Source organism: Rattus rattus, chromosome 2, assembly GCF_011064425.1.
Source record: "Rattus rattus isolate New Zealand chromosome 2, Rrattus_CSIRO_v1, whole genome shotgun sequence".
NCBI lineage: Eukaryota > Metazoa > Chordata > Mammalia > Rodentia > Muridae > Rattus > Rattus rattus.
The window spans coordinates 23,331,144-23,619,436 of NC_046155.1; the positions used below are offsets into that span (position 1 = coordinate 23,331,144).

General features: G+C 42.2%; 1 protein-coding gene and 1 non-coding gene across 2 annotated transcripts; one reads left to right on the top strand and one right to left on the bottom strand.

Moving 5' to 3' along the window:
- The first annotated feature begins 19,831 nt into the window (after nucleotides 1-19,831).
- LOC116894893 lies at nucleotides 19,832-19,938 on the top strand. The gene has a single exon (XR_004387099.1). It is a non-coding gene; the product is annotated as a U6 spliceosomal RNA (small nuclear RNA).
- A 7,444-nt stretch (nucleotides 19,939-27,382) lies between these two features.
- Mamdc2 (MAM domain containing 2) lies at nucleotides 27,383-179,166 on the bottom strand. Its single transcript, XM_032891724.1, has 14 exons — nucleotides 179,034-179,166; nucleotides 178,599-178,712; nucleotides 110,902-111,173; nucleotides 109,513-109,597; nucleotides 106,198-106,335; nucleotides 94,418-94,674; nucleotides 89,368-89,461; nucleotides 84,523-84,666; nucleotides 81,625-81,890; nucleotides 58,185-58,278; nucleotides 54,978-55,130; nucleotides 35,841-36,100; nucleotides 28,529-28,613; nucleotides 27,383-28,405 (listed from the first exon to the last, which is right to left on the bottom strand). Exons 1-14 carry the CDS (start codon nucleotides 179,065-179,067, stop codon nucleotides 28,341-28,343), a joined length of 2,061 nt encoding a protein of 686 aa, XP_032747615.1. The 5' UTR covers nucleotides 179,068-179,166; the 3' UTR covers nucleotides 27,383-28,340.
- Between the last annotated feature and the right edge of the window lie 109,127 nt (nucleotides 179,167-288,293).

Here is a 288,293-nt window from a genome sequence, read left to right on the forward strand (position 1 = left end):
GTGAGGGTGTCAGATGTTATAGTTACAGACAGTTGAACCCGACTCCTCTGGAAGAGTAGTTAGTACTTTTAACCACTGGACCATCTCGCTAGCCTCCAGCACATACGTAGGTACATACGTACATACATACATTTATTTATTTAACTCTTAACCACTGGACCATCTGGATAGCCCCCAGCACATACATACATACATAAATACATACATGCATTTGTTTGTTTGTTTGATTGTTTATTTGAGCAGACTCTTTCTATAGCTCTGGATAGACTACTACTCACTATAGAGCCCAGGCTGGTCTTGAACTTTTACTACTTCTGCTTCCTTTGTGCAGAGGTTCCAGTGCAGTCCATCAAATGGCCTCTCCTTCTGGGTTTCTTTTTTATTTATTTATTTTTAATTAGTCAATGATCTTATTTACATCCCAAATGTTGTCTGCCCCTTCCACTTGCCCCTAGCAGAGTTCTTTGGGCCTCCCCCTTAGTATGCCCCCTCCCTGGGGCATCCAGTCTTTACAGGATTAGGCACTTCCCCTCCCACTGAGTCCAGATAAAGCAGTCCTCTGCTCCATGTGTGCTGGTGGCCTCGGACCGATGAGCCCATGTATGCTCTTTGGTTGGTGTCTCAGTCTCTGGGAGTGTCTAGGGGTTCAGGTTAGTTGATACTGTTGGTCTTCCTATGGGGTTGCCAACCCCTTCAGTTTCTTCAGTCTTTCCTTTAACTCTTCCATAGGGGTCCCTTCAGGGTTTCTTAATCTCCTGCTTAAATTCTTTGGTGGTTTCTAGAAATCCTTGAACCAGAATAGGCAAGCTTCTTTAGGAGTGGCTCTGCCTCACTGTGCCCATTTTCACCTCATTAGCCTTTTCAAAGATGATGCCGCTAAGGCCCAGAGACAACATTCACCTAACCAGTAATGAGTATGTGTAACTAGCCAGAGACTAGGGTAATGGGGAGTTGAGGTGATGGAGGAGCCATTAAATGGTTTTAATTAGGAGACACCTATGATGCAATTAAAGTTTCTCAGTCATTCTGCTTGCTCTGTGGAGAACTGATTGAAAGGTGTCAAATATAGACACAGCGAGACCAATTAGAAATCCCATTTGGTAGAGTCCTCTCTTGACCACTAGACCAACACTCCTTTCTGCAGGCCCCTGCTTCTTTCTCTTACACAAATGGAATCCCCAAGTTTGGGTGACTTCAGAAAGGCAGTCATACAATGGGCTTTAACTGGCTTGTCAATGGTTGCCACTGTATGAGAAAGCAGTAAAGAAAAAAACCAAAATGGGTTCTCAGTGGTTGGAAGGGAAAAGCTTATTCCAAACTTCTCTCTAAACTGGAGACTGTCTCTCCAGGAAAGCAATGAGGGTTTTAAGGAAACTGAGTAGGAGGTGAGAGGGGCCAAGATGTTGGTGTGGGAGTGGGGAATGGCAAAGGAGCATCTGTGAATGGGGACTGGGGAGCCTGAGGCCAGCCTGGAGTTTGATATGCAACCACAGGTGCATGGCAGTGGAGCCATACATTTCTTCTGCCAGTAGCAAGGGAAATGATTCCTTTGGGGGGAGTAGAAAGTCATTTCACAAGTTCCAGAGAAATGCTGGCTTTTATCTAACAGCCAGAAATCCTTCTATAGTCCAGTTTGAGCTCATCTAGATATAGGAACTGCCTGAGACCTAACAGATATCATCCTGGAGAAAAGGATAAGGTTGGACCAGCAAGATGTTTAAGCACATAAATGTATCTGTTGCAATCTGGGATCCTTCTGTAGAGAACCAACTCCTAAAAGTTTCCCTCTGACCCTTACTTGTGTGCTTTCACTCACATAATACCATATACATACAAAAAAGAAAAAATCCAATCGTAAAATCCAATCCCATTGAGCACAGGAATTTGGAGAGCACACAAGAAAACAATTATAAAGGGAAAAACTTGTAATTTCTTTATTCAAACTAATTCTTCAGATTTTAGTGTAGTTTTAATATCTGTTTTCTTATATGTATATGTATATGTATATGTATATGTATATGTATATGTATATGTATATGTATATGTATATGTATATGTATATGTATATGTATATGTATATGTATATGTATATGTATATATATGGTGAATTCCTTCTGTTTCTCAAAGATGAAAATAATAAAACACACACATGGTATTATCTTTACTCTATTTTACCATCACTTGATATATTACTTTTCATTCCATTTTCATAAGTTGTTTTAGGTAATCAGATAGAATTTCATTGAATTTGTGGATTTACATAGTTATCTTTGGTTAGATTCTGTGTGATTGAAAATCATCACCAACCAAAGATGCTGTGGCAGACTTAAGATGTTCTAAATATGTTTTAAAATTTTCCACTCATGCATGAAAGTAAACGCTTTGTCTGGCTGTATCAGGAATCTTAAATTCCATCGATACAAACTACTTTGAGAAGCACCTGTCCTGGTCCTGCTGGCCTGGAGCAACCAGGAGAAAGACACCCAAGCGCCCGCCATGGGCACCACTATGATGGGTGGATGTGTGATGAAGAATACATGGAATACATGGCGGAGAGATGGGGGAGAAGAAGCTGCTGAAGGGTTCTGAGTCCATGGTTCTGCTGCGGCTGGGGTCTGTGTCAATGTCTGTGGCCCGAGTGACCACCAAATGCTGAGTCCATGGTCTGGGTTGCCTCCAGAGACCATGGAGATGTCTGGGGGACATGCTGATCTGAGTAGTCTGCGCTACCACCTGAGGCCATGGGATATTAAGCTCATGTTGCTGCTGGAGGCCATGTCTGGGTATGTGTTACCACCAAAGTCCATGCAGATATCCACAGTCTGAACTGCTTCCTGAGGCACTGTGCTGAGCTGCCAGTGAGTGACAGCTGGCCTGTCCCTTGTCTGCGGTGTGGACAAGGGAGAGATGACCTCACCCCACTTCTCCCTACCCACGGGCATGTTGGAAGTCTGGCCTCAAGGTCATGAGAACTGGAGACCAGGTCTCACCCATCCTATCCCTGGAAGTTGCAGCTCTCAGGAGAGCTGGCCCTGTACCTCACCTAGGCAGCCTTGTAGGGGGTAGGCCCTGGTGGCATGGGGCAGATGAGCTGGCCCTGCACTTTGCAGGTGAGCTAGCTAGGGCAGTGCTATAGATCTTGGCCTGGTGGTACAGCCATGAAAGAGCTGGCAGGCTTACCAACTGAGCTGTTTTCCAGGCCCCGATCCAGGGCTGTGAGTTGGCCCAACATCCACCCCATCTCTGAACTGCTGGAGTGCATGAAAGGGCCGGTCCTGCAGATCCAAAGTTGCAAGATCTCCATGACACAGGGCAACAAGATATCGGAAAGGAGTCCCGTTGAGGATCCAGTATTGATTGTGTAGCAGAAACCAGAGGCCTCAAACCAAACCCATGACTCATTGCAATGAGCATTTGCAAGTAAAGATGTGTAGACAAAAGAATCTACAGCATGGCACCGTATGGCTTCTACTGGAGGATTTTTTTTTTTTTAATTTTATCTTATTTTCTTTTGGGCGGAAGGTTGCAAGGGTGGAGGGTGGATACGAAGAGACAGGAAGATGAGTGAGATTGGGGTACACGATGTGAAAATCACAGATGTAATAAAAATTTTTTAAAGGAAGCATAAACAAACAACCCTCCAAAATCCCCAAACAAAACAACAAACAAAAAAGAATTATTGTGAGTGCTGGAGAGGTGGCTCCATAGCCAAGAGTGTTAACTGCTTTTGCAGATGATGGCGGTTTGGTTCCCAACATCCTCAGAACTGCCTGTAACTGCAGCTTCAAGGGATTCCCTCCTTCTCTTCTGGCCTCCCCAGGCAACTGCACTCAAGTTCACTATCCCACTCCACACAGACATCCAAAAATGGCCTTGAGAGAAACAATGTGGGGGAGGCAGGAAATACGCTCAGAAATATCCTCACTTACATGGATTTTTATGCTAAGTCAATGAGCCCCAACCTTTGCATTTTTCTGAGGTAAAAATGCTTTAAAAGCCTGACAATCTGATTTCCGTCCCTAGCAACAACAGTGGAAGGAGAGAACCAACTCCCAGACTAACTCCCATGGTTTAAGGTAAGTCACCAGCCAACACAAGCGGTAGCTCTCTCTTTGCTAGCATATCTAAATCTGACAGAAAGACTGCAGTTCTCTGCCAAGGATTGGGTAACCAGCGGCCATTCTGAATGTCAGCTTTCCAATTCTGCAAAACCAAAAATGTTGGCAGGCGTGGTTACGGTCAAGAACTAGAAATGTTTCATTTTCGGAGTATCCTTGTTTTAGCCCACCTCATAACTAGATGGCAAATCTTTCTAAGCAGTTGAACTCTGTTTCTCAAAGTTCTCTAAACTGAAAAGCTGAAAATGAAGGCGTGAACACATTTGTTGTCTGCTGAGGACCTACCTCCCACAAGTAATCCCTTCCCAAAGCTAAAGGAAGAACTCTGGTCTTGCTGGCCCTATGTAAGGGCACTGATCCCACTCAGGAGGATGCCCCCAAAAGACCTAATATCTCCCAACATTCCTGTCTCAGAATAACTGAAATGTACTGAAAGTTAGGTCAACAGAAATTTTATGTCACAAGCATTTAGACATAGTATCCTCTCCTGTATTTTCTTTCTTGGCTACACCACAAGTCCTTGTAAGTGTTACCACAATAACAAGAAAGTTGGAGATGCCTGGATCACACTCTGCTGAGATTAGCTTTGAGACAGTTTGCCGTTCCTCTTCTAATGAGGACACTTAGGATTAATCTCCCTGGTTTAAATATGCAAGTGGATGGGGACAACACTTTTACTTTTAGGAAATTTGTAAAGTAGAGAATTGAGCCTTCCAGGACGTGAGATGGAAGGAAGAGGTCAGCTGGGAATACCCAGGTCTAGGCATCCAGAAGCACATCTCTTCCTCAACACCCAACACCACACATGCATTTTCTAATCAGTGAAGTCAAAGAGCCAACAGATGAGAAAGATCTAGGTAGGAATGAGAATTCCTGAAGGGACCCAGGCCCTTACCATAAGGGAACTTAAACCACACAGAAATGGAGATGCTTAAACGCCAGTGATTTTCATTTAAAAAAAAGTTTTACTCACACACAGAAGTTTAAAACTATTAAAATGTGCATATTTCCACTATAGTGATATCAGTGATGGCACTCGTAGTAACATCTACAGAATCGATCATAATAGTTAATACCAGCAATACTTACCATACCAGTTACTATTTGGAACACTTTACCCCATTTAATTCCTATATGCTAGGTCAGTCTCTTTGTAAAATGCTTACGTTTTATTATTAAAAGCTAGCTGAAAGGTTAAAATTTCGTAGGAAGTGAGATAAAGTTTTGAGTAATCCTTTGATATATTACAAATCTGTGGATAAAAGGCCCTTTACATTTTTAAGAACCTAAGATCAGAAAAGGGTATTAAAATGGCTCTCAATCTTAGAAAGCGCATGAGAGAAGAGCTGAATAGTAGACTCTATTAGCTATTACTCTGATGCTGGCAGCCCCCTAATAATAGAGGCAGAGTCCTGTGGGTTTTACAATCAGCTCTAGCACAGTTTCTGGGGGATTACTCCTGAGTCTGCTTTTCTAATGGCTAGACTGGCTACGTCCCCAAATACGTGCTGTTTGAATCTTCCCAGGTTATTTATGCAGTCTGTCTTGGGACAGCATTTCACTCAGGCATGTGTCCCCGGTCCATCATGTCTAATGGAGGCCTTCTCTTCTCTCTTCGTCCTCCTCCGAGTCCCTTCTCTCTCCCTCTCTTTCTTCCAACCCAGTAACTCAAACCCCGCCTCCTTCTATTCTCCCCAGTAATTGGCTGTCACCAGTTTTATTTAACCAATAGTTATAAATTGGGGTGTGTGTGTGTCAAGATTTATATAACAAAGGCCATTGTGTGTGCCCATCTTGGGGCAGCCAGATCTTGGGGTGCAGAATTTAGTATACCCATCACAGCCATGCAAAATGATGGTCCATCTCCAGAAAGCTCTCTTGCTTGCCTTTCCTGCATGGCTCCTGCCAAAAGTGGTTTCCAAAGGAAGAATAGAGTTAGAGAGATTAAAAAGAAACTATTTTCTGTGTTTAAAAAAATTGAGAAGAAAGTAGTTTCTGTGTTTAAAAAACGGAGAATACAATGGCAGAAGACACTTGGACCCTGTGTAACTTTGTTTCGACTGTCAGCATAGAAATAATTATATTTTCAGTAATGGTTGTAATTTTATATATCCTTTCAAAGGAAGATCAGAATAAAACAGACTTAGATAAGGAAAGGGCTGAAAAAAAAAATCCATGCTAAGTTACGAGCAATAGAACAAAAATTAGACAATCTTTGGAATCAAAAATACTCTTCAAATGAATCCAATCTATAGCCTGTTGCATCACCTTGTGACTGCACCAGGACTGCAAAACCTCACAAACCCCACTCACCCATAGCCACCAGTAAATTGTGGTGGCCATGCAGCGAAGCTCCTGCACCTGCCATCCTGCTCCACCTTAAGGTGGCCCCACCTCCCGCCCAAGTAGCATGCTGCAGCCACAAAGCAGCTTGTGGCTGCTAGGGAAATGTTTTCTCTATCTTTCACCTAAGTCTCTTGGCCTAATGCTTGGATCTAGTGTTCTAAGTTTATTGGATGTCAAAAGCATAGACTTTCTGGACACACCAGCCGTGCAAATAAAGACACAGAGACTTATTTTTATTGGTGCTTAGGCCCTAGCTTAGACTACCTCCCAGCCAGTTGTCTAACTTAATTAATTCAACGATCCTAGTCCATGTTACACCATGGGGCTAGTTCTTGACCTCTCTCTGTCCGGGTGTATCTAACCACCTCTGTGTCCTGCTAGTGAATCTTCCTGTGTCCGCTTCTTCTTCCAGCGACCCTCTCTCAGCATGGAAACCCAACTTCCTTTTCCTGTCTAGACATCTGTGGTCAGCTCGCTCTTAAGCCCATGAGAGAGAGAGAGAGAGAGAGAGAGAGAGAGAGAGAGAGAGAGAGAGAGAGAGAGAGAGATATGGATGTTTACAGAATACCGAGGCAGGCGATGAGCCATAAGAATAACCGCACCAAAATTTAGTCAGTACTCAGCTCTCTGCCAGTACAACAGTCAACAACTGAGTAGTACAAAGGCAACCCTCACACAATGTACAGAACGATTATCCCAGCACACAGGAGGCCGAATAGAGCTTATTTTCACAATTAACTAATACTTAACAGACAGGTCTACAAATAATATTATTTAGAGGTGACTAACTTCTAACTTGTGTTTCTTGTTTATCCTAAACAGTTTGCAATAGTAGCTTTCATAAGACTAGAACTTCACATTCCTCCTCCTCCTCTTCCTCCTCCTCCTCCTCCTCCTCCTCCTCCTCCTCCTCTTCTTTTGGATTTTTTTAAATTTACATTTCAAATGTTATTCCCTTTCCCGGTTTCCCAGACATAAGCCCCCTATCCCATCCCCCTCGCTTTCTTCTATAAGGGTGTTCCCCTCCCCATCCACCCCCCCCGCCGACATTCCCCTACACTGGGGGTCCAATTTTGGCAGGACCAAGGGCTTCTCCTTCCACTGGTGCCCAACAAGGCCATCCTGTGCTGCATATGCAGTTGGAGCCCTGGGTCAGTCCATGTATAGTCTTTGGGCAGTGACTTGTCCCTGGGAGCTCTGGTTGGTTGGCATTGTTGTTATTATGGGGTATCAAGCCCCTTCAGCTCTTTCAATGTTTTCTCTTATACCTCCAACAGGGTTCCCATTCTCAGTTCAGTGGTTTGCTGCTAGCATTCGCCTCTGTATTTGACATACTCTGGCTGTGTCTCTCAAGAGACAGCTATATACAGTTCCTGTCAGCATGCACTTCTTAGTTTCATACATCTTATCTAGTTTTGGTGGCTGTATATATATGGGGCACATATGGAGCAGGTTCTGAATGTCTGTTCCTTCAGTAGCTGCTCCAACCTCTGCCTCCATATCCCCTTCTATGAATATTTTTGTTCCTCCTTTTAAGAAGGAGTGCAGCATCCACACTTTGGTTATCCTTCTTTTTGTGCTTCATGTGGTCTGTGGATTGTATCTTGGGTAATTCAAGCTTTTGGGCTAATATCCACTTATCAGTGAGTGCATACCATGTGTGTTTTTCTGCGATTGGGTTACCTCACTCAGGATGATATTTTCTAGTTCAATCCATTTGCCTATGACTTTCATGATGTCATTGCTTTTTGATAGCTGAGTAGTACTCCATTGTGTAGATGTACCACATTTTCTGTATCCATTCCTCTGTTGAAGGGCATCTGGGTTCTTTCCAGCTTCTGGCTATTATAAATAAGGCTGCTATGAGCATGTGTCTTTGTTGTATGTTGGAGCATCTTTTGGGTATATGCCCAGGAAAGGTATAGCTGGGTCCTCAGGTAGTATAATGTCCAATTTTCTGAGGAACCACCAGACTGATTTCCAGAGTGGTTGTACCAGCCTACAATCCCAACAACAGTGGAGGAGTGTTCCTCTTTCTCCACATCCTCACCAGCATCTGTTGTCATCTGAGTCTTTTATCTTAGCCATTCTGACTGGTGTGAGGTGGAATCTCAAAGTTGTTTTGATTTGCATTTCCCTGATGACTAAGGATGTTGAGCATTTGATTTACATATGTACAATACATTAAAAAAGAGTTGAATAAAATGATCTTAAATTTTTATCAAGATACAGTAATCCATACCAATTAAAATATTTATGACTTGTTTTTTCATAGTCTAAAAGGAGATACAATAATCCATCTTTCTTTTCCTCATTTCCCCATATTCCCCTCTTATCCTTTAATCTCTGTTTTCCCTCCTCCCCCAGTAATCTGAGAGAAAGAGGAAGACAGAAAGAGACCCCTGACTCTAACCTCTTTTACTTTGTCCTCCCTGACCATAACCATTAGCACCTTCTCACCAAGCTCTCTAAACACAAACATCTGTGACCCACCAAATGACCAAACACAATCCACCCCACCTCTTGGGAATGGAGATATTCTGAAAATTGCTTCCTGTGGTCTCAGGGCAAAGGCATCTTCTGGGGGCCCTTTGAAATTGGGATTTTGGCCAAGGTCTAGGAGAGCTAGCTGTATCATTTGCTGATGAGACTCTTTGGGATGGGAAAATGCAGAGTTTAACTGAAGTCCTGCCTGAAACAGTCCGTGAGCCTGGACCATCTCAGCTAGCCATTTCCAAGTTGACCTGGATGCCAATTTTCAAGGAAAGAGTAACTGAGGCAGTCTGTGAGGCTGGATCATGTGGGCTACTTGCTTTGTTTTCATTATTGTCTTTTGCTCTGCGAACATACAAACCTTAAAAGGTAATAGCGTAGATACATTTCTGCATTAACATATAAATGAAATGTACAGAATTTATGCAGCATGCATAAACTAGCTAAAGATGATTTTCTGCTCTATGTTTGAGCAGGTGAAAGGCATCTATCAACTTTATAAGTCCATTTGGACTGTGTATCCAAGCTGTAATATAAATCTCATCCATGCTATAAGAAAGGCAGCATGGAAGTCATGAGGACCAGGTAGCCAAAAGGATTCCTTGGCTATGAGGAGATATTCACGTTTCAGGTAGCAGAATGTCTTCCCTGGTCAAATCTAATCTTTATACATTTGGATAGTATCCATATCTATTCATTCTATGTAGAAACATAAACAAAACCATGTCCCCACCACAAAATTATTACAGGCTTCCATTCTGATGTTAGTACATTCTTCTATCGCATTGGCTGATTTAATTCCACAGTTTTTTCCCCCTACAACCTAAGAAAATTAAGAGTGAACAAAGCATTATTTCATCTGTCCCTGGGTTTTTTTTTACTCTTCCTTTTTGTTTTATAACATTTCTTTTAAAGCATGATTAAATCTTTCTACAAATGCTTGTCCTATAGGATCGTGGGGGTATGTCAGTAATGCACTTTATATTATAATATTCAAAGAATTGCTTCCTCTTTATGGACACACACACAAGGGCATTATCAGTCTTAATTTGTGCAGGTATCCCCATTATTTCCAATAAGTGTGCAATTATAGAGCCACCATTTTCAGAACTCAAAGAAGTTGCCCATTAAAACCTGAATATGTATCAAGGTATGGAGCACAAACTTAAGTTTTCCAAATTCTGCAAAATAAAACATCCATCTGCCAGATTTCATTTCTTTTGGCGCCCCTCAGGTTATGGAGGTAAAGGAGTTTGGTTACACAGGGAACAAGTAGGACATTGTTTTAGAATTTCCTTGGCTTGTTGTCAAGTGATAGAAAATATTTTCTTTAAACCTTTACTGATAACATGGTGTTTCTCATAAAATTTTGAGGCTTCTAACACATTTGCTATTAATAATTGGTCAGGTTTCTCATTTCCTTGTGCTAATGGACCTGGTAATCCTGTCTGAGACCAAATATGTGAAATGGAACCTTGAGGGTTCTTTGGAAAGTCAGTTGTGTTGGATAGTCTTTTGCTGGGGCAAACATGTGAAAGAACATTTTGCTGAAGCAGACACAGGTGAAAGGATTCTTTGCTAATGACACGCATATATTGGTCTGCCTTACATTGTGTAGTTGAGCTCCATCTGTCAGGACTCTAGAGAGAGAAATCAAAATTCTCATTACATGTAAGAATCCTTGAATATTAGACTTTGAAAGCATAAAGGGGTCATGGAGAGCAGTTGAGGCTTGGCACTATGGTAATCCAGGTAAAGACACTGGTGAAAGTGTAGCTTTAGTTGCAGTAAAAGTTCAAAGATTAAAGGAATCATGGAGAAAAGTTGTGACTTGGAACCATGTGGCAGAATCAGAGTCTCTGAAATCAAGAGCCAAGAAGAGGCTATTGTGAAGATGCAACCTAGTTATAGCAGAGACTCACTCATTTTGGAGATGCCAGTACCGTGAGATAATCACGAAGGACAGCAGCGGGTGTGGAGCAGAGTTGGCCTGACTATGAGATCCATGTGGAGTAGACAGCTACATAAACTCTTAGGAGCCCAGTAGATTGTGAGTGAATCCCAGATGTCTGACACTGATCTGTGTACACTGTTGAACTTTAGCTTTGCTTGTGTCTGTCCCCTGATTTCTTGTAGTGAAAAAGTATCGATATGTTTTTATTTATTTTTATTTTATACTTTTATATTTTTTTATGTTTTATTTTTCAGGAGCCTACAGTTGGAAGACTTTGACTCTTTGAAAGAGACTGAACATTTAAAGGTGTTTGAATTTCAAAGACTGTGGGACTTTGAAAAGTTTAAATGTTTTATATTGTGCTATTGATATTAATACAAGATCTTAGGGATGAAAAAGTAAGGAAAGATTATAGCTTAATACATAATGTTTGTGTGTTACGTTGACAATGTGTTTATTGTGCTGATTGTTTTTGTCAACCTGACCCAAGCCTAGGTGTATTTAGGAAGAGCCTATCTGTTTTTCAAATGTATTTTTATTTGATGTACATTAGTATTTTGCCTGCATGTATGTCTGTGTGAGGTTGTCAGATCTCAGAGTTACAGACAGTTGTGAGCTGCCATGTGGATGCTGGGACTTGTTTTCCTCTAGAAAAACCAGTCAGTGCTTTTAACCATTGAGCCATATCTTCAGTCCCTGGAAGGGAGTATCTTAATTGTAAAAAATACCTCCATAAGACTGGCCTGTAGGCAACTCTGTGGTACATTTTCTTGATAATGTGGGTGAACAAATCTCACGGTAGCAGGGTGCCACCCTGGGTAGGTAGTCCTGAGTTGTATAAGAAAGCTGTGAAAACCATAAATTATCAGGCCAGTAAACATCATGGCCTCTGCTATAGCTCCTGCTTAGAGGTTCTCCTTTGAGTTTCTTCTTCCTTTGATAATGGACTGGGATGTAGAAGTATAAGTAGAAACAAACCTTTTACTCCTCAAGTTGCTCACAGAAATTGACACTCTACCTATGACAATGAACCACATGGTTAGTTCTTGTTCTTTCATTCTTAATCTACTAGTAGAGGGCATGAGCAGAAGGCTGGAATAGATGTGGTGTTGGACACTGGGTCTCTAACCCCCACTAAGTTCTTGCTGGGTTTGGTAGAACCCACCTTTACTCCCATAACCCTTCAGTCCTAGCTGTGGACTGAATCCAACTGCTGTATAAGATGTAAATAAAGTGCCTCAAAATACCTTGGTAGATAATGTATTTGTTAGCAAGCCTGGTAGCCTGAGTTGAATCTCCAGGACCAATATGACAAGAGGAGGAGGAGGAGAAGGAGGAGGAAGAGGAAGAGGAAGAGGAGGAGGAGAAGGAGGAGGAGGAGGAGGAGGAGGAGGAGGAGGAGGAGGAGGAGGAGGAGGGGAGGAGGAGGAGGAAATGGATTTCTGTAAGTTGTCCTCTGACTATCACATGTGCTCTGTCTCCTAGTGGCCTGGGTTTTGCAGTTTTTGACCTTTCTGAATTCCTGAGGAAGCTTTCAGGAGACAGGGTCAGGCACAGACAAGTCAATGTCAATCTCACTGAAATGCACATTGTATGGAGTGGGTGCTTTGGATGCTGGAATTAGAGCACAAATGATTTTATCTTTATTTAAAAACCAGGCATCCCATGGGGGTGGGAAGAGCATACAGATGCCGTTGTCTGGGCTTTTAGCTTATGAGAGTTTCCGCTTCCTCTCCCTCATCCTGGGTTTGGTATCCCCACCCTACTCTACATCCCTGAAAATGATATAATACTTATATAACTGAAAATGATAAAATACATTTTTATGGGAATTTTAAAAACTAGCTAAGACTTTTGGAGCCTTGTAAAGCCACATACCTAAAACACACAGCAGGCTGAATATTTTGGTTTTCATAATGATATTGTCATTCAATTTTTTCTTGTCTCCTGTTAAGTCTTTTTTTAAACTCTGTACATATGTAATGGAGAGTTACTTTTTAAGATATCCAAAGGGCTGTGAGCAACCCCATGGTGTCTACAGAGTAGGGCAGTGTGGAATTGTTAACGTTTGTGTTTTGTATCCTCATTTACATTCACCTTCTCTCTGGCCTTGCACTCCCGGGTCCTTCCTTTCCCTCATGAATGACCCTTTATGACTGATGCCCCCCTGAAGTCAGCTGATGAGCTTATCATAATTCACCCATGATGGAAACAGGTAAATTTCCTCGTTCGCTCTGAAGGCCAGAGGCATTACTCTATGATTATCTATTTTTGTAATCACCTACTGATTGGTGTTTCTTGTGGCAATAGGATCAGGGGCATCTAGATTAGAAACTTCACCTGTGAATGTAAAACTAAGCTCTTGCCTTACTCCTCTCCACAGCAGTTTTGGACAAATTTCCAGAGATCCACTCCTGGGACCTAAGCCTGCCTTCTGGTGTTTTCATAGCTGGCCTAAGGAGGGGACTGTGGTGAGGTTGCAGTGTCTGAACAGAATTGTTTCTCTGCCACTTCTGATTGGCTAGCCTCCTACTTCCATATGTACTGTATTTGTTTACAAACTGTAGGTAGATGTATAGTGTAAAGACTTGGTTTAATAAACCCAACCTCCCAAACCTGAAAAAAAAAAAAAAAAGAAGAAAAGAAAGCTCTCCATGACACATGTCAAAATGTCAAAAGAAAAAAGCAAAAGAAAATATTAAAAGTTGTAATAGAAACAGGCCAGCACAAACACATCAAACCTCTCAACAGAAACACTAAAAGCAAAGAAATAAAGAAATGATACATTCCAAACCCTGAAAGTAAATAAATTTTAACCAATACTTTTATACCCAGCAAAATTATCTATTAAAGTTAATGAAAAAATAAGGACATTTCAAGAAAGCACTAATTAAGTAATTCATTACCAACAATCCAGCATTAAAAAAGACACTTGAAGAATCCTAAGCAAACAGAAAGAAAAAAGATAGTCTTATTTAGGAAAGCACAAAAAAGTACATATTTCATGGGAGGAACAAATCATCATAGGAAAAAGAAACCTCATACTCAACATAGTAAACCAGCTGATACCTAATCCATTTGATCAGAAAAGCAACTAACAAAAAAACACAGATTGGGGCTGGGGATTTAGCTCAGTGGTAGAGCGCTTACCTAGGAAGCGCAAGGCCCTGGTTCGGTCCCCAGCTCCAAAAAAAAAAAAAAAAAAAAAAAAAAAAAAAAAAAAACACAGAAATTGGTAAGTCTGAGATGCTGCATTCTATTATTTCTAAGAATCAGACTTTCCAAGCAAATACACAAGCAGTTTGAGAGGATGGAAATCAATTTACTAAGCTATTGAAAGCTGAAACGAGGCTGGAATAGCTATTCCAATATAAAGTAGACCTCAGACCAAAACTAGTCAGAAAGATGAAGAAACAACTATAGTAAAAAAGAGAACAATTCATCAAGAAAATACAACAATTCTAAATATGTTCTGTTTAGAATTAAATACTAAAATAATAGAATAAAATAAAATATTACAATTCTTGACATTGGGGCTTCCAATTTCATAAAACAAGCATTATTGGACCTGGAATACAAATCCTGATTTAGTAATACTGATTGACTTTTATATGACACTCTGGTCAAAAAATAGATCATGCAGGCTAAAAATCAATAAAGAAACTGTAGGGTTAGTTGTACCCTAGATGAAATGAACTTAAAATCTACATGACATTAAACCCAAGAGCTATAGAATGTAAATTCTTTTCAGCAGCCGTTGAGATTACTCTAATATAGGTAATATTTTACCATGTGAAATATATACTAAAAATAAAAATGAATAAAATTTCTCGTCTCTTATCATATCGCAGTTGAAAGCATTAGCAAGAGAAACCAAACAAATATTTAAAGACTGAACAATTTACTCTTGGATCAATCCAAGCTATTGGATGAGCAGGCTATTGAAAAAACTCATAGAGGAAATTTAAAAATGCCTAAACTCAAATGACAAACCATCAGAATATAGCAAAAGCAGATCAAAAGGAAAGTTCATCATCATGAAGGGTTACATTTAAAAAAAACCAGATATTTTTTAAAAAATTAACCTTGAGATCTTAGAAATAAAAAAGCTAAAACAAACTCCAAAATTTAATAGGCAATGGTAAATAATTGAGAAGAGAGCAGAAATGATTGCAGAATTGAGGATAAACAAACAAATATGACAGTCAACACACAGCTGGTTCTAGGAAAAGATTAGAAATAGAAGAAAAGAGGTTGTGACGATTTGAATGATAAATGTCCCCAGTACTCTCAGGCATTTGAATCCCCAGTTGGTGGGTCTGTTTGGGTAGGCGCTGTCACTGGGGGCAACCTTTGAGAGTTTAGAGATCAACAGTCTTTAGTTGGCTTTCTGTGCTTTGTGCTCACTGTTCAGTAGGTGAGCCCTGAGCACCTGCCCCAGCCACCGTGCCAGCCACCATGCCAGCCACCATGCCAGCTACAAGCCTACCTGCTGCGTCTGCTCTGCCATCATGGGCTCTTAGCCTTTCGGAGACAAAGGCCCAACTCTTTGTTCTCTAAGTTTCCTTGGTCATGGTGTTTTTTTCACAGCAACAGATAAATAGTGAACACAGAGGGAGAAGGCCCAAACTAATAATTTAGAGATGAAAAGTGGGCATCAGAACAGATACTAATGAAATCCGACAATCATCAAGCAATACTTTGTGAAGTTATATTTTAAAAATACTTGGGAGCTGGAGCGGTGGCTCAGCAGTTAAGAGCACTGGCTGCTCTTCCAGAGGTCCTGAGTTCAATTCCCAGCAACCACATGGTGGCTCACAATCATCTGTAATGGGATCTGATGCCCTCTTCTGGTGTGTCTGAAGACAGCTACAGTGTACTTACTCATATAAATAAAATAAATAAATCTTAAAAAAAATACTTGGAAGATCTAGAAAAAAAAGTGGATAAGTTCCTAGACACATATGACCTACCAAAATCAAAGCAAGAAATATAAGCAACTTGAACACATTTATAAATAGCAATTGGTGGTATTGAAGTAATAATGAGTCCCGTAATGAACAGACGCTCATGATTAGACACTAGCACACTCTACCAAACCTTTGAAGAAATGACCATCATTGATATTTCCTATAAAGGAGAAATGACAGGAACACTTTGAAACTCAGTGTAAGAAACCAGTTTTACATTGGTAGCAAATCCAGATAAGGGCATAAGGGGGAAAACATATAGGTCAGTTTTAGAGACCAATGGCTGCCGTTCTTCCCTCAGTCATACACCACTACAGGGAATCTACGATAATCACAGTTGTCTTAGAGTTTCTTCTGTCAACCTAGAACAGCTAGACAAGTTCTTCTTGTCTCTTATTTCCTATTATTTACCCTCTACACTTACCTACGTCTCGTGATGACTTTGCCTTTGTTTTGATACTGCTCTGCTTTAGGATCGTTGTCTGTCTTTCTCCATCCAGTTTACTAGAAGGCTTTTTTAACTCTTCGTTCACATCTCACAAGTCTTCCACTCCCTTGGTGACCTCTGCTCTTCTTCCTCTCTTCCTTATCCATGTACAGAGAATATCTTGTGCAATGTATGGATGCATCACCTGTCAATTAAAAAGTCTATGGCCTATGTCTATGGAAATGTCCTAAAATTCATAGTCGCAACACTATTCTAGCTTTCCCCTCCTGGCTACTTTACCCTTCATGATTTTCTTTCTTCAAATTTGATCTCATACTTAGTCCTTATCCTTACCAACCCTATCTTTTCAGTATCAATCTAATAATTGCTAATTATACAACCTTACCCTTTCATAGTCAATTGAATATTTATTTGTACCCACTCTATTTTCCCTCATACACATAATCTTATTAACTGAAATATGGGTTAATATTATATAAATATAACAAGCCAGTGCTCTATATTATTTTTGGTTGTTTACTCTCTAACAGTTTTTGAAGTCTAAAGGGCCACTGTTATTTTTTATTTTATAAATTTTAAATTTTTATTAAACTCATTAAACACAAAATATTTATTTTGTTAATTTCAATCATGTATCTCTGTGTGGGTATGCATATGTCAGTGCGGGTGCTGACAGAAGCCAGAGATATTGAATCCTCTCGGAGATGGGACTACTCGCAGTACTGATCTGTCTGATATGTCTGATAGGAAGCTAACTCAGGTCTGGTTAAGAGCAGCAAGTCTCTTAACTGCTAAGCCATCCTTTCAGCCACCACTAGTTGTAGACCTTTGCATAGCTCCCTCAGTTAATATCCTCCTTGGAATAATCTCACACTTATACCAGGCACTTGAACTCCAAGTGTAAGAGATTATTCCTTTGAACTACATAGATGAAAATCTCAGACAGATAATTGAGAAGAGTATAAATATGCTCAAAGATACCTACAGCTGAATGAAATAAGGAAAATAATGCAAGATGTGGAAGAAAAATTCAACAAAGAGAAATACCAAAGAAACCCAATAAGTGAAATAAAAAGCTCGTAGGAAAATCTCAGCAATAGAATGGATGAGGAGAGGACAAAATATCTGAGCTTGAAGGTGGAGGAACTTGAAAGATTAAAGAAGAACAAAAATAACAGAGCATCCAGTTTCCAAGGTCTATGGGGAGAGTTGCTAGTAAAGACACAGAAATTTAGCATGCCAAGATCAGAAAAGAATCTTCCTTCATCGTGCTATAATTAAGCACAAAATATATGGTGCAAAGGAAATGTATTAAAAGTGGCAAGAGAGAAACATGAAGTCACATACAGAGAAAGCCATTATAAGAGCAGGTTATTAAACTGAAACTTTAAAAGACAGGAGGGCCTAGACAGAAGGGACTCAAGTTGTGAAAGACAGCTGCTAATGAAGATCAGCAAAGCCCTCTATGATGATTGAAGGAAAAATGTTTCCATGGTAATTAATTAATGATCACTGAGTTTGCTTATGGAAAATAGTTGAAGGAATCTATGGTGCCAAAGTAACACCCAGCAGAGCACTGGCCCTAAAACAGACGCGTGATCAATGGAATATATAGAAGACTAAAATCTACACAGCTATAGCCAGTTACATTTAGACAAAGATATATATAAAAAATATGATGTTGGAGAAGAGGTAGTTTTTTTCAACAGACAGTGCAGGGGAAGCTAGTTATCTACATGTACAAGAATAAACTACATCCTCTGTACAGAGATCAATTCCAAATGCAACACCTAAAATCCTGAAACTGTTAAAGGAAACATTTTAAGATATAGGCATCAGCATGGGTTTTTGAAAAGGATTCTACTAGGTAAGGAAGTAATTCCAAAAATGGATAAATGAGAACCAATCAGCCGAGTCAAGAGATTGCCTACAGAGCAGGAGAAGACTTTCTCAACTATACTGCTGACTGGGAGTTAAAATCTAGCATCTATAAAGAACTAAAAAAGCTAAGCACCCCAGACAAAACAAAGAACACTTTAAATTAAAACCCCAAATCATCCCAACAAAGGAAGGGCGTACATTGAACACGTGATTCTCAAAGAAGAAATACAAATGGCCAATAAATATTTTAAGAAAGTGTTCGACACCCTTACCCATTAGGAAAATGAAAATGAGAGCTGCCTGCAGATACTACCTCACTCTAGTCTGAACAACTGTCATGAAGAAAATAGATGGGAACAAATGCTCATCCCATACCTTGGCTCTTGTGAATAGTGCAGCAGTTGGCGTGACCTGGGAGCATCTCTACGGTAAGGTGGTTCTTACTTTGTTTTCTTGAGCTGTCTGCCTTAGAGGGGGATGGCTTGATCCTATGGCAGGTATGTTTTATGTTTTTGAGAAACCTCTAGAGTCATTTCCAAAGAGGCTCTATCAGTTACCCTTTCCTTACTTCCTTGCCAGCACTTGTCATTTATTATGCAGAAGTTCATTTTCTCCTTCCACTGTGCGGGTTCTCAGGGCTGAATTCAGGTCATCGGAATTGGCTGCAAGCCCCTTAACCTCCTGAGCCACATCATCAGCCTCGAAGTTTTAATTTTATCAGTTATTACCATTTTCTCCTCCTTTTTGCCCCTCCAGACTCCCCAGTTTTCAAGTCGATAACCTTTTCTTTCATTGTTACTTACATATGTATTCATGTACAATATAACACAATATAACACCATTAAATACAACCTGCTAGATTTGTTTTGTTGTTGTTGTTGTTGTTTGTATATATATATATTCAGGGCTGATCAATAACCAAGAGGGCTCATCTTTGGGAGAGGTTGTTTCTCCCTTTCTCAGCGGTCATTAGCTGCCTGTAGTCTTTGTCTAGGTGTGGAACCTGCAATAGCTTTGCTCCATTCCACATCTGCACATCTATGGATATTGCTGTTACCCCTGTCTTATTTATTCAGCCATTTCTAGGGGAGAGTTTCCTCATAAAATTTGTGCTAATATCCTGGCTCTTAGAATCTTTCTACCCTCTCTTCCACAACCTTCCCTGACAGGAGCTGTGATGTAGGTGTATCTGCTGGGGCTGGGCTCTCCATGATCCCTTGACCTCTGTATCAGGCTGTGGTTTTCTGTTGTGGTTTCTGCTTGCTGTAAAGAGAGTCTTATTTGGAGAGCAGTGGTAGCTGTATTATCTATGGGTGTAAGGATAAGATTTAGAATACAGTAAGGAAATGTGTTGGTCTAGCCAAGTAGTGGCAGTACAGTCTTTTCCAAGGCCCGTGATCTCACTAGCCCCAGGAAGGTGGCTAGGTTTCCATTTCCAGGCATAATTTTCTTCCTGATTTTAGGTGTTAAGGTCAATCACACAGCTATTGGTTGCCGTCAACATTTGGGTGCCACTTATTTTACCTTATCCTTTCTAATTAAATAAAGACATTTTTATTTTCATGCTGGGAATTAAGCCCAGAGGGTTGTGAATCCTAGAAGAGCTGGCTCTAACTCATGCTTGCTTTGGCATCACATGTACAAACATTGGAACCATACAGAGAACACTAGCATGGCCCCCACACAAGAATAATATGCAAATTAATTCATGAAGTGGTCCATATTTTTTCCAACAATATTTTTATTGATTATTTGGGAATTTCATATAATGCCCCTTATCATGCTCGCTCCCCATTCCTCCCAGGTCCACCTCCTATTCTTGTGACCACACTCAAACACACTAGGTCTAATTTGTGTTATACTTAGTTATATATTCATTAGAGTATGGTCAAGCTCCCGGTGGCCAGCTCCTTAAAGATAGCTGAGTCCATCCCCACGTCTCCCACCCCATCTTGGCCAGAAGCTGTCAACTGGGAAGACCTACACTTCAGCGTGCTTATCACGAATTTTAAGGACTCTCTTTAATGGGTTCCTGTCTAGACTCAACCTCCCCCACTCCCGTGGGGTGGGGGGAGGGGGAGAGGTTTCCACAGAAGCCTTCAATGAGTCTCATTCTCAATTTTGAGTCTTCAGTCATTCATATCACTGCAGAAGTATCATCCCCGACTACAACAACCACCAGCAGCAAGGATCACAGACGTCAACTTGGCTTCGGGCAGCAGCACAGACCACAGACACCAACATGTCCTCTGGAGGCAGCAGAGACCATGGAGGTCTTTTGAGAACCCTTAATCCAGAAAATGAACCTTCTTTCAACTCGTACGTGTGTCTTGTTTTTGCTCAGAGCCAGGATAATCACGTGATCGAGGAGCCTGTTGTGGGGATTGGGGTGGAGAGCCCACGTGAGGTCCAGGCTACTGAACACCCCTCTGCCGGCCCTACTTTGGCATGTAAGGGTCTGAAAAATCACTGAAGGAAGACCCCAGACTCAGAGTATGCAAAGACAAAGAGCGTTTACTCTGCACAAACATCCATCTTTGGGACGGGGGCGGGGGGGGTGTAAACCATTCTCCAAGATGACGATCTCAAACAAAGAGGAACTCTCTACAAGCTTGGATAATCTAAAACTTCACTGATGGGTGCTAGGGAGTCACAGGCGGTCAGTGGTCTGCGTTCCTACGCCAATGACGTTTACCCATAGGATGGGATAGGGCTGCCCGGTGCAGATGGCCCATCCTGAGAGAAGACATTTCCCCATTTTGGTGTTTATTCCCAGGCTATTGATTTTTCTAAGGGGGGTGGGGGTTATGACCTTGTTCCTGGGTTTTATGCTGTGTTCCTGGAGGTAGTGTCTTATGGTCTAGTTTCTGGGACACATAATCTGTTCCTGGAGCTGGTGCCTTACAGTCCCCCCCCACGCCCCCAAAATCAGGCCTGGTCCTTAAATGGAGACAAGTGGGATCCTTAAGTGGAGACAAATAGGGTTTATGTCGTCCTTTCAGACAAGCTCATTTGTCCCCCTCACTCCCACCCCCATACCTGTTGCTGATCCCACCAAGTCTCTACTTTGGTAAGTCTTCTACCTCTCTCCATCAGTCAGGCCATTGGTTCGGCCCTCCTTCCTACCTCCCCATCAAACATTCATCCATCAAAGTGGCGTTCAAATTGCTGTGTCATCCAGTGTATTTTTTTTTTTCCCAAACAGCTTTACATACAAATACTGCAATGAGCCATTGGTCTGGTTCAATCAGGTTCCTGGTTTCTAAAGCACCACAAACACTGGGTGACTGCTGAGACTCGGCTCGAATGTCCTGCTGTGGTACAGGGTCAGGGTCTTCTTGTGGCTGAGCAGAGGGTTAGGAGGCAGGATCCACATGAGTTCCAGGTGACTGGAATCTTCTTGCTGTTGGTAACTGCCCCTGCCCGCTCACCTAGCAAGCAGGCATCAAGTCAGCCCCGAGCTGTAGTCCCCCTGGCAGGGTGAGCACTGCAAAGTGCTATACTTGTGGCCAAGTTTCTAGCTCCCCTTCTTGGCAGTTCCCCTCTGCTATCTTCCCCCCACCCAATGGGATCACTTTTGAAAGCATTTTCTTATATGACCTGCCCCCCCCCCCTTTTCTTAAGTTGTTCTGGAAATATTGAGCACTCTGTAGACTTATCTCCCCTCAAAGCCTTTCTGGGTATCTTGGGCTCCTCAGGGGGCTGCTTAGTCCTGCAGAGGCTGGCAGCCACTGCCGTTTGGAATCCAAGATCCTTTGTGAGTGTTTCATAGTTCATAGGCATTTCAGTTGGGTAGGAATGCTTAATTGCCTCCTCCCTTGGCAGCTTGCACGGCATTTTCTAGTACCACGAATACTAGATCATAGTAAAGGGACTTTCAGGTGTCCGTCTGTGTGTATGTATGCCACATACGTACAGGTGTGTGTGGAGGTGATGCTTCAAGGAGGTGGTGCTACAGGTGGTGGTGAGTCACCTGACATGGGTGCTGGAACAGAACCCAAGTCCTCTGGGAAGATAGCAAATGGTTTTAACTACTGAACCATCCCAGTGTGCCCCTGGCATTTAATTCTTACCATGTTTCTTTTTTTTTTAACATTTTAAATAAGTGACATATTAATATGTCAATAGGTACACATTGTAAAATATGTTCTGGTATCCCTTTCCCTGTTCCACCTCATTTCTACCCCTCATCTCTTCTTGACATATTTTATTAAAATATTTCAATTAGATTAATTAATTAAGAGTGTATGTGCTTTTGTGCATACACACGTAAGTGTAGGCTTGGTCTTTTCAAAACCTTCTTTTAATAAGGGTTCTTAAATGCTTTAACCGCCCTTCTAGCCCACTATCCGTGAGAGGGAAGGTGGATGAGAGCAAAAGAGGATGTGGATCTATTTAGAATTAGTTCTTCAGAGCAAACACAATCTGCATCATCAGGATATCAGTAGCTCAGGTCACACACGTCAGCAGCAGTGGCTCCACCCACTAGGAAACATCATTCACAAGTCAGGAATGGCAGGTGGGTCCAGAAGAAACCACAAGGCTCTGCCAATCAGCGGAAGGTGAGAAGCTGCCAGAACACCACAAGACTTTTTTTTTTGGTGTGTTTCTCTCTATAAAATCACCACAAACAATGACCAACAAAGAATGGTAAGGCGTACCAATACCACCCAGCATCTTCATCAAAGACCAGCAACAGCAAAGCCCAATGATGACCGGTAAATTATGGCAAGCATACCAATACCATCCAGCATCGCCCACTATCCATTGGGCTATATTTGTATCCTTTCCAAACATCATGTGTTCTCTCGAGCATGCGCTCTAGCAAAACATCATACGACCTTTTTCCAGACTCCAAAAAATCCCACCACGTGTCTGTTCTTACAAACCATCCTCCCATGTGTCTGCTTCGGCAGAAACATCCTCTCATAAGACAGTTTCCAGAGAAACATCACATGACAAAACCAAGTCTCCAAAGAAACCATCATCAATTTCTACTTCCCTTGGGCACACTCGTGTGGAGGTCAGCGCTGTTCTCTTCTTCCACCATGTGGGTTTTAGGAATCAAGCTCTGTCCTTCAGGCTTAACGGTGAGCATCTTTATCTGATTAGTCATCTAACTGTCCCTCTTGCCTTACTTAAAAACTGTCTTTTGGTTGAGTTCGAATCCATTGCATAGTTTACAATGTGTAACACATGGTGATTTATGAGGTGTTAGAAGAGGGGCTAATGGGGGACAGAAATATCCAGATAAAAAGTAATATCCAATCAAAAGAACTGATGAAATTATTATAGACTTCCAAGACAACCTTTTATACTCCTTCTGGTATTTGGAACCCACGTGCACATTTGTGCTAAACTAAGTGCTTTTCTTGAACACTTAGATAAGCCAGAAATAGCTCACAAAAACTAAATTAGGTGATACATTTTTAAAAAGATGGATCTGTAAAGAAGTCTAACTTACCATAAGCCTTTTGAGGAATTCCTGTACAATTCAGGAGAACCACAGTCAATGACTTCTGTGGGAAGGAAGAGAAGACCCTGCCTCGCTGCTGGTTAAAGAAAAGAATGGTGGCCTGGCAGGATTCTATGGCTGCTTTATCCTTAAGATGGCACTCTAAGCTCACGCTTCCCTTATACAGAAAGAGACACAAAAATAACTGAATTTTACTAATTCCTTATCACATAAACTGGGAAGACTCTTGTGTCCGAAACCAAATGTGTCCGTATTCTTGTATGTCTGACCTTGTTGTTGAGAATTTTGGGAGCCTTTGTTTAGAGACCAAGTTTTACACAGCAGGGGCCAGCCTTGAATTCCTCACAGAGCCAAGGGTGACTTTGAATTTCTGATTCTCTTCCCCCCAGCCCTACCAGTGCTGTGATAGCAGGGACGTGTTACTTCGTCTTATCTATTATGGTTTGTTATTCTTCAGAGTAACTACTTTATCTCACTTTGCAAAGGACGGAAAAGGAACCAGAGGGTAAAAAAAAGACTCGCTGTCAGTTCTAGTTTGTAATCAGCCAAATCAGAATTTGAATAGAGGCAGCCAGAATCCATGAGCAGGGGGCCTAATTTCTGGGATGTGCTACATCTTTATAGAGATCCACATGCCAGGAATCCAGTAGTACTAGAGAACTTATTAGTTATGAAAACTCACTTTCCCCCAGTTCTGGTTGTATGAGGAAACAAGGGGAGGAGACCTTAAGGAACCCAAGTCTTATCCCTCCAAGAGTAGGGCAAGAGAGCATCCAGACCTGTGGAATGCTACACCATGGATCTTGACTGTCAGATGCTGCTCCTAGGTTTTCCCATGGACTCTGAGCACATGGCCACATCGTATTTCTTGTGCTGGCTGTCTTGCTTCCCATGCTCTTCACTAATCGGCGCATGTCTTGGCAACCTCCATGCTTGCTGAGATGCCCAGAGCACGGGTATCTTAAGAATGCATCTCTGAACTCTGGTCTTCCATGTTAAGCCAGCCCTCACATCAGAAGTACTGTTTTTCTCCATCTCTGCGCCATTCCTCCTTTCTCTACACAAATAGCCTCCGCTGCAGATGGTGAATCATACGAGGGAAGGCAGTCTGCGGGGAAAGCTGTCTCTATTCCAAGAGCTTGGGTGTTTAGGTGCTGCCGAGAACTGGAGTAAATGCAGAGACCGGGATTAAAGTTTGAGTAGCACCTAGCGAGACTAGTGTGCCTTCCCGACGGGCATTGCAAAAGCTGGGGAAACTACGCTGTGCTTACCATCTGCCTCTATTTTCATCCACATGGAATTAGTCAAAAGGGACGCTAAGGGCCACCTGCAAAGGAAAGTGAAGCAAGAAACAGCGGAAACGACGGGGAGGTGACTCACTCGGCTCACTTTCTACCTCCTCCACTCTAAAAAGGACACTAAAAATGGCAGGTCGTTTCTTAGCAACTGTCAGTAATAATCACCTCTTTCCTTGCTGCTGGAAAATTCTACTCTAAGCCACTGAGCCCTCTCTCCAACCCACTAACCTCTTTTTGTTTGTCCCCAGACAGGGTCTCTCCCTGAACCTGGAGCTCATCAAGGTGCCACCACATCAAACTTTCCGACAAGGTGCCTGGGGATCCTAACTGAGGCCCTAGTGGTGGCATGGCGGCATTTTGCTGACTGAGCCATCTGCTTAATTTCCTTAGCCCCATCTTGGAGCTATTTGTATAGCCAATAAACCCAGAAGAGGGAAACGAAGAACCTTTGGCAAGTCTATGATACATATTGCTGACGGATTGAGGGAGGAGCTGGCAGGCCGAGGAGGGTGTTTAAGAAAGATTAGAACACAAGATGGGCAACGCAGTCGGCTGGGTTTCAAACCCGGGCCTTGCACTGACCGCTGATCTTGAGCAACTTCAATGGCCTCAGGTAGAAGACGAAACTGCTGCCAGGGTCGGCCACGTGGGTTTCCGTCAGGATTAAATAAGTAAATACCCGTAAAGACATCTTTGCCCTGTCTCTGGAAACAGTGGGTCTTCAAACAGTGTTAGCTGGGATGATTCCATAAGACTTTATGTCACCGCCAAGGACGCCAGAGAAATACTTTATTCATCTGTCACTCGGCACGAACACCTCACTATGCACTCAGGTATGTGTGGATGAAGAGTGCTCCTTCCTTCGCTCGGCAAATGTAACGTAGTTACAGGTGGGAGCGATGCTGTGAGGGATTTATGATACCTAATGTATATCAAACTCCAATCGCACCTCTGTGTCTAATTAATCGCCATAGGAAAAATTTCACTAATAAAATCCTGTCTTATTACATAGTGAATTTAATTTTTCCTCTATAAACCTAGGGATGTTGATTTCGTATGAATATTTTTATTTTGTAAGTAGTGTGGCATGCTGAGAGACCTGATGCCCTTCACAGATGTGGCAGGTGGACTTACAGCCTTGCAGAGCTAAGACGTTGTCCTTTACCTGCCACCGCTCCAGAGCTTCGCAATCCTAAGTAACTTTCTGCCTTCTCATATTCGGCTGTTTCACTGTGTTCTGTCTTCATGGTGCCCGGGTTCTAAAGCCCAGGCCCTGCTCTGTTCATCAAGAGCTATATCACTGACCTACATCCCCAGTACTGACACTCAGCTTTCACGCCTGGGAAAAATGCTACTAACATTTCCATTTCCGAGATGAGGGAGGGAGTAAACGCATTTGCTCATTCGGTTTTGTTTCTGGGCACCAAGAACATAAAAGTAACAACAGATCCTGTGTCCTGGGTTGGTGACATGGCTCAGTACATACAGGTACTTGCAGATAAACCTGACAAATCAAGTTCAGTCACGTGGTAGGTAGGAGAGAAATGATCCTCTCCTCCTCCCCCATTAATTTGTTTACTTCTTCACTTTACAGCCTGATCGCAGCCCCCCTCCCTCTTCTCCTCCCAGTCCCACCACAACATCCTCCTCTCTTATTCCCCCTTCCTCTTCTCTTCAGGGAAGTGCAGTCCCAACCCCCATGGGTCACAGCAGGACTAAGTGCTCCTCTCCCACAGACAAAGCAGCCGGGCTATGGGAAAGGCATCCAAGACTCACAACAGAGCCAGAGACAGGCCCCTGCTCTAACTGTGAAGGGGACCCACATGAAGAGCAAAACTGCTACATATATGTAAAGGGCCTAGGTCCAGCCCATGCATAGTCTGTGTTTGGTGGTGTAGTCTCTGTGAGCCCCTATGGGCCCAGATTAGTTTACTCTGAAGGTCTTCTGTGGTCTCCTTGACCCCTCTGGATCCCTCATCCTCCCCCCACCCCCACTCTTCCACAAGCCTTGTCAAGCTCTGCCTGTTGTTTGGCTGTGGGTCTCTGCATCCGTTTCCACCTGCTGCTGGATGAATCCGCTCAGAGAACTGACCCTGAAGTGAAAGCCTGAACCACTCACACTATGACACGCGTGTGCTGCTCCCCAACAAATACACTTAATTTTAAAAGCTAAAGGAAAAGTCAGGTCTTTACAGTTTAATTCTAGAGATAAATTTTAGGGAAACTGAGATTATTACGGGAAATGAAGTAATCTTTAAATATTAATTATTATGTGAAAGTACGTAGTAATGTCATTGGTGGCTTAAAACATTTAATTAAGGCAGAATAGAGCTTCAAAGTAGAGTTTGCGATTATGTAATGGTTATGTTCTGATAAAGACAAATAATGTAGTGATGAGTTTATTGCTAAGGAAAGGATTTTCAAATGATCTTTTATTGGGTAATTTTGAAGTTTTAGACAGCTGATTAGCCACACAATTGCACACATATAAACTCTCTAAATAAATCAATAGAAAACCATACTTTAGCAAATGTGGTGGAACTCATACTACTAAAAACTTCACTAAAACTATTTATGATAAAAATCAGTCAAATTGCTTAACACATTTATAAAAATTGTTGGGTGTATGTACATTAAAAAAAAAAGTCAAGCTTGCCTTGTTGAAAAGGTGCATTTCTGTCCAGGTGCTCCTGGCGACTGTCCAAGGCAGTTCAAAGGGAGAAGAAGGAAGACGGCGGCAAGGCCTTGCAAGGCAGCATGAGTTAGTACAGACCTACCCTGGGGCTCTACGAAAACACCTTTCTCTTACCTCTGGTGAAATAGTAAAGACTTGTCGCTCTCTGTGCGAAACAAGTATACAAATGTGACCTCATTTCCAGAAGAACTTGTTACCATAAAACACTGCATTCATTTTGCAGGCATTACTGACCTTGCATTATTAAGAAAACTTTTCATTCTTGAAACTCAAAAGGAAAACCACCAACACCTCATCTACCAGTACATTCACTGAATGCAGACTAATAAGCACACTCATTCTGACTGTGCCCTTTATACTGTAAAGTGACGGTAACACAGTACATTTGTATTTCAACTGGCACCAACATTAAGAGGAAGTGGTTTGTGTAAACCCGACAGCCTGTACTTCTAGTAACAGTTGTCAGATGTGCAGGGGGGAACAGAAGGAAGCCCTGAGTCAATATACAGAGACACAGTTTCCAAAAGTAATGAAAGAGGGCCTTCTGAAGTCAGTTCAACTTATGCAATCCTTAAGACTATCCACTATCCGTTTCTTCTGTTTTCGCTGTGACTGAAGAGAGGTACAGCTTTTCTCTTCTTACTCCAAGTTAGATAATTTCTTAATAGTCAATTTCATTTAAGTCTTCAGAATATCCTGAGGATTGTTGACTTGTATCTTCCATTTCTGTCAGAAAAGACAGACAATAGTTATTACCTCTCAGAAAAGATAATTTTGAATTGTTATAGCGTGAAACTATATTATAAAATCCCCTTTCCAACCAAGCTATGTAATTGGGGAAAATATTACCTTCACATGGTCCTGCCTGAAATTTAACATCATCAATGGCAATATCACTTCTTATCGACACTCCCCGAATAGCTTCAAAAATTATCTGAAAAAGAATGAAGTTTGAATTTAGAAAGGAGATGATACAACTGTGTTGGCCAGGAAGATCTTTGTGGGTTTGGAAGTTTTGATAACTGCTGGGGCTAACTTGAAAGAAAAGGACACAAAATTACAAATTCAAGCCTGGTTCTTATAGTCTCTGCCACTTGAGGCTATGGTGAGAGGATTGCTGTAAATTCCAGGCAGTGTAGACCAGGGCAGCCTGGTCTACGTGGCACATTTGAAGCCAGCCAGGGAAACATAGTGAGGCCCAGTCTCTAAAATCAAATCAAATCAAATGAAATCAGGCAACAATAACTAAAAGAAAATTACAAATTCAAATTAGACTATTTGGAATTTAAATCTTCCACAGTGAAGGGTGATGCCTAGGTGACTCTTCTGGCCACTTTATGCAGTTCACCAGAGGTGCTTAACCAGGAGCACTTCCTAGTGACCTAACATTTCTGAGAACTTAGAATACTCTATGACTAGCATTGCCCAGTGTCTTTAGGCTGGACTCTTCAGTTTCTTTAGGCTTCTGCTGAATTTACCTTTGGGGCTGGCATGAGGTGGAAAAGTTTAATAATTAAATTGACCAAAAGATAGAGAGTCACTTATGTTCAATATCATAACACCAAAGATATTCAATACCATACTCCAATGAAATTGGTGAGGGGGCTCTGTTTCATGAGTCTTTGAAGAAAACAATGAATCAAATATTCTTGATCTAGAACAATCGATCATTGGCTCCAAGGATGTTGCTGTTGCAATAATGGCTAATAAGTGACTGAATCCTCCAGAGAGGCTTGTGGGTAATGGCAACTGTCCAGAAGACAATTACTCCACCTGTGTCATTAGATTAGTTTAAGCTTTAGATTAAAATAAAAAAAAACCAAGTTAATTTTATTAAAGCTACACCAAATTAAGTATATAAATAGAAAAATTAATAAGTTTATGTAATTATCTTGAAATTAATGAAACTTTAATAATAGACATGTAACAAAATATGGTCAAGAAAACTTTCTAAGGACATAACATGTAATGGTTAATTTTAAACACGAACTTTTCTCAGCTCAGGGGCATCAAGGTGGTTACAAGGGATTATTTCTGGGCATTTCTGTGGAGGACTTTCTGTAGGAGATTGGCGTTTGAAGCAGTGGCCCAGGTTAGGCTTTGCAGCCTTTATTCATTACAGGTAGAGGCAGAGAAAGAGTGGGTTCTCTCCCTTTTGGAACTGGGTATCTATCACTCCCAGCTGCTGGGCACTAAATGCTAGGCTCTGGGACTTTTGATCTCCAAGATTCATATAAGCTGAGGCTTCAGGGTTTCCTGAAGGTTGGACCATTATTTCCTGTTTTCAGATATAGACAGAGCTGTGTTACAGCTTTCCTGGTTCCCCAGATTGAGGATTACATGTCATGGAGATTCTTAACCCATTTCTAAATCCTTCTCTTCCCCTCAGATCTGTCCATCTGTCTGTCCATCCTTCCAGAGTTCTATTCCTCTAGATAACTCTAATTTAGATACAACCCTAAATAAGAATCAAAATAAAGGACAAGAAAAGGGGGTAAAATGTTTTAATGTATCTGCATAGGACAATATATGTGTGCAATTAATAAACATTTCAGTTTTCTGAACACCAACAACAATCTGGTTTTTGGATTTAAATTACTATAATAGACAAATTCTGATGGAGTGATATCCTGAATAATCTGTGTTTTGGCCCAACTCTGGACTTTATAAATATATTATGAATTTCTTTAATATTTGAGTGACAATAAAGTGATATACCTGTGGTTTCTCTATTGTGATTGTAGATATATGGTAGCAAATCTTTTTTTTTCATTTATGTACAAGATTATTCTGGCTTGTCTTTCAGTTTTAAGTCTAACTAACCCTATCCTGCAGCAACCAATAAACAGATATTTAGTTATAGAACAACTACAGTAAATACGGGGTTAAATTAGATATGTTATTAGTCCCCAAACTGGAATCCAAGTGTATTTGCAAGGGTGCTGGAGGATAGTTTGAAATTTCAGATAAAAATATTCAGCGTTCAGCAATCCTGTGGAAACTACTAGTTGAAAGTCATTCAAAGAGTCAACATTAGATGGGCCTACATTCCTTTTGATAACGTCATTAGACAGTTGAGGTTTTGGTAGCGGCTATAATAAAAATCAAATATCATATAAAATTCTGTGCAGAACTTTAGTGAAGGTAGCATATGTAGACTGGTCTAACTTTCACAAGATCTGAAGCTGTGGCTGACTGGTTTGTGTATTACCCAATAGGTGTGTGTGTGTGTGTGTGTGTGTGTGTGTGTGTGTGTGTGTGTGTGTGTGTGTACCTGTGTCTATATGTGAAAAGTCTACTAAGCATTAGGATATAACTTTTTTCTTTAAGATTCATTTATTTTATTTATATGAGTACACTGTTATTATCTTCAGACACACCAGAAGAGGGCATCAGTTCTGATTACAGATGGTCGTGAGCCATGTGGTTGTTAGGCATTGAACTCAGGACCTCTGGAAGAGCAGTCAGTGCTCTTAACTGCTGAGCCATCTCTCCAGCCCAGGATATAACTTTTCTTAAGTTATTTGGTCCTGAAGACTTAGGAAAATGGGACTGATAGCTACTTCTTTTGGTCAAGAAAAACCAGGTCAAAGTTACCAAGACTAAGGCACTTCATAAGACAATGAAGTAGAGGTAGGCATGGTGGTTTAATACCCCCAAATCACAGCGTTGGAAAGCTAAGAAAGGATCATGAGCTCAAGCTTAGTCTTGGCTGTATCTCAGAAGGGATGCAAAGCAAGGTCCTGTAGGCTTCTGATGACTTCTTACTGTGGCTTCCTAACCAACCTGGTGCTCTTGACATGACCTGTGTTAGAGGCCCAAGTATCCCGCCTCCTGCAGTGCTGTGCTTTCCAGAAGCTGCCAGAGCTATGGCCTTAAGAGCCCATCATTACCCTAAATCCACCTGACTGGTTCCTACTGCTCTTAGAATAATTTCAAAACGTTTACCATGCCCTGTAAAGCGTTGCAAAAGTTATCCCACACTCCTTTGGCTTTATCACCCAATCATCTTTATCTCTGCTCTCCCTCTCCAATTAATACTATTTTCATTAGGCAAACCATCCTTCTATATCTTTAAAGGTTCAGCATGACATTTCAATATATGTTAATAACACGCAAGGATTAAATCAGGCAGGTCATTTTTGGCTTATCATTTTCTGGTGATGAGACGTTTAAATGTACTTGCCTGGTCATTTTGAAATCTATGCTACATTGTCGTTGACTGGAGTCACTCTGTTGCGCCACAGATCTTTTGTCCAGCTCCAACATCATGGGCTCTGGCCAACAACTTATCATTCCATCACTTTCCCTGCCACATCCAGGTCAGCTATCCTTTATTCAACTCCGTTTCTGTCTGTTCAAGCTGATTTGTTTGTATTGGCATTGGTATTATATTGATGTGTTTTAGATTATGGCTTAAAGTGTTTTCATTGGTGTGTATGCCTGTGTGTGTCTATGCCATGAGTGGTGTGCGGTGTGCAAGCGTGTCTGCGCGCGCGCGCGCGCGCGTGTGTGTGTGTGTGTGTGTGTGTGTGTGTGTGTGTGTGTGTGTGTGTGTGAGTATGGAAGCTAGGAGAGGGTGTCAGATCCTTACTGGAGTTGTGGGAGGTTGTAGAACCACCCAACAAGGGTGCCAGAAGCAAGCTTAGGTTCTCTGGAGGACATAAAATGCTCTTAACTGCCGAGCCATCTCTCCCGTCCTCTGCTATTAGTGGTTTTTTTTTTTTTTTTTTTCGGAGCTGGGGACCGAACCCAGGGCCTTGTGCTTGCTAGGCAAGTGCTCTACCACTGAGCTAAATCCCCAACCCCGTTTTTTTTTTTTTTTTTAAAATCACTCTCCCACAAAAATATAAGCTCCCAAAATGAAGAGTTCCACATTATATTGCAGAAATTTAGCATATATGACATGCCTGTCATCAATAAATATTTATTAAAATGAGATATTTTATATTAAATATGTAAGAACTGAATCTGGATGCCTGATACAGCTATTGAGAATATCAGTTCTGCCACGGTGGTGAGAATTAGATTCCAGGGAAACCCAGAAAGAAGATGGAGTTTTTAAAAACGGTGAAACATTTTTTAAATAGTTTGGTACATTCAAATTTACAAAAACCCTTTCACACACACAATCTCATTTAATGGCCACCTTTACTCAGCTGGTGACCGAATGATGGGAATTATTAACCTGTTCTGTAGATGTAGACACAATCCCAGAGCAGATAAGGTTTGTCCAAGGCCTCTTGATGCTTGTGACTCTAAGGGAATGAGGAGAGTCTGGAAGTTTTGTGGGGCAGCAGGCAGTGTAGAACTGCGGTCATGGAAACAGACTTCAGTACTGGGCAGACCGGGGTGTGAGCTATCCGCTTTTCTCTATCTATAAAGTGGAGCTATGGCATTAATTGGAATAACTTATATAGAGCTCTTAGCAGTGTAAGTACCCGCTGCATTTCAGATGGCCAGGCTAAGCCATGAATGCGTCTGTATCCTATTAGACAGTAGAATGTAGCCTAGTCTCCCCAGTCATGTGGGATTCCTGAGGTGAGCACTAGGTGCGGATGAGGAACATGATTACCCGTTCCATTATCAGCCAAAGGGGGCGGTCTACTCCAGAGTGTTCCTTCTAGATTGTGAACGGAAAATCTCTAGAACCATTTTGCACTCCTTGAACTATGACATTCCAAAATGGCAGCCCAGAGGCTTTGCTAATCTATGTTTAAAAATCCTTCAAGCCGTGTGGTGGTTTGCCACTAGAAGCCCAGCAATGGGAATTTAAGAAGGAGAATCTTGAGCTGGAGATTAGCTAGGGCTCCATAACTAGACCTTTTTTACTGACTGGTTCTGTGTGTCAACTTGACACAAGCTGGAGTTATCACAGAGAAAGGAGCCTCCCTTGAGGAAATGCCTCCATGAGATCCAGCTGTAAGGCATTTTCTCCATTAGTGATCAAGAGGGGAGGGCCCAGCCCATTGTGGGTGGTGCCATCTCTGGGATGGTAGTCCTGGGTTCTATAAGAAAGCAAGCTGAGCAAGCCAGGGGAAGCAAGCCAGTAAGCAACATCCCTCCATGGCCTCTGCATCAGCCTCTGCCTCCAAGTTCCTGCCCTGTGTGAGTTCTCTTCCTGAGTTCCTGTGGTAATGAATAGCAATGTGGAACTCTAAGCTGAATAAACCCTTTCCTCCCCAATTTGCTTCTTGGTCATGATGTTTTTGTGCAGGAAAACAAACCCTGACTAAAACACCTCTCAAATCAAAACCAAAACCAATTTCTAAGATCATCTACCCAGTAAACAGCAAATTTTTTGTAAGACCCTGTATATTGATTCCTAGAACTCAAATTTTAGAGAATTTTATATCACTGTCATTTGAGAACACACACACACACACACACACACACACACACACACAAACACTGGTCTGGGAATATAGCTCAGTGGTAGAACACTTTTCCTGGCGTGTGTGTGTGTGTGTGTGTGTGTGTGTGTGTGTGTGTGTGTGTGTGAGCCCATGTATGTCAATGTGTGTGTGTCAGTGCTTGGATGCCATCTCCAAAGAATTAGATTCATTTAAGTCTGGAGATTTTCTCCTCCTCCTCCTCCTCCTCGTCATCGTCTCCTCCTCCTACTTCTCTTCCTCTCCTTCTTCTTCTCCTTCTTCTTCTCCTTCTCCTTCTTCTTCCTCCTCTTCTTCTCCTTCTTCTTCATCTCCTCCTTCTCCTTCTCCTTCCTCCTCCTCTTCTTCTTCCTTCTTCTCCTCTTCCTCCTCCTCCTCCTCCTCCTCCTCTTCCTCCTCTTCCTCTGCCTCCTCCTCCTCCTTCTTCTTCTTTTTTAGCTTGCATCAGAATCATTTGTAGGGCTTATTAAAAATAAATTTCTGGGACTCCAAAGCCCCCTAGTGTTTCTGATTTAGCATTCTGAGGTGGATCCTGAGAATTAACATTTTGGGTGAACTTGTATTTCAGATGTTTTTGCTGCTGCTGGTACCCGAACCATGCCTTGAGATCCATTTGATGAAGAGTCTGACTTCCCTGGAGCCTAGCAAGCTTGAGCTGCCATCTCTGGATGATGACTAACTACATTAGCAAGTTTTCATCTGGCCCATGGACCTTCTGTAACAGTCACAAAACATCTTCATGGAGCAATCTACCTTCTCCAATACATCTCCAAACAGTCGTTTGTACTTAGCTGACAGACCCTTCCTAGACAGAAGAGCATCTTCCTCCTGCCATCTATTGCCCATCAGTGTAGCAGCTTGAATGATGATGTATCCAGCCACTTGAGTTGCGATATCTTCAGTTTAGATCTTTAGAAAATCTGTTTGTATTGTAGAAGAGTGAGGGAAGAAAGTTCGTATTTTGGATACCCCTTCCGAGGAAGAGCTGAGCTTAGACCAGGCAGCCAGCCAGTGGTTAAAGCTGAGTGGGCCCAGGAGGTTTACCACCCAGAAGCAAAGCTGTAGAAGGAGGAGTGGAGTGTTAGTTGGAGGGCGTGCTCACGCCACAGCTTTGGTGGCTGTGTGAAGTCTCCGGCTATCCTGGGCTTTTCTAGGCTAGAGTAGTTTCTTAGATCCACCTATTCGAATGACTGGGACAGGGGGTTTCTACAGCATGTGGAAAGTTGAGGGTTTGGGGTAATGACCACGGACTTGGGATCAGGACCCTCAGTTTCTTTTACAACAATATAGTCATGCATATAGGCTTATAAAGCTTACCATGGGCTATACACATTCATAAGTGGAGGCTTAGAACAAAGACCCCCTACATGCAAATGGATCATGGGTCCTAGGAGCAGCAGCAATGTATTTAGAAGGAAGGAGACTTCCTTTTGGAAGAAAGGTATTTGACATTCACAACACACTAAGACAAAATAGGTATCCTTTCATCCTTGAATTGTAAACAAAACAAAACAAAACAAAACCCAATCACTTTATGCATAAATGTCCAAAGCTTTAGCTTCCTGTCTAATTATCCATTCACTCCTTAGAGCTAATCAATAACAGGCTAATTAGGTTTGCCGTTCAACTAATCCAGCCTTTATCTCTGCCTCTGAAAAAAGGGCAAATTATTCTCTTTTTTAGCAACCAAACCAAACAAAACAAAACAGGAGAGCACTGGGCGCCTCAGTACGTGCGTCCCTGATGGGTTCTCACCCCTCGTGGCTTACCTGGTGTTGTCTCCTAGAGCTGTATTCAACCAGTGCCCGCAGCCAGGAGACGCTCTGCTCCCCTCTTCTTCTCCACAACAGGGACTCCTTACTGTCTTCTTCCCTTTTCAAGTAAACACTCAGCAGGCCAGTTCCTGCTCCGTACATGTGGTAGAAAAAAATCAAGCAGTGTTTCCCAGGGACGCCTCTCAGAGGCTGGGACAAAAGGTGCGCTTTTTGTCCATATACCATGTGCGAGGCCTCGATATACATGTAGTAACCTTGAGAGGAATGTAAAGAAGACATGGTTAAAATAGACCCCATCACATTTTCTTCATCTGTAGAATTCCTGGAAACATAGCCACTTTGGCTGCATATTGAGAAAGAGGTTTTATAATCCTGAAGAGTATGTACGATCCAAGAAAAATAGACATACTGCTAGGATTAGACCGCAGAATGATTTTTTTTTTCATTTAATGGTTTACAATTCAGTTAAATAGACGGAAGGGGATTAATGCCCCAGTATTATACCAGTGGTATCATTATCACGTCAGAATTTATCTCACTACTTCACAGATAATATTCCAAGTGTTCTGGTTTCCCCTCCAGTCTCACACATTGAAATCCTAACGCCTAGGTTGTCCATAGGAAGAGGAGAGGTTGGGAGACGATTATGTCATAAGGGCAGTGACCACCCCCAAATGAGATCAGCATCTTTTTCAAGGACTTCTGAAACTAACTCATCTCTTACATGATGAGAGAAGGGCTTGAACAGAAGGTCACATCTGAAGAAGAAGGCCCTCCCCGGACATCAGATCTGCTGGAACCTTGGTCTTGGACTTCCCAGCTCCCGCAATTGTGCAAAGCAAGTCTATGTCATTTGTAAACTGTCCAGCTTCAATTGGTCACAGCAGCACCCAGCATAGCTTCCCCCCAATTCTATCCCAGCTCCAGTTGCTCAGACCCCAGACATGTGAGTCGTACAGCATTCTCCCCTCTGCTCTCTCTCCTCATCCAAGCTGTCAGAACTCCTTGGGGCTAAGGAATTTATCTGCCTCCAAGATAAATTCAGAACCCCACCCTACTCCCTTGACTGCTAGTGTCCTGGTCCAGTCATTTCACTTGGACTAACATGACAAATTCCTGGCTTGTGTGTCTATTCCTCTCTTGGCCCCTAGAATCTAACCTCAACAGTTTCTATAGCAATCTATCTAAATGCTCAATATGTGTGTGTATGTTGTGTGTTAGGTGTGTGTTTACACACAGCTGTGTGTATCGATGTGAGCACATGTTTGCCACCGTGCGTGTGTAAAGGTCAGAGCAGAATTTTAGATGTCAGTCCCTGCCTTCCATCTGGTTTGAGACAGGGTTTATTCGCTATTTTTCCGCAGTGTGTTCCAGCTTATCAGTCCTGTGAGCTTCCTCTGCCTCTCATCTCCCCATAGGAACACTGGGGTTACAGAAGTTGATGCTACTATATCCCTGAGCTCTCGGGATCCAAACTTAGGTCCTCACGATTTCACAAGTGCTTTTGCCTATTGGACATCTTCTCAAACCTGAAAAGCAAAATTATGCCGTGTCTTTGTTTAAAGCTTCCATTAGTTCAGCCCAGAGTCTAGGCTGGTGGCCTCAGGATCGTGTCAGCATCCTGAACAGCCCGTCTGGCTCTTCTGGAGATATTCTCGGTTCTCTCTCTGCTCCCCTTTAAGCGCCTGCTTAGCTGCTACCTGTTCTATTGGACCTATTCTGACTTCACTGCTTCATGTCACCGTCTCTCCCTCTCAGCTGCTCCCTCAGCACTCTCATCCCTGATTCCTTAATTTATTTTGCTTTTGTAACATTTAATTGCCTTTTAATGGGTCACCTAATTTTTTCCTCTTTATTCTTTGTTTCCCTCTTCAGTATTGCACAGAGATTTTCTTGGTTTAGTTCAGTACCTTCTTCCCAGTTCTTAGAGCAAGGTTTCAGGCATGCTAGATGCTCAAAAAAATCTGTGAGTGAATGGATGAACATCTTTTCTTTTATAGCACGAAGCTGCAAACAAGTCTGATCATTTCTAGAGCCCAAGGCTCCACCAAGCTCACACTGGAAGTATGAGATTCTTGGTAATGATATAGGCATTGCTACTACAAATCCAAGACGTGACAAAATCAAAGTCTTATTAAAGAAAACGCTCTCAGACAAGTTCTAAATCATCTGAGGTATTTTAAAAAATGAACAAGCACGAAGCTGGGAGTAGTGGTGCACATCTGTGGTTCCAGCTCTTTGGAGGCAGAGGCAGAAGCTCAAGGTTACGCTTGGCTACATAGTGAGTTTGAGGCCAGCCTGGGCTACTTGAGACTTTTTCTCAAATTTTTCTTGAAGACATATTGAAAAAAAAAAAAACCCCTGAAACATTGTTTCAAAAATATTCCATACCTATGGTAATCCTTAACTGTGTAACTTTCATTTGTTCATTGGCACAAAAATTGTTACATTGAAAGTTTTCCACATTCCACAATGCAGGAAACCTTCATTGTATTTTATTTTCTAAAACTCTGTACCACTTAAGCTAGTGTCAAAGTAAACAAATGCACATACTTGTGGGTGTACATTCAAACACACACACACACACACACACACACACACACACACACACACACACGCACACACACACACACTCCAAATGGAAGAGTATGTTTAATTTAGTCCATGAAAAACCAAGTTAAGGCATAAGAATGGCCATGGTATGTCACTGAACAATCAATCTGTTTAGGAGTTCTGTGCCTCCTATGTGCAACTCAGTGACACAGTAGACTTTGAGGATACCTTAAGGCGTGCTCAATTAAAAAGCATTCTGAGATGTGCGTAGTAGTACACATCTGTAATCCCAGTATTTGTGAGACAGAGGCAGGAGGATTGTGAGTTTGATGCCAGCCCAAGCTGTATAAAAATATTTTAAGAAATATTTTTCAAGGTAACAAGAAAAAAGATGAAAAAAATTTTGTATCTTGCTTTGAAGATCTCCAAGGGTCTCTTGAAATCCCTTGTAAAAAGTCTTTGATACAGACGAGACTCTAGTAGGGAAGACGTTACCCTTTAAATATACCTTTACTGTGCAAGTGCAAAGGACAGACTATGAAGGCTGAGAGATAGAGTAGGAAGCAATGGATTCATCATGAGTGACAGATGGCCTGGGATCACTTAGTGATGATAATTTTTGGCCATGGTCATTCTGAGGTCCTAGAAGATGAACAAACTCTGTCACTCCCTGAGTACTGGTTTCAAATTCTTTCCTTCATGAGTACAAGAGTTCCTTCATCCTTGAAAAGGACAGTCTTATGCTCTTCTTGGCGGTGGACTCTAAATCAGGGCTGCCTCGCCTCCCTTGCTTTGGACTCCACACTCCTATAGATACAACTTCTGCAGCTTGCTTGCTTTCTGTTCCTGGATTTCTGAGTCTGGGCATCAGGTGAAAGCTACCAGCTAAGACTAATAGTTCCAGAGGACGTTCAGCTTAGTGCTGTGGGATACGAAAGGATATCCACCCTGCTTGACCCAAGTCATTGTGCTTCGTTTGGAGGAGGAATCATGTCTCTAGGGAGGTGTTTTTCTAGGATGCTAACTTCAGTCTACCACTCCGGTAGTTTTAGCCTTTGCAAATCACATCAGGGTATGATTTATACTAAGGGCACATGTATATGGAAATACTGAGTTGAAGCAATATAGAGCAACTTCTATTCCTAAAAAATGATTTTGATGACTTTGTCAGCTCATCAGAGTATGATGAACCATGTATGAACTAGTTATTCCTTTTGACTACAAATACTTCTCCCCCCTTGTTTTTGTTTTTGTTTTTCAAGACAGAGTTTCCTCTGTGTTGCCTTGGCTGTCCTCACACTCAGAGATCTGCCTGCCTCTGCCTCCCAAGTGCTAGTAATAACAATGTGTGCCACCACCACCCAGCTACTTCTTGATTTGTACATGATACTTCCTTTTCCGAAAACCACCAGAGAACTTTACAGAGGTCAGTCTGCCTCACACATGTCTGGAAAAACAGAGAGAAGCTGGATGTGTTGACAGTGTTTCCAATGTTACAGCTTTGAGAGCTCTGTCTCAGCACCAAAGGCTTGGGGGTGGAGCAGAACATCACAGAACTGATGGTTGAGGCTAGCTCATGGTTCCCTGCGTGTGAAAGATTCCAGACTGTGGAAAGGATTGTTAGCAGGGTGAGGGTGGGGAATAAAGTCTTTTCTTTCTGTGGGCTACTGTTTGACATCTAGGATACAGGAGTCCCATGAATCTCCTGGTGCTGGGGGCCCTCCTGTTTGCCCGGCCCCTGTGATGTCCTGAGAAGCAGAAACTCACACTTGTACTCACAATCTGTAACTGAGAGACAGATGCTCTGCTAAGCTCTTGTCTGTCCTTTACAGAGTTGGAAAGGGGCTCTGAGAGCCTGTGGGATGGGGCTCTGTGGAAGGAGCAGCAAGCTGTTTTCACCAGGCTGGAGGAGCACTCCTGATAATAAGGGGAGTCATCAAAGCTTTGGGAAAGAACAACTGTTAAAAAGTGTCCCTCTAGCAATACTCTATTGGGCTGGTTCTTTGACCATTTTATCTATACACAATGCAATCTGGTTAGGCTCTCCCAACCTTCTCTTATGCTCTTCTACCCATCAGTACCTCCCTCCACCCTTGACTCCCTGTCTGTCCCTTGCCCAGAATTATGACTTTTGAGTTTGCTGTGTTCCTCACTTAGTTTAGCTGCGATAAAAAGCCTGTCAGAAATGAGGAGTTAGTTTTCCATCGGTAAAAATCTGTGGAGGAGGATGGGGGTGGTGACTGCACCGCCAGGTGATGTGCTTATCGCCATCAAACCAAACGCTTACCATGTACATTTTCCCACTGGTTTGAGTTTTAAAGAAAGGTTAATTAAAACGCCACAGGTCATAACCTAAGAAGGGGAAGGAGAGGAAGCACAGGGACCTCTTGCACAACGGGAGGGGCCTAGGCAACAGGCACCATAAGGCGGCTGGACTAGGGGCTCCTTAAAGGACTTTTGGCAGAAATGAGGGTGAGGTATGGGGGACAGGGCTTGTCCAGTCAGCCCCATCAGAGGTCCAGCATTTTAACAGTTTTTAATCAATTAATTCTTTAGGTTAGAATATGGAGTAATAGGCTTCATTTTGAATTCTCAAACATCTTACCACATCTTCAAAAAGCTTTTCATAGAAGTCTTCTTTAGGAATGTGGGATCTGACAGTATCAGACACTGTCATGGGACGCTTAGAGGTGGAAAGACTGCAGAACACTGGAGCTGCTAGGTTGCATACTGGGGTATTGGGGAAGCAAATCTTAAAAGACAAAGACTTGAACTAAGCTGTGCTTCAATCAAATACGAACATACATGCACATGCTCAGGCACATACACACGTATGCACACACAACATATACATGCTCCTGCCTGATCGGAAGTTTGAGGCCACCTGGCTACCAAGACCTTGCCTCAAGAAACAAAACAAAAGAAATGAGCAAACAAACAAACAAACAAAACCCCAAACAACACTTCAAGTACATAGTTTTCCTTTTCTCTTAACAGCACATTTCAATAAACAAATTATTCTTTGGTGTGTGTTCTTAGAAATAAAGAAGACTTCTACTTTGACTTCTTAGTACACTGGAAGGTAATTTAATTTCCAGAACAAACATTCAAGAGCATCTGGAAAGTGATGGTCTCTTCCTTTGGAGTCATAAAGACAGTGAATGGAGATGCTTTTTTCTGGGAGGAGAAAGGATGGGATAGAAAGACTTGTTAGGAGTCTAAATGGACCAGGAGCTGAGACTACGGGGGTTGTGGGGAAGGAATTTCTCATATACTGGATAGTTATCTGTTGATTTATTTGTTCATTATCATTTGGCCACAAAAAATTCCTAATTTTTTCTAAAAAGAATCCTTCTAAAACAAATACTTATAAAGAGTTCTGACAGCCTGGCATCACATACATGGCAATACAACCCCAGGAAGTTTGTTATGACCCACTACCACTGTCTTATAAATAAGAGGTGCGGTGGTGGTAGGAGACTTGCTGCTTCTGTAGGATAGAGCTACTCACACAGACGGGAACAGGGACCAGAGAAATAAATCCTGCGAAAGTCCATGCTACCTCAGTGCCAGCCACTCTCCATCTGTCACGGAACGCTTTCTTTTAACAGCAGTGAAGTGGCAGGGCTAGAGTCTTTAGGAGGGTGCCTTTGTTATTATTTTAGTACAGTGATTTATTGATATGTATTCCCCAAGCTTCCACTATACAGGTTCTAGCTTCATGATACTCTTTGTCCATCATACGCTACTTGCATTTACTATTTCTCCTTTAATAGTTTACTGGTAATACTTCTTAGTTTTGTTACTCATATGTATTATTCAAGCAATAAACTTCATGTTAGCATGAAAACAGAATACAAGCTGTAAGTCTATAAAAGAACACTTCTGGCCTGCTGGTTATGGGTTTTCATATGCAAGGGTATTACTGGCAAACCTAAAAATAGCTCTACTCTTTTCACTTGATGCTCTGTGGGTGGATAGAACATGATTAGGGAGCTTAATGACGCTACCAAATCTTTTGCTTTCCACTAAGGAAAGTTATTAATGGTCACAGGCAATGGCTTTCTATTTTATAGAGGGACATGTGGCATTAAACAGGGATCCCAGGAAAGTATTACAGAGCCTGACATCAGATTCAATAAAAGATTAACAAATTGTAAAAATAACAACACCACACATTTCAGTGGCTTTATATATTACCAGTTAATCATCAGAGCAACCCTAGGGACTAATAGGGCATTAAACATTATTGCTGGTTTATATTTGAGGAAACTCAGACTTAAAGAGGCCATATAATCATGCCCTGGGCTCTGCAGCTAGCAAAGAGCAGAGACAGTTCACTGCTGGATGCTTTGTATTTCTGGAGACTATGCCATGCTAACCTCAGACTATGGAAAGGTCTTTCTGCATTATCCTTTAGTAAGCTAGAAACTGTATTTCCCTTGGATCTGCTATATATGATGATGTATTGATTCAGAATGGCACAGAACTACCTGGCATAGTTATAGAAGGTTCTTTTTGAGCTTCTCATTTTGTTTAATAGACTTACCATTTAATACAGTCATCTACAAAATGGCTTTGATGCCCCTCTCCTGTCTCCCTTTTCACTGTCTGTGCTCTTCCCAGTGTAGACTGGCAGGCTTTAAGGATGGGACGTGAAAAGGTAGAATGCAGAGAACAGATACAGACACGTCCTTCAAAAGTCCCAGAATAAATTATGTTAATTAAAAAAGCAGTCTATGACCATCAGCACTAAACAAATACATGGTAGGCATCAAGGAGACACGCACTGTGCTACTGCTCCCAAGTCTCGGTGGAGCCCTTTCCAATGTATAAAACAGGAAATCTCACCTTTTAAGGCCTCTTTTGTTATCTTATTTTCTCCATTTGAGAAGGAGCCAGAGGAAAGTTTGTTAGGACTAAATGCCATACATCTCCGTGCAGGCAATAGCAAGAGCTCTGTCTCTTTTCCCAATGCAACTCATTATTGCTTGCAGTGTGTACCTAATAACAAAAAGCTTATTTTTGCTACCTAAGGAAAGCAGCAGGTATTTATTAAAACTTCACTAAGTGGATTCCCACAATATTTAATACGTTGCTTCAGCTGTTCTATAATAGGCTGTCTGACTCGAGCATCCTAAAAAGAAACCCATGAACTGCTGTTAATTTGTTGAGTAAATGGAACATTTCAAAATGCATTATTTCAGGATATGTCCGCCATTATAGAGAAATTTCAGTGCCATCCACCCAAGCAACATTATGATAACTATTAAGTCACTTTAAATCAGTGGTTCTCAACCTTCCTTTAATACAATTCCTCATGTTGTGGTAACCCTCTTCCACAAAATTATTTTCATCGCCGTTTCATAACTGTATTTTTGCTGCTCTTCTGAATCATAATGTAAATATCTGATAGGTAGGATATCTGACATGCAACCCCTGTGAAAGGGTCATTCAGTCCCTGAAGATATCACAGGTTGAGAGCAGTTGCTTTAAATAATATGATCTGATTGTCCAAGTGCCTTCTGTGACAACAGAATAAAAAGAAGACTTTTGCAGCATTTTGATACTCAGAGTTTACAATGATTCTTACTTGACTTAATGCTAACATCCTCAATCTTTCCTTAGGCCTACCTTTTCCTCACAAAATCCTATTTTGCCATTTTGCCAGAAACTTTCTAAGTCAGGCAGCTTCTATCCTGGATATCTATCTAATCAAAGAGATATGTAAATTATTTCCTTCATCTTCCACCATCCCATAGGCAATTCCTGACACCCATGGGCTGTTCTCATCAAGAATTCTGGTGAGTCAGTTCATCCAGAGTCCTTCCTACCCCTGGCTTTACTTTCTCTTCCTTTTCCGTGCCCTGATCTCACTCAGCTCCTTCTTTCTCCCTCCTTAGCCATGCTGTGTTCAGTCTTTCCCCTCCAGTGAAAAATTACTCCGTACTGTTTCCTATGCCCGCCATGATGCTCATAAGTAAAGTCCGCCTTACCGTGCTTTAACACGTACAGTGAGGATAGCTTTCTTAACATAACAACCCCGGTATTTATTGCTCAGAATGGAGAAGTATACAAAGAAGGACACAGACTGTAACATCCACTGTTGGCAAGTTTACAACAGAGTCTATATAAATTTTTAATATCCTCCTATTACCCTTTGCCAAAAAATAGGACACTGCAATATCGTCTCAGATATAACAAGACCTTCGGCAGACGAGGCAGAAAACACCAACAAATACTTGTAGTTATAAGGTGCCCGAGATATAAAGACTCTAAATGCTGTGATCAGCAGGTAAGACTTATGGATAAGGTGGCAGATTTAAAAACTCATCCCAGAGGATCCAGCGCCAGTGCATGCAAATGGTGCTCAGACATACATGCGGGAAAAACAGACATGCATGTAAAAATAAATCGATTTATTTTTTTAAAAAAGCAGGTATAATTCATTGCAATCCACATTAAAATTCTAAGGACGTTATTCACAGAAATGGAGAAAAAAATCTCAAAATTCACATGGAAGCAGAAAACAACATGGTTATCTAAACATCCCCGGACAAAATGAATATTCCACATGTCTTCACAGCATACACGCATGCCTGTGTTTATGTGCACACACAGCAATCGATAACAATAATAATACATTAAATTAAACATTTTAAACGGTTTATTTTTATTTCATGATATTATGCCTAAGATTTCATCCCCAAATAAATTAAGAGAAGAAAGTACAAACTATAAAACACAGAACACATATACACACACTGCAAATAAATTAATAAAAGCCAGAAGTATAATTACCATGTGACCGAGCCCAGCTACACTGTTTCTGGGGCAGATGCTCCATGGACTCTATGTCCTGCTACTGAATTATTTGCTCAAGTGTGCTCGCCGCCACTCTATTCACAATCGCTAGGAAACGGAATTATCCTAGCTGTCCATCAGTCGATAATTAAGTAATGAAATGTGATGTATTTACACAATAGAATTTTATTCAGTTATAAAGAAAATGTAATTATTAAATTTGTAGCAAGATAACTCAGGCTCAGAAAATCAAGTGCTTCATGGGCCCTTACACATGGATGCTAGCTTCAAATTTTTATGTTTCTGTATTGAATGTGGGGTATCTTTGGTGGTCAGAAAGCTAGAAAGGGCACGTGAGAGAGGGAGAGGACGACGTCCTTAATGGAAGTAGGGAATAGTAGCACAGATGGGCTGACTGGCCTTCACAGTGCTGAAAGCAGGCTGGGGGCAAGAAAATTCATCAGTAGACTTACCTAGAGGTGGACCCTCCATGTCAGCAGACTGAACTAGGCTCAGTCCCTACCTGTGCACTAGTGACATGGCTGTTGTGAGAACAACCAATCGGATTTGAGATCTGCTTCATATGAAGGATGTCATACCTGGTATTCTAAACTTGGTGAAAATCCCATGACTGGGAGGTCACAGGCCCTAGGAGAGAACTTACTACTGTTGTTTTGCAATGAACATGATGTCAAACTGCTTTCTAAATATTTGTTTATACGCATAGATTAGTGCTTCTCTAAAACTTAGTTTAAAAAAAGCTTCTTTTTGTATTGGACAATGGGAAACATATACCGGATCCAAATGCTGAGTTTAAGTTACTGTTGAACGCTCAGCTCCAAATGAGACGTCTAAATCAACCTCTTAGGACTCAGGAAACATTGGGGAAAGGCAGAATGCAATAGAAGAACTGGAGGGTGTGGAGGGTGTTGAGACACAACATGGCCACTGTACTCATGAATTCACATCCTCTGTGGTAATCTGCAAGGACCAGCATAAAGTCAAGCCGGTCAACATTCTGGAGTGGATATGGGAGAGATTCATGAGATTCCATTCATAATTGAGGAGTTATTGGCAATTGATGGTTTTGGGGGATGGGAGCCATTTTTCTTTTGGGTGTGGCCACTAGTAGGACCATGCTTTGCTAGATGACCCCATACCCATGCAGGCTCAGTGGGTCATTTCTTTAAAAAAAAAAAACAAAAGACAAAAGAAGAGGACATGAAGGTGGGAAGGGAAAGGTTTAGGGGAGAGTGTAGAGAGTAGGAAAGGGGATTAAGGTTCCATATGACTAAGATGTGTATACATATGTATACATGTTTGAAATTGTCAAATATAAACAAAAATATTCTAAAAAATGTGATTGGTTGCATTGAAGTACAAAATAAAGCAATGCTCCTAACTTCTGAGCAAAGTAATTTGTTACAAGAAAATACCGTTACAGAAGGAGATATCAGAGCCACCTCTTTGGCCTCTAGTGTGTGATTGATACTGTTAATATACCTAGAGGAAATTTAGGACAGACTAATAGAAAAAAAGTCAAGGCTCTTGAAGGTTTGATGACTTACAAGCCTCTGCAGACAGGAGAGTTGCAGGGTCCTAACGTCTTTAGGTAGTAGGTAGTTAGGAGCCAAAAAGCTCCTGATCAGAAAGTCAGGTCGGCCTACCAACTGCTGTTTGCATTTACAACCAGATCTACAAATGGGATCTTCCACCTGAAAAGTTCCTTCTTCTGCCCTATAAAATCTCTGGCCTCTTGCTTCTTTGTGCACAGTCCTCACTTTTACTACCCTCTGTTGTTTTGCTAGAGCTCGCTCTCTTCTTTGATTTTCACATTGTCTCCATCAATCCTGATCCAACAGGGAGGCTCTGTAACAACAGAGCATCCAGAGAATGTCCTAAGTTGCAAGGCATCGAGGAACCAACCGAGATGTTCCAGAGAAAATGGAAAGTCCACAAAATGAGCCCGAGATGTCTCCAGCTGCCTCCCTCTTTAGGTATCATGGCAAAGACACCAAGAGACTCACTGATGTGAGCAGAAAGTAGTGTTCAAAGTCGCTCAGGCAGCCAGGGGTAGGGAGGGCCACATTTTATAAGGAAAAGGGGACAGAAAAGAGAATTTATCACTTGGCAGTCTTTTTTGGGGGGTCTATGTCAAGTTCTTTACTCGAAGATACCAAGAGAAAGAAATTTAAACACAAAACAAGGTGCTGTTTCCTGCCCTCTCTCCAGCTAGAGGCAGTGTTTAAACTTAGTACATAGTAGAGAGGACAATTCCTCAATAAACTCAGGATGCCGCTGTTGGAAACCATTCCCAGGGAGAGTGTAGACAGAACCAGATGGGTACCCAGGAAGCAGAGCCACAGCCCTACCTCGTACTGCCTCAGTTGTCCTCTAGCAGGAAAACACCATTACAGAAGTGTTCTGTGAGTTTTCATTGATGAGAGTTCAAGAATTCAGTCAAATTTATCATAGATTTTAAGGGGTGTGTGTGTGTGTGTGTGTGTGTGTGTGTGTGTGTGTGTGTGTGTGTAGACAAGCTTGTGGGAAATAGGTAGCCCATATGTGGAGTTCTCACATAAGAGATTATAGTTTAAAGGTTTGAGTATATAATAACAAGTTTGAAGGGTTAGGGTATAGTTTAATAATGCCACTCTTGCCGGTTATGTGCAGGGCTCTGGGTTCAATCCCCAGCACTACAAAACACATGCCTATGTTTATATGAGTATCTAAAATATGTGAGTATATTGAAGAAAATGGATAAGATGGAGAATTTCACCAATGAACTTGGAACTATTAAAAAGCAAGCAGGTGGTGGGAAGGGTTTCAAAGAAGCAGAATGAAGACCTCCGCAAGAGCAACAAGAGCACTGGCAGAAGCGATGGTCAAAGCTAACTTTATCAGCATTCTGGCAATTAACCAGCCTCTCTGGCCACTCAAGAGTGCTTGTTTGGGGAAGCGTTTGGGTCATGCTAAGAGCAGTGACACTTTTACTCAGCCCCTTTTCATCTGCACCTTTCCTACTAAGGCACTCATGGGGAACAGGTTGGGCACAGACACTGAGTCAGAAGAGGTGGGCTACCTACCAAACACTCCATTCCTGGGAAATCAGCATTATCTGACCCATTTGGCAGCTAAATCGAAGAGCTCCATTCACAGGGCTTGTCTTTATTTAACCTGAGATGATGTATTGATTCTGACAGACAACCAGCAGCTTGACGTATTTATAGTGTGGCTTTCCTGAGCTTTTCTTTTCATTTATTGGACATGTATTGACTGACCATCTAATGCAGCTGTCTATAACACAGGTTTCTCTGACCCTTCCCCCTGCATTCCTTTTGGCCTCCCTTGTTTGAGTTTTGCCAACTCTACAATGAAGGCTTTAAGCAAGGAAATTGAAAAGATAAAACGGACTCAGAAGCACCTTGGTAGATGCCTTATCTTGGATCCAAGGCAGGAACTGATGACCTTTGGTTTTCAAAATAGAGGTGTCTTCAGTCACTCCTAGCTTAAGACCCTGCAGAATTTCTCTGCACCCATAGGAATTCGTGGGGAGTCACTGTGAAATGGCACATATCTAAGCCAGTGAGGGTAGGAGTGTATGAAAAAGGATTTCCCCTCGTACTCTCCATTGGATGGCTGGGACCAACGCATTTATTAGATGTCTCCACTACCTCAAGCAATCAGTTAGACATAGCAGTGGCCAAGTCAAGGATGCTTCTTGGCTGTATGGGGTTACTTTACTTGTTGTATGATTTTGTCCCCCATTCCTGATGTGGGGACTCAGCTTTAAGCATACTACCTCTATATAAGGATGCACTCTAGTGTCCACTTTCATGGGACTCTAAGCTGAGAGTATCCGATGGCTAGTATTGTAACTTAGCGTCCCCGAAAGCTGTATCACTGTTTAAAGGGCCGCATGTCTCCCACCGGTGTCACTTCATCCTGCCATGTCTGTATTCTTTACCGTTCCTGATCTACTCGGGCTTACCCTTCAAGGCACTGCCAGGGAGAGCTGCTGCTCTGCGCTGTCCCACCATCTTTACGACTTGACCTTTATTGCTTTACTTGTAGCTCCAGGCTGTTGGGATTTTTTTTAAATGGGTATTGAGCACTGGGAAAATGTGGAATGGGATTGGGTGATATTAATGGTAACTTCAAATTCTAAGGTATTTGATTCTTACAGACATCACTTCTGATGCTGGTAGCATGAATAATTAGTTGTTTGTGGGGTTGGTGAGATGGCTGAGAGGGTAAAGGTGCTTGCCCCAAGCTTGATGACTTAAGTTCAATCTCAGGAATCCACATGGTAGACAGAGAGGAGACTCCAGAAAGTTGTCCTCTGACCTGCACACGCACACTGTGGCACATGCAGGCACACACCCACACTCTCTCCTCAATTCAATAAATGCATAGAGAAAGCCAGTCAGTTGTTTTAGAGGAGTCTGTTTATGCTTTCATTTTTGAAAGGGTCACACTCATTTCTCTTCGATCTCAGAGCTGATATGTCAGCCTTAGTTAACCCATACTATTAAAAACTAAAAGACAAGAAAGCTACTTTCCCATGTGGCTAGGGGAACGGGGTGCACTCCTGGAGTTACACTCATAGTATCAGAAAATAAACAGTAGAAATAGTTCATTTCTGTTGATTATAGATTATTTCTGTTGACCACATGCATCATGAGTCATGTGTGGCGTGTCAGCGAAGCCAGTGAGGCAGTGTGCAAAGAATATGATCACTGGAACCAAATATACCTGAAATACAGTCCCCACTTTACTGGTTACTACTATGTAACTCTGAAGGACATTTAACTCCTCCAAGCTTTTATTTCCCTGTCTGGAAATCGGGACTTTTAACTTATATTACAGATTGTAGGAAGGGTATAATGATTCCAGGCACGGAGTCCTGGCAGGAGTAAATATTCATCAAACAAACCCGAGCTTTGCAGTGAGAGGGTCATTAAAGTACTTGATAGCCCTAACCCAATGCTAGATATCTATAGGTACCTTGGGCATAGTATAGTAGAATTTGTCTTCTTGCTTTGCATCGCTATGCACAGGAATAAAAATATAGATCCCAAAATATTTTACCAGTCAAAAGTCTGAAAGGCGTCTTGCGAATCTTTTGGAATTTAATATGGAAGCAGGTGAGACAATTTATTTTTTAAAAATCAACATTCTCTACACTGTGCACCAGAGAACTCCATTTCATGTGTCTAGTACTCATGCAGAATAAATGCGGAGCTCAGTAAGAAACATTTGTATTCATTGTCTTTCTATGAAGTTTCACCCTAGCCAGCTGAAACGGTCTTTTAAGTTTTAAAAGAGCCAAAGGAAACATAACCACAGTATCTTCAAACAAAGCCACCCACGTTAATTAACATATGTCCCCATAGCCAGTAATGATGTCAGTAAAGGACTAGAGTTATGAGCTATTTAATACATACTGCACATGTTTTTGATAGATTTTCATAGATTCGAATGTGTGTGGAGGAGCATGTTCTATGTGATGTATAGAGCATGCTCTATAAGTCAGGCAAGCCTAGAGTGTAGCACAAAGCCACCAGGAGCAGGAGCAGGCCGGGGCTGTCACCCATTTAACATGAAAGAAATTTTCCTTCTCTTTTGATATCCATCCCGTGACACTGACTCCTGGGAGGGAGTCTGCTATGGGTTAAGCTGCAGCTCTCCAAAACACACGTGATGGAGCTCTAACCTCAACAGTGTGGCTATATTTAGAGACTGGGCTTTTCAAGATGAAACCAAATTAAAAGAGGACTGTTAGGGTGGATAAAAAAAGAGACCTCAGGGATGTGTTGGCGCAGAGGGAGGGCCATATGTGGACATGGCAGAAGGTAGCCATTTGCAAGCCGGAGAAGCCAGAGGAAAGCAGTCATGCTGATACCTTGATCTGGGACCACTCCCTGTACCCAGGTAACTGAGTAGGTAGTTGTCAAACCGGAAACCGAGAATGTAGGAAGCTTCCCTAGGGCCATCCTCAGTGAGTGACTTTGTTGGGTTATCTCAACTCCAAAGCCCATGCCGGAGTCTCTTCTACCCCTGGCCTCATTGCTTTTCTTTGTTCTTTCTCAGGAGGGGCGCCTCCACTATTACTGGTCCTGCCCTGTCTTTCATGACTAAGCCATTCCACCATCTTTATTATCCAGAATTCTCTCCCCCATTCCTCTGCCGTAGTCATCTCATGCTAATGCTTGATGGCATCTTTTTATACCTCTAAATGAAATCTTTATGTCTGCATAAAAGGAATAAAAACTATCAACCTTCTCCCAGGAAACCATTTTTATAACAGATGAGTTAAACTGATCTGCTCTTCTCTACTGCATCCCTGATAGCAAAAATTCTATCTCTCCACAATCCCATTTTTTTTTCTGGGGAGGGTTTTAGTGGTTGTTTGTTTTTGTTTTGGGACAGGACTTGTTATACAGCCCAGAGTGGCCCAGATTTTATTATATGACCCGGGCTCCTGCCTCAGCCTCTTGATTATAAGTGTATACTACCATGACAATTATTGAAGGTCTTGCTAAATAATGACTATTCTTACATGTTCTAGTAAATATTTTTGTTTGTTCCTTTACTCACTCACTCATTCATTTATGCATTTGTTCACTTATCCCACAATGATTTTTGCATGTCTATCATATATAAGTCACAATATTAGGAACTGTGGGAATTCAACAGTCTTATACTCTGCCCTCATGACATTGCTATTCAGAGCCAATAAGGCTCATTGTTGCTGGGCATTGTTTCACAGGTCTTTAATTCCAGCACCCGGGAGGCAGACACAGACAGATGAATTTCTGTGAATTTAAGCCTTGTCTACATACCACATTTCAGGCCAGTCAGGACTCCATTGTAAAACCCTTTCTCAAAAAAGGGCTCAGATTGGAGATTTTCATCATATTATCTCTTTCCACAGAAATCAGTGTTGAAAGTCCATGAGGCTACCTCTGCTTACCACGGTGGACTATGCATTCTGAGACCGAAACCAGTCCGGAAAAAGCAGTGGAGAAAGAGCGAAGAGTCTCATGACTATATCCTTTAATCCCTTGCATCAGGATATGCCTGAACGGATCTTTTCCAGTATCCAAATTCAGAAGGAGCCCTCTATCCACTGAAGCTGGTTTGAGTTCTGTTTCTGTTGTATGCTACCCAAGTGTTTCCATATATGACAGATAGTTATCAGTGTAACTTCCTCATCTGTTTTCAGCGGGAGCCTCAGGGTGTAGTATTGTTAGAATCATTAGCCAATACTGAAAGTGGACATCTGGTTTACCTTTGGCCAGTGTTGAATCTTTTCAATAGCACTGTGCCGTGAGGAACTACTTTTCCTGCATCTGCCAATACAGCATGGGAGAAAGGGCAGCTGCAGGGCCAGGTGGCACATTTTATGTGACAGCACATTAGTTTCTGAGGCCAGTGACAATCTGGGAAAGTACATGAAATAAAATGCTCTTCAAAGAAAGTAGAAACTTTCAGAAAAATCTGGGTGGTTGTACAAAGGTGTGTACCTTAACAGGGAGGCAGCAAGTACAAAGGGCTGGTTCTGAAGGGCTTAGGTAGAGTGGGCACTGCTAGAAAGGCTGTGCTGCGGAAGTTCCAATTGGCCGGCATTTGACATCTGACACGATGAGGGAATAGTCAATAGCCAAGAGAGAATTTAAAATAGCACCAAATATTTAAAAGTTCTTTTAAGTCTTCCTCTACCTACCCTGAACTAGAAGATGCCAAACAGGGAAGGCTGGCAAGGTGTTGAAATAAAGATGTAAGACTAGGCAGGCCTCCCCTTTATCCTCCTGAAACAAGTCAAGTCTCAGCCGAGGACATTGGAAGCTTTTTGAAGGAATGACAAATGGAGGTTTTGATTTGGACTAGACTCTTGGCCATAGCTGTTTGTACCCAGATCCCACTGGGAGAGAGCTGGTCTTCCAGAAGTGCTGACACACTTGAGAGCACAGGTGAGGCCACCATTTCTGCTCACATTCCTGGCCCAAGAGGAACCCATCTGGAGCCCTTAGGACACAGGAACTGAGGAGCAGTCTGGGACAGGATCCTTCTGGTTCTTGTCTGTGCCCTGAGCTGATCCCGTGCCACAGCAATCTGTACGCAGATCCCCCTGGGAGAGAGCTGGTCTCCCAATAGTGCTGACACACAGGCTTACAGGAGGGTCAAGCCACTGTCAGAGACAGCAGAACAAGCTAACACCAGAGATAAGCAGATGGTAAGAGACAAGGGCAAGAACCTAAGCAACAGAAACCAAGGCCACTTGGCATCATCAGAAACCAGTTCCCCCACCACAGTGAGCCCTGGATACCCCAACACATCAGAAAAGCAAGAATTTGATTTAAAACACAACTCATGATGGTGTTACAGGATTTTAAGTAGGTCACAAATAACACCCATATAGAGATACAGGACAATATAGGTAAACAGGTAGAAGCCCTTAAAGAAGGAACACAAAAATCAACCAAACAGGTGAAAGAATTGAACAAAACCATCCAGGATCTAAAAATGGAAATAGAAACAATAAAGAAATCACAAAGGGAGACAATCCTGGAGATAGAAAACCTAGATCAGGAGTCATAGACACAAGCATTACCAACAGAATACAAAAGATAGAAGAAAGAATCTCAGGAGCAGAAGATACCATGAACTAGACTCTTTAACATGCCTGAATTATGACTGTTTTAATAACTCAGCAAAACTGGAAGTTAAGGGATTGACCCAGAAATGAGGATAAAAGTATTCATGGTATATGATCAAGGATATAAGAAAAATAAAATTATTTGTGGTTGTGTTTACCATGCTTGGATAATTCAGTAGAAAGGTTATGTACACTGTATGTTGCTCTATGGTACTTGGACATATGTTTGTATTGAGGTTAGTCATAAGGTACAACACAATTTAACCCAACATATCCTACTGGCTGCTCTATATGGACCCTGAATCTTAGTATAAATGACTTCTGTGAGTTTAGTTCAGGGACAAATTTCCTTTCTTGAACTAAAGGCTGTGCTTCAATCTAATTGTTAGACCAAACAGAGGCAGACTTTCCCACTGTTTTCACTTGCTGATATATAGTAGTAGCAGGAGGAAAACCAACATTGAGTCTGTCTTATTGTAACATACACATTCTGTGTTGAACACATATGCCTTAGCCAGGCAAGGTGGCGTATATCAAAATTCTTGAGATCTCAGGAGGCCAAGACAAGAAGATCCTGACTTCTGGGCCAGCCTGAACAAGACCTTAACAATGTGTGTGTGTGTGTGTGTGTGTGTGTGTGTGTGTGTGTGTGTGAGAGAGAGAGAGAGAGAGAGAGAGAGAGAGAGAGAGAGAATGTGCCACCTATACCTCTAGCTATCTGCTCTCCTTGCTTCATCACAAGAACAGTGACTCGAGATGCACAGATGAATTTTCTGTCTTTGTTTCATCTATAGAAAGTGGAGTTGAACTTGTCTGCATGCTCTCAATCTCCCCAGCTACACACTAAGCCTGTTAGCGTCCATTTTGATTTTCTTCACTGCTTTCTACTATTGCTCCTCTAAACCTAGTTCTAGCTTGCCTTCGTAATACACATTAAGCAGTGTTACAAAAGACAATTTTCCTATGAACCTACTAAAAAATCTTGTGTGTGAAGAATGCCATGCACGTCATTCTAGACACAAGACATAAATCTGAACGTTCAAAATGCAGTAAATGCCCACTAGTATGTGAAGTTATGTTCTTAGGAAACAGCACCATGTGGCATAACTCACCTACCCCAGTAGTGTGATCTCCCTTGGGTCCTGTGTAGGAGGTGGGTGTTTCTCCCCTCCCCCTGTGCCAGCTGCTCCGGTTCCTTTTCTCCTGTGTAAACGCACATTCATCTTGATCGAAAGTGCACTCTCCAGGTGGAGGTGGAAGCCTCTCTGTAAGGAAACAGCAGGTGCTGCAATTACTGAGACAGTCAATGAATATGTATTTTCCCAGGCTCCTAGCAGCCCACTTTGCATGTCTGAGAGGTGTCTGGCCATCTGTCAAGCCTATGGAGAGGCAGACCCCCACAGGTGGCCTACCCAGCTTTGTCTATGCTCCATCATGGGGCCTATCATGGTGGCACAGAATCCAAACTCTAGATCTGAAATATTGGGTTACTTTGAGCATGACACTCCCCCAATTCGGGAACTTGTTTGTGTGGAATTACAGAGCCCTGAGAACTGTAGATACACTGCCTCTTTGAAAATAAAAATAAAAACAAAAATGAAAAAGTCGTATAATGTAAGAGCTTTCTTCAAAAACCCAGGGTGAATGAAGGGTCTGCTCAGATCAGCTCCGTGACTCCTCTGGAGGAGGAGCAGAGATGGGTGAAATCAACTGACTGCTGTTGGCAGAGCCCTGCAGCTCAGATGATGTCATTGTTCTGTTCCTCAGTGTTCGCGTTTGTATTTGTGGATATTAATGGCACCCACTTCATAGGATTACGAGGATTAAATAAAATGATGCGTGTGAAGAATTTAGGACACATTATGATACAATCATTAGTAGTAAAAAAGTACAAAGAACTGTTATTTTGTTAATAAAAGTCTCGTTTTCCATTACCAGATGCAACTGTGTTTTACACTGAGGATTAAGCCAGGGCCTTGCACATCCTAGCGAGCAGTACACCTCCAGCCAATACTTGTCTTTGAATGGTATCTTTACGAACAGCAGAAGTCTTTACCACCAGAGTAATGCTGTCTCTCAACTCAGTGATGATTTTCTTCTTTGTCTCAACTTTGCTATGCCTCCCTACATCCACATTCTTTGTAAAATTTTGATGATCTATTTTTTGTTTTTCTTGTATTTAATTTTGTATACAGTGTTAATTACTGAGGCCCCATTTCCTGTTCTGTGCCTTGGGTGCAGATATTTTGTTACTGTCCTCCCAAAGTCTCAGAAAACAAATGTCTTCCTTCATTTGTTTTTAGTTCTGTGGGAGAGAAAATACAGAGCCCGCGTAAGCTCTGTAAACCACTGAGCCACTGAATAATTTTTTCAGCTATTCTCCAGCATCAGGTGCTACACTTTGGCTGCTGTAAGGAGATGCTTAGGAAGATCTCTGAGGTGTACCACTCGCTCACCCGTTACCCACCATGCCTAGCATGCTCCTATCCCACCATCAGCACTTAGTCTGAAGTAAGATAAAGATAAAAGGGAAATTATGAAGAAATGGCTTGGAGGAGCTCATTCTGGAGTCTGGTTAAAATCTCAAGCCAGCCAAGAGTGGAGGATTTTGACAAGTTTTGAACTATTTTAAAACAATAATGCTAAGTAGCAGTGAGCCTTGCTTATTACTTGTATATGACTTTCCTGTTGGGCTGGAGAGATAGCTCAGTGGTTAAGAGCACTGGTTGAGTCCTGAGTTCAATTCCCAGCAACCACATGGCAGCTTACAACATCTGTAATGGGATCTGATGCCCTCTTCTGGTGTGTCTGAAATGTACTCATATACATAAAAACAAATATGATTTTAGTGTTTAATCTTACTCTATTACCAGATTCAAATATGTTATGTTTTGAAAAACTCACAGACAAGATTATGAACTTAGTCTGCAGATAGAATATGTCTCAACTCACTTGTGACTAATATAGTTAGGAATCCCTCAGCCCTGTGACCTATGGTTTTATCTTTTTAACAGCCTTTAAGTTTATCAGTGCACATCAGAAACCACCCTATGATCTCTTTACCAAAAATGAAAACGTCTTAGAAAACCTTTGAACAATGAACCTTAAAAACCACCAAAAAATCTGGCTATGACCATTGAGACTCTCTCTTGAGGCTCTACAGTCCTGTCTTGGGTATTTACTGTCCATTTTCTAGCTACCTTGTGTTGACACCAGAACTTAAATCTATGTTAACACCTTTCCTTGATAAGTTCCGACTCTGATTCTGATTCATTCAGAAAATCTTATCTGAGGTATGGAGGCCCGAGTTGAGGTCTTTGAAAGAACTGCTCCACCAAGGATCACTGTGGAGGAGTGTAATAGCCAGAGACTGTAGATGACAGCAAGGGAACATCTGGACACAGCAGGGCAGCTGCACATAGAAACTCACAGCAGCATGCACAAAATCTGTGTGAGGCCAAGCCAGACTGAATCTCAGCACGGTGTGGGGGCAGTGTGCACCCAATCCTATCCCTCACAAGTGACAGCTAATATAGCTAATTGAAAAGGAAGGATCAGATTGTCTAACAGTTCCTCAAAAGTTGACCGTGTTTCAGTGGAAGGACACACATTCAAGAGTATTTTGGGTGGCACGAATTGGTCTTGAATGGTTTAGGGAAAAACCTCTCAGGGCTGAGTGAATAGGGAAGGGGAATAGTTCCGGGAAGAGTTGGGGAGATAAAGATGATCAAAACAACGTTGTCTAGACTCTCAAGGATCTAAAATAATAAAACAACAAATAATTGCTAGGCTGACATAAGCAGCAGCATAAGGCGGTGTCCCCTGCTGCTGCTGTAGGGTTTGTTTTACTGTCCCTCAATTAATTTAGAATATATCATCTTTATTAAAAATTTAATAGTATATGTCTCAATATATTGCACAAGCATTTGTGAAATAACAATGCCATCAATATTATTTGAAAATGTGCATTCTCTAAGAGGACAGTGCTAATTATAATGTTAGTTAGGCTAAAGGCACTTATTTTTAAAGTACTATTTGGGGGCAGTTTATGAGCATCCTCCCCACGCTCCCCACCATTCAGGGAGGTGTCGCTAATGTTCCTTACACTGAGGGAAAGTCACACCTGCGAAACCACACGGAACACTGGAGTCTTTATTTCCAAATTGTAGACTCTACTACAAAAGTCCGTGGAGAGGCATGACTGTCAAGAAAAGTAAAGGATAGAATATCATAGGTCAAATATATGAGGTTCTCAGAAGAACTGGAAGTTTCTATCACAGGTTAGAGAGACTCATAGCCAAAGTGAACAATAGTCTTACCTGGAGACCGGCAGTTTCCTAATTGAATGGTAATGTCATCCAGGGCTACCAGTCCACAGTCCCAAAAGCTTTTGCATAGGCTCATAAAAACCACCTGTAATTCATAAAAATTAAGCTATGAATTTTGTTAGTTGAAAATGGAAACCTTTTTAACCTGGGATTTAGTCAGCAAATCAGATCTGCACAGGCAATTAGAAAGGCCCTCTCCTTGCCCAAGTGAGGGACAGCATACAGTGGTGCAAAGATTAGTTACTGTTGGGATACAATGCTGGAACTGCATTCTTTTGAGCAGAGTGCACTTTTAAATAATATACCGTGGGTATGAATATAAAAACTGGGAGTGATCCTCAAAAGATCGGCAGGTAGTCTGAAGAAAACAAACGATTAGCTTGGTGACAGAGAAAAAGCCCGTTAGACTCCAAGTACCTTCCCTTGATAATTCCAAAGTGGCTGTTGTTTTCCAAGCATCTTTCAAATATCTCTAGTACAAATGTCATTGGTTGTTTTTAAAGAACTGTCTAGTGATGCGCTTCATTTGCATTATGAACAAAGTTCCATTGACCACCCAACCGGAGACTCCTATTTCTAAGACAAAGACCCATGCATGTCCCTGGTTGTTGTCATAAATAAAAGCATTGACATGGCTATTTTATCAGGCCCAGTATTTTTATTGTTGTGTATGAAGGAAAAACCAATCCATATCATATGTTATTACATTTAATGGGGTGGGGGGAGGGATTTTGATTTCTTATAATCAGGCCAGTATAAAGACTATGTTTCAGATTCATGATGCCCAAAAAGTGACTCTTGAAATATTTGTGTTGGATTTTCACTGTAATGGACAGATCCGTATGTTTCTTAATGTTTAATTAGTGTGAACTAGTATGGCACATGTCCCGCCTCACAGCTATAAATCGTCATTCATGTGACAAAGACAAAGGATCATTCATGTGACAAAGACAAAGGAGGACATAACGGAAGCTAAAACTTTACTTATGATTAATGAGAATGCTTGACTTTCTAGGTTTTACTATTCTAAATGTTGTGGCTGCATTTTATTTATGTGTGCTGCTAGTACGGTCCTCTGGCTCATGATGATCAGATTTATTAGAGTACAGAATTTATTGTAAGAGAGAAATCTTGGATCATGAGGTCGTTGATCACTATGCAAACTATAAGATGCCCTAAGCCAGTCTCCTCAGAGGAAGCGCTAATTGCCTGATGAGTGAATGTTTTCTGGCTTTGTGTTCATATCCTCTTATAAATGGAATAGCTGGGAGATATAAATGTTTATCTCTGAGGAACTACAGGGGAGAAAAAATAGGATAGCTTTTATGGTTCTTTTTTTAAAGCTTTTGCTAATCTTTTATCTTTAGAGATTGTAGAGGTTATATAAATAATATGTAAGATATTTTGCTTTCTAGGTTCATGCCTTGCAACTTATTCTGCATTTGGAAAGCAAAGATTTCTGTCATCAGTTCTGACCAATATCACATTCTATTAGCATTTTTATTGTTATATGAGAAGGAATGCTTTGATATATCCAATGATTTATCAAATTAATTGTGCTACACAGAGAAAAAAACTGGCTTTCTTTCCCTTTGTCAGCTTTAATGTCTGTTTTTCACAAGTACACTGGAGGGGTACTTTTGCACAATGAATATGAAGTAGTAAAAGGATCCACCTTCTAAATCTTTCCCTGTAGAAAACTCAAGCATTTTGCATGGCAATGCATTCTAAAGTTGAGAAATATTAGTGTGCTTTTATATGTTTACTATGGCACTATTTTATAATGACATTAAACCAAAGAAGCACGCGGGCATGCAACAGAAGAGATAGCCTAAATTTTCAAAGAGAAAGAAATAAACTAGAATATAACAGCCTGGAAATAGGCGGCCATTAAATCTGAGTGTTGTGAAAAATCACTCACCACTCCAGATACAGATATGCAATGCTAAGTTTAAAAAGCCAATTAAAAGAGAAAAAGCAAACCCCAATTCACCTAAAATAATACACAAAGCCTAGAAAATTTGCCAACTATATAATTATGTTAGAATCACAAAATTATGGCTAGTTCATAGTTTCCTACTATGTTTCATAATTTGTCATTAGTTATAGTTGAAAAAAAAAGGAATCAGGGTGTCTATATCTAAAATGTTGAATGATGTGTTTAAGATGTAGCTCAATGGCAGAGGGCTTGCCTAGCATGTGCAGGTGTCTGGGTTCAATTCCCAGCAGGAGATATAGACAAGAATAGAATAATGAGTTAATATTTACTCTAGACTAGTGTGATGGCTATGGCAGCCCATAGGCACAAGGTCTATTCAAAATAAAGTTATTCAGTCTCATCAGTGACATGCCAGAGTAGTTAATGCTGTAGACACACACACACACACACACACACACACACACACACACACACACACAGCCAAGTGCCTAACCAAGTTGAACCAACAGCTATACATCTCCTCATTGCAAAAAGTAACATGAATAGACTTGATGGACTTGGCTCTTTCTTTCTTTTTTTTTCTTGCCATATCAAATAACATACGTGGCTCCTTTTTTTGCCATGCCAAGTATGTTGAGAACAATGTTAAAGGAATTTTGCACAGCACCAAGCTGTCTTTACTTCAACGTTTTTCACAAATTCTAGTCGGCTCACATGTCCTTCTGTCTGACCAAAGATTTCCTCCAAGCCATCCTCTACTCACTAGAGTCAAGCTAAGTCCTCAAACCCCGGATTTGTTTGACACTTCTCTGTCAGCATTCCAGAAAAATAAAAGAAACATAACAAAATCATCTGGTTCAGTCTAGCAGTTGGCATTCTCGATCTAAGCCTTGGTAACAGTAGGCTCTATGGTTCCTGAAGGCTATTTGGCATGGAGAAGTGGTTTTCAGGTAGTCGGTGACAGGAGGAGTCCCAGTGTTGACTTTGTCCAGAATAAAAGAAAAGATAACCTTCTGCCTGCTCAAAGAACTCTCTCCATGGGTATCGGTGCACCCATGTTTCTTACAGTGTTATTTACAATAACCAAATTCAGCCTAGGTGCCCAAATCACAATGGATAAAGAATATATACACAATGGAGCTTTATTTAGCTATACAGAAGAATATAATTGTGACATTTTCTGGAAAATCCACGAAACGGGAGACCATCTTGTTAAGTGAAATAGGTCAGACTCAGAAAGGTAAACACCACACATTTCCTCTTGTAAACAAATTTTATATAAAAAGACACATCTGTGAGCCATGAAAATAAAAGGAGACTTGCTTGGAAAGAGGAGAGGGAGCCAGGAGGAATGAGGAGAGAGGATAATGGGGGTTAGAAGCAAAGCACATTTTATATACGAATAAAATATATCAATCCATTATTTTGTACAATGAATATCCACTAAAAACCCTTTCCATATGGGTTGAAATGGGACTGTGACAAAGGATCAGTCATAATCTGAGTGCACAAGGGTGCTAATCTTTTACATATAGACTTAAGGTCGCCATGTTTATATCAGTTTCAGTACTATTTCAAAGACAGCACATCATCTGGAAAGTGGAAATAAACCTTGTCCATTGTCCATTCAACTGTACTGAAGAATGAGAAAGATGAGGCAGAACAGAGATCCTTAGACATGAAGTTGGATGGTATCTCTTACATAGATGTTCTGGGTTGTACAGGATAGCTCAGAAGTTAGGACTAGTTATAGTCATTAAATGAGTGTGTTGAAGTGCCTGAAGGTTTCGGCTCTTGGGTACCAATAATGCTTGAGAATTTTTGTTTTGATGGGAAATATTCACCATTGAAGACTAGCTTTGAAAATGAATACGTAGTAAATGGAGAACCACGTAATCTTGCAAATAGTATAGTTGAATAACAATAGATAACGCTATTCACCTTAGTCTACATTGTGCTAAGAAAAAAAAATCACACAGGTTCTTTTATGCACAAAAGGGTGTTTCTTAGTGCTATTGATATTTTAAAGCCAGATGCCTCTGCATTCTTACAATTGTGTGCCCACTAGATGCTGGCATCGTCCCAAATCCAGACATTCAAAATGTGTCCAGACACTGGTACTAGCACACCTTTAATTCCAGCACTTGGGATCCAGGTGGATCTGTTAGTTTGAGGCCAGCCTGGTCTACAGAGTGAGTTCCAGAATAGCCAAGGCTACACCGAAAAACCCTGAAAATGAAAGATAAAGGAACAAGGCAAGACAAGTGATGAATATTCAAACCAATGATCATAACCTAGATTTTTAGGTCTGCTTACTTTTAGATTCCTTTTTGCTACATGTATATGTATATATGGTATGCATGCATGTCTGTATATGTCTGTACATGTGTGTACATGAAGGCTGGAACTATTGTTGGGTGACAGGGTCTCTTGCTGAACCTAGAGCTCGATGATCCTTGTTCTCATTCTATAGTTTGCCCCAGGGATTCCTCAGTCTCTGCCTCTGCAGTGCTGGGATTATGGGTGGCAAACACACCTTCCTGGCATTTTTATGGCTCCTGAAGGCAAACTATTTATCCACTACGAGCCTGCTCTCCAATTTTCAGGGCTTGGCTGTTCCAAGTACTTGTGTCCCAAAACTGTAACAGTCAGAGGGCAATAGAATTGCCTCTGTTTTCATCTTTTTCTTGCTTTCAACACACACACACACACACACACACACACACACACACACACACACACATACACACACACACACACACACACACACACACACACACACACACACACACACACACACACACACACACCAAAACTAATGTTCTACTTTCTAGGAACAAGATACTAGCAGCAAGCAGAGGAACTTAGGAGGAAACTGGGCAAGCAGGGCACGTGACTGATTTTGAAGAGGAGGGTGAAGAACGGGTTTGTGTGGAAATATAATCGCAGTTGTGTTAGGCAAAGGGCCAGGATAGTCTTGATAATTTCTTGGTTAGAGCACTGGGGTGGGGTTAGGAGTTGAGGGTGGGGGTGTATAGAGAAACAGTTTTATCCTGAATTCATTTTGTCAAAACTACATCAGGCTGTTTTAAAACAGAAAGTACCAGCTTTCACTTTAGAGGTGTTAAGCATTAACGGAAGCCTGCACAAATGAATATCTTTCATGAAGGGAAGGAGGTCAGGTTTCGTAAGAGTTGTGGACTATAATAAAACAAGGCCTTTGCTGAACCATCAGTAGGTATTGTCTGTATGAAAAAGCTAGACTGGCCCAACTGCATGGTTTCTCAGTGATGTCTAAAGAAGTTTCCATGACATGCTTGATAGACACTGCAGGCCGAGTTGTTGAGTGGTGGGGCAAACCAACAGTGACTTTACCAACCCCAAACTCCATTTAGCCCCATATTTAGGATGTGAGAGACAACCTCCATAAATGAACTTCAGATCAAAACGTTCCAACCTCTGCCAGCAAAGCCATGTAAGTCATTTCCATCAAGTGAACTCAGTTATTTCTTGTTGTCACTAATGGATCTCACCTCAGAACCCAGGTTAAACTGAACGTTTCTATTGGTGATGTTAAAATCCTTTGAAATCATTTGCACAGCTGTAGTTGGGTGTGGCCACTACAGAACTGGTGGAACCATTCTCAAAACCACTATGATCTACTTGGAGGACCTCTATAGTCCTTCAACAGGAGGCTGTGGACACCAGAGTTGGATGGAATGTCTAACGTCATTGTTCTCATTGTAGTGATTGGCCGTAAGTGAGTGTTTGAATTTTAAAACAAGAGAAGTACAAAGCACAGAACACTAATTTCAAAATTAAGAAACTTGGCATAAATAATGTAATTTTTCACTGATGTCTAAGGACAAACTACATAGAGGTGTATCTGAAAAAAAGTGTGAGATTTAAGCATTCTTAGACCCGGCTATATCTTAGGAAACTCTGCTAAATCCCAGCAGCATGCTGTTTGTAGAGTCTATATTTGGTTTTCATGTCCCACAAACCACAGATGGACCATGTGTTTTTAAACATGTCTTTTGCTGACCAATGTTTTCTTTTTAAAAGACCCTAAAAGACTCATCTGTTTGCCTTTTGTTTTCTCTTTGAAAATACTCATAATAACTCGCACTGAGTCAACTTTTAGCTTTGACAAGTAACAAAGATCGATCTGCTTCCAGATTTTCCCAGTGCTCTTTGCTCACACGGGTTCAGTTCTGAGGTAGAGGGCATCCTGGGATAGAACACAGGCACAGCCAAGTTTTTCCATTGCTCTTTGGGTGGCAATCATGCCTCACAATTCATTCGTTTAAAAAATCTGCATCATCTTTAGATCTTCCTGCCACTGGAAAGTGGGGGCTAGAGGGTGGGCATATGACCCTCAGGACCTATTATTTTTAGAAGAAGACAAAGGCAGTCCCTGATACACATTCGCACAACAGAAACCTGCATTTCCACACCAGACCCTTGCCAGGTTTGTGATAGAGAACAGGTACACTACCCTGTTCATTCTTTCCTTCCTTCCTTTGAGTGTTGGAAATCCCTCGCCTCAGGGCTCAGGGAACACCCTATCCCACTTCACTTCACCCTGCACCTCACAGAAGAGGAGGCAGAAAGAGTGTAAGAGCCAAAAGGGATGAAGAATACCAAGAAAACCAAGGCCCTCTAAATCAGCATGAGCAAAGCTCCCATGAACTCAGACCGAGGCAGCAGGCACAGGGCTGGCATGGGTCTGGACCAGGTTCTTTGCATTGTATTCATGTATTGTGGCATCTGGTTTAACTTTTTTTATTTATGGGATTCTTGACAGTGAGTGGGTCTTGAGCTCTTTTCCTCCTGTTTGTTTATTTTGTTCAATTCCAATGTGTTAGTTTATATTATATTATATTAATTATATTATAATTATTATCTCTTAGAAATCTGTTTGTTCTCTAACGAGAACAGATAGGGAGTGGATCCACATCGGAGAAGAGGTGGGGAAGAACTGGGAGGAGTAGAAGGAGGGGAAACTATAATCAGGATATATCGTGTAAGAAAAACAATCTGTTTTCAATAAGAGGAAATAAAATAAAATCATGGTTCTGCAAGATTCGATCTTAGAACATCGCAGTTAAAGATGGATCTGAGTACTTTAAGCATTTAATTTACTGATGGAATGTCAACACAAAACAAGAGCTCTGGGTCTGACTTTATATCAGATGTTTTTGCATTGAATCTAACAGTTTTCAGGGTTGGGACCCTACATTACACATTTGTCTCCTGGTCCTTTTAAAAACCATCCACAGAGACTAGAATTTATCCTCTTTAAGGGAAATGATAAAATCTAGAATTCCATTTCCTCCCAAATCCCATCATAAAACATAGATATATTGCTCTGGTCTTTACTCCCATTCCGATTTAGATGGCTACAAAGAATTTTGTTGGCCAACCTCGTCTGATAGCAGGGTATATACTCACAGTGCAGAAAGGGTCCTGACTATACTTCGGAGGAAAATGTACTGCAGTGAGGGGCCTGCAAGTGTCTGGTCAAGCTTCGTTCTCTGTCTGCACCCTATCTGTTGTCATTGCAGTGCATCCCTTTTACCCCATAGCACATCCATGCAGCGGGCCATGCAGCACAGAAAGCACACTCCTGGATCCCTGAGTCTTCAGTTCTTAAGGTCTCCATGTCAACTGGGATTGGAGTCTACATTTGTCTTGCCATTCTCTTGCTGACCTGATGTTTGTAATAGGAGGCGGCCATGATCTTTAGAGTGGGGAGGGGAAGTACAGGAGCATGCTTCCGTGCTTGCCAGTCACTGAGCACTGGACTGCAATGATGCAGAACTGGCTAGCAGACACCCAGCAGTAACCCCCTCTGGCCTCTCAGCAGCTCCTACTCGCTGTGATGCCCTCCTCTCCCTTACTTGGTGCCATTACTTTCCTACTCTGTCTTCTCCATTATGACCTTAGGAAGGGATTTCCAAATCCCTGATCCATCCTATAACCTCATCTTCATTTCCCCTTTACGCTTCCTTTATGCAGAAAGCCTGAATCAACGTTATATCTTTACCAGGGACACAAAATGGCTAATTTTATACAACGTGGGACAGCCTAATGGAAAATGAACATGAGATCTCTGTAAGTAAGTACTAGACAGAGAAGAGATGGCATCACTGCTGGCATTTCAGAATCTAATTTTAGTCCCTAATAATGAGGATGTTATATACAACGATATCATAGCCATTTTGTCACCGAAGGAAGATAGATGTGAATGCTTTCCTGCTTTGTGTGTTTATGCACACACACACATGTGTACACACACACACACACACACACACACACACACACACACACACACACCAGAGGTCAAGATGGTATCTTTCTCTATTGCTCTATGCTATTCTTTGAGACGTGGTCTCTTACATGGTCTCTCACTGAACCTGGAACTCAGCAGCTGGTGAAACTGACTGGCCAGTGAGTTCTGATTCTACCACCTCCAGTGCTGGGACTGTGGAGATGTGCTGCTGCCTCGGCCAGGCCAGCTTATTTGGATGCTGGGGATCTCCGCTCAAGTCCTCACATTTTCATGACAAACACTTTACTAAGTGAGCCATGTCTCAGCCCTGGCTCTCCTGCTTTTTGTGTCCACTTCTCAGGCGCCCAGGTGATCATCTGGTGACTTTTTATAGACTTCCAGGTTGTCTATGATTTTGTGAAAAGCAATGCTGGTTTGTGGAAACAGAACGCTGTATAATTAATATACACTAAGCATTGACAATAAACAAAAATACATTGCTTCTGTGGACAATCTAGTTTGTTTCTGGCCCACTTTTCTCTAACGTTCCTTGTCCAAACACTCTCCTGACTGATGAAATGTAATTCATTGGGTGATATGTCACATTCAAGAGATGACAACCACAACATGGAGATATTGGTGCAGCTCCTTTGAAAGGAGACATAAAATGTCATGCCTCCTAGAAGACATTTAGAATGCAATCGGCAAAGAACAGAAGAGGAAGACTGCAGTCTTGCCTTGACTCTCAAGGCTTTACTGTTTCAAACGATGAGCTCATGGCCAGGAGAAGACTTAAGCAATCTCCTGCAAGTACTCAAACAGTAAGGCTCACTTTGCTGAACTCACATCTGAGACACAGAGGCAAGCGTTAGCCTGGTGAGCAGTAGTGAATCACAGGCAAATACTTCCCTTGGCACGGTACAGAGCCACAGTTAGAGCCCACAGTAACCGCTCCACATCCAAGCCACAGCTTAGTCACCTGTAAGGACAGGCCATCAAGTACTTCCACTTCTCACTTTTACCAAGGCTATGGGGACAAACGTCTGTAGATAAATCTTTGTACATGACCATAATTTACATTCATTCTCTTTCTCCCTCTCTTCCTCCCCTCTCCCTTTTCCTCTCCACTTTTCACTTGCTCCTTACCTCTCTACCCCTTCCTCTCACTCTCTTTCCTTCCACCCCCATCTCTTCCTTCCTTTCTTGAGGATCCTGAAATCTAACCCAAGGCCTGCCTCACTAATGCTAGGCACAAGCTCTACAACAGGGCTTACTTTTTATCCCTTTTTAATTTTATTTCTTAAGACAGGATCTTACCAAATTGCTCAATCCAATATCAAACATCTGATATTTCAGGCATGTACCACCATGCCTGGCTTCACAATTATCTCTTTGTGATAAATCCTTAGAAATATAATCAGTATGCCGAAGCTATATGTGTTGGGATGTTTTTACTTCTTATAAATATAATTAAATGGCAATTAAAAGATTGTACTATTTGCCCTCATAAAGCGAGCATGAGCAGCTAGCAGCTTGGCTCCATGGTGGGTGTGCTTACGGCCTGACAATGCAGGCTTGATGACCCGAGTTCTATCCCCAGAACCCACATAATGTAGGAGGAGAGAACGGACTTCACAAGGTTGTCTCCACATATCCTCCATGGTACATGTGGGCAAGCATGCATCATACACCCCCTCAATAATCATAATAAAGTAAATAAAAGTTTTAAAAAGAGCATATGGGAATAATTTCCTTGCATCTGCCCTGTACTGGCTAGTTTTATGTCAATGTGATACAAGCTACAGTCATCTGACAAAAGAGAACCTTGATAGAGATTCGTAAGATCAGGCTGCAGGCAAGCTTGTGGGACATTTTCTTAACTAGTGATTGATGGGGGAAAGCTCAGCCCTTTGTGGGTGGGGCCACTCCTTGGCTGCTGGTCCTGGGTTCTATAAGAAAGCAGGCTGAACAAGCTCTGAGGAGCAACCCAGTAAGCAGCACCCCTCCATGGCCTCTGCATCAGCTCCTGCCTCCAGGTTCCTGCCCTGTTTGAGTTCCTGTCCCGACTTCCTTTGATGCTGAACAGTGATATAGAAAGTGTAAGCTGAATAAAAATCCTTTCCTTCCCAACTTGATTTTGGTCATAGTGTTTTATAACAGCAATAGTAACCCTAATGAAGACACCTTCCCAGGATCATGTTTATTTACATATGTAAATATATACACATATCACATGTGTGCACACAAAAATTTATAAATGTATATCCTATTATGAATATATTTATTAATTAAAATAAATAATGTTTCTATGTATACATGTTAATATATTTGGGAATCTAAAGTAAAAGATTTTCTTTTAATATATAATTACATGAGTACATACACTCCTTTTTGAGGTGCTGAAGATCAAACCTCAAGGTTTTATGCGTGTCAGGAAAGCATCCTACCACCGAGTTATATCTTGGCCTCAATATTTTCTTCCTAAATCAAAGGTTTGTTTTTTATAATTCATAAATCCAACACTACAAACAGAATAAAGTATAAACAGAGCTATTAATACAAACTTCACACTCTAGGGTGTGTACACGTGAGGTTTTACTTCCATGCGTGTGCATAATGTATATTCCTAATACAATATATGTATGTGTATACTCTCTCCTTCTATTCCTCCCTGTTCCCTCCAACCCACAGATCCATTCTTCCTTTGTTTCCCTTTGAAAAGAGCAGCACTCAGACCAGTAGGAAGAAAAGGGTCCTACAAGTAGGCAAAAGAGTCAGAGATACCCCCATTCTCATTGTTAGGAGTCCCACAGGAATGCCAAGTTAATAGTCATAACATATACGCACACCTAGCTTACACCCATGCAGGTTCTGTGACTGCCACTTCAGTCTCTGTAAACCCCTATGAGTCCTGTTTAGTTGATTCTGTGTGTTGTGTTCTGATGTTCTCTATATTCTTAAAATATATATTCAGTTGATTATAAATATTATTTTAAAATGTCTTTAATCAACTCAATTCTTCATAGAGATGGAAAGAGCAATTTGCAAATTCATTTGAGAGTAACAAAAAAACCCAGGATAGCAATATACCCAAAAAGATGCTCCAACATACAACAAAGACACATGCTCCACTATGTTCATAGCAGCCTTATTTATAATAGCCAGAAGCTGGAAAGAACCCAGATGCCCTTCAACAGAGGAATGGATACAGAAAATGTGGTACATCTACACAATGGAGTATTACTCAGCTATCAAAAATAATGACATCATGAAATTCATGGGCAAATGGATTAAAGTAGAAAATATCATCCTGAGTGAGATAATCAATCACAAAAAGCATACACGGTATGCACTCACTGATAAGTGGAAATTAGCCCAAAAGCTCGAATTACTCAAGATGCAATCCATGGACCACATGAAACTCAAGAAGAAGGATGACCAAAATGTGGATACTTCACTCCTTCTTAAAAAGGGGGAACAAAAATATCCATAGGAGGGGAGATGGAGACAAAATTTAGAGCAGAGACTGAAGGAACAGCCATTCGGAGCCTGCCCCACATGGGTACACAGCCTATATATATATACAACTACAAAAACTAGGTAAGATTGATGAAGCAAAGAAGTACATGCTGATAGGAACAGGATGTAGATCTCTCCTGAGAGACACAGCCAGAACATGTCAAATACAGAGGCAAATGCTAGCAGCAAACCTTTAAACTGAGAACGGGACCCCTGTTGGAGGAACTAGAGAAATGATGGAAAGAGCTGAAGGGGTTTACAACTCCATAAGAACAACAATGCCAACCACCCAGAGCTTCAGGGGCCTAAACCACTACTCAAAGACTATACATTGACTGACCCAGGGCTCCAACTGTATATGTAGCAGAGAATGGCCTTGTTGGGCACCAGTGGAAGGAGAAGCCCTTGGTCCTGGCAAGGTTGGACCCCCAGTGTAAGGGATGTCGGGGGGCAGTAAGGGGGGAGTGGATAGGGAGGGAAACACCCTTATAGAGGAAGGAGAGAGGGAGGGAATAGGGGGCTTTTGGACAGGAAACCAGGAAAGGGAATAACATTTGAAATGTAAATAAAGAAATAACTAGTAAAAAAAATGTCTTCAATGACACAAAAAGTTAAATGTGTTGTATATTTTCAATTGTACTTCTTCCTTTTTTTTTTTAAAAGATTTATTTACTTTATTTATGAGTACACTGTAGCTATCTTTAGATGCACCAGAAGAGGGCATCAGATCCCATTACAGATGGTTGTGAGCCACCATGTGGTTGCTGGGAATTGAACTCAGGACCTCTGGAAGAGCAGTCAGTGCTCTTAACCACTGAGCCACCTCTCCAGCCCCTATTTCTTCCTTCTTTAACTTGTTGTAGATCTTATCCATTTTTATATTGCTCAGCTTACTTCTATTTACCAATTTATTATTAGAATAAATTTATATCAAATGTATTAGTAATACACATGGTACATACACATGCAAGCAAAATGCTCATATACACAAAAATAAACATTTTAAAAAAGTCCAGAGGCCTAGTCTTACTAGGACTGAATATCCCAGGGTGTGTCAGTACTCTGGGGCGGCTCTCCCTTCTCTGGGGTGGCAAGGGAGGGGGGGTGCTAATAGGAGGAAGGATTTGTAAGGGTGGGCCTGGGAGGAGATGGGAGTGTGAGCTGATGGGGATGTAATTCAATCAATCAATCAATCAATCAATCAATCAATCAATCAGAGCCCCAGGTAGTCTACAATCACATACTTCGGCATTATTTAAGGGCACAATTAAGATGAAGAATTTAAAGGTGGAAATCAGAATCACAAACTTGAATATCAACTTTTTTTCCCCTAAAGCAAAGAGATTTTTGTAAGAGGAAATAAGTAGAAGAAAGCATCTACAAAAGAATACACTTTGCCGAAGAATAAAACATAATTCCTGCTACCAAGATGCCTAAAAATATAACAAGCAGGGACTGAGCTCATCTAAGTGCCTGTGCGGGGTTCAGAGAGAGGGGGCCAGGCTACATTCTGATTCACACAGTTGATGCCAGAGACAACATGGAAAGCCAGGTCTTTACATTCCTGACTCAGTGCTCTTTCATTATAAAGATTTCACTCCAACAGATAGACTAAAGCTTCAAAGGAAGGGGCACTTGAGAAAGCCCCGGAGAAGGGTGGGGTCCCCACCCCCAAGCATAATGATTCCCATTCGGCTGCTGGAAACCCTTTGAAGAAATGCTGGAGAAGGAAGACAGGGCCAGGAGTTGAATTCTGAGGTAGAGGGCAAGGGGCAGCTTAAATGTACGGAGATGAAAGGAAGCCTTGCTCCTGTGTGGAGAATGCAGGAGGTCAACACACTTTGGCTGTGTTTGTAGGAATGGAGATAGGGGAGTTGATGAAATCGAACCTCAGAGGAGGCAGGAGAGTTGCAGGCTCCTGTATACTAAAAGCAAGGACTGTACTTCCTTTGCTGAGTGATCAGGAGAGAAAGATGCCAGGTAAGGATTCAGGGAGGAACAGAACCAAATGGTCAGATTGTTGTGTTTTATAAAAAAGAAAGGAAGCCAGGGATATGTTTTGGTTGGGTGAGGTATAATGCGAATGGAAGGGGGTGTTGGCATTCCTTTTAGGCTCTGTCCCACAGTTACCTGGCTACAGTCAGGTGTGCTGACTCATTATAAAAGAGACTGCTTGCCTCCTTCTCTATTCTCTTGCTCTCTTACCCTCTTCCCCCCTCTGTCCCCTCTCTCCCTCTATTCCCTTCCCCCCTTCTCACCACCTGCTCACCGCCAGCCCCTACTCTTCTCCTTTACCTCCTCTCTCTCTCCCCCTCTCCCTCTCTCTCCCTCTCTCTCTCTCCCCCTCCCTCTCCCTCTCCCTCTCCCTCTCCCTCTCCCTCTCCCCTCTCCCTCTCTCTTTTCTCTCCTTTTCTCTGTCTCTACTAACCTCTCAACTCCCCATCCCCATGCCCTATATCAACTCTATTCTATTTTCTATTTTTTCAAAGATATATTTATTTTATTTATATGAGTACACTACTATAGTTGTCTTCAGACACACCAGAAGAGGGCACTGGATCCCATTACAGATGGTTGTAAGCCACCATGTGGTTACTGGGAATTGAACTGAGGACCTCTGGAAAAAGCAGTCAGTGCTCTTAACCGCTGAGCCATCTCCCCAGCCCTCAACTCTATTCTAAACTATAAGGTTGTGTGACTGGCACCTCAGAGGGAAGGGGTGTCCAACATGGGCCCCCAGAGATAGCCCTTCCCCCATTCCATACCACACCTCCACCAAACATACCCCTGACTTTTTCTTTTAATAAAACACAACAGGGGCTGCCTCTGCGGGCCCATGCTGAGGTATCCCTTCCCCCTGAGGGACCAGTCACAGGATGCACAGGACAGGTATAGTATAGAGTTTATTTAGGGCATGGGGAGGGGGGTTGAGGGAGTAAAGAAAAAGGCAGAGAGAGGTGAAGTCGGTGGGTGAGGAGAGGCTAGCCATAAGCACGTGGAGAGAGAGGGGGGAGGGGATGTGGACAGAGGGGCAAGAGGATAAGAGAGCAAGAGGAGAGTGAGGAGGGGGCAAACAACTAACCTGACTGATGCCAGGTAACTGGGGCAGAGCCTAGAAGGAATGCTAACACAGATACCTTCATGGTTTTGAGACATGAATCCATGAGGACGCATCCTACAAAGGAGACAGGGAGGCTCAAGTTGAAAGTCTGTTAGCGAATATGGGAAATGGATGGAACCAGCTACAGTGGGGATGAGAGAAAGTAAGTCAGTGAGATTAATGCCCACAAGGTTCGTCCAACAGCTCGGAAGGGAAAATGGAGGTCAGCCTGCTTTCTCCAGCTGGACTGAGAAGCCTGCGGTAGAGGAAGCAGGTGAGGGTCCTCATAGGTTAGAAAGATGCAGGTGATAAAGCCAGGAGAGGGTTGGGCTGGGAAGAGTATGATGCAGAGGCAAGCAGACCACTGATCATAATGCAGAATGGAGGCTGTATTGGGGTAAGGGCGGGGTCAGGAGAGTGCTGGTCACTGGTCTTGGGAAGAGCAAAATGGAGCACTAAGGAGAGAACTTATTTCCAAGGGAGGACTCGGCTCTTGGTTTCAGTAATGAAAAATTACTTTTTAAAAAAGTGAAACACTGCACCAACATAGGTGTGTGTGTCCTCATTTCACACTGGCAGGGTCTTTGTTCTCTTAAACAGTTCACACTGAAGTTCTTATGCTTGGTCTGTGATCTCAGCAGCATGCAGGTGGGGCTTTGAGGAAGTGACTGGATTGTTGTGGCTGTGATTCCATGAATGGATTAGTCTGTTAACGCAAATACAGGTAGCCTGTTGGAAGGTGTCTTAGGGCTTCTATTGCACCAAGACCAAAAAACAAGTTGGGAAGGAATGGTTTATTCCAGACCATAGTTCATCACTGGAGGAAGTCAGGGCAGGAGCTGGAGGCAGGAGCTGGTGCAGAGCCCATGGAGGGGTACTGCCTCCTGGCTTGCTTCCTATTCCCTGCTTTCTTATAAAACTCAGGACATCAGTCAAGGAATAGCACCACCCACCAAGAGCTGGGCCCTTCCCCATTGATCAGTAATGGAGGAAATTCCTTACAGCTGGATCTCATGGAGGTATTTCCTCAACTGAGGCTCAATCTAACTTGTGTCAAATGGACACACAACACTAGCCAGTACAGGAGGTGACAGAACTGTGGGGGATGGGGAGGTAGAAGTGGATCACAAAGGCTATGTCTTTGAAGCCCAGGCCTTGGCTCCCACTCCTTGTTACTGCTTTCTGGCTATCACCAGGGAGTTGAACAGACCCATGCTAATGTGATCTTTGCCATGACGCTCTGTCTCACCAGAGACACAGAAACAATGGAGCCAGCTGCCCAGTCCCATTCTCTGAAACTGAGCCAAATCATTCCGGCCAGGGGCTGTGCAATTGGTCCTCGCTCCTCTTGTCACGGAGTTGTCTCCACCTTGCAGCTAACAAACAATCATTGACAGTTCCTCCTTCTGACTACTGCATCCCTATTCTCTTCCAGAGATTGTGTCAGCATCGGAAATAAAAATCAAATGAGACACAGCTCCCTAATTTCCAGAAGCTCATGGCTTTGTGTAAGCAGACAGGCAACTAAGTCCACAGTTTCAGTGTCATTGGGTTACGTGTTGTTACTATGGTATAGCAGTAATGGAAGCTTCATATTCGAAGGCTCCAAGTCATGTGCTCTAAGGGGGTCATCCCTTTAAATACAGTTAAAGAGGACTCTTTAGTGGAACATTAGCAAGGGTTTCTAACATGTTACTGAGTCCTCCAAACAAACTCTTGTTCATTGGAACATAACTAATGTTTTGTACTTCCTGGTGCATAGCTAAGAAGGGCTGACATATGGTCAAGCTTTTGTTTTGGTCTTTTTAACTTAGTAGGGAAAATTATGTATATTTGGATGGATGGGGGCTTTCTCTTAAATGCATGCAGCTTAGTCTTACACCTGAGTAAGGATGCGGAGTTAGAATGGTTTGCTAGTTAACGATTGCTGAACTGATCAGTATCCCAGTCCTGGAAGAGACAGAGTCTTTCTCCAGTTACTGGCCTCTTACGGCTTCCTGCTTAAATAAATACTTAGTTAATAAAGTACAGAGCCTGTCCCCAACCTCAGTGCTTTTAATTAAGTGGCTACTGAAGCATCTTTGCTAAAGGTAGTTGCAGGTAAGAAGTTACTCAGGACCTAACCTCCATGATACAGTGACCAAACATCTGTAAAGTGGAGCATTGAAGGGTGAAAGGCTGTAGCTTGAGTGCCACCATTATGGAATTTCTGATCTCATTCTGGTGTCTCTTCCCACAGTTTGGCTTTGAATAAAAGCATCTGAGAGAAAACTGTTTCTTCCCTTGCTCCTTCCCTCCTCCTTTTCTTCTCCATCTCTCCTTCCTTCTCTTTCTTTTTCCTTCCTTCCCTTCTTTCTTCCCTCCCTCCCCATGTGTCTGTGTTGCGTGTCTTTTTTCCCTATGTGTCTCTCTGTGTCTCAGTCTCCCTTCCTCCCTCCTTCCCTTCCTCCCTCCTTCCCTTTCTCTCTCCTTCCCTCTCTCCTTCCCTCCCTCACCCTGTGCCTCTCTTCTTGTATGTGTGTTTCTGTCTCTCTCCTTCAAGTGTTCTCTCTCCCTCCTCCCCCTTTCTCTCCTCTTTCTTCCTCTCCCTGGACCCTCTCATTAACCTATAACCATACCCACACAATTGCTTCTGTTTTCTTTGAGATATAAGATCTTATTGTAACTACAAACTCCCAGGACTCCTTCAGCCTTAGCTATCCCCCAAATGTTGGAATTATGAGTATGTGTTACCACACATGGTCCCAAAATAATTTTTCCCACCTGCTCTCTATTCTGCAGAGCTCTGTGATTGTATTGATAGGGCCATGGAAGATAAGAGTTTCATGGCTTATAAACCTTTGAAAATGTTTCTGAAACTTTCTTTTTTAAGAAGAGAAGGGGCAGGAGAAATGACTCAACCAATAAAGCACTTGCTACCCAAACCTGAGAATCTGAACTCCGCTCGACACCAACATAAAAAGCTAGGTGTAGGGGCAGGGGGAGTAGAGCTAGGAGGATCCCGAAGGCTTGATTGCCAGACATTCTAACCAAATCAGTGAGTTCCAAGTTCAGTAAGAGGCTTTGTCTCAAAAACTAAGGTGCAAATAAATGAGAAAGACTCCTGACCATTGACTTCTGGCTTGTCTCGCTCGTGCACACACACATACACACACACATCTCTGCACCTCACATGTGAACACACACATATACACAGTTACCCATGCAAAATCTTATTATAGGCTCCTGGTCGTTCACGCCTTCCATTTATTGAAGAAGATTTAATATTGCTAAGAAAAGATTTAACTCTGACCTCATTTTCAACACCTCACAGCAAAAAAATCAAGATATAGAATTATCTGTGCACTAAATGAATGTTGTGACCTAGAAAAGCAGCCTTTGTTCTTTGTTCTTCCTCCGTGTCTGTGTTGAGCTGAGTTTAATGGTGTTAATTATGTGCTAGCAGACAGACTACATACTTCATCCAATTTTGTGTGATGCACAGGACGATTTTATGCAGCAAGTACTACCAGGCGTCCCTTTTACATGGGAGAAAATGGAAGATTACACAGGTAACTGTCACATAACTACCTAGAGTATGAAGCCATGAGTGACAGAGGACCCACAGCCTAGCACTGGAGGAAGTGTGCTGCATTTCCCCACTAACTCACTCTGCTGTATCTGTTGTGAACCACTTTGAAGTCTGATCCCCTCTAGGAGCCAAACTCATGTCTACAATATATCATTGGAGAATTAGTTTAATAAATCCTTGGATTTATTTACTTAACTAATCTAAGTGTCAGGGCTGGATTTTCCTTCCCACTCAATACTGTCATTTGACATCAATCAAGAGAGGACTGGGCAGCATATGAGCATTACATAAAAACAACATATGTTCTAGAGTCAGTGAGTCCAGGCCCTGTCTCTCTCAGCCCTGCCACTTCAAAGCCATGGGAATGAACAGTGTCCTTTGCTTTTGTTTTGTTTTGCTAGGCAGGCTTTCTTTGTGTAGCCCTGACTTGTCCTGGATCTTGCTATGTAGACCAGGTTGGTCTTGAACTCAGAGATCCACCTGCTTCTGCCTCCTGAGTGGCAAGACCACTCCATATTTTTTGCCAAACTTTTCTGTTAAATGTGATCATAATATTTTTCCTGCTTAGGGAAATTCACACAAGGTGTACAGAGATGATAAAAGCTGATAAAGTCCTCATCTATACAAAGGCTTTGCTTTCATGAAAGAGGAGATAGGTAATAAAAAAGTAAACAAAAAATTAGATAATTTTGGGTTGGGATAGTTGTGGTGTACAAAATGAGAGAATCAATGTTTGGAACAATCTGTGGATGTGGAAAGGGGGGATGAACTGAGTGGTCTGAAAAGTTCCTGTCTGAGAGGAAGCCCCTCATGTGGGACAGTGGCCTGGGAACCAGGGGACATGGGAATTGCTGTGGAAGGACACTCAATGCAGAAGGGACTACATGTGAAAAGGCCGTGAAGGCATGGCCTTCACACTTAGGGCCAAAGAGGAGTTCCACGAGACTGTGCACCTATGAGCCAAGCAGAGGGAGTAAAAGTCAGCAGTGTAGGTGAGCACCAGATCACTTGGACCTCTACAAGCTACAGTCAAAGAGGCAGCTCTGTCCTGCAGGCTGTAGGAGAGCTTTGTAGGGGAAATGGCATCTTCTGACTTCTGCTTCAGGAAAGCGATCTGACTGCTGGTGCAGGCTGGGGTCACCGACACTAGAGAGGTCTCAAGGAACTGGGATGATGGTGATTTTGTGTGAGGTGGTGGCAAGTGAGACAGAGAAAGCAAGTCTTAGAGAGCCAACGTAATCATCTTGCCTGCGATCTGAAGGGAAGCACGGAGAAACTAAAAAGAATCCGATGTTCTAGCACGCTGAGATTTTAGCTCCCTAATCCCCGGAAATAGATCGTTGGAGGATGTTAAGGATCAATAGTGAGAGAGTACACTGCTGGGCACAAAACTAGATAGTCGATGAACAGCCATGTAGGCCCTGGTTTTGACCTAGGTTGATCCTGGAATGTTCTAGAAGTCCCAGGAATTTCATTGCATTATACATTCATTATACATTACATTATTCATTAGTCATTATACATCTCAACTATTATAAAGATGTACGTGAAGCTCAGTATGCTCAGAAAATCTCTTATGCTTCCTCCAGTTTAGAATAAGTGAAAATAAACATTGAGTGATCAAACTGTAGAAAGCAGCCAAAAGAAACTTCTAGACATGTAAAAGCTGACAAGCCCTTACCCTGTGCCTCTTTTCAGTGCCTTGTGACTTAACACTCTTTTCTAAGTGCAATGAGTATTTGGAGAATCATACCTCTGTGCACGCATGTGGGGAACAATCGTACAGGTTTGGTGCTGCACTTCTGAAATACTTCTCTTGGAGGCATTTGAAAGGCACTTACACAAGGACTACACATCTAACTCTAGCTTCTTGAACATCCAAAGAGCATCCATCTAAATCTGTGAGCATGCAGGAATATCTCCCAGCATCTCAGAGTAGGAGAGCTGAGCAAGGATTTCAGGAAAACATGCACTTGCTCAAATCTTTAGCCACTGAAAATGTGTTAGTCTCCCAATTTTGGATTTGGTAGAGTTCAATTTCCTATAGATAGAAAAGAAAGCAAAGCACTCAGACACTAATAAGAAAGAGCCAGGGGGCTATGGCAGGAGAAGGGGTCACTCTAACTCTGCTACAAAACAGTGGGCAGAGAGTAAAGAAGCAAACAGGGTTTGCCATTAGAGACGGACTACTCTAAGTCTTAGAATCAGCTCATAGAGCAATGGTTCTCATCCAAGGATGCCATGGCACCGCTCAGGGCTTTTAGAAATGTGCAAATAACTTTGGTTGTTGCAATAACCATAGAAGTCTAAAATCTAATAAGCTGAGGGATGGTCCTATTCAAAGGCAGAATTGTCTGCCTTATGATGTCAACAGGGCCCTGCTGGGATATTTGTTCAAGGTCAAGCACAAAGGGCTTAGTAGGAATCTAAGTGTATGTTTAGGTCATAACAATGTCAACATAACTATATATCTGAGATGGGCAAAGAAAGCAAAGGAAAATTATGAGTGAGGATTTATTCATCTTATAAAGTAGGTGCAAATACACAGTATCTAACTTTTGACATTGATTGAGGTAAAGTTATAAGTTATGAGGACACAAATAAATACCACTAAAAGCTATAAAAAGGAGTTCTTATTTTTTTCATAGCAGAGAATCAGAAAACACAGTTAAAGTTAATGGAGGAAAACATGGCAAGTCTGGAAGGAAACCCCTCAGAGGAAAACAGAATTGGAGTTTGTGTTCAGGAGTAGAGGGCACTGGCTCTTCATTGTATCGCTTGTCTTAACTAGCTTTCATGTGCATATAAATCCATGAAAATATATCATCTAAACACGCAAATCCACATGTGTATATACCATAAGAAGCAAGCTTCATTTTCTCCCTACTTTCCTCCCTACTAGCACCTCTCTCATGAGTTACAAACTCTTCTCCAACTCTGAGGAGCTAGTTCTTCCCAGTAGGAATCTTCTAGAAGTAGAGGTGCTAGAATCTTCTAGAAGTAGAGGCGCTAGAATCTTCTAGAAGTAGAGGCTCTAGAATCTTCTAAAAGTAGAGGTGCTAGAATCTTCTAGAAGTAGAGGCTCTAGAATCTTCTAGAAGTAGAGGTGCTAGAATCTTCTAGAAGTAGAGGCTCTAGAATCTTCTAGAAGTAGAGGCTCTAGAATCTTCTAGAAGTAGAGGTGCTAGAATCTTCTAGAACTAGAGCTTCTAGGATCTTCTAGAACTGGAGCTTCCAGAATCTTTTAGAAGGGGATTTCCCTGTTCAACTTCTATTTAAATCCATGCCCAGTTCCTTGTAGGTGCTCTATCCTAATTCCTCTACCCTGACTGGGTCTGGCTCCAATTTTCCCTTCAGCGGTTGAGGAATTTGCACGGTAGCTGGGCTGCTTGGTGCTCAGCTCCCAAAGGAGGAAAAGGCAGAACCTCTGGGGCAGGCCTATCTGCTAGGGGCTCGTTCCAGCTTCATGAGAGTCAGGTAACCGCAGGGACTCACTGTACAGGATTGAGCAGACTCCTGAACAGATCGGTACTTGGCAGTAGAGGTTGTGGAGGAGAAGAGGATCAGGGGTTAGAAACTGCTGTGGCTTGACCCTGGATCTTCCAAACATTAGCACTGCCAAATCTGGGTGACATTATTTTCAATACCAATCAGTAGAACCACTTTTGTAACTTTTGAGCAACCCTTGTGAGACAGTGACGTTTACTGGATGTATTGCCATAGCCTTAGGTATCTCAACCTGCTGTCACTTGTGCCCTCAGACTCATGACCTGAGATTCATTTATCTTTTATATCCCTTGCGTCAAACACAAACAGAATAAATGATGTTGAATAAAGGAACAGACACATGGGTGAATGAATAAAGACATGTAGTCCAAATAAGTGAATGAGATGCTTATTATATTTTCTTTTAAAAAGCAACAAAATTGAATTTAAAGCATAACAAAAAATTCTCCTTTTTGATGCACCTTAATTATTTAAGACCGGAAAGTGTATGTGTGTGTGTGTGTGTGCGAGTGTGTGTGCTTGTATGCATGTGTGTGTGATTGATAATGGGAAAGCAACATAATTCTTTGAGATGTTTAAGAAGAATAGAGAAGCCAGGATTCTGGTACCACTACACTGCACGTGTGAAGAGATATTGTACAAAGAAAGATCCACTGGAACTGTCTAAGCAGCAAGCTCTCCCATGGTTTGAACCCTTCTTGGGCAACTTGGAATTGGGGTAACTCCTGGATGATGAGCTTTCTTACCCATTCACTCAATGATAGACACTGAACTCCCATCATGTGACATACATTTGGAGGACAGGCCCTTTGTTTACTTTCTTTGGGCCTTTTTCTAATATAGAGAGGACATTCAAGAAAAATTTGTTATTCAGCTGACAGGCTGAAACAAAATGATTTTTTCTACACTGGTTTCATGTTTTGTGGGTCACAGAATTTATTGCATCTGTGAAACTTCCCTGAGTTTATGAGTTGTTAAGCCTGGGAGGTTACTGCCATTCCTCGGTATTCTCCTTGATTTATGGGGTCTATTTTTCTCTTCTCGTTGCTAACAAAATCAGCAGCTGAGGGTTTCCTGTGTCAGTCTCTGAGTGGGGTCAGCTGGCTCTGTAGGTCTAGTGAGCAGTCTGTCTTTATCCTGTGCTCTGCTAAGGCCTTGAGTGTTGACCTTACAGCCACAGTGAAGGCCCAGGGACAAGGATCTCATCTTTTTTAAATTTCATCATTGGTGTGTGTGTGTGTGTGTGTGTGTGTGTGTGTGTGTGTGTAAGAGAGAGACAGAGACAGAGAGAGACAGAATAGATGGAGGGGGAGGGAAAGAGGAGGGAAATTTCTTAGGTAGATATAATTCAAAAAATGCAAAGGAATTGAAGGCTTAACATGGGCCTGTCTCTGGGTGGGTGATATGTGTCAAATGCAGGCGTTAATCTGTACAGAAGAACAATACACCATCAGCTAAACAGAAATCGTTAACCATATCTAGCGACTAACACAGACACAGGTAGTGCAGGTTCTACTGTACCTTCGTGGGCATGGGCTTCTTAAAGCTGATTTCTGCTTGCATCCAAACACCCCTTGGGGACTCGAGCACAGACCAGATCTTCTCTTGAACCACGTGGTTTTCTTCAAAGATATAAACGGCTAGGGTGTCACTCATTTTCAAAAACCCAATGATGGCATAATGGAAGCTCACACAGTACTGCATGTTTCCTGGTAGAGAGGGACCGTAAAGCCTTCCGATGTAGCCAGGCTGGGATGTAAACTTCGTGTTGGCCAGCAGGTAATGCCCTGTGAGGGAAAACAAACCACTTACTGCTGTGGTTCTCCACCTGGGGGTTCACGACCCCTTTGGGGGTCACATAGCAGACATCCCGCATATCAGACATTTACATTATGATTCACAACAGTAGCAAAATGGCAGTTATCAAGTAGCAATGAGATAATGAAATTATTTTATGGTCGGGGGGTCCCTACAACATAAGGAGATGTATTAAAAGGGTCACAGGAGGGGGCTGGAGAGATGGCTCAGTGGTTAAGAGCACCGACTGCTCTTCCTGAGGTCCTGAGTTCAAATCCCAGCAACCACATGGTGGCTCACAACCATCTGTAATGAGATCTGATGCCCTCTTCTGGTGTGTCTGAAGGCAGCTACAGTGTACTCATACAATAAAATAAAATCTTAAAAAAAATAAATTTATAAAAAAAAAAGGTCACAGGAAGGTTGAAAACCACCAACTTAACGCAACGGTAATGCAGAGTGAGCTCACACAGTCAGGTGGAAACCAGTTAAGGCAATGGGGTTTTCCTTCAGAGACTACTTCCATAGGTTTTAAACCATATAAGAGGCTTTCTAATGTCTGTGCTTTTAGAAACAAACAAACAAACAAAAACAAAAACATCTATACAATGTTCTTAGACCTGGATAACAAATGAAACCTCTTAGAAATTCAAGTGGATGTTATGAAACAGTGTAGATCTTACAGTATACAGACTCAGACTCATGGCATTAAGTAGGAATTATACTTTTTTTTTATAACAAAGAATTTTTTTTTTATAAAAAAGAATGAATGAGCTTGGGACTACTGGATGTCTTGAACTGGGTCATAGTCCTCAAAGAGCTCATTTCCCCTGCTCCGTCTGTGGTGGCCTATCAGGAGGAGGGAAGGCAGGCTGGCCTGGCATCCTCAGAGTTCTGGGCAGAACACACTGTTCTTTCTCTTGATATACCTACATATTAAACCCGTCCCTGAAAAATCATGTTTCTGACCAGTCGGGCGCTGATGCTCCCAGATGCTGCGGCTGTGTTCAATTTCCTCGTTTCGTAGGTCTAAATAACAGGAGGGAATTCCTAGCAGCAATGGTCCCCTTACTACCAATGCTACCCACTCGGTCAAGTTAAAGTGGATCTATGTATGCGAAGTCAGGCCGAACACCACAGTTTCTCCCTTTTCTGATCTCTTCTCAATGAGTTCTCTTCATGGCTGGTCAGGGTTTGCTCTAAGTACTTAAAAAAACAAAAAGCTCGTCGGTGTAAGGAGAGTCAGGGGGCTTATTCTCTCTCCCCACACAGACAGGGCGTGTGTGGACAGAGATGGGACTGCTGTCCGCAAGCCAGACACTCAGAAAAGCCTCACCAGCCCCTGGATTCCAGACTTCCGGCCTCATGATGTGACAGAAAGCAATGGTGTGTACTTTGCCCCAGTCTGGGGTACTTTGTGAGGGCGATGGACAAATATGGGTGGCCACACAACAGCCAGACATTTTTCGAAATCTGAATATCATCTTTCCGTTTCCTGTTCAAAGCCTTTCAGTGGCTTCTTACTGCCTTTCTAATGACCCCCAGTGCTTACTCTGCTCTTCCAAACCTGCCGTCCATCCGTTATCCTCTCCATCCTCCTCGATGCTCCTCTCCCTTTGAGCAGCCTACCGGTGGGTGTGGTCACTGTCTCCTCACTGAGAGACCTCACAGAAGCTTGTCTTCGATAGAGCCTACTCTTAAGTCCCCAGCCAAAATTTTCTTCCTCTATTCCCTCTCAGAGCACCGAAGGCCATCAGAACAGACCACCCCAAATACGCCACTCTGGCACATTGATGGTTTTGAGCTGAAGGCACCGGAGGACAGTAGAGGCGGAAAGGACTCTCTGCCCACTCACTTTCTATCTAAAGCGGGCCATTGAACTTCCTATGAGCCAGGCACAAACCTTTTCAGGAAGTCAGTGTAGAAGAGACTGAGACTATGAGGAAATGGATCTGTACAAGCAAATCCACTATGAAGCCCTTTTTTTTTTTGTTACTTTCCTCTACAGGTTTCCCAGTCACCATCTCACAGTTTACTCTCTCCCCCTTTCCTTTGTCCTGCTGCTTTCCACAGCTTTACCATTCTCTGTTAAAAATGACACATAAGCTTCCAGGCCTATGTATTTTTCCAGTCTTCATCCCTCCCCCACCCCCGCAGAAGGTCCTCACGTGTGTTTAAAAATACATTATTAGAATGTCACGTTTTTTTCTCTTGGTAGCCTGCTTCTCGTCTGTTTAATTTTCAGCCCCAACTACAGAAACTAAGAGAGAAGGGGACAAGTTCCCCTTGTCTCAGACACCCCTGCTACGCTTGGAATTATGTTAATTTGTCTATATATTTATCTATTACTTCCTTTGTTCATTGAAATGCAAATGGATTTTTAAAAAAAAAAGTCTTTTATCTGAAATGAAGAGCAAAACAGTTTCCAAAGATTTCTCTTTGGAAATAATTCTTGGCAAATTCTTTGGGTAGCATAGTGTCTTGAGTTACAACTTTTAAAAATGGCCAAACATCACCAATTGTTACTTCTTTGTTCTCCCTCTTTTCTTATCTTTCTCTGGCGGGAGGCCAGCAGAATGGGAGAGAACCCAGGATGTGTGGCCTGACAGGCCTCTGACCCACCTGTTCCTGTCGTGTGGTCTCCTGTCCGATACATGTTCGCTTTGACTCTTACTCTGGTCCAACCCGGACCCTCTTTGTCTTGATAAAAGTTGCAGAGGTCTTTCTCAAAATCGCAGCTTGTTCCCACAGCACTGAAAGGAAGCCCTGGGCAAAGGAGAACCAAAGTTGCAGTCAGCCCGGGATTCTCAGAGGACGCTATCAAACACTCGACAGATACTGCTACATTCATGCGGATACTGCTACATTCGTGCCAGGGAGACCAAGGGAGAAACTCACAGCAAACTAGGCTGACAGGTTTATCATCAAAACAGTGTTTTGACATGACAGGAAAATTGTTCTTTTCTTCTCTAAAAGGAGGGCAGCAAGGAGCTCTGATCAGATTATCTACAAAAATAAACAAGCGCTAGCTTCAGAAGGGATTTCCTTTGAGAACGTAAAGGCTGTGAACATTTACTCGAAACTTTCAAATTGACTCCTACAACGTTTAAAAGAAAGAAAAAGGAGAGGAATTTTAAAAGAGGCTCTTAAGTTCTAAGGTGTGTTTTAGCAATGGTATTTTCCAGAGATAATTCCCCTTTGGTGACTAGTCTGGGCATCAGAGCAGTTATGATTGCCATTAGCTGTGGGGGCTGCTGCTCTTGAGGAAAAGCAGCTCTTACCGGAAACCACACAGTTCCGAAGTCACACTGGGCTTTTCAGAGGATGCTGCTCTTTGGGCTTTGCTGAGTCCTGCTATCCACAAGTGTCCCTTTGACCCAGACTGCCCAGATGAGCTGGAGTAAGAAAGAGTCCTGTTCCTTTGGGAATAATGGTTGGTCCTATTAACACAGGACTTAGGCTGCCCTCTGGAGTTAGAGGGGCTGTAACCACAGCAGTTTGCGATGTGTAGTATGAGCCTAGACTGATTGGTGAGAGACACAGTTGGGGCATTGTAGGGCCAGAGAGATAAAGTGTGTTGTTTTGTATAGCTGGAAAGTTGTCTCTACAGAAACTTCCATTCTGGGAACAGCCAGCTGGCAACTCGGGGCTGTTTAGGACAAGACTATGTTCTCAGTTAATTTTCAAACAGAGAAAGTACTCACGTGGGCAGAAGAACAGAGCCAGATTAAATGGTCAAAAGAATCATTCAACCAAACGCTACGAGGAACCCAAGATTTAGTTTTGACCCAGAAAAACACATAGCTATAAAAAACAAACAAACAAACAGACAAAAACCCTGTTGTATGCTTTGAGAACTGGTAACATTGTATCAATATTAAATTTCATGAACTTACTAATTATTCCACAGTTGTGCAGATACATATTGAAAAAATTCAATACATAAAGGAGTATAATGTTTTTCAAGGCCTGATGAGGCAAATGCTGGCGCTGCCTAATGCTATCACTTTGGAGATCTGAGAAAAGAGTCTAGGGAGTTCCTCACTGAATTTCCACATTCCACAAATCAATCTCTCTCTCTCTCTCTCTCTCTCTCTCTCTCTCTCTCTCTCCTTTTTTTATTTTGGTAGTGACTAATGGCACATTATAGAAAAAGAATGAGAAGAAACTGTTCCCATGTAACTGGAACATGGTGGCATTTCAGGTCACATGTCTAAACTTGAGAGTAGAGAAGGAAATGAGGACTGCAGTGCTCTAAGCCTGGTGAATCACCACATGCTGCGCTGTCCACCTCTGCCAGAATGAGGGTGTGTATATCTTTAAGGCCAGGAGACAAAGCCTGAGAGAAATTAATATGATGTCACATACACCAGGACCCTTCAGCATTGATAATAGAGAGCAGAAGAAACCCAACCGTCTCAATTCTTAGCCAACCTCTCTCTACCTGGTAATGAAAAACCAGATGAAGAATTCAAAATGTATAGCCAGCTGTGCACCTCAGGAGATGGCGAGGTACTCCTAAAACCCTGGCACAAAGAGATGATCAGGTTGGTGAAATCACTCATCAGTTATGAAGTTCAGAGCAGCAGCCTTAAGTAGCTGCAAGAGAATCTGAACTCCTTTATTAGGTCTGTAAGAGGGGCAGAGGTAGTGCTGAAATTCAAAAGTTTATAGCAGCTTTGTTCAGAGCAGCTGACGTGGAGAATCAGCCATGGTGCTTTTCGGTTGGCGAACAGGCACGTGAGCTGTGTCACATTTATTTAGACAATGAAACATTACTCAGTGCTAAAAAGAAATGATCTGTAGAGTCACAAAGAGGCCTGGAGGAGACATAAATGTGCAATATTAAATGAAGGAAGCCAGTGTGAAAAGGCTGCATACCGTATGACTTCACAACCACAGGCATGGTGGAAAAGGCAAATTAGGGAGACAAGGAAAAAGCCAGTGGTTTCAGGGGTGGTGTGTGTGTGTGAGTGTGTGTGTGTGTGTGTGTGTGTGTGTGTGTGTGTGTGTGTGCCTGCCTGTATTACACTGTAAGGGTGGGCACACGTCATTACAAATGTGTCCACTCCCATAGAACATGCAATACCAACAATGACTTTTAATGTAAACTCTGAGGTCTGAGTGACAGTGATACATAGAGGGGAAAGAATGTATCTGTTACTGCTGTGACTTCTGACCACTTGGCTGAACCTCAAACTGCCCTAATAAAGCACAATTTAAAGCATAAATCCCTTCTATCCATGGTTTTCTGGTTATTTTCTTCACTTGATAAATACTTCGTCTTAGAAATGATTTGTCTATGATCTGATAGAAAGTTTCAAAAGTGGAGATCATAGAGTAAATCTGCTTTATGTAGAATATTCAGGCAGCATCTGAAAGCTGACGATGGGGACCTTCATGGAGTTACCCAGTATCTGAGGTGGAGGCAAAGTCCTTGCTCACAGCTAGTTTGAGCAGTTTGGGTCAAAGGAAGATAAAAGAAACTGAGTGGCTGGGGCATGTGAAGGACATGCCGGATGCATAGGGAGGAACTGGAGGTGGACGCAGATGTAAGCCGCTATGTATCAGTTGGTAGGAAAAGGAAACCCTTTGAAACAGCTTGTCAGAAAGTGTCCTCATGTAATCACTTGCTTTCTGACCTTTGAACTTCTTAGGAATGGAGGCCTTTTAGACAACCTCATTAGCTGACAAGATCACACAGCTTATGAGTGTGAAGAAAGGGGTGAGAATCTGGGTTCCTGGTCCTCGGCTCATAATACTAAAATGATGAGATTAAGAATTTTGAAAAGTAAGGTTAGCATAATGAGGAATTCTAAAGGCTAATATAGTCCACTGTATGAAAGAAACACGTGGGTTCTGCAGGGAAATCAAGTGAGTGAATTACATACTGAGGAGACACTGCTCCTCTCAAGTAGCCTCATTTTGCTGGAATCTTTTTTTCCCTCCTGTTCACCAGTCAGACCAATGATGTGGGGAAGTGCTAACACACATTCTGTATCTCTTTTGAAGCCCCAGCAAGGATGCCTTTGTTAACTCCTGGCCACTTCTACATCTCGCCCTACACAGAGTTAGGTGGATCCATTAGGACGTGGTGAACTTGCCTCCCTGTGTGGATTGAGATGGTCTCATTTAACTCCCTTTAAAAAACTAAAATTAGTGGAACAACAACAACAACAACAACAACAAATGTTTTAGTTAGGGTTTCATTGTTTCAAAGAGACACCGTGACCATAGCAACTCTTGTAAAGGAGAACATTCCATTGGGGCTGACTTACAGTTTAGAGGTTTGGTCCATTATTGCCATGGGAAGAAGCAAAGTGGTACATAGTCAGATGGTACTGGAGAAATAGCTTAGAGATCTACATCCTTAGGCAGCAGGAAGAGATTTCGATACTGGGTCAGGGTTGAGCATTTCGACCTCAAAGCCCATCCCAGGGATACACTTCCTCCAACAGGGTCACACCTTCTAGTAGTGTCACTCCCTATGAGCTTATGGGGGTCATTTTCATTCAAACCACCATAAAAAGTCCTTAGTTTCAGCAAATTAGGCTTCTCTTTAATTTGGGAATAAGAATTTAGCTCAAGTGGTTAATGTTATCTTAGTCTACTTGATAGGATATAGCCAAAAGCATATTACAGACCAGTTCTATCTTGAGAGAAAGTCAGGCCACAAAGGTCAGCTTCCATAATGATTTCCCATGCTCCAGATACAGAAAGAATGCTTGTTAGTAAGATGGGTTGGGCACAGTGTAGCCCTGGGTGTTGTGAGGAGATGAATTGACTGAATAGTAAGGTCAATTGCATTTAACTGTGTATTTAACTGCCATCCTTATTGTAAAACACTTGTGTTCACCCATTTTCCCAGAAAGTAGAGAATTCCCTCTCTTTTTAAACATTCAGGCTATGGAATTTTAATTTTGGCCCTGATAAAAGTTTTGTGAGGGTTCACTTTGAAAAAGAAGTTAATTAAGTTAACATATTGTTTAGTCAAAACCATTCCGGAAATATCTACTGAATACTAATTTATATATAGTATATATAGTATATATGAGTAAGGACATTATGAATCTTGGAGATTTATAAGTTAGAGTTTTTATAATTATATCCAGTAGCAGGTTGAAAGGGTTCCCCCCTCAGTCTATTGAGTTACTCATTTATGGAACCAAGGTATTATTTAGAGAAGTAAATGAATTTAGGTAAATTAATATTTAAATTTTCCTTGCTAATCGGGAGGGGGAAAGAGCCTCATGAAAGCTTGTGCACAGTATCAATGAAATTAAATCCACTATATGTGGGCTGAAAGAAGGTAACAGTTTAGCAAAAATGATATATTCAGTTGATGACCTTTTAAAGACAAGGTAAGACAAAAGGTGAGACAATTAAAAGCAGTATGAAACAAGTGCCAACTCTGAGCGTCTGGTGAGGCAGGCACATTCCAAAGGAGGAAGAGTAAGCAGGACTCACCTGTCTGATTTTGGCAGTGAACAGGAGAGAACGAAATATCATCCAGGGCAACATAGCCTCCTTTGGGACCATTGAAGGCAACTTCAAAAATAACCTGGGAAGGAAAATGACAGCTCAGCATAAATTTACATACTGCCTTGCTCTTACATGATTAAAAGTGCCACATCGATCAAGCCAACTGAGGCCAAGTGACAAGGACTCATGCAAGTCTTTTCCAACATGTGTTTGGTCAGTACTCCTCTCAACCCACAGCCTCTTTCAATGAAAATGAAATCATTCTGTTTGCCTACTGAAACATTATCTTCTGACATCTAATCCTCAATTCAGTGATATTGAAGGTGAGCCCTTTGAGGAAGTGATTAGCTCCACGAGGGTGAAGCCCTCATTCATGAGTTTAATGATAGGAGTCCCAAGGAGCTTTCTTCTATGTGGAGACACCATGGAAGATGGCTCTGCTAGCACGTTGATCTTGGGTTTCTCAGTTTTCAGACTCTGGGAGATGAATTTCTGATGTTGATACAACACTGAGGTTATGGTATTTTGTGGTAACAACCCAGCCATAATGGACCAAGACACTTGAAATTTGTATTTACTGGGCATCCTATCCCCTATTCCTTGAGTACCAGCTAGCATGCCCAAGACATTTCAGACAGATTCCAGAATTGATTGACAACATGGTCATCACCTACAGGAAAAAGTCAGTGAAGAAAATAAATTAGGCTCTTCCATTATCTACAGGAAGCTAAGCTCTAATCTGTCTGTGCCCCTTGCCCCATGGCACTCCAGACGAGAGCCTAGGCAAAGACACAGTAGTCAGAGATGAGCGCTGTGACTAGGCCTTTCTAGCCATGTTCCAATGAATTTATGAAGACCATGGAACAGCGATAGCTTTACTTTATCGTCTCCCACCCACTGACTTTGAACTTTCTCTCTGAGACAATAAAGCACCAGGTGTGATCAGCACAGGCCCAAGCTGTGTAAGGAAAACAATCCAGGTGCACAGTCTATGTTCTGTGAGGTGGCCGCTGAGGCACATTGCGGGCCATGGCTTCAAACTTAAACGCATGCCAGGGCCAGGAAGGTATAAATGCATGAAGTTGCACGAAGTCTGTGATGCAGACTCTTAAGAGTGCAGAAGGCAAATCTATCTAAAGGAGGCTGCTGCTACCCAGGGTCCTAATCCCTAGGAAATCAGTTTGTTACCCCACTGGAGAGTATGGTAAGATGCCATCATACCGTAGAAGGATGGGGCTCTATTCCAAATGCCTGATATTCTCGTAGTCTTTATAAAAGGGGAAAATTTGATGTGTACACTCCTCCCACCTCCAGCACAAAGACACTGGGACTGTTAGAGGAAGGGGAAAGACTTTGTTCATATTGAACAGAGAGATTAAGAAGCCCTTTCCAACATGGGTCTGCAATCACAGCCCATGTGCCAGGGTTCTCTGTTCAGAAAAATCCATGTTTATTTTCCTTTTGAAAGTGGGGACATTGGATTTACTGATTGCTCCAGGGCCAATTCCTTTTCTTGGCAATTAGTAAGAGCAAACAACCCAAATGACAGACTCAGACTAGTGGAGCAAAATCCCACACATGTGGGTCCAAAGATGAATGGTACGGTTAATAGTACTCAGCAAGATGAGTTTCCAGTGCCAATTTAAAAAAAAATTCGGCAACCCTCTATTCATGCAAATGTTACCTAAAGAGTTTATGCTGTACAAAAGAAATTGATAAAGAAGACACCATCTGTGTATGTATGTGTACACACACGGGTGTGTACATGCATGTGCGTGCACATGTGTATACACATGCCTGCCTGAATGTGCACTCACATGTGACTCATTTGATTTTAATAGAAGGAATATGTTCTGGGGCAGCATTTCTTTGCCTTCTTGCGACCAAAGTCAGAGAAAAATTTCCACTGGGCTGTAAGAGCAAATCAAAGCCTGGCCAGACTTGGTGACAGGAAATAGCACACATTCTACAAAGGCACCGTGCTCTCTCTGGGGCTGTTTGGGGTTAGGGAGCTGAGAGGGATATGAAGGAGGTGGAGGAGTGTCAGGCACACCAGCAGCAGACAGAGCACATTGGAAATGGAGACCAAGCCAGCCTTCTCCAGTTCTGCAGCAGGCTAGCAGATGGCGCCACTGAAAAGCAGCCAGAGGAATAAGCCATTTCTGTTCTTTAAAGGGAACTGGCGAAGATACATCAGAAAGGACGAAGTGAAACGGGGTGGTGGGTATTAATACCATGGCAACTAAGCTCTCCTTATAGCTAGATGCAAATGCTCACACCAGTCTTACACGCAGAGCAACTATGACGCTGCACCCCCAGTTTGCAGCCTGGGGGGGACCTCAGACAGACTGAAGCTCTTCCTACAGCTGGATGCTATATTTTAGTCTAGGAAGTCCCCTAAGCTCTCTGGCGTCGCTCAGCTGTGTGACCTAGAAAAAAGATGTCAGACTTCTTGAACATTTCTGTCTCCTCCTTTGTCCTCTGTGGATATGAGCATGATTTTATGTATGTACGTCAGTGGGCAGTAAGCATGGACCGTACTTACAAGTTCTGAAAGACACACACGGCCAGAGCTACAGATTTGGATATGGACTTAAAGAAAAAGGTCTATAGCAACACACACCATAAAGTCAGTTGTATTTGCCACTGTTGTTAAACTTAGTTTCGTTTCTTTGACTTTTCTAATTCTTTTGTTTGGGATATTTATCCTGTATATAACTGTAAAATGTTGTAATATAAGAACACAAAGATTCGTTTTAAATAATGGTAAGTTTACGTCCGATTCTATAACATTGTTTTTGTTGCAAAGAAGAAAGTTATGGGCTTTTTGTTTTTGATTTTTTGTTTATTTGCTTAGAAAATTCTTCAAAATTGATCTGGTGTGTGTTTTCCTGTAACTAAGCAAAGGTGCTGAGTACCGTAATCTAATCTTCCAATTAGCAGCTCTGGGATCCTTCTCTTGCTGTCTGGATTCTTAGAGCCAAAGGACTATCAGTTGAATAACCAGCCAGACTACCCTTGTGCCAGCGCTGGCTGGCTTCAACGCCCGGAGGAGAAAACTACATCGTGATCACAGAAGATTGTGCTGTCTTTTGAAGGCACAGCTTCATCCGGGGCTGTTGGACACTTTGTACCAGACTTTTTGCTTTCTCATGCCTCAGTGAATTCTAGATGACCTTACAGCCATTTCTACTGAGGTGCATCTCCCTCGGTGGCTTCTGTGACTGGTGCTAAAGAGGCAAGGCTGTGGTTGGTGCCAAGAGACAGGGCTTCCCCAGCCATAAACAGGTCGCTCAGGCTCACTTAGGGAATCGATTTGGAGACTTTCTGCTGTGAGACCTCCCTTCCTGCCGTAGACCCAATAAAAAAGCTGTTCTCCAGTCACTTCTTTTATTGAGTGAGTAACATGAAGAAAGACGCGGCAGACAGCGGAGTGGTGGTGATGGTTTTTAAACCATAACTGGTGAGCAGTAAGGAGGCTGAGCTGTAAAGGGGGAAGGCAGCTGGCTCCTGGCAGCTGGAGAATCAGCATTTAAGCAGCTGGAGAGTGGCCAGCAGCAAGAAAAAATAGAGATATGGGGGAGTCTGGGGGTGGGGCAAGAAGGCAGAAAGCCAAGAGTGAAGAGGGATAAAATGTCACAGTCCACAGAAGAGAACATGCAGAGACCTGGCAAGTCTTTGAGACCAAAGGTCTGGGACACTGGTCTCAGCTACAACACTGGCTGGTACGAATGGCTGAGGACAGTGACTTCCTTGATCTACAGGCAAGGGCAACATTTATAGGGCTCAGGGTCAGGATACTAGAGGTAGGCACACGAATTGTAGGCTGCTTCCTTCTGCTGTTGTTGTTGGTGCCCCACCTACCTCTGCTACCCATCACTGCTGCACAAACCAGAGGGAAACTAAAGCTGCTCTTTGCCTACCCAGATTTCCATCTAGGAGAAGCCAAAGGACCCCGAATGATTACAGATCCTGGGTGGAGATCCTGGAAGGAGTCATCTGGACTCCGAGCTCCCCTTTTGAACCCTCCATGGCTATAGCACAAGATCAGAGGGGACATGCACCGGGAATTTCAGCTGGTAGAACTGACTTCCACACTTATCCTCAGAACAATAATTTTGATAGAAATGATGATAATAAGAGTGGAAAGAAAGGGATACAGAAGGGAAGGAAATGAGGCGACTGAGAAGGGGAAAGAGAGGGAAGGAAAGCATTAAAGGGTTGGAGAGATGCCTCACTAGCTAAGAGTGCTTGCTCCACAATCAGGAGGACTACAGTTTGGATCCCAGCACCCACATAACAGGCCAGGTGCTCCAGAAGAATATGCTTGTAGTTCCAGCTCCAAGAGATCAATTGCCCTAGTCTGGCCTAGAGTCATGTGATCACTCCAACTCCCTCCCTCTAAAAGATTATAATAGCAGCCAGTGCTTCAGGAGCAGGAGGGAAAGGGGGATATTGGTCTGTAGATACAAAACTACAATTATGCTAAAATAGTACACTTTGGTTCTTAATGCACAGTAGGTCAACTATAATTGATAATGCTATATTGTACATTTCATAATACCCAGAAGGATTTTAAATGCTGCCAATACCAACAAATGTTTGTTTGAGGTGATACACGTGGTAGCTATTATGATTTGTCATCCATTGTCTACATGAATCAAAACATCACATTTTATTACATTCATTGGTGCAACACTTTTTGTTTTGTTTTTATTTTTTGAGACGGTGTTTCTCTATGAAGCCCTTACTGTTCTGGGACTTTCTCTGTGGACTGGGCTGGCCTTGATCTTACTGAGCTCTGCCTGCCTCTGTCTTGTAAGTACTGGGATGAAAGATTTGTACAGTTCCTAGGTACAATGTTTTTTTCTAAATTAAAAATAAAAAATAAAGTCAATGTATACCTATCTTCAAAGTCAGGACTGAGGTTGGTAAGAATGTACAGTGGAGTGACCTCCGTGTGTGTGTGTGTGTGTGTGTGTGTGTGTGTGTGTGTGTAGCATCTCTTTGTGAGACCAGATCGAGGCTCACCTACCTCCATGGGGTAAGGAGCACTGAACTCCACCTCTGCAAGGTTCCAGACCGCATTGCCTGGGCTGTCCACTTTCCAGATCTCCTCGTACAGGCCAGCCATGTCCCGAGTGTAAAGAGAGAAGACATTGTCATTCCCCTGCTGAAGCTGGTAATAGAATGAGAGGCAGCCAGACATGGGCGCTGTGATCATTGGGGAGATGAGCTGGGCCACTTCCTGGAAGTGCTTGACATAAACAGAGTCCACGTACATGTAGTGGCCTGGAAATCACACAGACAGAATAGAGGGTAAGACAGGCTGGTAAGTTGCAGATGGACCTGTGACATCCTGGGACTCACTTCAACACAATTCGTTGGAAGGCGTGAGGAGGAAGTCTGGTCAGGAGTGTGTAAGTGTCGTAGCTGGAGAGGGACACAGACATTTATTGCACCCTGCAAATACCAGATGAGACACAGTTTAAATATCCCTTTACTTTCCATTGAAGTAAGTTATCCCCACAGGAAAGATGGGTCATGTTCAGTGTTTGCATTTTCACAGGCGAATACATCCCTATATCAGATGTGATCCTTCCCAAGCCTCTTAGAGGGCATGGAGAGACACACCTGGGCATATTTTCACAACACACATCAAATGCAGGCTGTGTGTTTGAGTGGTCCTAAGAGTGCTCGAAGGCAGGGGTAAGGTCTGGGAGTCTGAACTTGTGATCGCATTGTTGATAGACCCTGGTGATCACAGCACCTGAGAGACCTGGGGCTACTAACCCCCACTACAGACTCAAAAAGAAACAGCATGGAGACTAGGAAAGAGCTTTGGTTTACCATCGAAGAGAACTGACTTTGAGTCCCATTTCCTCGATGAGGTAACAGGACTTGAGCAGGCTTATGAATTTGTTGAGTCTCTTGAATGAGAATATCTTTTGCTACTTGGATGAGACAGATCCAGGAGCCCCTTCGGATATTAAACTCTGTGAATGCTTAAGTTCTTCATACAAAGTGGACTGTCATTTGTATGTAATCTATACACATCTTATATGCTTTTAAAAGTTATTTATTATCTATTTATTTAAGAGCCTTGCTATGTAGCCCAAGATGGGTTCTAATCTCCAATCCTCTTGCCCCTGACTCCGGAAGGCTACAATTATAGGTACACACCACTTTTATAGGCACACACCACTACACTTGGTTTGCTCCCTTGCTTGCTTGCTTGTTTTTGCCTTGTGCATGCTAAACAGGTATTCTGCCACTGAGCTACATCCTCAGCTCCTTTTACATTCTTTAAACCACTTGTAAATAACTTAAAATACTAATACAATCTAATTCCTTATTCTTACTATTTAGGGAGTGATAGCAAGAAAGAAGTGAGCAAATGTGTAACACACACAGTCATTTTCCTGATACTTTTGGTCCACTGGGAGTTGAACTCACAGAGACAGGCAGCTGTACGTTCCTTGTAGAGTTGATATGAATATGAAATGAGATTCTGCACGTAGAGTGCTTATTGTGTGCCTGACATTTTATAATTGCTCAACACGATTATAAGGAAACAGCAATAGAATTTATGGATCTAGAACCATACTTGTCCCATGGTCTGTGGTTTATAAGGGGAAGCTATTATCATTATTAGCGACTTTGTATCCATTTATTTAGGTTATGATGAAAACAGCTATTCTGTGTGGCTTGGATAGAATTTTTTTTTCTATTTATAAGCTCAGAACAGGTATACCATAATTTTATTTTTGTTTTCAGTATCTAGTGCCTGCTTTATAAGAATTTCTCTTATTTTTCTGAGAAAGCAGTAAGAATAGGAACAACACAACATATGCAATTCACACGCAGGGCATTCGCTTTGTTTTTGCCACCTGTGTGGGTGGTATCCAAAACATGACATCAGTCCTAAAGGTCACCCGAGTGCCCCTCCCTCTAATACAACCCTAGGGTCCAGCCATTCTAGGGCATTACCCTAATAATGGAGCACGCATGTGACCATAAACAGTTCCATTCTAACACAAGTCCATTTACTAAGAATTCACAGGAGCACGAAAAACAGCAAATGTCCTTGTCGCCTCTCGTTATATGTCGTAAGAACGAAACAGCACTCCTTCACAAGGTGGTCCTGCCAGGAAGGGAGAACTGTACGATTTTGTGTCCTTATACCTCTCTTTGCAGGCACAGAGGTGGGTCAGAGCTCTGTAAGAGAGCTTGCTACAGGTACTGAAATTGGCTTGTCAGTCTCAGCTGAGCCACCTGTAGATCCGTGACAGTGCTCCTACCAAGAACACACCACTCCACACTGCCACTAGCCAGTGAGCCAGCAGCCAGGGACACTACAGCGAGGCTACGCTGCCGAAGGCCTGGCCTCTCCCGTTTCTCAGGATCTGCATCTTATACTGAAGGTACTCTTCACTCAGGGACACATTATGGCTTCTGTGGCCACTGGGCATTCTCGATTTTCCATAGCGTATGCAAATTTCCCGTCTATGACAGCATCCGGATAAAGATGAAGACATCTGGGACGGACTTGTTATTTTTGTTCCTTTATTCATTTTGCTTTGACAATAGCCGGAGTTACAGCAGTGTCATGGAACTTTAAAAACACCATGGCTCCTATATCCATGTACCCACTCTTCCAGTGAGCTCCACTGACAGTTTCTGCCTTAGTTCTTCACAAGCATCCCCTCCTCCCCCAGTTCTAGCTTAGTTTCTGTTTCTAGTGGAACTCAAACTGACACAGCCGCAAGGAGGGAAATCATTCTGCCCAAGACGAGACGATCTCTTTCCAACGAGTATAGAAAGCTCTTGACAGATCCACTTGAAACAACCTGTTCCATCCCTGGAGTGTGTTATTACTGTGCAGAGCTAGAGAAATCTCTTACCCACAGTGGCATGACAAACACATCTTCTTTGCAGTTGACAGACATGCGGTGGTCAAGGACAGTTACTCATCTGCTGTCTGGATACTGTGCTCATCCCTGCATTAGTACTTGAAGTGCTCCCTCAGCACTTCATGCTCACAATGCTGAGCCTGGCAAACCACAATCGCATTTCTGGTCCAAGGAGCATTCAGAAAACAAAATATGACTGGCCCAAAGCAAGTCAGGGAGGTTGCTGTGAATGCTACCAAGATTGCTGACACCAAGTCTCCCATGGAAGCCTAGACCACAAGCATTTGCCCTTCTTTTCCTCTCTAGTATTTCTTTGTTGACACAGTTGGGTACTATTTACTGACAACATGAGTAACATGAGGTTTCTTACCAGGACGGCTCATCACGAGTTCATCATCCGATTTAACAGGGCTAAGATGACTCAGAAACCACCATTCAGGTGTCTGCTACAGGAGGCCAGGCTGGGAAGTGACAATGCCCTGACTCAGTGCATCTCTGGTGAAATCTACTCTGAGGAATTGCAGCTGGGGTGAAGGATGGTCATTGTGCCTCTGACCACAGGAAGGACAAAGGTAACTTGGCGCTCCTGGGAAACCATGTCTATCATCCAGCATGACAGGAGTTTTCTTATCCAGCTCAGGTCAACTTTCCTATGTTCCCCTATGGCTCGGGGATGCTGAATTTCTACTAACTTAGGGAAAGGTGATTTTAATGATTTTGGATCATTATGATTTGGGTACAAGGAAACTCAGTTAGATATGAACCTACCTAGATACAGATGTATTCTAGGTAAACAGAATTTTGTAATCAACTAAATCATGGCCAGAATTAAAACTTTATGGTAGTACATCCCAACACCGTGGAGGCCTAAGCAGGAAGATCACAAATTTGAGGCCAGCCTAGGCTATACACATACAATGAGAGTTGCTTTCTCAAATCAAAACAACCAATCAGAAAAACCAATTTAACTAAAAATGAAAGCATATAAATAGAGACTATGGGTTCCCCACAAGATTAAGAATCAGCTGCTTTGCCATGCTCAGATAGGAAGTCAATCTACTTGTACCCAACGTTTAGTTATACACTTAAAAATCCCAAGTTTCTGCAGATAAGACAGCTGTCAAGTTCCGTAGAAAGATAGTAATCCCTGGCAATACCAGCTGAAGGTTTGGCCCCCTGAGTGATGCCTGAGGGTAGTCTGTGCACTTACTTCTGAAGAAAGCCTTCCTTCCTCCTCATACCAGCCCTTTGTACTAGGAAACCTTTCAGGGAACCTTAGTGGTTCTCCATCAGCATCCATTTTCCCATGAGTCAGGAAAAGAATTCAGAGGACAGTTCCTGAGTATGTATCTTTGAACAGCCTGGCTGCCCAGAATTTCCCTAAAGACTGCCCACAGCTTGACCATGGTACCTAAGGCAGTCTTGGATTCAGTTAGGATTCATCCCTCCTTGGCCATATTTTTGGCTCTAGTTGCTTTATCTACTTCAGTCTTGCTAGCTGCCCAGACTACCTGGAACCACTTGGGCTGAAACATGTTCCAGATGGAAATAACCCACTCGGCTGCTGCCATGTTGAGCAGACAGCATGCAAACAGGGCAAGTCAACCCATCTACTTTTCCATGTTGCAAAGCTATACTCACGAACACTTAGTTTAGGGGTTGGATCAGATCTTTCCTCTAATACTAATAGAGCCAGATTCTAGTCTTTTTATACAGGAAAGATGAAAGAAATGTGTATGAACATCAAGTAAGATGTTGTTATAACTTGGATGTGAACTATCCCTTCAGAATCCGTATGTTGAGGCCTTAGTCCCCAATGCAGTGTTCAGAAGTAGAGCTTGGGTAAATAGGTGGATCATGAGGGCTTTGATCTAATCAGTGGATTCATTGATTAATGAATTTGTAATTTGATAGCATTATTGGGAGGTTGTAGAAACTAGGTGGTGGGTACAAGTTGGACTAGGTCAGTAGATATATGTCTGTCTTTGGTTCCTTCTACTCTCTACACTTCTGACCACAAAAAGAACAGTTTCTTCATGTGTGTTTTGCTTCATCTTAGGCCCAAAGCAATGGGGCCAGTGGACCATGAAGATTTAAAAGCTCTGAAATCATGAGCTCAAATAAATGTCTCCTACTTTTAGGCTATTTTCCCTCAGGTCTTTTCTCACATTAATAAACTTCTACTCCGTTTGTCAGACAGACTTCTACTCTCAGTTAGTATCTGAAGGCCCAAGAACATGGGTAATAAGAATCTGTCTGTATTTACTTTCCCTCCCTCCCTCCCTCCCTCCCTCCCTCCCTCCCTCACTCCCTTCTTTCCTTCCTTCCTTCCTTGCTTCCTTCCTTCCTTGCTTCCTTCCTTCCTTCCTTCCTTCCTTCCTTCCTTCCTTCTTTCCTTCCCTAAGCTACATAGCAAGACCTTGTTTGAAGAAAAAGAAGGAAGGAGTCCCTTTTCTTCAATCAAGGTCTTGCTATGTAGCTCAGGCTAGCCTTGACTTCTTAATCCTTCTGTCTCTGCCTTCCAAGTGTGGGAGTACAGGTATGTGTCGCCATACATAGCCAAGAATCTCCATAGTTGAAAGAGTATAGAGATGGACTGTTAATATTGGCAAGTCCTGCCACTTAAAGTGTCTCCAAACTTTATCCCATATATTCCCTTAATGTGGATATCTGAGAAGGTTAGAGATGGGATTTCTGTAAAAAGGAACTGCCATCTCTATATTTGCTGGTGGCATGTTTTCTTTCCCTTTCTTACCTCAATCCAAGGGGAGCAGCTAAGAGTGGAAATGGAAAAAGGAAGTTGACTCAATCTCATCATCATACAGGCAAACAGGTCTCAGTTCTGCAATGGCCTTGGGCCTTTGCATGGAGGAGATGAGAGTTGTTGTTGTTGTTGTTGCTGTTGTTGTTGTTGTTGTTGTTGTTCTTCTTCTTCTTCTTCTTCTTCTTCTTCTTCTTCTTCTTCTTCCTCCTCCTCCTCCTCCTCCTCCTCCCCTTCCTCCTCCTCCTCTTCCTCCCCCCTCCTCTTCTTCCTCCTCCTCTTCTTCCTTTTCTCTTACAAGGAGTCTTCCTCAATATCCTTCTCCTTATTCATTAAAGCAGAGTCTCTCAGCTGAACCCAGAGCTGGCTGACACATTTGCCCTGGCTAACCATCATGCTCTGGCAAATGCCATGACTCTGCCTTCAGAGCTGGAAATGGCCACCCCACTTATGCGGGTTCTAGGGATCTGAACTGTGGTCCTCATGTTTGTATGACAAACACTTTACCCAATGAGCCTACTCATCGGACCAGATCAGATCTGAGTTCTAGAGAGAATGTGATCAGTGAAAAGCAAGTGTGTAGCGTACAGAGAGAAGCACCCGTCTTCCTTGCACATAGGAAGAGGCAAGAATCTGATGGTAGAGCTGTTGGGACAGAGCTGAGAGGACAAAGCTTGTTGTCAATGACTTTCCAGAGTTTGATGGGGTAAAGACATCGACTTTTCCCTTGGCCCAAGTGGGCTACCACACCTCAGAAAAATCCTCTTAAGACTATTTCCATGGTAACAGTGGTAGAGAAATTCTGATTCCCTCTAAAAACTGGAAGAGGTTTAGAGATGATCAACCAGAAAGAGCCCCATTTCTTTCTTGGAACTGTAGAGTGCAAACCTCATCAGCCATGGGAGAAGTGGCCTTTGTCATTTCCAGTTTAAGGGCATCAACCTAAGATTAAACAACACTAGGCAGGTAAAGCTTCTTGTCCACTGCCCTTCTTTTATGCTCTGAACCCCACTATGCCTCCAGAACCCCAATGAAGCCACAGTGCTATAAGGAGTGGGGAAAAGCCAAGGAAGAGACGAAGCAATCCCCCTGCTGCCACTGCTCTGTGGAAGAGCCTGAGAGAAGATCTGCATCCCCTGAGACGTGTGGGAGTTGTGCTTTGGCTGCACTTATTTCTTGGAAATAAGGCTGTCGATCTGTGAAGACGGCTAGGACTACGTGTGTGTGTGTGTGTGTGTGTGTGTGTGTGTGTGTGTGTGTGTGTGTGTGTGTGTTTGGGGGGCATCTAGCAGACCGTGTGTGCAAGCAATACTGAGGAAATGAACAAGGCCACACTCACTCTGGGTGCTGATGCCGCGACCTGAGGAGACTGATGCAGAGAGAGAGGAGGTGCCAATGACACTTGAACTCCATCCAAACCAGAGTGAGAAAAATGGCACAGCCCACGGGCAGCTGATTCATTCATCTCATGGGCTTTGGGAGAATAAAATCATTCTGATCTGATTTTGGATTTTGAATCTTTGTCCAGCACCCTGCAGAGCGGGATTCTGAGTGGCTTGGTTTTAAAAACCTCAAGCCTCAGGAAAATAATGAATTCTCCTCATTATTTTTCTGTCAATTATCTCCCTTTCTGCCAAGGTGCATAGAAAACAGCACTGGTCTGTGCTGTCAGCAGCTTACCTCCTGGAATGATTTTGTTTCGCATTGTAAAATATTAACAAAGAAAGAAACCCTACGTGGTAAATCAGAATTGGATAAGAAAACAAGTTAAAAATCATGTCCCCTTCCGTAGCTCAAGGAAATCCCATAATTCATAGTGCAGAATCTGTTCTATCATTTAATAAGAAATTGGGAACATCATCATTTGAAAAATCAGAGATCTGGGGAAAACTGTTAGAAACATACAAGCTAATGAAAGGAAACGGGCAACTACACTGAATTTTGCAGATGCTGTATTCACCATTTCCTTTTCTTCAGCACAAAGAATGTGTTCTTCTGCACCCTTGATCTCTACTGTATGATTCTCTACGTCTTACGAAAAGCAAAGGCCTAAGTTGCCTCCAGTCCATGAATGAACATGAGGTGAGTCCCCAGAGAGCGAAATCTGCTGCTGCAGGCAGACATTTGGATCATTTAATCTTTCCTTTGCCACCCAAATTGATAGAGTGCAGCGAAAAATCAATACATCCAATAGAAGGCAAATGAAATAAGAGAGGCAATTTCTATCTTCTTTAGAGTATTGGTAGTTTTATTTTTCTGCAAGAGTCACACTGGGCAAACCTTTGGTAGCGCACGGGCAGAGCTCCTTAGATAAATATTTTGGAATCTTCAGCAGTCATCTTTTTATGCCTCAGCTTAAGTAATAGAATGGCTTTATGGGAGTTCATGCATGGAGTGTGTGTGTGTGTGTGTGTGTGTGTGTGTGTGTGTGTGTGTGTGTGTTGATTGGTTGTTGTGGTTTGGATGAAAATGGCTCCCATAGGCTCATATATTTGAACGCTTGGGCCCAGTTGGTAGAATTATTTGGTAGGGATTGGGAGGTATGAACTTGTTGGAGGAGGTGGGTCACTGGGAGTGGGGTAGGGCTTTCCATGCTTGGCTCAGTCTCTCCCTCCCTCCTCTGGATTGTGCATCAAATGCAAGCTCTTAGCTGTACTCTATCACCATGTCTGCCTGCCTGCTGCTATGCTATCTGCCATCATGGTTATGAATTCACCCCCTGAACCTGTAAGAAAGCCTCCAACTAATGCTTTCCCTTCTAAGTTTGCACCGCCCTGGTGTCTCTTCATAGAAATAGAAAAGCAACTAAGACACGGGGCAGGGAAGGGCTGTTGGTTAACAAGCAGGGAGCATGTCAGTTCTAAGCTGTGGTGGCAGGGGTGGTTCATTGTGCTGGGGGCGGAATCCAGCTCCTTGCATATGCTAGGCAAGTTCTCTTACCACTGAGCTGAGTCCCTGCAGGTGAGCTCTAAAAATTTGAGAGGATTGTGAGTGGCAGTGCAGGGGAGAGCTGGAGGGAGCATATGGAATGTGGGCAATTAGGCTTGGTACTCTGATACTAAGAAACAACTACATTGAAAGCAGCAAGAGTCCTAAGATAAGTCTGCTTAGCTCTCTTTAACTCAGGGTTTTACTGATGATAGATCATGCCTGGTTTTTGTTTGTTTGGTTTTGTTGTTGTTGTTGTTGTTACTGCTGTTGAGGTTTTGTGTTGTTGTTTGTTTTGTTTTGTTTTAAGATTACTATACTTCCAGAACTCTCGAGGCTGAGTCATGAGGATCATGAATTCTGGACCAGCTTTGGTTATTACAAGTATGATGGTTTTGTATATGCTCAGGCCCCAGGGACTAGCACTATTAGAAGGTGTGGCCCTATTGGAGTAGGTGTGTCACTGTGGGTGTGAGCTTTAAGACCCTCACCCTAGCTGCCTGGAAGCCAGTGTTCTGCTAGCAGCCTTCAGATGAAGATGTAGAACTCTCAGCTCTGCTTGCACCATGTCTGCCTGGATGCTACCATGCTTCCACCTTGATGATAATGGACTGAACCTCTGAACTTGTAAGCCAGCCCCAATTAAATGTTGTCCTTTACAAGACTTGCATTGGTCATGGTGTCTGTTTACAGAAGTAAAACCCTAACTAAGACAATAAGGTGCTACCTCTAAAAAATTTTAAGTTGCCTTTTGTCAAAGTATTTTTAACATAGTAACAGGAAAGTAAGTAAGGAAACATGGCCCCAAACTGCTGTTCTGAGGAAGAACATTTTGGACAAGATGGTTTCCTGATCTCTGTAAAGTCGTGTGTGTGTGTGTGTGTGTGTGTGTGTGTGTGTGTGTGTGTGTGTGTGTACATGAGTGTTGTTTACCATGTATATATATTGAGCAGTTGGGTGACTACATATGTGAGCGATCAGTGAAGAAGCCTCTTTCCAGAGGTCAGCTGGCGAATTGTTCGAAGGGAGGTGTAAGCTTTCTTCTCCCCCTCAGCCCTAGAGTCTGATGGTTTTGTACTTTTCCATTATTGGTGGGGGTTGGGCTTAATGTGTCTTTTTACAATACTCACGCAGATTCATGGGTGGCTTTGTTATTGCTGGCTATCATTCATTCTGCGTAGAACCCTCATTTTTAGTGTGAATTCTGTGGCCACAGTGGATGTGAATCTTTAGGGTTGAAATATAAGAATTCTAAACTTTCAGTATTTTTAAAAGTGCTAAACCTTTTTTTTTTTTTGAAAAGTTGGAAGTAGAAATGTTTTTCTTGTCATAGTTTCTTACACGACCAACCCTTATTCTATCTTAAGAGCTACTGGGGGTATTAATTTATACTCCTATCCTGTGTTTTGGTAGTATAATATGCACTAGAGGAGATAGTACATACACGGAGTTATGGTGCCTCGCCCCTGTTCAAAGACCTCTGCTGTCTTCCCATTGTCAGCGAGGTTGAAACCTCCTGTATTCGAGCTTTTTAGGATTTGTCCGTACATTTCTTTTTCACCCTCTCTTCCCTTCTTGTACTTGGCACAGATCTCACAGTGTTTTTGTTTCTGTATTCTTTTCTCTCTTTCTGTAAAACCACACCTTCCCTCCACGTAAGTTTGCTTCATTTATTATGACTTGTAAGGGCTCCTTTATCTGAATACCTACCCCTTTACTTTTAATTCTGAATACTTCTCAGTGTCTATCACCTTTCTTTTTGTTGGGATGGGGACAAGTCTGACAGTATTTGACACGTGTGACCTTGTTTGATGCCCATTTACAGGAGAGAGCAGTTCTCTTTCTTGGGGCATACACCTCAACGTTTGGAAGAAGCCTGGTGGCTTGTTATTTTAGTTGCAATGGTCGTCATTAAACCCAAGCCAGGGTCAGATGGATGAAAGTGCTAGCGACAAAGTTGCTTTTGTCTCAAACAAGCAGCCCCATGTACATATCTGTCTACTTAGAAAGATTTTTTTTCTAAGTAGCCGGGGCATATTTAAAAGGAAAAGAAACCTGTAAAATGAGGCTGAAAAGTAGAAGCTAACCTTTTGCCATCCCATAGAGTAATTTTCTTTATATTATTTTTAGAACATATTCATTGTTTTATGTATTTGAAATATTTAAAAAAATATCCCCTTCTTTCTGAAGTTAAGGGAAAAAAACCCAAATATCTTGTGAAGTGAGCTCGCACTCGTGTACAAGATAATCAAAGATGGCTACTCTGCACAGGTGTCAACTGTCTATTTTGCCCCATTCCTCACTCAGCCCGCATGCCGCCTGCTTAATCTATCTCCTTGGCCCTTGTGGGAAATTGAGTCTGAGATTCTAGGTACAAGGAGGAGGGGGAGTATGAACAAAGAGAGCAGTGATGGCAAGATGACGACTCCAGAGCCCAGGTGACCTGCAGAATGGATTCGCTGGACGCAAAGTTGGAGACAGGCTTTTAAACATTTAGAAGACGAGAAAGTGCAGTCAATGAAGGACAGACAGTAACGAAACACAAACAAGTTGCCTTGTGTCCAGCCAACAGTCCATGCTGTCGTGAGTAACTAATTGAGATGGAATAGAAAAGGCCACAGAGTAGAGGACTGCGCTGTCTTGCAGATGAGAAGACAGTGATTTACAAAACTGCCAGGACCAGATGTGACCAGTGAGACACACGACGAATGACACCCTTGCCCTGGTTTTCGTTCGGAAGGCTTTCTCCAGCCCATACTGTGAGCCTTGCCTCATTTTCCTTGTAGAGCGCCTGCGTACTTGGCCACCAGGGGGCTCTATTGCACCCTTCACAAGCAATAATTAGTGTTGGTGGTCTCATGGGAAATTCTTAAGGGTTGGTCACCCTGCGATCTATTTTTAATGAAGATTGGGGGTTTTTCCAGCCTTGTCTTTAGAAATGAGAACAGCCAATAGATAAGAAGTAAAACATTTCATGGAAATGTAAAAATAGCCAAGATTACAGACGAGCTAAAGCCTTTCTCTTTGTGGCTTCCTTAGCTACAAGCTTATGTCTGCAGTTGTTTCTGTCACATAGATTGTTCCTCTCTCCTTCCTCTTCCACCTGCTCTCCCAGTGTGTCCCCACCCTTTCGTTCTGTCGACAAAAGCCAGGAGGTGGGAGTTGAAGGCAACGTTCACCCCGGAAAGAAGACTGCATTTGTGGCCGGCTTACCGTGCTCACTCCTGAAGGTGTGATCCCATGGGAGGATGGAGTGGGTGTTCTTCGCAGTTCCTCCTCCAACAAACCAGTTCACATTGGGATTCCAGCGGTTCACAAAGCCGCAGAGATGGTTTTCTTCAAAGTCACAGTCTGGAGGAAGACACATAGAGAGACATTTCACGGACCTGCAGTTACACCAGGGAATACTCTGGCCGCAGTCATTCTAAGAGCTCTTTTTTTCAACCACGGACCAGAATTTTAGAACAACATCGGTCAAGAAGAGAGGTCCAGGAATGAATCAATGCTCTGCTTCATCGTTGCTCCTCAGAACCAGAGCCCTTTCTCCTATTGGCCACGTGGCTTGTTGTGGGACTTACCGCCCCTCTAAATCTGTTTATTGATCTGTGAATTGGGGACAACATTCCCATATTGCTGTACTGTACGCACCGACAGCTCTCAGTGCAGAACCAGGACACATGGCCCATGCTTGGTATAAATTGATGATTTTTGTCAGCCTACTAAATTAATTAGTCAATGTTTTGGTGCTGGGGCTACACGCAAGGTCTTGCATGTGTTCATCATGCACTTTACCATTGACCTGTGTTCCCAGCTCCAATATGTCTATTTTAACGTACTATTTTAGGGCTATTACTCAGTTCTAGATATTTCCCCCACCACTTGTATTGCTCCCCGATGGCCCAGACCTCCCTCTCTAGATTCCCAGAACTCAGAGGCATGTTTCCAAGATGCTAAAAATCTCCCGTTTGTCTGATGAATAAGAATCTACTCAGAGTATATGGGACACACACACACTGGGGTCTAGGACCTTTCTGCAACTCCTGCCTAGAGATGAGAAGGATTGAAGTAAAATCTCTGTGCTTGGGGACGTCATCATGTTTCCTGGAAATTGTTTCTCACCAACAAATTTCTTCTAGCAGGGGATATATAAGCCTAACCCTGGCCACTGACCACTGTAATCCTGCAATTATCAAATGAAGGACAATTCCCGTCCTGTTCTTCTCAACTACTCCATCCTCCTGGTTGGGTTCCACTAAAGGGAGGGAAAGAAGTCTGGCATCAGAATTAGTGCCCATCTCCATCACTACCAGGCTACCATGGTGAGCTATGTCCCTTTACAGAAGGAACAGCCTAGACAGAAGTCTTAACCATACAGCCACCATTTCCAGTTGCTAGTAATTCCTCTTCCTGTCCTGGCTAGGGAGTGAAGGGTCAAAGACAGTCTTGACCATCTTTGGCTAGCCAGATGGCAGGTTATGAGTCATAGCTGGCACTAATTCTGGTCACTGTGCCAGCACCTGCTGGAGTCTTTACTTTGCAAAAGTTTGTGGTCTCATTGATGCCAGTGGGTTTTCAAATTACAGGGGCTGATTCCCACCTCCACCCCCACGCCCCACACAACCACCCCGTTTCCATCAGAATCCTAGCTGGTACAGTTGTCAGTGAGCACTGACAAATTTTATGATTTCTTTTAAAATTTCCACTGCAGTATCTGCCAACCGATGCTCAACATTTAGTGCCACATGCTGTCGCAGAGTGGAATAAAAAGCAAAATCCTTCTCAGTGCGCCAGGCATTAGTTTAAGTTTTTTCTACGAATTCACTTAATCCTCAACATAGCTCCTTGAGATAGATACTATTTATTATTAATCCGATTGCACCAATGGGGAACAGAGAGAAGAGGTGAACACAGCAAGGAGGGCGACAACCTGGCATCCTCTTTTTGTTTTGGGGCAAGAACTGAATGCTTCTTGAGCACCTAGAAGGGCATACACACACACACACACACACACACACACACCACAACACACACACCACAACACACACACCACACACACACACACACACACACACACACACCAACACACACACACACACACATAACACACACACACACACCACAACACACACATACCACACACATACACATACACACACAACACATATAACACACACCACAACACACACATACCACACACGTACACAATACACACACCACAACACACACATACCACACACGTACACAATACACACACCACAACACACCACCACACACACACACACACACACACACACAGTGAGGGACTGATCCAGCAGGTGGAGTTTCTCAAGTGCGTCTGACTGCTTCTGTGTGTGGAGGGGCAGCACATAGACTACTCAAGGGAGGAGGCTGGACAGAAGTTCTCTGATCTGCAGAAAGTACATTATTTTTGTCTTGTTTTCTTCTTTGCATTAGAGGTATCGGCGAAAGACCAAACATAGGAGCCAGAGGACAGGGCATTCGCGTAGGCTCCTTGTTCAAAACCATCTTTGACCCTTCACTCCCTCAGTTCCGACTCCTCAGTCTTAATACTGTCAATGCTGAGACATCTCTCAGACGTAATGTCCTTTTTCTTGTCTACTCTCTGACCCCCACTCCCAGTTTAAGGTCCTCATGCTGTAATTCCTGCAAGTCTGTGTCTCTTCTTGGATTTTCCCTAGGTCCTATGTATCTGTATTTTCTCCTAGTTCATGAACACCAGTGTCATCATCTGAAAGCCACAGCTGCATGCCTGTCCCTTGCAGGCTAACTCTAGCACCTCCCTACCTCCTAATTCCAGAAACCAGGCTCCCTGCCCTGAGTCCTGTCTCTGTAGGAAGCTCCCTGAGGGTTACTGGCTGTTCAGCACCTGTATGCTCAGATCTCACAGCCTCTGCCCCCAAAGAACACATTCCTCCCATGTGCCCTCAGCAGACGCCAGCCCCTCACTATGGAAAGTGTTATGTCCGGTGTCTGATGAGGAATAGTCAGGCACCCGTGGAGCAGGGCCTCTCCTCTCTTCCTGCCTTCTCAAAACTGTCACGCAGACACTTAATTGATCGTGCCCACACCAGCTGGGATCTAAGTGACAATGGAGATCATTAAGGTAGCAGCAGCAGTGTATCAGGAAAGTAGGTGACAGGATGGATTAACTGCTCTTCTGGCAAAGGCCACACACACACACACACACACACACACACACACACACACACACACACACACCAGTTCACAGCCAACCAGCAATTATTTTTATTAGAGCTGGGTGAGGTTAGAGAGCGTTGCTTCTACTCGTTAACCCAGCCAGTTAGAGCAAATGCTAATGAACCTTTCCACAGTGAAGACGGAGGATCAATGTCCCATCGTCAGGTGACCCTAGCAAAGAACAAACGCTGGTATTTTGCAGCATGCTCCATGATTCGGTTGGCCTTAAGGATCGATTTGCTGCTTTCAGGCTGTGGACTGTAGGAGGAGATTTGAATTCCACTGCCACGGTCACCAAACTCAACTCACCAATACAGTAGCCGGTTGTCATCTTGATTTCAAAGAGGGCAATGCTAGCTGTGTTTCCTTGTCCCAGGACACCTTCTATCAAAATCTGTATAACATACGGGAGGAAAAGGAACCAGGCATCAAAACACTGTGTTTCTTGTCCAATACTTCAGTTTCTAGTCAGGAGTTATTATTCAGTGTGGTTTATAGCTGCTGAACGAATTTTACTATGGACTGTGCATGTGTGCACTCATATCTGTGCATGCATGAACATACATATAACTCGAGGACTTTGGCATGATGAGTCTCTATCAGAAGCCTGGAGTCATATGTTCTTCAATGCTGTCCTAACCTCCACATTCTCCTGTGTTCATGTAGGTGGTGGATAGAGTTCACATCTGGCCATGGTTCTCAAATAGCTTTTACTTCTGTGGATTTAACAGGATATTTTTGCAAGTATTCAGGTAGATTTGGGGTCTGATAACCATGGGAGGATGGTGAGAAATAGAAACTCAGACTCCAATGTTCCTTTCCACAGTTTAGCCACCTGTTGGGGAGACTCCCAATAGACTGGGCTAAAGGGAGATGCTCTGTTTTAAAGCCTTCCAAAGAAGAGAGTTGAGCCTAGGAATGGAATGCACTAGGAACAGTGTTCTCCTGGTGCCTCTGTGGTGTCCCCAGTGACATTCCCATGCGTGCCATACTCTAGCTCTGTTGTAGCTCAGTTCCACACCCCACCTCTTACATCCTCTGCCTTCCTCTCAGAGCATCACAGACAGGACAATTAGCCTCTTTGAAGAGGAAAAGAAACATGACTAGTAAATAACTTTCCTCTCTCCAGGAGTTTTAGTGTTTCCTTTTATGATAATGCCTTATTCAAACTTTGGAGCAACTAACACATTAAGAAGATAACATAAACATATTCCACAAACAATGCAGAAAGGTGAAGCAAATTTGTTGGCAACAAAAATACCCCTGAAGATCCATTCTCACTGAAGAGATCAACTTAGGCACCATTTAGAGTCTTACTTTTTTAATAGATGGAGAAAGTCTGTGAAGATATTCTTTTAAGGAATGAGCAAATATTAACTTACATTAACTTTCCATTATTTGTTATAAGACAGTGGTTTTCAACCTGTGGGTTGTGACCTCTTTGGGGGGTACAATGGCCCTTTCACTGGGGTTGCCTGAGGCCATCAGAAAACACAGATATTTATTACAATTCATAACAGTAGCAAAATTACAGTTATAAAGTAGCAACAAAAATAGTCTTATGGTTGGGGAATCACCACAACATGAGGAACTGTATTAAAGGGTTTAGCATTCAGAGGGTTGGAACCAGTTCTCTAAGATCTCATATAGCATAAAGCATGTCACATGCCTTACATCTTCCTTTTAAACCCCATTTACCTTGAATTTCTTGGAGCTGTTTTGAAGATCCAGACTGGCTATGAGCCAGCTGTCTGAAGGCTCCTTAGTGGACCAGAGCAAACGATCAAAACTTTCATCCTCAAATCTCACATACAGGTTCAGCTGGCTGGGCTCTGACACAGACCCCAGAGGTGTGCTTATCTGGTAGACCAGGCGCAAACAGTTCCACTCCTCAGCCTGCAAATCAGAACTCAGCAGCACTGCCTTCTCCCCTTGCTTGGCAAAAGAGGTGTCCACATAAACATAATGACCTGAAAGGGAGAGGATCAAAGACAAGGAATTAAGTCTTTTGATGAGACTTGGAAAGAAGACAACTGTTTGGTCCGTTAAATCTGTAGGAAGACAGAGCTTGCATTGTCTCAGCCCAACGGTATTCCCTGAACAATGGTCTTTGGTCTCCTGGCCATGTCTAGCTGTACCCTGTGGACCTCACACATCCCATGGTGTATTAATGCATCCCAACACATTTGTAAAGATATAATATGACAGTGTCAAAGCCTGGACATCTCTACATGGTTTGACCATATGGTAGCCTCTTCCCCATATGACAACATGACAACAGCTTGAGGCTGAGATGTGGGCCTCTCAAGAGAGTGGAGTGCCCTGTCCAGTTTTGCATCGCTTCAAGTCCTCTGAACTCTGATACAGGCCAATGTTTGGTGCCTTTTTATATCTCACCCACACTGGGTTCATTTAGCACACTGAACTAGGCCCCCTGGCTCCCACATGGGTAAGGTGCAGGCTCAGGGCATTGAATCTAGGGAGCAGTGTCAGCAGCCTGGACCCAAAAGACTCAAAATAGGATGACTTGATGTACTCTCCTTCCACAGCTCCCCCTCCCCTGAACAAATGATTTAATTTGCATTTAGCTTGTATCATTAGAATAGACTAAATTGATTTAGGTACTCAGCCTGGCTCTTGGGACCTAGCCAGACAAAGTGTAAGCTTTCCTTTTTTTTTTTTTTAAATTAAGAATTAGATTCTCTTTCCCTAGACTCTTTTCTAACCAAATATAAACCTCACGGCTTGGATATCTAAATAGAAAGTGTATAGAGTACATTGCAAAGGACTTGGAAAGTAGTAGATACAGGGCTACCCCATTCTGCCTTCCTTTTCTAATTCCTTGTTTTCCCTCCTCTTTCTCCTGCTACCTTCCACCCCATTCTTGTCCTCCCATTTTCTCTATTTCTCTGCCATCGTATTCTATCTCTACCTCTATTCTGCTAATATGGATGAGTAGCATTCTGCCAACTGCCCAGGATATGGAATCATTTCTACGGAGGAGGGAGTGGGTGTGGTGTGATGAAGCTGAGAACACCAGTGTAAGCCTTCCACACTACTCTGGCCACTTGGACTCCTAGTCAAGTGATTCATTTGTTTATTGGTCTTTGGAAGTGAAAGTTGTAGACAGCATCTGTCTACATATGACGCTTCCACGTCTGTGCCTGAATTAACCCATTGCCTTCTATTGTGTGGCTGCTCACTCCGCCCCTGGTAGATTGGGTCCCTAACACTGAACCCTTACCAAAACGCTCTGAGATACATAGGTTTTGCTTGATTTCCTTCAGCCCATCTTCCCACACTTATTGCCCCAAATGGCCATCACAGCTAGGATCTTGGCATCTGTGGCCAGTTCTGGCAGGTCAGCGGCAGCTCAGCAAATGATCAGCCTCCACAGGATGCCATCTTCCTAAGCTGGAAGATTCCAAGATCAAGCTTATCCCCAGCAGGCAATCTTCACGTGGCAGCTGCTCACGAGTAACAATGACTTTGAGAGTCTCCTCAGGCCACCCATGAGGTAAGTCTGATCCTTAAAGCTATTACCACCACCAGGTGTTCTGTGTACAGCTCTTCCTCAGGTACCAGACACTGCCCTAGAGGCATGGTGCCCATTCGCCATTCACAAGCTGTGGTGCCTGCTGGCTCTCAGTCATGAAACTGAGCTCTAGAAACCGAGGGGTTTGTTAGTCAAGATTTGGATCACTGTGATCTCAGGGGATGTGTCCCTGCTACCCTGTTTTCACGGTTCTTTGTTCAGGACGTCTCAGTAGGCAGGAAGTGGAGTGGAGTGGTTAGATTTTTGTCTATTTGAGTCAAGCTAGTCATCCGAGGAGAGGGAACCTCAGCCGAGATAATGCCTCCATCAGTTGGCCTGTAGGAAAGCCCATGGGGCATTTTCTTGATTGATGGTTGATGTGGGCCGGGCCCAGCCCACTTTGGGCAACACCATCCCTAGGAAGGTTGTCTTGAGGTACATAGGAAAACAAACTGAGCAAGCCAGTAAGCAGCATGGTTTCTGCACCAGCTCCTTCTTCCAGGTACTTGTCTTGTGTTCCTGCTCTGATTCCCCTCAGAGATGGTTCTCCTCAGCAAATTGAAAGTAGAAAGAAACCCTTTCAGGCCCAAGTTGCTGTCAGTCATGGTCTTCTTGATACCAATAAAGAGCCTAACTAAGACAGATGGGGAGGTGTGGAGAATGCTACTTTTCCTGCAGCAGTAAAGAGGTGGGAAGCGAGACATAAGAGAGGAAAGAAAAAAGTCCACACTGTGGCTGCCAGCATTTGTAACAAATCCCAAAGCTGCTGCTCTGGAGCCCAGCTTTCCTGGGCATTTCCCAGTCTCTCCTGCCTTAGTTCCCTCCCTCCTTCCTTCCCATATTCCAGCAGAGAAAGCTCAAGGCTTAAGCTGAGGCATTCAAGTTGGCATCTGGAGTCATTTGGAGGGATCACTTCCACTCTCTAGGCTCCCCTTGCTCACCACAGAAAGTGCATCATAGGTTCCTTTGGCATGTTTGTGGGGGATGAGATGGGTCTAAGTAGAGCTCAAATGTTACTGAATGTGTGGAATAGCAGGTTCACAGCGCCCAACAATCAGTGATATCTGGACTTTTCGGTGAGGGCAGTTAGAAAGCCTGTGTTGAACGGGACACGGCAATGCACCCCTCTAATTCCTGATACATGAAGGATCAGGCAGGAGGGTGACTTCATCTCAAAAAAGAAAATCTGTTGTAATGGGTGGTGGTTAGCATAGTGGTCCACAATTGGCTGAGGTTCTGAGAATATGAGAACACTGAATTCTTGGCCCTAAAAAAGAACATATATACCAAATTCTCTTCCCTTCCCAGGCTCAGGGATCATTGTAGAAGAAGGAGTAGAAAGAGTGTAAGAGTCAAACAGAGGAGGCGGATGACTACAAGGGAGCATTGTCTCCTGGACCCAGCAGGACAGTTGTGCACATGTACTCCCAGTGGTTGCAACAGCATGCCCAAGACCTAAGCCTAAGCCAGACCAAATCCCAGTATGGAGCGAGGAGTTGGGTACACAATCCTACTAGGAGTCATGGAGTGGCCAGCAATTATGTTAGGTGCAAGGAGAGGGTTGAGGGAGTTTTCTCCATTCTCCCATGGAAGACTACCCGCCCCCAAATCTGTCTAGACATTCTTTCTCACTTTGTATTTTCTTGGAAGCATATGCTAATGATCGCTTGTTAAGAGTCTTTGAAGCATACTGCATTATTCAAAACACCTTGATATCAAACTGTATGATAAAAATTGGCGCTATTTATTGAGTGATTTTTGACATGTCATCCATAAACATTGATAGTTTCAAAATATTGAGATTCTACACCTCCAGTTCAGTTCTGGGTCAGGCTGTATGAATATGTCTACAGTTGTAGCAGAGTGTGTTCTCAGGTTTATCTACCCAAAAGAACAATGCATCCTCCTAGCTTAATTAACTAACTCAAACGTTCCTATCTTATCCACCACTGCAAGTCCAAGATCACTGCTCTGAATCTCTGAGTCCATTTTTCATACCCAGCCTGGATCCAGCCTTAGGATCTTCTAAACACAGAGCCCCACAGGGCTGTTACTAATTAGGTTGAGTCGGCCCTGGGCTGAAGCTGGTTGCAACCGTTACTTGGGGTTTCAGAGCAATACTGTATTTTGTGGTCATGCTACAGCTAAATTAAACTAGAAGGAACACGATATATTTAGAGGCGATTTGTGACACAGAGTGAGCAGGAGATGGCTTTAAAGTGACTTCTCCGTGCCATAACTAGCAAAATGCCTGTAGAACCTACTTTATTAAAGAGAAACAGACCACAGAGGGAAACAATATTCATGATTTATTTCACACTGGTTAGACTGACATCAGAACTCTAACTTTTACATAGAACTCGCTCGTCCTGGAATCTACCCTTTTAATACAATTCAGTGGTTTTCAGTGCAGTCACAAAGTTGTACAACCATCTCATTATCGTTGGGTTCTAGGACATTGGTGCCATCCAAACCAAATTTCTAAACTCATTCATACTCATCCTTCACTCTCCTCTCACCAGCTTCTGGAGACCACAGTCTAAGGAGCTATATAATCTGCCTGTTCTGGGAGTGGCTTGTAAGTAAAGTCTTATAGTACATAAATGGATGGCATCGTCCTTCAGATGTCTTCAAGGTTCGTCTGTGTTAGAATGTCATTCCCTCTTAAGATGAAGTCGCATTTTGCATCCTGCAGTCACCAGCTGACAGATGTTTGGGTTATTCTAACTTCTGGCTTTGATGAGCAGGGAGGCTATTATGGGCCCACATTTGAGTTTTCAGTAGATGAACGTTCAAGTCTCTCACTGATGAGACCCTTATCCATTGATCGTTAGCTCATATGGTAACTCTATGTTTAGCTTTTTTGGGGGGAACTGCCAGAAAGTCTTCTATGGATGCAGTGTTTGCATCCTACCCACAATGTATTCCTCCTATTCTTTACTTGTAGAGAGAACTACCTAAACCTGGGATTGTCCATCGGTTTTTATTAGCGTCATCCTGGTAAACATAGAGTGGTATCTGAGTATCCCGCTGCCTTGTGTTTATCTAATAATTTATGATACAGAACACCTTTACCGTGTCTATTGGCTACTTGTATGCCTTCTTTGCAAACAAGCATATTCAAATTCTTTGCCCATTTATAAAAATGGGTTATATGGGGTCGGTGAGATGGCTCAGCAGTTAAGAGCACTGGGTGCTGTTTCAGAGCTCCTGAGTTCAATTCCCAGCAACCACATGGGGGCTCACAACCATCTACAAAGGGACCTGCTGTCTTTTTATGGTGTACATGCAGAAGACAACTCATACATTAAAAAATACCAAATAAATAAATAAATTTGTCATTTACTATTGAGTTTTAAGTCCTTTGGTTGTTCCAGAGAGTGGGAAGTTGGTACTACATTCTCACTTCCTTTAGGTTTGGAGCAAGGCCAGGTGTTTGCTCAGCCAGCAGATGATCTGTGCATACACGTTCAACGCTGCTGTGAGAACAGTCTCCTCTCACTTCCTTCTTTTGGTCTTAAATCTGATAGCCGTGCCCTCTAAGGTGAGAGGCTCCTCTTTTTCCTCCATCCTCAGCAGTTCCTCAACTCACAGCTGGTTCCCACCTAGTGTCCATGCAAAGACAAGTCTAGCTTCCTCCTGGGAGGGAGATTTGCCTCAAATCTTGTAAGGCGGGCCCAACAGCAAAGCTCACACTCCTCTCCTGCTGAGCGCTTAGGGTTCCTCATATGTATGACAGTGGCACTTCCATATATTCATTTTAAAAATTTTAAATTAAAATATAATGACAGCACTTCTCTCCTCTTTCCTTTCTTCATTCAGTCCCTGCCATGTCCTCTCCCTCCGCCCTTCCTGTGCTCATCCACTCTAGGACTGATAGCCTCCTTTTCTGTGATTATGACTGTTGCATATTCATATGCATGAACATTCAAATGCAACTTGCAGAGTCCATTTTTGTTACTTGCGTGTATAAAATGGTTGATGATGTTGTTGGCTTAATCCAGACTACGATATTCTTGCCCGCTTTCCTGATGCCTTTCCCCCTCTGGATCTCACTCTGCCTAAGGGACCGTATAGAGTGGTCAGATGGAGCTGGCACGTCAACCAGACGTTGGCTCAGACTCTAGCCACACCGTTTAGAAACCCTGTCATTTTGGGCAAGTTAATTATAGGATTTGAGATTCACTTTCTCCACTGGTAAGATGGGAATGCTAAAAAAACCACTGATTTTGTAGCATTTTTAAGATTCAATAAGAGCATATATATAGTACAGTAATCAGCATATTGTCAAGCTCCTAATAAATGTTAGTGCTTATGGTCCCAGTTGCCCAATCAGTAAGATCCTTTGGATGCCTGGCAACCTCGCTGTCACCTTATGCTGGGTGGAACTCTTGGATACCAGTGACTCTCTATTCTGCTGCTGCAGTGGTATCTGATCTGGTATCATCTGCTCCACTGCAGAGATGACCCCTTCTGCCCCCCACAGATATATCCATTTGGCTTCTCTGCTACTGGGTACACAGCCTTTTCTCATGCCTAACTTCTCCCTAGCTGTCCATCCCATTGCCCAGCTATGCTCTGCATTGAACTATCATCTCTGGAGCCAGCAGCTGATCAAAGCATTCTGCAGAGCAATGCATCCAAACCAAGTGACACTCATTCCTCTCTACAAAGGACCAGATTCCTATTATGGAGACAGGCTCTTCCAAAAATGTGTATCCTAATTCTGTATAAGCCACAAACTTACATGAAAGAATTGTGATTTTTTTTGGTATATCAAAAAGAAAATTCTCTGAATATCTATGGAAATTGCAGTGCATAAGGGTTCTTAAAAAACGGTGGCCCTGTAGAATGGTTAAGAGCATTAAGAGCATGCCCTGCTCTTGCAGTGGACCTGAGTTCTGTTCAGTCTTCATGCTGGGCAGCTCACAGCTGCCTGTAACTCCAGACTAAAAAGTCTGATACCTCTGGCCTCCTTGGGTACCTGCAGTCATTTGTACATTCCCCTATACACATACCTAAAAATAAACATTTAATTATTTGAAAATAATTGGAATAATACTCTTCAAATGTTAAAGGAGCTCTAGTAAACAGTTGAGTATTAGTATCCAGTTTTCTCAATCCAATTCATAATCATCAAAAAATCTACTGATTACTTCTAGCAAAAATACTTTTTGAAAATCTATAGCACAAAAACCTGTCATTTTCATATTCTTTCTTGTTTGAGGTTCCAAATTTTCTGGAATGTTACCCTGCTATTATTTTTTTAAAAAACAATCACAATTTTAATAATACAAAAAGGAGCAAAACTTTTAGGAATTCTTAAATTAACTGTTAAGAAACAGATTCAGCTGAGCATAGTGGCAGACCTCAGCTGCTCTGAGGCAGAAGTAAGGGAGCACGAGTTCAAGGCCAGCTGTAGGAAGTTCAGTGGTTAAAGTGATTGCACAATATGCACAAACCAGGTCCTGTGCTCAATCCCCAATGTAAAAAGAGAGAAGGAGGGGAGGGGGGAGAGAGAGAGAGAGAGAGAGAGGAGAGAGAGAGAGAGAGAGAGAGGGAGAGAGAGAGAGAGGGAGAAGGAGGAGAGGAAAGAGAGAACACTGATATTTGTGATTGAATAGATTCATCGTTATTCCTGTATCTTATTCCTATCAGATCATCCTAGGAAGCAGAACCAGAGAGTCACAGAACTTAGTCTATCACTTCAAGATCACAGCCAGAAACACAAGACATGGCTCACAATGGCCCTTTCCTCGTACGGTGCTGTCTCCAAGTACTTCTTCTCTACCACATTTGTTAACTTACATTTTCACAATTATATTCATATTCCTATAAGAAGAAAAGCTTATCTTCCATCACAGTGACTTATATCCTTGGTAAGAAGTCAGTTATTTCTGTTGTGAGCAAAATTTTATTCCTTTTTCTTTATGTTAGTATCCAGTGAGAGCAGATGCTTCTGTGTGGGAGCTTTTGAGACCTTTCTATTAGTATCATCCGTACTGGGGACACAACCACTAGATCTTAGCACACTGCCTCTAATACAGAAAGTTCTCAACACGTCATTTTTTTTTTTTTTTTTTTTTTTTTTTTTTTTTTTTTTTTTTTTTTTTTTTTTTTTTTTTTTTTTTTTTTTTTTTTTTTTTTTTTTTTTTTTTTTTTTTTTTTTTTTTTTTTTTTTTTTTTTTTTTTTTTTTTTTTTTTTTTTTTTTTTTTTTTTTTTTTTTTTTTTTTTTTTTTTTTTTTTTTTTTTTTTTTTTTTTTTTTTTTTTTTTTTTTTTTTTTTTTTTTTTTTTTTTTTTTTTTTTTTTTTTTTTTTTTTTTTTTTTTTTTTTTTTTTTTTTTTTTTTTTTTTTTTTTTTTTTTTTTTTTTTTTTTTTTTTTTTTTTTTTTTTTTTTTTTTTTTTTTTTTTTTTTTTTTTTTTTTTTTTTTTTTTTTTTTTTTTTTTTTTTTTTTTTTTGTTTTCTAACATTTACATGTCTTACAGCTGATCTATAGCAGTGTACTGTTTTATGGTCTGTGCAGTAGTTTGCCATGTCTGATAGTTGACCTATGGTAATTTGTCTTCCTTTCTCACACAAACTCACTGGGTACAACTAAAAATATTTCCAGCTGCATTCCGATTATCAGAGACACTCCCGTTCTGAAGACCTCCCAACCCCAATGTAAATAGTCCTGGATGTATGACAGTAACGGCACGGAGGTTTACAGAACCACTCTACAAAGGGTATCACCAAGAAGAAGGCCACAGGGTAAATCTCTGATGTAACTCATTTTCACAAAGGATTTATGGATTGTTAGTGGCTGGACAACACAGTACTATATACTAGTTGATAAAAATCTGCCCACTAGGCTTCCAGACCCATGTTGGGTAGCAAGGGCCACTCAACTGGGTGTTCATGGCTTCACAACCTTTCCCAGTATGTTTTCAATGGCAATGGTTTCTGTGTTCTCTTGCTGCCATTTGAGATCCCTAATAATGATACGTGACTTCTCTTTCTGAATCAGTGAAAGTACACGAAACCCTTGGCTCTAGATTTATTTTTGTTCAGGGAATGAGATTTGAGAGGTATTAACTTAGACCCAACTGTCCAGAGAAAGCTGTGTTCTGAGGATGTTGCTTTGAACTGCCTCCTTTAAAGGCAACCCACTCCTGAAGTGTAATGGAGAAAGTGTTCTATAATTGAGAAAGAGTGAACAAACTTTGCAGCTCTATGTGGGCCCTCACTGCTAAGAAACTCCTTCCAGAATAAAATCTAGCATGGCACAGGGCTCTCATGTGGGTAACTTCAAATACTGTTTTAAAGCAGAAAAAAAGGGGAACCTGCATTTAAAGAGCAAAACAAAATTACAGTGTACACATTTCCCTTTGAGCCCAACACACAGGGCCATGGCAGGGCGTGTCCTCTTTCTGTACAGAAATGGACTTTGCAGTGTTCATTGACCCTTCATTAAACTCTAATCTTAATAGAGCCATCATGGATGGCTACTCAGTGTACAACTCTAAGTGTGTATGATGATCTTGTTTGTATGCTTCCCTTCCCAGGCAGTCTTTGCTAACCTCCAGCTACATTATTGGATATGTCCTCTAAGCTCTTTTTGGCACCCGTTATATTAATTTATATTTGCCTAGTTCCTTGTATTTGCATATTTAAGGGCTTTGCATATTTAAGTGCACCCAGCATATATGCTTGGCTCTTAGCAGGTTTATATTCTCTATTTTTAAATGAATGAGTAAACTCCTTCCTGACAGTAGGTTTTCTCATATATATATATATATATATATATGTTATCACTTTCACTATGGAGATTTCTCATTGTTTCTAATCTTATAATAATTACTCACTGTTATTCCTAAAGTTCACTCCAGGAAATACGACATTTAATGGCAGCTAGTATCTTCACTAGTGACTCATGCCACACTTAACTGCTTTAACACATGCCCCTACAGTTTATGTCTTTTGAAACATCAACCCCTCAATACATTAAGATATGCAAAGAAGTGTTAAAACCACAATTCTTTGCCTTGCCGGAATGTGGAGTTTGTGAGAAGCATTCAGAAGGCATTCCAACGTGTGACATTTCCACATTAAAGAGAGCAATGCTTTTTATTTTGTTTTTTAATTAAACTCCCAATTTGGAGGCATTACAAAGGACAGAGGTCAGCACTTTCTGGAGCAGTGACTGCACAGCTGTCTCCAAGAACGTTGTCAATCCTCCTGACATCAGGGAAATGTCTCATTGTGGCTAACCCTGCAAAAGTTGTGTCAAAAGATTACAGAATGTTATGAGGGCTTAAGGAGGCTGCCAGCAGAGATCTCCAATGTAAACAGTGGCCAACACTGGCAACTGCCACTCAGATGTCTGTCTGCACTTTTTCTTTAGGGCTATGCAGGGTGTGGTTTAAACCCTGCTGACCTCAATAGCAGTTCTGGAAGAGAAGTTTACCTTAGCAACTACCAACAGGAAAGCCAGTGATGAACCCGCAGGGTAAGGTCATGAGGCTGTTGGAAAGGGAACACAGATTACAGAGCTTGAGCAAGTCAAATAAGGGGGGCCTCCACTGTGAGAGTGTTGCACTGTTAGACAGCAGCTCTCGGAACATTTTCTAAAAGATACCCCTTGGATATACTGACATGCTTCTCTGTTTAACATAGAAGAGCTTGGTCTGATGTCACAGCTCTCTAATGCCAGCAGTGGGGAGACTGAGTCAGGGCAGATTGTGAGTTCAAGGTCAGCCTGATCTCTCTAGAGGGTCCCTCGCTGGAAACGAAAACAGTAAAATAAAGAAAAACAAAGTAAATTCGGACAGTGATGACGTCAAGAACAACGGGAACCGACCTCACCACCAGTCTCTTAAGTATATTGGGAAGGGAAAAGGTGTCCTGCCTCCATGAGAAACGTGTTCTTTATTAAGACAGGAGGCTCGAGCTCTCTGTGTAACTGCCTAATGACACTGCTCAGAGCAGAGCTGAGTGTCTTTGCTCATGAATTATGTAAGACAGTTTGTCAAACGAAGTGATGCACATTTCAGCTTCTTTCAGACCAGAGGAAAATGTGCATGCCTGTGAAGGTTTCACTGTGGTGTGTACAAACAAATATATCTGAATCTACATATGTGTATGTATGTGTATATTGGTACGTATCTCGCTATTAAAATATTTACATTTTCTTGTCTCAAATTCTGCATCCTGTATGTGATAAAGAATAATAGTAAAAGGGGGCAAGAGAAACATTTTATTTAAAAAAGAAACAAACAGATGTCAACACATTTCATCTTGATATACTGTATAGAAGATGCAAGATAGGATATATGGGGCTTGACGAGGGTCACTGGGTGAGATGTTTGCAGGCAAGCATGAGGACCAGGGTTCAAATTCCATATAAAAGTGGGGGGCAGAAGTACATGTCTGTAATCTAGTACTTCTACAGTAACATGGAAGACAGGAGAATGCCTGGAACTTTGTATGTCAACAACAGCAACAGCAACAGCAACAGCAACAACAATGAAACCTCATATGAAACCAACACCGAAGGGTGTCCTCTGACCTTCACACATGCTCAGTGGAACCTGTGCAAGTCTGCACATAACACACACACGAATGCACACATATCCACATACAAGTGCACACACATCAGACACACACACAAGAAGATATGATGGTCAGTGGTAGAAGCATGATATTAGAAAGAAGAGAAAGCACCCCCATAGTATCTGCAGAATGAGCATTTTGCTCTGCAATTGCAGTTTTAAAACTTTTTAAAAGTGCAAGTAAAACACAGTGGTCCATTGATTGACAGAGCAAGGGAGAGCAGCTGGGATGAGCAGGTGGAGCGCACAGTTTTATCCAGAACATTGTTGTTTAGCATAGGTTTACCCATCAATTCTGTTTCCTCTTGATCCCCTGGAGTAGGGTATCTGAACCTCGTGGTGATTTGGAAACCTCTATCATGAGTAATTCCAATCTTCTCAAAACTAGAGGCTCAGCACTGCATCTTGTGCCTAGGTCCTGTTTGTTTCTAATTGTCACAGTTGCTGGGTATTTGGTAGAGGACAGGCAGCCCTGTTCCCTGTGTCCATGTAAGCCCTCCTTTGTGAAACAGTCTATATCCACCAGCCTTCAACCTCGTGAGTGTCAGCATCTCTGCAGGACACACAGACGCCTTCTAAGTGATTCTGAAGTGGCATCTGGAGAAGTGTTCTTTTTACTGCTTTCCCAATTAGATCTTAAGCATACCACACATTCACGTGTGGTTAATTGTACTCATTCTACTCACCTCTAGCTTCAAGGTGTGGCACAGAATAGGTGTTTGATAAGTTAACTAAGCAGCGGACCCTTCTACACAGAATTGTAGAATTCTACATCTTCGTGCTCAGTTTTAGAGATGTAACTATTTACAAATCACTGGAGCCAGCTCGAGCCTCTCTCATCAACCCCATGAAAAAGCTGGACCCTTTTGTTTTTCATTTGATGGATTGCAGAAGCCTGGCTTGGATACTGTACTCTGCCTAATGAGCAGTGGGCTCCTGAGTCACTCCGATGGCCAGACAGAGCCGTTGGAACTATCGATGCATGTTCTAAATATTGCACGGCACATACTGACCTTAAGAGACTTCGTTACTTATTTGCAATTCTGATTTAACAGGGCCTCTTGCAACCCTTGGTCCTAGGCTGATTTTTTTTTGAATAAGCCAAGGCAGTGTGTGTGTGTGTGTGTGTGTGTGTGTGTGTGTGTGTGTGTGTGTGTGTGCATCACACCTGTGTGTAAAGAATTGCAGGAGTGATGTCTTTCACACTCAGTAGCTGGTTATTTTTTTAAATAACTAATACAAAGTAGTACACGGTTAGAAATAGAAGTCAACGATGAAGCTTCTTATCCTGGAATTCTGGGACATTATTCCACAGGTGCTTGTTTGTATACAAATACACAGACCCTTTGTAGTGGTTTGAATGAAAGGATCTCCCCATAGGCTTAGATGTTGAACACTTTGTCCCCAGTTGATGGCGCTGTTTCGGTAATTTTAGGAGCCATGGCCTTGTTGGAAGAGGTATGTCGCTGGAGGAAAGCTTCGGGTGTTGAAAGGATTCCCGCCATTTCCAATTGCTCTCTATGCTTTGTGCTTCCAGTTCACACGTGAGCCCTGACTTCTCTACTCTGACCTACATGCCTTCACTCTGCCATCATGAACATAATCACCGAGGACCATAAGTCCAAATAAACTCTCTTCTATAAGTTGTCTTGGCCGTGGTGTTTTAGCATAGCAATAAAACAGTAACATACAACCATGTATGTAAACAATCGATTTTATGCTTCATGCAAATAATTAAAACACCCTTCTATGCCATTTTCCTCTGAATATACTTTAGAGATTTTATTATCTGTCATTCACCTATTATTTATAGATCTAACTATTTATCTATCTTTCTGTTTTGTTTTGTTTTCTCCAGTGCTGCAGATCAAATGCAGACACATTCTATCTCCTGGATATGCCTCAGCTTGGTCCAGGGCTGTGCCAGAATAAACGCACATTCTAAGGCCTCGCTACAGAGAGCAAGAGAGGGGCGGAGAGAGGGTCCACAGGTTCAGTCCACTTGAACGGTTTGCACACACAGTGACTCTCAAATGTAAAACTTCACAAAGGAATTGAGGGCTGACGTAGCTCTACCATGAAGCTCGCCATAACCTGTATTTCCAACTCCTGCATGGCTTCCCCTCCTCTTACAAGCATCATATTTAACTAATTGTTGCCCCGGTGAAGAGCATATCCTCATGTCATTTGCGTTTGAAAGCAATATGGTGATATTTTATATCTATGACGAAGTACAGAGACTTCGCAGTAAGTACAGCCATGAAAGAAAGCTCTAGAAATGGCATTGCAGAATTAGAGAAGTTAGAAATTTACACTTCGCCATTACCAAATGTTCCTCCTTGAAGCTGTGTTGGTTCTTTTTCCAGTGGCAACCCGTGGGAACATTTCTGCTATTCAAATCAATTTTGGCACTCAGCAGAATGATAGGGGTTTGTCTAATAGAGAAAAATGCCATTTTATTGAAGCTATCACATGACTTTTTCTTGCTCTAATGTAGTGCCATATTGGATTTGGGCCTGGCCACTTTGTAACTGCATGGCCACAGTTAAGAAGTCATGGGATTGTTGGACAGAGGCCTCTCCCATGTATTTACGGCACAGGAAGAAAAGACCAAGTAGTAAATACCCGTGTCTCCACTGCATGACCTCTGCTGAGCCCGGCTGATGCATGTGGAACTGACACACCTGGGCCACACCTGGGTGGTGGTCAATTTACTCCTGCCTTTTGCTTCCTCAGCCTTTATCCTTGAGATTTAGGCTGGTCTTCTTGGATTTCTCCCTAATTAATTCAGGTCTCCTAGTCGGTCTTTTGTTACCGAAGTCACCATGAGCCAGGGTTTCCCACTGTGCTTCCCAGTTATTTTCTACCTGGAGACTTGGGTATATAAGTAGTGAATAAAGCTACAGGACTCTCTCACTCTTCTTCCTCACTCTCACTCTTCCTTCCGCTCTCCATTTTCTCTCTCTCTCTCTCTCTCTCTCTCTCTCTCTCTCTCTCTCTCTCTCTCTCTCTCTCTCTCTCTCTCCTCTCTTCCTCTCCTGGCTTGACACGATAACCTGTGTGTGTGTATGTGTGTTTCTTTCATCCCGTAGGCTTTCGCCCGATTCTCGGTACTGTGTCGGTGCTGGCGCTGACACTCTAAGTGAAGCAGAGTATTTTTACAGGTAGAAAAGCTGCTGATGATTGGTATTCCCATTGCGTGGTATTCTTGACTTATTTTACCAGTGGGTGTTAAGTCCTTCAGTATTATTTACAAACATCCTTATTAAGGAAATTAATTCAATATTTTTATGGGTATTATAACAGTCTCAAGCGTATCATTTGCCCATAGATCAATGTTATAATACAGAACTTGAGTTTTGAATATATTTAAACAAATACTTAAATAAATAAACAATATTTAAATAAATGTATGACACATCAAGGTTAGGAAAAGACACATGTGATTGTCGTGGTGGCTGAAATATCTACTGTTTGAGGAGAGACCTTTTAAGTTTATGATATTATCAAGTTTATGACAATCATTTCCATCTTGTTCAAACCCAGCAGGACTATAAGGAAGGTACAATTGCCTCACTGTAATAGCAATTCCTGAGATTCAGGGTCCAATGGCCTCCTGAAATAAATTACTAGGCCCCATGAAGCTTGTCTTCGTCACGTTCTCAGCCTTTCAGGCATTCATTCTGTGCTCGCACTTCTTCACTGTCCTCTCCTCCCCTCATCTCTTCCCCCCCTTCCCCACATTTCCGTGCACACTCCAGAGAAGTGACTATTTGTAATTTCCTGGATTCTCTGGCCAATCCCTACTAGGATGTAAACCAAATGGTCATCTAGACTTTTGGAATGCAAATATATTTTTCTAAGATGTGAAGATTCAAATACATATAAAATCTGGGCTCTTATAATGAATTAATATGAAGGTGGGGATGCTTGCAGAACTGAATCAAGGAGAAAGTCTCATGTTCTTCCTGTTTCTGGGTGTCCTGACTTGGGTCACAGCGATGTAGGTGAATATTTAATATGATGCATGTTCCTGGTACTCTACGTGATGGAAGGTACGTTCTCAACAAAATAGGAGCTTATATTCCATGTCTGTCATGTCATTAAAATACTATTCTACTAATCTATTTTACTGAGTTTCCTACAATTCTGCACTACCTTCAGAGTCTTGGATCTCTGGGTACCATGGTACTATTAATCTTTTTCTAATTGTATTCATCCAAGGATAGCTATGTGACTCAGGCTTGGTTAATCAGAATCAAGCCCTTTTGCTAAAGGGACTGGCCCCGAGATAAAATCACATGACCAGTTTAGGTAAACGTGGCTCATGGAAAGAATTTCTTAAGTTTCTAGGACTGAGCAGTTTCTTTCTATGACTCACTCTCAGCCACATGAAGGTTGACCACTTCCACCTGCTAGAGTCCATGTGGGAGGTCCCCTGGGGATGAAGACAGCATCATAAAAGACAGGGTTGAGAGACATGAAGAGAAGGCAATCAAACTAGATAGCATTTAGTTTGATAGTTTGATATCAACTATAGTTGATAGTTTGATATCATCTTTAATCCCCTACATGAACTTGAAGCCAGGTCTCACGAAGCTTTTGATTTATGTTAAATGATAAATCCTTTGTTCTGTTTACACCAGAAAAATTTCTATTTAGAGAAAGAAAAAAAGAGCTTTGTTAACACAGATGTCTACATGATGCAGGCTTCAACCACAAGGAAATAGAAAAGGAGAGAGAGTCGTGGACTGGCCTAGTTTCCCATCTTGCTTTTGCCCACACTTAGTGTCTTAGGGTTTTACTGCTATGAGCAGACACCATGACCAAGGCAAGTCTTACAAAAGACAACATTTAACTGGGGCTGGCTTACTGGTTCAGATGTTCAGTCCATTATCATAAAGATGGGAATATGGCAGCAACCAGGCAGGCATGGTGCAGGAGGAGCTGAGAGTTCTACATCTTCATCTAAAGACTGCTAGTGGAAAACTGAATTCCAGGCAGGTCGGGTGAGAGTCTTATAGCCCACATCCACAGTGACACACCTACTCCAACAGGCCACACCTCCTAATAGTCCCATTTCCTGAGCCAAGCATATACAAACTATTACACCTAGCTATGTGAGTTTGAGCGGTGGGTACAAACAAGCCTCAGTATCCCTTCTGGAAAGTAAACAAACTGTGGAATCAGTGGTTCTTGGCCAGAGAGTGGATCTCAAGTAGAAGGATAGGATAGTAATGGGTATCTAGGTTCCTATTCAGCCCATCTTTGGAATGATACACCTTGCTATTAAAATGGATACCAGGTCTAAGTTGAATCAAAGCATACCTGGAGCCCAGTAAAGAATGCTGTGTCTTCTTAATATTTTGCACTCTATGTTGGGAGTTCATCAGAAGCAGAGGTCATGAATATGGTCCCTAGAGGGTTTATTGCCTTTACACAGACAGAAAGAAAATTGTTAATGGCTATGATGTGTCACTAATCTTGAGAACTGTCTTAGAGATGCAGGTCATTGGTCACACAAGGGCTGGTGACAGAGTAAAAATGATTCTGCAGAGCCATTACCTCCACTTGAAGTGCCAACCTGACCTCTGGCTGTGCTCAGGAGACTGGAAACTGCACTCTGCTAAAGTTTTTCTTCCTCTTCCCTTCTTCTTCCCCCCTTCCCCTTGTTTAAGAAAGGGTCTTCTATCAACACAGTGTAGGAGATCTTGCTAATATGTATCCCAGACTAGCAAGAACTGGTCCTCTTGTCTCTGTCTTCCTGGTGCTGAGATCAGGGATGTGCCACTCCTAGGCAAGTTCCCCTTTTCTTTCTAACAATAGAATGGTCATTGTAAACAAAGCCCAGGAAACAGGCACCCACACACTCAGCTCTAGAGAATTTGGTATGTAGCCACTGTGCTCTAAGATCACATACATTTACTTTTTCTTATGGACAATGAACATACAGTAGTGGTAATTTTTATGAATGCATATAAAAGCATTTTCCTATAATATAAAGTATAACTACATAAACCCTAAACATTGGGGCAAATTTTGTACTGAATATGTTCCAAAACTTAAAAGAAAAAGGAGTATCTTGAAGAAAAAAAGCATAGTACCAATTGCCAGACTGTGTTACCCACTGCTATAGTTGAAATAATTTCATAGTAAAATTTTTAGGTAAAAATTGCAAATTGTCTGATGCCTGTATATCAAATGTATATTTACCTTGCCAACACACTAGCTGAATACTTAATTCACCCTAATGAACATGCTATCTTAGTGACAATATATAATTCAGGCAGTTTATATTAATACAAATTAAAAACACCATACTCTTGAGGTTTAACTTCTCTTGGAGATAGGCTTCTGATTTCCACCATCTTGCTGACATGGGGCATAGATACAAAAATCTTGGATCAGAAAGATGTGATCAGTCTTAGGAGAAGACGGTCATTGACAGATGAGGCAGAGTCAAGACGAGGCAGAGGCAGGCCAAAAGTGGAGACATATGATCCTTATTCCAGCACTTGAGAAACAGAAGCAGGTAGATCTCTGTAAGTAATTTCAGGCCAGCACCATCTACATTGTGAGTTCCAGGCTAGCCAGAGCAACATAGGAAGACCCGGACTTTAAAAAGGGACTTTTGGGGGTCGGGTGGGGGTGTGTAGAGGCAGTCAAATAGCAAGCTGAAGGAAATTTAAGGAAAGCCCCAGAAAACATCTCATGTTTCAGAAGCCAACGGAAGTCTGAAGGTCTGAGAAGATCCAGATTGGGGAATACAGATAGCTTTAGGATGAAACCTAACAGTAGAGAGAAGCTTAAGATAGACACATCAATGCTAGGGCAAGAGATACAGAGAAGACCAGCTTCAGACAGCACCTTGGATAGCTCCCTCAGCACGGGGTTCTTAGACAAAGCCAACAATAAGAAAGGATTTTATCCTCTAAGTCCTGGCTTTTGCAGCTAGCACCACCCTTTAATGGAACAACGGGAACGACATGATCCCTGGGACCTTCACAGGGACCCATGGCCAGGCCTGACAGAGCCCTGAAGAGCAGATCATCCTCTGTGGATGCTGGATCTTTGGTGCTGGTGGTGATGGGAGGAGCATGATATAGAACATCCTTGCAGATGTTACTAAGTTCCATCATGAGACAACTTTAATACACCGTTTTGGTTTGAGGCTCAAATTTCAAGGCTCATCTTCCTTCCAAGTGCTGAGATTAAAGATGTGCTGTACCATATCAGAGGAACAGGTTTCAATTTTCATCATTATAACTTCCCATATAGTAACATTCATTTTACAAAAGGCCCTGCAGATGTTTTTGGGCAGGCATCAGGCTTTCCCTAGAACTGGCCGGACACTTTCAGAGTGGAGACAGCTTCCTTCCTATGCTTGTCCCTGGAGGTGCCCGCAGACTCCTGAGATCAAAGTAATATTCTACTCCTAAAGTCCTTTGGCTGTGTTTGCTGATGGTGTCAGGGGATCACAGCAAAATTTTTGAAAATCAGACTCATTCCAAATGGTTTATTCACTGAATTGAGGGCATGGCACTTGAAAGCAGAAGACCTTTGAATAGTGTCAGTGTTTGAAAGGAATTAGGCAAATGAGGAGAAAACCCTGCATTTTAAGTAAAGGCTGAGCAAGGGGCAATATGGCACCAGAGAGCAGAATCAGTGGTAACATAACAACTTTCCAGCGTGAGATGTGGCTCTCTGGAGCCAGAGCTCTGATAGCTGCTCATTCAACAGCATTGACAGAGAAGCTACCCTGTGCCAGAGACTGGTTCAGACTTTAGACACAAAGCTGCAAACAAAACCATTTGTTTGAAGTGTTATACATGCGTTTCTGGCACTTTTCATAGAGCTTGCTGGGTAATGGACAGGATACAATGCTAGGCAGAGGCAAAAATCATACATGAAGCTCTCTGGCCTGGCAGGGCAGGACAGGAATAGAATGTGAAAAGCCTGGGTAAGATACCAGCATGAGTGTCTCTCTTTACAAAAACCAGAATTGCCAACAGATGCTTGCCTGTAGGATTTGGGGGCCAAACAGGACCACAGCGGCACCCAATTGAGTGTCTTTAAGGTCGTGGAACATTAACCTTAGACAAGAGCTGAGAAGCCATTTAGTCCAAGTGCTTCTCTAGATTGCTCTGAAGCCCATTAGCTGTGGTGTGGTAGTGCTAGATAGAGCCTGGAATGGACACAGGATGCTTCTCTGCCTGACGATCACATTTTAATTGTGTCTGGCTGGCACAGTCCTCAGCAATCTTACCAAATTGGTCCCCAGCAATGAATGAAAACCTGCGGTGCCTTGAGTAACTGTTTTTGTTTTCTCCCATGGGTCTGGTAGATAGGGCTTTGTCTTAGGGCAAAGATAAAGGAAAAGGGAAAAGTTAGAGGATTTGTTGGGGATTGGTTCTAATGCTTTGTCTTTATTCAGCTCCCCAAATCACACAGGAGTCTATGTGTCAGATGCTGAGGGCCCTGTCCCCAGAAGGTTTTTGATTGGTCAACAAAGTTGCTAACAGCCAATGGCTTGGCAGGGAGATGGAGGCGGGACTTTTAGATTTCCCAGACTGAGGATGAAGGGAGGGGGAAGGAGCCGGAATCACCAAGAGGGGGAAGCAGAGAGATCAGACTCAAGAGCGGGAGGAGAGAAAGCACACAGCCATGTAAGAGTCAGGGAAGTACCCCACTTGGGTCTGGGGTAGCAGAGATGAAATATAGATTTGGCAAGAATTAACTCAGGAATATTGGAGGGGAGTGTGTTAGCCACATGGAGGTTCAGGAATAGCCCAACCATTGAGCTAGTTGAGGCATATCAAAATATACAAAATATAAAGGTTCCACGCGTGTTCATGCGTGCATGAGTGCGTGTGTCTTTTCATTCTCAAATCCAGAGAACTCTGGTTGGTGGTAAGAAGCTCGATCACCTGCCTGGAGCTCAGAGCGGTTCCAGATTACCACTGCAAGGATGGAGAAAGGCAGCCAGCTGCAGGGATAACTGTCAACCTCGGCTCCAGTCGCTTCTGTCATGTGACTGACAGAACAGTCAGCTGTGAGTGGCCTAACAGAAGAGACTTGTTCTTGGCTTAGGGGACAGAATATATTTCTATTTATGCAAGAAGAGTTTCACAGACTATGCAGCCCTTTCATCTGTTGTTTTGACTGTAGAATAAGAAACATTTAAGAAGGGAAATCTGAGATGGGAACTGCTTTCTAGAAAATCAGTTCAAAGCAGATATCATCTAATAAAACAAAAGTTGGGAGGCCCCACAGGTAAACACTTTGAAATAAGGATGCTGAGTTACTGTTAAGTGGTTGAGGAGACAATACAGGGAGAGGACTGCTGGGATAGAAAACCCGTGCTCATACCTGAAAAGAATACTTCTTTTCCTTTTTCCATTTCCCAAAGATGCTCATAATGGCCAATCTGACTTCTGACCTTCTGATTTTACTCACAGGAGTAAATGTCCTTTGATTCCATTGTTAATTCTAAAGTGTGTGTGTGTGTGTGTGTGTGTGTGTGTGTGTGTGTGTGTGTGTGTAAAGCCTAGGGCCTCACCTATACCAGATAAGTGCTCTGCCACTGAGAGACAGCCCAGCTCGAGCTCACAAGCTTTTGAAGATGTTTGGAGCTTAAAGGAACATTGAAATTGAAGTTTTCGTGAGGAGAGTTCCTCCTAGAGTATTGCCACTTTTTTTCCTCTTTCTTTCTTTCTTTCTTTCTTTCTTTCTTTCTTTCTTTCTTTCTTTCTTCCTTTCTTTCTTTCTTCCTTCCTTCCTTCCTTCCTTTCTTTCTTTCTTTCTTTCTTTCTTTCTTTCGTTGCTAACATTTTCTTTTTTGGGGGGAAAAAGGAGGGAGCATTTACTAAAACGTTCTGATTTGCAGGTGGCATTGTACTGGGAGAGCCGAAAGTGGACCAGGTAGAGGAAATTGCTTTTTAAGCTTGTAGGTCTGGATGAGCAAGGATTGGGCTCTTCACTGAAAAATAACTTCCACGATTGGCACTGTTTCCTAACCAGCCCTTCAGCAGCAATCATTCCAGGAGCAGTCCCAAACCTGCACGGAGTGGCTCATGTGTCTCTCTAGACTTAAGGCTGCCAGAGCTCTTAATTTTCTTCTCAGATACGGAGAAGCCTAGCCACTTCTCTGAATTCTTAGATTAAAAGACAGGGTTTATGGAAGGAGGAAAATATGCCCCAATAACTCTGGAGAGATATGAAGTCAGGGACACTCCAAGTCAGAAATGACTGAGGTCACACGGTGAAAGCCTGGGGCATTTGATGGGAGAGCACTTACAATTAAATGTGGCATTTTCCCAGGAAACTCACAGTAGACTCAAATTTGGATTTTTTCATCCTTCCTTCTCTTCCTCTTTTTTTTTTCATTAAAAAGAATTGTAATTTCTACACATTTCTGCAGTTTCCTGAGGGTTACTGCCAACACTATCCTTTTGTGAACTTAGCAATGGTTATTTAAAGTAGCCATGACCCTGTCCAAATCTTTACATCACAGCACTTCATTGGCCAAATCAAGGGGGAAGATGAAGGGCTCTTTAAGCCTTTTGCCCTTTGCTTTTAGCCTTTCCTTTGTATCTCGGCCATGCCTGTCTTCTGGACTTCATCAGACCTAAGAAGCATGACTGGATGTGAGATTGGGAAGAGAAAAATCCCTTGACACAGGAAGACTGAGTAATGGGTAAGCATGAGGTGAGTCCTTGGACTTTCCCTGGAGGAACTTTCAGCCATAATGAGTCTTCAAAGAAGATATAATATAGGAAATACTTTCTTCTGGATTGGATCCAAGGCTAGCTCCTTGGATCAGAATGGGGCTTCCTTTCAATTTGCTCAGCCAATCTGTGCACTTCTGTATCACTTTGAACAATGACATCTTAAGGTAACCATCAGACTTGAGAGGACCAAAACAGAAGATTCATTGTTTTCAAAGGTGCTTGGACTTTGTTGGTCTCCAGGAAGGGTAGGTGTATCCCTCACGTCTTTACTATAGACAAATCCACAAGGTGGAACGCTAGGGCTTTCCAAATGTCATAAATATGCTTGGTGTATGGAAAAATGGAAATAAGATCAAGGAAGCTGAGGAGAAAGAGGTTTACCCATGAGGATCTGAATTCATATCCCAGCACCCATGTAATCCTAGTTTGGGGTGGGAGAGGAGTGTATCTACTTAAAAGGATTGTTAAAAATTAGATGATTCCCCGTTATTTTTTTTTTAAATAGAAACTAGACCTGATTTGGAGTTAAAACAGCCTTCCCGACCGTTTAGAAACTTTGCAAGATTTTCCATTCCTCGATGTTAAATTTGCCTCTGGCCACAAGCTCCAGTTTAGCTTTTGGCCTCCAAGTCACAGATTGGCAAGGACACAAGGAAACCCAGGGAACGGACTCTGTAAACAAACAATCTTCCCAAACACTCCTGCGACTCCACTGAGTCCTCAAGCTCCTCTGCTGAGAGGAGGCGCTTTGCGCTTGATAAAAGGAAAGGAGCAGGAAGGGGAGGAAGGGATAGAGGTCGTAGGGAGAATCAGAGAGGGGGAACCCCAGCAATAGAGAAATGACTAAATAGATTATGAATAGATTGTAGACTTTGAGGCAACTACTAAAAAGAATGAGGTGACCATATATAGAACTTAGAGATACACCATGTGCATGAGTGTGGATACGGATTTATCACTATGGCATATAAAGGCTATACGTGCATTTGCAAATTATATGAATAAGAGTCTATGCTTCTGTGCATACCGAGCAGTTGAGGGAAACACCATTCACCTCAAAGGAATGGAAACAGGACAAGGAAGTCTGTCAACTCATCATCTGTGCCTACCCACACTTTGCTTGGGTCTTTATAGGTTTTTACTGGCCATTTAAAATAGCCAGACTTTCACACACACACACACACACACACACACACACACACACACACATCCCCTCTCTCTTGAAATCACATACAATAATAAATACTGAGGCCGCTAAAAGCCTCGCTTATTTACAGTGTAGTACTGGCCTAGCATGTGTGAGGCCCACAGTTTAACTCTCATCCCTACAGGAAAAAACCAAGACACTGAAAATCCAAACAAACAGAACTCCAATCACTACAGGATATCCAAGCCCCAAGCAGGAACTGGAGGAAATACTCTCTGCTTTGCCGAGTGAATGTTGAGTTTAAAAATGCTTCTGCGAAGACGTAGTAAATAGGAGTGATATTGGGCAACAAGGCTCAAAATTACATAACACGGGGCCTAGAGGAACTCTGTTTGTAGACAGACTCTGCCTCAGTTTTAATCCTCTGCAGCTGCACGGATTCCCACTCTGGCAGACCAAGGGCAGGTGCACTTAGCCTGTGTCATCTGGTAGAGGCTGGCGACACACAGCCTCATGACTCCCACAAGATTGTCCAGTGGACTGTGAAGCTCTCAGGAAGTCCTCCGAAATTCACCCACCCATGTGGCCATACTGGCTTTCTGGTTTGTAAAGGACAGATTTATTATGACAACTGAGAGTAAACAAGTAGCCATTTTCTTGTCAGAAACTCAGAAGGGGCCGCAAAGTGGGCAGTTCAGGAGCAATTAGTCAAGTGCTCAGAAACAAGCAGCTGAGCCTGAGCAAAGAGGAAAACCCAGTGGCTTTGATCCATAACCCCCGGCAGACCACCCACACTGAGCGCTCAAGAACCATGTGTGCTCATCAACAACACAATAAGATCTGCAATTCCCCGGCTGTTTATATTCATGGCATCTGCTGGGTGCTCTCTCAGCGGGAGAGAGGAATACTTAATGTCATTCTTATAGCTGCTTGGAATGTGTTATGAGTTTGTTCTTTGAATGAGGCCTTTGAGAGCTTCTGTGTCTCCACGCCACATCCATGTGTCCAGAGTAACAGTCTATGCCAGCTGGATTTGTGTTTTCCGTGCCTCTACTTGTTGGGAAGGGTGAGTGGGCCAGTGGTCACCTGCTTGTGGCATCTCAAGACTTCCATTTTGAGGGCAGAGAAATAATTCCCCGTGGGTGGATGTCAGAAAGCAGTAGGTGTTGATCCACCTTGTGCCGGGATCATGGAACAAATCAGCTAAGTCTGTAGATGTAGTAAGGCCAACTCTGGAAGACGGTGACCTATGTGTCAACTGAGCATGTGGCACGTGCAATTTTAGGAGCAAAGGTAATTGGACTTGAGGTAGGGGAGGTTTGCTATGGGCCATTCAACTTACCTCCAGTCTTTTCCCAAGGTAGACTTCCTAATAAAAGGAGAATTCTGGACTGGGTCCAGAGTCTTGAATGAAGACTTTTGTTGACATGAGAGGACTCCAAAGAAGAGACTCCAACTACAGTGTCTATTAATCAGCAGTGTAAGGAAATACCTTTGAAACTAATGCAGAAGAGAGTATTCCCAAGAGAGAAGAAACCGGATATAGGGGAGTTATCAGTCTAATGTAGGGCTAAAAAAGACTCCATGTTAAATGGCATTTGATCTTAAGATGCTCTCATGGCTATCAGTATTGTGATGTTTTGTAATGATACTGTTTTGTTTTTTTTTTTACAATGGTACCACAGTCCCACAAACCACACTGCAGTAATAAATGCTTTCTCTATTCAGATAAAAATTCTAAGCAGGAGCGAGTAGAATTAAGGTCAAATCAAATGAAAGAACTACTGAGCCTCAGTTTCAAGCAAAAGACACCCACGCAAATGAGGTTTCTCACCTGTGGGGTGGGGCTTTGAGGTAGGTTGTGATTTTATCCCTTTCTTTGCTGGGTCTAGTTCCATGCTACCCTCCCCTTCCCCGTCCAGGATTGAGTCTCTGGCTTCCGTGAGAACTGGTAGAAAAGCTGTGTCTACAGAGATGACTGATTCACGGATTATTTTCTTCTTGTTCTGTAAAACTATGAAATTGCTTGCTTCCATGCTGGAACACAGACTCTGGATGTCTCAAAAATGTATTATCAGGCCACGGTTACTCAAAATGCCTTCAGAGTAAACTATGTCTTTATTCCCTTTAAGATGAAAGTTTTGGGTTTTGGTATTTTTGTCTTGTTTTTCCATCAACACTTGCTTTTTGGCAAAAAAAAAAAAAATCAGCACAGACAAGGAACTCTTGACAATCCCACCTCTGTTCCATGATGTCCTGTAAGGAGCAAGGGTGTCTTCAGTGGCCCATAACTCTCAGACTGTCCAATCATACGGAGAATCTTAATTGGACATGAAGACAGAACTCAGAAATCGTTATCCCTGACGCCCATTCCAAGCACTGAGGAGCTATGCTGACTGAATGGTAGCCACTGGTCATCTAAATGTGGCTACTTAGCTATTTGAAATAAATATGGTTCAGTATTTACTTCCCCAGGCATGCCAGCCACATTTCAGTTGTGCAGTTGTCATGGTTACTATAGAGCCAGCCAGGTGTATACCTGTCACCATCATAGACGATTTCTCCAAAATAGACCTAAGACATAACTTTGGGTCTTCATGAATTCAGAACAGTTAAAGTACCAGTGTAAGGCCTGGGGGAGGGGGTGGAGAAGGGGCCTTTAAACTCTACTGTCCGTTCGTTTCTTTGTTTTCTTTAAGCCAGAGTTTCATAAACCCACAGTGTTTCTCCTTTCCTATATTGCTAGTGATGATCATGAGTTTCTGATCCTCCAGGCTCAATCCCTCCCCCCACCCCCGCCCCGAGGGCTGGGATCACAGGCACGTACCAACCTACCAGCCTATTTACTGTTGATATGTCACACATTAATACCACATCTGTGGGGTGGTTTTTGTTTGTTTGTTCGTTTCTAATTTGTTTTGTTTACTGAGACAAGTTCTCATTGTGTAGCCCCAGCTAGTGTAGAATTCACTGTGTAAGCCATGCTAGCCTCAAGACTGTGGCAGCCCTCCTGCCCCCACCTCCTACGGCTAGGATTACCCCATCCTGCTGAGCTTTAGGCTGAGGCTCAAACACAGGCTTTGTATTTGCTACAGACGCGCTCCAGCAAAGGAGCTACTTCCCCTGCCTACCCCTTCGCTTTGTTCACATGGCCGATTTATATCTCTTTACTTCTGCTATAAAAACACAGCTTCCTAGCTCTCATTCTGGAGCCACTATAGACAGAGGAAATGTACACTAAATTAACTCAGGTCCCCAAGACAGGACGACAATCTTCCAGTATTCAAACAGCTTATTTAGTCTTAGTTATTGCTTTTTAAGTAAAGAAAATTGACCAAAATTCTCAGCTCCTCTCCCTAGCTGGTGATGGTTGACGTCTGCCCACCCCCTGCCACCCCCGCCCCCCCAATTCCAAGCCTTCACAGCCATAAAGGACAATCTGCAATGGAAAGTACCCATTCTGTTTTAGCAACGGACTCTGCCTTGAGACCTGATTTAACAGGAAAGGCTGAGAGGACTATTTTAAGAGAACAATCTGTTACGGAGACGCTGGCATGTGCCCACTCAAGGGCATAAGTCAGCATTCTTCCAAGCACAGAAAACACCCTGTCAGGATGAGCATGCCAGCTGTGAGCCGGCTGAACTCAAGAGGAGAGGACTAGCATACACATCAGGAAGAGGACACCCATATCCAAGCGCACTAAAGGATGGAAAGCCTCTCTCCAGTCCAGAACTCGGATGAAAGCTTTTCTAGTCAGGGAGGTGGAAAACATAGCACCCAAAGAGACACATGGGGTGTTTCCCTTTGTCATGGTGTGGGGAGAGGAAGACGTTCTGAGTGGAAGTGTATTGCCAACATGAGCACGGCCATGTCAAGAATACCAGTGCCTCAGATTCATGGGTGTAGCAAAGTCATCCTCTGCTCTGAGTACAGATGTTCACAGTGTGTACAAAAAGCACCAACCACAGCATCTCTCAAGACTCGCCAACCTGCCTTCTCCTTCAGTCGCATATATTAAATGGGCTGAGTGTCCAGGCAGCACTGCCTCCCTGCTCCTGACCTTTCTGTACCCAGGTCTACTGTTTTTCATTCCTTCTCTTCCCAGTCAGGTCAATCTCTAAGCCTTGCAGGTCAGGGCAATTGGAATTGGTAGACAGGATCAGAGCCTTCCCCAGCACAGGGTTTCCAAAGAGGGACAGGGCTGCCTTTGCTGCTTCAACTGTCAATCACTCCCAAGTCATTGGATATCTAGGGCAGCATGCTGTCCCTAGGTGGTCACATGGCCGACCCATCTCAAACTATAGTGGAAACTGTTAAATTTTCTACCACTGTGTTGTAACCTTTGGGTTTCCTGTCACTAATTAGTCACATGCTCCTTTTTATTTTATTACTTTTCTTTTTGCCCTGTTGGCCATGAGCAGGCTATGAACATGTGTTACTGTTTCCCCAACTCCAATGCATTCTTTACAACCTCACATACAGCACTCATCTCCAAGAGTTTGTTGTATCCTCACGCTCTACAGCACTGTTCTGTAAAAATCACTCTGGGGGATTTGTTTTAAATGAAAATTCTGGTGACTGGTGATCTGTCCATAGACATTTCAACTTGGTGTTTGACTTGGGGCTTGGGAATTGAAGTCCAGTATGCCTAGATTTGAACTTGACTTTATCCCTTGATGAATGTATTCCTGCCAAATTGAATTCTTCTTTGTCATTGTGGTGTGTTGCCTTTGTACTTTGTGTGTGTGTGTGTGTGTGTGTGTGTGTGTGTGTGTGTGTGTGTGTGTGTGTGTGTGTGTGTGTGTGTGTGTGTGTGTTGTGGTGGTGCTAGGAATTGAACCCAGAGTCTCTCACCTGTGCTGGATAAGCACTCTGTCTGTGAACTACATCCCTAAGCCTCTTTATTTTTGAGACAGAGTCTCAGTAAGTTGGCTTTGGATTCACTCAACAGCCTAGTTGCACCTTGAAATTGCAACTGTCTTGCCTCAGCCTCCTGAGTAACTGGAGACAGTAAGATGGTTGATTGTAGAATTAAATCAACTACGGGTTATAAACACTGTCAATTATGCCTGGTCTGTTGTAATTATTTTACATATATTTTCTTATACAGAATAAACTACTAGTTCTCTACCCCAGTAGTAGCCACTTTCTCCATCTTCCACGGCAACAGAAGTCCTGACTTCTGTGTGGCTCCCAGCACCTAAAATAAAGACTATGTTTCTCAGCTTCCTTTGTAACTCTGGGTGGCTGGCCTCACAGAAGGAGGGGCCGTATAATTTGGGGATGCAGTTCAAAAGAAAATGCAGAGCTCCCTCTTTGAAAGAGTAGGGAAAATTGTTGCTCGAGTTACTAATTGTAAAGCATTTGCATTTCTGGGATCTCTCTCTTGTCATGATGCTTCCTCTCATATACCTCCCTTCCCATCCCTCATGCATACATGCGCATCAGGCACCTGAAGTTCTTTTATGTTGGTAGAGATGAAGGCAACTGTCTACAGGAGTGCTGGGTCATCCTGCTGACAAATACCAAGCCTTTGCTTGGTGACTCAGTGGTGAGAGGAAGTCAGGCTAGACACCAACTCACCCCATAATCAGGTTCCCCCCAAACCCTGCAGCTCGGTGATGTTTGAGGCTACTGAAGCCATCTGTGAGGAGGAGCATGTTAGTCAGCCAAGGCGGAGCTGCCATCTGCTAATCTTGGTAAGCTGTCTGCTTTCCTTGCTGGTGGTGCTGGCAGCTCAGTATGGGTACCACCATCGCCGTGCTCTGATCCAAGAAGCCATGGGATACGCTTGCTTGGTACTGACCCTTCCTGAGACCACGTACCCAGGGCAATGGTACAGGTGGAGGGGAAGAAAATGAGAGGGTGCATGAGGTGAAGAGCCAGGGGCCAATTCCGAAAAACAGGTTCCAGGGAGTTAAAAAGAGAAAGGAGACAGACTCCTGCATGAGCTGAGGCTGTAATGTCCTGCCTCATGTTTGATGACCCATTGAACTTTATTTATAAAACAGATTCAGATGGATGTATCAATAATTCCCAAATGGTGATTGTGGCTGTTAGCATTCTGCCTACATTCTGCCCCACAGTTACCTGGCAACAGCCAGGTGTGCCTGACACTATAAAAGGGGCTGCTTGTCCCTCCCCCTCTCTTACCCCACTCTCTCCACATGTTCATGGCTGGCCTCTACTACTTCTTCTTCTTCTTCTTCTTCTTCTTCTTCTTCTTCTTCTTCTTCTTCTTCTTCTTCTTCTTCTTCTTCTTCTTCTTCTTCTTCTTCTTCTTCTTCTTCTTCCTTTTCTTCTTCTTCTTCTTCTTCTTCTTCTTCTTCTTCTTCTTCTTCTCCTCCTCCTCCTCCTCCTCCTCCTCCTCCTCCTCCTCCTTCTTCCCCTCTCTCTCTCTCTCTCTCTCTCTCTCTGCCTCTACTACCCTCTTGATTCTCCTCCCCATGTCCTGAATAAACTCTATTCTATAGTATGCCAGTCGTGTGGCTGGTCCCTTGGGTGGGGGGAGGGGCGAGGGATGTCTCAGCATGGGCCCACTGAGGCACCCCCTTCCCCATACCTCACCACACCTCCATAGAACGTATCCCCGCCTCTCATTATCTTTTTATAAGCACACAGTGGTGGTTTGAATATGTTTGACCCATGGGAAGTAGAACTATTAAGAGGTGTGGTCTTACTAGAGGAGGTGTAACCTTGTAAGAGAAACTGTGCCACTGTGGAGGCAGGGCTTTGAGGTCTCATATATATGCGCAAATCTGGTCAGTGTGATCCAGGCTGCCTTTGAATCAATTCTTGGCTTCTCCAGCACCATGTCTGCATGCATGCTGTCATGCTTCCCGACATGACGATAATGGACTAAACCTTTGAAACTGTAAGCCAGCTCCAATGAAATGGTTGGCTTTGTAAGAGTTGCCTTGGTAATGGTGTCTGTTTACAGCAATAAAATTCTAACTGAGATGGTGATCATCTGTTTAACCACAGTGCCTAGTGCGAAGGGGCAATTCTTGCATATCACCTTAAATTTAAGCACAACTCTGGAGAAACATCCTTAAAAATTGTCTCTACTTTTTCTATTCCTGCCTGAAATGCAATCGCTATTGGTATATTTGCCACTATTTGAGCCCACAAGAATAAAGGCTCAACCTGGGGAACCATAATGGCTTGCATACAATAGGGCAAAGTATTGTGAGCATAGTCTGCTGTGTGGCAACGTGAGGATATGGAGGCATCAAGAAATTAGGTACTGAGGTGCTACCCCCTGGAAAGGATTGAGATAGTTCTCTTGGGATCTGGGTTGGTTCCCATGTGAGGGTTCTTAAGAAGAGTTAACCTGGCCTCCAAGATACTGAACTCCCCTTCATACCATGTGACTGCTCTCTCTTCCATTCACGAGCTCTTACTATCATGCTATCCATCATGCAAGCTACCCCACTGAGGTTGTACAGAAGATACTATTGAATTTTTCAAACTTTAAAACTGTGAGTTGAATGAAATATCCACCCTTGGGTATTTTATTACAGCAAAAATTATTATGTTCTAATACAAATGGCAAATGAGTTAGAAGTATCAAGGTCAAAGGAAATGCCACTCCCCAAATTCTGTACCCATTCCAAAGGAGCCAGTTCTAACAAAGGAGCCATTTCGCTTACCACTGAGAGAAGGCACAAACGTCTCTCTGTGGTGCCTAGTAGCATATTAAACACATGCTGGCCTCCAGGCTCCCTCAGTATGACAAGTATGAAAGCTACACATTTCAGAGAGTATACTAGCGTCCTGGTCCTTCTCCCCTTACCCTTTATGCCAAGCTTCTCCAGCTCATGGGCTTCTCACTGCCCCAGCTTCTCATTCTTCTTATAATCCTGCTATGTTGACCTTACTCCTCTCTTTTGTCTTCCTTTCTTAGTCCTCTCTCCATGTTCTCTCTTTTTGTCCATCACTCTTGGTCTCCTTGCCTCGTTTCCTTCAGCTTTTTCTCTCCTTTCCTCTCTTCTCATGGCCAAGTCTAGTCTTCTGGCCATGTTCAGTCTTCTACTTTCTCTCTTTGCTTTGGATTCTTCCAGAAGCCTTTGGCTATACTCTCCCTCATATTTGCAATAAAAACCTTCCATTGAACCCTACCTTGGAGTAGTCATGTCTTCAGTTTATACAAGAAGGAGCCTCCATTCCAGGTGACATCACTGACATAAAGGTAATAAGCCCAGGCTTCTTACTCCGGTGCCCAGGTATTGGCTTTAAGAGATTCGCCATAAGCTTGCAGACATCTGAATGCTTTTCAGGGAAGCACAGCTTGCTTGTTTTTCCGTCTGATTCTCCAAAGGACCCATGTTCACAAGAGATTAGTAAACACAGATATTAGGACAGAGCTTTCAATGTCTGCTCAGTGCTCTGTTTGCTCACTTTGAAGTAGTAATGGTCCCTAGTCAATGAATGTAAGACATAGAAGAGAACAACACAGACGAGATGCTGCAGGACTGGATGGGAAGATGGAGATTGTTGGGCAGACCAGAAAAACCACGCCCCTCTATTTCCAGTGCCATCTTGGTGAGATGAGAGTCACAACTATCCCTGAATCGTAAGTGAACCCTTCCTGGTCCGTTCAAGCACATCTCAGAGCAATTGCAGTGCCTTTTAAGACTACTACAATAAAGTGGACAGCACTACAATACAAGTCACATAATTCTTTTCTACTGCACATAGAAGTTATGTTTGTAGAACTGGAGTTGTTCAAGTATACACCAGCATTAGCTAAAAAGACAATGCATGCAAATTTATTAAAACACACTTTACTGCCCTGGGGATGAACCTCATTGACAGAATACTGCTTCTCTTGTGCACCAACCAAGACCCTGAGTTCCATCCTCAGCACAGCAAAGGGAAAGAAAAAAAACTTACTTGCTTAAAAGAAAGGCTAGTGCTCAGCTGAGCTTCTGGAAACAAAACATCAACAGACTTGCTGGCCACAAAGCTTCCAGGAACTTTAGAAAAACATAATGTCAAAGTAAAATGCAGTTGAGCATAGTACTATAAAATGATGTAGTTGGTCTCTGAAAGCTGCTAGCATCTTGCCCATAATTCGTATTATTTGAAAGCTGCTAACACACTGTTTATAAATCACTGAAGAATAGTGGGTTTTCTCCAATTCGTCTCTCCAATGTCTTTGGAGAAAGGCCAAAGTTCAATAACCCTGTCAGCCGTCCAAGGAGATGTTTTCCAGCTGCAAAGATCACATTGATGGTGAAGCACCCCTGTCGGCACCTGGGCAAGTCCAGTCCACTCTGGAGAGAATTTCATCTTGCCCAGATAGGGGGAGTCTTCCCATAGGGTTTTGTTTTATTTTGTGGGTTTCTTGTTATTGTTTTATTTAGTATGACACTTTATTGCAAATATCCAGTGCTTCTCAGGTACAAGATGTACAAGTACCACAAATTCAAACACACTTGGCTTGTCAGAAGTCAAAGCTGCCTTCTTTAAAACCACATATTTGTAAACGCTTAACCTAGGAAATGAGAGTTTAAGTCACTGACAGCCCATTTCTCATTTCCTCACACAGGCTCTGTTGCATCTTAAATAGGAGCTAATAAAAATATGTTTTCATTTTGGTCTATGCCTTTCTTAGGCTTAGGGTTGGTGTAGCTGAGATGGGAACAAATGTGTGGTAATCTGCTGTTGATTCAAGACTTTGGAAATATAGCTATTGAGATTAGTAATACAACATGGCCTGGTGGGGGGAAACCCTCATTGGCTAGATGAAAACCCAGGGAAGTTTTACCAGAGCACGATTGGCAGGGCATATGCCCTTGTCTTTCAGTGGTTTCAATTAGAGAACAGATAACAGTGCTGCAGCCTAGAGATTTGCAGTTAGGGTCAGATGAGCCCCAGTTGCTATTGTAGAACGTGTTTGAAAAGCACCAAGCTGGTATTATTAATCTACTCTAAGCAGAATCATAGATTAAGACAATTGAGCCAGGGACTAGAATTTAAGGTGACCATGAATCCTGAAGAGAAAGGCCCTGGCTAGAATGGGAAATTCGATTCTTGTAAAGTTAGGTTCTGTCAGACACTTCATGTAATGATAGAACCTGTGATTACCGAGAACCAAATTCTCTCTTTCTTTTAATTTAATTTTATTATGTTGGGTTAACTGAGGCCATGAAAGCACATCACTATGTGCTTTGAGCAGATTCTCTGCACACAATGCTCTCCTTATCTTTCTCAGTCCTCTCCTCTCCTATCAGTTCCTGACTAAAAGAAAAGACACTTTATTTTCTGTGTCTGGTTTTGTTTTGAGACAGGGTCTCATTGAGTAACCCAGGCGAGGCTCCAATTCCTTCTACCAGACCCTCAGGTTCCACCATATAAGAGAAATGTGCACTGTTTGTCTTTTTATTAATGACAATATTGGTGGCATCTACTAAATGGGCAGCTAACCTTCACTAGATCTCATTAAGTTTTACTCCTGAAGTAGTGGGAATGACGGTTCTTCAGAACACATACTGTTTGCATTTCTAAATTCAGTGGCCCAGCATCCCTCCTTTACAGTGCACACATTCACTCTGAAATATACTTGAAGGAACTTTTTGATAAACTACAGAAAAATGTGAATTTCATGTTCATTCCTGCCCTCAGCTTCTCTGTCTATTGATAACAGATCCTGTCTGAGCCCAGCTCTCTCTTTTTTTTTTTTTTTTTTTTTTTTTGGTTCTTTTTTCGGAGCTGGGGACCGAACCCAGGGCCTTGCGCTTCCTAGGTAAGCGCTCACCACTGAGCTAAACCCCAGCCCCTTCTTTTTTATTTTAAATTATCACTTTGGTTTCTTTCTAGAACTGCTGAGTCTATGATCTTTGATACTTCCTGCTATCCACAAATTCATAAATGGAAATGCTTTCCACCAGAGCTGACAAAAAATGTTACCTAGCGGCTATACAATGCAAATTCTTTCCATGGTTTTATTTTATTAATAAGTCACAATAAAACTGTAATCCACTTGTATAGGGACCATTAGGATTACAAAACATGTTCCAGCTTCACAGTCCCTGTTGATGGCACAGAAATCCTGGGCGATGATATAGTGGGGTAAACAGCAGCTTAGCTCAGGTAAGTTACTCAGTAGGCACTCTGATGTCATGACAATAATATGAAAAAGAGGTTGCAGACTTAACTATAACTCATGCTTCAGTGCTTGATTAATTTCCCTCTTGCTGAGCAAGTCTTACGTTCTCTCTGGAAGATGAAAGGTAATAGGCAGGTAGTTGAGTCATTGGTTCTTTAAAAAATAAAACATTGGCAGTTTAGTATAACTTTTAAGTGCTAGGAGACACCTCAGCACTTAATTTCCATTTTTACTTGAGTGGAAAAAAACAGTAGTTACTTTGTTCTGGGAGCCCTTGGATGTAAGATGGTGCCAATCATGGAATTTTTAGGTTCAAGAATGGAAATCATGACAGCTTAGTTCAATTCAGTGTTGCCTCCTATATCTTATAGCTTGTCTCTGTTACTAAAGAGTATAACCCAGCGTTTCCAACCTAAGTTATAACAAACCAATTCTAATAAGTGCCTCCCGGTAGACCAGTACTCTCCTCCAGACATTCTGGAAAGCACTACTAGTTGAGGAATTAGTTTTGGTATTTTAAAATTTCATCTATAGAGCTCTAGATTTTGGACTTTTAGTATCATTAGGAGGCCACTACAATTAAGAGGCTATTAATTTTAAATTATTTGACTGGTCACACTTTTGAAAGCCAACCACATAACAACCTGCTTATTGAAATGATTTTAATAAACCTTATATATTTAAGCCTCAGAATATTTACTTAAGAAAGTTGTAGGGGAACAAGTAGGTATAGAAATATCAAGCAAAAACAAAAAAAATCAAACAAAAACATCCAAGAACAAAAATTAAATGCAGTATTTTAAAAATAGGAAAATAACAAATGGGATAGATACATTAGTCAAGGATCTATAGCAAATATATATAAGTAAGGTCAAGAAATGTTCTATAGCGTGAATATAGTTTACTAGTCAAAATCACAGGTCACATTATAGATGAATTAGGTCATACTAAAACCTAGTCTTTCAAATCATTTAATTAATCTATAGAAAGTTACTAAACAGTTTATTTGCTTAGTTTTCTACTTCATTCAAGTTTTTGGATGTCTCTTAGCACTTACAAGTTATACTAAATGTCAGTGTTTTATTTTTTAAAGAACCGAAGACTCAACTACTGCCTCTTACATTTCATTTTCCAAAGAGAACTTAAGACCTGCTCAGAGAGAGGGAAGAAACACCCAGAACTGGAAATTTAAATACCTACTCAAAGCTAGAGAAGTCATGGATCTTGGAGGAGAACCTACAACAGACTCATTATACCAAAACAACGTAATTCCCCAATGACATTCTAAATCTTTGTTTTTGTTCATACAGGTAAGTATGGTCCTTGCTCTTCAACAAGCAAACTTCTGTTTGCTACAAATGAAGAATATCACAGAAAACCACAATCAATCGAAATCCAGAGGTCTGGAGCTCAGTTTTATGGATACATCTGAAAACAACTCTGGCACGAAGACTCAGGGAATGCTGTGGGAGAGGAGTTGGAAAGATCTTAAGAACCAGAGGATCAGAGCATTTGCTACAAATAGGTGTCTCCTGGTAATGTCAGGAAGCTACAACCAAAAAGTCTCACTAACATGACTCCCTAAACGTGAGCTGAACAAAGACAATAACAATAGATAAGATTGTTGATAAAAATCTTGATTGATGGTAGGAGTATTGGGGATACCAGGAGGCCTCAACTCTACACAAAGAACTACAGATAACTAAGGGAAACTGAGAGCAGGAGAAACAGTCTTTCCCAGGGAAGAGCACACCAACTGGCTATTTAATACCAAATGGTCAGCCCTGAAAATATACATACAAGTGACATTGCATTGACTTGAGTAGGTTATATATATATGCAGTAATGATAATTAATGAAGAACAAGTCCATGAATTTGTTAGATAACAAGGAAGGGTATATGTGAGAGTTTGGAGGAAGGAAAGGGAAGGGGGGAAATGATGTATTAATAATATAATCTCAAAAATAAAACAAAAATTCTTTACCAAAATTAATGTCACTTCTTAAATAAGTAATGCCTGGGTTGCAATTATTCAGTGTTAAATATATCAAAGTCTATAATCCTGTAAGGGATTCATGGTTTTGTTTTATTTATTTATTTATTTATTTATTTACTTATTTACTTATTATTTTTTATCAGCTCTATGTGGTTAAAGTCCAGCTCCATTCCTCCAGAGTATGAGGTTCAACCTTGCTATTTCTCCTTCCGCAGAGCAGCCAGGCCAATTCTCATTTTGGGTGTGAATATTTCTCAGGAAGTGCAATAAATCCAGGTGTCACTGGCCAGGGAAGGATTTAGCTATTGGCAATCTCCCATGTGATAAGCTAGGTTTTAATAACGCATAATGAAAATATGCTCTGCCACTCAGTCCTCACACACCCACTCCACACAATGTCCACTGTCCTGCCCGTGACTTTTGCAATCACCTCTTCCTGAGACGAAGAGGTCAGAGCAACTGGGCGGGATTGCAAAAAGGCAATTAAGGCAGTTCTCTGAGTGGAGGAAAATGTCAAGAAGCATATATTCTACTTAGCCAAGATCAGGCTGACACAAAAGTGGTGTCCTAGGAACCAGAGGGAGCACAACTAAAAGAACAAATGTTTCTAGGTGAAGATTGTTTCCAAAATTTCCTGGAACTCCTCAAGGTCATGAGGTTCCAGAAATCAGAGCATGCACTGTCTCTCCAGGTACACTAGGGTGGTTCAAGGTCAATTCAGGATCATCTTAGGTTTTTGGGGTTTTGTTTTGTTTTGTTTTTTGACATTTTAGAAGATGAAAATTCTTGCAGTTTTCTTTCTTAAAACAGTACTTTGGAGAGTTTTTAACTTGTGCTATCCAGTAAGGAATAAAGAAGGGCTGTTGTTTCTGTTGCTGCTGTTGCTGTTGTCTTGAAAGAGAACTCTGTATGTAGTCCAGGAAGGTCTCACTCTCATAGAAGTCTTGCCTAAGCCTCTTGAGAGTTGAGATTACAGATATTAGCCATCACACATGGCTTAAAGTAGTTTTTCATTTTAAAGACTTGTCAAATACACTACCCCATTTCACTGATGACCCTATTGTCTATGAAATAATGATGAACCCCAGCTACAAGAATATCAGAGTAAGCATGTGGGCCCCCACATAGGTTGCGCTAAAATTAGAAAAACAGTAAACACCTGGAGTTGTCATAAATGTAACCACCATTAATATTTGTCTCTTTAACTTTTTTATGAACCCATAAAACAATAGCTCCCAACAAAACAGGAACCAGATGAATAGAATCTGGTGTGATTGAGAATGAAATGGCATGGGAAAGAGCCCAGGGAAATGGAATGCCACCTATGAGCATAATCACCTAATCCGGGAGATTATCTGGAACTATTACTCATGGGTTCAGTTCAGCTTCCTCCTATTTCATTTACGACTTTTCCTGCAGGTCATGCCCCTTAGACAATAGGAAATCCAATCCCCTCTCTTTGCAAATGCTTCTAAAACGTACTTTGTATGTCCTTACTCAATCAGCTATTCTGTAATTACTTCCCAAATAGATCAGCACTGAAGTTCAATATTATCCTCTTCAGTCCCCCTTCACCCCACTTCCTGTTCTGTGCTGCAGGACTGCATTCTGGAGGCAGGACTCAACCAATGAGATGTACTATACAGGGGGAAGTTGAGAGAGTTGAATGGAAAGAGAACTTTGGAGTGGTTCCCACCTGTTCCTTTCTGCTTTAAGTGATGTCATTTACACTGTGGTGTATCTCGTAAGGGGTCACCCTGGTCGTGGCTCCATTGGTGTTCCATGGCCCCATTAGAGTTTTATGGTTTCAACATGATACACTAGTTACCCCAGGGTTCCAAGATTCTGAGGCCATCATGGTTCTACCATGCTATCAGGGTTGCATGGCTTGATTAGGATCAACTCTGTCATGGTTCTATGGTCCCACTGTTTCACAGCTCTATTGGGAATCAATGCCTCCTTTGGAGCTTCCATAACTCTGAATCCATGGCTTACCATGCAAGAACCAATTGTATTATTATTTACTTTTACTTTCTTAAGCAACTTTAATAGTCTTTCACTAACGCAGCTTTTAAAAATAAAGTACCATTCTAAGCAACCATTTCCTGCAGATCCAGGTTTTCATTTACTAAATACACTTTTACTAATACATGTTAAACTAAACACATAACTCTAAAATGCACTTTCTGAAATAACCATAGCCCACGCACCAATTTTCAGGATCTTCGGTGTCTAATGACTTACGGACACACGTCTTTTCCTATCACTTCCACAGTAAGCTCAAAGGAGAAGGCTCACCTTACTTTTTCTGCTCATTAGTCATGGAGGCACAATACAGCATGGTGGCTTAAAGATTGGATTCTTGAGTGACAGTTGCTTAAGCTTTTATCTCAGCCACTTGCTAGCTGGATGGGTAGCTTACTCAAATTCTCCATGTCCCACATTATGTATCCATACAACTGAGGCAACAACCTGTAATGCACCTGGTTGTTGTGATAATTCTCTGAAGAAAATACTCTTACTGCTCTTAGGTCAGGGTTTAAGGTTAGCCGTGACAACTCTTCCATTGTTAGCCTTTGTTCCAGTCACAGTGAAACACTCCAGAAGTGAGTTTCATACCCATCTTTGTGCCTCTGCCTTGTGCTGGCTTGCTTACCCAAAACTCAGAGTCCTACCCTATGCACAATTGCACACAATGCAAACTCAGAGAGGATAAGTGCCATATCCAACATCACCTCACTCAGCACATGTAGGCCTGGAGGGAACATACGTAATTGTTGGCTCCAATCTCATTCTCTGACCTAGCCTCCCAATGAGGAACTGTAACCATGGCAACACCAGACTGTGAGGCTATAGTCAAACAGTGAGAGTCTGAAGTGATGTTCTTAAGTTATCCTGAAGAACTGCGTCTCCCACTTTACTCTTCCACCCATGTCAGCCTCAGGTGCAAAGCTCATGTATTAGCCAATGACAGACTGGAAAGTGCAAGCCAGATCAGTCTGAGTCTAGCACTTTTTTGCTGTATGTGCAGTTTTCCACTTGAACACTGAAAACTTACTGAAGGTGTGAGCATGGATACTTTTATTATTATGTAAACCCTGTAAAGAAAACATATTTTATTTCACCAACAACTGACCAGAAAGTTGCTGATGACTGTATCTGGATACTCAGGAAAAAGCAATGACTGCATATGTGTGGTAGACAGGGACACGGAGTATAGTCTGGAACACAGAATGCTGTAAAACATTGCCATGGGTCCTTTAGAATGGGAGACTCTCCTCCACCCTGTCAGATACTTGGATAGTTGCCGGAGGACAGTACCAGCTGGAGAGTTTGATGGAGGGTGTCTTTGGTGAAGGGGGCTGGCATACCTGAGATGCCATTCTTTTCCTGGGAGTAAGAGAAAGGGATTTAAAGGCTTGATTGTCTCGTCCCAACTTGGAACAAGGTAAAGGACCCTCCCAGTGCCTCAATGTCCATGGAGTAAGTTTTAGCCTTCATTGAGTTGGCATCTCAACCCAGTGTCTCCCTTACTCAGTCCTGTTCCATTCTCCATCCATTCCCTGGGTATGGTACCTCAAGCATTCTCATCTAAGTAAACTTCCTAGGGTCTACATCTAGGGACCATTAGCATAGAGTTTTTTGAGTTATTGATTTTCAGTACCTTATTAGCAAATTCTCCTGGTTTTATGTAGGGGCAGTTTTTTATGCTAAGGTCCTGTTCCCCAGTTGGTTTTTGATCTGTCAGTAAAGAAAACCATGGGCCAATTGCTGGGCAGAAGGTGCAGGAGGGACTTCTGGGTTCCTGGAGGACAAGGGAGATGCAAGGAAGGAAAGAAAAGAGTTTTGCCATGCTTTGGAGGGAGAAGAAGTCAGCAGCCATGTGAGGTCTTGGGAGGAGCTTGAGCTGTGGTCGCTCCTACAGGTGGGTGGTTGGAGAGTTTAACAACTTAAGTTTAGGGCAGGTGAGAGAGGTAGAGATAAGAAATTGATAAGGGCGTGCTTTTCCAGTCCAGAGATAGCACTGAGCAGCAATTCAGGCAAACTGAAATTGAACAACTGTTGTCTATGTCTTTTATCAGAGGATTCAAGGGAAGCCAGGTAGGGTCTGGTAGCATGGTCATTTCTTGGATCTAAAGGCTAACAGAGCATTCAACTACAGGTAAGAGTTTATCCTTCAACTTTATCTTCCATAAGATGATTTCTTTCTCCTCTACTCAGCTACTGGAGCTATTGCTAAGTGTTGACTTTCAGCACCAGCAAACAATTTAGACAATGACACATGGCCTGTAGGAAAGCTCCTCAGAAACTGCCTAGCTCGATGAGGAAACCCAGATGCTCTTGAACATTGGAAATCTTAACAATCAAACACAAAGGCCGTGTGGCCAGTTCTTCCTAAGCCTCCATGACCTCTTGTGCAATTATGTTCTTACATAATTAGTTGTTCCCTGGCTTACTTACACTGTACTCCCCAGTAACAGCAACCATACTCTTCCTCTGCTCAAAATCACCTTGTCAGTGTGTAAGTGCTGTAAACTTGCTGTTTCCCCTCCTAGTTTTATGCACAATCTTCTAAATATGTCTTTATACACTCCAAGTATGCTTTATCCTCAGGGACTTTGAGTTTCTTTCACACTTTGCCTGTAGCACTTGAACCCCAGAAAGAGACACACAGCCTCCCTTATTTCATGAGATCTCTCTGCACAACTGTGAGAGAAGTTTTCCAAGATGGTTCCTTCATACCTGGTCTCCTATTGTGACTTAAAATTTTCATAACACAGGATATCTCTACACAGGCTGAGAAACTCTAATCTGAAACCCAGTGTGGTCACAAATACCAAGTTTCCTAGTACTTGCATGCTGCCACAAGTGGGAAATTCCATATGGCTTCATGAGAAATCATGGTCAAAGCAGAGGTGTGGGTCAGGAATGACAGTACACGCCTATAGTGCCAGCTACTCATGGGGTAGAGGCCAGAGGATCCCATGCATCCATGATTTCAAGGCCTGCCTGGATAATTACAGTAAGAAATACATCTGAAAACTGAGTCTCCACTGTGCTAAAAGCATTGTATAGCATTATCTTCAAGCTATATGTGTCAGATGCATCACACAACATAAATGAGTTTTGCGTTCAGTCTTTGGTCCTACCTCCCAGAGTTCTCATTATGAATATGCAAATACCTAAAAATCACAAAGAAGAAACGTTTCTCTTCCCAAATGTCTTAGTTTCTTTTCCTGTCACGACAAAACACTCTGACAGAAGCAATTTAAAGGAGGGGTTTATTCTAGCTGGCAGGTGAAAGTACAGGCCACCATGGTGGGGAAATTCAGGCAGCAGGGGCTTGAAGAAGCTGATCACATGACACCAGAAAACCCGGAACAAAGATGTGAGCTAGCTCAGCTTCCTCCCTCTTATGCAGTCCAGAAGCCCTTGCCCACAGACTACTTCCATTTACAATAAAGTGAGTCTTTCCATATCAATGTAATCAAGACAATCTCTCTCACACACACACGCCTAACAGCCCACCTCCCAGGTGATTCTAGACTCAGTCAAGTTGACAACAAGCATTAAGTACCACACTATAAACTTTGGAGAAAGAATGCTCAATCAGTACTCTCATGTTTACTCATTTTCACCATCCCTGTACTAATCTGTAAGTGCCTTGAGTGTAGGATTTTGTCCTGTTTACTGTTATATACCAAGTTTCTATGTTACCACATGGAATAACTCTCAGATTTGATTGTAAGAACAAAAAACTTTGATTCCCACTAAAATCCCTGACAGTAGGGGCTAGTAGATAGTTCAGTGGTTAAGAGCACTAACTGCTCTTCCAGGGGATGCATGCAGTTCATTTCCCAGCAACAACATGACAGTTCATAACTAATTGTAATACACATAAAATAAAAGAAAAAATTTTTTTTAAAAAATCCTTGAAAGCAAATAGGAACAGGATGGTGAGGAGATACTGGGAGGAGCTTCCTAGATTCTGTACTGTGAGAATCCTGGGTCCTGGAAAGTCCTGCGAAAACAGCCCACAAGGCTGGGAAGTGACTCTGGTAAAGATGCAGCAGGCACCTCTTTGTGTTGGAGCACTGGCTAGGCAAGGGGCTGAGTGAAGAATTCATGCTTCATTGCAAAATGGGACATCCTAACTCTAAGCAACTTTTTTGACCTATTCTAAATGGAGGGGCCTCTCAGCATGAACCAGGAAAGGCTTGGGCTCCTGCTTAGATGCAGCTCAGTCCATTCTCTTTGATAAATATTGAATTGCTTTCCAGTTAGGATGCTGAAAGACCTGAAGAGAAATGTGCTTTTGGAACTAACAGCTTCTGAGAGTAAGTGGTTTAAAGCCGATTCTTCTAGAGCTCTAAGCCTCAGACGCCACCTATGGATAGATTAATGGTCTTCAAATCTACCTGTGGATAGATTAGTGCTCACCAATGGAGTGCTAAGCCTCAGGTATTACCTCTGGCTAGATTAGTGACACTCATATTTACATATGGATAGATTAGTGGTCAACAAAGGTATTTATCTTTCGCACAAATGTCAGGATTCTTAGGCTGAAACGCATTTGCTTTCAACCCTGGCTATCGGGCAGAGCAGAAAATAGAAAAGCCATCAATGAAAGCTGATGTATTAGAATGCTAACAATGACACACCTTTTCAGGGCTACAGATGCACGTGGAACTATAGTATCTTATGTCAGACCAGCTGTCCAGATTTGGAAAACTGATACCCAGAGGCTTTGCCTGAGCACCCTGTATTCACTATTACTCATTTCTGAGGCATGTCTCCTCTGTGATTTGAAGGAGGGATGCTTTCTTAATTTATCCTAATTATACTTCACGCAGACAGATGGAAACATAGTTGATTGTTTGCCTCAGTATTAACTCCCCTACAGTTAAGCTCTTAAGGAGTTGTTTTCCATTCTGTTAAGGCAGCTCAGTGTTTGACTTTTGTTTTGTTGTTACAACGTGGGTAACAACAAAGTACCAGGTTGAGTTTCCTCCTGGAGAGGCTGGCCTTCTTCTACTGCCTTACACAATCATTTGTCATCCAGAGGTCCAAGGTGCCCCGAGAGGTCCTTTGGAGACACCTCAACCCCAGAATAAACTGGGGTCTCTAAGCTTCTTAAACTTAGGGGAGTTATGTAGTGAAATGTTTGTTGCTTAGAAAGTTGAAGACACCTGAGATGATGGATAGACAGACACGGTTACAACACATCAGACACCCCAACACACACACACACACACACACACACACACACACACACACACACACACACTTTTGCAAATACAATTTCAGAACATACATAAGAAAGTGGTTGTAGTGCTCACTTACAGGAGAGGGTAGGGGAGAAAGGAGACTTTTAATTTAATGAACATAATGAATGAATAACAACTTATTTTAAAATGTCTTATGCAAAGTCATTTTTACTAACACTAGTTTTTAATGCCAACAATGATGTGAGAATGACATTTTATTTGTACTTAATACACTTTATTTTTTAAGATTAAAAATACTTATTCCTATATAGCTCCGTAAAAACCAATAAAGACCTTTAGAGTGAAATCCTATTACGTTTGTAGGTTTCCATTTAGTCACTGGCCTGTTGCAAGGAGCACTGGCTTTGGAATGAAAGTTACTGGGGTACAAATCCCAGATGTAATATTTGAAAGCCTGTATTTCAGGCAGCCTACCTAAGCTTTCATTTTTCTTATCTTAAAAACAACTCAACAGTCAAGAGCTTTGGCTGCTCTTGCAAAGGACAAGAGTTCAGCTCCGAGCACCCACACCAGGTGGCTTTAGCTCCAACTCCAACTCCAGGAGACCCAATGTTCTCACCAGGCCTTCTCGGGCACTTCCACTCATGCGCACATAATTCCACATACATACATACATACATGCATACATACATACATGCATATATATATATATCTTTAAAACAACATCTAACTATAGATCTGTTGGACAGACTAGAAATCACTTAAAAGAATGTGCTTAACAAACAGTAGGCTTCAGAAGCAGCTATTCGTATGACTGTAATTTTCTCATTTTCACTTTTCAAAGACAGTGGTGATGAAGTAACACGACTTTTAAAAATAGTGGTCAAAACACTTAGTCATGAAACACAGGATTCTAGAACATTCCAATATTTTAAAAGTCATCTTCTATAACAACTGATAAAAACTGTTTCTCAAGTGTGTGTTTTATGCTCAGTATTGGGTAAGACTCTAAAAGAAGAGAAGAACACGAATCTAATTTGTAAGGTGTTCCTGATCTATGCGAGAGGAGTTAGAGAAGAAAAAAAATAATTTCACTAGAAACTAGAGCAATAGATCTCCCAGTGGATCTATAATTAAGTTCCCTAAGCTTTGACATGTTTCATCAGTTCATAGAGGAAATCTATTCAGTAGGCATCAAAAGTGCTGCTGTTTCTAGTTCATACCCCATGACAGAGAAATAAAAACAGCTGCAAGGACCAGGGACCACCTACCCACCACCACTTTCTAAACAAGAAAACAAGGAGTTTGGAGCACCAAAGCCCTCTCATCACAACCCAGCCAGCACCTGAACCCAGACACTTCTTAGAGAAATTCTTAGCTTTTGCATATGCCCTGATTGTACTCTGGCATTAAATGTGACCAGACATTGTCTGGGAGATAGAAACATGCATCTCTCTCAGATTGGGGTCCTGATGATAATCAAAGGACTGAGTTCACTCCTGACTAGCTTGGTGAACCGTGGGCTCACTGGTCACTTTCAGGAGTGTGTGAGACACCCAAAGCATCTGTATCACTAAAATGTCCCACCTCAATATGCTGATGACTTTTCCATAGCTGCATAGGTAAGCCCTCCAATCTCTACCCTCTCTAAGCTGATACTTTTCCATAGCTGCATAGGTAAGCCCTCCAATCTCTACCCTCTCTAAGCTGATACTTTTCCATAGCTGCATAGGTAAGCCCTCCAATCTCTACCCTCTCTAAGCTGATACCCCCAGAGACCATGTGCAGCTGGGACATATTACATACTTCTGGAATGGGGACACAGGGGGAGGAAGATAGCTTCTCATGTGAGCATCCAGTGTCACTCACCTTCTCCTTATGAGGTAAGTTTAAAAGGTCCAAACCTGAGGGTTTCTTGTGATCTCAGTTGCTCTGATTAAGATGGGAATGGTTATTGTGATCAAAGAAAAGTGGCCCACAACATCTGCAATCCTTTTTGGTTCTATAGTTCCCTACCACAGTGACTTTAACCATGTGGTCCTCACATACTCATTTGTTCTCAACTGTGTCTCGTTTCAGGATTACAGCAGAATTTAAGCTTAGATTTTTCTGTGAGTCACAAGACACATGTGCTGTGAGTCAGGTAAACAGACCCTGTGTGAAATTTGAATAAGAGTGCTGAAATAAGCATATCCAGCCTTGAGTCACTTTGGCCAAGATTTATGTCTTTGGTCCTTGTATGGGCCTAGTTACAACCAAAGCCTTCTACCATTTCACCTAGGATGATGAAATCTAACATTGGGATAAACTCTATCCATGTTACTAAAACCAGAAAAGGGGACAAACAGAAATGTTTTTTAATGGGAAGGAAAAGTATTTTGTCTATTTAGTCATTTGTCTTTGCTCTTCATCAACAGCACTTTTCATAGCCTAGATAATTAGTTGACAGATAGATACAATTCTGTCTTATGATACTTGAGAGATGGACTGCGTTTACTAAAAGACAACTCATTAAGGTCATCCAATTTGGTATAAAGTTCTATGGATCATGAAACTTGAATATGTGGTATAGCCTAAAGGTTCCTGGGTTCTAATCTGCTCTTCTAATTTTACTTGTCTAGAAACTGGGTGTATAGCTCAGTGGTAAAACATATACCTGGTGTATACAAATCCCTGGCTTCGACCCTAAGCAAAGAAAACACATTAAAAAGTCTCTAATTTTCCATGATTTTGTGTCCTTATAAACAGCATAAAGAAACTGTGTACATGATCCTCAAGGTGGTCTGACCTCATGATTCTCAATATATTGAAAGTAGTAGGCACAAATGAATCTGGACACTTTTCTTGGCTTAAGACAACACAAAAAGACACCAAGACACCAAGCACTTTGGTTAATTTCGTCTCAGGGAATGACAGCATTTCTAATTGTTCAAAGGTTTAGAAAAATGGATCTTTCTGTGTCTAACAGAGAAAAATTCACAAGTGACCTAATGGATGGGTTATGAAACATGACTCTCTAGGCCAAAGGTCAACTGTTCAAAGCCGTTCTCCTCCATCCCACTCAAGATCACCAAATCTCCATTCTTCCCAATTCCACACTTTTCCTGTGACCTCATCACAAATTCTCAGTGCTGTCCAGCAGGGTGAATTCTCTGGAAGTTCCTTCAGCACTCCGACCTGGGAATACTCCTTTCTCTGTCTGTAAAGTCAGTCTGTTGTTCCCGAGTAGCCTTCTCCCTATCAGGCCACCACTTCTCAGCCATCGTGGTTGTCATCTCCTCTTATCCCTCTTCTGTGTATTGGCTTGATCATCTGTCCTCTCTCTTTTCTGTCAGCACCAGTTTTCTAGATCACCACATCTAACCTGGGGTAGCTAACGCTGTTTGCTTGCTGGTAGTCCCCAAATTTATGTCTTTTTGCTAGACTGCTTCCTGAGCTTCAGAAACCCATATGAAGAATGTCTGAATATTTGCATTTAAAATTTCCAACTAGGGACTCAAATGACACACATCCACACTAGAAATACTGACTTTTTCTGGTCCCTATTTTGGCTTTTCCCCAACTACCTTCCCCATTGCTATCTATCTTCATTAGTAACATCATTATCTATCACCTAAAATCATCATTTTTGGTCTGCTTTTTTTTTCATAGTGGCCTGGAATTTGTAGTGATCGCCCCATCTCTGCCTTCCAAGTGTTGGGATTTTAGGCATGTGTCAGCACATCAAGGTTAGAAATCATTCTCAGTTCTCCTTGCTTCCCATATGTGCTGTGTAAATGATGCTGTTGGCTCTCTTAAACACTGACTGCATTTTAAATGCCCCTTTAATTCCACAGGGTCTCTAAGCTTTGCCTACCTATCTTCCCCTAGCTGACTAGATTGCTCACTTTTATTTTTTCACTTCACCCTTTTTTTCTTTTTCTTTTTTGGTTATAAAGGATCCTGGGAATGGTGTTAAAATAGAGCACACACAACCTGCACACCCCTCACCAGTTCATCTGTTTAATTGTTCACCTTAACTACCTCCCACCATGTTGTCTGGTCTACATGAGCCAGATGGCTATTAGGCTACTGTCCTCACTGTCGAATCCCAGAACTGGGCACAGAGAGATAGATACTCTGAAGATATTTGGTGAATGAATGAGTGATCTGGTCGTGCTGAAAACAGCTAATTTTGTTTTTGAAAAATTTCCAGTCTGGGTAAATAGGCTTTCTGATGAAAACCACCCCTTTAAACTGAGTGTGGTGGCTCATACCTTTACTCACAGGTTGAGGGAGGCAGAACCAGGTGGATCTCTGTGAGTTTGAACCCACACTTGCCTACAGAGTGAATGGGACTACATAGTGAGACTCTGACTCAAAACAAGTTTTCTCTTGGCTGAGCTAGGAATTGACCTCAGAGTCTTGTGCACTCCAAGAAATTGCTCCACTACTGACTTAGAGCCCTGGGAAGGATACCGTTTCTTCTTATTAACAGTCTATGCCTACAGGGTCAGCATTTGCATCCTCAGTGAGCTGACACACACATGGAGAAACAGACAGATGCTTGTGTTCCTACCCAGATGCTTTGGCACAGGAGATGCATTGTCCCTCACTTTGTGGGGTTGTCTCAGTTCAACAGCTTAGGGGCCTGAAGCTTGTCTTCCCTTTTCATTCACCAATTAATCAACTAATTAGTTAATTAACTCCACATCCAGATTGCAATTTTCCCTCCCTTCTTCTCTCTTCCCCTCCCTTACCCCTTTCTTGGAGGCCTCCCAAGGATATCAACCTGCCTTGGCATATCAAGTTGAAATATGACTAGGTCCATCCTCTCCCATTGAGGCTATACAAGGCAGCCCGGTTATAGGCAAGAGACCCAAAGGTAGGCAACATAGTCAGCTCCTACTATTAGGGGTCCCACATGAAGACCAAGTTGTATATCTGTTATATATGTGTAGGGTGCTTAGGTCTGTCTCATCTGAAGCTTGGTTTCTATAGCTTTCATCTGGATGGACTAGAAGTGACATGTCTTTAAGGAAAATCGAAGTTTCCCAGAGAAAATAGCAATTTGTTCCAGAGCTGGGCTTATTTGATGAGATGAGAGGCTGCCCAGCACATACTAGGTCCCTGGAATTTTGTTTCATGACATGTAACTGTGAACATCACTAAAACTGCATTCCCACATTTGTCTAAGCCTTTTGCATACCAAACACTAACAATGAGAACAGCATGCAAAAGTGAGCTTAACTTAAATGAAAGCAAATTAGACATGCTGTCTTTCTCTTTGTCTACAAGGCAAAGGGACCATGAAATGTTGACTATAAAACATAATGGTGACTTTGTATTTGATTTAATTCTAATTAAATTAAATCATGTTTTTTTTCTACCTTCTATCTCCAACAGTCAATTAACAACCAAATTTTACTAATCTTATATTTACTGTCTCTGGTGGAGGAGTGCATATGGTAGGGAGTCATATTCGATGAAGATGCATATATTTATTTCTATGTGTCATTATCCTGTGCTTCTAAACAACTGTGGATAGTCTTTCCATCTGTTGGATCCAAATCTGCAGATTCAACCAACTATGGGTTGTTGTAAATATACACAGGAAACAAATTGTGGCTGGACTAAACCTGTTCAAATCTGTTCCTCATTATCTTTCCCTAAACAATACAGCCGACCTGCAGGTCTCACACCATGCTAAGTGCTGTGAGCCATCTACATGTGTCTTAATGCTCCCAGCAGTACACGAAGAGGTTACATGCAAATACCTTATCAATGAATTTTGGTATCCTTTCTGGTACCTAGAACCAAACTCCTTGAAAAACCAATGGATAGTTGTATTACAATTTCTTAGTGGGGAAAATCCAAAACCATAAAAAGGAAGAAACAAAATTAAAAAAAAACAACCACAGAATCTTCAGAGTAGAAATATTAAACGCCATTTTTTTCCTTATTAGGCAGCTGTTAAGAAAAGCCCTGTGTGCAGCACAGGTCATAGGAACGCTAGCTGCTGGCCGCTCCTCTGGGCTTCCACACGACTGTTACAGCTGAGTCAACAGCCATGGACAGACTGACAGCAGGAAAGAATCCATCCACAGGATTCATCAGTGAGTTCAGTTCTGACTAAGTACATTTCACTAGATCGTTAATTCTGAATTGAGCTCACATGAACCAAACGCTGATTTTATGCCCATTCAGTCAATTAGGTGTAAATCCTCTTAACAGAGTTAGGGCTAGAGTGAGGGAACGGGGCAGGCAGGGGTGTGCAGCACGTTTTGGGTTAGAAATTGTGTTCATTTAAAATTTTGATTCCCTTTGACCTAATTTTGCATTAAATTTGAGTTTTTAAATTAGTGCATTAAAACATTATTTTTGACCACTGGTTTTTTTTTTTTTTTTTTGATAGCGCTTTCACCATCATACCCAAGAGGATGAGAAAGAAATGATATGGATTTTGGCTTCTAGAATCTCAGCCTCATAGGAAGAAAAGTCTGTCCTGAAATAAGACTTGTTGAGCAGAAAGTACAGGGAGCTTTGGACTAGGTTTTTGAACTAGAATCCAACAATTCAGGTTAAAATTAAAAATGGAGTCACTCATGCTCCCTGTCACTAAACCCAAATTAGGATGCCATTTTACCTTCTTTTCTATCAGGACAGAGGAATAACAGCCCATGTCCAAAGATCAGTTTCTATCAGCACAATAATAGAATATTCTGTTTAGAAAATTTAGTGTGTGTGTGTGTGTGTGTGTGTGTGTGTGTGTGTGTGTGTGTGTGAATTTCTGTGTATGTCAGTATATGTCAGTCTGTCTCTGGCTCTCTGGCTCTATCCCTCTGTGTGTGTGTGTGTGTATGTGTGTGTGTGTGTGTGCCTCTGTCTGTCTCTGTTTCTCTGTTTCTCTCTCTTCTTGTCTGTCTCTGTCTCTGTCTCTGTCTCTGTCTCTGTCTCTGTCTCTGTCTCTGTCTCTGTCTCTGTCTCTCTCTCTCTCTCTCTCTCTCTCTCTCTCTCTCCTTCACAGATCATCTGAATGGCAAGGCCAGAAGAGGGAGTTGGATCCCCTGGAACTAGAGTCACAAATGGTTATAAGCCACATGTGGGTCCTGGTGATAAAGCTGTCATTCTCTGGAAGAGCAGCCAATGCTCTTGAGCATTGAGCCATCTCTCCAGACCCACACCCCTTGACTTAGTCCTATGAAAACTGAACCTGAAGCTTACTCATCAGTTTTCTAATGTTTTCTTTCTTTATTTCCAGTTACCAAGGAAGTAACTTTGAAATAACAGATCACTTTTTTTTAAGCCTAAGTTTCTGGTTGCTTTGTTGTTGTTTGTCTTTTATTCTGTCTATAAAACCTTTTTTCTGCTCATCCCATGGAACACTTATTCTATTTTATGGAAGGAAGTGTTTCAGGATTCTAGGATTGCAAAATAAAACCAAGAAATCTTTAAACTGAACTATCATTTTGTCCTTCAACAGGTTGACAAAGGTTTTAAGAGAGGTAAAAAATAATGATAGTGCTTTGGAACTGATGAGGCAGGAGAGGTACCACAGTGCTCTGTGCCCTGGCTTTGCGACATTCTGGCTATGTGACATTAGGATGCTGTTGCAAGGACTTCCCATGCTCATTAACTAAAGAACCAATATTATGGAAATAAACAGTTATTCTACCAAAACCAATCTGCAGCTCCATTGCAATCCCCAACAAAATTCTAATGCCTTTCGTCACAGAAGCAGAGGGGGAAAAAACAGAGCGCTGGGGAGATGTCTCAGTGGTTAAGAGCACTGGCTGCTCTTCTAGAGGACTGGTGTTCCATGATCAGAACCCACACGTTGGCCCACGAGCCTCTGCAAATTTTGTACTAGGGGATCTAAATCCACCAGCCATACAAATGTTGCACATATAGGCAAAACATCCTATAAATAGAAAAGAGTCATATAGAAGCACAAAAGATTCTGCATCACCACAGTGACCCTAGCAAAAACAACAATGCCAAAGGTATCACTGTAGCTATTTCTACCAATGCCCTTCTGAATATGGCTTATTTCATTTAACGTAATGACCTCCAGATCATGTGTCATGTCATGCCATGCATGGTCATGTGTCATGATTTTATTCTTCTTTATGTCTAAAAAAAATTCCACTGTGTGCATGTATAGTGTTTTCATTATTGATTCATCTGTTGTTGGGTGTCTAGGCTGGTTTGGTTATTGGCTATCATTAATAAGACAGAAATAAACATGGATGCACACATAGCTCTGTGACATAAAGTTTTTTGGTTTTCCTTTTAAGGACAGGGACCCTTATTACCCAATGTTGCCATTCTCATTACAGGTAGGCTGTGAAATGAAATGAAGCTAAAATAATCAATTAAAGGCATTCATTTTCATACACTATCATTCTTATTATCTTTCTGCTTCCTAAAGTATACATTCATATCCTTTTTTTTTTAAAAAAAGATTTATTTATTTATTTTACTTATATGAGTACATGGTCGCTATCTTCAGACACACCAGAAGAGGGCATCAGATCCTATTACAGATGGTTGTGAGCCACCATGTGGTTGCTGAGGAATTGAACCCAGGATCTTTGGAAGAACAGCCAGTGCTCCTACCTTCTGAGCCATCTCTCCAGTCTATATTCATGTCTTATGAAAAATATCATAAATGTTTAATTCTGTATGATTCTCAGTTTTTTAATAAAGACTATCTTTCACAGTAAGCTGTTAGGATTAAAGAGGAATTCAGGGTCTATCTATGACTCAAAAGACATGCTTAGTACACAGAGAGTACAAAGACAGCAAGAGAGACTAATCTAACCCCTTGCCTTTATTCTGAGGTTAAAAAAATATGTAGTCCTTAGGTTTATATGAAATGTCTTACTCACATCCCTAAGGCAAGCAAATATTACATTTCTACCTTTTTTGCATAAAATATCTCTGACTCATTTTCAAGACCATCAAGATTATCAAAAACATGACACTGGACTTTGTCCAGGCAACACAAGGCAGTCATGGGGACTCTTTGTGTGGGAGACTCTCACACAAGTTTTCAACTTAATCTCATTTAACTTGGAACCAAGCAGAAAATTCCTCATCCAGTCCAGGCACCTTGCTATTTCTAAAAGAAGAGTTTGGCTTAAGTTTTTTCTCAAATTAGAATTTGTTTGGTGGCGGTGGGAGTTCTACGCCACAGAAACATCTAGAAAAAATAAAGTTCTTAAATGGTTTTCTTTTCTACACCAGAAATTGTGGACAAGACCGCCATCACACAGTGCAGAGAATATGTAAATAATAAAATTTCTATCTCCTTGGCTGGGAGTATAGTTTAGTGTTAGAATACGTGCTGAGTATATCCAGGATTCTGGAGTCAATCCACAGAACTGAAAAGAAAATTAAGTGAATAAAATAAAGTGTTATTTTCTTCACAGAATTCAGATTAGAACAGAAATCTATAATAAAAAAATGGATATGCTTTCTTGGGTCTCTGGTCTGTTTCAGCGTACCTTGTTTTCTACAGCACTAAAGTGAGACCCAGATCTCCAGGCTGCTCAGAGGTTCAAATTACTCACCATAAAACATGCAGACTAAAACTCAGATAGGAGAAATCACCCCCATAAACTGTAGCTGTCTTCCTAACTGCTATTGTTTCTATCACCAAGCTTGCTGGGAACCCATGCCAAGCAACTGAGAGAGCAGAGAGACAACAAGCCCGGTGATTCTTCATCTTTGAGGACAGATCTAGGATAAAATCCAGGCCCTATTAGTTCTCTGGAGGGGTTTAAAAAAAAAACAAAAAACCTCTCATCTCCAACGTCTCCATCAGTAAAGAGCATCTGCCTTATTGGGTGACTGCAAGAAGCCAATGGGCTGAAACCTCATGTAGTGCCTAGCATATAGTAAGCCGTCCATAAGTGCTTTAGAAGATGATGGTCATCATTTGCCTTCCTACGGGGTCTTCATCAATATCAAGAGACTCAGGAAATGCCCTCTTTGGCTTTAGAGTTTGTTTAGAAACTCTGAAATGAGATGTAAGGGCAAACTCAAAAGGCATCATGTCATCCAGGGCTTCTTGATGACAAACATGTTGCAACACACGAGTGCCTGGTAGCACAGACCAAATGGAGACAGACCCTCTGAGCCCTACTGCTCACTCTCCGGCCTTGCTCAGTGATCGAACGTCTCCAAGAGGACCCGAGATTGTCCTGAGTCTGGAACTCAGAGTGTCTTGGGCAGAACTGCAGTTAACTGCACTTTCAATGAAGTGATTGGCGATGGCTAATACTGTCTGTTTTTTTTGTTTGTTTTTTTTTTTTTGTTTTTTTGGTTGCTGTTTTTGGGGTTTTTTCGTTTGTTTTTAATTTTGTTCAGTTACCAGGCCAGTGTTATGCTCAGCACTTGGTGGCTTGTAAATGTGTCCGAACTTATTTTATGACAGGAACACATTCACAAAAGGACAGATAGCTTCCTGACAACCCAAATGACAAATGTGAGGGGTTAATTAAAAATGTAAACTAGTTTCATCCCCTTTTCCTCTTTTGGTGACATTTTACTGTGAGTAGCTACCTCTGTGGAAAGATAAGGAGCTGGGAGATGTTAGGAGTAATAGGAAACATTCAGAGCCACCCACCTCCACGCTTACGTGAAAACACAGTCCTCATCCTCTGACAAAAGCAGCTTAATGGCATCGACAGGGGAAAGGGCATTTGAGCAAGACAGACATTAAGGACATCACTGGTAATTATTGGCACGGTCTTTAATTGCAATGGTCAGATACTTGACGCTTTAAAGTTATCATAATTTCCTTTTAAATTTAACACTCTGTAGAGCAGATGTTAATGACGTAGATAAGTCCTAGTTTATGAGCCCAAGCTTGGAGTGAACCATATTGCACGGCTGTACAGTGCCTCTTCGACTGCATCTCCAGCCTCATTTCTCTTGTGCTATTCATTATTCAGGGCAGACTACGGGTAGGTACTGTAGTTTATGTCGACAACGAAGATGAAATTCTATCTTGCCCTACAAGACTCAGGATTTATCCATGTTTCTCATGATTTCTGTGTAGCAAATAAGAGTTTAGGAGGACACACACACTCACACACACACACTCACACACACATACACACACACACACACACATACACACACACACATACACACACACATACTCACACACACTCACACACACATACTCATCTCAAATATTTTCATTAATATTTGTAAAAAAGGGAAAACATTTTCAGGAACAAGAATGTGATTTGTAACACTTTGTAATAAAGCACAAAGCTTTTCTTTCTGTCAGTAAAGTTTATGCTTTAAATTTTCTCTTTGTAGGATCAAAAGACATTTGCAAAAGAAAAATCCTCTGGAATTTGACCTTAAAGTGTGTGTGTGTGTGTGTGTGTGTGTGTGTGTGTGTGTGTGTGTGTGAGAGAGAGAGAGAGAGAGAGAGAGAGAGAGAGAGAGAGAGTTCACCAGCGTTTTATAGTTTTACAGAAATAGAATTCTCTAAATCAGAGGTTCTCAACCTGTGGAGTATAGCCCCTGTTGTGACCGAATAACCCTTTCACAAGGGTCACCTAAGACCATGAGAAAACACAGATATTTATACCACAGTTCATAACAGTCACAAAATTACAGCTATGAAGTACCTAAAAAACTAATTTTATGGTTAGGGGTCACCACAACACGAGGAACTGTATTAAAGGGCCTCAGTATTAAAAAGGTTGAGAATGGCGGCTCCAGAGGCTTAAAGAGGAAACCTTCTGGATCGTAAGAGTAAATTCGACTCAATCCTAAGACACCAGCAAGCACACGGCACAGCTTGTTGGGGAGTGCAGCGTAGTAAAGCCATCTCATCATAAGCACAGCCCCAAACAACACTTCAGCTCTCCTTGGCAGCAAAGCAGAACGGTTTCAAATAAGGCATGGAAACTTCTCTAAGCATCTCGCTAAGTTATAGATCACCCTGCTGTTCAGCAGCATGGCCGATCTACGAGGAGTGGAACAGGCTCTGGCCCCATGAGTCTGGTAGGACAGCCGGCTTGCACACACACTGAGATGAGCGTACTTTCAATTCTTCTGCAGTAAGGTGCAATGAAATTGACCTTTGCAGGAATCCCTTAAAAGTGCCAAAGTATGGTAGGTTGGGCAGTGAAGCTCCCTGGAGTTTTCTTCCAAGATGACTCTGAGGCCTCAGAAGTGAATCCTCCACAGGTCTCTGAGAGCAAACTCTAATCTGTTATGGAAAAAAAAAAACCCACTGAATACATTTCCCTGTCTCTGCTGATGCCTTCCTTCCCAAGGGCTTGTGACTGCATGGGACACACATTAGCTGTAACAGAGAGACTGCAGGCAAGCCTCACCCACATTTTTTTACAGGCTCTCCATGTTCTCTAGACTGGCACAACGTCTACCAGCCTGCCTTCCCTGGTGCTGACCTCTGCACGTGTCCAGGTGCTATCCTGTGTACTAGGGGGATGGTCCAGAATCCACAGAAGCTCCAGCCTTTGAGACCAGGAAGGCTCGTTGCTGGCAACACTCTCTGTGTTGGCTTTATTTTAATTACTCCCTTGTGAAGGTCAGAGATAATGGCAATAGTTGTGCTTCCCGGGCACTATCCAGTACGTCTAGCTCTATGTTACAGACCCTAACTATTGTGTCACTATGTTATAGGGTTCCCTTTCCACTTTCCTCGGGAACTAGAATATTTTCCCCTTGGGTCCAAGTTGTCCTCTGGCATCTCTTGATTTGAACTCTTTCTGCTGAATCCTCTTTCTCTGCCAAGCCCTTCCCCCTAATCTGCAAGCAAGGTCTGGTCTCCACTTCCTAAACAAAACAAAAGAAAACAACCGAATCTCTCTCATATTCAAATCTTTTTGCTGAGAAACTTTCACCAAACAATGGGTCCCATTCAAAATGTTCTCCTTCTGCTGTCCGCGTCCCACTAAAAATGCACCTTCTGAGCATGCATGCTCTATGAATGGTCAAGCCCAGTGGCCAAGCTGACACACTCTCTGTGCTGCCCAGGCTGAGGTTGATTGAGTCCTCTCATTGGCAGGCCCAACCCCTTTGGTTGCTGTACTTTTCTCTTTCCCAGTTCCCTGAGAATATTCCTCATTCCTTCTGCTTCTTTCCTGCCTGTACCTCCTTCCTATACCGAGTCCTTAAACGTGAGTGTAAAGCTCCATTCTTGGCCTCCTGCTGTTATCACCTAAAGCATTCATTCTCCTTAGGTGTCTCCATCACCTGGGATCAAGATTTTGGCTATTTGTAAGATCAAGATTTGGAGACTCTGAAGTCACAGTCTGTCCAAGATGCAAATGATTTTCAGACCCCTCCACCCCAATTGGTTCTTGAAACTTTTACCAAAAAAACATAAATCAATTGCTAGGACAGTTATTGATTGATCTCTCATCCATTGACAACTTGCATCATTTTTCAGTGCAACATTAAACAGTATTAGAAGACAGATTAACTATTATCTCCAAGTCTCCCAGTAATTTAAAGACAAAGTGTTTTGGGACCCTACTTTGGAATACAAAGGGTGTTTAATTATTTCCCATTTCCATTCTCTGGAGACCAGGGTAGGCCATTCCTTTATTGATATGCATCAAATACATCATGTTTTGTGTCCGCTGATGCTATAATTCAATACCAGTTCTCCAGCCACGATTTGTTTTATGAGCATAAAGTACATCGTGTAATCTCAAGTCTCTAACAGTGGCAGGCTTAAACAGGAATGGATGCTGCTAGAATGATGACATTGGCCACATAATACACATGCTCTAGCTTTAAAAACAAAAATCGAAATCTTGAGTTTATTCTCTGGTAACTACTTTACAGTTCCTAAAAGCAGTTATTAGGGGGTTGGAGAGATGGCTCAGAGGTTAAGAGCACTAACTGCTCTTCCTGAAGTCCTGAGTTCAATTCCCAGCAGCCACATGGTGGCTCACTACCATCTGTTAAGGGATCCGATGCACTCTTCTGGAGTGGCTGAAGAGAGATGCGGTGTACTTGTGCACATAAAATAAATAAATCAATCAACAAAGAAAAAATAAGCAGTCATTATTGAAAGAGCTTAAGTTTTCTCAGATGAGCATGTGAATGAATGGAGAGAGGTAAACAAAAGATTAAATTAAAATGGATGAGGTCTGATAGGGGTGTGGCCTGATTTTGCTTTTTTAAAAGAAAAAGAATAGTAATTTAAGGCTTATTCCAGCTACAATGAAGTTCTACAGACCTTAAAGAAGCAGCCCATGGCATATCGCTAAGCCCAGTCCAGACATATTCTGTTGTATTTATCTTTGTCATGTTTTAGATCTGAGCAATCTCTGGTAATAAGGATCAGTTGGGGTTGAATCACATAGCAGTGAACAAATGGATAAGAGAACTTTAGACATGTTAAAGCAGAGACGCTGTGATCTGAGAATATCAAGATAAATGCTGCCATTACTGTTACTATTTGGATAATCAATTCTTGTACATAAAACCTTAGGTCGTTTAGAGGGGTAGTCTGTAGAAAACCGAATTAAAGTAAAAACAAACAAACAAACAAAGCCACCCCACCTTGACATGGGCCATCATTGGGTCTTATAACTGTGGTTTGCCAATGAAACATATGATCTCCAACCGAACATAAAGAACACTGCAGGAGGGTCTCAGGACTAATCACGAGTTCCTTATTAATCTGTGTCAGCACTGTAGTCTGTGATTTTTGCCTTGTTCCTCACTATCCTGATATATACTCAAAGGTTAGGCCAAAACTCCTGATTATCCTGGAGGTAAGAAAAGGGTTGTCTCTTCTTACACCAGCTCTGCCAGACCCAGGCGCTTGGTATGTAGGAGGTGAGAGAATCTCTCAGCAGGCAAAACCAGAGCAGACTTTAGAAGTTTCAATTACTAGAGACCCCCATTTGGATTGTTCCCAAGAAGCCTAGAAGATATAATGTCCTTTCCTATCTTAGATATGATGTTCTTCTTGAATTTGTTCCAAATCTTAGTGCCACCTTCCCAGACTAGAAATCTGAGGGCTGCTTTCCTTGACACATTCCTGGATCCAAGGACATCTAGCATGCCATGTGAATCCCCTTTGTAGTATAGTACTCATTTCTCCTCTCAGACAGAACTCCCCAGCTCCAGTCATCCTTGTATCACCTCCCGCACCACTGAGCAGTCCTCAGGTAGTGTCCTTGTTTTAAGGTCCCACTACATAGCTACTGAACACAGAGGTCCAGGTGTGGAGTAACCAATGTGTAGTGGGAAAATCATAGAAATAGTTCTTCTAGGAATAGCTTGTATCTCTTTATTTCCATTCAAATCTCTCTAGAAAGCTTATTGGTGTCAGGAGCTAACTGATTCCCGTCGAACTAGTTCCCCTTTGTCTTCCTTAAATGGCCACCTTTGTCATTGTCCCTGTTTTGATGGCCATCCATCAAAACAAGCACTACTGACATTTCAAACTTGAACTCCTTAGAAATGCCATTTCCAATACTCTTCGGTCAGAAACTGCTTCTCAGAGCCAGCAGGAGTGCTCTCAAGCCCTCACTGCGGTTGTTCATGATGGCAGAGGGTCAAGGCATTTAGGTAGCCTTGGTGGAGACTAACCCAAGAGCTATTTGTCCACTGACATACCACAGTCAAGGCATGGGTGAGTTAAGCTGGATGCTACTTCACTGCTACATCTGTAAAGTACAACGTGAGCCTCTAAAGTCTTTGAAGTCATTCAGTAGGAAAGGTTACTAAACACAACCAAAACCTCTTTCACTACACAGAAAACTTTTGAGGGCTTTTATTTTTCTTTCTACTCTCAGAAGGACATTAGAGATTATTAGGTTCAGGGTGTTTATTAATGTTATATACTCCCCATCAGGCCTCTGATGGGGTGAATGGGTAGAGGCTCCAATAGAAGCCACTAATAAGAATTGACAGGATGTAAAGAGGAGAGCTCTGTGTAAAGGGAGGGAAAGGAAATGTCCCATTCCTCTGGGTGGCTTGTGGAGTGTTTTATGAGTAACTGGGATCTAAAGCATCTGTAGCATCTGTATCAGTCACCTTTTCGGTATTACAATAAAATGCCAGAGGCAACTAGATTTACATACTAAAAAGAAGAGAATCTTTTAGTTTTGCAGTTTCTGAGGGTTCAAGACCAAGATCAGGTAGCCTTATTCACGTGACTTTTTGATATACCGTGGTGGGAGGACATAGAAGAGCAAAACAGACATATCTGGAACTGACACCTCAAGAGAAAGGACAGACTGGGGCCTATAGTCTTGTCCTAGGACGTGTATCCAGCACTTAAGAACTTCTCATATTCTGAAGCACTCCCCAGTTCTATACATTAGGGGCCAAGCCCTTTAACACGTAGACCCTTCAGTTGGCATAATTAAGTAATTAAGCCATAATCAAGTTATGGCAGCATTTAAGGTAGGCGGGAGTAGGACTAAGGGAGAGAAATGCAGGTGCAGAGAATAGGACAAACAGACATAGACAAAGAGGATAAGGATGTGTTAACAGTGCACTAGGGATCAATAGGAAGAAAAGGATTGACAGATAACTAACTGGAAGCAGATCGTGAGGCCATGACTACCAAGCTAGGGAGTTTAGGGACAGATGGTAGCCACTAACAGTTTCCTAACAGAGATGGTGTCTCTACTGGACCTGAAGGGGCTGTGAAGTGGCAGTCATTCTCATGATCCATTATGAGCCACAGATGCACATTAGTCTGTCAGTCTGTCCTCGAGCCAGCCAGTCAGCTTATTTAACAATGTGAAACCTGGGCCCAGTTTCTGGCCCAATACATGAGAATCCGCTGGAGTAGGAACGAGACATGGCTACTTGAAAAGAAATGCTTAGGGGCTGTCCAACCAGCGTTGAGAGTGAACGTCTAGGTGAACTCAGCAGGGAATGAGACATTCAGGACAGACATTTCAGACACACTTAAGTTTCTTGCCCTTAAATAACTTCTTCATACCTTGCTAGCAACATATTCTTCAGTATGCAAAAGTATGCATCAGGAGTTGATAGACAGACACTCAAACACATCAAGTCTGCAGACTGGAGTGAATGCATTTTGGTGATATACTTGATTGGGTTAGCGTATGAAAAAAAATGAGGAAGAGTATTAGAAAAATTTGACAGGTGTGAAAATCAGGGTCATTCATCTGGAATATCTCATTACCAGCTGTCTCTACTTACTGAAATGCTCCAACCTTTATGAGCATAGCTGACTCTCACTCAAACTCTTGACCATCAAGTTTGCTACAAAACAAACTTGTTATAGAAATAGGGCCAGGCTTTGGGTAACCTAATAAAAGAAACACTGGCATTTTAAGACCCAAGAATTAGGACTTTGGAACTTGAGAGGTAGCTCAGTGGTTAAGGATACCGGCTGCTCTTCAGATCCCCTGGCTTTGATTCCCAGCGCCCACATGGCAGCTCACAACCATCTGTAAGTCCAGTGCCAGAGGACCTGAAGCCCTCTTTTGGCCATGGGATCTGCATCTACACGGTGCATAGACATACATGCAGACAAACATTCATGCATATAAAATTAAAATAAAACTAAATAAATCCTTAAAAAAAAACCAAGACTCCCTCCCCCTCTTTCTTCAACCGCCCCCAACCCTGTCTCCTTCTGCTTTTGTTGAGATAAAACTTCACTCCCAGAACTTGTGCTACTGCCCAGGCAAGTTTTAAATTCTTGATCTCTAAGCTCCTTGTGATAAAATAAACCATTACATCCAGAGCTTTTGTAAATATCATATTTTTAAATTCTGTAACATGCAAGTTACAAAACACAGTCACTGTATAAAAAAACTCGAGGATGAGGATGGCAAACCAAGCATAAAGTCCCAGCACAGCATCCTGTGACCTGGGCTGACTTTAATAATTAAGAGAGGGAAAATATCCTAAAAATCCCAAGACATTTCTGGAGAAGAGGCTCTGGATCCAGAGAACAACTCCCTAGTCAACATTCTAATCTAAGGGGAAGAACTCAGCCAGGACATTGGTGTGGAGAGTGGCCGGCCATACTGACAGCCTCTATCGCATATAAGCCAGCCAGGCAGGAGCTGTCAAGGCTAACTCCCAAGATCAGGCAGGACATCTCCTAAACAGACTGAAAGACGGGAAGGCCAAGGTTAGAGGCCTGATGGGAGCTACGAGGTGAGTCTCAGTACACCTGGGAGTCTCAGGGAGGTACCTGCACCACCAAGCAATTGATCGAGGCCGCAGCTCTGTGAGATGGATAAACAACAGAGAACAGGACCGGGTGGGAGGAAGCGTAAGGACAGAGAGCTAATGATGTAATGAAAAAAAAATTGTGAGCTGCTGAACGAGACTACAGACTAAGTGGGAGACGCCACCTCATTTCATCACACACATGCATATATCTTCCAGGCACACAGATGTTAGACAAAGCTCATGAAGGCTTAACACACAAGAAATGGTAAGAAAGTTAACCCCCTGGCTGTAAGGAAGAGCAAACGGCAGAGCTAAAAACAAAGCACAGTTACAGTGGTTACAGCGTCCTTAGCATTCCCCCATGCCCAGCAGCTGTATTGGAAGGCTGAATCAGAAGAAGGGATGTTGATCTACACTGTGTATAATCTTGCTAGGATAAAATCTGGTATTTTGTGTGAGGATCAAGTTATGTGAATCATACAGTTGTCCCTATGTCTTAGCGTGTCAGTGTGAATAATCTTCACAAAAATCTTATAAGGCAGGTGTTTTTATTACCCCTAGTTTGTTTTTATTTTATTTTATGTGTCAGTATTTTGCTAGCGTGTCTGTCTGTGCACCACATGTGTGTGCAGTGCTTGTAGAGGCCAGAAGGGGGCATCCGATCTCCTGGAATTACCGTTATAGATAGTTGTGAATTGCCATGTGGGAGCTGGGAATTGAACCCAGAGACTGGAAACTTATTTAGTGCTCTTAGCCACTGAACCATCTCTCCAGCTCCTTCATAGCTCTTATGAGGCCTACACACACACACACACACACACACACACACACACACACACACACACACACACAAACCATGACTTCTGTGCAGAATAGTTTTATGTCTACTTGACCCAAGCTGAAGTCATCTGAGAGGAGGGGAACCTCAATTAAGAAAATGCCTTTATAGAGACAGGGTACAGACAAGCCTGTGGGGCATTTTCTTAATTAGTGATTGATGTGGGAGAGCCCAGCCCACTGTGGGTGACTCCATCCCTGGGCTGGTGGTGCTGGGTTCTATAGCAGGCCGAGCAAGCCACTAAGAAGTATCCCTCCACAGCCTCTGTCTCAGCTACTGCCTCCAGACTCCTGCTTTGCTTGAGTTCCTGTCCTGACTTCCTCTAGTAATGAACTACGATCAGGAGGTATAAGCCAAATGAACCCCTTCCTTCCCAAGTTGCTCTTGGTTATGGTGTTTGGTCATGGTGGCCATAGAAGCCCTAAGGAAGACAACTACATTTGAAGGAACAGTACCTGGTTCTAACACAAGCTGCCATCTAGGCTTCTAACAACTTGTTGGAGCTGTTATCATATGATAAGGAACTGACTTTGAAGGTAAAGGAAAAACAGTAGAACATGAAAAAAAAAAAAAGCACAATGGAATTTTCATGGTCAGATGCTCAATTCATCCATTCAACTATGTATTGAGTTCCAACTATGAGCCAAGCTCTTTCCTCTATACTGAAGACGGCAGATGGCATGCGGGTCTTGCAAACTGGAGGAAAAAAATATATATGTGCTTATATGGCATCAAATCTAGTTCTCTGTGGGTTTGATGGGCCTCAAACACTACATTTGGGAATCTTTGCCTTTCTACATGTTAAACGTACAACTGGATCTCTGATGAAGTGTTACCAATAGTGTGGGACTTGTAAGCCAGAGCTCAGTGGCAAGAGGCTGCTTACCAGTCAGGGAAAGAAAAATGGTATTGAGCAGGTGAGACAGTTTCCCGCCCCAGGGTTGCCACGGAACTTGTACCCAACTGAGTGTCAGCCTATCTAGGCTCTAGGGTGCAAAGCAGACAGCCTGAATTGGACAACCCCTGAGGTCCAGCTCTTATGCAGAGACTGAGCAGTGCCCAAGCTGCTCAGGCCCAGAGCACACAGTCATGCTCAAATGGGCAGCAGGAGCATCGGGGTAACTTCAAAGAGCTGCATCTGATGAAGCAGGAGCAGCTTAGCCAAATTTCTGCAGTCATTATCTTTTTGAGAAGCACCTACGGAACATTCTAGACTAGTTCTGGGTTTCAGCCTCTATCCAGCAGGGGTGTGGGTGAGTGGAGTTTCTGAGGGGAAAGATCCACAAAACAGTCAGCAGAGGTAACACAGGACCAGTGGGGACAAAAGCTTCCTTAACAACTTGGTAGTGCCTTGGTCAGATGCTACTGAGGCCTTCCAAGGTTGGCACGGTAAAAGAAAGAATGACTTCCTCTTCTGTAAAGTCTCTTTGGGATCCTTGCCAGACCTCAGGTCCAGTTGTGTCTCAGGAAGAATCAGGCAGGACTTACTTTTATTACTAATAGCTGGCATATGATTGTGTGCAGAACTGAAAATTCAGATGGGAAGTGTCCTTAAAAGATATGGACAGAGTTTGGGTATAGAAAAGGGGTATCAGTAAGAGATGCATGCACGTGGTTACAATGAGATAACAGTACACCCTACCATGTCCCCATCTTGCCCTGGTTATTCTTTTTTAGCTTCTATATTGTCATTCACACTGAGGAATAAAAGACACACATCTGTTTCTTGTATTGGGAAATTTCTCTCTCCTTGGACACTATCAAAGACGCATCGTAGATACGTCTCGTAAATGTGTGTGTGTGTGTGTGTGTGTGTGTGTGTGTGTGTGTGTGTGTGTGTGTGTGTGTGTTTACCTTCAACCAGAATCGTCCCCACATCTACCTTCTCCCAAGTAAGAAAATAGTACATACATTTAGTTAGTTTGTTTTTTTCACCAGAGTTCAGCTAATAGCTTTTTAGACAGGGAAGGTTAGGATACTAAGCCAAAACTGAGAGCAAAGCCCACTCAGTTACTAATTTGAATTGCGATGAGGCCAACTGTCTGGTCTCTAAGGATCCTCAACCCAACAGCTTCTACTCTTACAGCTGTCACGGGGAAATTGAAAGGGGCAGTCTCAATTTTGGCTGAGGATTGTTGCTCAAAAGGGATCCAATAGTCTCGGAATGATGAATGAATAAAGGTGATTTTGTTAAAGATAAATGAATGCAGAAGTTTTTACAGTTTAAAATGTGTCTCTTATTTTCTAATATTGAATTCAAAGCTAAGATTTCAGACCAAGTTCTAGTTTGAGTTTGACATAATGTCACCTATTTTGCTAAGTAAGAAAATGTATATGCATATTATATATATATATATATACATATGTGTGTGTGTGTGTGTGTGTGTTTTCACACACTGACTATAAACCAGGTACTCAAAAAAATGTGTAGAAACCTAGCACTCAGATAAACCAAGAAATGGGCCTCACACAGTTTCGCATAGCAGGGGAGCGATTCTGTGGCTTAGGGTACTTGTCAACTGTTCCTAGACCTTCCTGTAGGAAATTCTAATTTACAAATTGATTTCTGGAATTCACTCTCCACTGGGCATTGGCATTGCTTACTCCACTGTAGTTAACCTACTGACCAAGGACACATAGGAAGCTCTATTTGTGTTGCAGAGACTTGTGGGTAAAAGTCTGTGACATTCACAGATCTCTTGGTGAATGCAGCCCACAGAAGTGTCGGAAGTGTCTGGAATCTGTTTCAAAGGGTTTCTGCAATAAAGCACAGGTTTTCAAATAGCTTCCCAAATTTTAACCCGGGACAATTTTATTGTTTTAATTTCCCAATCTAGAGGAAGGGGAATTCTCAGTGATCACCTTGTAGAAGGCAAGTACAGCAGCTGGTACACATCTGCCTTGTTGTCCCAGAGTCTGAAATAGGCAGTTGTGTCTGAATTTCAGCCTTTGAGACTTGGGTCTGTAGAATCAAGCCCAACTTCCCTGAAGTCCTCGAGACAGGATAAATTACTGTCCTCCAGCCAAGTCAGTGGTCCAGCCAGAAAGTACTGGCTACATGAAAGAGAGTAGGAGAGCCACAGTGCATTTATTATGTGATTAAACTATAATCACCTTTTCCTATAAGCATCTCCCTGTTTTCCCTGGAGGGGGCTGTTTAACGGTCACATTGGTGTAGAGATCCCAGCTCTGTGCCGTGCTTCCTGACCACCTGGGAGGCCCTAGTGCTCAGCAGGCAACAGCATGCTCACCCAGGATTTTGGATAGGAGGCAATTTTGATCTGACAGGAGGCCATAGAGAGCCCTTAAGGACTCAGAATCCTGGTTGCAAGAGATATAGCCATTCCTTTTTTTCTAGGGCCACAGCATCTTGAGACAAATGAATTTAGGGCACAAGATTTAGAGGGCTGTTTGCTCTTAGGTGAGTCACTCATTTTGATCCTGGTCTCTCTCTTGGGGCTAGTGATGTACATATGGATAGAGGGGTGTCTGTAGGGGGGTTTGGGGCGTGTGTGTGTGTGTGTGTGTGTGTGTGTGTGTGTGTGTGTGTGTGTATGTGTGCATACTGTGGTAGTCTGGGATTCTCATAGTGCAGTTTCCAGACCAGTAGAAACAGCAACAGTCCCAGTATCTTGGAACTTGTGAGAACTTCTCAGGCTCCAATCCAGACCACTGAATGACTCTCAAGAAGGGATAGGAAACTGTTGGAACATGCTCGCCAGGTCATCCTGATGCTTTCTCAAAGAAATTCTGAGAAGCCTTGCAAACTAGAGAATAAGGCTCCCAAAGCCACGGCCATAGCATAGGCAGAGCCATCCTTCAAAATGTTTTAAACCCAATCAGAACAGAGAGTAGAATGGGGGCGGGGTGGACAAACTTAAACTCTTCTCTAAAGCCACCGGCAAGTCAGGGAGCCCTTAAACAATAGTCTCACCTTTCTCACATAAAACCTAAATAAACTGCACTCAAGACCTGGTAAGTGTTGGAGACAAAGACCATTATTGACTTAGTGCCTTCCCAATTCTTTCCCTAGCTGTGGTTCAGTATTGGTCACTCGGTCAACCACGTGACTAGTTGAAAGCTCTGATTCTCATACTGAATGCTATTAGCAGCCACCTGTGCAAGTCAAGGAAGCTCGCATAGGCAAGGTTCACAAAGAAACTCGGGCAGGAAGAACTGTGGTGACAGACCCTACATCCTAAGCAAGGGTCCAGTTCCAGGGAGCCAGGCTGGATGACGTGAACTCGAGGATACCTGAGTTGGGAGAAAGGTTAGCCTGCTTCCTTTATATAGCAGTCTGTCTTTTAAAGGAGTTTACCCTAAGCCCAAATAAAATGATCCAGAGTAACAAGTTTCAAAATGATGGTGACAAGGGCTGAGAAAGGAGAGACACCAGTGCTTGTTACTGGAATGTTTTTTACTGTAACAGTGAAGGATAAGAAGACACATTACAGACTCCTTTTCATTTAAACTTTGCCACCGGAACCCCAGCGGTGCAGAATAATGTGATGGTGATCAGTTGGCCTTAGTCCAGTGGCTTCAGGCACTCTGTGATGGAGTTAACTCTTTTGTCCAGTGCCGAATTAGATACTGGACAGGAAAAGATGAATCACAGGTAAAATGCTGTGGGGTGGACCTAAGGGGGAGGTCTTAGCACGGAGGATGCTCACAACAGTGTGGAAACATTTTTGCAAGCTTCCTGTGAGCTAGTCCCATTGACATTCTCAGCTCAGGCAAGTGGCCCCTAAGGACTAGCAAGGCTGTCAGCCTGCAGGGGGCACAAGATTAGGGGTTAGCAGAATCCCCCTTTGTCCTTTACAATACAGTGTGCTAGGGGGAGGAGCGCATGCTCAGAGCCAGGTACACAACTGTCCCTCCCCGTGGTTTCCCTGGCCACTTTCTGCTGCAGGAGTTGGAAGGAGGCTTCATGACTCACACTTTTCCTCCCAAAGGGAAGTAACTCCAAGATAACTTTACTTCCGGGGGTTGGGGGAAACAAGACGTGAAGAAAGTTCACCAGGACCACCGTTCTATGGAGTCCCCTTACCTTCCTCGTTTAGAATCCAAGGCAGAAACGCAAACACCGAGTCAAAGCCACATGTGCCTTCTTCAAAGGCACAGGAGCCAGCGGGCAGGTCCAGGGCATTGGCAAGCAGCAAGGCTGAGGGCACAAAGGGACTTTCAGTTTGGGTTTCTGCCTGGCAGTATTGCACAACCCCTGGGGACTACCTGGTGAAGTTCGGGGAGTGATGTGGGGAAGAAGAGAGAGAAGGTTGCACGACCTCCCTCAACACTGCGCAACTCCACCCCCACCCCCATCCCAGGCTTGACCAGGGAGAGAGCAGGGAGTTTAGTGGCTGAGAATGATCCAGAAGAGCCGTTGGATGGCCAAGTAGACACCGAGAGTCCCACCCTGACAGCTCAAGTGGGAGCGAGTTTCCAGGATGCTCGCCCTCCCCGGGGTCTCCCCGTTGGTTCTTACCTTGCACTACCAGCAGGACTCCCACTAGCAGCATAGTAGAACTTCAGGCAGGAGGACCCGCGAGGGCTGCTGGCTGCTGGCTCGCTGAGGCCCGCTGCTCCAGGGAAGGGAGGGTGCTAGGCAAGGAGCTGGGGACCTGCTAGAGATGCCACAGGCTGCTCAAATTTGTCCGAGGAGCTGCAAGCCAAGGCGCCTGTGTGCAGAGCGCGCTGCACAGGGCTGCAGCGCCCGGCCACTCGTAGCCCAGTTGGGCCAGGGACGACCGCCGGACTGAACAGGGAGGAGACAACTGCACACTTGGGAAGGGCCAGCCACCACTTGGGGAAGAGGAGAGGTCAGCAAGCCGTGCCTTCGTCCAAATTTTTAAAGCTGGGGACCAGACCTCTTGCATACACTTGGAAGGGGCAGTCCCTCTGCTGGGTTGCGACCAGAGGCTCCTGCCCCGCCCATCCGTGGTGGGAAACAGCTTATTTCAGGGGACAGCCTTCCCTGCCTGTAGCTTGTAAATCTCTCGGGGAGGGGGTGACCCTAATTTTAACCACCTTTCCTCAGAATGGAAAGGAATGGAATTCTCTTAGGGCTTTCTAGAGGAAATTTTGGATATGGTGGGCGTGGGATAAGTTTTAATTCTCAGAGCGTTCAGAACTAATGACCTAGTGTTGCTAACCCTGGAATAGTACCTCCCCCTCGCCCCTTTAGCCAGAAGAATGTCTGGCATGCTTGGTGTTCAGCATTCCCTGGTCCAGTGAAATTGGGGGGGGGGCATTCCTCTTCTGCAAACAGCTATTATAATGGAAGGGGGTCACTTCCCTGAGACCAAATAGTTAAAAGTAAATTCGCTTTTTCTGCTTCTTAATCCTCTTTGTAAGCCTGTGCAGGCATTTCTGTGACTAGAGTAGGTTTGCTTTTAATCCCCTGAAGAGGTCCATGCTTGAGTCCCTGATCCAGTACTTCTGGGGTGGGACTCCTGATTCTATACATTTCTAATCAGTTTCCAGCTGAGGTTGACCTGGACCCATTTTCTGAAGCTCTGCTCACTGCCTTCAGCTTGACCTCTCAAACTTGTTTTCCCTACCTTCCACAGCAGCTGTCTTGTTGGGTCTAGATGCCCTCTTTCCCTGACCCTTGACACTGGAGTAACTAAAGCTGTCCCTTAACCTTCTGCTTTCCTTTCTGACCACTCCCCCTGGTGCTTTATGGGGTCCCTCAAATTTAGGTATAAAGCACAGGTTGATGACTTTCAAATGCCATCCTAGCTGGGGAGCCTCAGCAGCTGCAGTCTTCTGTGTCACTGTCACCTGACTATTTCCACATGGATGCTTGCAAGTTGTCATGTACTTAACAGGTCTCTAGGAGAATGGTTCTCGCAGTCAAACTTCCTCTTCTCCACCTTGGTTAACAGTTATTTCCCAGTTGCTGGCGACAGGCGAACTTGAGGGTTTGGAGTCTTGTCATCTCTTCCCAAGAGAAGGCCAAATCTTGCCTGCTCCAGATTGACAGACATCACACTGGGTACCCACCTGCTTCATGTTCTCACCCAGGCCCTGCTTGGTCCCTGCTGGCATTTTTATTGCCCTGGGATACCACAGTGGCCTCCTCATCCTGATCTTTTCATTTCTATGCCTTGCCCACCACACTTCCTTCTAACTGGAGTTATTAGGGCTTCCCTTCAATATAGAAATAGGGCCAGGCCACTCTTTGCTCAAGAACCAACAATTTCCCACATCATTTATCAAAACCCAAATTCCTCACAAGGACCTGTTATATCTCACCAAACTTCTTCTTATCTCCTTGTTGTCAGCCCTCAATGCTTGGTTTGCTGCTGTCCTGCCAAACAGTCCGGCTGTGTCCTCACAGAATGTTACAGCCATTTTCACTGTTCAAAATGCTCTTCCCCGCAGATGGCTTGCTGCCCCGTTAGGTCGTCTCCTGGTGTCACTTTAGTAGTGGAAAATCCAATAACCACCTCCTTAATTTGAAAAAAGTGTTTGGGATTCGTCTTCGAAGTTGACATATTTTCATGAGTTTTCCGTAAGTTATGGCTCAAAGGATCAGAAACTTGTTTAGTGTATGTTACTTACTGTGTTTATATACATCCCCTCAGGTAGGAAAGAAAAGCAAACATTTATTATATATACACTATTACAGAGATTTTATAGAGATAATCTCACTTGATCTTCATAAGAGGTTGGTATGTTGTTATTATAGTTTAGATCCACAATGCTTCTGAAAGACCCTTGTGTTAAAAGGTCATTCCCCAACCTGGTGCCAGGAGGCTATATGGAAGATAATTAAGAGGTGGGGGCCTTCTGGGAGGTCCACAAGTTGTTGGTATGTGCTCTTAGAGGGATGGTGAGTCCTCAGCTTGTTCCTCTTTCTCTCTTCAAAATCTTGGCCATAACTTCAACGGTTTTGTTCTGGCATGGGTTCCCTACCATGGCTTGAGCAGAAACCTCCTAGGCTGTAAGCCTGAAGAAACCTTTCCTTTTAATAAGTTGATCATTTCAGGTATTTGTTGCACTAGTAGCAAGTTGAGCAATGAGCCCCCATTTAATGGATGGGTAAACTGAGGTGCACAGTCCAATGAAAACAGGTGGTAGAGACAAGACTAACCCAGTCAGCTCAGGAACCTCCTTCACCTTGCACTCCACTTTGGCTCCTTGCTCAGAGATGATACTGATACCCTCTGATGGATACAAACATTCAGAGACAGATATGAATCCATTTGAACTTCTGGACTGTTTTCAGCTTCATAAGCTACTGTCAATCACAAGCCACTGTTAAGTGAGTGCTGCTTTGCTCAAGTACTTATAAAATATTTGAAATATTTAGAATTGCCTTAGAATCATCTTGTACATCACAAGCTGAAAGGAAAAGCCATGGAAAGATAGCCAATAATTAAACATGATTTAAAACCTTAGGGCCACACTACCTATGGAAAACAGGATCATTAGACAGTAGTGCAAATTCAGTATATAATTTTATTGCCAGTAAGTGTCTACCACAGACCTTCGTAGAGGAAGAGATATTGCAGAAGGCAGGAGAGGGTTGCAGAAAAGAACCAGAGAGTCTTGGAGTTCTGTGCGTCAGTCCTTGTCCTTTGGTCACCGTGCACAGAGCCTGAACAGCTGCAGTACTAGCTTATCATTTAGAAACGAAGAACCAGAGTTCAGGGACCCAGGGCTCTATCCCCCAAGACTAAGTTTAGTCAAAGGATCAATAATGTACATAAAAGTCCAATTGAAAAACAAAGCACGCAGATTTAGGAACTATGGTAGGTCAACAGTGTTCTCCCTAAAGAGATATGTATATATCCTTAAGCCCACGAATGTGACCTTATTTGGAAAGAGAGGCTATATGCTTAAGTCATACAATTAGGGATGCTGAGATGAGGTCACCCTGGATTAACAGATGGGCCTTGAGTCAGTGGTAAACAAATGTTGTAGGAGACAGAACGTAAGTCAGACATGTACAGCAGATCACAAAAAGACGGAAGAGGAACTGGGCTGGGGCAGCTCCAGGAATGTATGGAACTTTGAAACTGGAAGAGGTGAAGAATATCCACCTCCCAAGAGTCCTGGAGGAGCAAGCTTTGCGGCTTTGCAGATCTCTTGACTTTGAACTTCTGGCTCTAACATTGTAAGCGCTTTAGTCATTTGTTCTGTGTATCTTGTGTGTGTGTGTGTGTGTGTGTGTGTGTGTGTGTGTGTGTGTGAGAGAGAGAGAGAGAGAGAGAGAGAGAGAGAGAGAGAGAGAGAGAGAGATGCAGACACTTTACATGCTTCCCCCATTTAATTCCTGCAGTATCTCTGTGAAGTGGACATTGTTATTGTTTACTCATTTTTCAAGTTAAAGAAAAACACAAGAGTGGTCAGTTGATTGCTCAGTTTACACTTCTGGCCAATAAGCCACCAGGATTTGATCCCAGAAGTCAGATTCTGATGGTTTTGCACTCTAAAAGGCATGCTTCTTTTTAAACAGAAGCTTCCTGAAGCATACACTGGGGAAATGACCTGCTCTCTGTGCCTACTGTCTGTCAACCCATAATATTGGCCTCTCACTGGGATTGGGCCAACCCCAGTATTGTTAATCAGATTCTGTGCTTTTCCTAGCATCGCTCCCAGCCTGGAGGTTTCCAAATTCAGGTTTCGTAAGAGCCAAGTGAAACACTAATGTTCCTCACAGGAGTTCTTGTAGCTGTTTGCTGTCTTCTCTCATAGCTGGAGAAAGCTCAGAAAGGAGTTTACCTGGAGGAAGAATAAAGTAAGCCAGGGTTTGCACTTGTACCACATGCACTGTGTTGCCCCAACATAGAAGCTGTCTGGAGCACCCACATTTCTTTCTATGGTTGGCTCTCCTGTAGGATTAAAAATTTCACACCCTACTTTAGTAAAAGTTCTTAAATGCTTTAATCTCCACCACCCACCAGAGGTAGTGGAAAAAGAAAGGTTAATAGGAAATGGAGTTGTGGACCTGTTCTTTGGGGCTATTCCAATCTTCATTGTCAGCAGTCCACTCCTCTCGCATAACGCCAACACGAATCAGCAGCTGTAGTTCTGTCCAACCAGCAATCACCACCCATAGTCATGAATCTCCTCTTGTTGTCTATGAGGTCATATTTATATTCTTTCTGAACATCACACACCTTCTCACATGTCTGGTTCAGCGCATATCCTTCTACTGTCTGCCTCAGCAAAACATCATATGACATAAGTGAGTTTCCAAAGAAACCAGACATTCCTACCTCACACTTCATTCTTCTAATTCCTGTGCAGTTTCACGGGAAGACAAGTTCGACAAATGTTTCCTGAGTGCCCACTATGAACCAGGTATCATACTTGGGGCTAGAAATCCAGGTGAACGAGGCATAGTGTCTGCCTTGGAGACATGGACGTGGCCAAGGAGAAAGTAATTTGAAGAGAATGTGTTGATGAGGTTAGATAGAACAAAAGCATACAGAATAACCAAGAAGTGTAGGTCAGTGTTCTATTGCTGTGAAGTAAGTGTCCATAACCATGTGAACTCTTATTGGAGAAATTATTTAATGGGGGCTTGCTTACAGTTTCAGAGTTTAGTCCATTATCATCATCATAGTGGAAATTACAGGCAGACATGGTACTGGAGATGGAGCTCAGAGTTCTACATCTGGATCTACAGGCAGGAGAGAGAGAGAGAGAGAGAGAGAGAGAGAGAGAGAGAGAGAGAGAGAGAGAGAGAGAGAGAGAGAAAATGCATGCACCTGACATCTGACATCGGCTTTTGGAACCTCAAAGCCCACCCCCAGTGATACACACTTCCTCCAACAAGGCCACACCTATTCCAATGAAGTCTTGTCTCCTAATCCTTCTCAAGCTTTGTGATTCCCTAGTGACTAAGCATCCAAATACATGAACCCTTGAGGGCCATTCTTTTTCAAACTACCACACAAGAGGTCGGGGAAGTAATATAAATAAATGAAGAGAGCCAGTATCAGGAAGGCAATGGGAGTTTCAAACATTCTGGTGAACTGACAAGATCAAGGCCTATTGATGGCTACCTGCTCTAGCCATTATTCAAGAGAAGATTAACATTCAGGTCTTCATGAACAGCTCTTGGTTTTCAAATGTTGTTTGGTAACTTACAATAGAAAAAGAATGGCTTTCTCATTGGGAAACTACACTGCCCACCCTACTACAGTATGTAGCCAGCACACATAGCCAGTCCCAACAGCCAGTTGAAGCAGAGAGAGTCTTAACAAATTTTCCCAAAACCACATTCCTCTAAGTAACTGTACAGGACTCTGTAACAGCTACAACAGTCAGACAAACAGCAGTCATCACACATTAATTACATTCTTTTGTGCTAGGCAATTTTGAAAAACGTTGATATATATTTTCTCTTCTCTTAGCACCTAGGCCTCCTCTGATATATGTCAAGACATTGTTTTGGATTTTCATCTCTTATTGTTCCTGGTTCAATCTATCTTTCTTTTTCTTCCTTCTCTCCTGGTCCACCCCTGCTATGTGTCAGGTCCAAAGGAAACTTTATTTCCACAAAGTCTGGTGGTTAGACAAAAGCCAGCATTCCTAAGGAACTTGTGAAGCTGATTCCTCTCTATGAAAGGAGCCATTACCCTTATCACTGGAAAAGGGGACAAATGGCTATCTATAGTGCCTATTAGCATACCAAGTTCATGCTAGCCCCAGGCTCCCTCTGTATTACAGTTACCTTTTACACATTCCAGAGTCTATGCTACTATCCTAGCTCTTCTCATGTCCTCCTCTACCCTAAACTCCTACAGTTCATGAGGTTCCCTTCTCCCAACTTCTCATTTTTCCTTATAATACTGCTATTTTGACTATTCTTGTTCCTTTGTCTCTCCACCCCCTCCACCTCTCTCTCTCCCTCTTCTGTTTCTGTTTCTGTCATAGCCAGATCCAGTTGAATGGCTAGGTTCAGTTACTACTTTATGTTCTGGACTCTTCCAGATACCTCTAGCTATTCTTTTCCTCTTATCTTCAGTAAAAACTTTTCTCTGAACCATACCACAGAGTAGTCATGTTGTCAGTTTACATACTATATACATTTAATGGCTAACATCTTTTGTACCAAAGGAAACCTCTACTGTCAGAAATAGGTTTCATAAGCCAGGCATGGTGACACATGCCTTTAATCCCAGCAATTGGGAGGCAGAGGCAGGAAGATCTCTCAGTTTGAGGCCAGCCTGGTCTACAGAATGAGTTCCAGTCCAGCCTGATCTACAGAGAGAGTTCCAGGACAGCTAGGGCTACACAGAGAAATCTTATCTCAAAAAACCCCCAAATCCCTAAACAAAACAAGAAAGAAAGAAAGAAAGAAAGAAAGAAGAGAGAAAGAAAGAGAGAAAGAAAGAAAGAATGAATGAATGAGTGAATGAAAGAGTTAAATATAATTAAGTTGTTGGCCAAAGGGGCCCAATAGAAAATCCCCGAACAACTTGATCTATTGCCAAGGTTATCAATTGCTTTCCAGAAACTGATGGTCCTATTTCTGAAGATAGAACTTGCAAGTCTATTAAACACAGAGAAGTCAAGATAGTGCCTAACTAGAGCACTCCTACTAACTAGTGTTCATGGTACTGGAAGGTACACAATATGCTACCAGAGGAGAAAGGTAATCATCAACCAGATACAAACCCTATCGTCTACAATGGTGACCCGAATGTATGATGTGCAGTGCAATAGTAGCACAAAAATTGTGGTAGTAACTAACTAAGCATTATCCAGTTGGATTTAAGACCTACTCTATGAGATGGAACCTATGATCATGCAGCTTGGGTGGCCAAGAACCTGAGGTTAGATAGGCAAATGGGCTATGGGAAGAGCACGTGCTATTGTTCTGCTAATGGTGTGGCAATGACATGACTCCTAATGGCATCCTGCTATACTCATAGACCGGGTCTCACCTAACCATCATCAGTGAAGCTTCCTCCTACAGTAGTTGGGAACTAATACAGAGACCCACAGCTGGACAATGTGCAAAAAGTGAGAGACTTTGGGATACTCAGTCCAAATTATGATGTCTCCATCAAATCCCTCCTTCAGGGAACTCGTTAGAAGAGGAAGCAGATGGTTTTCACTGTGTGCAGGCTCTCACCACAAACCTTAATCTCATTTTGGAGGCACTTAAGGATAGCACAGAAGTAGAAATTGTGGATGAGAAAATGAGGAAAAAGATAGAACCAGAAAAATGGCCAATTCCAGGCCCTCCTCCACGAAATGTGCCACAAATAGACTTCTCTCAGTTGATTGATTGTCCAGAGTTCATACCTGGCCAGGCCTTTGGCTCCCATACAGTCAGGGTGATGATCTACTGATGCTCTTGGATGTCATATGATCAGAATATACAGTGGAGTAGGTGACTCCCTGAAATACCATGTAAATATGAGAGCAAATTGCGCTGCAGAAGTGAGAGTGACCATATTGTCTTCTGTGCAAGAATGTCTACGCCCACCCCCTTGTGGAGAAGGTTGGGCCAGCCTGCAGTGGAGAAAACCACCTTTACGATAATGATGTGAGACAGACCAGAGGACTGCTGTCACTGTAGGAGCTTCTCCTTTCTATGTCATTAGCTTAGGCTGCACGGGCTACTTCATGGTGGAAAAGTTAATTGTTATCATTGGGGAAATACTGCAAATACTATCTTTTGTTTCCAGGCATTTATACTTTGCCCAGATCAATAAAGCAGAAAAAGAGTAAAAAAAAAGAAGAGGAAGCAGAAAGATTGTAAGAGCCAGAGGGGATGGATGACACCAAGGAGGCAGTGTCTTCCAGACAACTCAATAGGACTGACATGCATATGAACTCACAGACACTGTGGCAACATGCAGAAGGCCTGCACAAGTCCAAGTCAGATGGGATCTCAGCACTGACAGGAGAAAATGGACATATGCTCCCTTCCCAAACAAAGAATCTATCTCCAATAATGCTTGCAAAAAAAAAAATCATTCTCTCCAATAGAATCTCACTGGGCATAAAACCATACTTCTGAGTAGGGCCCATACTCAGCAGTAGAAGGACAACGCAAAATGAATTCAACGATATTTTTGGAGATTTTTCCTTCATGATATTTTGCTGGAATATTATGGTTTCCAAATTTTGTGTTTTTATGGGCTTTGTTTTTGTGTTCATGTATATGCCTGTGTGTATGTGTTTCTCATGTTTTTTTTCCTTTTAAATTCTGGTTTGATTTTATTTGCCTGTTTGTTTTATAAAAAGAGAAAGAAGGAGCAGAGTTGGATGGGTAGAGAGGTGGTGAGGAACTGGGAGGAGATGGTGTAGGGTAAGCCATGAGCAGAATATACTGCATAAAATTAGTTTCAATAAAAATAAAATAAATGGCATCAGGAAAAAATATGGACACATTAGAATCACAGGGAATGTGTACCTTGACCAACCAGGACTGATGCATTCATTTTGGTCCAGGGTACATTTTTTTCATGTTTTCCAGAAGCTTTTAAAAATACTTTATTATTCTTCTATGTGTCTGTGTATATCTGTGTATATGTATGTGCCAAGGAAGTGAGATCCTGTGGTGCTGGAGTTACAGGCGGGTATGAGCTGCCTGATACTCACACAGGTGCTGGGAATTGGACTTGAGTCTTGTGTAAGACCAGTACGTGCTCTTAATTGCTGGGCCATCTCTCCAGTCACACACGCGGCCCCACTAATAACTTTAAAAGTGCATCTGACTTTTACAATTGTCTGTAATTTTTCTTGGAGGTAAAAAAAAAAAAGATTACATTTGTAGTGTTTAGCCCTGTCTTGTGTGTGTGTGTGTGTGTGTGTGTGTGTGTGTGTGTGTCTGTCTGTCTGTCTGTCTGTCTGTCTGTCTGTCTGCCTCTCCACATGTGCACCCAAGTCCCCACTCATTACACACCGTCAGGTTGAAAATGTGCTGAAAACAATTCCAGGCTCCTGGTTTGTCCTGCCAGCGACCTCTGTTGCATTCCAGCAGGAGGTGCCGTCTGTGGGCTCTACCCTGGGGCCAGCGGTGTCTCTTGGTTACTGCCCAGCACCAGCTCACCCCCAAAGGGCAAACATGTGCCTGCTGCAGGTTTGAGTCATGAGTCATTGCAGGGAAGGAGACCCAGACCAGTCAGTTCTTACAAATCGCTTCTTATTACAGAACATGTATAGTCCGCTGTCTAAGCTGCCCCATTCACATGACCTGGACCCACGATGTAGGCATTTCTACTAAGGGAACATTTGAAGGAAACTGGTCCTTAACAGATGCTCTGCTCTTGACACTCATCTTTTCTTTATCAGCTTACTCCAAATTCCAGCTTGTCACCAGACAGTATCTGTCACTATGACTGGTTTTTGTTTGTTTAGTCTTAAACTCCTGGCTGAAAGCTCAAGGTGAAAATGCTACCATTTTCTAGAGCGTGTAGCAGGCCAAGCAATAGGAATCAGCTACCACAAAGCTCATCCCCCTCCAAGCCATCCTCTAACTCCAAGCAGACTTGAACATGACCTTTGACATGTCACCTTCTCAGACTCTCCAGTCCTTTCTCCACAGTTACCTAGTAGAGACCTGACTCCCAGCATCTCAATATGACCTTATTTGGAAATGAAGTCAGTGTAATTGCAATAAAGTAAGGTAGACACCTCAGACCAATATTCATGCTGTCCTTACACAGAGAGAGATTTGGCCATAAATACACACAGAGGATGAGTGTGAAGATGAAGGCAGACACCATAGTGATGGTTCCACAAGCCAAGGAATGCTGAAGACTTCCGGTAGCCCCAGATTTGGGAGCAAGAGATCCTTCTTAATGTCCCTCAGGGAATCAACACCACTGACCCTTCATCTCCACCTCTCGGCTTCTAGCACTGAGAAGCAATGTGTGGTTAAGCCACCCAGTTTGCAATACTTTTAACAGCTTAGCAAACACTCTTGTTTATTTCTCGAGATCCAGTCCAAATGTTCTTGTTGTCCTCCTAAGCTGTGTCTTGGACTGCTCAGACTGCTATAGCCAAGTGTCTCAGACAGGTTTTAAGTAAACAGCAGATTAAGTTTACCTCAAATGGCTCTGGAGGCTGCTGTCCAGTGACGGCTTGTGTCTTCAGTTGGTCATCCTCTCATTTGACCTTCACATGTCATGAGGGATAAAGGGTCTCTCTGGAGACCTTTTACAAGAATGCTAATCCCATCCATAAGGGCTCTGTTCCCACATCCCACCCATTTCCCAAAGGTTTTTTACCTCCCAATACCATTACCTTAGGGTGAGAATTTAACATTCAGACTTGGAAGAGTGCCCTCCTACATATATGTGGGCAGCTGGGGGTAGGTTGTGGTGACACAAATAGTGATACCACAGCCCACAATAGTGCAGTCACACAGTCTATGTCTCTGGTGTTTACAATAGAAGCTTCAATTTTCAGAGCAACATAGCTCACTTTCTCCCTGTGCTCAGTAAATGCATGCCAAGGTAAGGACTGAGGAATGGCATATCCTTGTTGGTACACCTGGGCCTGTGCCAAAGCTGCAATACCCTGATTGGTAGGAAGAGGACTGAGATTCTGTGAGACACAGCTGTGAAGATGAGTCAGCTGTCCAGATGTACCCTGGGTTCACAGAACCAATCCAAAGAGAAGCAACAATCTCAACTGGTAGCAAAGGGGGCTCTCTGGGATGAGAGCAGAACATGTTGTAAACCAGGGGCGAAAGGCTAGCTTTAACAAGTCCGCAATTACGAGAGGCAGGAGAACAGGGCAGAGATGGAAGAGAACTTGATCATTAAAAATCTAGGCTTGTGTGCTAGAGGGAAACAGATTCCGAATAAGCTTGGATCCTGCTGTCTGAGACTGTTCCTGATTGGACCCCTCTCTGGGTTGAGGAGAAAGGTTGAGCAATTAGAAAAGCCGGACTAATCTCTTCCCTGGAAGTGCCATAGAATCTGGGCCCTCAGCAGCTCTATTGCCGGTGTTAATGTCGACTGTGACAGAGGTAAGAAGAGAGCAGTTAGATGGTGTCCTCTTCCCTTGCAGACCATTACCCTGTTAGCACTTCAAGTTTTACACTGTGGGAAGGTGCAGCATGACTGCTGTCCCGCCTTCATGAGCTGCTTCATGAGCACTTCCGTTCTTAAATGGCCTCTTAAGCCCTGGGTGCTAAGGGTATATGTCACTTCTCAGAATCAAGGAAAAAGTGGAGAAACTCAAAATTTGACATTTTGATGATATTGATGGTGGTGGTGGTGGTGGTGGTGGTGGCGGCGGTGTGTGTGTGTGTGTGTGTGTGTGTGTGTGTGTGTGTGTGGTGTGTATGCGTGTGTTGCACACATAGCACCACTGAACAGTTAAGACACAGCATAATTATTAATACCAACTCTTTCAATGTAAAGGACCCAACACCAGGTCAACAATGTTGAATGATAATTGGTTTTCCAGATTTTTCAAGAACCCAAGATCACCAGTTGGAAGAAACTTAACTTCCAGAATTGCAGAATACCTCAGTGTTCAAAGCCAGTGAATTACTACTTGGGCTGGACAGTAGAATCATCTGGGACGCTTTCTATTTTTAATATAAGGGTTTAATACAGAGGTTGGAGGTCTAATTCAGTAGCAGATTGCCTGCCTAGCACTTGAAAGGCTCTGTATTTTGAATCTCAGCACTGCAAATCAATCAATCAATCAATCAATAAAATTCTTTTTAAAAAATGATTGCTATTATCAGATCAATTAAATTAGAATTCATGGGACCAAGTATTACATAATTATGTTGACTTGAGTTAAGAATTATGGTAGTTTGAACAAAAATGTATCCCATGGCTTCTATGTGGTGGAACTATTTAGGAAAGATTGGGACGTATGGCCTTGCTGGAGGAGGTGTGTCACTGGGGGTAAACTTTGAGGTTTCAAAAAGCCAACATCATTCAAGCTTGTATATCAGATGTAAGCACTCAGTTGCTGTTCCAGTGCCATGACTGTCTGCTGTCTGCCATGATCCCCAGCTTGAATATCATGGACTCCTCTGAAACTGTAAGAAATCCCCCAATTAAATGCATTACTTTTTAAGTTGCCTTAGTCACAGTGTCTCTTCACAGCAATAGAAGAGTGACTAAGACAAGATCATACAGCTTAATCTTTTCATCATCAACAAAATTAGGTAGTAGTACTATTCACAGGAGAGAGAGATAAAAAGGCTATTTAACAAGCAGGGCCATTTATTTAGAAGTGCAAGCAGAAGGAGCCAAGTGGTTGGGTTCAGCTTGTAGCTTGTCACCTATTGTCTGTGAATCTAGAACACATCACCTGGTCCCTGTGTGTCTTGTTTTCCTCATATTTAAAAATGGAAATAGTAACAGTGCCACTTTGCAGGGTAGTTATGATTACTTGTTTGAATTACATTGCCCACGTGCTTCAGACTGCTCTTGGCACGCTGTCCTAGTACTGTGCAAACATTTGCTATTGCTTTCTAACACCACAAGGTTTTCATGGGTCCAGGCTAATACTTGAAATTTATGAGACAGTCTACCCATCAAAATAGGCTGCTTTACGGGATCCTGCCTTTGAGATGAGGGGCATAGAAATTAAAAATGTATGTGTGCAAATTGGACAATTGATAATCTGCAGTCTTGATGTTGTGTCAGAAAAGACGAATGGTCTCAACTATCAGATGGATGCTATTTTAAAACCAACAACTAGGACGTTATAAACAGCCAAGTGGAAAATGGCTCTAGGATTAAAATGAAGATCTTTTCTTGATGACATGGGGTATTGCAAGTGAAATGGAACTGCATTTATGAATCTATATTTTTACAAAGTTTTATTTCTAGGAGCCAAAGGAAATGACCTTGATCTTGCAGCACAGCTCAAGGGATGTCCAATAAAAATGAAATCTGAGAGAAAGCAAATGAAGAAGAACAGAGGGGAATCATTAAGTGATCTATCTTGGTTTTTTAAACAACTAGAAGCCCCTATAAACTCCTCCCTAGACCAAAAAGTTGAGTTTTAAATTACCCACTTAACAATTTTATACATACTTAAGCCTTTAATGTTGTTATATGGAAATTGTATTTGTTTGGTTAGTTGCAACAAGTTAAATTAGATAGCTAAGTATTTATCTTAATTATTTAGAATGACTCATAAACTCCTCAGGGGCATTGGCTCCTCACCTGTAATGTTTATTGAAGAGCAAAGCAATAGGTCTGAAATGGCTTCTAGCAATACTGAGACCTTGTATCACCACTGGCTTCTGCATCTCTATTGTTTCCATACTGAGTACCACCAGCATCTTTCAGAAAGGGAGTCCTCCACTGGAGGTGCCACTCATACCGTCTTCACCAGGCTCCTGTACCTACTGATACTTTTGCTGTTATACTCCCTCCAAGGATCACTTTTTTCTTACATCTAGAAACACACCTTTTAGAAATTCTTTCAACAAAGAGCTATGTAGGGGGTGGTACTGATGATAAAATCTTGTTTTCTAATTGGTTTTTGGTCGATCAATAAAGATGCCAGGGGCCGACTGATGTCATACAGACCCTAAGAGAACACAAATGCCAGACCAGGTTACTGTATCCTGCAAAACTCTCAATCAACATAGATGGAGAAACCAAGATATTCCATGACAAAACCAAATTTACACAATATCTTTCTACAAATCCAGCACTACAAAGGATAATAAATGGTAAAGCCCAACATAAGGAGGCAAGCTATACCCTAGAAGAAGCAAGAAACTAATCGCCTTGGCAACAAAACAAAGAGAAGAAAAGCACACAAACATAACCTCACATCCAAATATGAATACAACAGGAAGCAATAATCACTATTCCTTAATATCTCTCAACATCAATGGCCTCAACTCCCCAATAAAAAGACATAGATTAACAAACTGGATACACAACGAGGACCCTGCATTCTGCTGCCTACAGGAAACACACCTCAGAGACAAAGACAGACACTACCTCAGAGTGAAAGTCTGGAAAACAACTTTCCAAGCAAATGGTCGGAAGAAGCAAGCTGGAGTAGCCATTCTAATATCAGATAAAATCAATTTTCAACTAAAAGTCATCAAAAAAGATAAGGAAGGACACTTCATATTCATCAAAGGAAAAATCCACCAAGATGAACTCTCAATCCTAAATATCTATGCCCCAAATACAAGGGCACCTACATACGTAAAAGAAACCTTACTAAAGCTCAAAACACACATTACACCTCACACAATAATAGTAGGAGATTCCAACACCCCACTCTCATCAATGGACAGATCATGGAAACAGAAATTAAACAGAGACGTAGACAGACTAAGAGAAGTCATGAGCCAAATGGACTTAACAGATATTTATAGAACATTCTATCCTAAAGCCAAAGGATATACCTTCTTCTCAGCTCCTCATGGTACTTTCTCCAAAATTGACCATATAATTGGTCAAAAAATGGGCCTCAACAGGTACAGAAAGATAGAAATAATCCCATGCGTGCTATCAGACCACCACGGCCTAAAACTGGTCTTCAATAACAATAAGGGAAGAATGCCCACATATACGTGGAAATTGAACAATGCTCTACTCAATGATAACCTGGTCAAGGAAGAAATAAAGAAAGAAATTAAAGACTTTTTAGAATTTAATGAAAACGAAGATACAACATACCCAAACTTATGGGACACAATGAAAGCTGTGCTAAGAGGAAAACTCATAGCGCTGAGTGCCTGCAGAAAGAAACAGGAAAGAGCATATGTCAGCAGCTTGACAGCACACCTAAAAGCTCTAGAACAAAAAGAAGCAAATACACCCAGGAGGAGTAGAAGGCAGGAAATAATCAAACTCAGAGCTGAAATCAACCAAGTAGAAACAAAAAGGACCATAGAAAGAATCAACAGAACCAAAAGTTGGTTCTTTGAGAAAATCAACAAGATAGATAAACCCTTAGCCAGACTAACGAGAGGACACAGAGAGTGTGTCCAAATTAACAAAATCAGAAATGAAAAGGGAGACATAACTACAGATTCAGAGGAAATTCAAAAAATCATCAGATCTTACTATAAAAGCCTATATTCAACAAAACTTGAAAATCTGCAGGAAATGGACAATTTCCTAGACAGATACCAGGTACCAAAGTTAAATCAGGAACAGATAAACCAGTTAAACAACCCCATAACTCCTAAGGAAATAGAAGAAGTCATTAAAGGTCTCCCAACCAAAAAGAGCCCAGGTCCAGACGGGTTTAGTGCAGAATTCTATCAGACCTTCATAGAAGACCTCGTACCAATTTTATCCAAACTATTCCACAAAATTGAAACAGATGGAGCACTACCGAATTCCTTCTATGAAGCCACAATTACTCTTATACCTAAACCACACAAAGACCCAACAAAGAAAGAGAACTTCAGACCAATTTCCCTTATGAACATCGACGCAAAAATACTCAACAAAATTCTGGCAAACCGAATCCAAGAGCACATCAAAACAATCATCCACCATGATCAAGTAGGCTTCATCCCAGGCATGCAGGGATGGTTTAATATACGGAAAACCATCAACGTGATCCATTATATAAACAAACTGAAAGAACAAAACCACATGATCATTTCATTAGATGCTGAGAAAGCATTTGACAAAATTCAACACCCCTTCATGATAAAAGTCCTGGAAAGAATAGGAATCCAAGGCCCATACCTAAACATAGTAAAAGCCATATACAGCAAACCAGTGGCTAACATTAAACTAAATGGAGAGAAACTTGAAGCAATCCCACTAAAATCAGGGACTAGACAAGGCTGCCCACTCTCTCCCTACTTATTCAATATAGTTCTTGAAGTTCTAGCCAGAGCAATCAGACAACAAAAGGAGGTCAAGGGGATACAGATCGGAAAAGAAGAAGTCAAAATATCACTATTTGCAGATGATATGATAGTATATTTAAGTGATCCCAAAAGTTCCACCAGAGAACTACTAAAGCTGATAAACAACTTCAGCAAAGTGGCTGGGTATAAAATTAACTCAAATAAATCAGTAGCCTTCCTCTACACAAAAGAGAAAACAACCCGAGAAAGAAATTAGGAAACGACACTTCATAATAGACCCAAATAATATAAAAGTACCTCGGTGTGTGACTTTAACCAAGCAAGTAAAAGATTTGTACAACAAGAACTTCAAGACTCTGAAGAAAGAAATTGAAGAAGACCTCAGAAGATGGAAGATCTCCCATGCTCATGGATTGGCAGGATTATTATAGTAAAAATGGCCATTTTACCAAAAGCGATCTACAGATTCAATGCAATCCCCATCAAAATACCAATCCAATTCTTCAAAGAGTTAGACAGAACAATTTGCAAATTCATCTGGAATAACAAAAACCCAGGATAGCTAAAACTATCCTCAACAATAAAAGGACTTCAGGGGGAATCGCTATCCCTGAACTCAAGCAGTATTACAGAGCAATAGTGATAAAAACTGCATGGTATTGGTACAGAGACAGACAGATAGACCAATGGAATAGAATTGAAGACCCAGAAATGAACCCACACACCTATGGTCACTTGATTTTTGACAAAGGAGCCCAAACCATCCAATGGAAAAAAGATAGCATTTTCAGCAAATGGTGCTGGTTCATCTGGAGGTCAACATGTAGAAGAATGCAGATCGATCCATGCTTATCACCCTGTACAAAGCTTAAGTCCAAGTGGATCAAGTACCTCCACATCAAACCAGACACACTCAAACTAATAGAAGAAAAACTAGGGAAGCATCTGGAACACATGGGCACTGGAAAAAATTTCCTGAACAAAACACCAATGGCTTATGCTCTAAGATCAAGAATCGACAAATGGGATCTCATAAACTACAAAGCTTCTGTAAGGCAAAGGACACTGTGGTCAGGACAAACGGCAACCAACAGATTGGGAAAAGATCTTTACCAATCCTACAACAGATAGAGGCCTTATATCCAAAATATACAAAGAACTCAAAAGTTAGACCAAAGAGGGAGACAAATAACCCTATTAAAAAATGGGGTTCAGAGCTAAACAAAGAATTCACAGCTGAGGAATGCGAATGGCTGAGAAACACCTAAAGAAATGTTCAACATCTTTAGTCATCAGGGAAATGCAAATCAAAACAACCCTGAGATTTCACCTCACACCAGTGAGAATGGCTAAGATCAAAAACTCAGGTGACAGCAAATGCTGGCGAGGATCGGAGAAAGAGGAACACTCCTCCATTGTTTGGGGGTTGCAGACTGGTACAACCATTCTGGAAATCAGTCTGAGGTTTCTCAGAAAATTGGACATTGAACTGCCTGAGGATCCAGCTATACCTCTCTTGGGCATATCCCCAAAAGATGCCCCAACATATAAAAAAGACACGTGCTCCACTATGTTCATCGCAGCATTATTTATAATAGCCAGAAGCTGGAAAGAACCCAGATGCCCTTCAACAGAGGAATGGATACAGAAAATGTGGTACATCTACACAATGGAATATTACTCAGCTATCAAAAACAACGAGTTTATGAAATTCGTAGGCAAATGGTTGGAACTGGAAAATATCATCCTGAGTGAGCTAACCCAATCACAGAAAGACATACATGGTATGCACTCACTGATAAGTGGCTATTAGCCCAAATGCTTGAATCACCCTAGTTGCCTAGAACAAATGAAACTCAAGACGGATGATCAAAATGTGAAGGCTTCACTCCTTCTTTAAAAGGGGAACAAGAATACCCTTGGCAGGGAAGAGAGAGGCAAAGATTAAAACAGAGACTGAAGGAACACCCATTCAGAGCCTGCCCCACATGTGGCCCATACACATAGAGCCACCCAATTAGACAAGATGGATGAAGCAAAGAAGTGCAGACCGACAGGAGCCGGATGTAGATCGATCCTGAGAGACACAGCCAGAATACAGCAAATACAGAGGCGAATGCCAGCAGCAAACCACCGAACTGAGAACGGGACCCCCGTTGGAGGAATCAGAGAATGAACTGGAAGAGCTTGAAGGGGCTTGAGACCCCATATGTACAACAATGCCAAGCAACCAGAGCTTCCAGGGACTAAGCCACTACCTAAAGACTATACATGGACTGACCCTGGACTCTGACCTCGTAGGTAGCAATGAATATCCTAGTAAGAGCACCAGTGGAAGGGGAAGCCCTGGGTCCTGCTAAGACTGAACCCCTAGTGAACTAGACTGTCGGGGAGGGCGGCAATGGGGGAGGGTGGGGAGGGGAACACCCATAAGGAAGGGGGGGAGGAAGGGGATGTTTGCCCGGAAACCGGGAAAGGGAATAACACTCGAAATGTATATAAGAAATATTCAAGTTAATAAAAAAAAAATAAAAAAAAAAAGAAAAGAGAACTTCAGACCAATTTCCCTTATGAATATCGATGCAAAAATACTCAATAAAATTCTGGCAAACCCGAATCCAAGAGCACATCAAAACAATCATTCACCATGATCAAGTAGGCTTCATCCCAGGCATGCAGGGGATGGTTTAATATCTGAGAAACCATCAACGTGATCCATTATATAAACAAACTGAAAGAACAAAAAATCATGATCATTTCATTAGATGCTGAGAAAGCATTTGACAAAATTCAACACCCCTTCATGATAAAAGTCCTGGAAAGAATAGGAATCCAAGGCCCATACCTAAACATAGTAAAAGCCATATACAGCAAACCAGTTGCTAACATTAAACTAAATGGAGAGAAACTTGAAGCAATCCCACTAAAATCAGGGACTAGACAAGGCTGCCCACTCTCTCCCTACTTATTCAATATAGTTCTTGAAGTTCTAGCCAGAGCAATCAGACAACAAAAGGAGGTCAAGGGGATACAGATCGGAAAAGAAGAAGTCAAAATATCACTATTTGCAGATGATATGATAGTATATTTAAGTGATCCCAAAAGTAAAAAAAAAAAAAAGATGCCAGGGGCCAATTGGTGGACGGAAGGAAAGAGGCTGGACTTCCGGTTCCCACAGGCAGGCCAAGAGATTTAGGGGAGGAAGAGAGATTCACCCTGCTTAGGACAGACAAAAGGTGACCAGCTATGTGAGTTCTGGATGTATGTGGTGTCTTGAGTATATTCATCCAAACTTTGCTTTTCCAGAAACCATTTAAAATCTACAATGAATAATGATTTGAAATGTGTAAGTATGTAGATAATAAGGAAGGCAACAAAGACAACAAACAAACAAACACTACGAAGCCCCAACATGCTTGACCAATAAAAACTGATCAGGCAAATTGAAAAAAAGTCAAACCTAAAGCATCCTCACTCTTTGTTGAAAGATCATCAAGAATCCAAAGAATGGAGACATCATGATGGGAGTGAAGAACGCAGCTTGAACCAGGGAGAATCAAAACCACAGAGAAGCACTGCTGCCCTAGACTCCTGCTTTACCTCTTGCTACTGGTGATGTCTGATGTCTCCCCACCCTAGCAAAAGAATGTGATATACTTTCCACAGAAAGATAGACAACGTTCAGTGGGCTGGACGGTGCAGGCTGAGTTACCATAGGATCCATGGGAAGGGAATAAGGACCCTGGAGGCTGAGACTCACTTTTGAGTCTGTCTACTCATTCAACTTCCAGAATTCCGTGTTTCAGTCAGAAACATTTCAGTCTCCTGGTTAAAAAGAAAGAATTGGACGGAGCAAAAAAGCTATCTGAGAGCTCCGATGCTCCAAAAAGAAAAACATAACTATTCTGATATGAAGGTCTCTAAAGCACATGACCTGGCAAGACCACTCTCCTTGGCACTCACTCAGAACCTCCCATCAACAGTTTAATTCTGCCACAACTAGAGGTGATCAGACTCCCAGGACAGAGAGGAAGGACACTAAGAAGTTAGATAGAGATCGACCAGGCAACTACAAACAGTGAAAATAAGGAAACAAAACAATTTGGAGAGAAAATAAGCTTTGTTGCAGAGAAAACTTCAAAATAAAGTTATTATTAAATGTCCTTAAAGAGATGAACAGTGATATGAAATCACAGAAACAAGATTGGAATGTTACTTCAAAAGCCACATTCAGAGAACATAAAAGAACTCTTAGAAATTAAAAACATGGCAGAGTTGAAACTCTCAACAGAAAGCATGTTGACCTACCTCCTAAGAAAAAGAGAAAAAGCAATAGGAAACAGAACAAATGATTACACAGGATATAAATATGTCTTTATGTCTGTGTTTATATAGAAATATGTTATACATTTTAGACCATCTTGTTATTCAAGAAGAAAAGGCAGGCAGATCTCTGTGTTCAAGGCCATCCCAGTTTACATAGTGAGTTGCAAGCCAGATAGATTACATAGTCAGAACCTGTCTTAAAACAAAACAAAACAACCCTGTATTAAGTAATCGAGGAAGGTCAATATCTGCAAAGAGTTGGAGAAAAAGAGAACAAAGCAAATGAATGAAAAAATTAATTTATGAAAAATTCTGTGACTTTCTAGACTGAATAGCTCATAAAATTCCCAGAACAATGCATGAGATAGACGCCTACCAAGGTGTAGCTTTATGAAGTACCAGAGAAAAGAGACAAGAAGATCTTAAAACCTTCGAGGCAAATTAAAGTCACACACACTCAAGGAACCGAACCAGACCTATAATGATGTAAATGTTGATGATGATTGAGCTAAATAAAACTACATTATGACAGTTAAAATATGACAGACTAGAACATACACATGTTCACAGTTGGGCAAAAGGAGAGAACTCTGCATCAGTTACTCCCACTCCCGCCCCCCTGTCAAGATACCCAGTGGCAGCAACTTAAGGAAGAAAAGGTTTATTTGAACTCAGGGTTTAAGAAGGGAATTGATCTGTCATGGAGACAAGGTATAGCTTGGTTATATTGCACCTGTTGTCAGGAAATAGAAATGAACATTGATGTTCTTTAATTCATCATGGGACCTTAGCCTATGGAATCATACACTGTGAACATTCAGGGTGGGTTCTCCAACTTCAGTCAAATGTCTCTGGAGATGTCCTTACGGATTCCTCCAGAGATGTGTTTCCAGATCGTCTAATATGGACATACTTCCTTTATTATATTCTGGCCTCTATTAAAATTGACCAAGCTATCTGTTGGTCCTTGGTATGGAATTTATATTTTCTGACCTTTTTAAAGGCTTGCATTATGACTTGGCTTTCTGTAATTTCTCTGTTTCCAGTAGTCATAATGAAGATCTAATGGGTCTTAATGAAGGTTTAGGGTCTTTAAAAATTATTTTTGAGATTTATTTATTTATTATATGTAAGTATACTGTAGCTGTCTTCAGACACACCAGAAGAGGGCATCAGATCTCATTAAAGATGGTTGTGAGCCACCATGTGGTATTTGAACTCGGAACCTCTGGAAGAGCAGTCAGTGATCTTAACCACTGAACCATCTCTCTCGCCTATGGTTTAGGGTCTTTTAAGAATTCCTATAGTGGGACTAGGGAAATGGAACAGTCTGTAAAGTGCTTGCCATGTAAGCAAGGCCCTGAATTCAATCCCAGTAAACCATCACACACACACACACACACACACACACACACACACACACAGACACACACACAGACACAAACACAAGCACGCACACACGCAGGCAAGCATGAGAGAGAGAGAGAGAGAGAGAGAGAGAGAGAGAAAGAGAGAGAGAGAGAGAGAGAGAAAATATTCATGTGTGTATATGCACACATGGATGAGGCCACCTTATATTTTGAGAACAGGTTTCTCACTGAACTCAGAGTTCATCCTGTCTCTGTCCAACCTTGTACTGGAATCAGAGGTGCATGCTGTTCTCTCTCTCTCTCTCTCTCTCTCTCTCTCTCTCTCTCTCAAATCTACATATGCTGAGTCATTGCATATTGAGCTAATCAACAGCCCTGGATGAAAATGTATGCTCACAGGTTAAATTGATAGAAATAGTAGAAGAGCCTTTGGATAACATTCAAAGTCACCGTGAGTAATGAGTCTTTCCCCAGAAAGAGTACACTCAGTGGCTATGAGGATACAAAATGCTATAGATCTGAAAGAGAACTGAAACCCACTGGGGCCTTGCGATTCTTCCAGGATCTATTGAGAAGTAGCAGGAAGGATTCAGTAACACTTCTCCATCTGCTCATCACTGCCTCACTTTCCCTTCCACCCCTAATTTACATAAGGGCTTAAGGAGAATCCCGTGACCTGGCTGTCCCTGGTATTCTATGTAAGACTCAGTAGTCTTAGAAATGCTTGGATTTGAACCCCTAGGAACTGATCTTCCCTAGAATCAAGAATAGTAGAATAGATTTTTTGACAGCAAAACTATCCAAAGCATGCTTTATTTTGGAGAAAGCTTTTCTAGATCATTTTCTTTTTACTTTGGAGAAAAAGACATTGGCGATGGAAACACGAATGAAGGAGAGAGTAACCAAATGGTAATTAGCACAGGATATTTTGAGATGTCCCCTCCCTGATCTCCCATTAACTTTGAACAAATCTCTTCAGTGTGTGATCATTTGGTTTCCTTAGCTCTACAGTGGAAACACCACAGCAGCCTTACCACCAAGGGTCAGGATGCATTAAATTCATTAAGTTCATTAAGTTCACTAAATTTACTGACTGCTGACTAAGTCCATGGAATGTGGAAGTCAAAAGCAGACAACTTTCCTTTCAAATTTATGAAGAGTTTGTAAAATAATGTATTCAGCAAGAATCATCAAATATTCACTCTTGTCACAAGCATTAATGCAAATGAACAGTTCGAGGAGTCCCTGTTATGGCTTTCAAAGACCTAAACACACGATTTCCCAGTTGTGCTACTCCACCCAGCGCATCCTGCCTCCTGTTGTCTTGGTGACCTGATGGTATTGAATACAGAGGAGGGGAAGTAACTCTGCACTTGGGCAAGAAGGCCAGTCTTCCTTTGTTGCCAGAACTGTTGTTTTTGTTTCCTAATCTTGTTCATCCTCATGCAGTTAAGCTGCCAGACTGAATTGAGGCTTGCTTTTCCAAGAATCTCTCAAACGCAGGACATTCGAAGACTGCTCTGAGATTAAAGAAGCCAGCCTGATCCTTTACATACAAGTGGCATTTGCTTTACTTTAAGAGGAAAAAAAAAATGATAAATCCATCAAGACTTTCAGGCTTAAATTGCTTTCAAAGACCCCGGAGTTAATTAAAGGAGGACAAAATACAAAAGAAGGTGACCTTTTCCATATAAGCTATAAATATGCCATTGTTAATGAATTACATTACAGCAGAAGATACAACGAGCAACTGCAGCTTAGTTCAGCATTTGACTTCAGATGACGGATTGGTAGATTGGTAGTTATCATTTTAAGTAGTTAAAATATTGTTACTAAGCCATTCTTCTAAAATGGACATGAGCATTAAAAATAAATTAATATATTCTAAAGCAATAAGTTTTTGTTTAGACTTTAGGGGTTATATTAATGATTTATTGTTCTTCCTTCAGCTAAAAATGTTAATCAGAGGGGAAGAATTATGGTGTTGACTGGGATTCATTGAATCCTTCCTTGGAGTTACATGAACCTTTATTATGTTACCCTGTTGAAGGGAATTTGTTTTACATTGACGAATAGTCAAAACAAAACTTGCCATTGTTGTGCGAGGGAAGAGCCATCATCCATTATACTGTGCTGAGAAAGTCAAAGTAACCATTCCGAGCAGTTAATGCACAAGGAAACTCCAGACCAGGGGAATAACGGCAGAAAGGAAGTGTCCTGGTTTCATGTTTCCCTAAAATCTGATCTCAAGTTCCAAGTTCTTTCCTTCAGCAGTTCTAAAAATCTTTTAACAGTCAGTCCAAAAATGAATTGAAGGAAAAAAAAAAAAAGCTGTCTGAATGCCCAGTCTGTTCCTATTAGAGACCCATGGTTAATTCCATGATTAACAAGTTTTTCTTTGTTAAGTCTTACTGATCCCAGACCAGCCTGGCTTGGTGGCAGAGTAATTTACTCTGCATCTGGGGCTCAGTCTGAGCCAATACAGTAGTAATAGTAGTAGTAGTAGTAGTAGTAGTAGTAGTAGTAGTAGTAGTAGTAATAGAATTACCTACTACAGCTTCGACAGCATGATATTTGGAGTCAAATTGCATGGATTCAAAGCTCGGCTACATCAATCACAAGCTTGAAACAAATTCACTGCCCTCTCAGAGCCTCGCTGTCCTCTGTAAACACGAACTGACACCAGCCACTCTGTCCTAGAGTTAAACAAGGCAATGCATGGGAACTGATTGATTAGTATCAGCCTAACACACACTAACTAATAAGCATTAAATAGTAGCCATAAGCTTCGATGATTCAACAAATTCCATCTATATAACTGATTGACTACTTAGAAATAAGATAAGGTATGTCCTTAGAAGCCAAGAGAGAACTAAGTAGAATTCAGTGATTTCTCCCAAGTGCCCAGGCAGTCCCCTGGCATAAAGTACAAACACAGAGAACCATATGAACCTCTAGTAAACAGAAACCATGATGTGGTCCTTAACACAGGAAAAGCAGCACACAAAAAGAGCAAAGAGGAGTCCAAAGAATGCTGGAAATGGAAAAGAGCTTGGATCTGATTCTTAGCTTGCTCACTGCAGTGGGTTAAATAGCTCTTCCCCAACCTAGGTATAATCCTTAACCTCCCAATACCTATGGATCTGGCTTTACTTGTAAAATGGGTATGAAGCTCTCTTTCCACCTTTAGAACAGTTGGTTTCAGATGAAGACGTTTGCATCTGAACACTGACTAACGAACAAGGCCATGGCTGTATTAAGTACCTGGCAGGTTTGCAGGGTCCAGCACAGAGGCCTCTTTAACCATGCCAATCTGTTCTACCTTGCTTTCAGAATTTTGCTGCCATCCTCTCTTGTTTATTATATTGTGCCACTATAAAAAGCTGGACTGCCATGTATCCCAGGAATCTATAAAATAGAATATTGGCGCCAGGGGTGGGATAGAGGAGACTGTAAAAGTAGAATGGATGGAAAAGGGGGGGGCACATAAAGAGCCCTAAACCCAAAGGTTCATTAGTCACCTCAAACCTGGTGTCAGAATGAGTTGCAGAGACAATGACAACCTTAGATGAGAGGCATTTTTTTCTTGGGTGGAGAGGTTCCTTGATAAAGGGTAGATATCATCATGGGGTTTTATATAATCATAACATATATCAGGGTGTTTTCCCGACCTGAGAATTTCTGGTGGGTTGGAGAGACATCAGAGCTCCAACAACCACAACAGGTCAGAAAGCCCACCACTTACTCAGTCAGGACTCAAGAAGAGGCATTTGGAATTGGTGAAAGTCTCTAGGTTTCTAACAGCACAGAGTACCTCGTCTTTTTACTCACCTCAAACATTTGTCTAAGCACTAAAAAGTGGAATATTAATATGGTGCTTAAACGCTTTCTAGGGATTTAGACAACTGCCCGTAAACACAGGGAAGCAGAGTTCAACCTCACATTTACACAGACAACAACAGGCCAGAAACTCACAGTTACACAGACAACAACAGGCCAGAACCTCACAGTTACACAGACAACAACAGGCCAGAACCTCACAGTTACACAGACAACAACAGGCCAGAACCTCACATTTACACAGACAACAACAGGCCAGAACCTCACAGTTACACAGACAACAACAGGCCAGAACCTCACAGTTACACAGACAACTACAGGCCAGAACCTCACAGTTACACAGACAACAACAGGCCAGAACCTCACAGTTACACAGACAACAACAGGCCAGAACCTCACAGTTACACAGACAACAACAGGCCAGAACCTCACAGTTACACAGACAACAACAGGCCAGAACCTCACAGTTACACAGACAACAACAGGCCAGAACCTCACAGTTACACAGACAACAACAGGCCAGAACCTCACAGTTACACAGACAACTACAGGCCAGAACCTCACAGTTACACAGACAACAACAGGCCAGAACCTCACAGTTACACAGACAACAACAGGCCAGAACCTCACAGTTACACAGACAACAACAGGCCAGAACCTCACAATTACACAGACAACAACAGGCCAGAACCTCACAGTTACACAGACAACAACAGGCCAGAACCTCACAGTTACACAGACAACAACAGGCCAGAACCTCACAGTTACACAGACAACAACAGGCCAGAACCTCACAGTTACACAGACAACAACAGGCCAGAACCTCACATTCACACAGACAACAACAGGCCAGAAAACCAGACAGAACTGAAAGTGCAGTTGTAGAAAAAAAAAAACCCCAGAGCATCCGAGAACACCATTTTGTGAGGATATGGGGCTTTTCTGTACACAGCAACAGTCACGTGTGTGTGTGTGTGTGTGTGTGTGTGTGTGTGTGTGTGTGTGTGTGTGTGTGTTTGGTCTGTGTGTGTTTGGTCTGTGTGTGTGTGTGTGTGTGTGTGTGTGTCTGTCATCAACTTGAATATTCTTACAATTTAATACTGTAAACTTATATACAAGAAACTTATAACACAAGTATGCTTAAACATGTTTAAAATGATACATGTTTATCAATGTTGGAAATGTTAAAAGCTTGAGCATAGCGCTGGGAAAAAGGCTTAGTGTTAAGAGTACTTACTGGTGGTTCAATGACATTAGCTAGAGTCATCTAGGAAAGGAAATATTAATTAAGAAAATGCCTCTTTCCAATTGGCCTGTAGACAAATGTGTGTGGGCATCATTTTCTTGATTAATGATTAATATGAAAGGGCCCAACCCATGTAGGTAGTGGCATCCCTGGGCAGAGGGTCCTTGGTTGTATAAAAAAAGCAGGCTAGGCAGGACATGGAGAGCAAGCAAGTAGGAAAGCAGTGTTTCTCCATAGCCTCAGCTTCAGTTCCTGCCTCTAGGTTCCTGCCTTCAGTTCCTGTCCTGGCTTCCCTCAGTGATGGACTATGATCAGGATGAGTAAGCCATATAAACCCTTTCCACTCCAAATTGGTTTTGATCATTATGTCTTATCACATTTATAGAGAACAAAGTAATGAACTGTACTTTCAAAGGATCTGATTTCTGTTCCCAATATCAACACCGAGAAGCTCATAACCACCTATAACTCCAGTTTCAGGGAATCTGGTACCTTCTTCTGACTTCTGCAATCACCAGACATATACATCGCATACATACATATAAACCGGACAAATTCTCATAATCATGTAACACAATAAATAAAACAAATTTAAAACTTTGGACTTTAAAGTATAAAAATTGAAAAGACTATCAGGACTTTTAAAGTCGGATTGCATTTTACATTATGAAATAAACATGAGACCTTGGGGACAATGGTGGAAGGTATCTAGAATGGATGGGTTTGAGCACCGAATTGACAAGAGGTACAGTTATGGTGGCTGCTGCTAATTGTCAACTTTGAAAATCTTAGAATCACCTAGAATAAAAGCATTTGGGAATGTCTGTGGAGGATTATTTTGATTGCATTGAGTAACGTGGGAATACATGTCCATTCTGGGTGGCACCATTCCCTAGGCATTCATTGCTTTCTATTCCTGAGTATGCATATAATGTGGCAGTTCTTTGAAGCTCCTACTGCCTTGTAGTATCCACTGTGATGGACTGTAACCTGGAACTTAAAGCTACAATAAGTATTTCATATCTTCAGTTGCTCTTGTCAGAGTATTTATATCAAAGCAACAGGATGAGAAGCTAAGACAGGAGTGATGTTTTGCTGTTGACTGTCACTCTGTTCTCATGGTCGACCTATTCATAGATAGTGATTGTTGTTGCACTGAGAACTGGGAATGAAGCCTGGTGTCCGAACCACCAGAATAATAGAGGTAAATTTCATTCCAACCTTATCATGACATCATTCCTTCTATTAAAAAAAGAAAGGTAACTGAAAAATAAAATAAGGATTTAGGTCCAGATATCCAAAATTCATTGAAAGTATGCAAATAGCATGAAAAGCAAAGAGAACAATAATGTTTCCTAAAGAAAGTGACTTAGATAAAATACCAGGCAAAGACCTAAAGATTACTATAAATATGTTCAAAGGACTGAAGAAGGTACAAATAAACTCCTGCATGGATGCCACAAAAGCACAAGCAAACACTTTAATTAAATGAAAATGTCAGTAGAGAATATGAAAAGTCTGGGATTCCATATGAAAATATGTAATCCAATAAAGAGGTAGAACTACCGAAGAACCAGATTGAACTAATATCAATGAAGCTTAAATAAGTCAGATGTAAAGTTCCATGGACTCCCTGGCTGACAGGATGGAGCCCAGGGGCATGGGGCATTAGGACTTGAAGAGAAGGTGGAAGAATGAGAACACTCAGTAAACAACAAAGGGAAGTTATTTAACACATACGAAAGGAACATGAGAGATCCTGGGGACGCCATGGAAAACATCTGCAAATGATGGGCAGAGACAAAGAAGAACCCAATACCAAAATCATAGACAACAATGTCAATACAACTATAGATTTCTCCAAATATAGAAAAAGAGATGCTTATCTGTGTACAATGCTAAATAGACAAGGTCAAGAGAAAATTCTTATTCATGTTATAATTAAAACACTAAATAAATAGAGCAAAGAAAGTAAGTGCGTTGAAAATCTGGAACAAAATATCCAATATAGAGGCCGGCTTATGAGAACAACAGATGATTTCTCAGGAGAAACTTTGAGAAACAGAGGGATTTGAAAAGAAGTAACCCATGATCAGAAAGACCACAGGTACCAATCCGGACCAACGCACAGCAACACGAGTTGCAAGAGCAAAGGTGAAATCAAGGCTTTCTATGACAAAAGCGGACTTAAGGAGAGCATTATACCAGGTCTACAGAGGATACTGGCGGGAATCTTTAAAATTGGAAAGATGATAAAAACGTCCAGGGGAGCATCAGCAGAAAGCCCTGGTGAACTAGTTGTAGGAAGCAAAGAACACTTCATGTCGATTAAGGGAACACTCCATTGAGAAGACGTAATTCTAAGCATATGTGCACTGAACATAGTCTCATGCAATTACATAAAACGAGTTCTACTAGATGCAAAGTCACAGATTAATGCCGCTATAATAATCATGGGTGACTTCAAAATCCCACCGCCACAATAGATACTTGCATGACAAAAATACAGAAGAACATTGGGATTTAATGACTCCATAGATCAATGAACCTAACAGATAACTACAGAGTATTCTATCTACACAGTGCAGAGTACATGTTCTTCTCATCATCCCATGGAATTTTCTTTAAAATAGATCATGTATCAGGTCATACAGCAAGTCTTAACAAATATGGGAAAGTGGAAATAACTTCTCATATCCTATCTGACCATAATAGAATAATAACAAAAGTAACTACACAAACTCATGGAGAAAAAACAATAAAAACATCAAACCTATAGCCAACATCATGATAAAATAGAGAAAATCTCAAAGCAGCTCCACTAAGTTCAGGAACACCCAACACAACATTTGAAGCCTTAGCTATGGTGACAACATTAGGAATCAAGTGGATACAATGACTGAAGTCACAGAATTTCCCAGGGTGCCCTTGGTCTGAATATCCTGCAGGATTTAAAGAAATGGAAATCTGACTGTCCTAAACCAAGAAGTGCTAGAATGTCTTCCTCCATGTGCTCAAACCCAGAACAGTGCTGCCAACAGTTCCTAGAGGACACTGTGACCTTCATGACACATTGCACAGAAGCGTGTCAAGTCACTCATCTCACATGCGTCCCCTGTCCATAATGCCTGGTTGTATGACGGCCAGTCCTCTCTCTGAAGGTATATGCCTCTATTGGCAGTCTCAGAGAACTGTTGCCAATGGGTAATGTACTTACTCAATTTTAGCGAGATCTTAGATTTTGGTCCTGGAGTTAGTTGGCTTCAGGAAATGCAGATGGTAGGGAAACAAGTCAGTGTCTACCATAAAAGCACAGCTGGGGAAACTGAGAATAGAGAACATTCTGCAAGACAATTGGCCCGGTCGTTTCTAAACCACTTTGGTGAGGAATGTAACCAATACTCACATAATTGGTCTAATTGTATCTGCTACTCTAAACATGCACATCCCTGGCTTAGAAACCAACTTGTCTACTCCACTCCCAGGGCCAGCATAAGTAAAACTTATGAACTTATCAGGAGTTGAACAATCCAACATGAACTGTTCAAGAAACAACAAAACATGAATCATTTTGTCATTTAGGACAAAACAGTAACAAGTTGGTTCCATTAAATCATTTGCTAGTATATGATAAGTGTTCATTCTAGGTCTGCATTCAGGCCCAATTGTAACCAAATTACAGAGAAGCAGAGGGAGGATTCAGTCATACCATCATAGTCATGTTGTCTTTAAACTAGAGAGGCTGTGGTTTCCTTTAGCTTATTAGTCATCTGAGCCATGAAAGCCTCTGTAAAGGTTCAAAATTCATTTGTGTACTTAAGGTAGCCCAAGACTAAGTTAGAATGACAATGTTAAGATAGCTAGTTGTATGCTCAAATAAGCTAAGTATAATAAAAACCACCTAAGGCTGTTAGAAGGTTTACTCTACAAAAGTGAGACTCAAAAAAAAGTGTAATCAAATTGACTACATTGCCCAGAACCCCAGTGGTACGATTTCCAGGCCATTTCATTAGCAGAAACATTTGTAGCTAACCTATTTGGGACACCCTTGGCAAAGACATAAATGGCGAATATCAAAAGAGCGTAGCTCCTTTTCAGAGAAGGGCCATGTTTATCAAATACCAACATTAGAGGAGTCTAATGGTTTCATTATCCTCACAGAAGACCACTAAAAGATTCCAAGCAGCTTTAGAATCTGCTGAGTTTAGAGGAAATTAGCACAAAGTTGCACACTGTCCTTTGCCTTGAGAAAGAATAAACATTTAGAGGAAATTAGAGGCAAAGATGATTGCTTCTGTTTTCCTGTCTGATGGGTCCCAATAAATTAATACAGTGCCACACATACTCTGTCTTAAGGTATTATTCTCTTTAAATGACATCTGATCTTCAGAAATAAAGATCTGCCCAGTCATGCTTGTTCCCAGGAGGCATCACAGCTGGTTGTCCAGCTTAACTCACAGAGGGGCCGCAGCCCTGCACTGTGATAATGAATTCCAACCAAAGCATTCCAGCAAACACAGCGTTTTCCACTTCCCTGTAATATAACTCTTGGTATAATGTTTGTTTCCCAATACCAAGACCTGTCTAGTTCTTAAAATAATCATCCTAGTGTAACCATTGGAGCAGCGGTCCTCAACCTGTGCTTCATGACCCTTTGAAGGGTTGAATGACCCTTTCACAGCGGTTGCCTATCAGATCTCCTGTGTATCAGATATTTATAGTACAATTCATAACAGTAGCAAAATTATGGTTACAAAGTAGCAATGAAGATGATTTTATGATTGGGGGTCACCACAATACAAGGAACTGTATTAAAGGGTCACAGCATTAGCAAGGTTGAGAACCAGTGCACTAGAGAATGGACTTGAAGTCCCTCTACCCCTGAGCTCCACTAAAGAGGCTGGTTAGTCTTTGGGCCTTTGTTGCTTTATTTGTAACATGGAGATACAATAACATTAACTCTCAGAACCATTGAAGGACTATGTGAGAAAAAGCATGATGGACCTCAGAAATTGGTTCATGCTACCTTCCCCTCAGGGCTCAACATCTGCCACAGATACGTTTATGGAAGGGTGAGGCAGCCTTTTTGAGGAATTGCATGTCCTAGTTGGTAACAGGAAGGCAAACTGATATAATTCATTAACTAAGATCTATAAGGACTTATACTGTGGGTTAGTTAATTCCTCAGTGGATCACAGGATACAGGTATATCAGCAACCCTTTGCAGAGAGAAAAAATCTTCCCTTCAGCAAAATGATCTACTGTCACACCATTCAGCGGTCAGGTCAGCATGGCTTTGGTTACACTGCATTCTCTACAGCTGCTGTCCAGGAACACCGGGGTCTGTTCACATTGTGCCTCTGTACAGGGAAGGGAGATTATAGTTTATTCTGTTTGTATGTAAATTAACACCACAATACTATTTTCATCAGGTCTAAAGGAATGGGCAGGATGTCCTTAAGGTCCATAGGCATCCATCAGTTTAGGTCACTCTAGTTTCTTGAGACTTACAATAATGGCGCTCCTTACAGAAGGAGAAGAGTTCCCCCTTGGCACAAGGGGGAAAACAATGTTAGTCTGGGTATCCATTGCAATGCTTTAGTTCTGAAAATGAGTGGGAAGGGGCCTGGAAAACATGGAGTCGAACTGATTCCTTGTACCCTCACACTGGTGTTTACTGATGCACTAACCACAGAACCAGGTTACAGAGTCATCCCGTAGTCATTGTGGATGAATGCATATGGACCCTGGTTTAGAACTTGTGAGGTGGCTCAGCAGCTAAGAGCACTTGCTCTGTGAGTCCAGTGACTTGAAGCTCATGGTAGAAGCTGAGAATGAACTCCCTAAAGCTGTCCTCTGACCCTGACATGCAGACACAGGTGCACGTGCATGTGTGGTTGCACAAACATGCACACGCGCATGCATATACAACACTACAGATACTGTTAACTGCTGCTGTAAAGTTATAATAAGAGTTTCTTTTACCCTTCACTAGATCCGGCACCATAGTGCCCCATGACATCTGTTGGATGTCTTCACCTCAGTTAGCAAAGTGTCTCACCCACTTGGCTCGATCCTGTATCACATTGCGAATGGCTACTCTCTGAGCCTGGCAACAATCTCTCTACCCATCTAGTTTCCAAGGCAGGTTGCCACCATGCCAGACATACACATCTTAAATCAGTGACTGCCTAGTGTCTCCAGCAAACACTCTCTTAAATTCAATTAAATTGCCACGTGAAAGAACACACAACACAATAACCTCTGATCCAATTGATAAGATATAATTGCCCACCTAGATAACATATAGTTTGCTCATCTAGATACACAAAATACTGTATACATCCATCCTTTAAGAATATTCATAGCAACCTGTAAATGTGCAGAGAAGAATCTTAACATCTACCTCCATGTTCTCTTTGCTGCTTCTCTCCAAAACTTTTCTCCTGCCCATCCTTCCTTCTCGTCCAATGACAGACCTCATTCTATCTTGTACCTGCCTTCACCTGCATAATGACATCATCTTAAGTTAACACTATTAATACCATCAACACAGTCACTAATAACAATAATAAACACTTTTAAAAATAATGTGGCATGTATACACAGCAGACTATTACATAGCTACACACAAGAATGGAATTCTGTCATTTGCAGGAATAGAGTTGGAACAAAAGAGCCTCATAGTAAACGAAACAAATCAGACTCAGAGAAACAAATGTCACACGTTTTCTAGCCTAGGCGATGCCGATTTTCTTTTAATTTATAGGATTAGAAGGCTGTATATTCATAGGCATAGGGTCTAGTGGCTGCAGGGAGGGAGACAAAAATGGTTAAAAGAGTTGATATGATTGAAGTCCTTGTGTGGAAATGTCACAATGATGTTGTGGAAATAAAATACGCTAATTGAAGTTTTCAAATCATTGGCAGACTAGGGAGTGGGTAAAATGCTTGAGGCACAAACATGAGGCTCTGAGTTCAGATCTGTGGCGTCCACATAAGAAATAAAACAGGGTGGGAGATAGCACGTGTGGCTGTAGCCCAGCGGAGCAGCGGGGTGGAGGGTAGAGGCAGTGGTTGCTCTGAGCTTGCTAGGCAGTCAGTGCAGTCAGATTACTGAGCACCCGATTCAGGGAGAGACCCTGTCTCCAAAAACAATGTAAAAGGCAGTAGTGGAAGACACTGACATTGACCTGTGGCCTCTGTGCACACGGGAACACACACACACACACACACACACACACACACACACACACACACACACACACACACACACACCCCCCGAAAGCAATAGATTGTTTAAAACTCAACAGCTTTTGAGAATGTATTCCTAGGGCGCATGTGCTGCCTTCCCTCCCCTGTTTTGTGTTCATACCTGTGTCTGACAATTTATTGACTTTGTATTTAAAGAAAAACAAATTAATTCACTGTTAACAGTCTCCTCACCCCAAGGGCTGTATTTTTAGGAAATTTTTTTTCACCGTAGAGCCAGATTGGTGCCCTCAACTGCCAAGCTCCACGGAATTGGTTTTTGAAAGGGGAAAAAAAAAATCACACTGTTAAAACTTTTTGCAAAAAAGAAATCACTGAGAGGCTTTTGCTCGGTCCGCAGCCTGACAGGGCTGAAGCAGCTGAGGACACACTGACGGAACGTGGCCTGGCCCGTTAGCGGCCAACGGAAACTCTGAAACACAGCTGGAGGCAGCTCGCCACCGGCCCAACCACAGCCATGGAAAGAACTTGAAGATTTAAACACACACACACACACACACACACACACACACACACACACACACACACACACACACACAAGTCAGAACAAGCCCAGATATCCAACAGTGTCTGAACAAGGCAATCTTTAGGAAAACAATTTAAAGTGACAACTCTACTTTTGGGATAGAAAGTATTCTAATTTATTAATATCCTTTTTATTTTCATAATTTGCACACTTACTTTTTAATCATTGTTTGTTGGTTGGGGTTAAAGTAATTTTCCCAAGCATTTAATGTCCCTATCAATTGAATGGCTTGTCTTCATCCACATTTGTATTATAATATCGCTTTCTGGTCACTATGGCGATTACTTCTTTGTGCAAATTTATCTTATACATAAGATGTACAGGTTGTACATATCTGTAGAATTCCCTGTGATGTTCCCAGTATGTTCATATGTTGTATCATCTTTAAATCAATTAAACACGCATATCTTCTAAAACATTGATAATTTCCTTGCGATGAAAGCATTCAAAACATTTTGGGGACTCCATTTTTTTATCCCTGGAGTTGAAGTTAACTATCAGATAATCTTGGTGATCACTACTGAGTGGCCTATCAACCTTCAGAGACACAAGCATGCTGCACAGAAGGAAAGATGTCCTCATTCACCACTGGGCAAACGGTTGAGGATCCTACGATAAAACAAGAGAAAAGAATGAGTGCTTATTGACTTAAGCTTTATGTAATACGAGAGCCTTCCGAAAATGAAGACCCAAACGGACAGGGACAGCTGTGTGTCTTCTTGCTGGGCAAATCTGATGAAGAGGGCAGGTGGACAGAAATGTGCCTAGAAAGGGGGGAAACGCTCATTTGGCAGTAACTTGTCAGGGTCTTAGCAAAGACTGTTCACTAAGATCCTTCCGTTTCCTTCTCCCTTTGTGCACTGTGACGATTCATTTTAATACCGTTCCCAAGGTGTAGTTTATAATAAAGTTAGTTTTTTCCTTAATAAATAAGCATTGGACATTATGAAGGACATTGCTTAGGTTTAGCAAAGACGGGGAAACCTCAGGCAGCAGTCTACTTACAGCTTTTAGCATCGTTCCTGGAGATGGGTCCTCAGTAGACAATATTGGCTTTATCAGATTCCTGACACCATCAGCTGGGAGGCAAGTGAAACTGAGAGATGTTGGGTCATTTTTCTTTCCCATGAATACCACCTGCTGCCGTCCCTGTTACTGTAATGTCCTCTACCTCAAAGTCATGGTCCCAACAGCAGTAATGGCCATGTATGTGCAGCTGATATCCCGGCAACCATGCTGAGGGCTTCACAGAAATAATTTATCTTCCTTCCCACTATCACCACGGGGAAGCCATGATCCTGTCTGCTTCTACAGGAGGTCACTGAGGCTCAGGGAGGTCGCTCACCATGCTCTCTACCAACAGCCACACAGCCAGAGTCCTGTCCAACTCTGAGGTTGTCAACGTCCCAGGTTGTCATCTTTCAATCACCGTTTTCCGAGTCCTTCCACGTACAACCTGACATTTGGACTTTCCAACGACTCAGAAACCAAAGTTGGTTTCAGACCAGAGTTAGCCTCTGGCTGAGGCTGTGGTTTTATCATCCCTGAGGCACACGTAGTAATGGTGTCTAACCACTCACAGGGCTGTAGTTTTAGAAAAGTATACCATTAAATGCAAAAGTATGCCCAGAATACAGAGGATAATACCTTACCTTCAACATTCAGAGCAGTGGGTGGACTGTTTACAGACCAAGAGAGTGAAGCTGGAGAAGGGAGAGGTTTTCCTAAGAACACCAATTAGGAATGAGGAGAGCTAGGATTTAGAGTCATCTGGGGCTAAGAATCCGTTTCCCTGTGTCTTCTCAGTCCCAAGGTGGCCCATGGCATTGCTCCATGACCTAGGAGTCCTGACTTCCCCAGGGGCCTGACTGCTAATACGAAACACATGGCATTTGCCTGAAGATGGAGGGTGACTCTGGAAAGCAATTTTCCCTATTTCGTGGACAGAAACAGAATTTAAGAAGTATGGTTCTTCCACTTCCAACTTCTCATAAGACAGGTATGTGCTGGGGTATATTGACCGAAACCCTGATCACCCTGATATACTGTGGAAATGAAGGGTTGTAACCAATGACACCCGGCTGCAATGGTGACCAGGAAGTGTGTTCCTGTCTGGGCCACAGAGGGAGAGGAGATTGGAGGATGGAAAGATTTTCACTAAGAAACAGAACACAGGTTTCAGTCTGTTTCAAAAATTTCTAATAAATTTGCTCAAGAGTCATCTATATCAAACAGTGAACCTCCTCTCCTCAGTAAAATCTCGTGGCGAGAGCCTAAAGGTCGGCCATGCTTTAATCACAGATGGTTACCATCTTTCACCCTCTGGCTTCTTGCCCCTCTCAGTTCACTCAGCTCAGCTCAGAGGGAGACAGAAAAGAATGGGATTAGTTCTTACGAAGCTAACTGGCTGATGGTCTTCCCAAGGTACCCAGTTCAAGAATTGGCACACGGCCCAATGGGAAATTCTAGGGAAATTCTCAAAATGAAGTTGATCTTTACAAGAGCAGACCACAACACTAATTTCAAACTGAGAAATTACAGATTTTTCACTTTATAATCCTGGTCACTGTAGGAGCCCACATTTCACAGCCTGGGGAAATCAAGCCACACCCCTCTTCAGCCTTCTCCCTAGCACAGACAGTTAAGAAGCCATGTCTTGCTGAAGGTTACAGCCTTTAACTGTGGTCTATTCCAGTGGCTCCCCTGTTCTCTCCAATCCATCCTGCAGTTTTTTGGTTTTTGTTTTTTTCACTCTTTAAGCTGTCCCTTTCAATGAAGCTCCTTTTCCGGCTTTAAAAGGAAGCCTCTCTTTTCCTTTACAGCCTTGTTTTGTTGTTTTTAACACAGTGTGCTATGTCCTCTAATATTCCTTTATCTCTATGTCAGATCGTGCTCTTGATACCCTTCCAATGCCGTAAATTCTAGAAAGGTAATTGTGTGTCAGCTGCTTTCTCAAACCAACTGCTAACACTCCGTTCTTATATCTATCACAAACCCACTAATAACATTTGGTCTCAGATCCACTACAATTACTCTTCTTTGGCTGCTCAGGTTGGCCAGTACTGAATTAGGTGGCGATCAGGAAGGAGTCCTTGCTCATGTCATACTAGCAGACCTTCTATTAGGGGAGCAAACGAGCAGTTCAGGGACTGCCCTGCTGTGAGCCTAGAGATTTGAACATTTCAGAGCTGGTGTAGGGGATGGAGGACTATTTCTACTGGCTTTCTGACCCCTGAACCATGGGGGCTTCATAGTCTAGGAGACATTCTTGCAATATGCATTAGCATCATGATTATTTTATGTCAAAGATTTAAGAATTTTAAGCATCCTGAGCTGGTTCTGTGATCGATAAGGTGGGTTTACTCACTGTAAACACAGATCTCAATTAATCCCAAATGGCCTGGAGCCTGAGTCTATGAAAATCCTGATGATAAACAGAGCTGGGGGGAATGTTATTAATAACAGGTATGGGAAATCTCACTCCTAACAAAGGCAGCCCTTCACCCATTCCTCGCCTTCTTCTCACCCATCAAGGGTCCCCACGATCTCTTTAACCACTAGGGCTTATTTTGACTTATAATTTCAGAGAATCCAGACAGTCATGCCAGGAACTGCTTGGCAAGTAGATTGGTTTCGTCTGTGGTTGTAGAAGCATGCCATGGTGGGAGCCTGAAGTGGTGGGAGCTTGCAGTGCTGGCTTCTCACAAAGCACAGATCAAGAAGTAGAGTCCTTGGGCCAGAACTGGGCATGACTGTAATCCCTGAGGCCCACTACTAGCCATCCCTAGCTATGAGTTGTTCACCACGCTCAAAAGGTTTCACATCCTCCCCAGACAGTGCAATCAACTGGGAACCAAGTATTCAAACACATGAGCCCATGGGGGATACTTTACAGTCAAACCACACCTCCCAGGATTCCTCAGAACGAATATACATTTGGTTGCAATATAAGAGTCCTTAAATTCTTAACAACCCAGCATTGCTCATTCAATCTCTTCACCAAGGGCCCTTGTGGAATCCTTTCTAAGTTACATATCTTCAATATCCAGTGCCATACAGTAAGGTGTCGGCGCCAGCACCGACATTGTACAGAGAATCAGGCGAAAGCCTGTGGGATGAAAGAAACACAACACACACACACACACACACACACACACACACACACACACACACACACACACACACAGGTTATCGTGTCAAGCCAGGAGAGGAAGAGAGGAAAGAGAGAGAGAGAGAGAGAGAGAGAGAGAGAGAGAGAGAGAGAGAGGAGAGAGAGAGAAAGAGGAAGAGCAGAAGAGAGTCAGAGAGAGAGAGGAAGGAGGAGAGACTCCTGTAGCTTTATTCACCACTTATATACCCAAGTACTCCAGGTAGAAAATATCTGGGAAGCACAGTGGGAAACACTGGCTAGTGACTACCTGGCTCATAACTTCGGTAACAAAAGACCGACTAGGAGACCTGAATTAATTAGGGAGAAATCCCAGAAGACCAGCCTAAATCTCAAGGATAAAGGCTGAAGAAGCAAAAGGCAGAAGTAAATTGACCACCACCCAGGTGTGGTCCAGGTTCCACCTGCATCAGCCGAGCTCAGCAGAGGTCATGCAGTGGAGACACCGGGTGTTTACTACTTGGTATTTTCTTCCTGTGCCGTAAATTCATGGGAGAGGCTCTTAGAGGAGTATGTGTGGCCAAGAGTCACATAGCCACTTTGAGCTAAACAGTCACAAAACGGCCAGGCCCAAATCTAATACCTGCACCGACAGTAAGGAAGGAAGAGGACAGCATGCTGTAAAGCAAGGTTGAAACTCAGCAACAGGAACACCAACCCTTGTAGCTCCTCGTCCAGCATCTGAAAAACAGACGCCATCTGTCCCTAAAGGACTGGTGTGGCCCTGCCTCTGTAGATCTGCCATCTGTGAGACATGTGTCCTCTCTCTTGGGCCAGCTACACTCGGGACCTGCAGCTCTCCTCAGTCCATCCTGCTGGCACGTCAGACATCCTGGAGTCTCTACTGAAACTTGGGCCTCACCCTTGCCACTTTATATCTCAGCCCCTCAGGGTCTTTTTTCAGAGACTTCAGCTCTGCTCCTCATTGCCTGGCCATCTCCCCCTTTTTCCTGGAACTGTGATGTTAGCTTCTGTGACCCTGTCACCCTTGTACTAGGCTGCATCTTGTAGCAGTTTGACTTCACAGAGCAATGGGGCAGCCACAGAGGCTTATGTTATTGTTTGATCATTGATGATCTATTTGCCTGTTTTTTATGCATTGTAAATCTTTTAATAAGGCAAGATATCTAACATTTCTATTTTAACCTGACTCCAGACCCATATCTTGGTATAAATATAAAGTGCAAAACTGAGTGATCTAGGGTGTTTTTAGTCTACCTAGATCAGTCAGTCTTTCTCATTCCATTGCCAGGGTCTATCAGCCCAGCTTGCTTTCCCCCAGGTACCAAAGAAAGTTGCATCTCTCTTAGACCAATGAGCAATGAATGAATCCGAACAGAGGCTGTTTGTTCTGCAAAAGGCAATCATGCGGTACGAGTTTAAAACATGAGTGATTTCATCACAGCCCTGGACTTGGAGCTGGAAAAGAAAGCCTTAGCCACACTGGTGTTTCCCAACAGAGAGGAAAACCACACACCCTCCCCTGCTCCAAACACACACTGTTATATAGAAGTAGGGTGCATTGCTAGACAAACTGTCCTATCTGCAGTTCAGCAGTTGTAAGGGGGCAGCCTACTCCTTGTTGTTTCTCTCTCAAAGTGCCACCTGCAAAGATCACTTGCTCCAAGTTCAGTTTATTGAATGTTTGCCAAGCAATTACCATGCAACCAATAGCCTGCTAGCCAACCTAGCAAATGCCAGCCCTGGCTACACGTTGCAGTCATCTGTGATGCTTTAACGACGAGGCTGAACCAGCATTCCGTATCCAAAACAGTGTCGCTTACTGGAGTGGATGTTGGCAAGCGTATTTGTCCTATGCTGGGACTGCATACCTAAGGTTGCAACAACTCACCTAGAGGTTGGGAGAGGCACAAATGCAGCACGGTTCCTCCCTCCTCTAGTCCATGGTCCTTGGCTCATTTGTAGCCAGCATCAACATTTCACTGTGAACAGGCAGTAATCAACTCAAGGTTCACTCAGATGATTGCTTCGATAAGAGAGATGCGCTCTCCGCTAGCTAAATGAATGATTCGGGCTCTTCCCCACCTGCCCACCCGCTCCTCTGATTTGTTTCTGCAGCTCTTCCTCACAGACATGATTTCTTCATACAGCTGGGGCAGTCCATTCAAAGCTCATAGCCAGCGTCTCCTTCCTGAAGCTCGCCCTGTGCCTAGTTCAGTGATTGGCTTGAAGACAACGCGGCATCAATCTTGGTTCAGCCAAAATAACCCAGCAGAGCAGATCACCAGCAGACCATAAATTTTGTCCTTGGGAGACATGCCTAGCGAGGTGCTTCTGACTAAACTGTTTATAAAACATTACTGCAAAGACTATTCTTAATCACATGGGACAGACAAAAATATCTCAATTATTTTTGTCTCCCACCCTAGTGAACAGGAGTCAACGATGTTTTCCACGAGCTCTGAGCCTGGGTCAATGCTGATCTGTGCAGGAAATGTTGCAGGAGTGGCTAAAGGGGCCTCTGGGGAGTTGGCATAAGAGTTGGTTGTGGGTGTATCCCTGAGGCCTTTGGGCAGGAAGTAGGACAGGTGATTCATATCTGTTTCTCTTCCCACTCTGACCCAACTTTCCCCATCACAAACTCTGATACCAGATAGAAGTCTGCCTTAGTGACCCTGCTTGGGGTTAAGTCTTTAGTTATGTAGAGTCCTGTCCCAAAGCCAAGCCTATTCGCCTTCAGCCCCTGCCACAGAATGGTTGGTTACTAAAAGGAAGCCCCTTGCAGAGGAATAATTAGCTGTCTGGGAAACAAGCATTTTCAAGTCTGTCTTCCTACACTCCCTGTTTCTCTATTTAATCTGAGAACAGCACACACAGTTACAGTGAAAGAGTTATAATTTGGATATAAAGCACACCCCCCAACGCATGTTAGTGACTGTTCTCTATCTGGTAAACCCATCCATTGAGAATTGATTTGCTCCAGAGGACTCTGACCTGAACAACAGATCCATCCCTTGGTGGTTTCATAGCATGATATACCGTCTACAGTATTGTTGGGAGTTGGGGAGACGAATAAGCAGGCATTGGGATGTGTCTAGGAAAGGCATCCCCTGTCTTCTCTCTTTCTCTACCCGTCTCCTTTCAGCCTTTCTCTTGTCTCCTCTCCTTCCCAGCTGTCATGAGGTGAGCAGCTCTGCCCTGTTAGGATGCTCTGCCTCACCATGGCACTAGAAATGGCTGAGCTGACTCTAGATGGATGCCTCTGAAGCCGTGAATCAAAACCAAGTCCTTCCTTTTAAATTGTCTCTGTGGGGTGCACTCACAAATCAGGGCAATTCTTGACAGATACTCCCGCCTTGACAGATTTGCATCTTTATAATGACACTCATATTTCCCTCTACAGCTCCTGAAACTGAGATTCTGCCAGCCCTGGCGATATTGGGCTGTAATTTCAGCTACTTGGGAAGCCAAGACAGTTGGGTCAAAAGTTCAAGACCAGCCTACTACACAGTGAGTTTAAGGGTAGGCTGGGTAACCTACTGTCTCTAAATAAACAGTAAAATGATAGCTGGAGATAGCTCAATGGCAGAGTGTTAAAGTTTGGTCTGTTGCTCTGTATTGTGATGCTAAATACTGTCCCCCAAGGTCAGGTTGCCCCCAGGGATGAGTAGATCCTCACATATACCAAGTGATACTCGGTAACCTTGCTCCTTAATTTAACACTGTGTTGGTTGAAGGAAGATTCCTATGGCCTGTAGCTGGACCGAATAGAGATGGGCGGAGCTTCAGTTCCCAGGCTTGGAGTCTGAGGCCGAGACCAAGAGAAGAGAAATGAAGAGAACAGAAGACACTGTGGAGTAGGTGAATCGTGAGAGCAGGGCCTTGAGGACCAGCCAGAGGCCCAGGTGGAACATGGCAGTTATATCACAGAGTTACTAACAGGGAAGTAGACAAAATATCTTAGAGGGTTGATTTCGGTCCAGCTCTAGTGAATTAAGCCTTATTATAAATATAAAGGCTTTGCATCTTTTATTTGGGAGCTGAATGATCAAAGGTGGGGTAGAAACTCCCAATTAATATTTACCACAACAGTAGAGCACTTGTTTAGCATGTGGAAGAGCCTGGACTCAGCCCCCAGCAACACACACACACACACACACACACACACACAGAGAGAGAGAGAGAGAGAGAGAGAGAGAGAGAGAGAGATGTATACAAATACACACACACAAAGACACTAAAAATACTAAAACAACATTCAAAGTATATGGATATATCTTCTCAATTATTAAAATTAAATGTAAAATATTTTTCATGTTTCTCAAATTTTGTTTTTCAGAGATATTCAAATCATGTATTAAAATTAAGTCAGTATGCACATAAGTTATTTATCTAAAATATTAAAAGTATTGAAATGATTCTGAAATTAAACCAATTTGTCTTTATATAAATTCACTGTCTTAATAAATATGTAAGTATCTTTAACTTTAACCTATTCAGAATTCTAGGACTCAGCACCTATCTCATCGGTGAGGTACAGAGTGCATGACGTTATAGTCATTTTATGACCACATCTGCATGCACACAAACGTAACAGGAGTTATTAAAATATCCCCATGCATTCTTCAGCTGACATGTTGAACTATTACAGACACTACGGTAATTTTATATGCACTTTGGTTAAACCACGTTGAAACAATAGAAGCAAGAACTCAATATTCGAGGGCTGATGAGGTGGGTTGGCAGTTAAGAGCATTTGTTCTGGCAGAGGACCTGAGTTCAGGCCCCAGCACCCATACAGATGCTCAAAATCATCAGAAACTACACATCCAGGGGATTCAACAGCTTCTTCTTAACACACACACACACACACACACACACACACACACACACACACACACACACAAATGCAGACAAAACATGCACATAAATAACTAAATTAAATAAGTCTAAAAATAAAGAAAATAATTATGTGGTGCTACTGATAAATGATAAATAAAGGTTTATTATATTTCGGATATTTGACAGGAAGAATTTGGCCTGCTAATTAACTTGTCCTGACTTCTAATGTTCAAATTCTGCCAATACTCCATAGTCTCTGTGTCTGCAACCATCGCCTCAAAACCTTGACAGCATTCAGAGGAGGACAATTTGCAGCTCTCCGACTCAGGAACATAAGGCCAGAGACACAGAGAGGCATCTGCTGCGCCCTGGATGGTGTCGGTCTCAGAGCATGTTTGGTTATGGGTCTTGCTGAATCAGCGCTAAGCATCCTCTGGGAGGCCCCACCGCCATGTGCTCCCAATCAACTCACGTGTTTGGATGCTCTGTGTGGGACCCAGACGGGGCCTCACTTGCCCAGCTATCGGTGACTAAAATAAGCTCTCAACCACAACTAGGGAAAGATTGCACAACTGTAAAACATCTAATGTTGGAGAGTCTGCTGTCTGCCGCAACAAGTAATTTGAACTGTTATAATAATAAACATATACTCCTCGCCGTAATGTGCGACTCAACGAAATATTCTGAAACCCTGTTAGTTTTATTTCGTTTTATTAAATTTTTGGCTAGCGTGCAATGACACGTGTTTCATTGACACATTCATATGCGAATTATGATGTTGTGCTCTTGCTATTATTTCTCGTCTTTGGAGGACCCTCCATGTCAACCCCTACAGTGACTGGGCTTTGCCTCCCTGCCTCCCTGCGGCAGGATATCAATTGCTTTCCTCACCTTTTCGACAATCCTTATTTTTCTTTTCTTTTGTTTTCCCCCGGAGCTGGGGACCGAACCCAGGGCCTTGCACTTGCTAGGCAAGCGCTCTACCACTGAGCTAAGTCCCCAAACCCCTTATTTTTCTTAATGACAGCCATTCTACCTGGGGTAAGAATCTCAAAAGCTTTAGGCGTCTAGAAATGCCTTTATTTTGATTTTATTTTCCAGGTTTTGTAAGTACGGGTTTTCAAAGTGTCCCTTTGTGATCCTCTGAATTTGGTGGGAATCTATTGCGACACTTTCTTTTCATATCAGTTTTCCCTAATTGACCTATTTCTCTTTCCTTTGGTTATATTGGGTAGGAGCTTGTAAATCTTGTTTATTTTTTCAAAGAACTAGTACTTTGACCTGTGTACTGCTTTTTCAGCTTCTATTTCATTGGTTTCTGTGGTGATTTTTGTCTGATCTTTGTTATTTCTTGCTATCTACTGCTCTGGGGTTTGTTTTCTTCTGCGTCTGTTCTTTGCTCTTCTCTAAGATGAGGTACACAGTAGTTTATTTGATGCAGAGTTAACATTTTTTTTTTCTGGTTCTAGTGAGCTTTAATGTAAGATAAAAAGTAGGATATAGGAAAATGCAAGTTGTCAAATATCATCAGTTCATGTTTATGTTGGAAAATATAGCTCATAGCTTTTGCAATAAAATTCATAAATTAAAAGCATTATAGTGTATAAAAACATCATAAATACTTGATTTCCTTCTTAGAGGGGAGTGGTAGGAGGTAGTGTTTTACAATGCTTGGTTCTAGTGTAAACATATGAAAGTCAAAAAAACTAAAAAATCTGAGCTTTATGCATAAAGAAAAAGATCTGAGCTTTCCTGGGATTTCACTTGAAACATTGTGCCTCCATGTGTATCTAGAAAATAACTCCAATGATTATTTTCTTAACAACATTTCTCAATCTACAATGCAGCGCAAATACAAATGCAACTCACTAAATTCCAGGTCAGCTTCATTGTCTGTTTCACCCATTCACATATTTATTTCACAGATGTATCTATGACATGTATCTGCACATTTCCATTTCAGGTGTGTGTCGAGTTTTTACTGTAAGTGGGAACTTACAAAGAGTCTATCTTATTCCTACATTTCCCAGCATGCCCCTGTTCTTTACTAAGTTCATTCACACCTTCACAGAAAAGCAACATAGCCCAAGTCAAAAGCCTGTATACTTAAAGCAATTAGTTTGTGACTAAGAATTCAGGCAATGGACCCAAGAAAAAGGAAGCTCAGATTATGGGTACTGAAACTGAGGTGCTGATTATGTTAGGGCTTCTCTTTCCTTTCTGTCCTTTATCCTTGACAGGACCAACAAGTCATTCTGAAGTGATAGGGTTCTAAAGAGGAAGGTCCAGGGGGTCAGAAATATAGAAGATTGAGATGTAGGTTCAGGTGGTCTTTAACATGCTATCTTATGCCAATCAAACATATTAGGAAATACAGCATCCTAATTATACCTGCATTGTATATAAAATTTTGTATTCTGAAAGGGAAAGTGGTCAATGTCATTAAGAAATGCATTATACAATGGGATGAAGTCCCTAAGAAACCAATCCAGCAAAGTTGTGTGAGAGGGGATTCAGAGTATTTCAAGGGAATCAGAGACTAAGCATTTCATGTCTTCAGGACAGATAGCCATAGTCTTTTACAATGAGAAGAATTGGGTTCTCAGAATCTCAAGCCACAGCAAGAGTTAACATTTTTAACACAACCACTCAGAGTCATAAACATTCTCAGCCTTGCCTTAGATGTACCGCCCAGGTCCTGGTAAGTCGTGCCTACATTTCTGTTGGTTCATTTTTAATTCCCTCCCCAGTTTCTTCACAGATGAGCCACGAGCCATCCACCATCATACTGTTCAGACTCCAAGCCTTTGTGTTGCTTCTGTGATTTCTCTCATTATTGATTTCTAGTTTTATTCGACTGAAATCTGATAAGAAGTAAGTAATTTCAATTGTTTCGTATTTTTTAACACTTCCTTTGGAACCTAGACTATGATCCATCTTAGAGAAGGGTCCATGGGCTTCTAGGGAGGATATGCTTACCAACTTTTTCTAAACACAGGGCAGCGAGACTGCTGTTAGATGAAAAGGAGACAATAGAGATGGGTCTTAGGGCTGCCTCGGCTCTAGCTGTGAAGTTCGTTAGTGAAAATACTGTTCGGTGGTATGGTGGTTGAGGGAAAATGGCCCCCATAGGCTTATAGACAGTGGCATTGATAGTTGTGGCCTTGTTGATGTTGCTGTGGCATTCTTGGAGGAAGTATGTCACGGGGTGGGGGGCAGGCTTTGGGGCCTCAGATGCTCAAGTGTGGGACTCATGGGTCCAGTGTGGCAGTCTCTTCCTTCTGCTTGTTGATCCAGATATAGGATGCTCAACTACCCCTCCAGCACCATGGCTGCTTGTACTCCACCATGCTTTCTGACATGACAACAAGAGACTAAACCTGAGCTGTAGCCAGCCTCAACTAAATGTTTTCCTTTATAAGAGAAGTAGTGTCTCTTCACAGCAAATAAAAACCTAACAGGAAGGGACTCATGGTATGAATACAGTAGAATTATTTAGCTAAAGAGACAGAATTGAAAAACCATGGTGGCAAAGATAGCCGAAACCTATAGGGCAGAGCCAGGACTCCAGAAACGTTCATCTTGAGCCACAGCCAATTGTAAGCCTGGGGTTCATGGGGAAAATAGGTGTTGAGTTCATCTTCTTCACATCTCCCTACTGAAATTCTGCAGACCCCCGTCTTTCACAATAAATACGTGTGATCTGTTTTCTTTCCTTTTGGGGAGTTTGTTCAGATCAGCAGGGCCTCTGGACAGCTGCCCACTCTAGCTCGTTCACTGTGAAATAAATCAGGAACCTCACATGGTCAAAGTAAACAATGACAAGAATCAACTGGGGAAGTAATGGTCCTCCTCCTCCTCCTTAAGATCTGAAAACCACATCTTGTGACCAAGTGATCAAGATTAGATGTGTAACTCTCTACTTTTCAGCATATGACCAGCTTTGTCCTATGTTATCCAGCCCTAAATCAACTTGCCCACAAAACAGCCTCATGCTCTACCACCTTCCAAGCACCCCAGCACCTTGCCTTTTAACTGATTGCTTTCCATTGCAGGGCAAGCAGACTAAGGCCTTGTACTGGACAACAAGATGAATGCCATCTAGTGCATTTTCTTGAATTACACATTTGCTTGAATTCGGCCAACCAAAGATTGGCTGTGGGGAAAACTGGACAAAATCTACAGCTCATACAGTCTGGAGACATTGATGTACCAATCAGACAGAACAGAGAACTTAGGTAATCTGTTAGAACCTCAGAAATGCCACAGCTTAATGGAAAGACAAACCAGTTATAAGAAAGCTTACTTCAAATCTCTCCAAATGGATCTTTCAGTCTTAGAAGGAAGAAGGAAGAAGGACTTAAGATGAACTAGAGTCCCGAGTCTAACATTTAAAAAAAATTCCTAGGTGTTATAGTGTACTTTTGTAACCCTAGCACTCTGCAGGCTGAGGCAGGAGGATTGTTCCATTTGAGTCCAGTTTGAGATACATTGTGATATCATATTTAAAGAAAAGAAAAAGACAGGAAGGAAAAGGGGAAAAGAAGAAAAGAAAAAGGAAGAAAGAGTGGGCTGGCAAGCAAGGTGAGGATGCCTGGCCAAGTCTGGCAACCTGAGTTTGATTCCTGGAACCCACCACACACTGGAAAGAGAGAAGCTGCTCATTGTATTCGGACCTCCATACTTGTATTGTGGCACACCAGTATTTACACACACACACACACACACACACACACACACACACACACACACGAAAGAAAGAAGTAGGCAGGGAAAACAGCAGCAAAACATGACTTAGCTCACTAGTAAAGGAGAGAGGTAAACATCACCCCAGCTACAAACCCTTTGATCTACGCTGGTGACCTGCCTGTAGGATTCATAGAGACAATGGTTAGACAAAGCTTGTGGGAATAATCAACCAATATCTGATTAGATTTGTAATGGCTAAAAGAAATTCCATTCTGTGCTAGGCATCCATTTTGGTACATAATAGCTAACAGTTAAGTACATAATAGCTGACCTAAGTTCCTGGATGATATGTTCTCTACAACGCTGACTGCTTTACCTCCACCAGAAGTGTGCATCCACTTATTATGCGTGCATTGTTATGATGTGACTAACTGCTGTTTTTCTTTGTTTCTGTGGCTTGCTTATGCAGACATTCAAGGACTATTTTAAAGGCCCCCGACCATCTAACTTAGGCAGAACAGAATAGCTCTTGTGGTTTCTTCCTTAAAAGTCCTTCCTGTACTTGCTTCTGTGTGGCAGTCTTTGATCTGAACTGGAGACTGCAACCCTGCTAGAAGTTTTAATAAACTTGACTAATTACAATTTGAATTGAGTCTGGTTCTCTTTTTCACAGTGATCTTGACTCCATGATAGAGTTGAAACCCACTCCACAAGATGGAACCCATACCTGACACTGATTTGGTGGCTAAGCCCCTGAGATTAGATAGGCCAGTGACCTAGGGGAGGACCCAATACAACTCTTCTGTTAAAGGAACATCAATGATTCCCAACAACGTTCGGCTATAGCCGTAGATCAATGCCTTGCACAGCCATCATCAAAGAAGCTTTGTTTTGCAGCAGACAGAATAGATACTGAGACCCACAGCCAGAAAGTATGCAGAGAACAGAGAGACCTTGGGACATCCAGTCCTACATGGGATGCCTCCATCAAATTCCCTTAGGGTTTAGGGAACCCTGTGGAAGAGGAGGCAGAGAGAGTTGTAAGAGCCAGAGTGGGTAGAGGACACCAAAGAAACAAAGACCTTTAAAGTCACAGGAGCAGTGCACCTATGAACTCAGAGACTGAGGCAGTGTGCACAGGGCCGGTCTGTACCAGATGGGATCCTGAAGCTCAAAGGAGAAGTGGACCCATGTGCCCATCCCTAACCCGGAAGTTATCTCCAATTAATAACCACTTGCAAATGAAAAATTGGTTTTCTCCAAGGGAGCCTCACTGGCAAAGCAAACTACTCTTAAGGGTAAGCTGCGTGCCCACCAGGAGATGGTCAACACAAAACATACGCAACAGCATCTTTGAGGGTCTTGTCTGTAACGTTGAGTCATGGCATTCTTTTTGTCTGTCTTTATTTTTTTTAGAGATTTGCTTTATTATTTATATGCGAGTTCATTGTCACTTTCTTCAGACACACCAGAAGAGGGTATTGGCTCCCATTACAGATGGTTGTGAGCCACCATGCAGTTGACAGGGAATTGAACTCAGGACCTCTGGAAGAGCAGCCAGTGCTCTTAACCGCTGAGCCATCACTCCAGTCCCTGTTTGTCTTTCTTTTTGAATGACAGGTCCTTTGCGTGCGTATCCTTCCTGTGAGAGCATGTTTTTATGGGATTCCTATGTGTGCAAATGTGTGTGTCTCCACATCTGTGTTTCTTGTGCTTTTCTTTGGCTCTTTTCCTTGTCCTGATCTATTCTGATTTGTTTGGTCTCTTTATCTTATTCAATGTTATTCTTATTCTTTAGATGCCTCTTTGTTTTCTAAAGAGAGTCAGAAAGGGTGTGGATCTGGTTGTAAGGGGGATTGAGGAGGAACTAGGAAAAGTAGGGGGAGAGGAAACTGCAATCAGAATATATTGGATTAAAAAAACCTTTTTCAATTTTTTTTCAAAAAGAAAAACTGCTTTATCTTGTTGAAAAATAAAACAGTGTTTTAAAAACTTAAATGACAAGAACTAAAGCAGAAACACACAGTTCAGTGCTGGGCCCGGGAGATAGCCCACTGGTGAAGAACTTGCTGTATAAGCATAAAGACGTGAGTTCAGTGGCCACCTAAGAGCCAGGTGTCGGCGCCAGCACCGACCTGGTACCGAGAATTGGGCGAAAGCCTACAGGATGAAAGAAAACACACACACACACACACACACACACACACACACACACACACACACAGGTTATCGTGTCAAGCCAGGAGAGGAAGAGAGAGAGGGGGCAGAGGAATGACTCCAGGGACCCGAACCACGAGAGGTGAATCTTCATGCTCCCAGGATCAGCAAGTCTCACCAGACACTCAGGCAGCTGGCACACTCCTGTAACAATCTCTACCTGTTTGACTTTTTTCTTAATTACAAATAAGTTTGAGTTAGTCAATGTAACACTGGCAATCCTTAATCACAATCCTTAAATTCTTCTTGTAACACCAGAACACAACCACAAGGTCACCTGAGTCCTGAGTAGTGACTAGGCGGCTGTCCTTGGGGCAGTGGAATTAGCATCAAAATATAGATAACTTCAGGGCAAACCACAACTTTGGAAAGCAGAACTCAACTTTTAACGAACTAGCTTCTAAAATCTCTATGACACCGAGTCTATCCTTTATGCTACTAAGTTTGACTGCCAATTCCTACATATGAACGCACGATGGTGTGGTCTCTAATACCTCAAGAAAGAGACATTGCCCTAAATTCTTTTAGAAGCCTGGTTTCTAGATTAAGAGTTCCATAAAAATATTATCTCAATTTAGACCTATTTCCCTAGGTTGGCTCATGCTGCATGTTGTCTAGAATGACTCCATCCAAATTACCAGCTTTATGTCAACTTTCTGTTACCAATATTATACCTTTTTAACCATATCCAATAACTTAAAAGCCAATAGTCCATAACCAAGGCATGTAGAGCATATTTATACATTTAAAACCAATCAGAAACAAAATTGAAGTGGCTACACATGTCTTTTAATATTTAGACCAAGCACCATTATGACTTTTCTAGCTATGATTTTAAGAGAAGCACCTTGTCACCTGCTAAGTCTAATAATAAGTCAGGGATTTTTCTAAAAGAAACAACCATCCGCTCCCTTAACATAGAAGCTGAGGAGCTGCTGGTGCCTTTAGGATCGGCTCGTGTAAACATTTAGCCAGCCCCCTGGGGAGCTTGCCCAGCAGACTTAGGCTTCTAGCTACAGATGTAGGCTCCAAAAGCCAATTGAAACTTTTTATTTATTTGTACCTTTTTTTGAAAGGAGTTAAAACTACATCAAGATGTGAACGATTGATGAGGTTTTAGAACTTGTGAGAGCATTACAGCTTGTTTGCTTACTTCAACTGCCATTCAAGATAGATTTAGAGGATTGCTAACAGCCTTGTATTGTGTAATTTTGTTGCTTCTTCAATGTAAGAAGTTAGAAATTTTAATCTTTCAGTGTATATGGAAATTTTTACTACAAACCTTTGCTCTCAAAATGAGCTTTAATATTTGGGGAGTAGCTGTTACACTACTCCAGAAAAGAATATTTGAAGCTAATTTTAAGCTTCTAAGGATATGTTAATTGCCAAAGTACCTCACCTTACCAGAGGACTTAACTTTGTTATCCTCATTGGAGATAAAGCTTCAGTTTTGTTAATACAGAATTGTAGGCTAGAGTCATGCAAGTATTTTAAAAAGAAACCTGGTAAAACATATCTTATTCCAAACAAGAGTTAATTGGTTATTACAAAATACTGATATTTGGTCTATCACATATACAAATTTTTCAGGCAAAGTTGATAATTTTACTCTTTGCATGCTTTTGTATTTCCTGTAAATTTGTGCATGCAACCCATAGAAAATGTGCTTAGTGTATTTATAGGTGGTTCATCTAATGAAAAGGCTACATGTATGATTGGATCACTTGTTTATTCTCTTGAGTTTCCCCTGCTTCAACACAGACTATTAAATTATGTGCTGTAGCCACTGTTTTTTAAATGTTAAAAAATCAAGCTTTCAATTCATATACTGATAGCCAATGTGTGGCTTGTGGTTTACAATTGATTACAATTACTTAATGCTTTATTGGAGACAAGTTTTCTACTTGAAATCAGTGAGTGATGATTTCAGTATGAAATGTCTGACAATTCACTGTCCTTTCAGTGCTCTGGCTCAGACAACTAAACAAAACCATAGACCCAGCTCTTTGAAAATGGTAATGGAGTTGATAACACACCCTCATGAAAAGAGGAAGACTCCATTTGCTTACTTTCAACTCCCAGCCTCACCCTGCCAGCTCAGGGATTTCTAGTATGACTGAATCTGGACAATGTTTACAGGATTCGGCATTTCTAATTAATGCTTAAAACTTGTGAGGTGCTAGAGAGATGGCTTAGTGGTTAAGAGCACTAAGTACTGTTCCTTTGTAGGCCATTTAGGAACTCAAACTGGATTGCCTGGACCCCTTAGCAAGGGAGGACAATGATACCAGACAGATTGTAGGCCTTACATAGGAACAATTAGTCAAAAAATCTCATTATTTATATATCCAAAACAATAATGCTGGAGACAATAATTTGGTCTACAAGTCAATTTATAAATACAAGTGCTCAATGTCCTCAATTTAATCCTTGAGGACTTATCTTAATCGATAGCCAGGTACATTGATTAACATCTGATTGGATTTATAGCCCACTCCAAAGGAGGGGATTCATGCCTGGCACTGTAAATCTAGCCAAGAACCCATGTTTAAAGAGGTCCTAGGCCCTAGGGGAGAACCTTCTACTCATAGTTTGCTAAATGGGCATAGCATCAGCCTGCTTTCTAAACTATCCACCTATTAACTGACTAATGTAGTTCTCAGTTCTCACCAGTGACTCCCCCGATCCCGCCTAATAGATGGTGCTTAATACATAGACTCTCAATTGGTCAAAGTGCAGATATGGGTGTCTCTGGAGTGCTCAGGCCGAACTGGGGGCATCCATGTCATGTAACCTCCTCCCAAGACTCAGGGAGCATCATGGAAGACAGAGCAGAAAAACCATTTAGAACCAAAGGACAAGGATGACTGCCTGGAAACAGTGTCTCCTGGACATGATGCACTCACTCGTTGCACTCATGAATGCACAGCAGCTGTGGCTAAGTAAGGGTTAAACAGGGTCAAGCCAATCAACAGCCCAGTAAGGAGGTGGGAGGGGCTTATGAGGCCCCACCCCTAGCTGAGGAGCTGTTAGCAGGTGGTGTCTTCTGTGGCTCCCTCGCTTTTCTTTGTGGCTGTGGCCCTGGTGCGTTGTTCATGTTCTGATAGGCACTTTATACCTGTGCACACATGGGCAGCACTGATTGGATTGGATATATTTTTTTTTTTTTCAAAGAGAGAGGGCATGAAGTTGGGATATGGATGTGGTGGAAGGGAATGGGCAGAGTTGATGGGGAGTCAGGGTGGAAACTATCAAAGTACATGGTATGCAAGAGTGAAATTTCCAAAGGATAAATACACATGCTTTATTTTAAAAGAAGAAATAGGTGGTGCAAGGCTGCTCCTTAAAAATAAAATAGTTTTCAAACTCTGATATGAAAATCCATAACTCGTAGATGGGTACGATGGTGCTTACTGAGAAAAAAGACGCTGCGCTTAAGACACATTCTCTCCTCCCTCGGAATCCACACATAGTGCACTCCCTGCTGTCACAAAATAAAGGGCTCCTTCCTAGAACACTAGAGAGAAAGCCAGAGCAAAGTGACATGTTTTTAGAGGCACTCGGCATCCTCCTTTGTGGTTTCCTGGGGGCTATGGAACTTGGACCAATTCCAGGTGTCATCCTTGACAAATTCTGGAAGAACTGCGGAGAAACTGGGCTGCAATGTTTCTTCCTACGCTCAGTTTTAAAGCTTTATTGCTTTCTGGGAGATACATTTTTTTCCCTGAGCATTATTTGTCTCCTTCTGTAAGATATATTACTACAGTCCCTGGCCGTGTGGGAGAGCCAGTAACAGTTACTTTACTTACTTTTTTTGTTTGTTTGTTTGACTTTCAGCGTCTTCTAATGAATCCTTTTTGGCAAGTCTTAGGAAGCAGGAGTTAAAAAGCTTTTGGTACCTTTTGGAGCAGGAAGGAAGGTGCCAGAGAAGGAGAGCCACGTGGAGGTGTGCTTGCCTCTCCCTACACAACACCCTGGTCAGTGCAGAGGAAGAGCCAATGAGTGGGAGGGAGGAGGGCGGGGTCTCACCTCTCCTTTCCTAGCCAGCTCTGGGATGTGCAGAACCATTAACCTTCAGTTAACGCTCAGGACACTGCTTACCCTAGAACACTTCATCTTTGTCCCATCTGGAGGATTCAGTTGGATTAGGGAAAGGCCTCCTTCAATTGGGAACAGTCTGTACTTCACTGCTGCCACGCCCAAAACGAAAACAATTGAGTGTTTTTCTTTCAACTGCTTCATTCAGTTGTCCACTGTCCTACAAAAATTTACATAAACATAATTCTTAAATTGAAAAGAACTAATTTGGAAAACTGGAATTCAAGTTACCCAAGTTCCCTTTCCCGGCAGACATCACTTCCTTTGAAATAACCACTAGGCATGCTTGTAGTTTAAGAGATCCCATTTCACACAGCACCTTAGAAACGAACTTTTGGTAGCCAGTCAAGTGTACTCACCAATGGTCAACACACTCGACTTTCATTGGCCCCTTAAACCCTGCCCACCCATTTGTAACCACGGTAACCTTTCCAGAGACCTTCACATTACTCCCAACTCCCTATATGCATTCCTTCTTGTGCTGCCCGGTCAGGTCAGTCAGCCGTCAGCACCACCCCATCCTGCAATCCTGCACTTAACAAACTCTCTCGTTATGGAGTCTTTACTTCTTCCTCCTCTGGCAGGCTTCTGCTGGTTCCTCCAGCTCATCCCGGTGTTTCAGAGAATTCACTTCTCACCATCTGCTCTTAGCTTGTCTCATTCGGCTCTGGCTGCTATAACAAAGGAACAGCAGAAGCTGGGTGGACTTATAAGATACAAAACTGGTTTCTCTCTTGGTTCTGGAGGATGGGAAGTCCAGAGCGAGGGAACCTGTAGACTCAGAGGGAAGGGAGGGTCTTCCTGCTGTACCATCACATGGCGAGAGGGACAAGTTTGCTCTGCGGCTTCCTTTGTTAGTATGTTTAAGTCATGCCTAAGGTAGATACCTTCGTGACGTAATCACTTTCCAAGCGTACTATCACTTCTAGGACCATCGCTTTGAGGATTAGGAGTTCAGCACATACATTGGTGGGGAGCAAGGTCACTCAGATCACAGCAGAACTTAGCCTCAACAGGAGGCCTGTTCTCTAACCTTTGTGGTAGTGATGCTTTGAAACCCAAGTGGTATGCCTCTCTATAATTTAACCCCAGGTTTCCTTCGCTCCTTGCAACAGTCTGAGTTTCACAAGACAGCATAAATGCTCTAGTCCACGGTGGCATATACTTTTATATTTTGACTAAGACAGATCAAACACACAGTTTTATGATGAAGAAAATACAACTGCTCATTGTATGTGTTCTCTGGGGAAAGGTGCTCAGACCTCTAACATGTAACATCATTCCAAGATGGAGAAGAGGTCCATTTCCAGGAGATGTCCACATGTTGGCAGCATCGACTTGGAACTTAGAAAGGTCTGTTCTACACTATGTTGTACCGATCAGCAACCTATGTTCTCCTACCTATAGTCTGGAACTGAGATCCACAACTCAGGGCCAGCGACCAAGCCCTTTCAGGGACAGACATCCCATCTCAATATAGGAAGTTGATCCAGAAAAGAAACGGGATCATTTGTTTTCCTATAAAATGTGGACATCTAGTTCCAGAATTTGTCTAATTTGCAAGAAGGCCGCAAATTATAGTGCCATCCCTGTCAGCATATTTTCATCGGTTTTTCAAAGTGTCTACTCACCCTTTTATAAAATAATAATTCCATGCATAGCAATGATTCTCTCTGGAAATCTTAAAGTGATTTACCTAAATTAACCTAGGCAGATGGTGACAGGAAAAAAATGAGTTTCCTGACTAGTAATGCAGTTTCAAGTTCACACACAGAAAGTAAACAGGATAAAAATAAATTTCTTGTTTTCTACGTCACTTTCTATCATTTGGCAAGGACTACTGCTTCAACCCCAGACAAATTCTCAAGTTCAAACTGATTGTTTATTTTAAATTATTTTCTGTTTCTTCCTTCACAACTTGGAGCTTTTAAGGGCATCTTGAAGAAGTCACCAGTATAAGTCCTGTCAGAAGGCCAGGTCTTAAAACGTATGCATATTTAAATTTTTTATCCTATAGTGTTTGTTTTTAGCCACATCAAAGCTAAACTTGGGTATCTTTTTAAAATTCAGAATGGTAATTTTCCTTCTCTTTTACTAAATCCACACATAGGTGATATAATTATTTTATTTACTTTATTACCTTCAAAGATCATTACAAATCCGATAAGCTGTAATTGTTTATAAAGATCAGCTTATGTGCAAACAGTCTCAAATCTGTTTTCCTTCCCCACAATTTGCATTTTTATGTTTCAGATATGCATGCGCAGCCATAAGATGTGAGATCCGATTGCTAATTGCTTAAATACACAAAGTAATTTCAAGAGATGCAGAACTGCAAACGGTTATCTGAAAGTAAGTGTCCATTAGAAGGAGCGTGCTCTGTGACAATTGAGGGGTGTTCTGAAGAGGAGACAGTCCCCTGGGATCATTGCAAGGATAAGAGCAGGCAGGTTGTGGAGGGATGCCCTGTTCCCTCTGAGCTATCTTTATTTAATCCTCCCCAAGGCATAGTTCTTTAGTTATCTGTGCACACACAAGAGCACGTACATTCATGCACGCACGCGCACACACACACACACACAAAGTTAATGAGTGGTTAGTATAAAATTTTGTTTGTTGTCTTCATTCAATATACAACTTCAGATGAGCCCCTAAAAGATGAGCTCGCTCACAAGGACCTAATGAACTCCAGAGCAGTAGCCACTCTGCTGACCTGAAGTTGTATACAGACAGATATGATTAGTACTGGAGAATTGAATGCTGAAGCGGCTCTAAGAAATTATCCAGTGATTTTCATTCTGTGTGTAGCTGAGAAAGCCAAGGTCATGGGAGTCTAGGTGACTAGCATGTGTGAAAATAGCCAGTTAGGAACAAGAGGGAGACCAAACCATAGATGCCTGGATTCTTAGACCAGAGTTTTCTCCTTGCTCTCCTCTCCTTTGCAGGAATGAAAGTCAATGGCTGCCTCTGATCTCCCTCTTAGACTCGCAACCCCAGGGCTGTTCTAACAGGAGTGTTTAGCAGATGGTTGTGAAAATGGCATCAGTAGTGCCCTGCTGTAGAATGGAGAGCCCTGAGTGAGGCCTCTGTAGCTCAGAGTTCTGTGTGTGTTCCTCATGTTCACTGAGCCCAAGTGCCACCAGTTATGAAGAGTCTAAGAGAAGATGGAGGACAGTCATGAGCACATTCTGTTGTTCAACATTTGCCCACCTGCACTGATTGGATAACCTAGGGACCCACCTTATTGACAACATGGAACCTTGAAATTCACTTTAATTGTGATTCCTTTTCTCAACAAATGTTCTCATGTACCCATTCAGGTAAGACATATTCATTGAGTGTTAAAGAGATGACTTATGGTTAAGAGTACAAGTTACTCTTGGCAGTGGACCCAAGTGGTTTGAGGCACCCACATGAGTGGCTCACAACCACTTCTAACTCCAACTCTAAGAAATCTTACACCCTCTTCTGACCTCTGGAGGCACCTGTAATCGGATGTGCACACACAGCCACACAACCACACACCCACGTGCTCGCACGTGTGTATACAAATACACACACACACACACACACACGCTTGCATGTGCATGATTTTTAAAAGCACTAACAAAGAGAAATATCTATTGTGTATCCACTAAGTATCACCAAGTTATTGTACTAGGCTAAAATGGTAACTAACGCCATCTCTCCCCTTTAGCAATATGATGGGCTAATAAGAGAAATAGCACAACAGGTGATGCTCTCCCATGCTGACACAACACAGAGGATCTTGTCCTAGACTAAGATTTGGGAATGTTCCTTAGAGAAAACCTCTTGGGAACTGAGGCCTGACAAATGAAGTCACATAGATGGAGGGACACAGGCAGAATCCCAAATGTGACAGCACTGGTATGAGAGAAAACAGGGAATTGGTTGTACCACAGTTGGAATGGGAGGGCTGCGGCTGTGGGAAAGGACAAGACAGATGGTGTGTAGGCTGACCCTATGCACTTGAACTTGATCCTAAGAACAACAGAAAACAAAGAATTTTAAGTAACAAACAAAGCAATCACGTAAGTGAGTATTTGATGAGGAATCCATGTTTACTTAAACCTTGAAGGTTCTCCCCATTGGCATAATTTTATTTATATGCTTTTATTTCAATATTTAAATAACTCACTCTTCCACAATTTATATAAATCACTTCTCAAGTTATATCTACTTCCACTGAAACTTCCTCTTAAAAAAAAAAATCTGTCACAGGCAAATTGTTTAAATTTTAACTGAAAATGGCAGCAGGATTCATAATTACAAGTTGCCAGTTGGAGCAAAAAAAATTGTCAATTAAATGAATGCACTGAGAATTTTCCATTAAACTGTTCAGAGTTGAAATTGCGAGGAAAGCGAGGAAGGTTAGACTGGAAAACAGAAGGGCAAGCAAGCCATTGAAAAAAAAACATCCAAAAGTCAGGTTCTGTTAAAATTGCCACACCCTGGCTTTTGACAGCAAGCTTGGCCCTGGAAAGCCAGTAGTGACCAGCTATGCCAGCTAAGGCCGGTCCTGCCAGCACTGGGACCTCAGTGGAAAAGATACATCTGTGTTGCCAAAAGGGATGCCATAGCAAACAGACTTTTCCTTGAACTGCTTACCACCTAGAATGGAGCAGCTCTGCTCCTGCACCCAGTGGCTAAACCTCCCTGCTGTGTTCTGGTAAATCATGGCTGATAGAATATGCACTTAACAGTCAGCGAAAGACACAACGCATATGCCTCAACCATCCTTGTAATGAAGATAGTCACAGGAAGGGATCCTAAACTCTGGGGTTCTTTTGTCTCCACTAGAAAACCAATGAGCTAATTTCTAGATGGCTTTATTTGAACAGTTTCTATACTCTTTAACGGCCTACAAAGCAAACTGACACAGCAAGCATTTGCAGTTATAGCACGTTGCGTCTTTCTAAAAGCTTCGAGCCTCAGATTTCCAGTATAGCGTTCATTGGGAAAAGCACTCCCCTCAAGCTATAGGTATTGTTTGGACAAATAAAGGATTTATGGACCACAAATGAGGGAGCGATAGCAGATGTAGAGGGATGTGGAACACTGAGGCCTGGAGTTAGACACGTGACAAACATTTGGGAGACGAGAATAAAGAACATGGTTAGGGTACTTTGCAATTCTACAAAGTTAGTATTTTTAATGCTCAGTAGCTTGACTGTATACATTATACACAATTTTTAAATGGCTACACTAAAGCACCAGAGTATTGCCTCCCTGTACAGAAAATACAGACAAAGTAATACTTACTCCACCGCCATCCAATCACTGCCGACACCATTATATCTACTTTTCCAAAACTTCTTGCCTGGCACTCTCTCTCTCTTTCCCTCTGCATATAACTGTGCACACAGTTTCATGTTAATAATGTGTTACGGTTATATAGTCACACATGTTAAAGATGGAATCATCCTACACGCACTATTTCAGAGACCTTGTGTTCTTGGTAGTTATGAAGAACAGCCTCTAGAGTTTGAGTTTGACAAATGTGGAGACTTGGTTATCTCTCTGCTGTCTTCTTAACACATAGAACATACACCCACCTATAGTGGGTCAATAACTATTGTTTGAAAGCACCGAGAGTGGATGTTGCTGCCAGTTAGTCAAGAGCTATGTGCTCGTGGTTCATAATGACATGAGTAAGGTAACTAGTGCAACTAGCTGTTTAGTCTGCTTTGTCTAAACCTATCTTCTCAGGTCAAGTGTTTTCTGTTTGTTCGGCAGCAGAAAGCCATTGTTGGACTACCTTGACTACAGCCTATACACCAGTCTAATCAATCCTCTTCCCATTCTGTATATGTAGATCTAGATAGATGTAGTTATAGATATAGATGATAGATTAGATTAGATAGATAGATAGATAGATAGATAGATAGATAGATAGACAGATGGATAGATAGATAGATGGAAATGATGGACAGATAGAGGTAGAGGTAAAGACAGCAGCTTTCATATGCCTTGGCCTTTGGCAGCAGCATCTGGTAGAGCCAGGCAGGTGGGGACAGCCCCATCGAGGCTCTCTAATGTAATATTCTCTTGGAGGTCTCATGGAGCAGATCTTAGCTTTACAAGTGATACAGTCTATACCAAGGCCTATGATAGTGACTAGTGCTAGAACTCCTAGGCCTGAGATAGCTGAGCCACTTGGCCCCCTAAATATTTGACAGTTCTTTGGAACTCTCTTCCAGTGACCAGGAAGTTCAGTTTCTCTTCTTCGGCTCAATATGGCTTCCAATCCTTCTTCAGCCTCTGCTCTCTACTGTCCCTCCACCTCACCATCCCCTTCTCTGTGCCCTGCTGTCTCTTGAACTGCTCCATAGACTCTTGCTAAGGCTGGTATAATAGTTGACCCCATTGGTGGTGCGCCTACTGTCACTCTGCTGCTGTTGTTGGTTGCCAGCCTTGTGGCTTTGCCTTTTTGGTAGCTCTAAGAGCTCTAATCACTCTGCTATGCATGTAACATGGCCTGCCACCTGTTCAGCTGTTGCTACTACCCCTCTACCATTAGTGCTACCCATCAGCCCTTGCAGCTACTGTCTTCAGGTTACTGTCTTACTTAGAGGCAGACAGGAAAACACCTCTCAAAGGAGTCTTTTATTGGGCTTAATAGGTCTCCCAAGTGACCCAAACTCATCAGGTGAGCCAAACAGCTCCAATAAAAAGCCTGAGAAAGTATGTTTCCCCTAATCCCAGCAAGCCTCTCTTGTAAGTGAGGTTTGTGTTTTCACCCACCACAGCACTGTCATTTTGTTGAGGTTGTGGTGGGGTAGTGTAGACCTTACCTCACGATGTTGTTAATGAGACTTTTGATGCATATGGTGGTGAGATGGGGGGTTGTGTGTAGAAGGCAACCTTGTGAAGAAAAAAGTGGGATGGAGAGCAAGTTACCACAGGCTCCTGTGACTCCTTGAAGAGTCCTGGTCTGCTGCACATGGCATTAGATCTAAGATGGCTCCTGGGACACCAGGGGGAAAAAAGCAAAGAGAAACGGAAGCCAGGGTGGTGGCTGCTTCCCCAACCCCCATCTTTACATAAGTCCTCCCATCGCCCTCCTTTTGAGTTAACTAATCAGTCAAGCTTTCATTGGGGCATAGCAACAGTGTGGCAAGATATAATTAACTGATGATTTAGGGGCTTGGTATTAGCTCAAACACTGTATATAACATTGTACAATGAACTCAAATTTGCATCCTGATGCTCCTCTCCAGAGTCTGATTCCTGGGATTGGTCACATGATTCTGCCACCTCTCACCCCTCTCCCCAATCCTTGATCCTGTTTCCACTATGGTGATCTATGGAAGTCACATAAAATATCACTACCTCTAGAATATCCACTGATGGTTCACCCATCGACTAGCCTAGGTCCCCCTAGTCAGCCTCATCTTCCACCAAGAGAAAGTTCTCATCCCTGTCTGCAGTCCAAGCTTCATCATAATTCTCCAAACACTTCACACACACTCCTCCTCTTGACTTTGTGCACACTGGTTCACTGCCTGGAGTCTCATTCTGTACTTTCTGCCCAGAGAGCCTTTCTTAGTTGCTCTTTTTTCGAGACCTCAAAGATGGATTCTGTGATCATGCTTCTCCAATAATCTATCTCTTGTTCCCCTGGGTGTTCCCAGAAGTTTGCATAGGACATGGAGCCCACAGTATATACACTTGTATGGGTTAATGTAAGTAACCGAGGAGTGAAGTGAGGTTTAAAGAAATTAAAGGATCTGGAACAAGTCATACTGCCTTAAATTCGAAGCCAGGTTAGGGGATATAATTTAGTGGTAGAATACTTGCCTAAGTGCTCTTAGTTCGAGCCTCAGTATGACAACTGACCAAGCAACTACCCAACCAAGAATGAAAACCAAACCCCTATCTACTTGGGAAGCTCAGGTGAGAAGGTTGTGAGTTTGAGACCAGGCTGGGCAGCATAGTGGAGACCCATCTCAAAAATGAGACAAAGATCAAAGCATTCAAAGGCACAAAGAGAATTTAGACCTTCACCCACAATGAAGGATAATTCTGGCATTTTTGCCTACATCCTATAAATTGCAATGTTATTTATGGAATTTGCTGATGGTTTAGAAGTTATGGTAAAATATGCATTGTGAGCTTTGCCCCCACACTCATTTGTAAGCATGCAGTTCAGTAGCGTGGACTACATTCATGCTGTTGTTCAGCTAATCTTGAGAACCCTTTCCTATGTGCGTCAACACTAAAGCTTTATGCTCATTGGACAACATCCCACTTTCCCAGTGTTCCTGGCCCAGTAACTGCCATTGTGTTCCCTCTCTTCATGGATTTGTGTGCTCCAGATACCTCTCCTAAAGACACTCAGATAGTGTTTGTATCTTTGTGACTGGCTTGTTTTATTGAGCCTAGTGTCCCCAATGTTCATAGATAGTTGAGTTGTCTGTGGATTATTCTGGAGGTAAGACTTTTTCCTATCTCTGTGTTTGGTTGACCACCACACCCTTCCAGAGTGTCATGAACAGCAGTCTAGGATTTGGTCCATACCAGAGTAGCCACCAGCAAATAAAAGTTTAGATGAAGTCCTCCTGACAAAGTCCTCATTGATTTTTTTAAACCCATCATTTCTTTTAGGTTTGTGTTTGTTTGTTTTCCTCTCCAGACATGCCTGGAACTCATTATGTAGACCAGGTTGGCCTGGAACTCACAGAGTTTGCCTCTTGAGTATCATTTTTAAAAAACTTACACGGAATTTTAGAAATATCTTTTAGAGGAAGAACTATATCTCAGAAAATAACTTTAGGGAAAGTTTAAGGTAGGGATAGAACTCTAGAGCACAGGTCTACTTAGTCTTTGATTAATCTTTTAAAAGAGAGTTTTACACCAGGAGAATGTCTTGTTCTCTGGCTTCTTACTTGCTCTCCTGTGCTAATATCCAAAAATGGGGATGTTCCTTTTTAAGGCTGTGTAATATTTCATCAAATATGCAGTTTACATTTTGTTCATACATCCAGCTGTCAGATAGCATTAGAAATGCACATCTCCTTTGGTTGTAAACAATGTATGAACATGGGTGAATCAAGACCCTGCTTTCAATTCTTTTGAGTTTAATTGGTGACTTTTTATTAGTACATTAAAATTTAGGCATTTTCCTACATATTAGAAGGATGATAATTAATAACCTAATTTTTTTCCTTGTAAGCTATTCAAAACCATATATCTGGCAACTCAGTTTAAAAAAATATTGTACTAATTAGCAGGTTTTGATTATTTGAGACAGAAATCAACTGGCACTATTCTGAGCCAAAAGGCTTTATTGGAAATGGCAGAGGGCACCTTTGGTACCCAGTGAAGAATCTACCTCACAGGTAGAAAGGCTTCGGGTGCCTTCAGTGATTCCTTTCCCTACTTCTCTCTCCCTCTCATTTCTGCGTGTGGCTCCATTTCCCCCCCTCACTGTTACCACACAGAAGGAAAAAATAACATCCAATTCTCCTCACCATCATATCTAGTTCCAGTTCCCATGAGGAGTCTGGCCTAAATCTTTCAATCCCAAACCTCAAATCTCAGGGCAAAGATCGAAGGAGTCAGTCCTGTTACATTGTAGTCCACCCACGAACAGCAGCTGGAAATGTGTGTGAAGATAACAGAAAATGGTTGCTCGCTGCACAATGATGCTGATATGGGGGTGGGAGGGCGAAGCACCCAGACCCACCATGACCTCCCAAAATGAAAGGCAGCGGGATCAGAAAGCCTCTGCCTGGACCCTCAGTAAACACCATACTCATTATCTACAGTCGAAAACAAACGGGGGAGGGGTCACCCCCAACCACTCCACCTGTGCCAGCCAATCTGAGGCGGAGCCAGCCAACCAAGAGGCGGAGGTTGTGGGAAACTCTAGAGTACAAGCAGGCGTTAATCAGCAGCTCGAACCCACAGATAATGAGGCAAAGAAAAGGGCTGCTGGCTGAGATCTTTTGCACAAAGTCTTTTGTTTCACAGGGCAAGTCCCGGAAGAGTTAGGTGGAAAGGAACGAAAAAAAAGAGTGCTCCCACAAACACTGAGTAAGTCCAGAGGCCACAATTAAAAGGAAGAGATAATGACACACAAAGATCCTGGGCTGTAACACTTCCAGGAGAGGAAGCCCAGGGACACTTCTTATTTGGTAATGAGGTGTGGGGGACGCAGTTGGCCACAGGAAGCACAGAGAAGCGGAATTAAACTCCTGCTGGGAACCAAAGCTCAGCCCTACAGCACTTGCTGTCTGCTTCCAGGAAAAAAAAAAGTTTTCCCTGCGTGTTCATCGATTCTGAATGTTAAGTAAGTCTTTCGGCAGTGGTTTCAGGTGCCAGGGCACTGAATCTCAGACAGCAAATGAAAAACGAGGCCCGCAGAAATTGAATCCTAACTCAACTGCCGTGAATATCACCCGCGGAAGCAGAGCACCTCAGCAAACTGCTGGAGGGAGGACTATGGATCCCTGCTCTCCACACAAGCTTTTCATGGTCACACTAGTGTATTCTCAGGTTTGGGAGAGAAGAAGGAGTGGATGGGAGAAAGAGAGATGAAAGAAACTGGCTTGCAAATTAAAATCTCTTTTTAGTAACAAAACAAAACAAAAACAGAAAAACAAAAACCCTTTTCTTCAGCGGAAACTACTTATACAAATTCCCGAACCTGTTAGCTACAACTTTCTTGGCAGTTACTAAACAGGCTACCAGTCATTATATGTGAGCATGTTGCCTCCACGGTGAGATTATAAACTGTAGGAAGGCAAGGAAGAGGCCTACCTCCTGTGTTTACCGTCGTGTGCCCTACAGCATCAAGGGGAGCTGATGTTCATTCCTCATCTCCAGCATGCCTCCATGTATGAGGCATTGCTGTATTTATTGTATCCATACAGGTGTCTCCCCAGTATCCTGTATGACAAGGGTGATGAGCACACAGGACTGAGAAACTAGGGCACTCCAGAGCAGTGATTGGTCCAAATTTACACCAGGATTGAGCTGAGATCCAGCACATGTCTACTGGAATCCTAAGCCTAGATGTGTTCCTCCTGGCCACACTGTCTAATGGGCAAACACTGCTGTTCTCAGCAAGCATTCCGATAACAGTAAGAATTGTAACTACATTTAACACTTTCTCTAACCCGTGTATTATGATAGACCCTTTGCATACATTGTTTCACTTCATTCTTATCATGGAAAAAGGAGTTTTATACTATCCACATTCCCTACCTAACAGATGAGCAAACTAAGGTACATGGACATTTAAATAGCCCTACACCTTATGACTTCCAAAGTAACGGTGACATCAAGATTCTGACCCAATCTGTCACAGCATATATGTGCTTTTAATTATCATCACATGTTAATTTCAAGATATAAACACACACACACACACACACACACACACACCACCCCAATTTGCCTATTTTGAGTATCTACTCTATATCAGAGTCTGAGTTTACCCTAATTTATCCCTTCTTAGAACCCCCAGAGCAAAATAGATATTTAGTAAATTGTGGAAAGAATGAACAACTAGAGTTGCCATTATGACCACTCATAAGGAAAGCTCAGAGACATCCTTGTGTCTGCATTGGTACCACCTTGGGCGCCAAACTACCGAGGAACAGGAGAGCTACATGAGTACTAGAAGTACGGGGGCAACTCAGACTACAGAAGATGTTTTAGTTTGAAAATCAGTGTTTTCCAAAGTCCATGCTGACCCATGCATGCCACGGGGAACGTGGAATGAACTGTGCCAGAAGAGCACCCTTACAAGGAAGATAAACGAAGAGCCTTGAGCTAGGCTCGATTTTCACTGCTGCTTTATATTCACAGCTCCACGCCCATATACGACGTACTTTGATCACATGCTCCACCACCGTTTCTGCTTCCTCTTCTATGATGCCCTCTGAGCATGAGGGAATGACATAGATGTCTGTGTAGAGCTAAGCACCTGACTGTCACTTACTCTCAGCACGATGACCGGGTATGAGTCACCACACTAACCATTGCCCATTGCAAACAGAAACTTGTCTGAGAAAGGCTCAAAGCGGTGTTAATCTGTGGGTTAAAAACATAAATACTTAGAAGGTGGTCTGATGCTCCATCCTCGGTTGGGAAGCAGTAGTGCTGGGTTCCCCCTAAGGTGTATGAACTCCCTAGCCGTGGACTTTTAAGTAGGTTTACAGTGCCAGGCATCAATTCTTCCTGCGAAGTGAACTTCAGTTCCATCAGAAAATGATTGGTTACACCCATAGCTGTCATGCCACTATGGTACCAGTGGCCTGGCCGGTTGGGATTATAGTTTGCAGGGTCCACAGCTGATAAAACTGTTGATGACTTTTCTCTCCCAGAAGACTTCACATGACTTTCTAGCTCTATGGAAATTATTAGTCTCAACTTTATAGAGGAAATCTAGCACGTGTGTGTGTGTGTGTGTGTGTGTGTGTGTGTGTGTGTGTGTGTGTGTGTGTGTTGTACCCAGATGAATTACAGTTTGATATGATATCATTTGCACTATACAATGGACTCTCCTCCAGTCTGGGAGTTAGGCACGGCCATGTGATTTGCTCCAGTCGGTGGAGTATGACCACAATTGAGGAGTCACTTTTAAAAAACCAGCACTAGATTTTCCAACTCTCTCGTCATGATGACAGGTGGTGTCAGATAGCCTACATTACTGAGTAAAAGTGGTACAGACTGGAGCCCTAAGCTAACCCACAGAGGAGGCCACATGTGTAGGAAAAGAAACCTCATTACTACATAAAGAATTTTAGCCAAATCAGATTAATATGCCAATTAATAAGCTGTGTGACCCTAGGCAAGCCATTTATTTTGCATGTTAAACTAAGATACTAGCTTTTATTGGAAATGAGAAACATTAATCCAGGGAATAGCTTTGAGGAAGACAGTGATAGAAAACAAAATGCTTTATAAGTAAGTGTGTGTGTGTGTGTGTGTGTGCGCGCGCGCGCGCGTGTGCGCGCGCGTGCGTGTGCGCACACATGTCGGTATGCACCCAAGAAAGCAAGAGTGACACATAGTATACAATTGTAACGTTGTCCTGGGAGAAGATCTAGAGACTTTTCACATTTTAAGAGGGCTTGTGTTATCCAAAATGATGTTAGGAGCCTGGCTAATCTACGGGGCTATTCACAACTGCAATGTGCTTTGTGGTATGGGGGAGAGAGTGAAGGAGCTAATTAGGTTCCTCTTCTATCTGGTATTTCATGACTTGCCTTGAGTTAGATTTTATTAAAGTTGTTTTCCAATAATTACATTTAAGAGCTCTGCTTAATAGGTTTTCAGATATTGAAATCTCAGAAGTTCTTTCTGACTGAAGAAGGGATTTGGGGCAATTCTTTTTAACTACAGCAGAAAATATCCTTCAAAATGTGACAATGAGGATGCAGATCCTGTTCGGGAGGTGGGAAAAAGCTACATCTTTTCTTTTTGGGACAAGAAAAGGCCACTTTTTCAAAACTATATCCTTACATATGATTTAATTCCTGAGAGACTGGAGAGTAAAGTAGAAAAGTCTTCAAAACCAAGACAGTGGGTAGACTCGGTTCATAATGTCTGAGCTATGTAAATGGAGTCAGGGTTAGCATTGAATTTCATCAAGCTGATGGGCCACACTTTCTCATTTCTAAAGTAGGACAATAACTTGTCTCAAGGGAGACTGCTCAACAAATCCATCTGAAGGAAAAGGAGAGGGCTTACTACATGTAAAAAGGGAGAACTGCAGCTATCATGGAGGGAAGGCGACACAATGGGGGTGAAAATGTCCTACACAGATGCCATTGCCTTCCTTCAGTGAAAACCAAGCAGAAACCAAAGGCAAAGGACCCCATTGATATAGTTCACAGAAGTCAGTCTCCTGGAGCAGAGAGGAAGACAGTGAGATAGACAGAGATGAAGGGGCCGAGGAACATCCCAGCTCTGAGAATACTTCTTTTTTTGCAGACATTAACCATTATTTATTCCGCGTGAATTCCTCATTCCTGTTTCTAGAAACAGGTTGTGACTGGGTTGCGCAAAGATGGAGTCCTTGCCCTCCATGACAATAGAAAAGGACATGTGATGGAGACCCATGATTTGGAATACAGTTACTTTGCCTAGAGAGGTAGGTTAGGGTTGGAGAACTGCTTTAGAATGTATTGACTAGGATAAATTAGAACTCTGTGCCACAAAAAACGCAGCCCCCAAAGCAATTTCTGGTTGCCGTTCACAATCCTAGAGTGACCTACTATTCTTCTGCAACTCTAGCGCCCCCTGTCTTCTAACTTTCTAGGTAGATGCCACTCCACAGCAAGGTCTAGAATTGAAGTAGCTTCTTAAGCACACATCCAGGAGGCTAGCTTCCTTCTGGCTGTCTAAATGCAGACCCTTGTCCAAAATGTAGGCCTGCTGTGCCTGAATTGTGTGGTGTCCCCATAGAAGCTGTACAGACATAGTTAGCTTAAGAGTCAGGTGTGGCAGCACACAATTTTCAGCTATTGTTGTCTCCCTGTGTTCTCCCAAGGCATCTTACTCCAGAGACCGTGAGCCTCCAAAACCAGATCAAACTCTTCTACCAAGAGTCCCAACTAAATGACAGATAGACAGAGACAGCTTCACTTTTCCCCATTCCTTAAGAAAACACCTCTCCCTGGCTAGATACAGCCAAGGCCAAGAGGTTTTTTGAAGCCTACAATGAGACCGCCCCCCGCGACGGCACCCAGTGTCATCGCAAGGCCTACATCACTACTGCCTTAGGCGGCCTTTGCAGCCAAATAAGCTCTGCTTATAGCATCACACACAACCCCGCAGATTCTCCCCTGGAAGCCGTGGCCAGGTCGGCCGGTCCACATTCACTGCAGCTGCTATCGGAGCTATGTTTGGCCTTACCACCTGTGTCAGTGCCCAGGTCCGAGAGAAGCCAGATGAACCCTTGAACTACTTCACTGGAGGTTGCGCGGGAGGCCTGACACTGGGAGCACGCACTCACAGCTACCGGACCGCCGCCATTGGCTGTGTCTATAAGCTGGAGGGCTGGGAACTGTTTGCTACCCCCAAGGTGTGAACCAACCTGTAGCAAATAAATGCTGGATGTCCCTCCTGAAATAAAAAAAAGAAAGAAAGAAAACACCTTTCCTTCATTTGGAGGAGCAGGAGGGAACTCAGACATATGACTATGGTGGACCAATCGTATTTCTTCCCCTGGTGGCTTAGATCTTGAAGGGAATAAATAGTCCAAATTAGAAAGAGTGTCAGTTCCATTCGTAGGGCTCAACAAAATTGCTCATGTATTAATGCCTCCAGCAGGAATAAATCAGTTAGAATCAGAACACAGTCTATATAACTGGCTGTTGGCCTTTCTTCTCATTCCACAAGCTACTCCTCATCTTTGTAATTCAGTGACAGGCTTAAGTTAGTCAACTAGGCCAGACCACAAAGTAATGGTCCAAATTTTGGGATCAACAAGAATAATGGCTTGGATGATGTTTACAAGCTTATAATTTGGTTTACTCTGAGATCAGCCCAAATGGCAAACAAAGGATAATGTTAGAAAAGGCACGCATGAACAAATAAGTACTAGGTCTTCCCAGTGCAGGGGCTGAGATCCCAGGACTCAGCATCCCATGCAAAGTGACACTCCTCCCTTTTAAGCCTTTAGGCCATGATGAGGACCACACTGATGTCCAAAGTCCTAATTGATAACATGGAAGAAAAGCTTGCTGCTTCAGAATAGTCTGTTTCCCGCGGGTCTCTGTAGAACCTGGAGTGAATTTGGTCATGCCATATCATTGTTAATCAAAGCCCATCTCCGTCCCTTGTGACCAAGCAACCTATTAGGCACAGCTGAATTCTAATTAGTTCTTCTATAATCCAAGGCTGGCATTGGTTCACAATATTACATTCTGCCCTGTTTCATCTACCTTACAGATTATTGTGTGGAAGCCATGTTTACATATATTGTTAAACCTCTCATCAAGTCAGCAAGGAAGCATTGTTTTGCTATTTTAAAAGTGAGAACACAAAGGTTTGTGTGAGTGGCAGGTAAGTGTGTAAGTGGACTTTACCTCCCCGTCATAACAAAGTTGTTGTGTTGAAGAACAAGAATTCAAACCCAGACCTGTTTGACTTGAGTGTGTGCATTCCATTAATTTGCTACTTTGCCAAGCTTTTGGTCATAGCATTGATTCTATTGCACAAACTCGTACAGCCTCCGATCTTCTTGGGCTCATTTCTGTTTTATTTAAAGAAGAAAGTCTAAAGTGTACATCACCACAAGATTGTTGGGGCGGAGTGAATAAGAGGAGGAGGATATTGAGTGACAGCATGGATTCTATGAACTGCAAACCATTTGCTTCTATTCATTTGTGTTCAATGATGACCTACTTTTCTTTTTTTCTTAGACAAGTAGCAAATTGTCTCTGTTTTAGTACTATAAATTCTCCTACTTATCCCAAGCCAATGAAAAGCCCCTGAGAGATGGTGTATAGCTACTGATCTTCTGTGCATTCTGTGTGCATTCTTTGCCCATTGCTTTCTACAATTGTTCTGCAAACTTTCAGTGACAGCCGCTCTTCAAGTTCCTGCCAAAACATCTCCTCCATTGATAATAAGTTGCCAGAATCACCATCATTGGCTGAAGACAGTTGTTGCTGGTTGAACATAATTCAAGCTCTCAAGTAGCCTGAGAAACCAGCCTGGATTTTCTTTTGTTTTTGTTTCCTGGATCCTAAGTGTATTCTGCTGGCCACTGTGAAGCCAGAGAGATTGACAAACTTCATCGGGTCTAGCTGTACTGATGACCCGGATTTGGGTCATCTAGAATATCTAGAATGAAACAAACAACCCCATAACAGGTACCCTTCCTTCACCTCCAGAGCGCAAGTTTCCACCTCAGACAAAGGGACTGACTAGATTTCTGTGTACAGAAGTAGCTCGCTATGATCTAATGTGGCCTTCTGCATGACTGCTAAGCTGTTAACTTCTTGTAACACGTCTTGCATCTGAAAGAGGAAGAGGTGAAAAGGAAAACCACATTGCTCAAGGCCCCCTGAGGAAAAGAAAAGAAATTTAAAATGATACAGTGTAAACTGGGGTAGCAGAGCATTCATCTCAATGGGCTTGAAATCACAACTGAGATCTGAGGAGAAAAGCCAGATATCTGTAAGAGAGCAGATTGCTGGCTTCACCAGTCATGCATACATCACCCAGTGGTTACAAGGAAAGAGACTGGAACTCTAGAGTGAGCTGCATTGTCCCTCCTCTCTCCTGACTAAACTTCCACCTCCATCTCCAGGAACCTTGTATCTGTGAGATGAAGCCCACTACGCCACATCCTCCGACTTCATCAGTTCTTCTGTCATGGGCCTGTTTGAGGCATTCTCTCATGAACTGAAAAACACGACAGAAAAGGTAGAGATGGGGAAAACACCAAGACAGATGTCAAAGACTCAGCCCCAAGACACCACGAGTAGAACACCTTGAGTTGATCCTTAGAAAGTTATGGGTAACTGGAAAAATCCTGTCTGATAAATAGAGGCAAACTGTCCTGAGGACTGTACAGCAAGAGATTCCACCAAGAACTGCAAAGATAGTTCAGTCAATGAACGGCTAGTGTCACAAGCATTAGGACCTGGATCCCTGGCAGCCATGGAAAAATCTGGGCATGGTGGCATGGCATGCACTTGTAATCCCAATGCTGAAGAGGGATCCTTAGGGCTCACTGGCCAATCAGTCTAATGTAATTTGTGAGCTCTAAGCCACAAAGACCTTGTATCAAAGACATAGGCATTAGTCCTGGGGCTCATATCCAAGGTTATCTATGTGATTACATATAACATGCACTTACAAACATAATTGTGCACACACACAAGTCAACAAGTCAAGAGAGAACCCTAATTACACCCTACATTGCATTTGTTTACAGTTCTCTTTACATGTGGTAATAGCTGACCAAAATGAATGCTTCCTTTCTGTTTAATGGTTTAAGGTTCAGTCCAATTTTGGACATACAATAAAATTAGAGTCTGGCTAATTGTTGATTTGCCCCCAAATCTTTTAGAATCTCCCCAGAATTAGCTATGTAATCTACATGTGATCTCATAGACTCAGATGAGAATAACCCACTATGAGGAACAAATCAAAGGAAAGTCAAATTTTAAGCAAAATGCTATGGTTTGAGGAGTGTCTTTGAGAGTCTCCTGATCATCCAATCTGTGATTGTTGCATAATCTTCAACTTTAGAGATAGCATCTTGTCACTTCTTTCAAACATTATTTTCCAGCCACTTTTGGCTAAGCCAGTTGAGGTTAGCACCTCTGTTTGAACAGCTGTGGTACATTAGGGGAACAATGATTCTTCCCAGCTTCTGAAAGTGGAGGAACCTTGAAAAATAGCCTTCAGTCCCTTTCCTTTTCAGCCAGAGGTATTTAACCTTGGCCTTGTACCCTTTCGTTCAACTCTTCATTCTAACCTTCTAAAAACTGTTTTCAAAACAGGTCTCATTGGAGAGACTTCCTCAAGGAACCTGGGTTCGCCTGGCCACCCGCTTGGAATTCCTAAATCCTCATTGAATGAAAAGGGACCTGTCGTTAAAGAACTAGGAAACTGGCCTCCAAACTACTGTTCTGGGACATTAGTGAGTACTGGTCACCAGTAGGGATGCTTCATAATCACTATGAAGCAAAGAGGCACAAGAGCTGACTGTCAGCCAGGAACTAATAGGTTACGTTTGGGCAGATGGTTGATATTAGGAGGAATGGTGTCCAGATTCATGACCTTCTTTTTCCTTAACACCAGTGTCAACAAAACAAGGCAGCCTGACTCAGGCACTTGAGGTGAAGGACTCTGAGCTTCACTCATGGTTCCTTCCTATCAGCCGTCTATTGTCTGTTGACTGTTACCACATGGCCGGATTGTTTCTGTGACAAGAGTTATATTTTCTGCCTAATTGGATTTTTTTTCCCATTGTTGGCTTCTACATTCATCAGAGTCATGAAAAACATCTCCACAGTCTAGAAAAATGAAACATTGCATTTTGGTTTCCACTTTTCCCTCCAGAGGAAATTGATATTTTTAGAACGTCTCTTCTGATTTATAATCACGATAATTGCACACTGTGTTAGACGGATGGTCCTCTTTGTACCTCTCTCTGAAAATCCGACGGTTGATTCAGTAGTCCATGTTGACTGAAATAATGAAGATCATCCCCATAATGTTGTTTTCCTCTCCTTGTGTGGGTACTTGGAATAGTACAGAAGGCACAGACATCATTATGGGCAAAGGGAGGATTAAGAAGAGGATGATAACTCCCCTGCCTTCTCCTTCTGAGATATCTTCAAAGCCCAACTGTAATAAAAAGCAGGTTCCTGTGTTCAGAGTTGATGGTCATGTCTCCCAAAGGTTGCCTCAAAAGGTTATCACCATGAAAAGAAGAACTACAGAGAGCCACAAGCATTAAATGCCACACCTAAACTCGGCGAACGTCCGACTAGATGCCACAGAATCACACAGCAAACCCAAACATCACTATTGAGGGTTTTACCATTTTCACAACACTTACTTTGGAAAAATACAGATGTTAAGCAGCACTGCCTCACATGGCCACACACACATTTTTTCCATGGAGGAATATTCTTGTAATGTATTGAATAATTTCATCTGTGCTTGGATTAAAAGAGACTGACCAAAAGAACCAAAGAATTGAGTTCTGTTTTAGTGTTTCTGTAACTTAAGCCAAAGTCAATTTTAACCTCACTCTATCCCAATTTTGAACCCATGAACTTTTGAATCTAAATAACAACTCCTTTGTATATATCTCTACCCTTATATATGATATCATTTCCCCCAAGGCAAGCTGCAAAACTTTAGATCATTAGCTTAGCTTAATTCATATTTTCAATTGTGTAGCCTTCATTTCTAAGAATTCAGTCAACTTCAAACAAAAAATATGTGGGGGGAAAACTGGTGTCTAAACTGAAACTGAGCAGCTTTCTTTTAATTGTCCTTCTACAATACATAGTAGTGGCTATTTATATAGCATTTACATTGTAATGGGTTTTGTAAGTAATCTTAAATCTTAAAATGATGTCAAGTTTAGAGGAGGTCATGTATGAGTTAATTGCAAGTCTATAGAAAAGACTTGATTGACGTGCATTCAGCTTGGAATAGCACTACCTATGTGAAACTCTGCCAGATGTTTAAGAGATGGAAAGACATATATAAAACAGCACCAAAATTTTGTACAGTGAGACATGTCCACACATGAGAAAATAGTTAAGGAAATGCCATGTCAAAGCTAAAGGTTATGAGTATCACTCTGGGCATGTGTGAAGGGGAAGGCTTCAGACAATGAGGACCTTATAGACTCCATCCTGCAGTGCAGTGGTTGGGATGTTTCAAAAAGACCCAGAGCAGATCATTAGAGTTCAGATACACAGCAAAGCCCCCAAATTCTTGCCTTCATTATGTTCTGTGTGACTGTTCCTTCATTTCTATATTTTTATTGCCCATGAATGAGAAGTTTGAATGATAACAATAGCTATTGCTTGTTTTTTTTTCTAGGTCCATTGAGTGACAGGAACAATATATACACTTTATACATTTTAACTTAATTCTTATAATAATTGTGTATGTAGACCCTGTCCTTATATACATCTAAAAGACGAGGAAACAAACACACAGATGTATTTAATTCTGCCAATAGACACAAGGAAATTGAAGGCCAACATTCAAGTTAGTCTCAATTTTAGACCCTGAACACTTGTCTATCGAGTGTGTTAGGTCAGGTCTAACCTCAAGACCACAGTTCTTACCGACCCTCTTCTACTTTTTAAATACTGAAACTCCTTTATTATTGCCTTTCATGACTCTGACTCAAGAACTGCTTAGACAGGGAAAGATGTATTTGGGCTTATTGTTTCACAGGGTTCATGCCTTCACTGCTTGGTCCCATGAGCTGTGGAGGAACATCATAGAAGCCTGGTGGTGTGACAGAAGACAGTTGTTTATATCATCGTGGATAGTGAGCAGAGGGGATGTTAACAGGAAATGGCCAAAAAGATCTACTTCCTCTAGCTCAGCCCTACTCTCTGACTTTCTACAACTTCCTCATAGTGCCACCTTCTGGGGAATAAGCATTGAGGATGACCTTAGGCCTATAGGAAATATTATATATTCAAACAGAGCCTATGGCGGCCAGAAGAGGCACCCATGACCCTGCCATGGGTGCTACTTAGGGTGATAGGAAAGATAAAGTATACGGTGGCGAGATGGAAAAGAACGTGAAGCCTAGGGGTTTGTAACTGTGGAGAAAAGTGGAACTGCAGACTTGACAGATAGATATGAAGAGGTCATGGTGAGGTCCTGGCCTAGGCTGCCATTAAGGGTTATGTCTGGGTTCTTGGTCCTGCTGCAGCTAGTATCTGTGTCTGTGGCCAGCACCAGAGACCATGTGGATGTCAGAGAGCCCTGTTGCCACAGAGGGATATGTTGTTGTGAGTGACCTGTACTGCCACCAGAGGTCATGGGGACATCTGGGTCCAAGTTACTGCCAGAGAGCTATGCCTGCATTCATGGTTCTATGGCAGTTCAGGTCTGTGTTGATGTCCCAGGTCTGATGCCTCTTGAGACACTGTGCTGAGTTGGCCCCACTCCTTGCCTAGGCAGCACAGCAGAGCTGGTCCTGGTGGCAGGGGTGCAGGAAAGCCAGCCCTGTTGGCATAAGCTCAGCAGAGGGTCCCCCGCTTCTTATCTGCCATGAGGTGACCTAGTTGAGGGAGAAATGTCCTCCCATGACAGGTGGGAAGAACAGGCCCCACAGTCATGAAAGCAAAAGAGCCAGCTCTGCTCCTCACCATCTACAGAACCCAGGGAGAGCAGGCCCTATAACTCACTTGGTTAGTACAGCAGAGTTGGCTAGTGGTGAATGCCGGAGAGCTGGCCCCAGATAAGGAGAGCAAGAGAGCTGGCCTTGCCCCTCCCCAGTGGCTGCACTCAGGAAAGTGGGGAGGACAGATCCTTCTCCTTGACAGCCTGAGAATATGAGAGCAGGAGAGCTGACCCTGCCCCTTGTCAGCTGAAGCATTTGGGTATGCGAACTAGGGTTAGTATGGGAAAGCTGGCCCTGCCAGTGAGGGCCAAGGAGAGCTGGTGGACTGACCAACTCAGCTACCTCCCAGGCTCAGATCCAGGGTTTTGAGTTGGCCCACCCCAACATCTACCCTATCTATGATATGCTGGAACATGTGAAAGGGTCAGTCCTGCATATCCAAAGCTGCAGGATCTCCATGGCCCATGGCAGCAACAGAATATCTGAGAGTCCCTGTGAAGATCCAGTACTGATCAGTGTAGCAAATGCCAGAGGCCTCCAAACGGACCAGACTCATTGCAGTGAAGATTTGCAAATCAAGTGTGGACAAAAGGGTATACTGTGGGACACGCTGCAGAGTTTAGGACAAAATCGATTTTAAAATTCTATCTTATTTTAACCTTTTGTGGGGGAGTTGCAAGGGCAGAGGGCAGATACTAAGGGACAGGGAAATGAGTGGGACTGGGGTGCATGATATGAAACTTACAAAGAATTAATAATAAATTGAAAGAATAAGTTCGAACAGAGCAAATCTCTGCTGTCAAGAAAACAAGGCTCACACGTCAGGCTTAGACTTCAGAACCCAGTCAGTGCAGTTGGGGTTCTTCTCACAGGACCAACCTGTGACCAACCTACATAATGACCAAGATGTTCTCTCTAACCTAGGCACACACTCTATATTTCTTCAGAACCTGTCACATTGCATTCAGCTTGTCACAAAACTTGATACTTCCTCCAGTAGACATGGATCTAGGATGCAGTTTCTAATATTGCCACTCCAATGAAGTAATTTGACCACATTCTTCCTGAGTTCCATTCATCATCAAATAAAATCACCACGTATTTTTTTCTGAAACAAAAATCCCCACCATTCCAGGTGTCCTTACATTGTCTGCACTGTAGTGCACAAATTTTAAGCCAGAACAGACAGTCACTCCTATCATGCTTCTAGCAACTGTTCAATTTTTCTAGTCTAGGAAGACACTTTTAGTATGAATTCTTTTCGAAAAGTCATGGTTTTAACAACTGTTTTATCCACAAAATGTAGTAAGGATGTTCTTTACAGAGCTGGCCATATAGTAAGGTGTTCCTTACAGAGTCATGCACATTACTAACGAAGGATAGCTAAGAAGATTGATCTGCCTTTTGCTTTTGTTTTTCCAAAATGGCTCTGTTCCAGTAGACAACACACTCTGATACATCTGTTCAGTCAACTACGAATCTCCCTAAATCTTTCATGACTTGGTCTACATTTGTCTGTCTTATATGCAAATTACTATCACTGGGATTTTATCCAAAGCTTTTTTTTTGAGTGTTTGTTTGTTCAATACAGACATGTCCTTGAAAATAAACCTAGTAATTTTAAAACCAGAATCACCCTATTTGAAGAGAATAGATTCCTTTATATGATTGTTTCTGGTGTTAACCTCCCTTTCTATGTATTTTCAGACAACCTCTTTAATAAGGAGCTTCAAACTTTCATCAACAATGAGTGTCACATTTGTGCTTACTGTACCATCTCATAATACTGGGTGTGCCTACAGACACTCTTCTGAACCATTCCTCTCACAGGAGTTTGTTAGCTCTGAAGCACTGGGCTTGGAATAGTTTCCTGTTGCTTCTGAAACATTTCCATGGACTTTCTGGCTTCAAACAACATAGATTTGTTACATTACAGCATTGCAATAATAAAAAAACAAAAACAAAAACAGTTTCACTGAGTTAAAATGAAGGTGTTGGCAGGACTGGTTCCTCCTGGAGCCTCTGATGGGACAACCCCTGCCTGCCCTTGCCTTTTCCAGCTTCGCATTCCCTGACTGGTGCCCCCAGCCATCAGGGGCATCACGCCAACCTTTGTTTCCATTCCTACAACCTCTGCTGCTGCTTTGACCCTCCAACCTTCCTCTCATAAGAACATTGGATATTACAATGGACCCATTGAAATAGTTGGATCTTTCCATCATAAGAGCCTTAGTTAACCACATCTGCAAAGTCCTACTCACCATGCGAGGTCACATAGTAACAGGTTTTTGGGATTATGATGTGGCTTTCATTGAAAGAGGCCATTCACATCCCATGACTCGAGGTAGTTGCTTAATTATCTTGGGATATCATTTATTTGTCTTTGTTACAGAGATGAATTTGATTAGGCTAACGTTCTTCCCGGGGTATTTGTTCTTTTGGAATAGTTTTTTCTGCAATGCTAGCCTTTCCACATTGAAGTCTTTTTCTAAAGAGAGTGCGGGGGTGAGGGGCATTGGGGAGCCGAATCAGCAGTTGAATAATTCCACTTTCTCTGTATGACTTGACACTGTCTGTTCCAATGACCTTTTCCCACTTTCCCCATACACACACACACACACACACATACACATACACACACACACACACACACACACACACACACACACACACAATGGTAGGAGGGAAGAACCTCTGTGTTCATGGCCTCACGGTCAGCCATGACTATGCACTTTTCCTTCAAAATTCTGTTTCTGTTCTTTCTACGTCTCCCTTTGAACGGTTTTAAGGGACACTCCCTGCATCCCTGTCATTAGAATAAGCCAAAATTACAAAGTAAGCATTCTTTTATTTTAAGCTACATATTCTTAAGTGATGGTCCCTTTTAGAAACACACTACAAACTCATCTTACCGTTTTCAGATTTAAAAAAGAGAAGCCAATGGGCGTGTCTAGGCGTGACCATTTGTTCCTCTTCCCTGCCATTATGAATTCTGAGATGACTCAGTCACTTCCTCCTACGGTCACCATACCTTCTGTGGCACCAACTGGCTTTCCCTTTTGGATAGAAATGAGCGGAGGCTCTGTGCTCTTTGTCCTCTAATCAGTCATTCCACTTTTAGCAACAGGAGCCTCCCAACAGATGTTTGGAGAGTTGAAGTCATGACATCACTTCATCACTATTACAGGGGAGAGCAGTGTTTACCGCTGACCACTTCTCTGTGATCGTGCATCTCTGGCCACATGCTTCCCCACAGTTCTGGACTCTTCCACATGGTTCTTGTTTATAGATAAGACTCTGGTTTAAGTAGGAATGCTTAGGCTGAGAAACGTTAGGCTACCAGCTAGAGATAAGCCTTCAATGTGTCTGGGAGTGGGTCCGAAACAATTTGCTGTCCTTGGAAATACACCAGTACCATAGGCATGAAGCATGCTACCAGGGCCGCGGAATTTTTACCTCACAGCCATCTCAACTAGATTAGAGGTGAGCATGTGACCTCAGTGAGATTAGCAGAGCAATCTCAAGACTTCCATGGGGGATGTTGGGATGAATTTTCCCTACACTGTAGAGGTAGACAGGGAACACACAGATCAGGGCTTGCAGCCATTTTGAGACTCCAAGAAGAGCTCATTTGAGAAGGTGACATCATAGAAGGGGACTGAGAAGAACTCAGGATTTTAGGGCACTGTTGATAGCTGGAGAGCCAAGCCTTCAGATTTTTAGTCTCTTGTCTTAAAACTTATTTTTCTAATTTCCATTTGAAATGATATATTATACATATATACAATATTTATTATGTGTTTGTGTAAAAATATATATTGTACACTCACATGCACACACACACACATATATATACATATATATATATACATATATATACATATATACACATATATATGACATGATCTTCTGCTATACGCAAGAAGGTGAATCTGCAAGGAGAGGGATCAAAGAGGTAGAGGACAGCATGTGGCCAGAGGATGAGCTCTGAGCTTTGGTCATGAGAAGGCATTTTCATCTTGCCCTCCATCTTGCCTCTGTACATACTATAGAAAGGGAAATGAACAAATAATTTTCACTGTATGTCAGGCAGGCATGGCGGTGCACGTCTGTCCTCTCAGCAGTCAAGGTGAGGCCAGCGGTGTGGGGATGGAGATCTACCTGAGCTACATAGTAAGATCCTATCTTAAGACAAACAATGAAAATGCTGTATCTCCCAGAACAACTGCTGCTGCTGTAACCTCAGTCTGAGTCACACGTGTGTCATGCCGAGGAGCGAGACAGTTCGGGAGCATTTAGTCAGACTCTGTAGAAGGCAGAGTCCCATCTCCTCCTGTCCCAACTGCTCACAAAAATCCTGTCATACAACCCTTCGAAGATAAGCCCCATTTCAGATGCCAATAATGGCTTCAAATCAGACAGAAGTTTAATTTATAATCTTTCCCCCACAACTTTCCTACCTTATTTAAATAAATCTTATCTTCTGCAACCATAAGAAAAGCAGCTTGTAAAAGCCTTAAATAGCTCTAGAGAGGATCCAAACGGTTGCAGCACCCTGAGCCCTCACCCAGAATCTGCATCTCCACAAGCAGGGGGCTTCTTCACCTCTGCAATTCTCAGCCCACACTTTCCTCAAGCCAATTTGGCTTAGTATTATTCATCATTTGCATAAAACCCACCCTTGTTTCGACTCGGTTTCTGCTTACATACAAGGTTCTGCTTGTGTTCATTTATTTTGCAGTCTTTCCCCACTAGAGTATGCGCCCCTCCAGCCATGAGCCACAGCTCATAGTAAGCCTTCAACAAAAGCTCATTTGGAAGGGGTGTCTCGGTGTAATGTTTGGCTACAGCTCTTACTCCCTGTTGATATCGAGCTCCCTGTCATCATGTGCATTGGGCAGTAGAAGGAGCAGATTTAAAGGGGGATTCCCATCAATAAAACGACGTTTCTCAAATAGTCAAGCGTGGGATACCATGTGACCTAGAAGTTCCTCTCATAGGTATATACCATACTTTGCTTATCCCATTTTCAGTTACTGGTTATTTGGTGTTTTCACTATTTCTTGTAAAAAAAAAATCTTAAGTATATGAAAATATGCTTTGAACTCTCTAGGGCACATGTGCTTAAGTGTTGTGTGTATGTTTGTGTATGTGTTTGTGTATGTATGTGTGTCTATGTGTGTGCTGTGTTGTGTGTAAGATTGCTGAACCATGGTTAGTAATTCTGAGTCTACCCTTCTTTTTTCATTCAACAGGATCTTACTATGATGCCATTCCCGGCCTTGATTTTACAGAGCCCACCTACCTCTGCCTCACAAGAGTGCCAGGATTACCCGTGTGAGCCACCCGGCCCCACTCTATGAGTAACTTTTTTGTTTAATTTTGAGAAATGCATAACTTTTAAAGGGACTGCCTAACTTTTCTACAGTGGCTGCAAGTATTTTATACCCCCGTAGTACAGGAAGGATTCTACATCTCCTCTCCAGAAGTACTCATTCATTTTTTTTTTTTGTAAGTGATGGCCATTTGGGTAGGAAGTTCGGCCTTTTAAGGGCTTGACTTCCCCTAGGGCTAATGATGTGGACAATCTTCTGTTTTTCTTGCTAGTTCTTTATGTCTATATTTTAGGCCTTGTCCTACCCTCTGCCCATATTTAAATTAGATTATTCTAATTAGTTGTAGCCCGTTGGTTATCTCATTGTAAGAGTTCTTTCCTCTTCTGGTTACTTTATATGTGATTTCTAAATTCACTTTCTGCTCTAAAGTTGCCTTTCCTTTCTCAGTAATGTTCTTTGATGCACATTTTTACTCTTGATGAATCAAATCTATCTTCTTTTCCTCCTCCAGTGACCTGTGCTTTGGCCATCTGAACTCCAGCCCTCTTGACCAGCTGTGTGGTTTCTTTGTCACTGCTCTGTTTGGAGAAAAAAATCTAGGCAGCCACCAGCTAGTCGGTAACTGAGTCCTCTAAGGACAAAGGCAGGATTTGAAGAGCAGAAATGCCAGAGAAAGAAGAGGTCACGTGGTCAAATATGAGCCCCCTAATACATGCTTTCAGCAAAGCTGTGACAGAAATCTGACTCCTGCAAAGTGATGCACTGGGAAGCCACAAGCAGCCCTAAGAAAATTGTCCAGTGCTGCCAATCTGACACCTGGCCGCTGGTGCCACCCCGTGGTGGATATCAGAATGACATGGGGGTAGTAAGTCAGTTGGTAGCTAGGCAGATTCCAGGTTCATGGCTGACAGTCCAGGAGACTAAGAAGGGCATCAGTGAATGTGGATGAGCAAATAATCCTGTGGTGAAATGGAGAGTCCTTTGGATATGTGCCCAAGAGAGGCATAGCTGAATCATATGCTAGATATATTTCAACTCTTTGAGGAACCTCCATACTGATTTCCACAGTGGCCATACCTGCTTGTTCTCCCACCAGCAATGAATAAGTGTTCCTTTCTCTGGTACTCTACTTGTAATGTATGTCTGAGCTAACAACTGCAGGATACTAGCCTGAGGTGATTTCACAGTAGTGAAAGAGTTCATAGAATGAAATCATGCCTGTGGGTCGGAGCAGATTTACCACTCAGCCTTCTGTCTGACATTACTCTAAGATCTATATGGCAAAAATAAATAACCATAAACTGATTAAGGGAGAGGAGAAACTATACTAAATGGACTAATCATTTAAAGTTTATGCCCAAGTATTTGTTTCTCTAGGGCCATGTTCCAATCTGAGTCGAATGAGCCTTTCATCTCCTTTGGCAAATGTTTACTTTAAATGAGTCTAAAGTAAAAAGGGGGACAGGTAGTCAAGATTCTGAGAAATCTCAAGATCAAAAGCATGGCACGTATTAAAATTAGGAAAAAAATAATGTGTGTTGTGGGACCTCATGGATAGTGGGGATAGTGTCTGCCTCATTTGTATCCATGTAGCTGTCAGTGTTGACATGAGGTTGTCTATGCAAATAAGCATTGCCAGACAGTGAGAAACAAAACCACTTAACATTCTCACACTTTTAGCTATGACTACTGCAAGAGAAGGTATATGCACATCAAAGCACATTAGCACCACATAGAAACCTCCCCTGCAAATCCAAGCAGAAAGCACACATCTGTTGTCATGTTTTACTCTGTGACCGTTGATCTTTTCTTTACTCTTAGAATGAAAGACTAGGCTGAGATTCCAGGCTCAGCTTCCAGAACCACACTTCATAACTTCTGCTACCATCAGAAGGTCACTCACAACTTCTGCTGATCTCTGTGAAAGCAGGTGCTCCACATTCTGATTCTTGACATCCACAAAGTCACTGAGCCTTCAGTTGCAATGCTACAGAGAGCCCAAACATCTGCCTACCATGTTTGCTCCAAAACAGTCCCATGATGTGAACTTTTGTGTTCCAAAGCTCTAAGGGGCATCTCCTTGGCATTAATTAAATCACATGAAAAACCCAGAGATGAAAGTAAGTAACCCATTTCATTGTAGACTGAAAGTTGATGCTCCCTGACTCATGCAGTGAACTCTAATCCCCAATGTGATGGAATGGAGAGGCGGGCCTTTGAGAAGTGATTAGGTCATGAGGGTGGAGCCCTTGTGAATGAAGTAATAAATATAAGGGGAGACCCGGGGCAAGGAGATCCAGATTCAGTGAGTTTCACAACCCATGCTGTAAGATGTGGACTCAGGGAGGAGCAAGGAGTTGAGCCAAGTAAAGCACCTTGTACACAGAATTCCACACCACAGTGGAAGGCAGTGGAAGTAAAGACTGGGTCAGAATTAAACCAAAGGGCATTCAGGTGTGGAGCGCCACACCAGACAGCAGCAGAAGCAGAGACCATGGAGGGGCGTTTTGACTTTTGAATAGCCACTGTTAGTGCAGAGATAACTTTCAGAAGATAACTACAGAAAGAGCCTGGCACTCCAAATACCAGTTGCAGAGCGGAAAACGACCTCTCTACCCTACTATTCCTTATCCTCTCTGAACACTGTAAATGCCTTCACTGAAAGAAGGAAGCCAACATGAGCGAAAGGAAGAAAGAAAAAAGACTCAACTAGAAAACTGCTTCCCAATGCACAAGTTCCAGTGCAGAAACCAAAATAACATGAAATAGCAAACAACATATTTTCAAGAATTACTATTCCCATAATACTACCCCTCCCCCCACCAGTAAAAATGACCCAGGAGAACTTCCAGACAAACACTTCAGAAGAATGATTCTGTGTTTGACAACTCAAAAAAAAAAAAAAGATATAAATGTACTCGAGAGTGAAAACAAAGAACTGAATGAAGTAAGAATCACAATTTAAGACAGGAAAAGAAAGTTCGATATAGATATAGAATTATTGAAAAGAAGCCAAACTGAAATGGCTCTGGAAGTGAAAAGCTCAACGAACCTCAGTGGGAACCCTAACTAATAGAATGGGGCACATTTAAAACACTATCAGGGGTTGAAACAAGATAAAAAATAGGTCAATGATAAAATATAAAACTCTCTTTTGTGTCTTTGTTTCTCTGTCTCTCTGTCTCTGTCTTTCTGTCCCTCTGTCTGCCTCTCTCTGTCTTTCTCTGTCTCCTTGTCTCTCTCTCTCTGCCTCTCTCTCTCTCTCTCTCTCTCTCTCTCTCTCTGTGTGTGTGTGTGTGTGTGTGTGTGTGTGTGTGTGTGTGTGTGTGTGTGCATGTGTGCATATGTGTGGAAAAAGGCCAAATCTTCTATTTTGGGGCACAGAAGGGGAAGATGAAAATTACACCAAAGGCAAAAATATTTTCAATAAACTCATAGATGAACATTCACCAAACCTGAAGAAGGAAATGCTCATCCAGAGACTACAAGCCTATAGATCACCAAATGTATAGGACTACATAAGACACTCCCCATAGTTCCCGTAGTATCTTATAGTTGAAACACTAAAACACAGAATAATAAAAGGTATAAAAAAACTGCCTGAGAGAAGTGTCAAGTCACTTACAAAGGCAGATCCACCAGAGAACTTTTAACTGCATTTATAGTCAAAAGGACTTGGCAAGATTATTCTAAATTCTGAAAGGTCACCACTGCTAACACAGTATTATACCCAGCAAAACTACCTATTATTATTAATTTAAATTTTACATGATTAAAAGCAGACTAAAGGAGTTCTTAATACCTAAGCTACTCTAAAGATAATAATTGAATAGGACTGAAGAGAAAGATAAATACACCAAAGAGAATACAGAGGAATAATAAGGAATAGAAGATAGTTAATCAAAAGAGGTACAAGAAAACATCAAAGAGAAACATAACGATAGAATAACAAGAACTTTAAATGTTAATGATCTCAATTCCCCAGTCAAAGCCTGACTAGAAGATTGGATTAGAAAAAGGGGCCATCTTTTCTTGCTACTACCAAGAAATCATATCAATATCAAAGATAAAGACCTTAGTGTAAAGGGATCAAATAGTTATTCTAAAACTAAGAAATAAGCAAGCATAGCTAGTCTAATGCTTAACAATCTAGACTTTAAACCCAAATTAGTCAGAAGAGAAGGTCATTCCATACTGATTAAAAGAATAATCTACCAAGAGAAGTTTATAATTTAAAAACCTTCCCACCAAATGGACATATCCAACTTCATAAAAAATATTACATAAGAAATATTACAATATGTGAAATCATAGATTAATCCCAATACAATGATAGTGGATGGTTGTAATACCCAACTCTTACCAATAGGCAGGTCAACTGGTCAAAAATTAAACATAGAAACATTGAAGTTAAATGTCATGATAAGTTAAATGTTTCTCACAGACATTTATATATCATTCCACTCAAACATTTCAGATACCCTCTTATCTGCAGCCCATAGAACTTTTTCCAAAACTGATCACATAGTAGGACACAAAGGAAGTCTCATCATATATAAGAAAATTAAAATCATATTTTGTGTTTTAATTGATTACAATGAAAAAAGTCAGATATCAATGATAATAAAGAAGATTGTTAAACACTTGGACAAATTAACCTAAACAAAGGAAGAGAAGACTCAAACTAATAAAGGAGAAATGAGAGAAATGAAAGACATTACAAAAAGTAGCAATAAAATTCAGAAAATAATAAGGACATATCCTAAAAATGCATTTTCTACTAATTTTGGAAAATTAAAAGTGGGTAAATTTCTAAATACATATGAAATACCAAAGTGGAAGGAGTACGTGAATAATTAAAACAGCTCTATAACCAGCAACAACAATGAAGCATCAACAAACAATCTCCCGCCTCAAGAGATCTGAGACCAGATGGATTCACTGGAGAATTTTACCAGAACTTCAAGGAATTAGCACCTACAATACTCAATTTATTCTATAAAATAGATAAATGAGGAAATCTTCTAAACTATTTTTATGGATTAAGTATTACACTTATGAGTACAAAACCAGATAAAGTGAATCCACTCTCTCTACTTCTAGTCAATAGCAAGCTTGGAGTCTTAGCGATAAGACAAAGGAAGGAAACAAAAGGATAAAAACAGGAAAAGAAGTCAAAGAATCCTTGACTGCAGGTGATCTGATTCTATGTGTAGGCAACCCAAATGACCCCCACCATAAAATATTTAGAGACGATCAATGTTTCAGCAATCTGGCGGCTACAAAATTTACAAAAAGCAGAAGCCTTCCTGTATACCAATGACAAACATACTGAGAAAGAAATCAGGGAAACACAATAGAGATACACACACAACCACTACCATGATGTGTGCACTCTTATGTACACACAGACACAGACACACACACACACACACACACACACACACACACACACACAAAACCAACAAATAAGACTTTGGGAATAAGGCTAACTTCAGGTTGAGTAGCCCAAACCTACAAAGCCACATGAGAAGGGAGTTTCTACTGGAAACAAAGGCTCAAGAGGGATCTTTGGAAATCTCACAGTAAGACAAAAGAAGTTCTCCAGGACCTCCCTGATATATGCAGGCTATGAAAGGGAGAAGATCCAGAGAATGCTTCTGTAAACAGCCACAAAGAAAGAACATTTGTGGAATTTTAGTCACATTGGAAAATCTAAATTAGAGGGCTTAAAATTTCAGTGTGCAAAGCTGAGTGCAAGTCTTCAATCCCAGTACTTGAGGAGGCAGAGAGGCAGAGGCAGAGGCAGAGGCAGAGGCAGAGGCAGAGGCAGAGGCAGAGGCAGAGGCAGAGAAGGCAAATCTCTGTGTTTGAAGCCAGTTTGTACTATACAGTGAGTTCCAGGCCAGCCATGGGTACCTAGTGAGACCCTGTTAACAAAGAAAGAAAAGAAAACTTCAATGTGTAAATGAGCTGTCAAGGATTGTAAGAGGCATTTCGTGTATGTTCTTGGGTACAGTTATCTATAACACTTTTTGTCTTTTCTGAAACCTTCCAATCATATTTAAGCCCTTATAGCAAGAACAAATAGGTGAGTAAACACACCAGAGTGTTTTCCTAAGAAAACTAAAACAAAACAGGAAGCCCTACTTTGAAAAAAAAGATATACTGTCTTCCTAGAAGGCAAGAGTCATTTTATATTTCAGATAGTTTTTCTTCCCTTCAAACACAGTTTGCATGACCATAATCAGCAGAAGAGCTTCCCAAAGATGTCTGCACCTTACTCTCTAAAATCTTCAGATGTTACCTTGTATGACAAATGGGACTTTTCAGATGTGATTCAGGATTCCAAGATGAGGTGTTCACCCAAGTTTGCCCAGATGAACCCCACTCACTGATGTTAGTAAAAATCTAAACACCTTTTCCAGCTATGGTCAGAGAGATGTGACAACAGCTAATAGAGCAATGAATGGCATCACTACCCTTAAGGATCCAAGAGAGAGGAGCAAGGAATGTGGACAGTCTTGGATATTCAGAAAAGGGGGAAAAGTGTTGAGAAAACTCTAGAGAGCTGGTGTCTCGAGAGTGAAACCCTGTCCGAAGTGTAAGTTTCTGCTGGGAAGACCTGTGCTGGACTCTGACCTCCAGAACAAAGATAATAAACCTACATTGATTTAAGCCAAAGTCTACAAATGTTTGTTACAGCAGCCAATAAGTACAATGACAAGAATGAGCTGTTCGAGGGGAAATAGAAGAAATAGCACACTGGATGGCAGAAACCATGTGGGAAAGAGTGGGTCCTAACACTGCCATTTCTGTAATAAGCTCTCTCCACATTGCCTAATGCTAGCACTTGTAGCTAGTTCACACATTCCTTGCACATGACCATCATGATCTCCAGCAGTGTGAACGCAAGGTCAGAAATACGAAGCAAAGATGAATGGAAAGCCAGGTTTCTCAAGGGCTCTCAAGGGAGGCCATATTTTGCAAGCTCCATTGTTCTCTTGACAGTTAACACCATCTCAGAAGCTCTAACCCCTAGGCAGAGATGTGAAATGTCTAGGCTATTATGCATTCTCAAGAAGAAATATTAAAATCCGAGTGGGTTGGGAATAAGGTCCAACATCTGTGGCCTTTGTGAAGGGTTTTCTTCCAGGTCTTGCACTGAGGACACAGATTCCATTGAGTTTTGCATTGTATTATTTGATTTACTGGCACAACCCCCAAGCCCTTCCTTGGCATTCAAAGCTACCTACTATTTCATTTCACCTATAAAGCAGCAACATGCGGCATTCTTGTGTGTTTTGAAGTGGAAAAAACCCACTCCAGTCAAAGCAAGAACTTTTGAAAGCTGTCTGTGTAGCCCCGGAATTTTGATTAGTTCCTTGGGAGCTTGGTAATACTTTCATTGAAACATCAAAAACAAGATCCCGAAATCTAAAGTCTCAAACTTAAACTCAAAAAGCTTAAAATATTACAACACACATTCAAACAGTATAAAATTAATATGTGTGGAACATTAACTTATTAATGCATAAACCTATGAGACAGTTAGACAATATGAAAAACAGAGAGGTGTTGGTAAACGGGAATATTGACTCCAATCTGCTAGTCCAATCAGTCAATATCTTATCTGGTTAGCAGTGGTAATGTTTGGCATCGCTGTTTTTCTGGAAGACGAGAGTTGTCTGAAGCAGAAGCAGGGAGGAGGCACTCTGAGGAGATGACTCCAGTGTAAGGAATTGCAGCTCTGTGAAGGCTGGGAATCCACAGAGACCCACTCCATCTACTGCTCAGGCAGTGCATGAAGTGTTGTACCAGTCACTTAACTAGCAGCCACATCGGGACACTTTATCTCTTTATCTCTTTTCCCAAATCTTCCTAGGGCCTGGACCTCTTTTAGAAAATGAGTCACTAAATCCTGGGGGTAGGGTCCTCCACAGGCCATTAGTTTGAGTTACCCTCATCTAACTTTGAGAGCGAGTGAACTATGAATGCAGGTGAACCGAAGCTAGTGGTTGTTCTGAAGCTGTTCCCAGGCATGGAAAACAGCCTTGCAACCTTGCGTCTGGGGATGGTAGCTGCACCCGGGATTGTGTAACAGAGGAGAGAATTCTTAGGCGCAGAACACACTGCTGGCTGAGGACTCCTTTGATCTATCTAGGTAGAAGTTCCTGGGGCACAGAGCAGCTTCTTTTGTGTTGACAACCCCAAGTTGCAGAGGCTCATAAACTGGACTTACAAGCCCACAGCATTATACTTCCCAGCCTTTGGGAATAGCTCCAGCTTCTAAAGCCAGCTTACGGCCCTGGGTGCCCTGAGATTAAGGTGCCAGCACCCAGCATACAACTCTTGAGTTTCTGTGCTTTAACAGTTCTTTCCAACTGTTTTTGTTCTCTCTCTCTCTCTCTCTCTCTCTCTCTCTCTCTCTCTCTCTCTCTCTCTCTCTCTCTCTCTCTCTCTCTCTCTCTCTCTCTCTATATATATATATATATATATATCCCTCTCTACTTCTGCCTCTCAGTCTCTGTTTCTCTCTGTGTGTATGTGTTTGTGTTTGTGTTTGTGTGTGTGTGTGTGTGTGTGTGTGTGTGTACATGCCATGTCATATATGTGAAGATGCTCACAGATGCTTGAAAAGGGTATTGGATCCCCTGGACCTGAAGTTACAGGAGTCTGTGGCTGCTAATTGTAGATGCCTGAAACCAAACAGGAGACCTCTAGAAGAGCAATAATTCTGCTAACCACTGAGCCATCTCTGCAGCCCCTTTCAAACCAGGTTAAGGACTAGGTCTTGTACATCATGTAGGCTTGGCCCCTGCCTTCTGTCCTCTGACAATGTCCGGGTGATTTCAATTGGAAACTCTGGTGTAGTGGGCATCACCTATCCCCAGATCATTTCATCGATGACTGAAAACTTTGACCATGTGACACCTCCTCCCTTTAAGCCAGGAAGTCTTCCATGGCATGAGGCATTTCCATGAGTTCTCAGCTATAAGTGACTTATAATCATTTCTGAAATGACATTTCTTTCCTGAGAACAGTTATTACTTCTTGGAGCTTTCCCTAAGCACTTCAAAGTCAAGTATTGGAAAATGTTGACCACGTAGTCATAGAAGCCTTACGGGACACTCAGAATGCCTGATGTGAGTTCCCAGAACCCTTGTCACAGCTCCCAAGAGCCGATGAAAGAAATTTCTGGCTCCCGTGGGTTTCTCTGCTGTCAAGGAGCCATGTTACAAAGCCAGCTTTGTGAGCGAGCAGTGGCTTTGGGGCTGGGACTGTCAGGCAGACTCCCAGACCCAGAACCAAACAAGCTCTGAGCCTAACCCTAGCCAGAAAAAAAAAAAAGAATGTGTAAAGGGAGGAAAAGACAACTGCTTGAGTTGCCAAGCACACAAAACATAGATCATTTAGGGACTGGGAGAAAAACCTAGGTTCTCAGGTCCAGGGATAACAGTTTATAGTATGCTCACCATGACCACTGGCCTGCTTCAAAGATGGAGACCAGTTCTCCTCTACCAAGTACCCTGCAGGGAGCATTCGTAACCAGATGGCACATACATCTGTTCAGATAAGTGTTAAATCAGGGGCGATGAGCCTATAAAGCCTCTAAAATAGTACCAGTGGGAAGAAGAGTTAGTCAAATGGGCGACTTTTATACCTGACATGTTCTTTTCTCCAACATATAATAATATATCTATTTATTATTCAATGATGTTATTATTAAAATCCTATTCTCCTCTGTCTTCCTTCACTCCTTGATTCCCCTCCCACTACAGGGTGGTTTTCACTGGAATTTCCCCTAAATCAACTCTTAGACCCCCACATACCCACAACTTCTCTCATTCAAAGAACTGTCACACACCCTGTGCTGGGGACCAAATCCAGGATCTGGTGTTTATAGGGCAAGTGATCTTGTGCTGAGATAAGTCCACCCTCGGACCCTGGACTCAACTCTACAAATCATTCTTTAATATTTCTTAGTGGTCAGGGTGGTGAGGTGACTCAGTTGGTAAAGCCATCTGCCACCAAGCCTAACAGCCTGAGTTCCATCTCCAGGGACCACATGATGGAAAGGAAAAACCAAGTCTTACAAATTGTCCTCTGACCGCCAAACTGTCCCAAGGCATGGACGTATATACACATATGTACAAATACTGTAAATAAGTGAATGGATAAATGATGTAATTTTAAAACATAAGAATAAAAGTCTTTAAACCATGAATGGTAGGTTTCACAGATCCTAAAGGTTAGTGAGACAGACTCCTTGTTCTGTGCACTTATGAAGCATCAGTTCTCTTGACTAATTTGGCATGGCGTACTTAAGAATATGCATTTGGAACACAAATACATCTTAGAGAGACAGTGGGCACTTGGGGAGAATGACTAACTCAGTAGTTGGTGTATCTTATTCCAGCATCCCTAGGGACCCAGGGTTAATCTCTCAGGATTTCCGACTGCACTGAGTCCTAATTGATTACAAATGTTGCATTTGATCTTTGTTTATTGTCTTAAAATTCTTTCTCAGCTCTAAACCAGAACCTTAACATCGTTTGGAAAATAGCATTTTTACATTTTTTTTTAGCATCATGATCCTTTAAGAAATTATTGTTTCAGAGATTTGAGAATTTGTTTTCCAATTTGCACATTTGTTGAGAAGCATAGTTATGGCAAATAGGAGGAGATTGGGGCAACACTGTGATGGAATTTTTTTCCTGTTGATTGCATTTATTGAATAAAACAGCAGAACATGTTTATGAAGCCCTTGGATGGAATTCTTGCTCTATACCCTGCCACAGTCACGTTGCTAACTGTTGAGTGCTGGTACCTGCCAGCCACTTTGTATGCATTAGTATCCCACTCTGTAGCCCAGGCTGGCCTGGAACTCACTTTGTAGCTCAGGCTGCCTCCTCAAACTCATAGAATTCTCCTGCTTCAGTCTTCCACAGGCTGATTATAGGCATAAGATACCATACCCAGCTTGTATTATTCCTAGTTTTCAAATAATGTATGAGGCACATTATGGTTTTTTTAAAGATTTATTTATTATATATAAGTACACTGTAGCTATCTTCAGACACACCAGAAGATCTCATTACAGATGGTTGTGAGCCACCATGTGGTTGTTGGGACTTGAACTCAGGACCTCTGGAAGAGCAATCAGTGCTCTTAACCACTGAGCCATCTCTCCAGCCCAGCATATTATGTTTATTCCATCCATAGGTAAATAATATGAATCAAAAATGTTGCTGAAATTAGCTTTTTTAAAAAAAGAGTATATTTTATACTATTAATGGCAACCATAGTAAAGGACCAAAATATTAATATTAAAAATTGTCAGACATTCTGTTATGCAATAGTCATTCTGTGTGATGCAATCCACACTCTTCATCTCACTTAATCTTTCCAAACCAATAACCATGATGATCTGATGTTCTGGTCAAAACACAGTCTTTTGAACTCAAATGAGTTGGATCTTTTCTACTTGTTTTCTCTTTTCTAATCAGAAGGCATTCATTCTGTATAGAGATGGACAAATGCTCCCTTGGTTAATAAATACATCAAGGTTTCAGGCAGCTTTGACCATTAGTACTAGCATCAAGTACTGTCCAAACAGCTCTGAAGGTAGTGGAAATACAATATGAAATAGCCACTCAAGTGGAGCTGGAGTGGCTACATGGGGAAGATCCTTATGGAGACATGATATCCAAAACCCCTCCAGAGCTTCCGTTAAGTCAGTGCTAACCACCAAGTATATGGGTGTCTGAGTTCAGACAATCCTCCAGATGAGGGTAGTCACAGCTGACATGGTAGAGCAGAGGAAGCTAGCCCAGTCACTTCACAGAATGTAAGAGATAGTAAGAGGGTTCCTTCTATTGTTGAATATGGGGATTGGTTCCTAAGTAGTAGGAGAAATAGATCTACAGTCAAAAGTAATCAAGGTTTAGGTTGATAAGGAAAAAACATTTCCTAGCAAATAGAATTATTTATTCTTAGGCCTAGCAGAATCTACAAAGAAGTGAGCACTCTGAAATTGTTGGGAATGGTTATGGTAAACATTTAGGTCCTGGTAAGAGCTGTACTCTGATTCCAAGTCTTTATTTATGTGACTAATTTTAATGATACTAATCTTCTACTGAAGGGGGGGCATGTAAAACTATATCCTTACTGGCCATAAATGCCTTTCTGATCTTATAAGCCTAAAAACGTACATCTGGTAGACCTCCTGGGTAGAGCCATTTATTTATTTGCTCTTTGTTTTGTTATGCAAATCTATTATTGACTTAAAAATAGTTTGATTGATTTTTCAATTTGTTAAATGTTATTATCATTCAAGTTAGACTCACTATGCTGCTCAGGCTGGTCTTGAACTCTTCACTCAAGTGGTCTATCTGCCTCAGCTTACCAAGTATTGAAACTACTGATGTGTGTACTGTACTTGGTCACTACATATTAATTTTGAATTTTATAAAGCTCAAAGACATGAAAAGCTCAAAGACAGAGAGGGAAATTACATTTGATGTTATCATGGAGTTTTCTGTTAAACTTGGTAAAAAATAAATATGTCAGTAACTTTAGAGTCCAGTGGAATTCTAGTGCATGCATATAATCTCAACAATGCATTGTAAAAGGCTAGAAAAAGTGGCAGCATTTGACTACTGGGGTTATAAAAGTCTGATAACAGCTGCCATCAATCAAATTATAATTTGAAAGGTAATCCACAATCCAAATTGATGGGAAAGAAATTACCAATTGAATGAAACCCGAGCAAAGGTCCAAGATATGTTTAGTGACTAGAAGATCACCCAGTTGGCCAAGCTGTATAGTAGACACATGGCAGTTACAGGAGGCAATGATGAAAAGGAAATGTCTGATCACAGTTGATAACCAAGTTGAAAACCAAGTTGAGATCAGTGCGCGAGTCTGAGGACAGTAAGGACATGCTGAATATTTTTAATCAGATGGTTTGGATGACCCCAGTCAAGCTTGTGGAAGAGGATGGGGGCGGGGCAGTTAGAAGCAGGACTGGAGCTAGTGATTCCAGGCAGAACCTTAACAAATATTTTCACTTGGATATCACACAAGGCAAGAAATGCTTCACCCTCCCCACCCCCCAAACTGGATGTTGATGATAATGAACCAAAACTCTGAACCTGTAAGTCAGCCCCAGTTAAATGATGTCCTTATAAGAGTTGCCTTGGTAATGCTATTTCTGTACAACAATAAAACCCTAACTAAGACATTCGTCCACCAAAGCCTCAGACACCCTCTCTTGTCTTCCTACATCCCCATCATGCTGCAGCCTTCCTTGTCTCATATGAACACACCAGGCTCACTCTTATCTCAAGGTTCTTTTCATTACCTGGCTGTAGCAGCACTGATTCCACTACTGGCAGAGTGGAATACAAGTCTGAATGTTTACAGGGTAAATTCTGTGTTTTACTCAGTAAATTTATACATAGCTTTTTGATAGTCACATGTAAAGATTTTTTTTTTTTTGGTTTGTGGTTACTGCTGTTATTACAGAAATGATCTGAAACGAAGAGGATCATTTTATGAAAAAAAATCTCTAAATAGAAGATTATTCCAGCTTTTACCCTACCCCTGAATCTCTGGAGTGACATTTGGGTAGGTTTCTTCTCTGAAGCCCTGCCCCTAGCCCCATGCTCCCTGCAGATTACAATGAGTCCAGACTCCATGATGTTTCCTTTTTCATTTTCTTTATAGAACACATGCTACATTCACATGTTCAAATTCTGCATTATTTCAGGTTGCTGTGAAAGAATATAAACCATTGAACATATAAACTCTCTTGTTGCTCCCTGCTTTTACCCACCTCACTTCTAAGACATGTCTCCAACTAAACCACGAGGAAGATTAAAGCACTAGGTAATTCTGCTATGACAGGGAATCCTTGTCTTGCAGACAGCTATCTTCAAAGTATTCTTTAATGGCTTTTTCCTCAATGTATGCTGGTGGGGGACAAGGGAGGACATCCACTGCTCTTGCCTCTCCTTAAAGTGCTAATTCCACCATGAGACGCCCCACCGTTCTGACTTCATGAAAACCTAACTACCTTACAAAAGCCTTGACTCCCAAATGCTTCCACATTGGGAAATGAGAGTTTTGCCATCTGAATGGGGGTTAAGGAATTCCAGCCATGGCTCTTCCTTATTAAAAGGTTCACACCTAAACTAATGGAAGAGACTTCTGTTTTTCTGGCTTAGCCTAGTGGTCCAAGCAAGCAAAAGACAGGTCGTGACAGCAAGCCAGATGCTTATGAGCAGAAGCAAGGCTGGATGTCTTTCACATCCACAGAGGAAAGTCACATGGGACCCATCTCCATCCCCCCTCCCACCAAGTGTCATCCAAAAAGATAATGTCCTCTTCCAAGGGATGAAGCTAATGTCCATTCTGTACTCACTGTTGTTTCCTGGAGAAAAGAACAAGTCGGAACTCCATGGAAAACTGGCACATCTCAGTTCTGGGATGAGAAATATCCAAAGTGATCTTAGGCACTCTGTCCTTCTGGTGAGAGAATGTTGTCAGGGACCTCTAGGGAAGTAGTTCTCAACCTTCCTAATGCTGTGACCCTTTAATATATTTCCTCATTTTGTGGTGACCCCAAACCATAAAATTATTTTCATTGCTATTTCAGTACTGTGATTTTTGCTACTGCTATGAATTGTAATGTAAATATCTATGTTACAATATCCAATGATAGGGCATGTGAAGATCACTTAAAAAATATTAACCAGAAGAGACACTTTGGGGCCAAACTAGAGACACTTTAAGTAAGAACATGACAATACCTTGTTATGGTTTGGTTAAGTGTCCCCATGTGTTAGAGGGTTGGTTCTAGACTATAAAGTTATTGGAAAGTGATGACACCTTTAAGAGGTGGAGCTTGGCAGGAAGGCATTAGGTCACCGAGTGTGTGCCCTTCAAGGGGATATTAGGCCCCCAGCATCTTTGCTTCCTGGCCACTGTGAGATGAGAAGAATCCTCCAACACATGTTTCTACCAGAGTTTCCAAAACAGCAGGCCAACTGACATAGATGGAAACACTCAACATTTACCTCAAATAAACTTCTCCTCTTTTAAGCTGATCTTATCTCCAGTCATTATTAGAGTTACAGAAAACAGACTAAAATAGTTTGCAGTAGATGTAATACACCAAGCATATTAAAACATTAAAACACCATTTATCATGTCTCAAAAAGCAGATCATGCATACAAGCTATTCGTAAAATAACCTATTATTCTGGAAACCAGTAAGCAGAGAACATGAATCAAGCATGTATTGTAGCTTTCCTATATAAATTCTATTATTCAAAGTAATCAAAGTCTATGAAAAAGATCAGAAATGTATGTCTTGGTCCATGCTTCCTGGAAAGTGGCCCCTCTCTGATAGCCACAGGTTTTGCTCATCTCCTGCCATCTGTATTCTCTCCAGTGCCTTCAGACTGAAGGAGACTGGGTGTTTTCTGGGGCTACTGTAAGAGCATTCCTAGTGACTCAAACATCAGACCTACAGTGTCTTAAGGTACTAGAGGCCGACATTAATGTCAGGTTGGTTCTTGGTGCTTTCAGGGAAAATTTGCTGCACGCATGGCCCAGTTCCAGGATTATGATGACATACCTCACAGCTGGGGAAAGCATCATGAATACCAAAGGTTTTGAAGCCATTCTCCACAATGTGGGATAATTCCTATTTTCCACTGTAAATTTAAAAGTCTTTTAAATGCCGTGCAAGATGGAAATAAAGTTACTGGCAGCCATGTACTTCTGAAACTGTTTTTATTTTATTTTTTTTTCAATTTGCTTTTGAACTTAGTAAGCCTATGTACAATCAGTTTCTAGGGCCTTGGTGCTGGGTGTCAGCTGGATAAAAATGGAGATGTGCATCCATTTCAAAGCCATGTGGCTATTTGAAGATGTCAGGGGGCTTTGGAAAATAATATAGTCTGACCTCTAATTTTCAGATGACGAAATGAAGACCACGCAGGTTAAATGATTCAGTGGAAGCCACACAGCTGGAGGCACAGTTAGAGTTGAACTCCAGTTCCGGTGACATGTAAGCTGGCCCTTTCACCTCCAACATGGCAGCCTCCAGCAAAACAGTCCAGAGAATGTTTATTGTGCAGAATCTTTAATTTGTGCAATGGACTTGACCCCTCTCCAAAGACTAGTGAGTTAGAATAGAAATGAGGGATCAAAGCAAGAGTTCAAACGTGGCACGCACGTTCACGTGCATGTGTGGTGGAAGTGAGTGGGTGCTTGCGTGTGTACACGCATGCGCATGCGTATGCACCGGCATGCCTTTGTATATGTGTGGAGGTCAAAAGACACGTTGCCAGAAGCAGTCCTTTCCTTTCAGTGTGTAGGTTCCAGGTTGTTCCAGATTGAACTCAGGGTTTTGGTCTGGCAGCAAGCACCCTTACCTGCCGAGCCATCTTACTGACCCAATGTCTGGCTTTATCGCTATAGATCCACTAAAATCAATCCTCCGCAATTATGAATGATAATGATTAATTAGCATTTTAAACCTTGGAAATGTGTGTTCTTAGAGAGAGCCCAACTGCTTTAACAGACAGGGATAGATTTTTTCTTCTACCCTGGAACATCTTTTGCATTTTCTTTTGAAGCCTTTGTGATTCTTTTCCCTTACCACAACCAATTAACTTAGTGCTTTGTCCCATTTTATACACCTTAAAGAGACTCTTTGAAGGAAACCTGACTTAATGAGCCAGTGGAGTGCTGAAGAGGTAGTTATAAGGCTTTTTATAATTAAGTAGGGTTTTGAAGATTTTTTTTAAAAAGCCAATTATCACAACTGGGCCAAACCTTTTGTGACCCTTACATAAAACTGCTTGGAATTAACTGTGTCGGTTTCCTACCTTGGTAGGAGGAAAAATGGAGCAGCAATACGTTCCTCCATTTCATCTTTTCTTGTATAAAATGGAGGAGATTTCGGCAAAGTGAAGCTTCAGGGAAAAGTTGGAGAATTTTTGTAAATAACGTTTTCTAATGTGGCTTCTAATTTATTATATTAAGAAAGTCTGCTGGGTAGACAGAACATTAAGGAAAAACGTCGTCTAACCAAAGTGGATTTTACTAGCTGAATGGCTTGGTATCCATAGCAACAGGAGATAGCTCCACACTTCCTCTTTCCATCCACAATAAGGGAAGTAAACAGCCAAAGAGCTTACTATTACCTGATATCCTGATATCATGTCTAATAAATTGCCGTCTGCATGGGATGTCTTGAGAAAGCCTGAGGAAAAAAAAGAACAACAAAGGGAAGATAGAAAAGTATTTAACCAAGGCAAGAACAAAGGTGAAGAACCAGCTTACAGAGCTGAGTGGTGGCATGTGAGAGAGTGGTTGCAACACTTCTGAGGAAGAAATGACTTGCTCCCCAGCCTTAACTCGTCTTGTTAGCTGATGTCCAAGGTAGAGAAACGTTCTCCGAAGCGTTTGTCAAGCCTATGGGTATTCTTGTCAACCTTCATAATGACACAGCTGTTCTGAGAGAAGCTGGATAATGTGAGCCAACTTTTAACAATCCAAAGATATTCTAAACTGCAATTCAATCAGTTACAATGATATTCTCTTTGCGTATTAATTGATTCATGCTACTAGATGACTTTTTTATTTATTCAATGAGTATGCTGCATGTATTCATGTGCCAGCCACTGGAAAGGTTCTGAGGATGTTATATGTGAATGAGACAGTCTTAGCTGCCAGTTGTATGAATCTTACATAGGACCTAGATATCAAATTTCCTATTGACAGTAGAGAAAGATTGCTAACATCACCTGTGATGGACATATCGTTATTTAATCCCCTTAGGATCCGACACAGTTTCCTGACAAGTAATAAATCTTGACTGAGTATAAAAGCACTTGGGACCATCAGAATGACATCAACAAACAGCACCAGAATCAGTTGTAGAAGGGAACCTCCTCACAGCACAAGGCCTCAAGCTACCATTAAAGAAGTTGGCATAATTAAAAATCATTGTAAACAAAGATAAATATGATTCAAGTTTTCAGAAATAACAAGCAAAGCTGATATGTGAAGACAGAATACACAAACACTGTAGAGACATTTGTGCTTGGATGAAACATCATTTATCCTCTGAGAGAGCAAGTCCAAGCAGTCATGGAGACAGATATCAAATTCTCCCAATATCTGGGAAGAAAAGAGAAGAAAATCAGCCCAAAGCTCAAAACACAAAACCTTAGAAGACTCAGTTTGAGCCCTGCTTATGCACACACTTACTAAGCTCTTCTGGCACCAGGGCTAGAGCAGGTGGGAACACATGAGTCATTGCCTCCTGGCTTGCTTTCTCCGTGGAACGAGCCCCCTTCAAACACACCCATGATTTACTTACATGTGCTGATCTGTTTCCTCTTAACAGAATATAAATCCCGTGAAGACATGCAGTTTGCTCCCAGTGCAGTGCATGGAATATCATAGTCAACAGACATTTGTTGAAGAAATGGATTGTGGAGCCTGCTTTCTCATGGGATGCAAACTAGGATTTTAAGATGAAATTAGGAACATAGGTAAGGTACAGTCATATGTTTCCTGTGTTTCTTTTCTCTAAATGTAAAGCGATCCGTACCTTTATGCTGCCAATCCTACAAGAACACAATGGATTTTAAGTAGAGTGCACTCTCTTAAGAATGCTGTATGGAAGGAAGGAAGGAATATCACAGTGGGTGGGGGTGGGGGATGTGGGAGCGTCCGGGAGAGCACGGGAGAAGGAAAGGCATGATCAGAGTAGATTGTATGGAATTTTTTTCCAGAAAAATGCAATGCTTTATGGCCTCTGGCTTTGAATTTCTTCTATTTCAAAATATTAAGGAGAAAATCCTTATTTATCATTTTCTGTGTGAATCCAGTACATCAACACTGTCACAAGCAACCTACGGTACCCTTCCCTCGCTGTTCCTCAGCAATGCAGGGGCCAGCATTTTCCCGGGTGCTGCTTTACCGAATACATTTTACTTCTGCAGTTCCCGTTTCTCTTTCAGTGGTCTTTCTTTTGTTTGAAAACTGCATTACTGGAGTGTCATAAACTCACCCTCCGAGGTCCTGAACTAAAGGATTGACTGCCTGCTCATGGTATTATTGGAAAGTGGCAGAAGCTCCCAGAGGTGGGATCTACTTGGAAGAAATAGGTCACTGGGGTGTGGCCTGGGAGAGTGTATCTTGTAACCATCCCGTCACTCTGTCCTTTGCTGCCAGGAAGTGAGTATCTTTGATCCACAATGTGTTCCCTGTTCGGAGAGAGGCAAGCATCCTATATGAGACAAAGATGTCACATGAATGAATCAGGACAATTCTCTCAGGTAAATTCATGCTTCACCTCAGTCTTCAGTATATGCACAAATGTGTGCAACTCTCCAAAGTAAACCTTTTTCTTTTTCTTTGATATTTTTTATTTACATTTCAAATTTTATTCCCTTTCCCGGTTTCCCAGACATAAGCCTCCTATCCCCTCCCCTTCTTCTATAAGGGTGTTCCCCTCCCCAACCATTCCCCCATCCTCCCCCATCTGACATTCCAATACACTGGACAGGGAGGGTCCAACCTTGGCAGGACCAAGGGCTTCTCCTTCCACTGACACTCAACAAGGCCATCCTCTGCTATGCAGTTGGAGCCCAGGGTCAGTCCATGTAGAGTCTTTGGGTAGTGGTTTAGTCCCTGGGAGCTCTGGCTGGTTGGCATTGTTGTTCTTATAGGGTTGCAAGCCCCTTCAGCTCTTTCAGTCCTTTCTCTAATTCCTCCAATGGGGATCCCATTCTCAGTTCAGTGGTTTGCTGCTAGCATTCGCCTCTGTATTTGTCATGCTCTGGCTATGCCTCTTAGGAGACAGCTATATCAGTCTCCTGTCAGCATGGACTTCTTAGCTTCATCAATCTTATCTAGTTTTGGTGGATATATATATATATATATATATGTGTGTATGTGTGTGTGTATATGTGTGTGTGTGTGTGTATACACATACATACATACATACATATATACATACATACATACATACATATATATATATATATATATATATATATATATATATATATATATATATAGTAGGCTCTGGATGGCTGTTTTTCAGGATCTGCTCTAAATTTTGCCTTTGTATCCCCTCCTATGAATATTTTTGTTCCCCCTTTTAAGAAGGAGTGAAGCATCCGACTTTTCTTCATCCTTCTTGTGGTTTGTGGATTACATCTTGGGTATTCCAAGCTTTTGGGCTAATATCCCATGTGAGTGCATACCATCTGTATTTTTTTGTGATTGGGTTACCTCACTCAGGATGATATTTTCTAGTTCCACCCATTTGCCTATGAATTTTAGGAAGTTATTATTTTTGATAGCTGAGTAGTACTCCATTGTGTAGATATACCACATTTTCTGTATCCATTCCTCTGTTGAAGGGCATTTGGATTCTTTCCAGATACTGGCTATTATAAATAAGGCTGCTATGAATATAGTGGAGCATGGGTCGTTGTTGTATGTTGGAGCATCTTTTGGGTATATGCCCAGGAGAGGTGTAGCTTCGTCCTCAGGTAGTGGAATGTCCAATTTTCTGAGAAACCTCCAGACTGATTTCCAGAGTGGTTGTACCAGTTTTCAATCCCACCAACAATGGAGGAGTGTTCCTCTTTCTCCACATCCTCACCAGCATCTGTTTTCACCTGAATTTTTGGTCTTAGCCATTCTGACTGGTGTGAGGTGGAATCTCAGGGTTGTTTTGATTTGCATTTCCCTTATGACTAAAGATGTTGACATTTCTTTAGGTACTTCTCAGTCATTCCATATTCCTCAGTTGAGAATTCTTTGTTTAGCTCTGTACCCCATTTTTAATAGGGTGATTTGGCTCTCTGGAGTCTAACTTCTTGAGTTCTTTGTATATTTTGGATATTAGCCGTCTATGGGATATAGGATTGGTAAAGATCTTTTCTTAATCTGTTGGTTGCCATTTTGTCCTAATGACAGTGTCCTTTGCCTTACAGAAGCTTTGCAGTTTTATGAAGTCCCATTTGTTGGTTCTTGATTTTAGAGCATGAGCCATTGGTGTTTTGTTCAGGAAATTTTCCCCATGTCCATGTGTTCAAGACTTCCCCACGTTTTCTTCTATTAGTTTGAGTGTATCTGGTTTGATGTGGAGGTCTTGATCCACTTGAACTTAAGCTCCAAAGTAAACCTTAGTACATTTACATAATATTAAGAAGAAAGTCTGTGGATGGGAGAAGGTTCACAAGGCCTCAACCCTATATGAAGAGCAACAGGTGACTAAGGAATGCTGAGAGTGGGAAAAATAGTCTCTTCAAGGAAGAGCACACCAATTAGTTTCTAACAGCCAATGGTCAGTCTGAAAATACATATGAAAAAAGTAATATTAAACAGACTAAGCAAGTTATATTTATATAATAAAATGTACACATTTATGTATGTAACAGCAGTTCAAGAAAAAGTGAACATGAATTTGAAAGAGAGCAAGACAAAGCCCAATTTATCTGTTCTGATTTTTTTGTCATTCATGGTTTTGATATGAATAGGAAGATTATACAATTAGCCCCTGTTATCTTCTAAAGGTTCCTTCAATGCCTTTAGATCTTATACCTATGTGTTTTATTTGTTTCGAGCTGATTTTTATACATAAGTTAAAATAAGGGTCCAAATTTACATTTTGACATGTGGCTACACAGTTGGATGCAAGCACCATTTGCTAAGAAGACCATTCCATCCTTAGTGAATTGTCAGAACACAGAGCACACCTGTCATACATTAGTTGATCAGACATACGCATCCATTTTTGGACTCTGAATTTTCTACTGTGAGTGTGTGTGTGTGTGTGTGTGTGTGTGTGTGTGTGTGTGTGTCCCCGCCAGCGGGGACCCAGTTATTCAGGGTCCCGAAGAGGCTTTCTACCTGTGGGCCAAAATGGGGGTGAAGAGAAGAAGGAGACCAAGCAAAAGTTCTGTTGTCAAGGTCTCGTTTATTGGGATGAACGTTACAGCTTTTAAGGCTTTCAGGTAGGGGGAGTGACCTTTGTGAAATATGAAGGAGGGGGAGATGAGGGTATAGGCAGTGATAGCTGGAGGCAAAGAGGTCAGGCGATGAGGTCAGGTGGTAGAGACACTGGGTGTAGACTGAGGAGATAACTGGTATCTGCTCGAGCTGAGGCATCCCTTGAATGTTATCTTCCTGTGCCGTAAATTAATGGGAGAGGCTTTGTCCAACAATCTTAAGACTTATGGCAGTCATCTTAGGGGTGAGTCTCTGTGGCAAAACAGCCCAGAGTCACTTTGAACCATGCAGTCAAAAAGCGGCTAGGCCCAAATCCAATATGGCTCCGTGCATATGTGTGTGTGTGTGTGTGTGTGTGTGTGTGTGTGTTAGTGTATGTGTATATTGTGCCTGGTGTGCATGTATATGTTTGTATATTTGTGTGTGGTGTGTATGTGTGTGTGTGTGTTAGTGTATGTGTATATTGTGCCTGGTGTGCATGTATATGTTTGTATATTTGTGTGTGGTGTGTATGTGTGTGTGTGTGTGTTAGTGTATGTGTATATTGTGCCTGGTGTGCATGTATATGTTTGTATATTCGTGTGTGGTGTGTATGTGTGTGTGCAAGTATGGTGTGTGTATGTGTATTGTGTGTGGTATGAGAATATGTATGTGTGTGTGTGTGTGTGTGTGTGTGGTGTATGTGATGTGTATGTATCAAGGTCATAAGAGTTTCCATATTCATCACTGTGTAGTAAATTTGAAAGCAGTAAGTATGCATCTTCTTGCTTTATCCTTTGCCAGAATTTCCTGGGCTATTTTTGGTACCTTGAAACTCCACTTGGTTTTCTGCAAAGACGTTTTCTGTGACTCTGATGCTAATGGTGTTGAATCTGTAGATTAGTTCCAAGGACACTGCCTTTTTACAATGGTACAGGTCATCTGCTCAACAAGCATGGGATGGGTTTCCACCTGGAGTTCTTAGAACAGAAACTCTGCAAAAGTTTTGTTCCTTTTGTCCCTTAAATATTTAATCTTTCGACATAATCATGAATGGAGTTGTTTTCTTAATTTTCAGGTTGCTCATTGCACTCGTGTTAAAGTAAAGCTGAGGGCCAGTGAGATGGCGCAGGGGATAAAGGTGCTTGCTATGAAAATCAGTGATCTGGGTTGGAGCCCCTGAGACCCATGGTGGAAGAAAAGGACCCAATGGAGAAAATTGTCCTCTGATCTCCAGCAGCCTGCAGTGGCACTCACATACACAGGTAGTACCTCACACAAAAACATGCATAATGAGAAAATTAAATATGGTTTGTATTCTGAAAATTGACTTTGCTTTAGTCCTAATAGCTTTTAATAGATTCTCTAAAAGTTTTCTATATAAGCACATGTTATCTGTGAATAGAGATATTTAATTCCTTCTTTTCCAATTCTTTTTCTTGCTTAATGTCCCAAGACAGAATGTCTAGCACAGTGTTAGGTAGGGAAGCAAAGGTTGGAATTCTTGACCATACTTGACTGCCCCTTCATCAGTAATGAGGTTAGCAAGCTAGCAGTGTGATTAGCCAGCTAGCCTCTGCACAGTGCTCCTTTTCACAGGCTGAGGAATTCCTTTCTATTCCCATTTGCAGAGGTCTCTGCCTCACTGAGCTGACTATGGGAAGGGGAGCATGGCCTTCCTTTGCATACCATACATTCTCACATTTCTTGCTGCGTTTTTATTGATATTCTTGACTATACATTTCATTTATCTTTAACATTCCCTGTAGATGGTGAGCGCTCATAGAAGTACAGGAAGCCAGCACCTCTTCATCTGATGGGTTTATTCATTGCTGGTGCACAGCAAAAGAGCTGTGGCACCTATGTCACCAGCTTCATTAATGCTAACTGGGGTGGCAGCAATGGTGACATGGGGTAAGATCTCCAATTAATAGTGACAAGGTGCTTATGGCAAGCACTGGTGATCTGCTCTGGTGAGATCAAAGGCACGAACAGAAAACAGCTGATCAAAGGCCTGGGTTTGTCAGTGATTGGATAGACACTATTCCAGACCACACCTAATTAGGCATCTAAGACTCAACCTGTTGGGCCGCCTTTGAAGAAGCTGCAAACCAATTAGTGTTTTTATCTTTCAGAAGCAGCCTAGCAAATAGATTTTAATTCAAACTCAGCTTGACTTCTGGGTTGAGTGGGGGAAAAAAAATAAAAGGCATCAATGATGTAAAATGAGAAACTTGATTAAGTCTCATCTGGGTTTTAAAAGCATAATGCTTATAAAAGCCCTCGTCCTTTGCAATAATTACATTTACATCCACCCTGATGAAAATGAAGTACTTCTGAATGACAGGATGCTTGGCAGGATGCTTGGCGGCTCCCGAAGGCGTTTAGCATCTCATAGTCTGTAGCTAGGTGCTGAGCAGACAGACACAGCTGTGCTTACATGGTGAATGGTAAGAACAGAGTCCTTTTGTCGAAGTCACTCCTGCCTTTAGTGCTAAAATCCAAGAATTACAAATGAGTTTGAAATAGAGACACCTGCGATTTCTAACGGTGTCACTGAAGGAATGTGTTATGAATGCCTTGGGGTACCCAAATACATCTTCTTTGACCTTTGACATTAGGGTGGTTTATTTTTTTTCCTCCCATGATGGACTTGAATTTATTTCCATAATACTTTTGTATCTCCTAAGCAGAAGAAATGGGAATGGCAAGAGCTTGACATTTAGCTCTTTAGTTTGGAAGTAAGATTTCTCATCCTGGTGCCTATGGTTGCCACAGTACATTCTCCCTAGCGAGTACCTCCTCTCTCATCTGGATCCAAAGCCAGTAGGCAATGACATTTATCTAGCTGGTTCCCGTTGTGTAAATCGACTTTTAAATCCTTCCTTGGAATTCATGCATGCATTTGTTTATGCTGCACACACAAATTAAGTGGTAATATTCATGAACACACATACTTGCCTACTCTCATGGTCTCACCATGCTCATCCATTATTCATCACAAGAACCAGCAGGACTGTGAAATCAAGTCCATCAGCAGCACAATGAAGTCAAGTCTAAGGTAACAAGGCTGACGAGCGGAGTGCTGGATGGAGTCTGAGACTTGACAGTCACTACAGTGCTCTACCTGCATGTGAGTAATGACTCATATTGTTTCTCTGAGCGACACGGTAGGTCATCAGCAGAGTGGTCCAAATAATAAAGTCAGAATTGCTTCTGAGCTTCATCTCTCTACTTACTAGATAATTCTTCATGAAGGTCCATAAATGCATGCCAGTATATAAGAATCTTGTCATTGTGGTAGGCAGCTGAAATTCATACTCTGACTGCAAAATGCCTGATGAGTCTTAGCATCGTAAGATGGATTAAGGCTGGGAAAAGTAGACTAATAAATATAACTAGATATTCAGTGATATGTTTTTCTGGGGAACAAGTGAATATAGGAAGATTCTGATGGCTCCATTGAAAAGCAACTTTTAGATCATTCACCAGTATAATCCAAAGGCATTTTTTTTTCATGTTAACAAGATAAAAATATTGACTTGTCCCCCCACTCCAGTATGTTCATGATTTTACTATCTCCATTCAAAGCCATCAATTTCTAGGGGGAAAAAAAAGTGGTCAAAATCCAAAGCCTGTTGTACTAGAGTTAAGACCTAATGGAGTAGATTATGCAAATAAATTATTAATCATCTGACAAGACAGTACTTATTAACACGAAAAAAATCATGTAATTGGCCATTGGAAGTTGTAGACCTGGCAGTATGTTTAACCTAAAGTCATCATTTACACAATTTACTTAACAATAAGCTCTTTGAGGTGCAAAGATATTCTCTCCCAAGCCTTCGCATATCTCTGAGAGTCTGACATAGGATAGGCAGTCAAAACATTATGATAACTTGAATGGATTCACTAATTAGTTTCTGTAAAAGGTTTGAGAAGTGTGTCTTACATCTGTGATACACGCAGGCTGAAAATCTTGAAGTTGCACAAGTGGAAGAAACCGTCTCTCTCTCTCTCTGCATCTGTGTTTCCTTGTTAGGAAAATGGAGTTAGCCTAGACAAATCTCTTGGGATTTCTTCCTATTCAGAAAGCCTCTGTTCAGATCAGCAGCCTCTGTCCCACTGAAGGGAAGGTTCGATGTCAAGGTCATGCACACAGGTATTTATTTACCTTAAGGTCTAAGCTAAATGTTAACATCACTTCAAGTAGATTGTGGTATGTAAGAGATGGGTAGTTTATGAAGTAAGTTCCCATCGTTATCCGCCACAAGATGGTCTATGAAGTGGAATCGACAAATGAATGAAGAATGAAAAACCCCATCTGTGGATTCCTATCTGGGCTGTGAATACTCTTTGGGCTCCAGTTTAGAGTTGGGAGGGAAGGTATCATATTGTCCAGTAGAGGGAGCCAGACTTAAATGTTAACCAGGACATAGAGTTAAAGTTAGTATTTTATCAAATTGGTTGCTTGATTTAGATAGAAAAAAGTACATATTTTGATGCTTAATACAATCTGGGTCCTATATTATAAGCATAGACTGTTTATAGTATCAATACTAATTATCCAAAGGTTTTTTTCCCCTAGTGACAGATTCGCTACAGAAAACAAAGCAAAGCACGAATCCCTTGGTATTGAGTTCATCAGAAGTGGAGGGACGTCTGTAGGAAAGACGTATGTTTTTAGCCTATGGGTATCTGAGACTGGATTCGAAGAAAGCCTACAGATCTATGGCAGTGAGTATATAGTGGGCTAATTAGGAAAGATGGGCTATGTTGACAAAGGAGACCCTCTAATTCAGTATCACTGCGATCTTAATGAACAACAGAACTGAAACACAGATGTAATTAATACTTGTGTAAAGATGGAGGCAGAACCATGGGTGAGGCCACAGGGCAACTAGAAGCCAGTCAGAGGTATAGCTTAGATCCCCTCATAGCTCCCACAGAACCCTCACACCCACCCCTCAACCTCAGCCTCCAGAGTAGTGGGCCTGTTTAAAATACCTCACTGTATAGTATCTCACAGCTGCCCTAGAAAAACAGGGTGTTATTTCATTGTTTGGCAGCATTAAAAAACAGAAGTATCTTCTTAAGCGTTAAGTTTCTATTCATTTTAAGCACTGAAGTAAAGAAATGTGTTTTAGAATTCCAAACAAATATAAATGCAGTGCTAATATTAGGAAGCACGGATAGACAAAAATAAGAAAATAAAACTGTTCACGAAAAC

What these genes read in the sequence shown, in the direction of transcription:
- Mamdc2 (XM_032891724.1), bottom strand. Translation starts at nt 179,067, where the DNA reads ATGCTGCTAGTGGGAGTCCTGCTGGTAGTGCAAG. An exon ending in ACAGCTCCAAGAAATTCAAG is followed by an intron (nt 109,598 to 110,901) that starts GTAAATGGGGTT and finishes TATGTTATACAG; the next exon opens with ATTTTGATAGAAGGTGTCCT. An exon ending in GTGCTCCTTACCCCATGGAG is followed by an intron (nt 89,462 to 94,417) that starts GTAGGTGAGCCT and finishes TTTCCTTCCCAG; the next exon opens with GTTATTTTTGAAGTTGCCTT.